At 41.9% G+C, this 288,358-nt stretch overlaps 7 protein-coding genes, 3 long non-coding RNA genes and 1 pseudogene across 17 annotated transcripts; 3 read left to right on the top strand and 8 right to left on the bottom strand.

The window, feature by feature from the left end:
• Window positions 1-53,856: 53,856 nt before the first annotated feature.
• LOC131105399 (inactive phospholipase C-like protein 2) lies at window positions 53,857-79,325 on the bottom strand. 2 transcript variants are annotated; one of them, XM_058053458.1, is made up of 7 exons: window positions 79,046-79,325; window positions 78,470-78,860; window positions 68,583-71,066; window positions 67,182-67,385; window positions 62,902-62,977; window positions 56,591-56,700; window positions 53,857-56,422 (listed from the first exon to the last, which is right to left on the bottom strand). In XM_058053458.1, exons 2-7 carry the CDS (start codon window positions 78,698-78,700, stop codon window positions 56,234-56,236), a joined length of 3,294 nt encoding a protein of 1,097 aa, XP_057909441.1. In that variant the 5' UTR covers window positions 78,701-78,860; window positions 79,046-79,325; the 3' UTR covers window positions 53,857-56,233. The 2 variants fall into 2 exon arrangements, with proteins under 2 accessions (XP_057909441.1, XP_057909442.1); XM_058053459.1 differs by having other exon boundaries at window positions 79,165-79,325.
• A 6,729-nt stretch (window positions 79,326-86,054) lies between these two features.
• LOC131105214 (raftlin-like) lies at window positions 86,055-174,042 on the top strand. 3 transcript variants are annotated; one of them, XM_058053101.1, is made up of 10 exons: window positions 86,055-86,509; window positions 99,202-99,385; window positions 130,495-130,672; window positions 135,511-135,619; window positions 139,552-139,969; window positions 146,967-147,170; window positions 155,655-155,764; window positions 165,299-165,402; window positions 171,754-171,829; window positions 172,410-174,042. In XM_058053101.1, the coding sequence occupies exons 2-10, from the start codon at window positions 99,238-99,240 to the stop codon at window positions 172,980-172,982; spliced, it is 1,920 nt and encodes a 639-aa protein (XP_057909084.1). In that variant the 5' UTR covers window positions 86,055-86,509; window positions 99,202-99,237; the 3' UTR covers window positions 172,983-174,042. The 3 variants fall into 3 exon arrangements, with proteins under 3 accessions (XP_057909084.1, XP_057909083.1, XP_057909085.1); XM_058053100.1 differs by having other exon boundaries at window positions 139,549-139,969; XM_058053102.1 differs by lacking the exons at window positions 86,055-86,509; window positions 99,202-99,385; window positions 130,495-130,672 and adding an exon at window positions 134,969-135,132 and having other exon boundaries at window positions 139,549-139,969.
• Window positions 162,789-208,948, bottom strand: LOC131105215 (uncharacterized). Its single transcript, XR_009119903.1, has 6 exons — window positions 208,839-208,948; window positions 199,432-199,520; window positions 193,155-193,218; window positions 192,904-193,002; window positions 192,746-192,816; window positions 162,789-163,333 (listed from the first exon to the last, which is right to left on the bottom strand). It is a non-coding gene; the product is annotated as an uncharacterized LOC131105215 (long non-coding RNA).
• A 601-nt stretch (window positions 208,949-209,549) lies between these two features.
• Window positions 209,550-232,022, bottom strand: LOC131105345 (uncharacterized). Of its 2 annotated transcripts, XR_009119922.1 has the most exons (6): window positions 231,881-232,022; window positions 231,532-231,555; window positions 230,874-230,943; window positions 220,024-220,123; window positions 210,392-210,530; window positions 209,550-210,323 (listed from the first exon to the last, which is right to left on the bottom strand). It is a non-coding gene; the product is annotated as an uncharacterized LOC131105345 (long non-coding RNA). The 2 variants fall into 2 exon arrangements; XR_009119921.1 differs by lacking the exons at window positions 209,550-210,323; window positions 210,392-210,530 and having other exon boundaries at window positions 219,515-220,123.
• On the bottom strand, window positions 225,034-225,620 carry LOC131105346 (uncharacterized). The gene is made up of 3 exons (XR_009119923.1): window positions 225,571-225,620; window positions 225,438-225,498; window positions 225,034-225,320 (listed from the first exon to the last, which is right to left on the bottom strand). It is a non-coding gene; the product is annotated as an uncharacterized LOC131105346 (long non-coding RNA).
• Window positions 232,023-232,271: 249 nt separating the features above from the next.
• tbx20 (T-box transcription factor 20) lies at window positions 232,272-243,171 on the top strand. Of its 2 annotated transcripts, none has more exons than XM_058053361.1 (8): window positions 232,272-232,997; window positions 233,415-233,655; window positions 234,264-234,428; window positions 234,953-235,061; window positions 236,197-236,355; window positions 238,562-238,638; window positions 240,113-240,225; window positions 241,814-243,171. In XM_058053361.1, exons 1-8 carry the CDS (start codon window positions 232,868-232,870, stop codon window positions 242,125-242,127), a joined length of 1,308 nt encoding a protein of 435 aa, XP_057909344.1. In that variant the 5' UTR covers window positions 232,272-232,867; the 3' UTR covers window positions 242,128-243,171. The 2 variants fall into 2 exon arrangements, with proteins under 2 accessions (XP_057909344.1, XP_057909343.1); XM_058053360.1 differs by having other exon boundaries at window positions 240,110-240,225.
• Window positions 243,172-243,317: 146 nt separating this feature from the next.
• LOC131105763 (5S ribosomal RNA) lies at window positions 243,318-243,434 on the top strand (annotated as a pseudogene).
• A 4,115-nt stretch (window positions 243,435-247,549) lies between these two features.
• herpud2 (HERPUD family member 2) lies at window positions 247,550-252,827 on the bottom strand. Of its 2 annotated transcripts, none has more exons than XM_058053696.1 (9): window positions 252,727-252,827; window positions 251,830-252,134; window positions 251,683-251,760; window positions 251,491-251,595; window positions 251,258-251,415; window positions 251,074-251,175; window positions 248,330-248,659; window positions 248,137-248,248; window positions 247,550-248,063 (listed from the first exon to the last, which is right to left on the bottom strand). In XM_058053696.1, exons 2-9 carry the CDS (start codon window positions 251,974-251,976, stop codon window positions 247,884-247,886), a joined length of 1,212 nt encoding a protein of 403 aa, XP_057909679.1. In that variant the 5' UTR covers window positions 251,977-252,134; window positions 252,727-252,827; the 3' UTR covers window positions 247,550-247,883. The 2 variants fall into 2 exon arrangements, with proteins under 2 accessions (XP_057909679.1, XP_057909680.1); XM_058053697.1 differs by having other exon boundaries at window positions 251,491-251,592.
• Window positions 252,828-252,954: 127 nt separating this feature from the next.
• Window positions 252,955-255,079, bottom strand: pkdc (protein kinase-like domain containing). 2 transcript variants are annotated; one of them, XM_058053695.1, is made up of 3 exons: window positions 254,973-255,079; window positions 254,527-254,894; window positions 252,956-253,793 (listed from the first exon to the last, which is right to left on the bottom strand). In XM_058053695.1, exons 2-3 carry the CDS (start codon window positions 254,889-254,891, stop codon window positions 253,202-253,204), a joined length of 957 nt encoding a protein of 318 aa, XP_057909678.1. In that variant the 5' UTR covers window positions 254,892-254,894; window positions 254,973-255,079; the 3' UTR covers window positions 252,956-253,201. The 2 variants fall into 2 exon arrangements, with proteins under 2 accessions (XP_057909677.1, XP_057909678.1); XM_058053694.1 differs by lacking the exon at window positions 254,973-255,079 and having other exon boundaries at window positions 252,955-253,793; window positions 254,527-254,953.
• Window positions 255,080-255,427: 348 nt separating this feature from the next.
• dpy19l1l (dpy-19-like 1, like (H. sapiens)) lies at window positions 255,428-264,858 on the bottom strand. Its single transcript, XM_058053693.1, has 22 exons — window positions 264,503-264,858; window positions 264,207-264,231; window positions 263,681-263,768; window positions 263,234-263,371; window positions 262,836-262,956; window positions 260,883-260,976; window positions 260,712-260,769; window positions 260,543-260,634; window positions 260,255-260,354; window positions 260,066-260,143; window positions 259,871-259,957; window positions 259,719-259,778; window positions 259,018-259,098; window positions 258,523-258,624; window positions 258,384-258,455; window positions 258,180-258,268; window positions 258,080-258,101; window positions 257,876-257,995; window positions 257,633-257,807; window positions 257,463-257,562; window positions 256,480-256,605; window positions 255,428-256,372 (listed from the first exon to the last, which is right to left on the bottom strand). The coding sequence occupies exons 1-22, from the start codon at window positions 264,732-264,734 to the stop codon at window positions 256,210-256,212; spliced, it is 2,223 nt and encodes a 740-aa protein (XP_057909676.1). The 5' UTR covers window positions 264,735-264,858; the 3' UTR covers window positions 255,428-256,209.
• Window positions 264,859-269,388: 4,530 nt separating this feature from the next.
• gbp (glycogen synthase kinase binding protein) lies at window positions 269,389-271,449 on the bottom strand. Its single transcript, XM_058053229.1, has one exon. It carries the CDS (start codon window positions 271,307-271,309, stop codon window positions 270,818-270,820), a length of 492 nt encoding a protein of 163 aa, XP_057909212.1. The 5' UTR covers window positions 271,310-271,449; the 3' UTR covers window positions 269,389-270,817.
• Between the last annotated feature and the right edge of the window lie 16,909 nt (window positions 271,450-288,358).

Raw genomic sequence — 288,358 nt, 5'->3', positions numbered from 1 at the left:
CTCCTGCAGGGGCCCGCTGGGACGCCCACCCCCACCAGAAGGAGGGTCCGGCGGGAGGAGGCGGCATGTGTGAAAGTGTTTAATATGGTAGAGAGAGATGACGCCACCTGCAGACGGGAAGGTGATGTGTGTTGAAGAGGGCATCTCGGGAGCAACTCTGTGGGGTCGGAGGGAGGCAGCAGCCTGCAGGGCGGGCAGACAGCCGCACTATGACTATATAATGTATGTAAGTAAGTAATGTAAGTAAGTTCTACTCCCCCCATGAGACAGAACTGGTGCTCACTTGACCTGCTTTCTCTTTAGACACGTGCTCCAACCAGGAAGTAACAACACCATCTACCATCCCCCTCTTAGGCCCTGTTTCCTTCTGCCACATAGACCAATAGGGTTCTTGCTTTGGAGTCCATCATTTGTCAGTGTGAGAGGTCTCACTCGCTCCCATTTTGTATTTGCTGAACGTTGTGGGCGAGCTCATATGCTAATAGTAATATGACAATATGTTTGTTGTAATACTGTATTACTGTATGTATTGGTTTAAATGATGGCCCATAGTTCCCAAATTCATTCATTCATTCATTTTCTACCGCTTATCCTCACGAGGGTAGCGGGGGTGCTGGAGCCTATCCCAGCTGTCTTCGGGCAAGAGGCAGGGTATACACCTTGGACGTGGTTGCTAGCCAATCACAGGGCACATATGGACAAACATTTTCGAAATTAATATCCCTTTATATAAAATTTGAGACAATTATCGTTATTATCGCACATGGAATTGTTTACCACAAAGATATTTCCCCCTACTTATAATAGATAAAAACGTATTTTTATCGTATCTAAATACGATTAATTATGAGTTAACCATGGATAAAAATTAATTGCGATCAAATATTTTAATGGATTGACAGCCCTACTAAAAGTATTAGTCATATAACTTTTGGCCTGTTGGGCCATAAGTCATAAAGTCTTTCCCTACATTTGTTTATTTGTGGTGGCCCGCCTGGAAAAAATGTGAACCGCCACAGATACTTTTTTTTTATATTTGATGCTTCCTGTTTCAAAGGACTCCCAAACACGTTATTCCTGTTACGTTACAACTGCCTGTGTGGATCGTTCTTGCTTTGACATAAAAAAAATGTTTTGAGACTAAAACCAAGATGTCTGACTTCTGACCAATAGGGCCATATGTGCCCTGCTTTTAGTCTTGTTTTTTTTTTTTTTAGCTCTGAATGAATGTAGGAATGTTGTATGTTAATGCATCTTTTTTTACTCTGTTTTATACTCAACTCTATTTTTCTTCACTGCAAAGCGTCTTTGAATATTTTGAAAAGCGCTATACAAATAACATTATCATTATTATTATTATTATTATTATTAAAATCAATAGGATTCTTACTTTGTTATCAAACATCACAGGCTTGTGATAACATTAAAAAAAAAGAATAAAAAAAAACATGTCCCAGAGTGAACTTTCACCTTTTGAACCACCACTCAAAATCAACAGAATGCTTGCTTCTAGATGAAAAGATGAGTTGGCAAATGCCAAAGTTTGGGCCTCATACACCTTTTGAGCCATATACCAAAATCAATAGTGCACTTGCAGCTGCAATTGTGGCCTGCTAGAGCAAGAACTCTGTTGATTTGGGAAAGAATCAACACTTCTGTTGCTGTTTTGCACTGATACACTGTCATTTTTATCTTTATATTTCTATCTTGTCTTATATTATTTCATTACTATTGTATTATTGCACCAACCCACCAGAACAAATCCTCGTATATGTGAACTCTTTTAGACAATTAACCTGATTCTGATTCTAATGTGACCTATGGGGATGGCCTTTGATTAGCCTGAGTGGGAAGTGGGATGTTGGTTGAAGTTGCTTTTTGGCTATAATAATAAGTTGAGCATGTCATCCAACAAGGCAAACAAATTGAATGATACAGATCATAACAGACGCGGTTTGTTGCAGAAAACTTTCTAATATGCTTCCGCCTTGGAGACTGTGTCTGTAAGTAATGTGCAATTAATAATTCTATAAGGAAAGGTTGTTTAGACAGCAGAGTTGTTTAATTAGGACACTAATTATGTCTAATTTAAAAAATCTATTAAATGCAAGGCACGGCGGTCGAGTGGTTAGCGCGTAGACCTCACAGCGAGGAGACCAGGGTTCAATTCCACCCTCGGCCATCTCTGTGTGGAGTTTGCATGTTCTCCCCGTGCATGCGTGGGTTTTCTCCGGGTACTCCGGTTTCCTCCCACATTCCAAAAACATGCTAGGTTAATTGGTGACTCCAAATTGTCCATAGGTATGAATGTGAGTGTGAATGGTTGTTTGTCTATATGTGCCCTGTGATTGGCTGGCCACCAGTCCAGGGTGTACCCCGCCTCTCGCCCAAAGACAGCTGGGATAGGCTCCAGCACCCCCGCGACCCTTGTGAGGAAAAAGCGGTAGAATGAATGAATTAAATGCAAATGTTTGGCCCTTTGTAATGAGTTGTGGACTCCTATAGAGCCGCTCCTCATGACACATGACACACTTCGGACATAGTTTGTCAGAGGCGCAGTTGGTGTGACTTGAGGGTGTGTACGCACAGCGTTCTGGAATTAATGCACCTTCTGCCTGAGGTTGTAGCAGAGCTTTGGGGCAGGGCAGAGAGCTTATTTGGTTTATCGCCACGCCCATATAAGGAAGTCTGCTCCTCTGTGATTCCACAAAGGGGCGGGTTTACCCCGCCTTTTGAAATCAAGCGTTTTGAACCAACCCGAACTTCTTTCAGGGCTCACTTCCAAATGCGCAAAACTCATTATCTGAAACTTTGGCATCGTTTAACACGAGAATACTACATTCTAACTACATTTATAGGTCAGAAAAGTGGAAAAAGCACAATAGGTCCTCTTTAAAACACATTCTTTCAACAATCTTCTCTCACGATACCTGGTGGATGTCTCAACAATCGATTGAAATTCAAGATATATGGCTGACTCTTCATACAGGAGGCTGCTGCCGCCACAACCGAATCATTCACATGTCAATCATTCATAAGCCATATTCAACCGCATACTTCATTCATTCATTTTCTACCGCTTATCCTCATGAGGGTCGCGGGGGGTGCTGGAGCCTATCCCAGCTGTCTTCGGGCGAGAGTCGGGGTACACCCTGGACTGGTCACCAGCCAATCACATATAGACAAACAACCATTCACACTCACATTCATACCTATGGACAATTTGGAGTCACCAATTAACCTAGCATGTTTTTGGAATGTGGGCGGAAACCGGAGTAGCCGGACAAAACTGTAAATTGAACTTGGGTATCCTAGCTGTGAGGCCTGTGCGCTAACCACTCATTGCCGTGCAGCCCAGCAAACTTCATGATTTATGAATTAATCTATTCTTTTTTAAACTGTGATAGAGTGTGACGTGGCAAAAAGTTGTTTTTCCTCCACAATGCATTTTTTGACTGATGTGTTTTATAGTCTGCAAAATAGGGTCAGTTGAAGTTGAATGTCAACATGTTCAGTTTTAGAAAGGCACAACTGCACACACCAATACTGAAGAAAGTTGAATGTTTTGTTTAGTTTTTTTTGCGGTTATTTAGGACTAAAAAAGCGACGTGTCGAGTGCATGAGCATTAATTGAAGACGACACGGCGTTGCGCGGCGAGGGCAGACTTACACAACAAGTTCAGCACGCATTACCTGAGGCAAGGAGGTAATCTAACTGCAGACTCGGTGTTAAATCCATGAAAAAAAAAAAAAAACAAGACGGGGGAAGAGATTGACGTCCTGATAAAGAGGATACAGTAATACAATGACGCCATGACAATCTTTGCATGCATTTTATGCCGACGAATAATCAAAAATCCTTTTATCGATGACACATCAAGGAGCATTTAGTTCATGCTTGTCTTAATCCTGTTGACTATTTTGTGATTCCCCCTCCTCGACTTGTTCCAATGTGCTATATTTGTCTGCTAAATGCGGGATATTTGGCCTTGACAAATCGCTATAGAGACTCAATCCTATTAAGGGCTGCCAATGACATTCTGTTGCATTAGACGCTATGACTACACTACTGTGCTGCCATTAATGCATAATAAGAGCTTTCTGTATTTTTAGACCTTTCTTTGTCTTTAGGCTGCTTTCATCAGACTCCTCATTCAGCAGAATCACACAACAACACAACTCATTTATACCGACGTGACCTGTGACGGCTCATACCGGGTTTAAGACCAGTCGGGTTCTTGCTTTGACACGGAATAACAACAAAAAAGTCATCGGCAGCCGTCGGTGGCGATGCCCTCGTGACCTCATTGCCGCAGCCGCTGCAGATGTTTTTCTGTGTGAAAATGTTTCACACAGAGAGATGTCGCTCTTAACTTGCGTCAGTGGCGCGAGAGTTATGATTAATGATCAGTCAGCGATTCAACACGCATGTCGGCTGTTTACCCGCCCACCCGGTAGCACCTGAATGGAGGTCACGCAACAGGAAGTCAGTCAATTGTGAGCACATCCGTGTGCCCTGCACGCTTAATGCCGTTAAGTGTGCAGATATTTGGTTTGCGGCACGTGCCCCACCCGCAGAGGCCGCCAAAAGAGAGACGAGCGATGCAGGTGCGATCTTTGGAGACATTAAAATATGGCGTTATTAACATTTATGAGTATTAGGTTTGCAACAAGAGCAGTAAAAGAATGACGGGATTAAAGTCAAAATTATGAGAAGCTCTAATAAACATTGAAAATAAAGACAATAATAATATCATATGAGGAAAAAATACATTCATGAGTACATTAATAAGTCCCAAATTTTACTGGAAAAACAGAAACATCCAGATAATAAAGCCCTCAATATTCTCAGTTAATCACTTCCAGACCTGATCATGGGAAGTTAATTTTTAAGGAAGGTGGAAAATTTTCAAAATATGAGCATAAAAAACCTGTTCATGACCTTCTAAAATGTGTTTCCTAGCTTTATTAGAGCCCTCTAGACTTGAACTAACATCCCTATAGTCACCTTTACACCTGTATTATCCAAAACAGTCAGCATAATAAAACATTATATTGTCAGCAATGGGAGAACTCCTTGTTGTTCTTTTTTACTTCCTGTTTCAGAACAGTACTTCCTGGGGCAATTGTCTCACCATTGTAACATTACTGACACCTTGTGACCAGTGTGGAATACTACATATCATCATCAACGTTTTTCAATGTTTTTAGTTCATTCAATGCATCATTTAAGCTAAAAATACGCCGCAACAATAGCAAAGAATCGTATGGAAGTTTATAGGAAGAATAGCTTAATGTTGTAATGCGCATCAACAAGCAACAAGGCGGCCGATCACAGATGAGATTGAGGCTGAAGGCTCCGCCCAGCGAGAGGATTAGCGCATCAATAAGGTACGTGGGAAGAAAAGTCCATTGTAGGACAGCCTTGGACTGACTGCAGCACTTATTAGTATTAACCATCATTCAGGAAACAGATTGGCATGTGAGAATCGCAGAGCAAAATGAGAAATGAAGCAATTAGAGCGCTTCACATACATTATTTAGCTCTCATTAGCTCCCTGTGACACACCAATGCAAAGTGTTGGCCGGGCGCAGGCAATTAGCAAAATTAGCGGCAGAGGAATTGGCGTCGGTTCAGGCCACATGGCACCCAAGATACCAGGCGGGTGTCACTCGTGTAATTTGTAAGTTTGCACATGAAAATAAAAGCTTTTGTGGATTCACAGAGCGAGCAGAGCATCGCCTTTTCGGACGGAGGACGCTACAGTCGGCCATCTCGTGTCAAACAGTCGTAAAGGATGCTAATTAGCTGCCTGCATCTTGTCTGCTTTTATTTTGTGCATGTTTGGTACTTTACTAAGTTCAGAGCTGGGGTGTCCAAAATGGCCCTGAGCACACCGTAAAATAAGATTAATGGATTATTAATGCCATGTATTATCAGATCAGGTCCGCCTCTGCCCTGCACAGAGAACACACGCTGTGCATGCTAGGGCCCCATTTTCCGTGAGGGGGGCCCATTTTCTGCAAATGCACAAAGGATGTGTATCTCTCCTGTGAGGCATGAAGCACCATGTTAGACTAAGGCTAAGAGCTCGCTGCTACAACCACCTGTTAGTCCGAGTTGGTGTAATTGTACAGCTGCTGCCTTTAAAGATGGAGGGTGTGAGTTTGATCCCAGCCCCTGAAGGTGTCTATTTTATTATTAAAATTGCTCAGTTTGCTGTAACAATAATTTCTGAAACTATTTATTTCCCTCCATCCATTTTCTATGCCGCTTATCCTCACTAGGGTTGCAGGGGTATGCAGGAGTACACGCAGGGTACACCCTGGACTGGTGGCCAGCCAATCACAGGGCACATATAGACAAACAACCATTCACACTCACATTCATACCTATGGACAATTTGGAGTCACCAATTAACCTAGCATGTTTTTGGAATGTGGGAGGAAACCGGAGTACCCGGAGAAAACCCATGCATGCACGGGGAGAACATGCAAACTCCGCACACAGTGGAATCGAACTCGGGTCTCCTAGCTGAGTGGCAGTTGATGTCAAAGGAGGTCAAAGTGGAAACAAGGTGCTCTACCAGGGGTGTTCAAAGTGTGGCCCAGGGGCCATTGGGGGACTGTGGCTCTTATTTTGTTGGTCTGCAGCACATTCTGAAAACTAACTAACTAAGATTTAAAAAAACTAAAAATAGAAAAATCTGCAGTAATTTTTCCAATAGTCAGAATAATAAGAGTTAAAGTACAAGAAAAGGTTGTAATTTTTCGAGAATAACGTTGTAATATTACAAGGACATTTTTTTATTTTAACAGTATAAAAGTGAAATATAATTTTTCAAGTCATAATATTATGAGAAACAAAACAATGAATAATGAGTAATTATTTTAATTAGATTATGGAAAAAGTCACCAATTAACCTAGCATGTTTTTGGAAGGAAACCGGAGTACCCGGAAAGAACCCACACACGCACGGGGAGAACATACAAACTCCACACAGCAATACTGGCAGATAATAAGTTCCTTTTGAGGAATCAAAACTCCAATTACAAATTCATTCTGGCTCCTTATTTGTGGACATAATCTGGTCTAAAGTTGTGTCAAGCAAGTTTTGTCAGACACATTAAATTTTTTCCCAAAATTCCTAAATATGTTTTCTACAGGATTTGGGAAGTGTGCAGCAATCTTGGTGTGTAAACAAAAAGCCAGCATCAGTGGACGAGACGACAACGCAATGCGAAGAAACAGGTGTGCTGTGCAAGGAAGCTAACGCTAACGTGCGTTGCAATAGCGGTCGGTAATTATACCTTGCTGGTTTCATGGAGCGCATGCTAATTAGCATGTATGCTCATAGATTTCCTGGTATAATGCTCACGTGTGGAATTCATCATTCATTTTGCTCGCACCTGTGCTGCTGACGTCCGCACGCTGACAACTGCTTATTTATGCTCTTTTGTGTTTTCTCTTGGACCATCTATTGAACAAATCAGAGGCGTTTGTCCCTTAGATGCGATATAATCACCCACTAAGGGCCCTCAAGGGCCCTCAAACCTGCTTTTAATAAATAAAGAGTGTCTGAAAGGCCTATTGGGAGTTTTGACCTAAATGGACAAGTCAAACTACCATATGATGTCAAAGTAACAACATACAGTCAAACCCTGCTGGGATTGGATTTTTGCTCAATTTTGCCCCCAAGTCAGCCCAAGGCAAGAGAGAAAAAGAAAGAGGCTGGCAACAGTGCCTTAGTTGCCTTAAGACAAAAAAACAGCAGCAAAGATGGAAAAATCTGTAGTCATTTTACAAGAGTAAGTCAAAATATTAAAAGTAAAATGTATTTTTGCCGCATGGTGGACAAGTGGTTAGCATGTAAGCCACACAGTCACGTGATTGGGAAGACCCGGCCAGGTTGTGGAGTTCTCCCCGTGCATGTGTGGGTTTTCTCCGGGTACTCCGGTTTCCTCCCACATTCCAAAAACATGCTAGGTTAATTGGCGACTCCAAATTGTCCATAGGTATGAATGTGAGTGTGAATGGTTGTTTGTCTATATGTGCCCTGTGATTGGCTGGCCACCAGTCCAGGGTGTACCCCGCCTCTGACCCGTAGACAGTTGGGATAGTTTCCAGCATACCGCCATGACGCCTCGGTCCGACATCATGTGGAGCCTCCTTACACAGAGCCTGAGTCTGTTTTAGAACTTCATTCTGACGTGAACACCACACAGCAGTCCAATTCCAACACCGTATACTGGATGTATGTATCTCCAACCCACACGTCTCTCGTTCTTTTATCCTCTCATTCTCAGTGCAAGAACGCAAGATGCATTCAGGGACACTCTGAACATCACAAAAAGGGTTTAATAATGCGTGTAAGCATGTATCAATACACAGGAAGATAAAGCTGTTTAATGTGTGCAAAGCAGCACATTTTGGAGCTGGTGGGGTAAATTACGTGATGTCTGTGAACACAATTCCCTTTTGCTCACGATAACACAGATTCAAATGTTCTACGGCTATTAAAGAGACCAGTGTTAGACAAATAGATTTTTAGACTTTTTTAGCTTGATTGACGTAGTCAGTTCATTTCGAGCTCTTAATGCATACAAATATATATCATCATTTATCTTTCTATTCATTCAATACAGTACAAATGGGCATATTTCAGACATAGTTGCGAGTGGTGATTAATCAGGATTAATTAGTTAAAACTCTGATTAATCTGATTTAAAGCAATCAATTAAATTAAAGAAAAAATATGTTTTATTTTAAAAGTCATAATATTATTAATTAATTCATTCATTCATTTTCTACCGCTTTTTCCTCACGAGGGTCGCGGGGGTGCTGGAGCCTATCCCAGCTGTCTTCGGGCGAGAGGCGGGGTGTCGTAATATTATAAGAAATAAAAATTACGTTGAGGAAAAAAGTTATAATATGGGCATAAAGTCAAAATGATATGGGAATAAAATCTGAATATTACAAAAAGTCACAATTTTACGAGAATAAACTCCATCCATCCATCCATCCATCCAATCATATTCTGTACTGCTTACGGGCATGCTAGAGTTTAGACACCTCAGACTTAACAACTGGTCAGTCCTTGGTGGTGTAACGATACAGCTGCTACCTTTTCAGGCAGAGGATGTGGTCAGTTGTTGTCTTTTATCGTTTATCCTGTTAATTTGTTATTTTGCTAAAATTAATTCCTTAAACACTTGTTTCCCATGTATTCGTATTACTCGAATATTATTATTATTATTTTCGTATTACTCTGAAACTTGCATTCATTTCAAGTTCAAGTCAAATTGTTTAAATGGCGCTGATATTAGCCTGATATTAAATATTGTACTCCAGTGCCCAAACAAAGCAGCCTATATGTATTGCCGACTCATCGTCTGTGCATTTTTGAATTTAGTATGGCTGCAAAATAACCCAGTTGCGAGTGCCAGTACTTTTAACCAAAATCATATGTACTGTCCATGTGATAGGCCAAAAAAAGGCCAAAGGTTAAAGAGCCGAGCCGTCAGTGTCGAAGTGAGCTGCTTCAACTTTGACTCAAGCTCACTCTCATCAAACAAACGCTCCACTCCGCAAACTCGACGTTTGACGACGACTCACCGGTGTCTGGCTGTCGAACCTGCGGCAAGTGACGAGCAAACAAAGGTTGGAAACAACAAAATTTGCCCTTGAATTTCCACACCTGCGTGCATGCTGGAGGCGTGTGTTTGTCCAGCTTTGCGTGTTTATCCCCTCCATTGTTTGTCCTCCCGTTTGTGCGGCTCACTTTCTCAAATTGTGTTTCTCAGATGTCTCCTCCCTGGAGGTGCGCGCTCATCGGCAGGTGTCTGCGCCGGAGAGGAAGAGCCACCCAAAGAAAGATAAAGGTAAAGAAAAGAAATAGAGTGAGATCTCCCACTCATCCGGCGGAATTTATGCTGGAACGTCGCTGCTGCCGCCGTGTGCGCTTCTTAGCGATGTAAATGCATGCTGATGAGGCCGCGGCAATATGGCGCACGCAACTTTTTCACAGTTAATTGTTTGGCAAAAGATGATAAAGTGCTGACAGAATTGCTCTGAGCAGCGGCCAAGTTTGCCACAACAAAGATCCGACTTTCCCCCGGCAGGTAAATTCCCAGAAAGAAAAAGTACATCATTGTACTTTTAGCTGCTCCATGTCTTGTCTCTCTGGGTGCTACCTTTTGAAAAGTTACACTTTTCTTTCTTTTTTTTTACTGTTGAACTTTACAGCTTGTACCTTTTCAGCAGAAAAAAAGAGTTTTCACTCATTTTTTTCAACATATTATGAATTTAAATTTAATCAATTTTGGGCCATGACTGACTTCAACTTTAAACAACTAGTCTGAACTTCAGGATACTTTACTTTTGGTCAGGGATCTTCTATCACAGTTGACTGATAACGGCTTCTGCAGCCCGTCTAGGCAGCATTGGGCTTCGAATAGAGGCGCCCTCTGCTGGTTGCTGCCAAGTACTGGCATTGATTAAGCTTCAACAGAATCACCACAAGATGGACAGAACCATCAAAATGTATACGTTGATGTTGGTTGTATAAAGCAACATGAATTCGTAGTCTGATTGTTCGGTGTGGGACATTGTGTCACTTTCTACGATTTTTTACATTTTATGTACTTTTTCATCTACCTTGGGGGAACAATGCAGAATAATGAAGCCAACTTTGTGGCCCTCGGGCGCGAAAAAAAGTTTGGTTTAAAATCCATCCATCTATTTTCTATGCCGCTAATCTTCGCTATGGTTGCGGGTATGCTGGAGCCTATCCCAGCTGTCTTCAGGCAAGAAGCGGGGTACACTCTGGACTGGTCGCCAGCCAATCACAGGGCACATAGAGACAAACAACCATTCACACTCACATTCATACCTATGGACAATTTGGCCGCAGTATACCCCTGCGACGCTAATGAGGATAAGCGCGGTATAGAAAATGGATGTACTGCGAAACCCTTAAAATTGAGCAATGAGTGCGATGGAATACATGAGCATATGTCAGCAGGTTGGGAATGAGGTCCTGCCCCAGGTGGAGGAGTTTGAGTATTTCAAGTATTAAGGTTGGAGTGTGAGGTCAACAAGCGGATCGGCGTAGTGTCTGCAGTGAAGCGAGAGCTGAGCCAGAAGGAAAAGCTCTCAATTTACTGGTTGATCTGGTTGTTCCTCTGTAGGGGGGCCGGACTCACCCTAAGAGATACCTGTAGGTATCACATTGAGAGGAGTCAGTTCAGGTGGCTCGGGCATCTAGTCCAGATGCTCCCCGGATGCCTCCCTGTTGAGGTGTTGGTGCTGGGTCTGCCCAGGACCTAGGACACACTGGAGGCATTATGTCTCACGGCTGGCCTGGGAACGCCTTGGTGTCCTCCCAGTGGAAGAGGTGGCTGGGGACCGGAAAGACTGAGGCTTCCCTACTGAGACTGCTGCCCCCGCGACCCGGACCTGGATAAGCGGATCTAAAATGTATGAATGGATGGTCTCCCTTTGCGGCCCCCATCATACTCCACTAAAATTCAACTGAGGCCGCATTATGAGGGAGGATTAGGTAAGTAAAGTGCCATGTGAAGTAATGAACCAAGGGGGAGAGTAGCGGCTAATAGGCACTGAGCGCCGCGTTAAGACTTGAAAGTGGAGGTCAAGGCGCCTCATTGACTCTGGAGCACAAATAAAAAAAAACCCCAAGAAGCCACGTCTGGGCTCTGAGAAACATATCAGAGGATGTCAACAATTAGAAGGCGTGAAGACGAGGCTGGAATTAGCATGTGAAGCTGATAAATATGCATGTAAAGACGCTCCCCGAGGAACGGTGGCGTGCGTGATTGATAGCTGTGCAATTGAAGGATGTGTAAATTCGTCTTATTTCGCCCGGCTGGGAGCGCGTGGCACTTGTTAAAAGTTTTACCAACTTTATAATCCCTAATGCCACATCTGCTTGCCGCCTTTACGCCGCCCGTAACACGTCATTAAATTATTACCGGCAGCTGGCCACGTCGCACGCTAACCCCGCTTATCTGTTCTTGTGGAGGAATGCTTGTGATTTACAGAGCCTCTTAGAATAAATGATATTTTATACATATGTAGATGTAAATAAACAGCAGCCAATGTGCTGCTCCGCTTCCATAATTCATGAGGTGCTGAGTTTTATTCCTCCGCCGTGACTTGGGTGAAAGACGTCTCACTCCACTTTGTGGGGTCGTCAATTCCTCGCAAATATCTTTTCAAACGTGTTATTGTATGAAATGTTGCGTTGCACATTGTAAACTTTATCCTGTGAAAAAGCTGCTTTAGAGCACGGGTGTCCAAAGTGCGGCCCAGTGGACACTTGTGGCGCATGGCATATTCTAAAAATAGAATATAACAATAAAATTTTAAATAACCAAAAATAATTTTTTTTGAAAAAGTTCTGATTTGACAAGAATAACATTATGAGGGAAAATAAAGTAATTATTAGTCACAAAAAATATAAATATTTAAAAATATATATTTTTTAAAGTTGCAATATGTGAAACAAAAAAAGTTGTCATTTTTGGACAATGGGTGCAAAAAAAGTTCAAATATTAAATAAATTAGATAAAATTATAAATTAAAATTATAAAATTATATAAATTAATAAACAAGAATAAATTAATACATTTAAAAAAACAACCAAACCAAAATGTAATAAATAATAACCAACATTCCCACATTCCCAAAACATGCTAGGTTAATTGGCGACTCCAAATTGTCCATAGGTATGAATGTGAGTGTGAATGGTTGTTTGTCTATATGTGCCCTGTGATTGGCTGGCGACCAGTCCAGGGTGTACCCCGCTTCTTGCCTGAAGACAGATGGGATAGGCTCCAGCATACCCCTGCAACCCTAGTGAGGATAAGCGGCATAGAAAATGGATGGATGGAAAAACCAACAGCAGAAATTGAAAAAAATAGCTCTAATTGTACGAGAAGCATGCAATATTGTGAGGGAAAACAGTCGAAATATTAAAAATATATATTTTTAAGTTGTACTATTATAAGAAACAAACTAAACAAAATAAAGTTGTCATTTTTGGAATATTAGGCTTGTGAAAAATGTATATAATGGGAATAAAGTCATGAAGCTAAGAAGGAAGCTGAAATACTTGCAAAATGTACAATCATATTAAACATACAGTCATATCATGTCGCGCACGTGGCGGCGCTGTGCAGACTTGCAGCGCCACCTACTGTCGGTGTGCCGCTACTGGCAGGAAGCTGCTGGCAAAATGCTTCAGCTGGAGGAGTGGATGAGTCGAATAGAAGAGAGACGGCAGAGGTGGAGGCGTCGTCCCAAGTGCTTGAGGCCCTGCAGGGGCAATAAAGGCAGGCGGTGTGCATGCTGTTGTTGTGTGTTGCTGCAGGAGGTGGGAGAGATGCTGCATCCTCCTCATGGGTCTCACTGTGATGAGGAGGCAGACATGTTCCAGGCACATCACAGGTGTGTGTGTGTGGCATTATTTTCATCTTTTCATTACATACATTAGATATTATTTCAGAGCAACACTTTTAATGAGTCCTTAATGCCAATTAATCATTTTATTCATTTTAATAAACACCATAGAAGAGGGGTGTTCAAACCTTCTGATAAATCCAAGTATTTGGGGGCCATTTTGGTATTTTGATTTGATAAGAGAGAGCTTCATTGATCCCTTGGGTGGGTACCGTCAGGGAAATGGAGGTTCCACTATCAGCAACCCAGTATGCAGTATACATACAACAGTCATAATGATGCAAGTACACATGGAAAATACTATAGTATGATACAATGATGATGAAAAGGCAGCTTTGTGTTAAAAGTGGCAAGGCGTACAATTATTATTATTATTATTTTTCTTACATGATGACTTTTTTCTATTTTTATGTATGGTGCCGCAGGCTTATATAAAAAAAAACTCAGGGAACACACATGCCCCAGGGGCTTTAGTTTGGACCCCCCAGCCTTACTCTTCTTTCTTTTCTTAATTTATTTCAGACATGCATACTATGTTACATTATTCTTTCTCACATATACACTTACAATACAATACACTTACAATATCTATTTATATATATGTATATATATATATATATATATATATATATATATATATATATATATATATATATATATATATATATATATATATATATATACATATATATATACATATACACATACATACACACATATATACATACATATACATACACACGTATCAACATATATATATATATATATATATATATATATATATATATATATATATATATATATATATATATATATATATATATATACACATGTATATGTATGTGTATGTATGTGTGTGTGTATGTGTATGTGTATACACATACATACACACATACATGCACACACACAACACCTCATTACTACACATGTCTGACAAGGAGCAGGAAGAAGCAAAGCTTAGGAAATACATTTTATTATTTGATACATCACAATATTTACACTGTGTTCTACTGTAATCAAATGAATGATGAAAAAATAAATAAATAAAATAAACAAATAAATCATCATTACTAATCAGACATAATAGTAATAGTATAGTAGTAATGTTTTTAAATAGTATTAGGAAAAATGCAATGATAAAAATAATACACATTAACACTAATATACTCATTTTCTTAAACTTGTGGAGTTATAATAAAATAAAATATATATTTTTTAAAAAGTATTAATACCAACAAATTAATTTAAATTTTATTTTAATTAAATTAATTTATTAATACCTTATTATTTGACTAATTGTGACTTTTTGTTACAGTTTCATAAAAAAGGGAGGCAACAAAACTTGACCTTGTAGTCGCATGAATAAAAGAGAAAATAAACTATGTTTGTCACTTTTTAAAGTAAAGCAACAAATGCTCTATAATAGCTAAATAAACGTTAGCAAAGAATCAGTACGATTCACCCATTTTCTGTGTTTCTTTAAATTATCCACCATGTTGTTTTTCTTGTAAATGCTTTGAAGCTCGGTGTAAACTTTTAATTGTACATTTTGTCACAGCACTTTTCACAGCAATGGAGTATATAAGCGTTTTCATGTAAAAGAAATGTGTGGATGTACTGTATAGTGTAGCAGCTTATTGCTTTAAAGTCACATTCAACACACACACACACACACAGAGAGAGAGAGAGACAGAGTGAAAGTGTCACAATAAAGCTTCCTGTGAATTTGGCCAGGTTTCCGTGTCAGAAGAAGCGTCTGTGTGTGCTGGGCGGCTTTAGAAGAAGTCTTTTTGTTCCCACCCTGCTGTTTCCTCCTGATAATTCAATGTCCACATTCTTCTCTTCAGCCATTCAAATCCTCTGAAGTTCATTCTCGGCCTTTGTAGCGCGTGAGGCTGCGCGGCGTGGCTGAGAAACACACACCACACTCACTGGAGCGTCTGTTCTGCTGCCCAATCAGTGTCCAAGCAATTAGTTCGCTTCAAACGCACCGATATCACTCACTGGGCGCATGTATGGATTGCTATTGCCTTGCGTAACTTGCTGGGAACTGATATCGCTCGCCGTACACTGGTATCATGTATGATTGCAATACATTCTAAATACTTGTAGCCATCACTTTTGGTTTATGCGGCTTCATTATTCTATGCTAAATCGACTTGTATCACTTCCTATGCAGTGGTATCACTCGGCACGCACTGTAATCATTGGAGTCGATGATCAATAGCACACATTATTGCAAAGGTTGCTATGCGCCGATGTTGCTCATCTGGTATCACTGGTATCATTGAGGCCAATTGACGTACACTGATATCACTCCTAATTTACTGGTATCATCTTCTATCATCCACTTGTAAGTAGGTACACAATGACGCCAGTGAATAAGAAGTGATATCATGACACAGCAAGTAACGTAAACCAACAGTGATTGATACAAGTGCATTTAAAGTATTGCTATAATGTGATACCAGTATAGTAGGGCGATATCAGTACACAGCAAGTGATACGAGTGATACCTGAGGACTGACCTGAATGATTAAGGGGTACGGCGAGTGATACCAAGACAAAGTGAAAGATGCACATGCAGAGTGGGTACATGACAGTTCCTGTCATGTACCCACTCTGTCTTGGTATCACGCTGTGTACTGATATCGCCCTACTATACTGGTATCACATTATTGCAATACTTTAAATGCACTTGTATCAATCACTGTTGGTTTACGTTACTTGCTGTGCCATGATATCACTTCTTATTCACTAGTGTCATCGTGTATCTACTTGCATCTATCAAGTCTCATACAATGGTATCACTTGGAATACACTGCCTGTGCACTTGTATCTTTCACTTTGTTAAGTATCATATAATTGGCACAGGTATCACACACTTGATGTATCACTTGTTGTGCGCTGATCTATAGCGCTCTATACGTATCATTTACGTTATCACTTCCTATGCAGCGGTATAACTCGGCACGCACTGTAATCATTGGAGTCGATGATCAGTATCACACATTATTGCAAAGGTTGCTACGCGCCGATGTTGCTCATCTGGTATCACTGGTATCATTGAGGCCAATTGACGTACACTGATATCACTCCTAATTTACTGGTATCATCTTGTATCATCCACTTGTGTCCCTGTCATGTACCCACTCTGCATGTGCATCTTTCACTTTGTCTTGGTATCACTCGCCGTGCCCCTTAATCATTCGGTTCAGTCCTCAGGTATCACTCGTATCACTTACTGTATACTGATATCGCCCTACTATACTGGTATCACATTATTGCAATACTTTAAATGCACTTGTATCAATCACTGTTGGTTTACGTTACCTGCTGTGCCATTATATCACTTCTTATTCACTGGTGTCATCGTGTATCTACTTGCTTCTATCAAGTCTCATACAATGGTATCACTTGGAATGCACTGCCTGTGCACTTGTATCTTTCACTTTGTTAAGTATCATATAATTGGCACAGGTATCACACACTGGATGTATCACTTGTTGTGCGCTGATCTATATGTATCATTTACTGTTATCACTTCCTATGCAAAGGTATCACTCGGCACACACTGTAATCATTGGAGTCGATGATCAGTATCACACATTATTGCAAAGGTTGCTGTGCACCGATGTTGCTCATCTGGTATCACTGGTATCATCAAGGCCAATTGACGTACACTGATATCACTCCTAATTTACTGGTATCATCTTGTATCATCCACTTGTGTCCCTGTCATGTACCCACTCTGCATGTGCATCTTTCACTTTGTCTTGGTATCACTCGCCATGCCCCTTAATCATTCAGGTCAGTCCTCAGGTATCACTCACTAGTGAGCTTGTATCACTTGGTATCCTTCCCTGTAAGTATGCAAATGTATCACTAACTATGCACTTCTGACACCAACTGTTCTCTGATATCATTCCTTATATGCCGATATCACCCTGTGTGCACTTACATCATTTGCTGTGTGTGTTGTCATCGTATTGGTATCAGTATCAGTAAGTTTCCTATAAATCACAAGACTCTTGTATCACTTACTATATGCATGTAATACTTATGGCATCCACTCTGGTATCATTCATAAGATGCCTGTATCACCCTGTGTGTACATCATTCACTGTGTGCTGGTATCACCCACTGTATCGTCTACTGTCATCACCTGGTATCCTTCCCTGTAGGTTTTGACAAGTCTGGTATCACTCACTCTGCAATTGTATCACTAACAATGCATTTCTGGCATCCACACTTTCTCTGGTATCATTCATTACCTACATGGATCACCGTGTGTGTCTGTGTAGCAAGTATCACCCACTGTGGGCCTGTATCATCTACTGTTATCACCTATTATGCACTGGTATCACTCGCTGTATGGTTTTAATCAAACACGTCTCTTCTATGTGCTAGTATCAGCCTGCTTGGCTCTGGTACCATTCATTATCACATACTACAGTATTAATTGTCCCTGTACCCTAGAAACCGCCCATGAATGATACGGGAAAAGGCCGAAATGATACTGTGTCAAAGACCAGGGCAGTGATACTGATAAAATATAGAGTTTAACCATGTCCAGTATCAGCCCCCGTAGCTGTCCACTCAGAGCGCGCTTGCGTTTTATCACCATTAATGAGGAGGACACTCTTGAAATGATCGAAAAAACTAAAAATGCAAATACAAGTCGGAAAAACAAGGGCGACCTCAAGCTTTTTTCTGAATGGCTCATCAACTGCAAGAACGAACGAAGACTGGTAGAAAGTATTCTTGAAATATTTTTGCAATTATTGTGTTTACACTGTTTAGATATAATACATGTAATAAACTGAACATTTTCTGGAAACAGAATGGTCTTTTGATTAAATAGTACGTGATAATAAGCTCATGATTAAATAGTATGTGATAATAAGATCATCACATGGTTTGTCTGGTACCTGGCCTGATACCAGACAAACCATGTAATAACCTATAATTATAGGCCGGTATCGCTTTGTGTGTGCTGATATTGCCCACTATTTGCTTGCTGTGTGATGCATTGGCATGACTTTTAAGTTTTCTATCAATCACTTTTGGCATGCACGGGTCTCTTGTGTCATTATCTGCCTGGATCTACTTGTGTAAGTATTTGTATAATTTCATACGTGCTGGTATCACGCACTGTGTGGCTGTATCATCTACTGTTATGCACTGGAATCACTCACTGTAAGTTTTGATCAAACACAATTCTCAGGTATCAGTCCCTATGTGCTGGTATCAGCCTGAGCTTTGTTTTCTATGTGCTTCAATGAGATGCTTTGCTGTGGTTAAGGTACTTAGTCCTTTCAAGCAGAAGCTAGTGGCTAAAGTATCTAAAGAGGCCGCCAAGTTGAGGAGGCAATGTCTGAGGCCCCTAAATAAGTGAAAACACACCATAATGGAGCCTATAGACGGTCGCCAGTGTGAGCGCGACGAAAACGTCACAAAGTTTGTTTTTGCAAGTACGACTCGTGACAGGTCCTTCACGTCTTGAAGCAAACGCGTCTGCTCGTCGCCAGTTGCTGCCATGAATTCCATACGTACGAGCGCAGATAGATTGGCGCGGCTGATTGACAAGTTCCTCCTTGTGCGCGCGACCTCGCCATATGCCGCGAGACGCCACGCTATCCAATTATTTACACGCCGTTTGCTTTTTCATTTGCACGTGTGATGGAGGGGGGGGGATTGACCAGAAAGTGTGCAAAATATTTTTAAAAACACATCCAGCGTGTGCAGGTTACTGTGTCACATCTGTTTGTTTGCAAGGCGGCAAAATGAACTAACACACAAACTAACTCATGTTCATAAAAGATGGCTGACAGAGAAGTTGGTGAAAAACATTTCATTTTGGGACCGATATGTTCAATCCATCAGGGTTTTTTTGTTTGTTTGTTTTGTTATTATTGGCTTTATTTGAGGGGCCATGGCTGCTTTATTTGTACGTACAGTAAATACTTTGTTTTGTTACCGTAATAACACAGAATTAGACTTAATTCTACAATATTGCATATAATAAAGACAAATATTGGCATTTACAGTCAACTACAAATAGATACAACTATGAAGTATGAAATACATTGGATCCACAGACACACAAATGTAGTGTCAAAAAGTGTTCCTTCCTTCCTGATTAGTTTTTTTTATTGCCAAATGTTTCAGATCAACAAACAAATTTAATATAAACAAATTTAAAAATTAGTCAACAACAACACAACTGAAATGAAACTTTTCATTCCCACCTACATGGCCCTATGTGAAAACATGATTGCCCCTGCTTGTTAATACATAACTTAACTAAGATTAATTGAGATCTATCAGTGTGGGAAATATTATGAAGACATTTCTAAAGCTTTGGGACTCAAGCAAACCACAGCGAGAGGCATTTTCCACAAATGGCTAAAACACGGAACAGTGGTAGATCCTTCCCAGGAGTTGGCGGCCAACCAAAATTACACCAAGAGCACAGCGACAATTCATCCAAGAGGTCACAAAAGACCCCACAACAACATCCAAAGAACTGCAGGCCTCACTTGCCTCAGTTAAGGTCAGTGTTCATGACTCCGCCATAAGAAAGACACTGGGCAAAAACGGCCTGCATGGCAGAGTTCCACAACCAAAAACCACTGCTGAAAAAAAGGAACATTTTTGATGATCCCAAAGATCTTTGGTAAAATACTCTGTGGTCTGACGAGACAAAAGTTGAACCTTTTGGGAGGGGTGTCAGAAAAAGAACATCATATCAACAGTAAAATACGGCGGTGGTAGTGTGATGATGTGGGGCTGTTTTGTCGCTTCTGGACTTGGAAGACTTTGTGTGATAAATGGAACCATGAATTGTGCTGTTGACCAAAATATCCTGAAGGAGAATGTCCGACCATCTGTTTGTAACATTAAGCTGAAACCGAACATCAAGTGTGAAACACACCAGCAAGACCACGTCTGAATGGCTGAAGAAACAAAAAGTGAAGAGAGATGCTGTGGCATGCCCTTAAAAAGCCTCCAATGTGGCTGAATGACATAAATTCTGCAATGATAAGTGGGCCAAAATTCCTCCACAAATGCTTGATTGCAGTTGTTGCTGCTAAGGGTGACCCAAGCAGTTGTTAGGTCTGGGTGGGAATCGATTTTTCTCTCAAGGCCGTGTTGGTTTGGATTTTTTTTTCTCCCTTAATAATAAAAAGTTAGATTTTAAAAAGTGCCTTTTGTGTTCAGTTGATAATATTATTTACATTTGCTTGATGATCTGAAACATTTAAGTGTGACGAACGTTAAAAAAAAAATCAGAAAGGGTTGAAATACTTTTTCAGCCCACTGTATATATACTGTAAATATAATTTTTTTCTCAATAAATTGGCCATTATTCTGTCTCATTCACCCTCAGTGTGTAGTAATTTGTCAATACAAGTTTTAAAAAAACGACAATGTCTGCATGCTTCATCTGTAATGTTTGTGGAGATTTCGTCCTTGAACTCACCGTAATTGAGCTGCAAGAGTCAAGAGTTTTCATAACTTTCATAACAGATGCTGCCACAGCGTCATAAATCTACCAAGTAGAAGACAAAGAGCTGGGTCTCTACCTTTACCACTCGAAACTGCTTAAATCCCAAGAGAGACACATGGACGTGGCTCGGATAAACACCTTCTCTAGCTACACCGGGACTCCAATTCCATCTGTTTGTCAATCATCTGACGCTGTCGCTCATCGGTGATGAGCAGCTACACATTCAACATACCACACCAGTTGCATTTAGCATTGGTGAATAATAAACGGAAACAAAAGTACATTTCAGAGCCATCCAGTCTTCCAACCGTCCTGTTGTCAAAGTTACCTGCAATGGAGGAATGGAATGGAGCGCCGCAGTACAAATGTCAACCTTTTCTCCAGCTTCCATGCCGCACAGGGAAAGCGAGCGTGACAGCTGCATTTAAATATGAAATAGCAGTAGATTTGGTGTGCGACACCTTCATGTGCGCGCGAACAAAGCCGGCGTTTTTCAGGCGAGCAAAGCAAACGCATGTAAAGTAGCTCTTTGTCGTTGTTTGCAACGCCGCTTCCTTTGTTCGCAGACAATGGGATGAAATATTTTTAACCGGTAATTACCTGGCTGGGATCCGACGCGCGGGGATTCATGGGCCAGTGTGGAGCGGCAGGTTGGAAGGTAAACGTGTGTGTGTGCGTGGTTGTGTGTGTCTGGCAGAACTGTGCTGCAAATGTCTCTTCCCCATCCAAGATGGAGTCACCGCTTCACGCCAAGTCCATCACGGGCGAAAAAGACGGATTTAGAAAGCCTCCCGCCTCGTCCCGCTCCTTCCAAATAAATCTGCAGAGCGTCTGTTGTCCTGCCCTCGCAAACTATTGTCGCATGTCGAGGCTTATTTTTACCTTCTCAGCTTTTTGCGGAACAGTTGGGATAACGTGTAAACTGGCTTTGTTGCGGGCCCGGTCTCGCATGTAAGTGACAATCAGAAAAAAAAGCCACACAGACGCACACAAAGTGAAACAAGATGCATGCTTGGGCCAAATTGGAGTCCCAGCAGGAGAAGCTGTGAAGCAAACCACACTAAGAAGTCAATGAAGCACAAAATGAAGCACATTTGTGGAAGTGGGTAAAGATGGACAAAGAACATGGAAAAGAGCCTCTGAGTTTAAGAATGTTGTCATTCCCACCAAATCCCAACATGAGGTGCCAGGCTGAGCTGCAACCAGAAGAGGTGCTGTTGATCAAGTCCCCAGCAGCAGTTTGCTGTCGAAGCAACAACATGAACTCGGATATGGGAAACACACGCACACATGGGGAGAACGTGCAAACTCCACACAGAGATGTCCCACAGATATTCAAACCCAGATCTTCCAGATCGACTGACCGTGTGGCCAACATAACCTGAAATATTATAGAAAAAAATGGAAAATCAGATGCAGAAAAAAGTTATATTATGGGAATAAAGTGAAAATATTATGTCAATAAAGTTATAATACTACAAAAAACTAAATTTACACGAAGAAAATTGAAAAACAAAACAAGTTTACGATTTTACGAGAATAAACTAATTGTATTTTTTTGTAAAGTCATAATAATATCATGAGGTGTAAACACAAATATGATAAAGTTGCCATTTTTGGAAACTCAGGTTGGGGAAAAAGTTGTGATACTATGGGAATAAAGTATTATGGGAATCATAACAGTCATAATATTATTGGAAAAAAAATAAGTTTTAGAAGCCAGTAGAAATATTTGGAAAATTAAAAATATATATTTTTTTTAAGACCAAATTGACACTAATCATAGAATTTTTCAGCTATAAATATGTACTGTATAACCGTATAGCATATGTATAGTCACCCTGGCATCCTTTCATTTTTCACTATGTGGCTCTTGGTGGATCTACAGCTCAACGGATTACTGGATTAATTAAAACGAGCTTCAGAAGAATTGATTAAGAAAAGAATAACTAAATGCAGGCATGCTAGCAACCTTCCATCTCAACTGTTCGTACTGTAGCTTTAATAGATCTCCTCTAGAGCTCCTTCATAGATCCTTTAAAGGGAACTTATTGTAATTTTTCCACCCTTTGTATTGAGTTGTGGACTTCTATAGACGATAACCAGCACAGAAAGCTTTCAAGTACTTCCAGAATCTGCACCTATTCAGCTGTATTTCTTTGGATTTTGGGATTCTCACAAAAACGATCTGTTTTAATGTATTCCACCAACGGCCATCTTCCAGGCATGCCCACTCTGCTGTGGTTGGTCACACTCCCAATTGCATAGAAGTGTTTTTAGCTATCCCAGACTTTTTTAGGGCTCACTTGCAAATGCGCAAACCTGATTATCTGAAACTTTGGCATGGTTAGAGGGTTATACATCATACAACATTCTAACTTCATTTAGAGGTCAGAAAAGTGGAAAAATAGGTCCCGTGAAAAAGAGTTTTGTGATTTCCAATTGTCTGTGAACATCCGAGTCCCGACAAGAGGACAGTTGAGTTTGCTGATGTTGTTTTGGTGTGGTTCGTGGCCGACAGTAGCCTGAAAGAGTTTGTTGATGGACCGCCTCCTAGTCATCCCTACAATGTCCGGGTAGACGTTGTAATAGCATCTTTATCCTTGATGATGGTCGGAAACTCGGAATGCCATACACTGAGGACCACCTTCATATGATGTTGTTGACAGTACTTGATTGTATTATGCTTCTTGAAGGTGAGGTGATGCACGTGAAGACAGAAAGATGTTTATTTTTTTGTTGCCTTCAATTTCAAGCTAATAAATAAATTATAAATTTGGCAGTACAAAACGTCAAGGTCCCCCCCCCCCACACACACACAAATTCAAATTGTGCTGCCTGTCATGTGAACACAAGTGGTGTTGTTGTCTGAAGGTCTGTTGTGTAGACGACACTTTGTGTGTCTGTCACAGACACTGTCAACATTCATCTGAAGGAAGACAATTTGTCCACACAAAGCCTCGTTTTCTTCAACTTTACTGTTAAATGACCTTCACCACCTGCAACAAAATGCTTTATTTCCAGATTTTTATTTTCTTTTGACAATAAAAAGTATTGTGGATTTATACCCGCCAATAAAGTAGCGCGTCTCATAACATGCTCCAATAATCCACCTGCTCTAATTGCAATCATAAAGTGTCAGAGTGGAGTCGTAACATAGCGCTGATTCATGTCTGTACAGCAACAAAAGTCTTTTTCAACTTTTGTTGTGTGTCTGTGTCAGGTCTGTAACATTATTAATATGCAACTTTTTATTCGCCGATGGATGCCGGTCTAAAACCAGACTGGACCAATCAGCATCCTTTGAGGGGGCGTGGCTTGGATGCAGCTTGTTAACAATAGTTAAGAATTGATTAGCTAGCAAAGGGGTGTCCAAACTTTTTCCAGTGAGGGCTGCATATGGAAACTTCAAAGGATGTGGGGGGCATTTTTATACGTCTTATGTTGTAAAAAGGCTGTACATACATAGATAGACATTTAAATATATAACTTATATAACTGTGATACAGGCGACAGAAAATTATTATTAACACCTATTATTACACCTTACAGTTATTTTTTTTATTGTTACTGCTATTTCATGTTACTGTTTTGTTTCATTTCGAAAATGTGCTGTGGACCAATAAAGAAATGAGCCGAGTGGCCGTAATGGCCTTCGGGCCGTGGTTTGGACACCCCCCTGAGCTAGCGTATTGGGTCTCGCTTTACGATAAGGTACACAAATATAAAGTAGTTACTGAGGAACTAATGAGTAGAGTAGTTACTGAGGAACTAAGGCACATAGGCACAAGACACCACCAATGGCTGGGTGTTGGGACCCGAGCCAGAAATTATAGTGGAGGGGCGGGGATTATTTACCAATTTCAACAAAAAAAATCTGAGATTTTACAATAGTTAAACATTTCTTATACATTAATCCCTTTCAAGTTACTGCTTTGCTCTCAGTTTTTCAAAAACACATAAACTAAGAAATTATATTGTTTTGTCGTGAAAATATCCATATTCATGCGTATGTTTGTTTGGTTTTTTTGCTTAAATAAAGCATTTAGGAACAAAAATGGCCGAATTAAATACATACATCGTCCTGTTGAAAATGCCAGTCATTACCACACAAACGAGGGCATTCAGTCATGGGGGATGCCCCTTGCAACACCTCTACATAGTCACTCGCCGTTTGACACCCCTGCACAACCTGTTCCATTGTTCCAGGATCATGATGGTGCCCCCTCCACTGTGCCATGTGGAACACATCTCAGGTGTGATCTCCTTGTTATGCCAGTAACGTCGGAAGCCATCAGGACTGTCATGCTAACATCTTTTTTCTCATCAAAGTATAAAACTTTCATCCACCTTTCAATGCCCCATGTTTGGTGCTCTTGTGCAAACTTCAAATGGGTAATTTAGTGGTATTGAAGCAGACAAGGCCTTTGAAGACCTTTTTTTTTCTTAAAACCATTCTCTTCTCTCTAACAACATGGACATCCAATGTGATTGGGGTCTACCGCTTGACTTTTTTGCTCGGTAACCCTCAGGACATTGAAGAGGTTTCAAATGTCTTACTGCATCCAACCTCAGCAGAAATGCAAAGCTGTAAGAGGTCTCGCTTGCTTGCTTGTGTAGCCCAACAACACGACCATGTGCAAGGAGAGAAAGCTTTTTTGTCTTTGCCATCAAGAAATCATCACACTGTGAATACCTGACAGAAAGATTTGGCTTTTAAAGGCTATGTTCTTAAACTTTTGATCAGCTGCTGAACAGTCTATTTGACTTTAATGCTTGTTTGCAATGAAACTTACTCTTTGAATAGAGTAATGTCTTTGACACGTAAGTACATGGCCCTGAACATGGTGTGTGTGTGCATGTGTGTGTATGTGAGACGTATCTACAGAAGAAAAACTACAGAGCAAAAGTTGGACATAAACAAAGAAAAAAGCAAAAGAGAATGTTTGCGTGTCGTAAGAAGATAAGATCTGCGTGTTGTTGCCTTAAGAAAGCAAAGGAAGACCTGAGGTGAATGAAGATCAGAGTTGATGTGATCATTTTCATGGATTATGTTCTGGTGTCACGCTGCTGCCGGAGCTAATCGCTAAAAGTGACAATATCTGCCATCGCCATCGCAAGCTGGCACAGCAAAAAGACGAGAAAAAAAAAGAATTTGCTTGCTTTACGAGGCTGACCCTTTTTTGACATTTCCCCCGACGTGACCGAGGCGAGGTGCGTTCCCCTTCCCGTTCTCCTTCTCCTCCATTATGGAGAAATTATTAACATCTGCTGCACAGACATCAGGAGAAGTCATGCGTGTCTTAATGGCCCCTTGTTTAGTCATTTATGGCTAAGCGTGTCATTACTCCACGATTTATGATCGCATGTCTCCTCCCCGAGTTTCACCTCCCAACTATTTATTTTGGATTTTTATGGCCACAAAGATTCCCATCCTCCCTCGCTATCCAATTAATGCTGATGATCAAGCGCGTCTTGCTGCCTTTTACGCCCTTTGTTGCGCTATAAAACACTGCGTGGAGAAAAGCGGAATGCATGCTTAGAAAAAAAAAATCAATAACATACTCAGAAACTGTACGACTGCTGTTGAGCTCATCAGCTCACACCTTCTGACAAATGATCGATATGGAGGTCAAACAAGCGTGCGGGACACTCCCTATTGATTTTGAATTGATTTCATCTCCGTGATGCTTTACTAGCGTTCAAAGGTTAACAATGCATACACCTCTTTGTGTATGACATGCATCTTGACTCCTGTTGATCCAGAACCCTATACAGTGATGACTCAAGCCCTTCCCGAAGGTCCGACTCCAACCAAAGTAAATTTTCCCATAGAAAATAATGTCAATCCAAATAATCCGTTCCAGACATTCAAAAATAATAACACAAAGCACATTTTATGGACAATAATTGTACTTCTTGGACAACATTTACCTGAATTTGTAGGGAAAACCACTATAAACCACTATATTCCACAAATATTCTGATGCAACCACAATTTGCAAAAATGTGAAAAATATTCATTCATTCATTTTCTACCGCTTTTCCTCAAGAGGGTCGCGGGGGGTGCTGGAGCCTATCCCAGCTGTCTTCGAGTGAGAGGTGGGGTACACCCTGGACTGGTGGCCAGCCAATCACAGGGCACATATAGACAAACAACCATTCACACTCACATTCATACCTATGGACAATTTGGAGTCACCAATTAACCTAGCATGTTTTTGGAATGTGGGAGGAAACCGGAGTACCCGGAGAAAACCCACGCATGCACGGGGAGAACATGCAAACTCCACACAGAGATGGCCGAGGGTGGAATTGGACCCTGGTCTCCTAGCTGTGAGGTCTGCGCGCTAATCACTAGACCGCTGTGCCGCCCCTGATATTTAGCAAGCTAAATATCAACATTATACAATATAACCAATAAGCATGTACCTTACCGTTTAATGTAGAAAAAAAGAAAAACAATCACTGGCGGCAGCAACATCACAGACGTGCACCAGCGAGGATGTCTGGTGACGTGTGCTATGGTTGACTGTGGATGCCACAAACATGCTACAGTTGAAAGCAGAAATGAGTTATGTTATGGGTGTAAAATAAGACAGGCAGAAACATTGAGCGCCACCCTCAATGCACCGCCAGGTTGGTAGACTTTTGCACGGGACACCGTATATGCATGTGTGCACGCAGCCAATGGCTGAGCCGCACCGTCTCATTTATATTCCTCTGAAATGACAACAGTCTTCTCTTTAGGCTGTAAATTGTCTTGCACTCTTATCTAAGTACAGTCCATTGCATTTCTCTTTTGTGCGGTCCATGTGTTTGTTATGTCGTGTATATCTCTCTTGCAATAAGTAAACAAACACTGTTGCTCTACAATGGCGCCTCCGGCCCATAATGCATTGCGGGATCAAGTGCAAATATTGCAGGCGAATGCAAGCCAAGGCAAAATGTTACCAAAAAATGTTGGTTGTCAACTGTGTGATGGAAAAATTTATATTTCACAGGTATAACATAGGTTACACATTGTGTGAATTACTTTACGGCCTTTTGTAGAGCTTCAACATTTGCATTTGAGCACATCCTGCTGTCCTCTCAAAGATGGTGGCACAGCAGGAGGCTATCTGTAACCTGGGGTTAGGGACAGTGTCGGAGGAGGTCATTCTTTGATCAAAGCTTTACCTTCAGTAAAAAAGAGTATAAAAGTTCCCGCCAAGAGACCACTCTTGGCCAGACACCTACAGACCGCCATGCATACAGTGTGTTGTCTGACCCCTTTGTTTTGCAAAGGTAATAAAAACTGCCAGAGTTATGTATTTATTTCAGGCATTCTCTATCCTACTTAGGATGATGGAATTTTTTTCCACAACAACTGAAAAACACACTGACTTTAACCAAGGTGCCACTGCATCGGATTCAAAGGCCAAGATGCTTGAGCGATCAAACGTTTCATTGGTTATTAAAGAGGGCCCTAGTATGCTTTTTGCACTTTTACAACCTATAAATGTTGTTAGAATGTTCTATTATCGTGGTAAGCGATGCCAAAGTTTCAGATAATGAGGTTTGCGCATTTGGAAGTGAGCCCTGAAAGAAGTTTGGGATGGCTCTGGCTGCTCAGTTTCAGAGAGTTTCTTCTAACACTTCACAGTGAACCTTATGAGAAGTCACCAGCTCCATCCAGTCGGGGACTTCCTTATATGAGTGTGCCTGGGTAAAAGCTGTGTGTGACCAATCACAGCGGAGTGGGCGTGCCTGAAGGCAGGCCGTGGGAGGAATACATATTTGGGAGGGGAAATTCAAGAAAATACAGCTGAAATAGGTGCGGATTCTGGAAGATCTAGAAAGCTTTCTGTGCTGGTTATGGTGTGTAGCTGCTCTATAGGAGTCCACAACTCAATACAAAGGGCCGAACATAGTTCGCCTTTGATGTATGTAAAGGTAAGAACCCTGACTCTTTTAGAAGAGATGCAAGATGTGTCGAAAGTAGCTAGGGTCAAAGGTAAGATGCGTTTGTCGACACCACGTCATTGCTTGATCCTTTCTGAATGTTTGGAAAGTTATACAAAAAGAAGAAGACTCGTTTAAAGTCCTCCATCACGTCCACAACAGGACACAGTTAAACAGCTTAAATGGAAAAAAAAAACCCAAACGCCTACTCTGTCGTCATGTGCAGGTCATGAAAGTTACATGAGCTTGTTGCACTTTGCCCGAAGCTCATACATACACACACACACACACACACACACACATGGTTTAGTGAAGATGCTCGTCGTGCTCGCCGAAACGTGAGTCCTGCTGTAATTATTCAATCAACTAATGACACCATTGGTCATGGTGAGCAGCGACATGCTCTCTGCAGCAGATGGTGGAGTTAGTGGTGACACACGCACGCACACACACACACACACACACACACACACACACATACATACATACATATACACACATGCTGTGAGAAAGGCATCCACCTTGCAATGTCCCCTCCTCTGTGCTTTCGACTTCCTGTCTTGTCTCGACTTACAGTTTGCGGGTTACATTGATGTTGATGCGAGGAAGTAATGCAACTCTGACTTTTTTTTTCACAGCCAATTCCAGTAGAACCTCTCGTTTGTAACATTTCACATTGATCAATCACTCTGATTGTTTCCCATAGGAATACAGTTACATTGTAACATTTTTAAGTGGATAAAAAGTGAAGCAGTGTTAAGAGTACAAAATGATACGTTCTTTTTTAAGACACATTTTAACATTGAGTCATACAAGTGTAAAAAAAGTAAACCAGCAATGTTAATAGTAAAGTGTAAAAAGAAGTGAAGCAGTGTTAACTGTGCAAAATGATAAGTTCTTCTTTAAGACGCATTTTAACATTGCGTCATACAAGTGTAAAAAAAAGTAAACCAGCGGTGTTAATAGTAAAGTGTAAAAAGAAGTGAACCAGTGTTAATTGTGCAAAACTTTGTTTTTAAGTCGCATTTAATGTTTTGAAGTGTCATTAAAGTGTAAAAAGAAGTAGAGCAGTATTAATAGCATACAATTTAAACTTTGTTTTTAAAGGGGAACTGCACTTTTTTTGGGAATTCTGCCCATCATTCACAATCCTTATATGAAACATAAAAGCATATTTCTTTGCCTTTTCTGTGCTTTATAACACGAGAAAGGAGTTAACATGAGCTAGCTAACAATACACGTCATTGGGATACACCTACTATGACTGTGAAGCCCTCTTACAAAAAACCTCTAACAACATGGTTGTGGTTTGATATACATGCTGTGATCATGCATTAACTTTGGTTTTAAGTCATATTTTAACATTTTTAACTGTCATACAAGTGTAAAAAGAAGTGGAGCACTGTTAATAGTATAATATGTTAACTTTGTTGTTGAACATTGATGGCTCGTATGTTGTAGACCAGGCGGGGTGTGGCCAGCGCACTTTGTAAATTTCGTGAGCACGGCAGTCTGGCGCAGCGCAGCGCAGCACCATGCACCCACACCCTCGTCCCTCGAGGGAGGGAGGAGGGAAGGCATTAGAGAGTTTAACACAGCCAAATGTAATCTTAATCAATAAAATGAACACCTCTCATTGCCTTTAAATGCGCATCAGGGGCCACAATGCCCATCATGCACCATGTATGCCACCTCGCGGGACACATGTCATCCGTTCCTGACAGTTGCATTTAACACAGTATCAGGCTAATCGACTTCAAATCAAATCGACTTTATTTGTAGAGCACTTTTCCTGCAAGGAGATGCGACACAAAGTGCTTTCCAGAATTAAAACAATTACCACAATTAAAAAGGAAAACAATGAAGATCCAGTCTACCAAATTGGTGCGCTGTACAAAATGACCACTGTATGGGATGGACCACACAATTAGAGCCCTCGTGTGTCATACAAGTGTAAAAAGAAGCAGTGTTCATGGTAAAGTGTAAAAAGTAGTGAAGCAGTATTAATAGTACAAACTTGTCACATTTTAAAGTTCTTAAGTGTCATACAAGTGTGAAGCAGTGAAGCTGTGTTGATTGCCTAAGTCACATTTCAGCATTAAGTGTCATACAAGTGTAAAAAGAAGTGAAGCAGTGTTCATAGTATAAAATATGAACTTTGTTTAATCTTTCTGGTGTAAATGTGAGTCCTCTTCATGTAACTTCCTGTTTTTATTCTTCTCCCGCACCCATTCATCACATTGCGAGATGATCTCATTGATTTGTATAAATTGTTAACTATAACATGTACCAGTCCACACATGATTACCTTTTCTCGATTCATCCTTTATTGCTGCACTTTGTCCAGAAATGACTTTTTTCTGGCTGCGCCTTAGCCCGTAAAGTGAAAGGGTAGAGCGCCACCTGTATTTCCAGCGTGGACGATGGCGCCTGCGCTTCTCGCTTGTGTTTGTGTGTCAGTATTCCTACGGTGTGTTGTTGATGTTGTGTTGATTTCCAAGTACACATTAAAAGCGTCAGCGTCCGACACAAGCTCGCCCCGAGTCGCATCAGTCAGCCCGAGCGCGTCGTCGTCACGGTGTTTTATGGCGTTTGCAGCCTCTCGTTGGGCTGATTTATGTGCTTGGCGCAGATGTTGCTTGCATCCAGATTTTTTTATTCAATTACCGAATCTATCTTGCTGTTTTAATTACGGCTATGAAAATCTCTGTATCCTCCTCTTCAGCGCCGCTCCTCTACCCATATTGATGCCTTGACATCACTCTGCCATCTTTGACGCTCGCAGCTACCTGCCTTCAATTTGACACTTTTTCATATGAAGAACATTCACATCGCTGCATGAGCTACTATCCCGGTGTTTGCCTCAATAATGAGACCACTACACTGTGTCGCTATGGCTGTCTGTTTCATAGGAGGAGACCCTTTCACATGTTCAAAAATACCATCTTTCTCCTTCATAGTGGTTGCAGCGTTTAAGCTGTTAGCCCAAGTGTGCCACCAGTGTTGGTCAGCATTTATCCACTTTCTAAGTTATCATGTCTAATAGTGTCAATGCAGGGAAGAAATTTTTGTAATTTTATATTTTCTTTGACAATTTTCCCATTGAAAACGAATGCGCAATTTTTCCGTGACTGTAATATTCCGCTTATTCAAAATCCCAAAAGTGGGACTCTGGGTGAGTCTCAGCAAGTCTAAAATTGCATTAAAGAGGACCTATTATTCTATTTTTGGGCCCTTTGTATTGAGGTGTTGACTCTTTTAGAGCAGCTACACATGATAACCAGCACAGAAAGCTTTCTAGTTCTTCCAGAATCTGCACCCATTCAACTGTATTTCTTTGGATATCGTGGTTTCCGCGAAAACGGTCTGTTTTAATGTATTCCACCCAATGCCTGCCGCCAGGCACGCCTACTCCGCTGTGATTGGTCACGCTGCAGAGTGCATAGAAAGAGTTCCAGTTTGTGCTGTTAACTGTAAGGAGTTGCTAAACGGTATAAGAGTTGATAATAAACAGCAATTTCGCCCACTGCCAAGTAAGACTTCCAGTTTGTGTTTATTAAGTTGATAATAAACGGCAATTCATCTTTTTAAAATGTCCACTTTTAATATATAGCCATATGTGTTGGATCCTAAAGTCTGAAGCTTCTCAAGAAGTTATTGTCTCGGTATGTGGAAGCAAGAGGCTGCACGGCTGTCGAGTGGTTAGCGTGCAGACCTCACAGCTAGGAGACCGGAGTTCAATTCCACCCTCGGCCATCTCTGTGTAGAGTTTGTATGTTAGCCCCGTGCATGCGTGGGTTTTCTCCGGGTACTCCGATTTCCTCCCACATTCCAAAAACATGCTAGGTTAATTAGTGACTCCAAATTGTCCATAGGTATGAATGTGAGTGTGAATGGTTGTTTGTCTATATGTGTCCTGTGATTGGCTGGCGACCAATCCAGGGTGTACAGTAGACACGACCTTCCTGAGGGTAAGCGGTAGAAAATGAATGAATGAATGAATGAATGTGGAAGCAGAGCCACGAGCATACACACAGTGCAGAGGAGTGGAACATAGTAGAAATGAAATTAGTGGATTGTAATACATTGTCATATCTTTTTTTCATTGTACTTTTCTTAAAATTAATGTAAAAATCTCGACTGCCTCATTCTCGTGCACCCAATCTCATGTATCATATGACACCTCAAAAATAAATGAAGGAATACCTCTGCAACAATGTCAATCAAAAGTCAACATGATCATCTTTGTAAAGTTTGTTTATTTCTAAATAAAAGGCTTTGTTAAGGGCTCCACTTTCCTCCAACTTAATCTCATTTAGTTCTTTGCAAACTTTCCCGAGCATCCTCTTTATTTCATCTTCGCACCGAGCATTGCTCTCAAGGAGAAAACGCGTTGTCTTAACTTGATGGGCGAGATAACAAGACGCACATCCTCACTCGGGCAGCTGGAAGTGGCGTCGCACTCATCTGAAGATCTCCGCTCCTCCGAGGATCGGCTTGGCGACTCTCTACCTTTTTTCCCCCCCACCCTTCTTCTCCTTCCTCTGAGGTTTTGTAGTTGTTTTTTCCTGCTCTCCCTCGCTCCCTCCCCTCTCCTCTCTCGTGGATGAGCTCTTCTCCACGGATGCAGCCAAGCTCATGCATTTTTATTGCCATCTGGAGAATACCAACAGGTCTTAACAAGAGAGCTCTCGCCGGGAAAAACAGTTGACTCACAGTCAACTCGTCGCCTCCCCAAGTGTGTGTGTGTACTATGCATGTGACATGACACACATAGATACACAACACACACACTTCCCTCCTCGGTCCATCCCACTCGACAGGTGACATTCCCTTCCCGGTGTGTCCGAACAAAAGATTCTATGGTACAGGAATAGATCCAAACACCTCCCAGTCAGCCGCCCCCCCAGCATGTCCCTCTCCGTGGCGGGCGGGTGCAAGGTGAGCAGAAGCCGAGCTTGTCATGGCTGCGCGCCTCTGACAAACATTAGTCGAGGCTAATGACAAAATCGTGACGGCGCACGAGTCCCACAGCCATATGGCAAATTGCCACAACAATATCCTGTCGGTTATTAATCACGTTTGCCGCAGCACAGCCATGATAATTGGAATAATTAGGAGGGGAGCAGGCACCGGGACGCTTGCAAGAAATCCATCTTTTGAGGGGGGAGAATAATACTCCTGCTTGTGTGGTCTTCCTACCTACCGTCCGGTACGGTGATGCTTGAGTACATTTCCAAAATGCTTATAAATAACACTTGCAATTCAACATGTCCGAAAAGGGGTAGGAAGAAGCAGATCTTATTTAATCCTACCCCTTCTCCATTTCTTAATCCTTAAGGATTGTTTAATAGTTTATTAACCTCCCCTGTGTGACATCAACTACCATGTTCATAATAGTGACTGAACCTTGGTTAGCGTCATTAAAGGTTAAAAGGTACTCTTACAAATACATTTTCCCTATTAGAAATAATGTACAGCAGTGTTTATTGTGGTAGACCTGATTGTGATAAGTACATTTTTCCTCCAAGTAGGATTCCTTATTTATAAATGGAATATGGAATATTTTCATAGATAGAGCATCAAAAACCTGTTTACAACCTTCTAAATATAGGTTTTAACATTATTGAAGCGCTCTCGACATGAAATAACACCCCTATAGTCACCTTCACGCTCATATTACACAATATAGTATTGATATGGCAAGTTCAGCAGCCCTGTACTTACTAGGTATGGGATTGATACCCAAATGTGTAGTATGGCCTTGAAGTGTATCTCCAGACACTAACTCACACTAACACTGCAATTGCACACACCAGTTGGAATGTACTGTAAAATCGAAACTTATGTTGTACCCAGTTAATAAAAGGCCCTGGCGCTTGGAGCGTAGATGGCTTTTCCTTTTTGGGGCGAACTTCTGCCTTTTTGAGTCCTGTCTTCCTGTTAGTGAGCGTCCTATTAAAATTTCAACACGAACACCCCAAAAACAAATACCAAAAATATAGTAATATAGCACGGATCACAGTTTTTTGATAGTAGAAGTATAAAAAAAAGTAATATCACGTCATCAAAGTGAAGGCTAAAAGTGTCAGAAAGGCATCAAAAGTATCTGCTTAACAGTGATTCAGTGCAGCTAGAGAGGAGTTATGGCGGTAGCGGGGTGGTGGAGGAGGAATGGGGGGTGGGGGGGGCAGCACTGTCATTTCACACAGTTATGAAGATAAAAATGACAACAAGCATCTGCTCCTGTGACCATAAAAGCCCCGAGCCTGGGCCTTAATTGTAAAAAGGGGGAGGGGGAGACACGGCGCCCAGGCCCTCGTGGAGGTTGAAGGGATGGGAAAGGAGGAGGAGGGTAGAGGAGACTACATCGAGGTGGAAAAATAACAAGTTGGTGGTGCCAGGTTGAAAAAGGAGGTCAAGATAAAAGTCTATTGATACGTCTTAAAATAAGAAAGTCTTAGTCTTAGTCCACGGGAAAGACTTTATTGATTGGGGAAATCAGTTTCATTTGTAAAGTTCACTTCATGACACAGCACACGTCAGTCAATTGAAGGAAGTATTAACTCAAATTACGTGAGTCAAAACGATGAAAGAAGTTACATTTGTTAGTCAGCAAGGAAAATATACTTTTGTCAAGCAGAATTCTGACCAGCTACTTTTTCCACTCATATTTATTGACTAGAAAATATAACAACAAACCATAAATAAAGTATTTACTTGTGTCTAAGACTTTTTTTTGTTATAGTTAGCTAACAGACACTAGATTTAGAGTTCTTGACAATTATAAAAACAAATCAATAGGAGAAATAATGAGAAGTATATATGTGTTTTAAATGAGTTATTGTGAAAAAAAAAACTTGCCAAACACATTGATTGGAAGAGAGTCTTGGGATAAAACGGACTAGACTACATTTTGGTACACATTTTGGTAAAGAATAAAAATGTGACTGTAAATCTTTGCACAAGGAACAAGACAATTGAAACAATTACATACTGATTAAAATGTATCATCAGGATTAATCCCATTAATTAATCCCCACTACTGACATCTTATTCTTATTGTATTTTTTTATGTAATTATTTTCATAGTTATTCATATATATACAATGAATTACATATTTTTAAATACAATAAATATTATCATTTGATTATTTTATTTTTGTTTTATATTTTTCTTGTTTTTTATATTTTCTGTTTAATTGTTTTTGTTTTTATATTAATTTTAATTTTGGCATTGATCCGATTCACACTCCTGAATGGCCTGAATTTTTTTTTCTTTAACATAACTTATGTAATTTTTAATTTTATTATTTATCATTATTTATTATGAATAATAATTTAATATTTGTATTATGTATTTTATTTTTATTTTTTATTATCATGATTATTACGCATGAGCCCAATTCGAAACAAACACCATTATGACTGTGTGGGCGTTCTCCATCATGTAGTGACAACCATGCAACTGGCCATGTATTGCTGGCATTCCCCAGGAAATATCCAACCTTTGACCTTTTCATCCACAAGCACGAGAGAGAGAGTGTGGCAGTGAGAGAGTACACTTGCATTGTAATATATCAAGTACATTTCGTCCAATCGAGGCCTCATTGTCACACATTGTACTTAACATTAACATGTCCTTCATTACTAAAACCTTTTAGAAGTCTTCCACTTTTATTGGTGTTTTGCTTAAAGCTAGGAATCTCTAACACACACACACACACACACATTGCCTGTGATTTGCATGCATCCCTCAGAGGACACACTCATGTCTCCAAATGTATTTACAACAGATGTTGCATTTTATTTTTCATGATAAAAAAAGCATTTGAGAATATTTACGTCATTAAGGCCGAGTTTGTTTTCTGAGGTCGCTCACCGCCTGTACTGTGAGAGAAGTGCGCCACCTAATGGCGGAAGATGTCCGTGTGGGACAGTAGAAGATTGTGCAGAGACACGGTGAAGGTCAAAATGCCCTCACTTACTAAACAAAAATAATATTAACTCCATTGAAATAAATGTGAATAATGACTGTAATATATTTATATTTATGTATCAGATATTAACACGTGTAGACGTATTTTCCATGTAGAAGGACATCGATGGAAAGGCCTGAGAGGGCCTAAACTTAAAACGAGGAAAGGATGCTGCCCTTAACCTGAAGAGGAGCTTTGAGGAGGAAGCAGGGCATGGAGGAGGAAGAGGAGTGTGAGGAGGAAGCAGGACATGGAGGAGGAAGAGTGTGAGGAGGAAGCAGGGCATGGAGGAGGAAGAGGAGCTTTGAGGAGGAAGCGGGGCCTGGAGGAGGAAGAGGAGCTTTGAGGAGGAAGCAGGGCACGGAGGAGGAAGAGGAGCTTTGAGGAGGAAGCAGGGCACGGAGGAGGAAGAGGAGCTTTGAGGAGGAAGCAGGGCATTGAGGAGGAAGAGGAGCTTTGAGGAGGAAGCAGGGCCTGGAGGAGGAAGAGGAGCTTTGAGGAGGAAGCAGGGCATGGAGGAGGAAGAGGAGCTTTGAGGAGGAAGCAGGGCATTGAGGAGGAAGAGGAGCTTTGAGGAGGAAGCAGGGCCTGGAGGAGGAAGAGGAGCTTTGAGGAGGAAGCAGGGCATGGAGGAGGAAGAGGAGCTTTGAGGAGGAAGCAGGGCATGGAGGAGGAAGAGGAGCTTTGAGGAGGAAGCAGGGCATGGAGGAGGAAGAGGAGCTTTGAGGAGGAAGCAGGGCCTGGAGGAGGAAGAGGAGTGTGCGTGTGTAAAAAGCAGTGAGAGGCTAAGTGAGGCCGTCCTAAATGAAAGGCATACGCGTGGCGTCGCAAACTCGTCGGGTCGCAGATGGAACGTCACGCTGATGGAGCACTCGACTCCCCCGGATGGTGATCACTCACCCTCCTCTCAAACGCCCTCCAGTGCTGCCAGGAGGGAGGAAGAGGAGGAAGGAAGCGAAGTGGAAGACGATGGCGCGCGGTGATTAGTGGCACTTTTTCAATAAAGACCACAATAGCGGGAGAAGAGCTCAGAGCCTTCGCCTCTTCCCTTCTTCCTGCCTTGATTGATCTCGGCACCGCCGCTGCCGCTCGCTGATGGATTGGATCGCCCGCGGAACATCTCCCCGCTAACTCGTCGCTCCGAGAGGGGCGTTTGTCACCGACGTTGATCTCGGTGTAAATGAAATGTTCCATTTCCAGTGCCTTTTATTGTTAAACGCACTTCATTAGAGACGCAGAGATTTATGGCCGCCACCGCTCCTCTTGTATCATCTTGGAGTGTCGGTGGTGAAAAGATATTGACGACAAAGTTTGCGGGGAAATGAGACATGATGATGGCGGTTACACTACACGTGTCAACACGTGTCAGCTTCATCACAAGCTTAAATGACTCAAGTGAAAGGGCGAAGAAGGCCAGGTCCCTATCTGGTTTACGGCATCGTTTCACATTTACAGTAACATATATATATGTTATATGTCTTAAACGTCATATTTACTCTTACATCTACTATATTAATATGAGTAATATGTTTAGTAGTGACTGTAGGGGTGTTATTACATGTCTCGAGGGCTAAATATACAAACCATATTTAGAAGGTTGTACACAGGTTTTCTATGCTTTAAAACACAGCTAAACAGATCTGTGCCGAGGGCAGTGTTAGACTCTATGTGCCCTACAGTGCATGCCCATATAAGGAAACTCGGCTCCCTGTGATGTCACAGTTAGCCAGTGTTAGAAAAAAACTCTCTGAAACCAAGCATTTTGAGCCATCCTAAACTCCTTTCAGGGCTCACTTCCAAATGCGTAAACCTCATTATCTGAAACTTTGGCATCGTTTAACACAAGAATACAACATTCTAACATCTTTTGGTCAGAAATGTGGAAAACGCATAATGGGTCGTAGAAGTGTCTTTGAAGTAGCCATGCCTAATAAAATCAAACTTCTGTGTAAAGCCCCAATTTTCGAATAATTCATTTTTCTTGAAAGTTTTGCCTCAGTTTTCATACAATACTGTATTTATGGAAAGCCCAAATAAAGCACCCTTCACCTTGCTGACCCACTGTCTGTGCATTCTTGATTGAGTGCCACTGCTAAATAACCCGCCATGGGGCCAAAGAAAGTAGCAAGTTCCAGCAGGTGAAGAAGGTGAAAAACACGATTGAAGTTCCATCCATTCCTCATTTAGAATAATTTTCTGTCCATGTAAAACTATAATCATTTTTGATCATTTTCAAAATATTTTTGGGTGTCTGGAACAAATGAATTGGATTTACATGATTTACTCGGCTGCACGGCGGCCGCATGGTTAGCACGTAGGCCACACAGCTAGAAGACCTGAGTTTGATTCCACCCTTGGGCATTTCTGTGTGGAGTTTGCATGTTCTCCCCGTGCATGTGTTGGTTTTCTCTGGGTTCCTCCCACATTCCAAAAACATGCTAGATTATTTGGCGACCAAATTGTCCATAGGTATGAATGTGAGTGTGAATGGTTGTTTGTCTATATGTGCCCTGTGATTGGCTGGCGACCAGTCCAGGGTGTACGTTGCCTCTCACCCGAAGACAGCTGGGATAGGCTCCAGCACGCCCGCGACCCTCGTGAGGATAAGCGGTAGAAAATGAATGAATGAATTATTTACTATGGAAAAAAATTGCCACGTTTTTCACACAGTTTGAGTAACCTGAACAAAAACTGAGGTGCCACTGTGTATTGTATTTGTGGACTCAGGATTTTAGAAAATCACTCCAACCCAAAAAGGTTCCACCACAGTCCAAAAGGCATCGTTTTGTGCAAATTGGTAATCCTGCTAACTAACCCGCTAAGTACCAAATGCTGATAAATGCATAACATCCCAAAGGACGACACAAGCCAACCAGCCAGCTAACTAGACAACAAGCTAACCACCATTTAGCAGCGGTGCATATGGTCCTCTGCTAAAAAAGAGATCCAGACAGCAACATGTTGAGCGGCAGCCCCACTGAGTCGCTTTCATCTTAATTAGGGCCAACTCTCTTCAGTTTGTGTTGGTGACTCCGCTTCCTCAATGGTGACAAATGAGCGTAAAGCGATACAACCCAAAAGCCGCCGTCACCGGCGGCGACACCAGTACCTTCGCATGCGTCTCATCCATATTCAAAGTGTCTGAATTGGAGATGGTGACATATGGTTGATGCACACACACAACACTCCAAACGAGAGGTACCAATCCAGAATTGGATTTAGCGCTTCAATTCCCCACTGACCAACCAGGCCGACTCAATTACCATGCTGATGACGACACACACACACACTTACTGGTGTAATCCAATTTGATGATGATGATGATGATGGTCTGTGTGTGTGTTTCACTAAAAATGTATACCGACATCTGCATCTTGTGGTCATTTCAAACGTCTCAAATGGAGATGTCCAATGTCCAATGGTGATGTCAAAATACCAAATCGTCTTTCCCACAAGACTGCAATCTATTTGTGGCTGACTTATTTGCATAATTGGCCTTGGCCTGTGGGAACCATGAAAAGCAAATAACGTTTAGAAATACAAATCAACTTTTGTCTGTCGCTAGATGGATGGGAGAGGGGCCATGCTTCTATGTCAGCCTCCAAAAGTCTCTCCACCAGATTTGTCCGTCGTCGCTTTTTTGAATAGGAGAGTCTGGGGGGTCTGAATCTGAATACTTGCTAAATACAGACACAAAGATGCTAAATTGGAAGCCCTCCTGCTACAGCTTATTCTTTGGCAGACCAGGTGTGTTAAGAAGCAGACGATGTCATCTATTGTACGGCGTAGGAACGACACCATACATTTACAAACACGGCCATTATAATATGTTTGAGTGAAGGCAAATAGGAAGAGTTAACTTTATTTGTGGTGGCTGCTCTGAAGAAAAGACAGTATGGGAAACATTGTCACAGGTGCCATTTGAGATGCCTGATCAATGAAGGAAAATATGAGGATGCTGCGGTTCTCGTTGGGAGTGACCAGGATGGATAGGATCAGGAAGGAGTACATCAGAGGGACATTACATGTTAGAGGCCTTGGAGATAAAGTCAGAGAGGCCAGACTGAGATGGTTGGGACATGTCCAGAGGAGAGATAGTGAATATATTGGTAGAAGGATGCTGCCAGGTAGGAGGCGTAGAGGAAGACCAAAGAGGAGGTTTATGGATGTAATGGAGGAGGACATGAGGGTAGTTGGTGTGAGAGAGACAGATGCAAGGGTTGGATACAGGGTTGGATGGATGGAGATTGATTTGCTGTGGCGACCCCTGAAGGGAAAAGCCCAAAGAGGAAGAAGAAGGATCTTAACAAGGGTCTAAGTAGAGCTTCAAAATGCAAAATATTCAAAATATTTTGAGTACGGAATTTATTGCAAACAAGCATTAAAGTGAAACAGGCTGCTCATCGGCTGATCAAAGGTTTAGGACGATAGTCTTTACAAGCCAAAGTCTTGGCATAAACGTGGATTTATTGTAAGGTATTCACACCGTCATGATTTATTTATTGCGAAGGCAAAAAAGGCTTCTCTGTTTGAATGCGGTCAGATTGTTGAACTGCATAAACAAGGCCTCGCTGCATGCCACTGAGGTTGGACGCAAGTAAGACTGTCATTTCAAAATTCTTCAAAGGGATACGATACAAAAAAAGCCAAGCGATAGACCCCAAAAAATTGCCACTGGCCCTGAGCTGGAGGATCCCATTGGCTTGTCCATCAAATCCATTTGGAATTTGTACCAGGGAACCAAACATGGGAACACTGAAAGGTGAAAGAAAGTTTTACTCTCTGATGCGAAAAAACCTTGACGGTCCTGACGGCTTCCAATGTAACTGGTTTACGAGGAAATCCCACATGAGACATTTTCCACACGACGCACTGGAAGGGGCATCATCACAACCTGGGGTGCTTTTTCCTTTAATAGAACAATGGAGCTTGTGGTTGTGCAGGGGCGTCAAACAGCAGATGGGTATGTGGTGATGTTGCAGGGGGCATCCATCATGACTGACGGCCTTCGTCTGTGTGGTAATGACTGGCGTTTTAACAGGACAATGCTGCACTTCAGAATGCCCAATTTGGAGTCACCAATTAACCTAGCATGTTTTTGGAATGTGGGAGAAAACCCACGCATGCACGGGGAGAACATGCAAACTCCACACAGAGATGGCAGAGGGTGGAATTGAACCCTGGTCTCCTAGCTGTGAGGTCTGTGCGCTAACCACTAGACCACCGTGCCGCCCCAGCTGATAACAGTCTATTTCAATTTAATTGTGGTTGCGTTCTCAAATGTATTCATGTTGGTAAAAAGTTTGACTTCCTGTAGACAAGACAACACACACAAACATATGATCTGTTTAAGTGAAATGTGCATTTTTAACTTCTAATCACACAAACATCTTTGCAGCCTGACAAACGCGTTTCCTTTATTTCCCAAAAGACTGGCACATGACTCCATCCAAACATGAAGTGCGAGGATCAATATTGTCGCTGGCTTGAAAAGCCTATGCTGTTTAGTGTTTAAAAAGGCAGACTTTAGCGTTTCTATTCATTCTTCCTTTGTATGTGACTGAATAAAGCAGACTAAGGATGTTGTTTTTGCCAAAGTTTAATGCCGAAGTGGCGGCCATTAAGCCCTTCAACAAGGTGCAGAGTGCTGAGAATTAAAGTCAATTCAGGCCTTCCCAGCATGACATCACCCATCTAACTGCTCCAGTGCTCATTCCCTACCTGCACGGAGGTGCTGATGAAAGGCTCTCGTGTACACGCACGTGCACACGGGGCAGGTATTAGCCCTGACAGATCGCGCCGTTAATTGCTAATTGTGTCTCTCATTAGGCGCGGGGGTGACAGGTGTTGTGAGAGCCTTCTCTTGCGCCGCTCTCTCCCGTGAATTGCGCTCGCTCCCCGGGCGCCACGTTGCCGATGCCGGCGCTAATGGTTCCCCCGGGAGCTCCCATCAGCCCCAGGGCCTTGGTGCAGCCGTGAGGGGCCGCCTTTTAGATACTGTGTTGCAGCAACAGGCGCAGCAGGAGGTCTCCCGACAGGACGCCCTTTCAGCTCGCTTCCATCACAGTCAAAACAGGACATTGTTTGTTTGGCGTCGAAGGACGTCCGTGTGGATGGCACCAAAACACACAAAACAAGGCACAGAGTCTCTACTAACAAAATATAAAAATGTGTAATTACACCTCACGCCATCAGCAAGGACAGATTGTATCACATTTTCTTCAAGACCCATTTGTTTGAAGGACAACGTGCCTTCTACTTGATAGTCATGATAGTCATCACTGGGGAAAAAAACACCATTTGGTCGAAAATGTCAGCTTGCTTATGTTTATTAGTCAAGGTGGAATGAAACATGCTTTTGATGACACTCCCTTCTCACTTCTCAGCTTCATAAATACTCCCTCAGCCATTTTAAAGCTTCAAAATACTACAATGCTAAGCTTCAGGAGGTAGATAAATAGGGTGCTAACTGGCTCAAAATGGTTATAAACCGTATTTTCCATACTACACTAATATGGCTCATTACTAATAGCCAAACCTCAGTCCCTGTTTGATTCGGTTTTCGGCAATAATTTTCACACAATTTGTGTACAATATTGCATGTAACAAACTTTACTTCCGCCAAGTGCGGCATGGAGGTCATGTTATTGCAGTCATTTATCGGTTCAAAAAAACTGAATGGATTTGTTCGAAAATTTCAGGAATTGCCGGAAATGTTATATGGAAGAACTGATTACATTTTGGAGGTCATCAGGACCACCAAGATTTATGTTAAGTTTGTAAAATATGTTTGGGTGTCTGGAATGGATTAATGGAATCTTTAATTGCTTAAGCCTTCATCTGACCTTTTGGAACAAATTAATCACAAAAACAGAGCTCATGCGTTATTCAGGTAGCTGGCTAGTTGGTGTTAGCATACTACGTCATGAAGGCTCGTGGGTTCGCTGGCTAGGAACACAGTTGGGACACCCTATGATTCCCACTTTGATGAATCATAGACAACTATAAAATCGCTAGGATTCCTGATTGACATAAAATGTAATGATGAGCTTGCCAACTACCAACAAAAAACTACTTGGTGAGAATGGTTTGGATAGCTAACTACCAACAAAATGTGACGCGCAAAGCTACTACTAAACTGAACACGGCAGAAAACAAACAGTCCATTCAGTTTTTTAAGCGACCACACTGTGCTCATGCTAGGTCAGTAAAAATGGCTGAAATTAACCTTTCCTATTGCGATATTAGGTTAACTTTTATGCGGTATATTAATATTACTAAACCCAGTAGTAAGAAAAACTGAAACTCAACACACCAACTTTTCTCAGTGACATGTATTGGCTGTTGCTAATTGCTATTAACAACTAAACTAATAGAAAATTACACAGTGGGGAAGTTGATTGTTTCGATGACTTAATTATTCTGGCTGTCCTCCGGACCCATGTGTACGCTCATCTTTTCATCTGTTGTCACTGGCTACTAATTACGAGCCTCAAGCTCCCGGACCTTGGGTCTCAGGAAGGCCAAGTTGGAATTGTCCCTGCGGTGGCGCCCATCCGTCCCTCACCACCCGCTATTGCTCCACACTAGCTGCACTTGGCAGCCGTTATTAGCACCTCGCCGACCTGCTGAGCACTTGTCACGGCACCCTCGTGGATGCTCATTGTTTCGCAGAGCTCCTGGGGACCGGCAGCACTAATAATAATAATTACTCCTCAGGCGAGTGGTCTGGTAGCAACTTGTGCAGCCATGTTTGCACGTCGCAGGCCCCAAGGTGCTGACATGTGCTAGAATTGATACAAATGCACTGATGGTGGTCTGTTTCTTTGAAAAATGTTTCAAAGAATAGAATGCCACACAGTCAGAATTCCTACGTACATGTCTCGTAAGTGGAAGCCACATTTGTTTACAATTCCTAAAGACGCCACCATCAGGCACAAGTGGTTAGAGTTCCTGATTCCCTACCAGCAAAAGAAATTTATTTTAATCTGTTTCACACTGGACTATTTTGTGAACATGGGCCAGTATGCAGCTTGACTAGCCGACAAACTTGCTGAAGCCTGACACCTTTCCAACGTTACTTGGTGGCGTCGAAGAGTCAGAAGAGCAAGCAGTGAGTAACAATTTCAGTGTCCTGTGTTTATTTTGTGCAAGTCATGGAGCAAAGGGCTTGTCTGTGTAGCATTATAGAGTGTGCACACAGGATGCTGGGTTGCTAATAACCATTTCCCACCACAATTACTGGCTCTACCTGAGTTTTTTTAAACACTGGTAGTCCCACAAAACACATTAGACGTTACCGATGCTGTAGAAAGCCTAATGCAAAGGCTACTTACCATTGAAAGACATCTTGAAGTAACCTCTTTTTTTGAGAACCTTCACACTGTCCAGTCTCTACTTCCTGATCAGAGTCCGGATCCTACACTTATGGCTGTATGTCAGAACAGACACTTTAAAAAATACGTCATCGTATATTACCAACTTCTATTTGTTTATCAACTCCTATAAAGTTGGGATTTGAAAGAAAATGTCAACGTCAAGAGGGCTTTGAAGGTTGCCAGATTTAACAACTATATTGCCATGTTGACTACACTGATTCGATGATTATCAGTACCGATAATCATCAGCCCAATATCACTATAAAAATGTGATATCGGTTGACATCGGTATCTAATTATTTCCAAAGCACGAAACACAGTATTTTAAAAATGCTGTAAACAACACGTGCATCCACCGCATGAGATATGTCATGTTACACATATCCGTATCAGCTGATATCGGAAATTGAAAGTTGGACAATATCGGCATATCGGTTTTCAGTAAAAAGGCCAATATCGGACTGATGCTGGGTGTTTATCCCCGCCCCTCTGCTGCTCAGTGAGACACTAACAGGAAAACAGGAAAAAGAAAGAAAGAAAAAAAATTATAATTGGACATGCCATATACAGTAAAATGTTAAATTCTGCGTCCTGGTTATTCATCATTTTATTTTGGGTAATCTTGATTTAATTGAATATACATTTTTTATTTGCTTTTTACGTACCAACAGCAGAAACAGAAGCAAAATACCCCAATACCCTTCTATAATTTTGTGCTAGTTGTTAGTTTAATTTAACTATCTTTCAGTTAATGTGCCGAGAAAGGCTTTTTGCACATGTAATCGTCTGAATTGGTGAAACTGGTCATGTGCCCTCAGCCTTCACTTAACTTCTCCATGACCTTTGGCACCTAATGTGTCTGTCTCCGTCATACTACTTCCATCTTTGTCTAACACACACACACACACACACACACACACACAAACACCTCATGTACCCCCAAGCTTCCCACTGGAGGCGAGTTCAGGCGCCAGGGGAGCTTCTTATTTTCCAGCACACACAGCAGATCTGTCCAGTGCCAATGAGCCCATTATGTACGCTAACTAGTTTGAAGAAGAAGAGACAAGCTGTATGAGGATGAGTGACATGATGGTGACACAAACATTTTGCTGCTGAGGAAGCATGTTGGGCCTCAGCATCAGGTCAGTGACTTCAGGGCCTTCAGGATTTGTTTGTTTGTTTTTTTTTGTTTTGTTTTACTTTCCAAAGTCAGGTTAGTCTCATTTTTAGAGGCTACATCCCATTCACAGTTTAGGAGACATTGTACGGTCTCAGAAAATTCCCATGTTCCACGCAACTGTATATTGGCCGATATCCGATATATAGGCTGATGAAGATGAAATAAGACCATTAATATACACAGGATATAATACTTGAACATAAATTGGTATAATACCCAAAATATGAAACTATAATACAAAGAAGCAGAATACAAATTCATATCTGGAACTTATTTATTATTAGTAACACTATCAATATAAGGACTGTAAACACACTGATAAATGTGACCACAGGCACAGTTTTAGTTAAAGGGATAGTTTGGATTATTTTTTTTTTTTTTTTACATGAAGTTGTATGACACCCCCATAAGTAGTGAAGTCCATCAACACTTCGTGTCCTGAGAAGAGTTCTGATCGAATTTCGGTGCTGACGAAAGTTCCAGCTCGTTATGTTAAGTCAAGAGTTTGGCTTCTCAAAACAATATGCGTTCAAAAGCGTAATACATTTGCAACACAAAAATGCCTACAAGAAAAAAAATCAGACCTTCCCTCAGATCATCAATCAGATCACAGATCAAGCAGGCGCTCCGGCCTGTCCGTTGTTACACACCGTTTTGTAAACATGTTTGACTACAAAACAAATGACAACATTCCTTTTAGCACAAAGCCAAAGAGATATTTTTATGAGCCTGAATACACATAGTATGCCGAACATGGTCATATGGAGTTCAGTGCTAGTGCCATGGAGTTTTGGTGACAACAACAAGATGCTAATGGGCAGCACAAATTAGCCAGTTCTTACCTTCGGTACCAGAACAGCAGAAGTCTTCCAAACACGTCTCAATTTCTGTCCTTGGCCGTGTAGGAATGTAATCCTCCTCGCCAAACCGTTATAGCTCTTGTGTTGCAGTGATCACGATCCGCGTATCTCAACACTGTGAAACACATATACTACAACCATGGACATGCTGGAGTGCAAAGTGATATGATGCCAAAGAAAATAATACCGATTAAGTGTTTTTGTGATGCAAATGTATTATGCTTTTGAATGCATATTGTTTTGAGAAGCCAAACTCTGTGCCGTGGGAGCTGACTGCACTGGCCACTCACCTGCTGCTGCTCAGTGAGAACAGAAACTGCAGAACAATATGTGCTTTGACTTTTAAGTCCCCAAATACCAGAAAATTCCCCATAGACGCTAGAAAAGGTTGCTAGATTTGTTGCTTTTGAAGCTTTTTTGCTTCCTGCGGGTTTCCTGTAAGAGTTAAGATCCCGTCATCTTCACATGAAGGCTTCAAGTCAAACATTTTTATAGTACACTCTTCAATCTAATCCAAAATTGAATTATGTTATGTGAGTGAATATGCGAAATCAATGTTGGGGTTAAATGCAGAGTATAGGGGTTGGGGGTAAGTATGTTTTTCTGCCAACATTTCTTTCAGCATAAGCATCCCATGTGCATCGGCTGAAAAATGCGTACTACCAACATACAACTAATGGACATAAATGGAATAGCTATCAAACTGAACTCATGCAGCCTGAGGAGTCATGTTGTTAGCTTTGATGGACAGACGGACTGACATAATTTTAAAGATGTTGTTGGCACAATGACCAACTCATCTGATACCACAGCAACCCCACAGGAAGCTGCCAATTTCTATCCATCATTGTTTCTTCCTTCCATTGCTACCAGCCGTGGCGGAGTGTGCCATTTCAACAAGCCGCTAAACACGTCTATCCTCATTCATGAGGCCTCTTCTCATCACGATCAAGCCTCACGTTTTAATGAGGCAAATAGATATTTCTGTGCTGATCACCTCGCTCTCCCACAAACTATTAGGACTATTAAATGGACACATCTGTTTTTCATTAGCAGTAAAGTCACCTCCAACGCTGCCTGCCATGTTAATGGCCCAAGGCCCGTGCCGCCTGATGAACAATGTGCTAAACATCCTTTGCTAAACGTATAGGCCCAGGATGTACTGGGGGTGGACAAGCTTGGAGCATCCCAAAGGTGTGAAGGAGTTATTTATACTTCCATATAAATGTTGGTGGAAGCACTTTTTGGTTCCAACACTGTAAAAGGTCCCACTTTACCTCGTAGCTTTTACGTCGAATCATTTTTTCTCTCTCTCTCTCTCTCTCTCTCGCTTTCTTTTTAATAAAGTGCCATATGTTCACCATGACACCACTGAGGGGAGTTGCTGCAGTGCATTGTGGGAGCAAACAAGGAAGTTGGCAGGTGTGATGATGCTCCCTGCTGAATAGAACATGATTAGATTGAAAACTTATGAGCCGCCTGAGGAGGTGGGGGGGCAGAGGTGGGCGGGTGGGGAAATTATGTCCGTGTGCAGGTAACCCATCCATAAGCTGTACCTGCCATCTAGTGGCCGAAAATATGACAAGTATCAGGCAATACTGTGTTAGCATAACCACAAAATAAACGTCCGCAGTTTTCAGGCCAGCATTTTCAAAAAGTAATAATTGAAGAACAGCTTCTATGCAAATATCATTGTAGCATCGCTAGGTACTTCCGGGCTCACAGCCTGCATTGCAGGATGTCGCAGCGCCTGCCTACCGCGTGTTGTGTTACGAGTTTCGTGTTAGTACCATGAATTAAGTTAGTGTGCTGTGTAGCAAAATATCTGTTGTTTGTTGAAATGTACAATCTTACAAAACAGTACTTACTTCGTTACACTGTAAACACATGCTTTATCCACTTTTGATGTCCATTCACCGCTACAAGTCCACTTTTCAGTGTCTATAGGGCGCCATATTTATTTAAACACTAGCCGTCTTCTTCTACTGCTGCTTCAATTGTGACGCGGTGTACGCCTCGCTACTCCCCCTGTAGAGTGTAGAAAGAACTGCATGAATGACCACTTCCCTAGTAATTCTCCGGCATAATTTTGCCTTTGCTGACTTTTGTGCATTTCTGCTTCCATAAACATCAGAATTCTAAACATCAGCGTCATTAACATCATTACAGGTCGTTACAATACGTTATTTTTATACGGATGACCTCCTCCTCTTTTCTTATGCTGCTTGTTCTCATTAGGGTTGCGGGGGTATACTGGAGCCTATACCAGCTGACTTCGGATGAGAGGCGGGGTACACCCTGGAATTGTCGATAGCTTATCGCCGCGTCTATGGATGTTGGCAGCCGCAATCGGGTCACAATTGCTTACTACTTAACCGGAAACTACCTCGCCAACGAGAAAAGAGAGTTGTAGTTTTTCCACCCACGGGAAAACGCGACCCCTAGCGTTTCAAATGAGAATTGCACGTAAAGTGCACGTAGTGACGTCACTGTAGCAGCTGAGAATCACTGCTTTAGACCGTGTACATGTTTAGTTGATGTTCAGCGGACCACTGGCATTGCTAAAATAATAAGATAACAGTTTCATAAGCATTACTCATTGGCTTTCATTCACCACAACAGATGGAAATGAGCAGTTGTGCTATTATCTGGCATATTTACAGCTATACTTGTAGCAGATGTTCATTAACTTTCGCTGTCCGTAATAAATCAACACATAAAACGTAAAGAGAACAAACTCCAGACAGCATCACAAATGTGCTGACGGACCTGGAAACGTTCAAGCGGGTCACGGTCATATTTGGAACACGAAATGATGTGCGGAAAGAGCACAGCTGAGCCCCTCCAACTCCTACCCTCCCCTCATTACTAATTATCACAGACGTGTAGTAAATCCTCACGGCCACCAGGTGGCAGTAAAATACCAAAAGTGAGGAAAATGTCGATGAACAGCTTCCATTCTTGGGAGATGAAGAGAGTTTCTACAAGATTTTGTCGACCCGTGGACCTGTTCTAGTTCTTCCTTACCAACTGGGAATAAAAAGGGCGTTCCCCGAGGAGGCATACAAACGCCATGCAAATGCTATGAAGAAACAACACTGATGGAGAGTAAAACTGTTGAAAGGGGTCATGGTGTATTGACTTCCTGCTCCATGCTGCACTGCTTCCTCTCACAGTGGACCAGACAGGAACCACAGCTGCTTTGCTTCATTTCTGTCCTTGACTTTACCAGTCAAACGTCTTCAGTCAGTCCCGAGTGAGCGTGCACGGATGTGTCAGGCACACAAGCGCTGCCGGCAAGCATCCACGTCAGCTGCCGTCACGTCATGCTTTGGGGAAGAAGGCGCCATTATGCGCCCAGAGAGAGAGAGAGAGAGGCCGGGTTTGTTTGAGAGCGAGAGAAGAGAAGAAGCAAAGTCCTGACAGAGAATTTGTGGCACAGGACCAAACAGAACCACAATGCTAATGCTCAGTGGCAACAGGTCGTTATTGTGTCACGCTCACGGTGACCCAACAACGGGTCATTCAGTCAGACTTCCTTCCTGAAGGCGTCTCACTTTTCTGACAAACTCATTTCCTGAGGAGGATATGGCAGTGCAGTTGTACAACCACTAATACACCTTGTTCGATAAATACAGCATTGTTATTCCATTGTTATTCCAGAATAACTACAGCAGGGGTGAAAGCAACACATGCATGGTAGCTATATTTCAAGAAAAAAGTTTGCTGTAATATTTCAACTTTCTGCTGAAATAATCTTTGTAAATGTTCTTTCCATAATATTGTGGCGTTATTCTCACAATATTTCAACTTTTTCTCCAACCTAATTTTCCAAAAATGACAACTCCCAAGCTCTGCTTCTTTGTTTATATTGCTAGCAATGGCTCGTAAGGGAAAGCCATATTTGTTTACAATTCCTAAAGACGCCACCATCAGGCACAAGTGGTTGGAGTTCCTGATTCCCTACCAGCAAAAGAAATTGATTTTAATCTGTCAATGGCATTTCACACTGGACTGTTTGGTGAACATGGGCATACAGGGAGCAGCGTCGCTAATAGCTTAAACGTTAAAATGCTAAAGCTACTTACCATTGAGGGACGTCTTCAAGTAACCACTTTTCTTGAGAAAAGTGTTTTCTTGTATGTTATGTACGTATGTTACGGTTTATCAAGTCCTCTGAAGTTGGATTCCGCGGTAAGCAGGAAATCCCAAAAAATACAGCTGAATAGGTGCATATTCTGGAAGATCTAGCTTTCTGTGCTGGTTATTGTGTTTAGCTGCTCTATAGGAGTTCACAACTCAATACAAAGGGCCGAAAAATGAGCATAATAGGTCCCCTTTAAGAAGCAGAGTTACAATGGCATCTACTGTATGGAGTTGGAACGACACGCTACATTCACAGGTAGTCCAAAATCGGAATGTCGGCACCAAATTGGGATGTATGGTGTATAGGAAACACAGACATGCATCATGGCATAATTTTTGTTTGTTCCTTTTCATCTTTTTCCTGATTTATGCTTTGGAAAAATGTTGTGCTATGATCTTTTGATGACGCCGTGACATCACTACCTTTTCAGGTCACAAGCTTGCTTTTCATCTTGCAGAAAAAGTTGAACGTTTTGGGAGCAGTCAGAGAAAAATAATAGCAGAAGACACATATTTTGTCCATTAAGAGTGATGAAAAGAAAACGTAAGAGTGTTTTATATTTTGTCTAGGGTCCAAACAGTATATTAAAAGCTATAAAACATGTGATTAGATGATAAATAGGCCAATGAAACAACCTGCTTTGGCCGTCTTTGAGTGTGAAACGTTGGACGGAGGCTGTGAATATTCTTTTAACGATGACACGTCCTGTTTGTTGGACTGCATCTTAGCCTCGAGATAACCTCTACGACGGTGCTGACGTCACCCATCGAGTCAGCCTCCTCCTTGCCGGCGGCCTGCTGACGTGCTCGGGATCATGGCAGCGCTCAAGCTACTGCGAGGACGCTAAGTGCTGCAGAAGAGCGGCCGCTTGCTGGCCATAAAGCAGGAGGACCACGCTCGGGGACAGGACGTTTAGAGACGAGTGGAGCGTGAAACATTCACCAAGAAAAGCCATGAATGCTGCAGGAGGGTGACTTGGAGTGCAAGGCCCATAAGGACGTATTTGGGGTGGGGGCTGGGGGGGTTCAACCTGACAGCGTTCTTCATCCTTCTACTTTATTTGACCCTACATTGTTCTCGGGAACTCATTTTCACAATCCCCAACTTCCCCAAATGGTAGACAGTTTTTAAGGACCGATTTGCTGTTTTTACAGAAACAGCGACAAAATGCGTGTCAAAGATTCTTTATGTGACAGGAGTATGGGCTGCAAAAAATCTTGTCCTAGACCAGACAGGCCCACCCTGCTTTTTTCGAAGAATCTACTGTAGAAACGCAAGTCAAACATCGTCTATATGACAGGAACGCTTGCAGTTTTGAAGGAACCGGCTGCAAATTGCCTATATATGAGCGGAGTGCTTTGCTTGTTTGAGGATCTATTGCAACTACTAGTCAAATATCTTCTATCTGACCGAGTATTGGGGTTTTTAAGGATTCCGCTGCAAAAAAAATCCCCAAAGATCGTGCATACTGTTTGGCAGGATGACTCTGCTGTTTCTAAGAATCTATTGCAGATTCGATATATTGAAGGAGTGCTTTGATGGTTTCTAAAAATCTATTGCAAAAACTAGTCAAAGATATTCTATAGACAATTGTCTACTGTTTTTATAACTCTACAGTAAAAAGGTCACAGGCAAAGACACTCTCTATGACGGGAATCATATGGGAATCTGTTGCAAAAGCCAGTCAAAGATCTTCTATTTGACAATTTGACATTAGCCGCAAAACCGTCACAGACCGGAGCGCTTTGCTCTTTCTACAGATCTATTGCAGAAACGGTCATCAGAGATGACAGGAGGGCTTTGCTATGCCGAGCCTTCTACTGCAAAAACACAAGTCAAAGATCTTCTATTTGAATTTTATGCTGTATTTATAAATCTGCTGCATCAACGCTGAGGAGTGCTTGGCTGTTTTTAGGAATCTATGCCAAAAACTAGTTGGAGATCTTCTGACATGAACATTACTCTTGTAAGGAATCTGCTGTAAATACAAGAAAGAAGCTGTGTCCAAGAATCTACTGCTAAAACACTAGTCATAGGTCCTCTGATGTGTACTTTCTTTTCTTTTTTAGGAACCTGTTGCAAAAACTCTAGTCAAAGATCTGCAGAAACACCAAAGATCCTCTAATGACCCGAGTGACCTTCAATCGTCCACCTTTCTGTGCATACATTTTTATGGGTATTTATCATAGTTATGATACTTTAGAGGCTGCAAGGTGTACGAGTAGTTAGTGCGCAGGCCTCACAGCTAAGAACCCCGAGTTCAATTGGCTGGCGACCAGTCCAGGGTGTACCCCACCTCTCGCCCGCAGACAGCTGTGATAGGCTCCAGCAACCCCACAACCCTCGTGAGGATAAGCGGTAGAAAATGAATGAATGAATGATACTTTATTGGCACCACACAATATATTGCATGTTGACATTTTTATTTATTTTTTTAAAGATGGAACCGATGAAGTGTTGAAATGCTTTTCATCCTCACAGCACACAAACCCAAAAACAGCATTGTGTGTTGTTGGAGTGTGGACAAGTGGACATTAAGACTAAAAAAATAATGGCACCAACCATCAGGCAAGTCTTAGGGGAATGGGTGATTTCAATTACTGTAGTTTCTCAGCCAGCGTGTGAGAACAAAACAGTATTTTTTGCTGTTTTATGGTGTACTTTTTACACCTCAAGGAAGGCTTGACCATTCCTCTGTGGGCACACTCAGCCAAAGCGAGCTTTGCTCAGGAAGATGTCTCACTCTGGAGTGTAGAAAATGAACAATGTCTTGTTTGTCATTAGGCAGTTTGATTTAGCTAATTAATTAAAACTGGAAACATCTCATAAGTTTTCCCTGGTCTTTACTGGGGTTTTGTTGAGGCTATCACATGGCAGCAAGCGCTGTGCTGGGATCCAGCAAAACCAGTAAAAGATGAATTTAAGAGCAGAAAGTCGACTTGCTCCTAGCACCGACACAAAAGGAAGGAAAAACTCAACATTCTAAAAAAACAAAAAGTGCGCTCTGGGTTCTGCTCATACTGGTTGGTGAACCTTCCTGGTGACAAGTCTCAAAAAAATGTTCATTTCTATACATTTTCTTTATAAAATAAATCCTTTTTTTCCAAGCATACAGTAATAAAATGACAAAAAAGTAACAGGTCACTCCGTATCTACACGTCACGGTTGTTTGGCACACAAGAACAAGTTCAGGAATGTAAACATTTCTTCATGTTTCACTTTTACATTCGGAATTGTGCTTTAAGGAAAATCTCACAAACCCTCCAAAGGCTCGTGTATGTCTCCAGTCCAGCGAGTCTTCAACAAGTCGTTACACAGCAGGCACCAAATCCACAGTCATAGTGAGTGTCGTCTCTCGGTGGTCAGACGGTCAGGTGGTGACACAGGTGGAGGCTGTCTCTTGTCATCTGAGCCACCAAGCCTCGTATCATCAAGGCTTCTATTGCAGGACGCTCCCTAATCCACATTTTAAAGCATACATTAGTGGGCGTGGAGAAGCAGACCACCATGGACATGCCCTGGTGGGCTTCCACAGCCCGAACAAGCGCTACAGTAATTAAATGCGCAGAGCAAAGGGGTGATTTATGTGTCACAATCCCATACAGCGGAACCTCCAACATTCAACACATCAAAAAACGGTACATTAGGAAAAGTGTGATGATAACCATTGAACAGGAATTGGAACTTATTGTGAAAAATAAGCGTTAATTAAATAACACGCTTCCCCAAGGCCTATGTATGACTCTGAAAGGCAAATTCTTTCTAGCCAAGTAAAACAGAAAATTGGTCAAAAATGCTTCGGAATACAGTACAGCATTCTGGGAAATTAAGCATTTTTAAACCATTTTCGAGAATGTCAAAGTTAGAATAATATTTTTTTTTAATAGAAAATGCATTTATTCTTAATTGTCTGTGATAGGGGTGTCCAAACCTTTTCCACAGTGGGCAGCATACTGAAATTCAAAGGATGCGGCACTTTCAGATTTTTATGGACTGTAAATTTTTGGAAAACGGCTAAGAAAAAAACAGACAAAGCTTGGTATTATTAGTTATAAGTATCAACATTTCAGCTCTTTTATTTTTATTTTCCCATGGTTATTTTTTTATTATAATTTTAGTACTATAATGTGCCGTGGGCCAATAAACTTTGGACACCCTCGTTCTATAACAAACATTTTCCGTGATTAATATACGCATGCATGTGGTGCATGGTAATAATATTTCTATGGTAAGGTAAGGTAAGGTAAAGCATGATCCTGGAATACACAAAAAATATCAACTGGACTTCAGTTTGAATTTCAAATGCAAATTTGCGACCAAATTCATGGAAACAGGACATTGTGAATAAAATTGGGAATTTTTTACAAGCCTGCACAAAACATTTCTCTTCATCTACAAAGGGTGAGTAATTTTGCTGTATTTTAGTTGTATTGTACTGTAGTTATCTGTAGTTGTACTGTAGTTAACTTATTTACAGTTGTATGACAGTTAAAAATGTTACTTAAAACACTTCATGTCCAATTCCTAAGGGTTTTATGATGCACAAAAGTATTCCATGTGCTGTCTTTCTTGTGCTGCACTTTTGGAGGTTCCGCTGTTTATTCAGCACAAAGACCTAACTTTGATCTTACGGGACTTTAAATAGGACATGTTACTGATGAGGACCAGATGCTGGGGATGTCAGTGGAATGTGAGAATACTCTGCAGTGATGGTGACGGCGGAGGGAGCTGAGAGGAGGTCCTGGAGCATCTTCAGTTGTCGTCATCGTCAGTGGTGAGCTCCTCCTCGGCCGTGGCCTTCTCAGGAATGACCTCCAAGCTGCGTCTGCTCTTGCTGTCCGCTTTGTCTTTGCTGAGGTTGCAAGTCAAGGCGGCGTAATGGATCTGCTTAAGGTTCTCCTGGACTTCGCTCCTGGCGTGCTTCAGGAGGTCTGCCTGGCCCTGCGGGGAGGAAGTCAGAGTGAGGTGTCACGTGAAACGTCATGCTTACGTGTTGTTTTTGTGCGCTTCTGGCAGGCTAAGTGGGACCTGCAGCATTGCCTGAATAATTGCATGTTGGAATTCCTTCAGTTCAGAGCCTCACTCAAAAAGGTGAGCTGTGCTTCTCACCTTCAGGATAGTGATGTTCCACGTGAAGCTCTCCACAGCCTTGTGAAGCTTCCTGCCCTTCAGTCCTTCCTTCATGGCCAGGTCATGGAGGTTCTGGTGGAACTCCATCGCTGTACAAGAAGATTCCAGACTATTAATGCTTCAGCACTGTAACACTTCAGCACCCACTTTAGCAGGGGCGGGCAACCTTTTTGTCTTGCAGGACACCCTGGGTTAAAAAAATGAATTAACATATACCTGGAAGTATCCTCCTTTCTTCAGGAGCACTTTAACCAACTGGAGGTTAGCACTACTGCATACCAAAAATGTTATAAGGACAGACTACTTCAAAACGCGGAATTGAATTTGATAGATTTTTTCCCCCAAGACATGACTAAAGGCTGCGGGGATGTACAATGTACACCCATACCACATCAAATTAGACTTTTCTACAGAACATTGTCGAAAAAAGATTGCTCCAATGACTCTCTCAGCCACACGGACTGCAACTGCACAGACCCTCACCTTCCTGGCCTCGTCTTCCTGGAGCTGCAGTCTCTATGATTACCATAATGGCCAACTAGGAAGTGCAGACTCGCTTCAGACACCATTGGAATCACTTCCATATAGTTCAAGACTTATGGGAATTTGAAAATATTTTTGGCTTTATGATGGCCCTGGTTTGACCCTGGAACAGATTACTTTTCCTATGGGAAAAGCAGTTTCTAAAGTCAAACAAAGTTTAACGGCACTGCGGAACAGAATGCTTTTGATCTTCAGAGTTTCCAGTGTATATACTGCACATAGACAGGATGATTATTTGACTTGATCATGTGAAAGGAGATGACGTTATGCTATAATGCAAACATTCTGTTATGTAACAGCTGAAGGAGCAGACCTTAAAGGAAAACAGATGCACACTGTTTCATTCATGTCCGTGTTTTAGTTCATTTTCCAACCAACCAACCAGCACGAGAGAACAGCAGAGGCCGGTGAATCGATCCAAATATTGATATCAATACCGGTAACAAGATAGGTAACTTTCAGTTATTTTCATATATGATTTTTTTGTTGTATTTGTTGGTATACTGTTAAAATATATATGACAAAAATATAGAAACAAAACAATTAATACATACATATAAATAACTGCATGTATCTAAGTAAATAATTCATTAATATAAATAAATGAAAAACAAAAAATATAGTCTCAAGGCACTTGTTTGTAAACAATTTAACAATAATTATAAGACAATGCAATACTATTAATTCCTTTTCATCAGCAAATCAATAGCAGTTAAGTTATTTCTCTTAATATTTTGAACAAAATATTTTTTCAGTAATTTTTTTTTAAATCTTGTTTATTAGCCCAAAATGGTTCAATGATCTTGTGAAATCGCTATCGACAATACAGGCCTTCTTGTACAGTGCCTGGCAAAAGTCTTGTCGCTTACCCAGGCTGCAGGAATAACAAAATAATGTCATTTTTAGTTGCTCGTTCGAAATGAGAAATAGTTTATATGAATGGCAAAAGCCTCTAGATTATGCATATAACAGCAAAAGAAAGTCTTGTATTATTCATTGAGTTTTCCCATTTAATTTCAGAAAGGATGGACAGTGAAAAAGTGGCAGAAGGTTGATTTTTCTGATGAATCATTCATTCAGCTGCATCACAATCACCACAAATACTGAAAATACCTGTTGGAATCCACATAAACCCAAGATTCACCCCAAAAAAGAGGAGTATCATGGCTTGTGGTTACATCCAGTATGGGGGTGAGCAAGAAATCTGCAAAGTGGATGGTAATAGCCTGAAGTATGGAAAAATACATGCTGTCCATTACCTTCCAAATCACATGAGAGGACAAATTCTTCAACAGGATGGCTCTCCTTATACTTCAGCCTCAAAGTTCCCCATAAGAAGGGGAAGATGGTCAAGATTCTACAAGATTGGCCAGCCCAGACACCAGACATGAGCGTAACTGAGCATGTTTGGGGTTAGTTGAGGCAGGAGGCTTGGAAGATGAAACCAAAGAATCTTCATGAAGTCTGGGAGTCTTGCAAGATTGCTTTCTTTACAGACGATTTCATGAATTGCAGTCATTCCTGAGACGTATGGGTGGAGTCCTCCAAGCTCATGGGAGTCTCAATCTGACCTTTTTGTCCCAATTACATGATGAAACGCTGTGACTGATACAAGACTTTAGTTTGCTGTAATAAGCATAATCTAGAGGCTTTTGCCTTTCATACGAAATATTTCTGATTCCAAATGAGCAACTAAAAGTGATGTTATTATTTGTTGTTCCTACAGCTTGGATAATTCAGGACTTTTGTGAGTCACTGTATTTACTTGGTATTGGATCGATAGCAAAATCTGTAGTATTGCCCACCTCTAGCAACAGCCTGCTAAAATGTGTTGTCACTGAAGAAACAAAGGGGAAACACTGACTTGTTGTGACCGCATTCTGCACAATTCCTGTTCTTTCACTGTGTGTGTGTCTGCAGGGGATAATGGACTGTTATTGCTTTTTTGTTGCAAAGAAGCCTCCAGCTGGAAAGCGAGGAACAAGAAAAGTGCACAATCATACAGGCAGTGTGGATGGGGAGGAAACGTAGGTAGGAGGATGAAAAAGGTGCACGTGTGTGACGTTGACTAACAAAGAGCTCAAAGACGTTGAGGAGAGCCAAGATTTGCTTCCTGGAGCGCTCGCTGCCACTTTCGTGTGGAGCGTAAGCACTCTTCCACATGCTCAAGTGCAAAATGCGTTCACGCTGGCGGCGCTTCCATCAGCTGGAGTCGCTGCTCCCAGCTCCTGTTGGTGCTGTTACCATGGAAACATGGAAGAGAGACCCCCTTGGTGGCAAATTGCCATAATAAGCGAGGGGTTGGGTTATTTTATAGCCTCTCAAGTCTGACACCAGCAGAAGACACGGATGTGCAGGTCTAAGCTCCACAAACACGCCACCGTGGGATGCCTTCATACTCTTTACCTCCAATATACTTTACCGATTTACCTTAATAAGCTTTATACTTCTTCATGACTACGACCTGCTTAAGGTGCACATGTTCATCTGACACATACATACACACACAAACACACACACAGGGGAGAGGTTGCTTAGCAACACTGGACAGAGTCTGGCAGGCAATGAGGAGGGAAGCTCATTCTCTGCAGCGTGATTCTGCAAGGACAGCAAATGTCGACGCACTCGATCAGCTGACCTCAATTCTCTCCAACTTCCTCCTAGAGGGATATAAATCTATCTACGTGAACAACTACACGCCAAAGAAAGTCTTACACAATTGTTCGACTGCAGTTATGCTCAAATGTTGCACCAATGTCTGTTTATCTTTTCAAGGGACAATACTATAGTACAGGGGTCGGGAACCTTTTTTGGCTACAACAGCCATGAAGACCAGATATTTTAAAATGTGTATCTGTGAGAGCCATATACATTTTTTTTAACATTGAATGCAATAAAATGTGTGCATTTTTATGTAAGACCAACAGTTTTAGATATAATGGGCTCTAATTACGTAGACCAGGCACACTACCCCACGCCAAGGGGGTGTGGCCAGCACACTTTTGTGAGCAGCGCAGTGTCCAATAATAAATCAAATATTTGCTGCCATTAATGCAACTTCTGCTGCGGCATGGTTTTGCACCGTACTCAGTATATTTCATTCTTTTGGCCATCTTTGCCAGAAGGCTTGGTTCTGCAGCTTTAGCTAGGTGACTATTTGACTAAAGGAGGAAAGTTTACATTTACATCTTAATGACCGAGGTACACTACCGCATTACCCAGTAATAATCGAGTTTTGGTGTTTGACCTGGAAAATATCATCAGGAAAGATATTATTATAAGCCGTATTGCAGTAGAAAATAGATGGACGGATTAAAATGCATAAGAAAGTTGTTGATTTTTAATATTTTTAACAGTGATTTCTGTGATGTTTACTTTAAAATGTTAGCAAACATACATTTTTATTGTGGTAAATGCTTGAGAGCCAGAGACAGTCATCAAAAGAGCCCTACCTGGCTCCAGAGCCATAGGTTCCCTACCTCTGCTATAGAAGGTAATTATGGATCTGTGTGCGCACTGTCATTGTATTTTTTACAAATATGTCTACGTATTTTGTCCTTCTTCCTCCAGAACATTTTGTTGTCATTGTGGGTGTCAGGGATAAAACTTGTAAACATACTGCAATTCAGAGTCACACTGCTAGTGATAGTACGTTTATGTAAATTTGGCAAACTGAACGCATTGGACACTGATTGACATAGTAAATATAAAGTAAATATAAAGGCCCTTAGCTAATCAGGCCGCAGAACACAATGCATGGGTTCTCCCTTAGCCAATCAGGCAATCAGGGCACAGAACACATTACACGTTTACGCCGTGTAAAAAAAAGAAAAAAAAATCTGCAAGTGAAAGTTGAATTGCAATGTAGTGATTTTTTAAAACACTTTTCTTCGTGAACTGAGGAAGTGAAAGGAGTCTCCGAGACCTGAACCCAAGTGAGCACCTGTGGGGCATCCACAAGCAGAAGAAAGGAAGGTGGAGGAGCACAAGGTGTCCAAGATCCATGAGCTAAACTGGTGATGTCATCATGGGGGAATGGACCAGGATTCCAGTAATCAACTCCATGCCCAAAAGGAGGCCATTAAGGCAGTCCCAGATGACAATGGCGTTCACACTATATACCAAGGACACAATTTGGACTGTTCACAGTGGACTCACTTGTGTTGCCAGATAATGACACAATAATGGCTGTATTGATTCATTTTCAAATGCAACACACTGTACACTGACTACTCTAAAGTACTGTATATGCATAATTACTTTGCTTTTAGTGTGGCCACTTGAAACGAGACGGCATCAAATCATCTGAACACGCTGAACATTGACATTTACAATGAAAACATACCATCCACGAGGGAGATCAAAATGCCTTTCCAAGCTGCAAAATACAATCTAGAGAGCAATCTTGCAATGTTACATTGAGAGGTTTTAATATTAAGCAGGTAGATTTAGTTTGTGTGAGAGAGAGATAATTAGACATCACACACTGTTAGATATCTAAACTGTCTAGAGATGGCAGAGATGGTTGTGTTGCTTCCAGTGTTTTGTAGTTTTGGCTTTCATACGCCGAGGTTGTTCACTTTCACTGAGATTATCACAACCAACTCTTAATATTTGGGATTTAGCTGTGTTTTCTTTTTGGTTTAACAACACCCCACAGGCCCCTTTTTCTTTTCTGTGTGTGCGCGCGTGTGTGCTTTCCCCTCTATTGTCACAGCTTACGCAAGGCCTTTTCTTTTATTAAATAACCGAGCAGAGGAGCAACAACAACGGTGCTCAAAGCAAATTGGAACTTGGCTGACGTGGAGGACGTCTGCACCTCCGACACTGCTCAGGCTTTCATTTTAATGTTTTTTTTTTTTTTTTTTTTTAATGGGAGCGTCTAATGCTGCTGAGGCTTTTATTTTCCCAAGGAGAGAGTGTCTAAGCTGTTGTGATGGATTATTCCCAACTTAAACAGCCACTGCTGCAGAACCACACTGTTGATGTAAAGTAGGAATTGAGTTTGTATTGGCCCACTTCTGACACGACGCTGCACACTGCATACACAAACATTTATTTTGTAACCTTGACCTTGATGAGTTTGCCACATTTTTATAATCCAAGAATATTGTTTGGCTTTATTGAGCCAAAAATCGGCTATTTGTTTATACTCTCACTCCAGGGTGGATTACTGTCTGCTAGCAAAAGTGATGACTGCCAAAGAAGCATTTGTCAAGTAGGGTCGCACATTGTGTGTAAGAATAACAGTTACATCACATCCTGGAGAGCCTCGCAGCTTGAAAAGTTGTTAAGCAGAAGCGGATGAGGATATCCAAATAGTATCTTCTCTAGCTTTAAATATCCTGAACAGTTTTAAAAGGTTGACCACTGAGAAAGAAGACAGTCAGTAGAATCAAATCCACACTGAAGTTCTGACTTTGCCTGAACCAAAGCACATTAATGACAGAGTTAATGACAGATAAACTTTAAATAGGATAGCATCTTTCAGAGTCGATCATTGACTCCGCCTACTCACACCAGAACCTTTAATTAAAACAGAGACCATGGCTGAGGTGAACACTCTACAGAGAGCAACTGGAATGAACTCATGGCTAATTGCATTTATGCTAATACATGTAATCAGCTCTACCTGCTCTCCTATGTGTTTGTTCATAAACACGGTGCCGCTGCGATAAACCAAGCATGAAATAAATGCGAGCACTTTGCGAGTGTTTGCTCGTCTCTGTCATCTGGCCATCTCTTACCTGCTTTCTGGGTTTGCAGGATCCTCTCGTAGACCCCCTCAGAGTTCTCCAGTAGAGTCTTGCTGGTCTGGATCACCTGAGACGAGACAAACACAATGTTCGCATTAGCGTCGCGAGCCAAGTCGTCTCGCTGTGGTTTCCGTGCAGGGAGGTCTCACAGACACCAGCTGTTATTACAGGAAGGTCTGTGGGCGAGGTTGCTGTGGAAAGCCTAAATTAGAGGGAAGGATACACAAGAGGCTTCTATTAAAAGCAACCAGTCTTCCTTTTCACCGTCAACGCCAAGGCATGTAGCTTGGTTCGGCCTGAATTTTTTCGAAAAGAAAATGCTCTTCAGGTAATTTTAGAACAAGAGGAGCAAACGTCAAAACAATCAGTGTGAGTCACAGAAGAACATCATGACGCTGACATCTGTGGAAGATGCTAAGTTTAGCTCCACTGGTGCTAAGCTGAGCCTAAATGGAGTGTGCAGGCTTGCAGACAGCTATGATGGCTGCATTGTGACATTTCAAAGAGATAATGTCATAACGAGGGTCACCATACATAAGTATACAGGTAAACACACGCTTCAGTGTACTGACAGCGTGAGGGAGAGATACCCACTACAAAAGCACATCAAGCATCCTCATGAGATCAGAGGGGCAGTTAGGGCAGGAAAAAATGGAAACATGCCAAAGATGTTGACCTCAGATGTCACGCTTGCCATCTCATTTAAAGAGTGAGATCACAGCACAGCATAATCTAACATAATAACACAACATTCTAACTATTCTAATTCTAACTGCAATATATTGTAATTTACTGATTTAAATCCTAGTACGTTCAAGAGGCTACACTCCTCTGTACTGTTTGTGTTTGGCCCCACCTGCACCCAAGACAAAGAGACAGTGCAGTCAACTGTATTGCAATCGCTCCAGTTTCAGACATTTTTATAATAATTTTAAATATGACAAATGTCAATGAGCATCTGACAATTTCTGACAGCACATTTCAGAAAGCACATAACTTAAGGAAGCGGGGGTAAATTCAAGGCACTTAAAGGTGCCATTAGAAATAAAATCAAGTTAAATGGAGGACCTAGACTGTAAGGGATTTATATAAGGAAATATTGCCAGCATGTAAAAGTTAGTGTGAATGAATTGTTAGTAATACAGTCACCCCTGCCGCATTGGATGTGGGGTTTGATGTGGGTTTGATTCTCCACTCGGGCATCTCTGTGTGGAGTTTGCATATGTGGTTTTCCCCGGGTACTCCGGTTTCCTCCCACACATCAAAAAAAAAACCCTGCATGTTGGGTTAATTGGCGACTCCAAACTGTCCATAGGTATGAATGTGAGCGTGAATGAATTATTGTCTATATGTGCCCTGTGATTGGCTGGGGACCAGTCCAGTGTGTACACCGCCTCTCAAGCGAAGTCAGCTGGGATAGGCTCCAGCACACAATCCTACTTTGCGGAAATTCACTTCTCATGGTCAAGTCTCCAACCATTAACTGTGACGAATGAAGGACTACAGTAGACATGGAGAAGGGGTAGAATTAAAAAAGAATCTCTGCTTCTTCCTTCAACATGTCGGAAATTCTAAATGTCTGAAAAGGATTTCAGATATGTTGAATTGTGCAAATGTAACCATGTGATGTTCCTTTACGTAACTTGTTAAGCATGTTAGTACAGTACACAGTGCAGGGCTTTCTTTCTCCCTGTGGATCTCATTGTCCTCTTTCCATAAAGACAGAAGTAAATCTCATTTGCATAATCCCACCCCACTGTTGTGTGCAGGAAACTACAACGAGGCATCAGAAAGGCATGGGTCAGCATCTCTACCTTTTCCCTTCCCAACACACGAATGGACAAGAATGGAGACCCAGATTCTATTTTTGCAGAAGCAGAAAATCTGGTCACTCCCAGTGGTGGCTCTGAGAGTATTTCTAATGATGTTTTCTATTTACGTCATTTACATGTCTTTGACTCTGCTAGTATCTTTGAGGCCTCGATTCTACATCAGTATTGTCTTCTCAGACGTAGCACTTGACCAATGCTCACCAACTTTTTTGAGCCGTGAACCTGTGCAGGAAGAGTTTTTGTGTGTATAGAGACACACACACAACAAAATATGAAGGTGTGCCTGGATTGAGAGGTAATTTTAAACTTAACAGGAGTATTTTTAAGTAAAAGACACAAGCAAGGAATACCAACGTGCCACCTGCATCAGGTTAGCAGCTGTCTGTCTAACTTCCTAATACACTGAAGGTAGAGCTTGTGCTCAATAATTGAGACTTCAAAACATTGCTGGACATTGTGAGTCCATTGTTTTCAGTAGGTTTTTAAAACTGCCTTTTCCACAGTTGTAACGAGGGCCATATATTAGCAATGTGATGAGGTTGCTTTTCCTTTCATGAGGAACGCAACAGGAGCATGGCAGACATCGCACACATTCCTCATATTGGACTTTGTGCCAAGTTCTAAAGTGGTGAAAATGATTTATTTAGAACAACAATGGTGCCCAAATTTATGCAACTGCCTACTTTTGTTTGAAGGGGACCTATTATGCTCATTTTTCTACCCTTTGTATTGAGTTGTGGTCTCCTATAGAGCAGCCACACACAATAACCCGCACAGAAAGGCTTTTAAATCTTCCAGAATCTGCACCTATTCCAGCTTTTCTTGGATTTGTGCTTCCTGCCAAAACGGTCTGTTTTGATTTACTACACCCATGGCCCACCCCTGGTCGCGCCTACTCCGCTGTGATTGGTCACATGCCCAAAGAGCGTCCTAACTACGAACGAACCCCACTTTCTAACATAAATGAATACAGTCTTTTGAGAGCTAATTGAAAAGTGTTTAGGCGCTACTGGCAGCTCGTGATCTACTGGCCCGGAGACCCCTCACTTACCGTGTAGGAACTCAGAGCGGTAACGTAGCATCGCTGGTGCGGCTCAAGAGAAGCCGAACGTGTTAAATGTTATTTTGTTTCTGCAGTGATGCACTGACAAATGAGCCACGGACTGCGGATGGCCCCCGAGCTGAATTTTTTGGCCACCCTTAATTTTGTGGAGCTTTGTCAGAGTTGGGATTGTGGCGTTGGCTCTAAAAGCAAACTACAACTCGGCTTGTTGGCTCAGTGTAGTCAGTGAGCCATGGTGGTTGAGGCGAGAGAGACTGCTCAATGCGTTACAATGGTGATCCCTACAAGCTTTTTTGGAGGTATTTGTCCACAGAGTTATATTTGTGACTTAATTTTCAAGTGGCAAAATGAGATTTTGAGTCATATTAATGTGCAATAACAACTGTTGTGTGTTCAGGCACATCGCTGCGCTCTGTCATTTTCGGTCTCTCTTTTGCTTGTCGCTGAACGCTTGTTGCGGGGCGAGGAGAGCCAGTGTGCGTGGAACCTCCAGCTAGGTTTTGAGGACTAGGCTCCTGGCTGGAGTTTGCGTGTTGAGTCCCTGGAGGGTGGTAAGGCGGACAGGCATGTTCCATGGTCAAAATGCATGCCTATTGATCACTCTCCAGGAGGGGGGAGGGCACTGATGTAGTAATAAGTTTTTTTTTTAATATTCTTTCGATCAACCAGCAAAGTCCCAAAGATTGACTAATAGCTCACAATTGAACCCTGACTTAGACCTTTACATTTTATTTATTTGAGTCGGGTCCACAAATACCTGCCTCTGTTCTCCCTCCCCCACCAAACTCAATTTTCCTCACATTCTTTCCATCAGGACCGATTACCAAGACCTGCACTCCAGTCATGAGCAGAGGGGTCACCTTAATTGTGTGGTGACCACAACCACCGTTTCAGATGCTCTAAAGTTGTGTAACGTTTCCTCAATGCATACGCACTTAACACACTTAACAGCCAAGGCATGCATTGTGCATTTGATTAACTGCTAAATTATTCAAAGTAGCTGACTGGTTGCGTTGCATCTGACAGAACATCCGCTTGCTCGCAATGTGCCAAGAATCTCTGGAAGAGAATCAGAGGTGTAAAAAGGGAGACGGGAAAGCCTCAGTGGCATGTTGCGTAACGCGCGACCATTGATTTTTATTACTTAACCGAGCTCCAGCGCCATTAGCTGACCGTGTCTGCTGTCCCCATTATGAGCAGCAAAGTCAAGCTATCGATCGGACCGGAGCCCCCACTAGTTGGTTTTCTGTGCTGATGAATGGATGCATGCTGGGACACACCGCTGGCTTCCCCCTCAAAGTAATTGCTGTCTGTGCAATGCTTACAATACGACCTTGGGTGACATTTGTGCCCTTCCTTGGCTGGCTGCTACTCACCATGTCATAGGTGGTGACAACTTTCTTGAGAAGCTCTGGCAGCAGGGCTTGGGCTTCCATGATGGGATAGTGGTCGGCAAGGTTGAACAGCAGGAGGGGGCTGCTATCTGGACCGCTCAGTCGAGGGGCAAGGGCCAAGATGCACTGCTTGAGGTTGGCCACGGCTGAAAGGCCACACAGCTCTTTAAAGGACACTATGGCATTCTGCAGAAGGGGAAGAAACCATGATGAAATTACTTCTGTGCCAAGGAAACCCTGCCACAAATTAAACCTTAAACCAAGTTGACACTGTGGAAGAGTGAGAACTTGCAATTTGGCCCTTGGCATTTCAACTCATACTAGGAACTGAACAAATATAAATATCATCAGAGCAGCACGGTGGCCTAGCGGTTAGCATGTTGGCCTTACAGGGGCCTGATGTCCCCATCTTTTCGTGATGTTTGTGATTGGTTTATACGGACACTAATAACTGAATTAGTGACTCCTGTGATATGGAGAGAGGATGTAATAAGCTCTGCTTCTACCTGATCCTTTTTATATACGTTGAACAGTGAATATGTGAGATTTTCAATGTAACATTGTATGCATGTTTGAAATAAATCAAACTCAACAATCAGGTGGCTGGTGAGGGTTCAAATGTCTGTTAGGGCATCTTTGTAATTGTAGACACAAAAACAACGGTGGGAGAAAATCAGTGCTGATATAGCATATAGTCAGTGTAGAAATGTAATCCGATGTTTGTTCTTAAACCTGATTGGATGACGCATTCAATGAGTCAGATTCTGTGGAAAAATATGTTTCCTTGCTGGAAATTACATAATCGTGAGTGAATTTGGACACATACTCAACATAATAGGGCTCTAGAAATACACTAACGTCACGACACGATACACTATACTGTATATCTTCATATTCGGCCGACAATAAGATACGATAAACTAATGTTTACTGCCAATAGTCTCTCTTGCATGACTGTGTGAACCCAAAGAAGACGACTTTGGCAACGTGCTAACGCAAGAAACAAAACAGACGTACGTATGTTGAAAGATCGCTAAAATCACCCAGCTCAACAACATACAATCAAGGAAAATCTCAAGGATTTTCAAGCCACCAAACTAAAGTCTGAGTTGATTTACGAGTCACTGTTGTTCAAGTTCAAGTCGAATTGTAAGTCTTTGATTTTGTGACTCAAGTCCACACCTTTGCTTTAACTGTCCATAGGTGTGAATGTTAGAGTGAATGTGATTGTAGTTGGTTGTCTGTATGTGCTCTCGACTGGCTGGCTACAAGTCAGAAAATGGGTGGACTGACAAGTAAAATGATAGAAATGCTTTGTATGAAGCTACACAAACTGAAGTGAAACACCAAGAAGCTGTGCAGATAGGTATGTGAGAGTCTTACCTGCATGTTTTCTCTGAGGTCTGTAGCTTCTCTTAGTGGCAGCAAGGCCGTTTTGAAGACATCATCCAGAGCCTTAATCAGCAGCACTCTCATGCTGGCGTACTCCCTGCTCCTCTTGCCCTTCCTCACAGACAGACCCCTCTTGTGAGGTTTGCCGCCACCTCGTCGATTGGTTATGGCCACGTGAACAAACAACAAGGTATGAGGCAGGACCTCGCCTGTGAGAGATTGGAGCGGAACGTGGCGGAAGCCCGGCTGCAGACACTCGAAAGGGATGGTGTACTGACCAATGAACTCGTCGCCAATGTAGTCATCGTCCAGCACCACAAAGCGCACCATGGCGAGCTCAGGTAGGTTGATCTGAAACTCAAAGCTCTCATCAAACAGAGGGTTGTCTCCATTCTGGTTGACCGTTTTAGTCCTTTGCTCAGCACAGTCAGCGGGAATACCGTGTATTTCCACGTACACGTAAGGATCCACAACATCTCCTTTGGCACCGGAGCCTTTGGGTTTGGGAAAGTTCTGTCCACTGATGATTTTGATGTGTAAGAGTTGTGGAGAAACACCAGGCACTGAGTCTTTTGTGTTGGCACTGAAATAGGAAACCTGCTCTCGCATGATGGCTGGACGCAGGACATAACCACAATTCCCATTCTGACGGAACCAGCCAATGTTTAAATCCATCATCAGGCCAGGAGTCTGGTAGTTCATTGCCACAATTTGGCAACCACACTTCCAGAAGTCCTGTGGGTTCATGTTGCTAGAGTCAATCCGCATGGGACTGGGGTAAACACGTGCTAGAAACTTCTTGTTATAATTCACAAAGTCCCCTGGAAAGTCACTCGCACAACGACTGGCATAGACTTCATTGAAAGAGCAGAGCTCCCAATGTTTCTGGCACTGGAATGACGTTGGGAAGTCCTTAAACTCCACAGACTTGCACAATGTGACAAGATCAGAAAGGTCCTTTGACAACTGGAACTTCTTGGGTGCGATGGATTGTTGCTCTGTAGAATCGATGCTCATTCTCTGAGACATCTCTGCCCCCTCATCCTCGTCCGTCACCTCCCCCTCAGAAGCAGTGCAATTGGTGCCGAGTTTCTTACCCTTCAGCAGGATCTTTCCCTTCAGTTCTGAGGGAGAGGGGAGGTAGCAGTCTTCAGGCTTAGGAGGATCTAGGTTGAGCTTATCTCCAAGGATCTTCTTTAGGTGCTGAAACATGACCTTCTGCTGCACCAATGAGCAATGGTTTTCTAAACACAGTATCAGTGGGAACTCGGATGCAACAAAGGCATATTTGTTGATGATGTCAATGACACTGCGGAAAACAATCTGTGAGGTCATGGTGTGACCAGTGTAAATGACAGGTTCATTGTCAGGTCCATCCCACACATCCAGTTCAACACTACGACAACCCATCTTGAGTGCACGGATATAGCCCGTCACATCAGAAGGACCTCTGAACTGGTCTTCTATAAGGTACGTGTTGTGGGAAGCATTGATGTAATAGTGGGACAACGGCTGGTTCATGTCTTGGCATACAGTTTTGTGTTCTGGTTCAAATATATGGCACTCTGAAGATAGAAGATAATTGGTGACGCCATCAAGAGAGAGCCAACCTTTGAGCCGACCCTCTTTGGATGGTTCATACTTCTGGATGACCTCTAAACTGGTGTCCTCACTTACTTGCGCCATACCTTGCTCAGCCTCCAGAAAAATCATCAAGTCCTTTGTATCCAGAAACTCTTTGTTGCTGGAGAACTGAACAAAGAGAAAATAAATTTCTGGCCTTGTGCAAAGATCATGAAAGACCTCAATAAACTCGTCTCTCGTCACTTTCGAACCAACTTTGTCCTTCACTTTGTGAAGTTCCTTGAACTTCAGTTCAATTTTCACATTTTTAAGTCCCGGGTTCAACTTTTTGACGAGCTGCACAGCAGCACATATTGTTATGTGTTGACTGCTGTCACTGTCCGCTTCATTAAAAAGTTCACCAAGCCAGGATGAGCGCATGTTATTCTGACTGCTCTCTATCATGTTTAAGGTATGTTTTCCATAGGAGATCAGGTACCGCAGCCCTGTAATCCAGGTGTTGGCTACATCTGCAGTGTTGGCCACCAAGTCCAAGGATTCATAGTTCTCACCAAAGATGATCGAGAAAGCACAGTCCTCAGATATCTGATCATAGGTTCCATTAGTTCTAAAAGTGTCTGTATTCTTCCCCGTCCGAACCTCCTTGATGGATTTCACATCAATCTTGGCCTTTTCTGACTCTTTCTTTGAGGGCTCCCATCGTAAGGACTGCATGTCAGCATCAAGCAGGAAGTAGCGGTGGTAAATGCGAGAGTTGGGCCGCACCTTCTTCAGCTCAGAGCCGTCCACCATAGCAGTGATGCAGTCACTGGCGCTGCTAATCTTCTTCTCGGTAGGCATGCTGCTGAAAGACACAGTCTTCTTTCTCTCCTTCCGCTGTCTTGAGGCATCCTATGGACATTCAAATGCGGTCGTAAATATATGCACAGGAAGATCCAACTTCCAACAAACACATTCAGACTGGTGGTACTTCAAAATAGATGGAAGCTGGTAGCATTTGCTCCCAAAAAATGTTAATAAACAAGTTGCATCCATTACTGGCATCTCTGCCTTCTGAACTGTGAGCATGTTTTGTGCTTCCAACTTTCTTGGTCGACTACAAGTACCTGTCACTGTACATTACGGAGAATCTCCCTCAGGAGAAAAGTTGCCCACGCGTATCGACTCAAATTCACTAGCAGTGCTGACATTTTTCAGTGAACCCTTCTTTTTTTTTGCAGCAGCAGCAGGTTCAGCACAAGGTTAAAATTTTATGCTTTTAACTTTCCAATCACTGTAGAGTTCAGGACAAGTCAAATCTTTCTTCGCTGTCATGTGACGCCCTAATGGGAGCATCCAAAATAAAGGAATAAAATGACTTGATGACATATGCTCTTCTGTTGTTACTTCCTGACTTGTGGCTTGATGAAAGTCTTCACTGTTTAATGCAAACTCTTAAGTCAATACCGCTGAAGCAATCATCTCAGCGATATGAAAGTTTTATGTTTTTCTATCACCATTTGCATCATTGCACACATTGTGATGTAGTTAGAAAAACTCACTAGCATGAAAAAAATATATATGATTGGCGGAAAGTATGCTAGCAATGAATACAAACACTAAGTGTCTGTATATTGTGAATGACATCCACAAACAGGCACACTTACTGGGATGCATGTACAAAAAAAATGTATTGCGCTAAACAATCACTCATATCTGTCTGCTGTTGAGTATATTTAAAAGTTAAATGCATGACTGCACATAATCCTTAAGAGCTGGGAAAGAATGTGATTATGTTAACATGGGGTCATAGTGGCCTCGTACCGATGGTTTGAGTCTGCTTCCTGTTGCGTTGGCTGGCTTCTGAAGATTAACCTCCATTTCCTTATTCTGAGGTTATACTGAACGTAGTATAAAGCCCCTCTAGTTCTCCCAAACAGTAATGTTCTTCTTTAGGCTGCAGGGCATTTGAGCAATCCAGGAAACAAGTGGGTGAGGCGAGCAACACTTGTGTAATTCAGCAATACTAGGACTGACGCAAGAAGAAGCAATGCATACAGTTAGCGAGTCCCACTTATAGGGACACACAGAGTAAGCGATGCTTGGTACAATATCTTCTGCATGCCAGTGGCAATGGCTCCGGCACCTGGTGTGAGCACGCCCACACACAGGAAGTCACAATGGTGCTCTATCAAGTGGAAAAACAACTTGTGGCTCAATATACAAAACACCTACCCGTGTCTCGCTTGCAGACATGATGGTCACGTGAGATTAGCCAACGGACAAGAGGCAACTGTTTGACATTCTTACAAATACCGATCAACAGCATTTGGGAAGTTAAAACTAAGCAAGGGAACAAAATGAAAGCTGGTGATGGTTCACTGTAAGCCTTTTGAGGATTGTCTTCTGACTAAATTAAACACATTCAAACACTATATTGACATTTTCTAATGGGATGGGAGAATAGCAAAAAAAAAAAAAAAACACACTGCCTAGATGCTTCCCATAGCTAACATGATTCGGTTTTATTGCAAACCAGCTAAAATTTCCAAGGAATGCACACCATCCAAACACAATTCATCAATTCACTCATTTTCTGCCGCTTATCCTCACGAGGGTCGTGGGGGTGCTGGAGCCTATCCCAGCTGTCTTTGGGCGAGAGGCGGGGTACACCCTGGACTGGTAGCCAGCCAATCACAGGGCACATATAGACAAACAACCATTCACACTCACATTCATACCCATAGGCAATTTGGAGTCGCCAATTAAGCTAGCATGTTTTTGGAATGTGGGAGGAAGCCGGAGTACACGTAGAAAACCCACGCATGCGTGGGGAGAACATGCAAACTCCACACAGAGATGGCCGAGGGTGGAATCAAACTCGGCTCTCCTAGCTGTGTGGCCTGCATGCTAACCACTAGGACCGCTGTGCAGCCCTTCATCAAATCAGTTTCATTCAATTAATCTTCCCGTTGCTAAAATCCCACCAAAACGCTTTACATGAAAAAGCAAAACAAAGTATTCACAGGATTGATATTCCTTAAAGGAGAACTGCACTGTTTTGGAATTTTGGCCATCCTTATGTGAAACATGAACACATCTCTCTTACCCTTTTCTGTGCATTATTACATGAGAACAAGTTAATATGAGCCAGCTAAATGCATGTCATTGGGACACACCTATTTCAACTATGAAAAAATTACATCTAACAACGTTGCATGGTTTGATATACAATTTTGTCCAGTAATAGAGAAATTGTTGTAATCTGGCTAACTTTTCTAATGGAATGTCAACCTTTGCAATGACACATGGCTAGAAAATCTTCAACAAACTGTAATGCCTGTGCTTGTGATTAAGGAAGATGCAGCCACTGATGCAATTACAACGTATGTAAGATTTTTTTTCACAACAAGACCGGGAGGTTATTCTGTGTATGTTGAGAATATCTAAGACGAACAGTGTGCAAGAATAAACGTCCTTCTCGTCTTTTTTCCACTCAGAAAATGTCCAGTCATTGGTATTGTAAAAAGCTCCTTACATTAAAGCGGTAAATCACAATACTGTGACAACTGACACTCCGTAAGAGGAGGTTCCAGAAACTTGCTGGTGTTTAACATGTTAGGTTCAGGAGGAGGCGGTTTAGTGTTTGCAATGAGATGAGATTCCGTCACACTAACGTTCCTTCCCCTCACCATTGACAGCATTTCATTGACATTATGCAAGTTCCTCAAGAATCCACATTTAACAGTAAATTCAGATTTTATTGGCCAATTCCGCGATTTTGTCATACCATAGTGTGTGACAGTCATCCCTGTGATGGGCTTGGTTGTCAAAATGTGTCAGAGTGTGTTTGATTGCTTCTTTGTTACACATTTCAAATCAAGCTTCAATTTAGTATACCAATGGTTCCTGAACTATATTTTGATGATGGGCAATTCACACTATTGTGACAACTAACCCTTTTCTCACCGACTCACGTACTTTATACATCTGGTCAACCATTCAAGCATAACCTTGGTTTCCATGTTCGGCTGAAACAGAAAACACAGCAAATACAGTCAGTATTCCTTTCGTCTAACAGCTGGTTGTCATCCTCATTTATGTATTTCAATTCCAGCAAGCAGAGTGTAAAAAGCACCCTTCACAATCAAACACCTGCTCATTTGCAACCATTCATTGCTTGCAGGTAGACAGACCAGTTCAATGTTTACATCCCAAACAAACATGCCGCCAGCAAACATTGTTTTGTTATGTTGTGTTGAACTGAAACTTTTTATAGAAGACACACACAACTGTTACTACTGTGGTTTAAGTGTTACACTATGTGGTTTGTGTTGTCATCACCACCAACATTATCAATCACTTAACACATGTCCCATAAATATTCAATCTATCAATTTGTTGACAGAGTGGAGTTTCACAAAGGTATACTAGTTCCAACTTTTTCAACAGCTGTAGGCAAAATTGATTTTAATATTTAACCACAACATAGTGAATAGAAGATACAAGTAATTCAGAATTAATTCAAGCCCAGCTACTTTGAAAACAGGAAGTAAAAGTAATGGTAATGTAATGGTATTGGTTTTATTTCATTTGAACATGCATCAGATTACAATTGAGTGTATCACATGATCAGTTCACAGTTCCACATGTCCAAAAGGAGTAGGAAGAAGCAAAGCTTATTAAATCCTACCCCTCCATCTGGTACTTTTACAATCAATAACTGTTACATTTGTTCACATCCTGCTTTCCACAATACAGTTTAAGTTTTTTTTTTTTTAATAATGCACCTTGTACCGAAGTACGAGGTGATATGACCATACAATGACATAATGGGTACCATAGTAAGTGTTAATATAGTGATATATATAGCACATCATGACTGGTCCAAGACTCTTCATCCTTGTATTTAGCAAACATCAACTGCTTGTATTGTTTCTTGAATTGGCTCATCGTTGTGCATTGTTTGAGGTCCTTACTCAATCCATTCCATAGTTTGATTCCACATACTGAAATGCTATGGCTTTTTAACGTAGTCCTAGCATATAGGTGTTTCAAATTTAGGTCTTCCCTGAGATCATGTTTCTCCTCTCTTGTAGAGAAGTATTGGATTACATTTTTCGGTAATTGGTTGTTTTTAGCCTTATGCATTATTTTAGCTGTTTGGAAATTAACTATATCAGCAAGTTTAAGTATTTGTGATTTTAGAAATAAGGAGTTAGTATGTTCTCTGTAGGCGGCATTATGAATTATCCTTACTGACCTTTTTTGCAGTACATTTAGCGAGTGAAGATTGCTTTTATAGTTATTACCCCATATTTCCACACAATAAATAAGATATGGTAGAACCAGAGAGCATTAAAGAGTGTGGAGTGATTTCTGATTGAGAACAAGTTTGGCTTTGTTCAATACTGAAATATTTCTGGCCACCTTATGTTGTATATTTGTAATATGAGGCTTCCAGCTCATATCTTCATCTATTATGATCCCCAGAAATGTATTTTCCTTCACCCTTTCAATGTCCACACCGTCTATTTGTATTTGTTGGTGCGTGTCCTTTCTGCTGTTACCAAACAGCATGATTTTAGTTTTACTAGGACAATCTATTATCATCAAACCATCTTTTTAGTGTGACCATTTCTTCTCTGACCTTTCTAATGATTTCGTCTGTACTCCCTCCGGAACAAAAAGCAGTGGTATCATCAGCAAATAATACCAGCTTTAAGTCTTTCGTTACTTTGGAGATATTATTGATGTACAAGTTGAACAATTTTGGCCCCAAGTACATCTGTGAGTGAGTGTGTTTAGTTTGGCGTTGACAATTGCAAATGTTGCAATTTGGGATGCTCTGATCGATATCAGCCCATTTCCGAAAAAAAACAACAACATATGATCGATAAATACCTATTCACAGCCGATAACAAAAAACGATTGGTGTGTGGCGGTGATTTCTGTCTGTTGTGTCACAAAATGACAAAGTTGCCAACAAAATGACGTGTCTCTTGTTGAGCTTGCCACAGATTACGCCAATCGATGCCAACATGTTTTAGCACTCCCTTATCCAACCTATTTGTGTTCGATTCGTCTTGCATCTTTGTTTACACGCTTTACCAAGCTCTCGCAGTCATTTTGCATTGACAGCAACTAGCTAGCTTACGTTATGCGCCTTGCTTCTGGTCTTCGGAATCCAACTGTTTTTACCACAGTGACATTTTGGTTTTAAAACAAACAAGCAATGCAGTTCGTTCTGAGCTTTTTTTGGTCACGTTGATGGTGTTTACTCTCTTGTTGTCATTATACTAATTATGTCTTTTTCTCAAAACGTTGAACAAAAACACACATCATACATACTATCTACACATACTATCACAGGGGGCTCCTAGCTCACCAGGTGATTTTGAGTAGCTCACAAAGGGTCAAAGAATATTTGCTTCAACTACTGTAGTATCATAAAGGTTGGATATTTGTTTTTACTACTTTGCCAGTTCGGCTCTTGCTTTTTATTTGTGCCTTGTGTCCACTGTTTGCCAGGATAAACCGGACACAATATACACAATATAATGTTCTCTTCATATCATCTAAACATCAGATTTCAGTTATCGTGGAAGTAATTATCGTGGCTGTGACTCATGTGATGTTTATCCATCTGTGCCCTGGTGTTGCAAAGCAAATGCCACAAAAACCCAATGATTTCAAACTGACTCATTGTGCATATCAATTATGTCTGGGTGCCTAGTCATGAGGGCCTTAATTGTGTCGTGTGATACGGGACTTTTTGTTTTTTTTAGGCCACTGAGCATTGGGGCTTTGGAGGAAAGCTGTTTGAATGTGCAATGAGGCACAGTGTGGAAACTTCTGGATCAGAATGAAACCAGATGAGAGCAGCAAAGAGTCAATTTCTGTTTCTTATCTAAGTGGTTGTATCAAAATCATCGCTTAAAAAGGACCCTGAAGCGGCTCTCTGATTCATTTAATGGCTCAGCTTGTTGCTGGCAATAGCGCATGAAGCTCGGGGGAATTAAAAATACCACTGAGATAAACTACACTTCACTGCCCTGGATGGGGAGACGACATCTTGAGTAGCAAGAGATAATTCGCAGCACATGAGTGTCAATATTATACTGTAAAACTCCATGCACATGAAGATTCAACAGTGTTGTCACGGTCCATTTTCATTAGTCCGACGATGGCTAGAACTGTGCTTCTAACACATAATCTCTCATCAGACCATACTTGCTCCATTCACATTCTTTTGAAGGCCAGCAAAGATACACTAAATGGTCATGCCAAAAGCCCTTACCATTAAAAAATAAACCCAAAGTAAAACTCCTAGCTCAAAGAGATGTCGGAAACAATGGGGTAATGAAAATAGCCATTATGACATTGTTACGCACTACACACACATTACAGAGTGCTAACCAAAACAGTAGAACCCACTGAGACACATCATCAACGGTCAAGCATTAGGTTGTGAGGTCATCTTCCTTCCTGATGATTATCCTTTCATACAACTAGCAAGCCCAGTACAGGGTGTACCCCGCCTCTCGCCCGAATACAGCTGGGATAGGCTCCAGCAAGCCCACGACCCTAGTGAGGATAGGCGCTATAGAAAATGGATGGATGGACAACTAGCAAGTGGTCACACCACAATATTGTGTGTAGTCATGGTTACAGTATATATATATATATATATATATATATATATATATATATATATATATATATATATATATATATATATACATACACACACACAATATATTAATATAATTGTATAACAATGTACAAATAAAAGGCCTCCCCCAAATTACTCACTTATCTCAAAGCAACAAAGTAATGCAAATCCTCAACACCCAAACTTTCTACTTGAAATTCCTGCTGCTTACAACTGAACCGGGGTCAGAAACAAGCAGGGTTGGATTTCATGTCATTAATGCCAAGTGAGTACTGCGGCCATATTTAAATGTATTGTATTTACACTGAGGTGTGCAAACAGTTGCAGGACTGAAATTACACAGCAGCTCGGCAAAATGTCTGGAGGGGATTTGCACATGTGGGTGTTTGGATGCAAGGCTGACTGGTATCATCATCTTTGATACCTGTTAGGCAAGGCTGATATAAAGTGTTTGCAAATGACCCAAAGTACATTGTGTGCTGATCATGTCAAACTCATAATCAATGGCACTGACAGTGTTTTGTGTAAATGTGCCAAGGGAGTAATGAGTAGAAAAGTCATCCGTGGCATTTATTCAATTAGAGGCTGAGGGTTTCATGGAGCTACACCGCCTTCACAATAACTTCCATCTTTCACCCACCTTGATGAGGCTGCTCCTGCGAGGGATGTCTGTTTTATTGTCCGGGTCGATGGAGGCTTCCACCCCGCCTTGGGGTCCTCCAGAACCCGCCACCATGTTGTTGTCACATATGCCACAGTCGCCGTTTGACACCGAGCCTTCGCCGAGCGTCTTCCCCGACGACTGCACGCCGACCGCGGCCGTGTCCCCGGCGTGATCCAGGCTCGTCCCGTCCTCCCCGAACTCCGCCATGGGCGCAGCCAGCGCACACACACACACGGTAAAGAGCTGCTGGTTCGCCTCTAGTCCAGCTTCCTGTCTGGGATCATTGGGGCGGAATGCTGCTCGATCTGCCGGTGCACAGAGGTGTCGCTCGGCTAGCGACGGAGGCGTGTACTCGGTATATTGTGCTCTGCGGGGAGACAGCGGAACCACTGTTGTCGGTACTCATTATGACACCGGACCGAGCTGGTAGCTAGCTAATCATGAGCAAGAAGAAGGCGAGAGGCATGCTAACTTGTAACCAGCTGGTAATATCACTCTAACGTATATTGATGGTAATATCACATTATTGTGTTGCAAGACAAATAAAGTCACCATCTTATCTGCATGTCGTCTCCACGGGTCTTCTGTCCATGGGAGGTGTCCAACTTGCAGCACGCGCAAGGCTACTTAGCGCCAGCTAGCTAGTTATCTATTTAGCTAACTTTACTTACCCTTTTCAGCTCAACTTTTCTCACTAAAAGCGGTCCAAATGGACCACCGGAGACACACCTCGCCGTCCAGCACACGGCGAGCAGCAGTTTGTTGTTGAATGTCGTCCACAAGCGAGGAGAAGTCTCCTCCAGCAACAAAGTTGGTGTTGCAGCTGTCGTGAACGCGCGCTGGCCAAAACAGGATGTGCTGCCAATCAAAGGTAATTATTATTTTAACTGACAGGCGAGGCGCGCTCCCGTTTGTACCAAAACCAATATACCAGACCTGTCTGAGTGGAAACACTACTTTCAAGTTTGCACTGAATGTTTATGTTTGTCAAGTAATAACAGGTGAAAATTATCACAGCCTGACAAGGTAGATGTTTTTGTGTTTGCTTTTGTGTGCTTGCATTTCTTGGCAAACCATTCAAGTTGACACAGATCTGCAACAGATGAGTCAAAAAGGTGTAATGTGCATGTCAGGCCAGAAGTTGGCGATGTGACTCGCTTAAAGGGGGCCTACTATGCTTTTTCCACTTTTCTGACCTATAAATGTAGTTAGAATGTTGTATTCTTGTCTTAAACAATGACCAAGTTTCAGATAATAAGGTTTGCACATTTGGAAGTGAGCCCTGAAAGAAGTTTGTGATTGCTTCAAACACTCGGTTTCCAAAGGTGTGGTAAAATTGCCTCTTTGTGATGTCACAGAGGGACAGACCTCCTTATATGAGCGTGTATGTAAGCCAGATAAGCTCTCTGCCCTCTCCAAAGCTCTGCTTTCCTGTTTACGTTGCTAGCAATGCCTCAGAAGGGAAAGCCACATTTGTTTACAATTCCTAAAGATGCCCCCATCAGGCACAAGTGGTTGGAGTCCCTGATTCCCTACCAGCAAATAAATGCATTTCAATCCGTCAACGACATTTCACACTAGACTGTTTTGTGAACATGGGCCACTATGCAGCTGGACAAGCTGATAACCTTGCTGAAGTCCAACGTGACCAACGTTCTTGTGAACAAGTCAGTTTGTCACACACTGGTAGTCCCGAAAAAGACATTAACATAGAAAACGCTAAAATGCTAAAGCTACTTACCATTGAGAGACGTCTTTACATTAACTCGTAAATCTGTCATCAAGTTAATACAGCTGTGGAAAAATAATTTGTGTTTGAGAAGGTAAGAAGCAAGATAATTTAGCCTTTTCAGTGTTGTGGTGGATAGGTGCATGAGTGCTGCCTGATCGTGGGGAGCTGTGGTTCATTTTAAGGTAAATGTGATGAATTCCATCATGTACTCTGACATTGTGAAGCAGATCTCAGTTTTTCAATATGCTAAGAAGTCCAAACAGACCTCCAAGATGTGTGAAGAAGTGTCTTGCTGAGATGAAGGTGATGGAGTGACTCCAGTAGTGCTGGATAACATATTCACACCAAGGACACTATTTGGACATGTTCACACATTCTCTCGTGTTGCCAGATATTTACACAATGATGGATCTGTGTTGAAAGTAAAGCTATACTGTGATACAAGCTGTACACTGACTACTCTCATTGTATTTGAGTTTACTTTCGATAGTTTTGTCTCTTGAGCACCAGAACACACATTATACTACTGTGTAATGGTGGGGGTCAGCTGTAATGTTCCACTAATGGTCACATGACCAGGTCACGCTGAATATCCGGAATCCTTGGCCGCTCAATAGCGCTCTATGCTTGTGCACATTGACTCGGTGACAGTGTGACATAATTCAATGCATGCAGATTTCATTTAGCTGGCTGACACGGCAGCTTGCTTGCATAAGAGGCACAAAGGCAGTGATGTTATTCAGCATGAGTTAATGCATTTATTCATAGGCCACTGCCTCACATCCACTACAAGCATTGCCAATGAGATAGTTGGTTGTACAACAACGTCATCTGCTGGTCAACAAGTGTTAGTGGCGATGGCATGTGGTTATGGCATCATGTCAATATTGTTATGCATATTCCTATTTTTTAGGTCCTATGGTGACCCTGGAGTCTTGCGTGTATTCTTCTTCTTCTCCTAACACACACCTTTGTTGACCCTGATCCCTTTTTTGGAAGAAGTTTTGCCACAAAAGAGCCAAAGACTGATGTGGTTGTTACACCTGGCATACTTTACACTGCGTTTTAGTATGACAAAGTGAATATTCAGGCATTATGGAATGATAGAATAGAACTGGTGGGGCTGCTGTGGTTTGCAGACCTGGGAGACTGCACCGTCAGGCCACTGGAATGATCTCACTGCGACATTAGCATGAAGCAGGACAGCTGGCCTGCACCAGATTGTCGGTGCAGCCGTGCATGTCTATCAGGGTGTCGCAGTTGATGTAGTGGTTGATGTACGGACATGGATTGGCTACATACATGATATGATACAGTATGAGGTGTTATTATATGTATTATGATATTGATACATATACAGCATTTCTTCCTACAAAGTTTATCTTCACAGCTGCCAGGACAAGAAGCACATGGAAGTCCAGCTTTATAAGGAGGCCATCCTCAGAACTTCCCTCTGTATTAGATATAAATGATAATAATGAATGAAATGTGTCCTCATGATGCTGTAGTCATGTGGTATTCATTGGTGGCCGGCATCTATTTTTTTATTGGCCCACGGCACATTCTAAAAACTTAGTTTAAGAAGAAAGCTGTCACGATAGCGCTTGGCGGTGTTGCGTTGCGACCCCAGGATGCAGAGAGCAGGACCGAAAGTGCAAATAAAAGGTTATTTAATGCAAATATGGCAGCAGCAGGAAAACACAACAGCCAGTACAAACCAAAGACAATTCGCAATGAAGCCACAACAGAAAGAGCACGCACCTGAACTAAATAGGGATAATGAAACTAGAAGCAGGTGCGTGAAACGAGCAGGAGAAAGGAAAACTGAAGGGAACAACAAAGCAAGTGGTTACCAAAATAAGGGCATGGAAACTGGAACAGAGGCAAAGAAGGAAACTAAGAGAGCTGTCACCAGGGGGTGAAGCCCGCTCGTGACACAAGCAACAGCAAAAACTGAAAAATCTGCATTAAATTGACACTCTAACGTCAATTGCGAGAAAAAAAAGATGTAACAATAAAAAGTCATAATTTCACATGAACATCATAATATAATGAGGAAAAATAATGTAATTTACCCATAAAGTTTAAATATTACATAAATATTTTTAAAAAGTCATATTATTATGAGAAATAAACAAAATAAATAAAGCTGTAATTGTTGGAAAATGAGGTTGTGGAAAAAGTATAAAATATAAAAGTATATAAAATATAAAAGTATTTGAAAAAATAAAGAGAAATATTATGGACTCAAAGTCACAACCTGAGAAGAACATTTACAACAAGAAAGAAGAAATAGCTGTAAAATGAATAAAAAAAACAGCAGAAATGAAAAAAAACACAGTTCCTTGATTTGGGCTGGGGCTGCACGGCAGCCGAGTGGTTAGTGGTTCGATTCCACCCTCGGCAACGTGAAATAGTCCTGCAAAACAACATAGCATGAAACATCAGACAGCAAAACGTTGTCATGCAAAACGTTGTAGCGCAAAACGTAGCAATGCTAAACATCTCATGAAATCTTGCACACACCTCCAGTGTCCATTGCCAAATCTGGTATTTCTCATTACAGAACGTATAAAAACATCAAAAAAGCTTTGCTGTCAAAATTACAGGTAGTCAGCCATTTTATATAAGCAGGTGCCATTTTTCTTCTTTACTCTTGAGAAATGTTAGCTACTTCTGTGAGCTCCAGTTTAACGTTTAAACGTAATGTGAGATTAAGCTGCTTTCTTCCTTCCAAAACACAAGGTTTAGATTTTTTTTAACCATTCCAGGTTTGCTTTTGTTGAGAAAAAAACAACACAGTGATCCATGAGGCCAGCATTTAAATAGCAGCCGTGACAGTTTGAGTAATAGCAGGGAGAGGCCATCAGCAGCATGCAAGCTGACAGCTTAATGCATGAAGCGAGGCGTTCTGGAAATGATGCAAAAGGAAAAAAGCTTTAAACATGTTTTCTTGGAAAAAAATGTGTCCTCTTTTGCTCACAGGAAGGGAGAAAAAGAACATGAAACAACAGTCTGACAAAACCTTTAGCGATTTCCACACGTTTTACATTCAAAGAATCAAATAGCTAAATGTTTCTTGAACACAGCAGTAGTATATTTGATTACGGTGGATTGAATTTATCGTAGACATTTATAATAACTCACATTATTACACAAAATCCACCCACAGTGGAGCATCCATTTTTGGATTATGCCTACATGTACAGGAAAGTCAGCCAAAAAGACAGATTCTCCATTTGACACAATGTGACAGGACCACTTTTAAGGCCAAACTGTACTACAAAAGTGGTTGTTTAAGATCCTGTATATGACAGGAGTGTTATGCTGTTTTAAAGGACCATTTTGGCAGTATAGAAGATCCGTCATGCAGAGGCTACCATTGGCTACCATTTTTTGGCAGTTAGTTCTTAAAAACTTACTGTGGTGTTTTTAGAAATCTGCTACAAAAATTACAGTTTGGAACTGCATCCGCCTGTTAAATGACTGACGTCTATATAAGACTTTTATATATACTGTATGAAGTTGGTATTAAGTGAAGAAAACACTACATGCTTTCACATTAAGGCATATTTTCCCCCATTGGACACTAGGGGGCACTCTCACCTCTCTAAAGATTATAGTCGAGGTCGAGAACAAAATGATCATGAAGTACTATGCCAACAAAGGATTTGAATCATCACTTGTCAGTCAAGTAGTTTGGACGATAACAACAATGTATAGTAATAAAAATACAGCAGTGAGTTTGGAAGAATGCTAAGTGTGAAGGAGACACACACACACACACTCGTAGGGAGGAAGTGAAGGTCACAATAAGAGCTACATCATTAAGTGTGTGACCTGCAGTCATGGACTGCTGATGAAGTCAGTCACTCCCTGCTGGACCAAAACTGGCACTGAGAAGGGTCAACGTCAGAAACCATGACTCATATTGGCATATTGGACAACAGCCATCACCAAAAAAAGACACACTGGTGGCATTAAAGGACAACTGCACTTTTTAAAAAATGTTGCCCATCATCCACAATCCTTATGTGAAACATGAACATGTATTTATTTCCCTTTTCTGTGTATTCTAACGAGAGAAAACGATTTAGTATGACCTCACTAACAATGCACATCATCGGGAGGTGCCTTGTTCGACTACGAAGCCCTAAAAAAAACCTTTTTGTTTTATTATTTGATATATATATCCCTTCAATGTGGCGGTCCGCCCGTCTGTCGGAGTCGGGGGCCCGGGTCCTCCGATGGCATGGCCTGCAGCTCCTCCCAGTGTGGATGGCCCCAAAGGTGGTGTTTCCCTGTTCCTCAGTGCCATGCCATGTCTCCCTACTGTGTGTGATTGTGTGTGTGTGTGTGCGTGTGTGGGTCTAGTATGGAGGGTGGGAAGGAGGGGCTTTCTTTTGTTTCTTTGTTTTTTCCTTTTAATTGTGGAAATTGTTTTAATTCTGTAAAGCACTTTGTGTTGCATTTCTTTGCAGGAAAAGTGCTATACAAATAAAGTTGATTTGATTTGATACATGCTGTGATCATGCATTGATGATAACATCTAATACTTACAGTATCTTGCCGTATTTTGATGATTTATAACATGACTAAAACTTCTTTCCAAGGCGCATTGATTTCACATTGCATTCCGTCAATAACAGCAGCAACATAGATACAACGACAACACTTACGATGTCCGTTTTCATTGGGATGGCTGTGTCTTCCAGCACAAGACATGTCCTCCAGTCCTCAGGTAAAAAAAATGTTGATAGTGAAATTGAGAGCTAGGGATCTACTCTTCCGTCTGTTCCGTCTGTGAGTGATGTTGAGACTAGCGACTAGCAAGGAGTGGTGTTACTCCGCCAGATAAATATAGTTTTTTGTGTTAGCTGCTACACTAATGGAATGTTTTTTTTAGTTTTCTTTTGTTAGGGCCTAAGCGTTAAAATGGGTTCCGTCCCAATGATGTGCATTGCTAGCCAGCTCAAACTAACTAGTTTTCTGACATTAAAATGCACTGAAAAAGGAAAGAAATATGAGTTATGTTTCACATAAGGAATGAATGATGGGCAAAATTCCCAAAAAGTGCAGTTTTAAAACCTTTAAAACTTTCAAGAAGCGAGTCCACATACAGAAACATCAAAAGATGGGGCACCTGGACAGCCCGCTTAGGTCTAGCTAACGTCTTAGTAGTATGGCTAACTTTCTGGTAGGCTTTTTAACCTCCTGATATCTTTCGATTAGCTAACTTCCTGGTGTCCTGGATAACTCCCTGGCTAACTTTGAGGTAACTTGGCTAACGTCCTGGTAGCCTGGCTAACTTACTGGTAGTATGGCTAATTTCCTGGCTTTCTGTATATCATGGCCAATGTACTGATAGCCTGGTCAACTTCCTCATGATAGCCTAGCTGACTTACCAATGGTATCCTGGCTAACTCCCTGGTAACCTGGCTAACTTCCACATCTAACATAATGGTAGCCTGGCTAATTTTCCTCGTAGCTTGGCTCCTGGTAGCCTAGCTAACTTCCATTTTGTTTAGTTAACTTGCAGCATTTGTCTCATGCAGGTGATTTGCGGTTTTGTGTGTGTTTTGGCCATTTGAGCCATTTTTCTTTTGCATTTTCTTTTATCCTGTAGCGTTTGTGATTGCAGTGCTTTCACTGTGTGCAGTTTAGTGTCTTTATTGAATTATATGAATACACTATCTATCATATGAAAGGTCTTTCTTTAGTCCATCCCAAAACATGCAGCCCCCTCCCTCCATGGCTGGTATTTCCCTCTCCTCCTCCTCCTCTTCCCCTCCCCTCCCCTCCCCTCACGTCTGCTCAGATGGATTCCTCATCCAGTCGGCTGGAACCAGAGCAGACGTGGACTCTGACGGGTCACAAGTCTCATCACTTTTGCTCCAGACCACCACGTGAACGCGCGTCTTGACAGGCAGCCAGATAGGACGTCACAAGGGAAGGGATGAAGCAAAGGAGGAAGGAAGGAGGTAAATAATGTGACAGGATGTTCTTGCCTTGAGCAGCCAGCAGAACATCCGCGCACGCACTCTCGCACTCACCCCAAGTGTGAGCATGACCACCGAGCTGGACCGGCCCATCCTGGTTCTGGAGGATTCCGATCACGGCAGACAGCGTGAGTGAGAGAGCGAGAGAGAGAGAGAGAGAAAGAGAGAGAGAGAAAGAGAGAGAGCCCTTCGAACCTTCTTCACGTCCTTCCATCCTTCCTTCATCGCTGATGCTTCACGCCGCGTGACGCTACCTCCGCTTGAGCGCACACAACTTTGATCCAGGTAAGTTCGTGCACGCGCTTTTGGACATTCCCTTCCGTAAACGCACTACTTTTACGCGCCAAGGTTTTGCAAAGTTGACAAGTTGTTTTTTAGTTTCGCTGCTGCACGTGCACGCGCTTCTCCTCACCGCGCGCGTCACGTGACTCGACGGGACGGTACCGAGTGGTGTCTCGCGGTGGAATGCCAAAAATGTCGAACCTGGATCCAATCACTGCGATTCAAGACGTGCAACGATCACGTCACCCACCCCGGCAGGATCAAACGTGTGTGTGTGTGTGCGCGCGTACTTGTGCTCATGCATGCGTTGCGTGTTTACATGCACGAGGCAGTGTGCGTGATGGAGGTTAAAGGTGGAAAAACAAGCTGAGGGATGTCAGAAAAATAAGATGGGGAGAAGGGGGCGGGGGGGGGGGGGGCTATGTCTTTAGTGAGAAGGAAGTAGGGGGCATGATAGTGTGTGTGTGCGCGCGTGCATGAGAGAGAGTGAGAGTGCTCAAAGTGCACATAATTAGTTCCAGCTTGTGGAGCTTTGTTGTTAACTTTACAGTGTTGGCCTCTCTCTCTCCCTCTCTCTGTCTCACACATACACACACAAACATACATTTTCATAGCTATATACATGGATGTGTGGCACAAATGTATGAAAGCATGTATACATCAATACACACATGGGAAAAATGTGGAAGTGATTGTGTGTGTGTGTTTGTGTGTGGTGGGCGGGGGTGCGTCACGGTGCTACGCTGTCATTGAGCCACAGGAAACCGTTACGGGGTCAAAGGTGAAGTAATTGCCGCACTAATGGTTATGACAAGCACAAAAATGCACCGTTGTTTTTTCCCCTCTGAGGTCCAGATGTCGAAAGACTTCCTGACACGTCTGGCACACCCCACAGACCAGGAGTTCTCTTTAGGGGTGCCTATGATGCAGGCATGACTTTTTAAGATGTTCTAACAGTAAAATGTGTCCCCAGAGTCTTTGTGAGAACCAAATGTCAGAAAAATCGACCTCATTTGTTTGGTCCGCCCACCATCAACAGCACCCCTTACTTGTTCAGAAGAGCGCTTTCCTCAGGTGTGTCCAAACTTTTTCCACCAAGGGAAGGAACCACTTGTTTGGTTTGAAAAGCAACACATCTAGACATGCCAAGAAGTTGGCAAAAATCTCCAAGTTGTGATATAGATGAAAAAGCTTCCAATTCACTCTTTGATCTTTCCTCACCATTTTTTAATTTTTTATTCTAATACAGTTTTACTCTCTTTTTCGCATATTTTGACTTCATTCCCATAATTTTATCACTTAAAAAACGTAACTAACAACTAAATCATTTTATTTTTCTCCTAATGTAAAAAAAAAAATTACTTTCATTTCTATTCTATTAAAATGATGGCTGAATTTGCCTACATAATATGACAAGTTAATTCACTCACAATTGCGATTTTTTTTTAACTCTTAAAGATAACCAGTTATGCTCATTTTTTGACCATTTGCCCTGAGTTGTGGACTCCTACAGAGCAGTTACACACAATAACACGCACTGAAAACTTTCTGGATCTTACAGAATCTGCACCTATTCCAGTTGTATTCTTGGATTTGTGTTCCCCACCAAAACTGTGTTTTTTTTAATTCCACCCACTGCCCACCTTGAGGGCACGCCCACTTCACTGTGATTGGTCACACTCCCAAACAACTTCCTGACTACTGTGAACAAAACTTTCTAAATTGGTAGGTATAGTAGTTAATAAAGTCTTTGGAGAGCTAATTGAATTATTTATAAAGTATTTAGGAGCTACTGGCTGGAGACCCCTGACTTAATGTGTATAAACTCAAAGAATGGTAACTAGGCACTGTTGGTGCCGTGGAGCTCAGGAGAAGCCGTACGTGGCATACGTGGCGTGTGGGCGCTGCCTCCAACCTCACCTGCCCAAGGAGGAGCACTCATTGTTGGACACACTTTGTCATAGGCACCGTTGGGGTTGGATGTGAGGGCGCCGCATTTATTAAGTGCAGACAAACTTGACACAACATTGGTAGTGGAATGTGGTCATTACACGTTCTAGACATTGGTCAGCTCTGTGGTCCTCTCATCTCTCGTCGCTTTAAAAACAAAAAAACATTTGGTGGGCCAGCTCTATTTAATGTACAACATACACCGTGTTTATAAGCAAGGGCAAACAGGTTGTGGCAGGCAACTACAAATAAATGCATGTATGGGAAACACTGGTGTATGTATAAAAGTGGATAAAGTGCACGATAGCGTCTTGGAGACACACCTTGTGGTAATAATTTATGACTGTGCTTATACAGCTGTACTGTTCCCCTGTTGCTAATATTTCCACTTCTGTTTTGCATACACCATGTTGTTTATTTATGCCGAATTTAAAAATAACACCTTTTAATTAGAGATCCTCCTATTTGCAGTCTTTACATAGCAAGTAGCGTAGTGAGGTTGACAGCAGCCAATTACCTTAATCGTGTTTCACAGCACACATAGGGTGCACACATAGCTAACATGGTGCAATTAAAGCAGACAACACCAGTAAAACAGCACCCAAGTGTCATTATGTCATGATGGGCATATAGGTAAAATGTCAAAGCTGGCAAAAATGGACATTGAGTAACGTTCTTAGTTATTGGCGCCAGAGAGCCTCATGGGAATGTCCGGCATGAAAAAAATCAACTAGCCTGCTAGCAGTGCAGCTATGCATGTGCTGGCTCTGCTTGTTCTTAAATTACTTAAAAGACACAAATAGACGACGAGAATGAATATTTCTGTGGAAAAAACTTTAAATCCATTTCTAAGCAATAGGGATTTACATGCAGTTAACTCTTCTGAAAGAAGACATATCATTGTCTGTGGGGACTTGTGCATTTGTTTGGACAGAAAGGATCTACTGGCTCGAGTTCTTATGAAAGGTGATTGAGAGGTTGATGTCAGGACTAATTTTACATCTGATAACATGTCCCTGTCAATGTTGGGACACCTGCGGGCGCAACATTGTAGGTTTACCTACTATTATTATTATTAATAATATCAAACTGCCCTTCTGTGATGTCACAGAGGCGCAGACTTCCTATATGGGCGTGGCTGTAAGCCATATAAGCCCTCGACCTTCCCCCAAGCTCTGCTTCCCCTGCCCTTCCCCAAGCTCTCCTTCTCTGTTTACGTTGCTACCAATGGCTTATAAGGGAAAGCCACATTTGCTTACAATCCCTAAAGAAGCCACCATCAGGCACAAGTTGTTGGAGTTCCTGATTCCCTACCAGCAAAAGAAATGGATTTTAATCTGTCAACGGCATTTCACACTGGGCCAGTATGCAGCTGGACTAGCCGACAAACTTGATAAAGCCTGACAACGTTACTTGGTCGTGTGGAAGAGTCAGAACAGCAAGCAATAAGTAACAGTTTATCTGTGTCCTAACTGTGTTTATTTTGTGTAAGTCATGGAGCAAAAGTGCTTGTCTGTGTAGCATTATAGAGTGTGCATACAGGGAGCGGGGTTGCTAATAACAACAATTAGTGGCTCTACCCAAATTTTTTACACACTGGCAGTCCCGTAAAACACATTACACGTTACCTATGCTGTAGAAAACCTAATGCTAAAATGCTAAAGCTACTTCCCATTGAAAGTAACCTCTTTTCTGGAGAAACCTCATACTGTTCAGTCTCTACTTCCAGATCAGATTTGGGATCCAACACATACGTATGGGTGTATGTTAAAAGCAGACATTTTAAACAGATAAATTGCAGTTTATTATTAACTCCTATACAGTTTATCAACTCATAAAGTTAGCGGCACAAACCGGAAGTCCTTCTTTGTACACAGACGTGTGACCAACCACACCAGAGTGGGCATGCTTGGAGGCGGGCCGTGGGTGGAATAAATTTAAAACAGACCGTTTTCGTGGGACGCACGAAATCCAAAGAAATACAGCTGAATAGTTGCAAATTCTGGAAGAACTAGAAAGCTTTCTGTGCTGGTTATTGTATTTAGCTGCTCTACAGGAGTCCACAACTCAATATAAAGGGACGAAAAATGAGCATAATAGGTCCACTTTAATGAAAAAATATATTTTTGTTTTGAAGTATTAGTTATATATTATGACACCATACATTTTGAAAAACAAGCAAAACAAAATAAAGTTGTTATATTTGAAAAAATTGTTTGGCAAAAAGTTATAATAATATGAGAATAAATATGGGAATAAAGTCATGTTATCACAAGAAGCAAATTTATGAAGATTATTTATGAAAAAAGTTTAAATATTTGGAAAAAAACACTGAAATTATCAAACCAGCAATTTTACAAGAATACAATCAAATTATTAAGAGATAAAAGTTGTACTTTAACAAAGAAAAGATTGAAAGAGTAGAATATATACAAAGGTTATTCATGAAGAAAGTTGTAATATGTGGAAAGTAAAAATAAAATCCAGTACCAGAAAAAAGAGCGCAGAGTTCATACTAATAATAGGTTTTTCCACCTATATCACAAAGCTAAAATGCAGCTTTTTCTTGAAATATATATATATATATATATGACTTGTTAGCATATCTCCATGTGTTGTTTTACAAAATATCAAAGTGGCTTTTGCATCCTTTCATTTTTTGGTATGTGGCCCTCGCTGAAAAGGCACACTCTTCCCTTACAGCAGTAGTTTTCATTTATTTTCTGTCATGCCACCCCTAGGGGTGTTTTCATGTTTTCACGCCCCCCTGATTTGAAATACTATTGAGAAACTGATAATATCTATTTATTTATCTGCACTGTACAGACTGAGCTTCAAACTAAAACCAGGGAAATGCAACAAAATGGAGAACTGTGAAGCATACAAGCGAATACAAGAGTCAAACTGCATGTTGAGTATGATACATTTGTACATTGGCAGGTCTACAGTAACACTGAAAGTACTCCCAGCCTCTCACGTCCCCCCTGACAGTTCACGGCGTCCCCCCAAGGGGGCCGGCCACACGACTGGAGAAGCACTGACTTACAGAAAGAAGCAATCTAGACTTCTTCTGTCTTGGTCTGGCTTTAACTCATCAGAAAATGCCCCTGCCACCGACAGCCCAACCGTCACAGCTCAAAACACAAGCATCCGAATAAAGATATGCACGGAAAAAAAACGAAAAACGGAAAAAAGCGTTTATTATCACCTATTCTCCTTGTCTCTGAACGGATGTTTCATTTTAGTAACCACTGAGTGTTCATTTACTATGGATGAAAACAAACTGCTACATTTTGGAAAGGAGCGTCGGTGATGATCACATGTCAAGTAGCAGCGTTTATTTTTCCTCCGTCAGACTTCTCTTGCTGAGCGACGTGTCGCTAGATGAGTTCTGCACTTTTCCCGACAGCAGTGTCATCCTTGATACAGCCTCTGCCGAGCAGCTTATTTATTATTATTATTATTATTAATATTATTATTATATCCCTGCTCAAAATGCTCATCTGCAAGACCTCACATTTGATTATTTTTGACAGGATTCAAAATATATTTGTTGTTTAGCAACCCAGTGTTTGATGAAATACGTAAGCTAATATTTTCCACCATTATTATTAATGTATGATTATTTTGTTTTAGAATGTGTTAGGCGGACTTGCAAGAATGTACATTCCCAAACAAGTAGACGCACTTAAGCCCGAAATTATTCATAGCCTGAGCAAGTTCAATTATTGTGTGATTGTGTATCCAGGAAAGTACACAAGCCAGGATGTCCTTGTGTTAATATGAAGTACTGAGGCTAATTGAGAATTTGTGCATATTAATGAAGACGAGACTGAAGGAAAGAAAAACCTTTCTGATCTCACAGACATGCAGCTGCAGCTCTAATATTGCAAAGGTATGAATACATGTGGGCTTAATTGTTTTATTTTCTTTTAAGCCACCCAACTCTGACAGGTGCACATTAATCAGACTCCGTTCACTGAAATGATACTATGGTCCATGATCAGACATCATACATTAAAAGACACACGAGTCTCTGCTCACACATTATAAGGCACTCATTAAAATACAGACTTTTAATTCACATGTAAGATATACACGATAGAAATACATTTGGCGTACATGCTTTTCCTACTGTTTGTTGCACTGCATTGCAGTAGGACTCCACCAGCTTCACTTCTCATATTCACACAAAAAGCATTGACTTGTGTTGTAATCGGTGGTTAGGACAAGATTAAGGAAAAGGGACCAGGACAAGGACCAAGGTCCACTGAACGAGAGTCAAGAGCACTAGCCATTGAGCTAAAAACTCGGACTATCAATTTGATGCCTAGCATGACTCTTTGAGGTGTCAGGGAGTGAGGTTTGCAGTGAGACTTAAACCTTGGTCATCTGAATAAGAATCGACAGCGCTAACCATCAAGCTAAAAGCTCAGACTGTCAACTTGACAACCAGTGTGACTTTTAAGGTATCATGGTGCGAGGTTTGGAGTGATTGGAAGGAAGTTCTGCCGAATGAGAGTCAAGAGCGCTATCTGTCGAGCTCGAAGCTTGGAATGTCAACCTGATGTCCTGCACGACTGAAGCACGAAGTGTCAGGGAGTGAGGTTTGGAGTGAGGCTCAAACCAATGTACGCTTCACGAGAGTCGAGAGCTCTCGCTGCTAAGCTAAAAGCCCGGACTGTAAAATTGCTGTTCAGGTGTCGGGGATTGCGGTTTACATTTGTACAGCTGAACCAGCTGGCATCCGCTCCACTTGGAGCAACTGTAGAGAATAAGACAACATCAGAAAATGTTAAGGAGCACACACTGAACTAGCCAGGAGTCCTCGTCTCCAAACGGAACTTTGAGTCTGTCCAGCTGGAGGGCAATCATACGAGGGAGATCATGTTTTAGCCACGGCGGAACAAATCCCAGCGTGGATGGATTATGCATCACCAATCAAACACATGCGAGAGGAGAGACTGGCAGCCGGGGGGGAGGAGATGGAAGGCGGCGATCCTGAAGAGAGACCATATGAAGAGCAGAAGAAGAGAAAGTGACAATGAAAGCGGGAGAGGCTGGGAAAGATTGCTGCCTATTATTCTTCTGAGTCTGCGAGGGCCTTGTTCCCATGGTAATCGCTTCCTTCATCTCTGCCTATGCGAGTGACTGGGCCTTGAAACCGTAGGGAGGGTTCACCTTCGCTGCCATGCCGATCCTTGAATCGTCTACAAATATCAGACGTTATTATTTACTCTGCCCTGCCTCCCTCATCAGTCCTCAGCTTCCATTCTTCTTCTGCAGACACGACACTCTGTAGCATCCTTTTCACGTCAATTCACCAAACCAACATGACTCACTCCCTGAGGACCCATATGCTTAACAGCTCTTTGAACACAATGTTACTGACAAGCACGGTAGTGTATGTGTTGCTACAAGGTCACAGACGTTGTTTTCAGCCTGAATTTACACTTCCTCATTCTGCAAAGTGTCAAAAAGTGAACTTGCAATGGGCGATACCCTATGATTTCTTACCGATACCATACCAAGTAAAACAGATACCGATGCTGATACTTGCTGATATTTTGACAAAGCAATAGTTTAAATTATCACATACTACAGTATTAATTGGCCCTGTACCCGAGAAAACGCCCATGAATGATACGGGAAAAGGCCGAAATGATACTGTGTCAAAGCCCAGGGCAGTGATACTGATAAAATATAGAGTTTAACCATGTCCAGTATCAGCCCCCGTAGCTGTCCACTCAGAGTGCGCTGCTCTGGTATCGTGCCCGATACCCGATCTCCAATCAGAGAACAGCGCATAAGTGCTTAGTGCCTAGTGCTTCTCCAGTCACCACAAAACCCAAACTTGATTAATGGAACTTTAATTGTCAGACATTGATAAGATAAGACTGTTGATAAAATATTATTGTTGATATATTTTTGCAATCATTGTGTTTACACTGTTTAGATATAATACATGTAATAAACTGAACATTTTCTGGAAACAAAATGCTCTTTTGATTAAATAGTACGTGATAATAAGCTCATGATTAAATAGTATGTGATAATAAGCTCATGATTAAATAGTATGTGATAATAAGATCATCACATGGTTTGTCTGGTATCGGGCCCAGTATCATGCCCCCGCGTGCCAGTATCACATACTAAGACTTGGGGGCATGATACCTGGCCTGATACCAGACAAACCATGTGATAACCTATAAGTACCAGTCACTAAATCAAACACCATAATTACTTATTTTACATAAAAAATATATGCTTATTGTTTTATTGTTTTACTTATACGTCATTCAGAACCACAACAATTTATAGGAAACTTAACAGTCTACCCAGCTGTTCACAGGGTGTACGTTATGTTGTAAGAACAAATGTGTCATAATGTGATACAAAGGTGCCATGTGGTATTATAAGATTTGATACCTCGGTATTGGTAGTGTCAATATTAAGGCAATTAAATCAACTCATGTAATTTTAACCTGAAACAAAAATATGTTGTTATATTGAGAGCAGCCCTCCAAACAGGACAAAAACAGTCTTAAAAAAACGTCAGGGGGGATGGTCGCTAATTCAGCAGAAGGGAAACCAATGTTCCTCTTCCTGTTTTTAACTTAGTGTTCTCCCAAACCTCCCAAAGTGTCCTCACACTCAATCCAGTCTTATGTGGCTGTGAAAGACAAGACATTTCAGCATTCAAAGAGCATCAATGCCACGCTTTTGCCTCCTTTCCAAACACTTTTGGTTTCTCATCACTTTCTCTCTGGTCTGGTCAACTTGGTTTATGTTCTTTTGGTTGTTTTCAACCACATGTTCTCTTTCAAGATGACATGACATGAGTGTTTGGTGACCATGTTGCTACTTTAATCCATATTTTTCATTAGTTTACAATGACTTCCTGACATTTAGTCGCTAACTCCCGGCCCTGTCCGTCCAAAGATGTTTTGCTTGATGCCGTTCATGTTTTTCCAAACAATCCTGGCCAAATTTGACACGTTTGTCAGTCCCTAAAAGTTTGAATCAAAGTTCATGGTGATTTGGCTCAACAGCCTAAAGTTACAGTTGTTGTTTTGTAGAGTGCATTGAGCTATAGGAGAAGTTTCAATTCTCACCTCTGGGGGTCAAACTTGGAAGTTGAATAGCAGTGCCACCATGTGGTGTATTTGTCAGAGTAATAACAGTCAGGGTGCCTGTGGATGTTCTTATTCATCCATCATCTCATTCTATTGTCAGGGCACTGAATCGATTGCAACTGGACTGTTCAGGTTGTCTTAGGAAATGTTTCATCAGTTCATGCGCAACGACTAGGTGGGACAAACATTACATCAGACAAGATAGGACAGCTCTAGTCTGAGAATATGGTGTAATATCTAAGATCCAGTGTATTTGTCCTGTAAAGGAGGAGGCATGCCCAGAGAGGAATGGTTTTGCTCTTTTGTAGTGTCAAATCATGATTGTTAGGATACAATGGAGTGGGGCCTCTGCCTGCCACGGATGGTTGTTTGGGTGGTATCTCAGACTAGAGCTGTCCTATCTGGTGTGATGGAGCGTTTGTCCCACCTTGTTAGCATACCATGTAATGATGGTCATGGGCCCACCTGAAACCAAGGTAGCTGTTCCTTGTTTATTTGTTAGTAGCTAAATGAGATGAAAAGACAGCATTGTATAGGAGAAAGGTGGTGTCGCAGCGAGGCTCGTTGAGAGACGAATCACAAGTGCAGTGCAGCGTTGGCCAAGTTTCGTTAGCCACAACACTTCCTGTTTACAGATATGACGTGTTCATGAAGGCCGACAGAGGGTTTCACGTCTTGTTTCCAAGTCATTGTTTGCTGATCGCCTGGTCACTCTCCAGCGGTCTCTTTATTTCACGCTCTCCAGGCACCTCGCCATGTTGGAACCCCCCCCCCCAGCCCCCAGCACCTCCTCCTTCTCTGCTGGCCAGCCCAATATTTCTTCTTTCGCCCTTGATTGATTCTCACCTTTTCCATTCTTGCCATTCACCTCATTAATGAAGCCGCCGTCTGCTCATTTCCTCTTTTGTGTCCCGTTCAACCCTCCCCACACACACATACACACACTTCCTACTGCCCAGACCTCCCCACCCCCATGCCTCTGATAGACTTCCTGTCCTGTCATCCCTGAAGCAGCGGCAGGCTCATTGTGTCCTCCCCATATTCCCTAAATAGAGCGCAGAAGCATGGAGGGATTTGGGGCAGGTGAACGGTGAAGGACGAGTGACCGACATCCATTAATCATCCATCTGTACGACTGTCATTCATCCATCTAGTAATTCATCCATGTGGTAATCTTTCTTCCATCCATTCATTCATTGACACATTCATGTTTACATTATTCAGAAAATAATCCCATCTATCCATCAACAATTCAATAATCCATCAATCCTACTAGCCATCCATTCGTTCATCAATTATTCACTAATCTATCCATTCATTCATGCAACAATCCATCAGTACATCCATCACCCGTCCATGGCTTCAACCAGCCATCATGAATCCATGTAATAATCCCACTATCCATTCATACATTCAACCATCCATCCATGTAATTATCCATTCATCCATCTGTTCATCTATTCATCCATCCATTACCGTCCATTAGTTTATCGTCCATCCCTTCATTCGTTCATCAATCTGTACATCCATCAGCCCAGCCATCCAATAAACCATCCATGAAATAATCATCCAGCCATTCATCTATTCATCCATGCAATAATCAGTCAGTACATCCATCAGTTGCACAGTTTGGGTTCTGGAACCAAACTCATCGAGAGGGGCGGACCTTGTTCTACTCTGGACAGGAGCCATCATTCATCCATGCAATAATCCAGCCATCTATTCATGAATCTAACTATTTCATTCATTCATTCATCCATTCATTCCCAATACCACTTATCCTCACGAGGGTCACAGGCATGCTGGAGCCTATCCCAGCTGTCTTCGAGCGAGAGGCGGGGTACACCCTGGACTGCCAATCACAGGGCACATATAGACAAACAACCATTCACACCTATGGACAATTTGGTGTCTCCAATTAACCTAGCATGTTTTTGGAATGTCGGAGGAAACCGGAGTACTTGGAGAAAACTCGCACACGCACATCCCTTAGCTGTGTGGCCTGCTCTAACCATTCATTTATACAATAATCTATCCATGTATCTATCTGTTTATCAGTTCATCCAATGTAGTAGCTCATTCATCAAGCCATTAATTTATTCATCCATACAATAATTCATCCAACCATCCATCCATCTGATATATATCATCTATCGGTATATCCATGCAAAAATGATTCTATCCATTCATCCATCTATGAATCCATTAGCTCAACCACTCAACCATCCATCCAGCCATTCATGTATTTATCCATCAATAATGTGACTGCATATGAATCATCCTGAGATGAAGCATTAGGCTGACATGAAGTTTGGAATATTGCAGCGTTCACATTGACGCTTCTCGTCCATGCTAGTTTGCGTTTCATTGAGTCTCTATGGGAACAAGGAAGAGAAGTTATGACAAATCACTTCTCTTTACACCACCTTTATTAATTTATTTACAGAGGCCTAATCAGCTTCTTCCTTATTGTTTTTTTGTGTGTGAATGTTTGATTTCTCTGCGTGTACATTTTTTAATGCTTTGTCCTTTATACTTACACTTATTTGAAACCAGATGATGCACAAAATTGCATATTAGCCTGAAAGATAATGCCATTTGTGCTTGATCATAATTTAAACAACCAGAGTGATACTTGTTGTTTTTAAAAGTCATTTTGACCTACAAAAATACACAGTGTTAATGTAATTTTAATGTACTTTCTTTATTCATATGTTTGCCTCTGCGTCTTTGAACCAGATATTAAAATTAATGAGCGTGCTTGCGGTAAATATGTTTTACAATGCTTGCCACCATCAAAGGGGAACGGTTCTGTTACAAAACAGGTGTGCTTGTTGTATATTCAGTACACTTTACTGCAGCCATGGTAGAGGTAGGTTCCCTACAAAATACAAATGTTCAAAGATTCTTTTGAAGATGGTGCATTTAGATGGAAGCAGTATGTGTTGTTGTGTTTGAGCTCAAGCGGCAAAGCTGGCTAATCTCAATCACCTCATCATTTGCTCCAATGGTCCTGGTTTCCCTTCCACCATCCTCAAGCCTCGTGAGAAAATCACAACAGTTTAGTCTGTGAAGATGGACTGGGGCCACCTGTAGTGTAATGGTACAGCTGCTACCTTTTAAGGCAGAGGGTGTGGGCTCCATGCCAGACCTGGATAGTTTAAAAAAAAAATAAATAAATGTTGGATTTCCCCCCCAAAAAATGTAATTTTGTAATGGGGGCAAACATATGTGAATAAAATCAAAGGTTTTGTGTTGATTTGCAATGTTTTCAGGTAAAATGTGATTTTCCAGATCTTTTTGTCATCACTGAAGGTGACAGTGACAAAGTAATTACAGATGAAGAAAGAGTTCATTAAGGGCTTTAATTAGAGGTATGACTCGATGAGGTTTGTTGGGATTTCATTTTTGATCGTATTGCCGGTGAAGTTTGATCGAGGATATTTCCTTCAGGTGAAAGTCAACTCACGATCAAGTTTGATTTGCAGAAATGGTTTGCGCTTGACAATGACACAAAGAACCAACATGGTGAAAAGTATTGGGTGCTGATTTATGAGTGATGAAAAGCCAGTGTTGGGCAGTCAATGAAGTTGTCCAATTTCTCACCAGGATCGGTGGAAGCAGAGCCTGGCAGAAGGTGGCGTCATGGGCTGCGGATTGCGCAAAATGAAGCCCACGTCGGAGGAGAAGAGTCCAGGGAAGATCTACTCCACTCTGAAGAGACCACAGGTAGAGACCAAAGTAGGCGTTGCCTACACATACCGCTACCTGGACTTCCTGATTGGCAAAGACGGTAAGATAAGATTTTAAATAACAACATGCATGTTGCTGAGAGAACAATACTGCCCTCTGAACCTGTTTAGCTGTGGTTGTTAAACTGTCAACTCATTGGCCTCTTCGTGATGTAAAGCTGTGCATATGGTGCATCTCACACACACACACACACACACACACACACACACACACAATCTAAAAGCAATATTTTACCACAGAGAGACATTACGACTTCAGTTACGGGAGAAGCGCATGACATGTTGCAGTTTAACATCAACATTTGCTAAATTAGCACACGCTCCCAATTCATGAACAGCTGTCTGTCTTTCTTTCTGAGTAAATAATACACAACTTTCCAAACATCCATTAATTATGTATGATGAGCGGCAAGTGGCCTGCTGGGTAGGAAAACATGCTCTGTCAGTTTTCAAGGTCACACGTTTGACTGTTTTGCTGAAGCTAGTCGCTGCGATTGGTCAGGGCTGGTGACCTCAGACTGGTGATCAGTTAACTTGGCAGGATGCTGTTTCAAGGTCCCCCTATAATGAAAAAGTAATACGTGTGTCTACAGAAGGTCGTCCAAACCTTTTCCACCGAGGGCCACTTTCTGAAAAATGAAAGGATGTAAGCGCCACTTTGATATTTTGTAGGGCTGTCAAAAACAGCACGTTAACTGCGGTAACTCATTTAGTTAATTAATGACATTAAAATTTGTATGTGTAATTAACGCATGCGTACTAGAGCAAGCACACCTTGGATCAAACGTCATACACACAGTGGAACATCCTCACAAAGTCGCACAGAGCCTCACACTCTTTTATAACTTCACTCTGATCTGAACACACATGGCAGGACTGGTGGCCAGCCAATCACAGGGCACATATAGACAAACAACCATTCACACTCACATTCATACCTATGGACAATTTGGAGCCACCAATTAACCTAGTGTAGTGGTAGGTTACCGGGACATAATTCACCCTGGAACGATCGATAGGGGAGGGGTTGCCACCCGGAGGGGTTGGCGCAAGGGACGGGGGTTTTCCGCTCGCTTCCTGCTGTGGTTGAGAGACGGGGCTTTCATGTCTTACGTAGCAAAGAGTGCAAGTTAATGTTTGTAAGAAAAATAAAGTTTTCTCCCAAATTCGACACTCCGCCTCAGACTCCAGTTCTTCGGCGCTTCACTAGCATGTTTTTGGAATGTGGGAGGAAACCGGAGTACCCGGAGAAAACCCACGCATGCACGGGGAGAACATGCAAACTCCACAGAGATGCCCGAGCGGGGAATCAAACCCGAGTGTATGTCAAAAGTGGATAAAGTGCACAAGAGTGCTTCTAGAGATGCACAGTGTTGCACAGCTCATTAGCATTAATGCTATACACACACAACAGTAGGGCTTTTAAAGGGTTTACATTTCAGTATAGACTATTGTCTTTGTAAAGGCAGTTTTCATTGTGCAGTTGTTCCTCACAAAGTGGTCCATAAGTATACATTTAGTTATTTCATCCAATTACTCATACGTGAAAAGATGATGGGAGGTTAGCCGGGGGGCGGGGTGGTGCCGGTGGTCCGGGAAGCTGGGAGATGTAGTGCACATTGTGTTGGCCCTGGCAGTTGATTAGTCTCCATTAGCGTGTCGGGCTGACAGCGCTGGATGGATGAAAGAGTCGAGGACCGCCATCATCTCCTTCCTGGCTGGTATGGGACCTGACATGTGGGCGGGGCCTGGTGTGTGCGCTTCCTAATACACTTTGCCCTCGCTCTGTCCATCACTGTCAGTGTGTGTGTGTTGGAGGGAGATAACGTCCATTCCTCAGGGAGCGTATGTCTGCGAGATCACAGTCTGCCAGGCGGCGCCGCCCCGGTGGCTGAGCGAGTTCACTGCATCAGCAGATTTCTCCCTTCCTGGAACAACAATGACCTTGTAGTTCATGTAGTGCTGTGAGCTTCCTTTTCTGCTGGTGGTCTTAATTAAAGCAGAGAATCATCCCAGGTGGCCTCTTGCACGGCTGTGAGGTGTGCACATAAATCCTCACCGTTTTATGCACGAAATAATTAATACCTGACCAGATAAGCGCCGTACATTATTGTTCTGTCTTCTGTCTGTCAGCATTTTGCTTCCTGTGTTTGACGGGCAGCATGCAAGAAGAGATACCGGAACATCATCAAAGTTCCTTTGTTGTTATTTTACATGCACGTTTGAACACAAACTAAACAGTGTTCTGCCAGCATGACACCTAAAGCCTGGACAAAAATACTTATTGACAATTAGATTTCCAACATTTACAATTTGACAATCTTTTCCCTGTAACTTTCACTCATCTCGCTGTCCTCTTTATCTGTAACAAACAAACTATTTATTTTAAGTCACATTTTTAAATGTTTACTTTCCCACAAATTGACGCTAAACTATATTATTGCCAACATTTTTGAAGACCAAATAAACCTCTAATGTTATAGTAGTATAAAATAAGAAAAATATACAATATAGATGGGTGGCACGGTGGTCGAGTGGTTAGCGCACAGACCTCACAACTAGGAGACCAGGGTTCAATTCCACCCTCTGCCATCTCTGTGAGGAGTTTGCATGTTCTCCCAGTGCATGCCTGGGTTTTCTCTGGGTACTCCGGTTTCCTCCCACATTCCAAAAACATGCTAGGTTAATTGGTGACTCCAAATTGTCCCGCCCAAAGACAGCTGGGATAGGCTCCAGCACCCCTGCGACCCTTGTGAGGAAAAAGCGATAGAAAATAAATGAATGAATTAACATTTTTGAAATGTTTACTTTCCCACAAATTGACGCTAAACTATATTATTGCCAACATTTTTGGAGACCAAATAAACCATGTTATAGTAGTATAAAATAAGAAAAATATATAATAAGGTATCATAATAATGCAATATTGCCTTTAATATTTGATGTATAATCTTCTGTCAAATTGTCGAATTGGCATTTGTGAAATATATTTTGTCATGCGTAATCCATACTGTCTGCCAAACGTTTGAAGCATTACTTGAAATGCTGACTTTTCAACTGTGTTACAGAGTGGCATGCATTTGGGATCTAGCAATGTAGACTTTCTGTGAATGCACACATTTTTGTGCTGTTCCGTTTTTGTTTTCTTTGCCAATCAAAGTTCTCAATGAGTTGATTGTGAGGATGATGTGTAGTTGTATTTTTGCTCATTCGGTTCGAAGCGGGAATATACCCAAGCAGGGGCTGTGGCATTTATCTTTGCAATTATCTTTTCCCCTTCTCATTTCTACTACGTTACCTTGCATTGCTTCACATGAGTTACTTGCTGTACTTGCTGTGTGTGTATGCTATGCTCCCCCCACAAAGATGGCTGTATGACTGACAAGAAGTCTCTCTCTCAGTTTGAAGTGTCTCGTTGCTAAACCAATGCACAGAGTGAACTCTCTTCCTGCCTGTTTTGTGGAGAGAAACGAGGAAAACAAACACGCACGTTCTTTTCATTGTGTGATGAATGTATTTATTATTGGGAAATTGATTTTTCTGAGGGCGGCACAGTGGTCTAGGGGTTAGCGCGCAGACCTCACAGCTAGGAGACCAGGGTTCAATCCCACCCTTGGGCATCTCTGTGTGGAGTTTGCATGTTCTCCCCGTGCATGCGTGGGTTTTCTCCGGGTACTCCGGTTTCCTCCCACATTCCAAAAACATGCTAGGTTAATTGGCGACTCCAAATTGTCCATAGGTATGAATGTGAGTGTGAATGGTTGTTTGTCTATATGTGCCCTGTGATTGGCTGGCGACCAGTCCAGGGTGTACCCCGCCTTACGCCCGAAGACAGCTGGGATAGGCTCCAGCACCCCCGCGACCCTCGTGAGGAAAAGCGGTAGAAAATGAATGAATGATTTTTCTGAAAAATCTCATCACGTTTTAATCTGTATTGGATGGCTGGATCTGGATGTGGACTCCTACCGCAGTCCACCAGTTAGTGACCCCCCCACTCTAAACCCTATAATATGCCTGACATAGTTATTAAATGCATTTAGTGGGCATCTACTTTCTACCAAAAACACAGATTGGCAGATTGGAAGTTCCCCTAAGGTCATAGTATGTCCAATTGTTGTGTACTGTGTGCCCTTATTGCAATACTATCTAATTTCCTCTTTAAAATTTGCTAACTTGTTACCTTTTTGGATGCACGGTGTAGGAGTGTTTCGCGTGCAGGCCTCACAGAAAGCAGACCAGAGTTCGATTGCACCCTCGGGCATCTCTGTGTGGAGTATGCATGTTCTCCCTGTGCATGTGTGGGTTTCCTCCCACATTCCAAAAACATGCTAGGTTAATTGGTGACTCCAAATTGTCCATAGGTATGAATGTGAGTGTGAATGGTTGTTTGTCTATATGTGCCCTGTGATTGGCTGGCGACCAGTCCAGGGTGTCTCTCTCCCGAAGACAGCTGGGCTAGGCTCCAGCACCACCGTGCAGCCCACACTGTGCCCACATATTAGGACTAATATTAGTAATGCCGGGGCTGCGGACGAGTGGTTAGCGCGCAGACCTCACAGCGAGGAGACCTGTGTTCAATTCCACCCTCGGCCATCTAGTTTGTCTAAGCTTTTTTTAAAAGTAAATACAAATGTTGAATGTCGGTAGATCTGGTGACATTTCAACTGCCCTTTTCTCAAAAATATTCAAGACAAAAACAACACTTTGCAAAGCAAAGTGAACCACTGTATAAAAAAAACTAAATTAAACTAAAATAAAGTATAACTACTCACCTTTTGAAAAAAACGTGAGAGAGTGTGAATGGTTGTTTGTCTATACGTATGTGCCCTGTGATTGGCTGGCCACCAGTCCAGGGTGTACCCCGCCTCTCGCCCGAAGACAGCTGGGATAGGCTCCAGCACCCTCTACGACCCTCGTGAGGATAAGCGGTAGAAAATGAATGAATGAATGTTACCTTTTTGTTTTTATCCACTGGACTAACCCGCTACTAGACATTTATTTAGTTAGTTTCCATGTTTTCAACATCAGCGCTGTTCAGCCCGAGTGCTTTCTCTTAAGTTGATGTATCGTTTCAGATTTCACACTTTATTTTGCAATGTCTTCCTAAAATGAACATAGAAACAACAAGCGATGAATAATTGATGAACAACTGTGATGGATGCTCCCGGAAGTTCCATCCCTAGTCGGGGCTGTTTTGATTCAATAGCTGTTAAACAAAAAGGACTTGTGAAGAATTACCAATGCTCTTCAGAGAAAAAAGTTATCCGTCACAAAAGTCACAATTTAGGCTGTTTGATACTACGTCTTCATACTTAGTCGTTTTGCACAATGATGTTGTTTGCAGTGTTTTATTAGTGTGGTGTGACATCATAGACAGTTTCCTCGACAGGCTCGTAAACTGCCTCCAAATGTACGAAAAAAAGCTTTCAGTGCCGAGACTCTGATGAAAGGGAGCATAAATTGGACGAGAGCTGCGAGTAACCTCCTCGTCTTCTCCACCCGTGGATGTCCGCTTCATACTTTCACTTCATGAAGCCTCATGCTCATGTCTCTTGTTGGCATGGAGACCCTGCAGGGGTTTGTGAACATTGTTCTTGCACCAATTGTATCTCTCAATTTGTTGTCTTCAAAATATGACGTACAATGTACTCAGTGGCGGGGCAAGGGACTTTGGGGAGTCAAAGCAAGAAGTTAATGGGCCCCCATCCCATCCGTGCAAACCATTTTTTTTTTTTTTGTCACAATTTCTGGTACTCCTTTTCATCGTGTCTCAAGTGGGGAAACTCAGTGGCCGATAAACAAACAAAGCTTGCAGCTCGCACTGAATGATGCAGACAGCGCCAAAGGCAGATAGAGCCATGCAGGGCCCCTCAAGGGGATTGTTGCCCTTTCTGCCCAGTACATGTATTAGCACTTGGGGCACCCAGTCTCTCAGGCCTCCCCAGCGGGGGCCCCCTAAAAGACGAGTCCCCAGGGACATGTATACTTGAAACATGCAATGTTTTCCCAATCACACAGTGTGTCCTCAACAAGTCCCCACTATGCCCCAATAGTCCCCAACATGAGCTTTGTCACTGTCAGTCCCAATGGTACACAGTGTCCCGGAAAATCGTGGAGTGCCACCTCGGGGTCAGGGATGCGTTTAAAGGGGACCTAATATGCTTTTTCCACTTTTCTGACCTATAATTGTAGTTAGAATGTTGTGTTCTCGGGTTAAACGATGCCAAAGTTTCAGATAATGAGGTTTGTGCATTTGGAAGTGAGCCCTGAAAGAAGTTTGGGATGGCTCAAAAAGCTTGGTTTCAAAAGGCGCGGGGAAACCTGCCCCTTTGTGATGTCACAGAGGGGCGGATTTCCTTATATGGGCGTGTCTGTAAGCAAATAAGGGCTCTGCTTGCTAGCAAAGCCACATTTGTTTACAATTCCTGACGACACCTTCATCAGAAAAAAGTGTATTGTTTGATAGCGTTGCTTTATGTCATGAACTCCACGAAAGAAATGCTGTTTTCTACATGCCGGCTTCTTAAACTATTATTTCATGATGAAATGGAATATGTGCCCACTGCTGAAAGCTTTTTAATGTTGGCTTGACTTTGGCTGCATTGTCTTTAGCATTATCCTTTCAATTCTTGTATATCGGTGATACGGTGGCAAATGCTAACAGGATGTAATACAATGAACGTTACGTAGCTATTTTGACCTACATATTACCGTTATTCAGGTTATGCGCACAATTATTGGGGAATTATGTTTATTGCCATGTTAAATGCTTTACCTGTAAACTTTGAAATAATAATAATAATCTTTATCTAATAATTTTCTTGGTGACTCCAAATTGTCCATAGGTATGATTGTGAGTGTGAATGGTTGTTTGTCTATATGTGCCCTGTGATTGGCTGGCCACCAGTCCAGGGTGTACCCCGCCTCTCGCCCAAAGACAGCTGGGATAGGCTCCAGCACCCCCGCGACCCTTGTGAGGAAAAAGCAGTAGAAAATGAATGAATGAATGAATAATAATCTTGATCTAATCATTTTCTTGGTGACTCCAAATTGTCCATAGGTATGAATGTGAGTGTGAATGGTTGTTTGTCTATATGTGCCCTGTGATTGGCTGGCCACCAGTCCAGGGTCTACACCGCCTCTTGCCCAAAGACAGTTGGGATAGGCTCCAGCATCCCGCACGACCCTCGTGAGGATAAGCGGTAGAATATTATTGGGAGTTGGTTACTAAAAGTAGCTTGCAGGCTGAAAAAATGGGAGCACCCCTGCCAATTTCCCTGAGGGAATCCCAAGGGGATTAATAAAGTATTCTGTCTGTCTGTTTGTCTGTATGATGTAGACATTATGTAACATGTCCCCATAAAACCAGGATAATCTCCATCATACATATCTCAAGGTGATTTTAAAAGAACCCCACCTCTCCAATTATATACAGTCGGCACAACGATTGGTGAGTGACAACCACCAACCACTTCAGGCCCCCCGCCATCCCTCCACTCTCTGTACCTCAGTTATAAGGCAGTGCTGCAGGAGAGGTCAGCAGGAAAGCCAGTGTCTTTCCGGAAGGAGATTAGTCCTGGGATGGCGGGAGAGCTGAGATTTATCCCCGCGGCTCGCCGGCTCCTCAGCCGGAATTGAATCGCGCTTATTGAAGGCGAGCGTGACATTGACTCGAGAATTCACGGTCATCTGTTGTTGTTTTTTTCTTTTCCGTCTTTCTGCTGCTGCCGCCTGGAGCAAAGATGCACATAAAAGTCTTGTAAGAAAAGAAAATTGTCCTTTGGAAATGATGGATTCCAACATAAAGGCGTCCGTCCCCATCGTTGTGGCATGGGTTGGCAAAGCGGAATATATTTTATAATACTATCAACTGTCATTTCAAACTGCTTCTTTGACAATATTACTAAGATCATGTGGCCCGTTACCTCTGCTGTATTTTCAGTTGTTTTCACCAAAACAACAGCAGATCTTATAAAATACACTGGCGATCTTTCGGAAGATAGCGGTTGACTCCATCCATCCATTTTCTTTCGCTTATGCTCACGAGGGTCACGGGGGTGCTGGAGCCTATCCCAGCTGTTTTTGGGCAAGAGGCGGTGTAGACCCTGGACTGGTGGCCAGCCAATCACAGGACACATATAGACAAACAACCATTCACACCACACTCACTTTTATAAACTATACAATATTAATATTATTACTCTGTCTAGTGGTTAGTGCGCAGACCTCACAGCTAGGAGACCAGGGTTCAATTCCACCCTTGGCCATCTCTGTGTGGAGTTTGCATGTTCTCCCCGTGCATGCGTGGGTTTTCTCCGGGTACTCCGGTTTCCTCCCACATTCCAAAAACATGCTAGGTTAATTGGTGACTCCAAATTGTCCATAGGTATGAATGTGAGTGTGAATGGTTGTTTGTCTATATGTGCCCTGTGATTGGCTGGCCACCAGTCCAGGGTGTATCCCGCCTCTCGCCCAAAGACAGCTGGGATAGGCTCCAGCACCCCCACGACCCTCGTGAGGAAAAAAGCGGAAGAAAATGAATGAATGAATGAATATTATTACTCCATATTTTAATGAATTACCTTAACTATTAGTTGTTGCAAAGATGGGGCTGGGGGGGGGGGGGGATCCCAAGTTCTTGACAATGTCAGCTATTTCTTCAGTGTCCGCTCACTACTTCCATATCCTTAAACAAAAGCTTTTGTAGCCACAGGAAGTGTCGCTTTGTAGCTGCACACTGCACCACTTCCTGCATGCGAGCAGTGACGCGGTGCAGCAGTGTTTTCCTGTCAGAGATCACACAACAACTCGCCGTGTGCGAGACATGTGTCGAGTCATGACTCCAACTTGATCCCCACCCAACAGCATCTCTTGAGGCTAGTACTGTTTTTTTTTAAGTGAAGAGAACATCTTAAAGGAAGGTGGAAGATAGCATCTAAACCAGAGGTGTCCAAAGCGCTGCCTGGGGACTTTGCTTGGTCTATAGCTTGTTTGTTGTTAGACAATAACATTGAATCTTCATCAAAACATACCAAGGACAATTATTATATATTAAAAATATACATGTTGTAGATTTTGTTATGTTGTAAATAAGAACATACAGTACTTATATATTCTTTATTTTATACAAAATCCAATATAACAGTGGTGGGTTCCTTTATTTAAAAAAATATCAGCATCTGTTTTGTGGTCTCCTTTTCATATCCTTTAATTTTTCAGTAAGCAACCGTTGAAGAAGAAACTTTGCCCCCCCACCCCATGTACAATATGTGTGTGCACACATGGATGACATCTTCATACCCTTGCCACTTTTTTCCCCCCAGCATGCCTTCTTCTCGCCGTGCTGCTTCTTTGCCGCCCTGCAAAGCTTCACCGATCGTCCACTCAGTGGGATCCAATAAGGTTCCATCGATCGTGTTGCCATGCAATCAATCTACTTTTAACAACCCACAGGAACAAACATATTCATACGCTGAGCGATAGAGCGGCGGCGAGGCTGAGGGGTTAGTGGCTATTGTCCCAAGCGTGCGTGGGATGGGGATAGGGCAAGGCAGCGGAATGCTCAGGAAGTGACCTCAGCCTTGACCTCACTTCCTCCCGAGAGGGCGGTTCCATGGTCTGTTGTGTTTTGGGGTTTTTTTTCCACTCCAAACGTGTAAAATTACCTGGGTTTGGGAAGCAGACTCATGAGAAGGTGTCGCTAATAACTGCTGATCAATAAGGCTTTCTCGTGTCTTAAATTGTGCTGCTGCTGCCGAGCGGATTTGCAACAAATCCATGAGAAAGTCTGAGAATGTTTCCATCTCAAGTCAATATGTAAAAAAATCAATTATTTCATTAAAAATAACTTTCACTTCTCAGTAATGGACGTGCGGTTGTGAGTTGCATGGATGATGCTCTATCCTCACGACAGGGGCAGGGGTGCTGGAGCCTATCCCAGCTGGGTAGAACATGCAAACTCCACACAGAGATGGCTGAGCGTGGAATTGAACTACGGTCCCCTATCTGTGTGGCCTGCGCGCTAACCGCTTGTCCACCATGCCTATAATAATGCTAATAAATACAAATTATTTTATTTGAGACCTGGGTTGGACATGTACTCCTCGTACAGTATGTGAATGGGCTTTAGTATGGTTTCCTCCTACATTCCAAAAACATGCTAGGTTAATTGGTGACTCTGAATTGTCCATATGTATGAATGTGAGGGTGAATGGTGTGCCATGTGATTGGCTGGCAACCAGTACAGCAAAGGTTCTACCAAAAATCCACCAAAAAGTCCAACAAAGATAGGTTTCAAACATAAGGTGTAGGAAGAACAAGAGTGAAGCAAAAAGGCAAAGCATAATTCTAGCAGAAAAAATTGGCAGTAGGCCAACAAAAGACACCAGAGCTGAATAGAGACCCTACTTTCCAAGGGAGTAACACGAATCCAACCAGTAGGAACGAGGCGTTGACGCACTAGCATGTGCTGAAAACAACTACACATCTTCCTGCTGCAATGGCTGGCTAAAGTAGGCCTAATTGGTAATCTGCCACAGGTGTGTCTCCTTGCCACGCCCCTACTCAGCACACAGGTGGTCTGGGCATAAAGACAAGAGAAACACAACGAATGAGACCAGCAACCCACACAAAGTCCAAACAACCCCAGCACACAGAACATAACACAAAACAGAAATGATTAGACCACTTTGTTTCTTCAGTTTCTTGTTCATTTTAATGCCTGGTACAACTAAAGGTACACTTGTTTGGACAAATATAACGACAACAAAAATAACCTATCAGAGTAAGTACAATGTTATAGTTATTCATGTCAGAATATGAGTGAAACCATGAAAACCATGGAAGTTGTAACATATCAATTCTTAAATTAAACTTGTTTTCTAACTTGTTTTCACGTGTGTATATATATATATATATATATATATATATATATATATATATATAAATTTGTAAATCGTGCTGATTTTATTTGACCCTTTATCTGCCTAAACGGAGCATTTTCAAGCATAAAAATGACTATGATGATGACTAAATCATGACTAAATGATGAAATAAAAAATATAAGGCTTAAATGGCTTATATTTTTAAGAGATGCATTCAAAGACAATGATATGTAGTGTTCTACACTGGTCACTAGGTGTCAGTAATGTTATTGTAATTTTAGGTGACACACACAAGACTTGATTGCTTGAACAGGCTTTTATTGCAGGTTTGAATAGCAGGGAAAATCAACAAAATGAAGTGCAACTGCATGTGCAATTGCAGTGTACAAGTTAATCAAACCACAGGTTTATTGCATGGTTATTGCACAGTTTATTTGCAGGATTAGGATTTTTGCAGCAGTTTATGTTTTGGAGTCTGGCAGCTGCAAGAAGGAAGGAAGGACCTTTGATATCTAAAGGTGACACTACTCTGTGATATTTTAAGGTGACTATAGGGCTCTAATGCTGTTAAAAAACATATCTAGAAAGTTTTCTCTGCTCTAACTACAAAAATATTTAATTTATAAAGAGGCAATCCTACTTATTTGACGGAAATTCACTTATCACAGTCAAGTCTGGAACCAATTAACCACAATAAACAAGGGATTACTGTACACATTTATCTAAGGTGATCTATAATTCAATTGAATATATTAATAAATTACAATACATTTTATTTATGGACATCTTTCTAAAAAAAAAATAAAAAGGAAAATTACAATGGAGAAACTCAATCAATGTTTTTTTGAAAACTGCAATGAAATTACAATCATATCAAACATTTTTCAAATGTTATTTAAAAAAAATACACAACCCTATAATCACTTTTATGGAGTTTTGACACAAATAAAGGACTAGCACTAATGCTTTGACTTCAAATGAAAAACATAAATGTCGAAATGTCACTGGCAAACAAAGCATTTAAGGAGTGGTGGCATAAAAGGAATTACAGCGCATTACGTTGAATAGTTTTAAAACGGCCCACAGCGCCACGCATAGATGAATAGAACCGCTAAGTGTTTGTGACGTTGATCACCGCAGTTTAATCTCCTTTTAGCGTGCGGTGTGTGTACAATCTGGGGAAGGCCTCTTAGAGACAATACAAGTGGAACGTTCCATTCTTGCCAAAAAAAAAAACCAAAACTCATGACAGGAGATGATTAATGTAGTGAAATGGAGAGAAAAAACAGACTTACATAAATACAGGTCACATGTTGTGTTTTTACCAGGAAATGTAGGTAGCGTGTGTAACGATACGCCATAAACGCTTCCTGTCCGTCACTTAGTGTGTACCATGGTGGTACTACCAAACGCTCCCCATTGAAAATAGCGTTATATCCTCATGATCCTTGTCTGGAGACATGTTAATTGGCGCGGCGTGCAACGTGCTAAAGCGCTATCTTTAGCTGTGAAAGTGTGTAAAACCCATCCTCTTCCAGCACTACCAGGCCACGCAGCATCAAAATGGCCTTTCCATTTGATTTGGTTGTGTTTGTGGTGGAACATTTCAAAGTGCAATGGATTCGCTGGGACTCTCCAGACCGTCTGCCGCTGCCCCTAACGGCGTCTCCGCCTGCCTTCAATGTGATTCTCCTCTCCCAGGTGTGGACTAACAATTTCCCCGCCGCCATGCGAGGAGGGGCGACGCGGGAAAATAGGCTGGTGATTGAGGTTGATTTGCATTCGCTCTGCACTTTGATTGCGCCGGCTCCCCGCATGGGAGGGAGCCATTTGTCGGTGTGATGAATTTGCAGACGTGGAAGTGAGACAAGGGAGAAACAATCAGATTTCACCTTGTAACAGCTGTGGTGCGGGCAGGTTCTCCACGAAGGCAGCCACCGGTGGCCTGATTGGGTCCAGGTTTGCGCCGCATGGCGTAATGTTCCCACATGCTGCCACTCCTCTGCACCGCATGCAGCACAACACTTTCAGCTCCACTGACTTAAAGGGGACCTATTATGCTCACTTTCAGCGCTTTGTATCGAGTTGTGGACTCCAACCAGCACAGAAAGCTTTCTAGTTCTTCCAGAATCTGCACCTATTCAACTGTATTTCTCTCTATTTCTTTGGATTCCATCTTATTCCGTTTTATTTTTTATTTTTATTTAATTCCATTGTAATGCATTCCACTCGCAGCCTGCCTCCAGGCACGCCGACTGCAAACCCAACTTTATAGGAGTTGATAATAAACGACGATGTATCTTTTTAAAATGTTGGACCTGGAAGTAGAGAAAGGACAGTCTGAAGTTTCTCAAGAAAAGAAATTCCTTCAAGACGTCTCTCAATGGTAACTAGCTTTAGCATTTTAGTGTTAGGTTTTCTGTACAGAATAGGTAACATCTAATGTAGTCATTACACGTTTTTTGTGGGACTACCAGTGTTAATAAAATGTTCCAGACCCACCGTGATATGTGAATATACACAAAGTACTTATAAAAATAATATTTACATAGTTGGGGCTTAGAAAACCTTTTTACAACCTTATAAATATGAGTTTTAACATTGTTAGAGCCCTCTAGACATGAAATAACACCCCTATATCACCAGTGTATAGATACAGTAATGAATGATAGCGTACTATGATCCATGAACAGTTGGATTTATTAAGCTTACAAGTTTCACTTTGACTCTGCAGCACACGACTGCGGTGCAGTCAAGGACGGCCGAACTAATTGCGACATCTCACCACATTATGACTATCAGCAAAAGCATTTGTAAATTATTGCTAATTTAGGGTGAATGAGATATTTATTCCCGCAAAAGGGGCTTATTTTCAGATATAATATAATAATAATGTATATAAATAATATAAATAAAATGTAATAACAATAATTATAAATAATCAAATAATAATATAATAATAATATTATATAAATGAATACCTATAACATTTTTTGAACAATATTCTGCAACTTTGTAGGGTCACAAATGTATTTATAATAATAATGAATTAATAATTTATTTATTAATAATTAATAATGAATTTATTTTAGTTTTACAATATGCCGCAGGACAATAACAAATATATAATAACAAATATTTGGAAAACCCCTCTATAGTGTTAGAAACTCTAAAAAGTAACATTTTGTGAATGTACGGCAACCAAAACACCCCAAAAGCACTTGAGGGAACAATTGCTTATGATCCAACATGCCCATAAAACGTAACCTAAACACAGAAATTAGCAGCAACATGTATTGATCCAAAAGTAATCACTATGCAAAACAAAGTCAGGCTTTGTTTGCAAATGAACTCATGCTCGGACTCTAATGGCTACGTCAATAAGCAAAGCGGGTCAGAAATGACTTATTCATTCTGTCTGCATGCCAAATGCCATCTACTAAGTCAGAAAAACACAATAAAACACAACAATAAAACATCTGGACGCCATCAGTCCATTGTGACGGCATCCAGGTAGGTTGACTTTGCATCATGACAATGCGTACATCTCTTATTTTGATTTGTGGCCGCCATTGTGGCGTTGCAGCCGCAGCGTGAGGAGGGGGAAAGACCACCTGTTGCTCAGCAGGGTTCCCATCTGCAGGGAGCGTGGGATACAGGAGCTGTCTATAATTGGACTTAATGACTTCCTGTGTAGCCGGGTGATGGATTAGCAATGTGTTCCTATTAGCATACGCTCACGTTTCCACCGCTGCAGCCTGACGTAACACTGACAGCGTTGAGTATGTTTAATAAATGAAAACGTGAAGAATATCAAAGCGACCCCCACAGTCTTCAATTTTTATATATGCAGCCCCCAGGGGAAAATGTTAGGGCACCTCCCCCATATACCTATACCCTATACCTATACCCTATACCAGTATGAGGCCACTCAAAGGAGTAAAGAGTTCATCTGTGAGGTCAACGTTTTACCGGAAAAGCATCTTTAAAGCACGACCAGAACATCCTGGTGAGTGTTCAGTACTGACTTCTGTCTCAATGTGCTGACTTCCAAGGACAACAAACGGGTCACTGGAGGCTTTGCTCCGTTCCACCGTCAGGAGCAATTTGCAAGCCTGGAACCATTTCACACCATGTGGTTATTTTTAGGCCGTTGGCTAAGGTGAACGGTTCACAGAGACCCACACACTTTGGATGAAGAAAAAAGCAGAATAATCCCTCGTTTATCATGGTTAACTGGTTCCAGAATTTACACAAAGTACTTAAAATGAATATTTTCATAGTTAGGGCATAGAAAACCTTTTTACCACCTTATAAATACAGGTTTTAACATTGGTAGAGCCCTCTAGGCATGAAATAGTCACCTTTATGCTCCTATTACCAGTAAAAAAATCACCAGTAAGTTAAAAAGAAGAAAAAGTTGTAATCTAACAATAACAATATAATCTATATAGTCTGTTAGTAGATTGAAATTGAATTATTAAAGACAAAATGCTTTTCACATTTCACAAGTCACATTATTATGGCAAACAACAGCAATGAATAAAGTCAAAAAGTCAAAAGTAGAAGAAAAAAGTCTAAATATTATGAGAATATTATGAGAAAAAAATTGACAATTGAAATAGTTGGAAAATTAAAAAAAAAAACAACTGAAGTGGAATAATCAGCTGTAATTTGACAGCAATAAAGTACAAATATTACGAGATACAATACATTCTTTAGCTTAGAGCTTGAGCAAGGAAGTTTACCCTGTGCTAATACCATAGACGCCTAAGACTCATCGAATTTTTTGGAAGAGAGGAGGAAAAAAGCGTATACCCGAAATTCCACCCCCCCTCGATTTGGGTTCCCCCCTTCAGCACAATCACCCCCGCTCTAAACACCCTGATTAGGAAAGATAGGGAACTAAAAAACCAAAAGGGAAAGAGCCGCACTAAAGGGACTGAATAGGGATAGTTCCATAGTCATCAAACCGGCAGACAAGGGATCATCCATAGTAATTCTTAGCAGGGAACAGTACATCTGGGAGGGACATAGACAATTAAGGGACCCCACTTATTATAAAAAACTCACACAACGCATGTATACCCAAACGATACCTCGAGTTCGAAAAATCATTGAGGAACTCATCAATCAAAAATCCATCACTAAAAAACAAGCCAAATTCATTATTGGAGAAGGGGAGCCTAGACGCAGGTAATTTTACATGTTACCAAAAATCCACAAAAAATCCGAAACTTGGAATCCTCCACACCACATCCCCCCGGGTAGACCAATTGTATCGGATTGTGGGAGTGAAACGTATGGTACGGCTATGTTCTATGTTTATTGATTTCTATCTTAACCCACTTTCCAACAAACATTCGGCTTATGTGAAAGATACTTACCACGTCATTGAATTGGTCCAAAATAGTAAAATGCCGGCCCAGGCCTTCTTTTTCTCACTAGACACTGTGTACACTAATATGTACACGGATATTGACACGAAGAGGGGCCTGGGGCCTTATCAAATACATATTTGATAAATACCCGGACAAGACGAGACCCCAGAAACAAATTCTACAATTATTGGAAATTAACCTCACCAGAAATGATTTTGAATTTAACTCAGAGTACTATTTAAGAAATTAAAGGGACGGCCATGGACAAGAGGTTTTCCCCGGCATACGCCAATATCTTCATGGCCTCTTCATGGAAGAGGAGGTCTTTCTCTCGTGCTCCATAAAGCCCCTACAATATCTCAGATATTTGGATGACATCTGGGGAATCTGGACGGGCACTCAGGATGAATTCACCCAATTCCTAAATATTTTAAATTCACATGATCCCTCAGTCAAATTAAATTGTGAAACCAATTACGAGACGATTTATTTTTTGGATACCACGGTGTTCAAAGGACCTTTATTTAAACAAGACGGCAAATTGGACATTAAGGTTGACTTCAAGGTCACAGACACACACTCTTTATTACACAAAACAAGTCACCACCCACAACACACCTTTAAAGGAATTGTCAAGTCCCAGTTGTTAAGGTTCCACAGAATCTGCACCCGGGCTGAGGACTTTATCACTGCCACCAAAATCCTGTTCGGCTCTCTGAAAACAAGAGGATACAGCAGATCTTTCCCAAGAGAAATATTCAAAAACTTCTTAATCCATAGCCTAGCCATACATTCCCAAATTATCCCAATTGTAACAGATTATTCCCTTAAAAACAAACGACTACAAACAAAACTAAAAAATAACTTCCATACTTACCTCACTCCAAACCAAAACATCTGGAAAAGTTTTCGGCCAATCACAGCCTTTAGAAAAAACAAGAATTTGAAAGATTTATGGGTCCGAGCTGCCTTAAGAACGGAACATAATCCACAAAATACAACAAAGTCACAGATCCCAAAATACTTTCTTAAAACACAATTGGTGATCAGCCATACTACCAACAAGTGCCACCCTATTAACCACAATTGTATCTACCTGATCTTCTGTGAACGATGTGGATTACAATATGTCAGAGAAACAAAAGACCCCCTATAAACACACATACAGGACCTGCAGGAGGCCATACGGAACGGGGAAAACAACCCCCCCCCCTTCCAAAAGGTCACAGACCATTTTCTTGAACACGATCTGGAGTACTTCAGGGTAATCCCAATGGAGAGGAACACTTTCTGGGTGGGACCCTGAAAGACACCAAGCCCATAATTATTGGATTATTATCGGTGAAATTTGTTTCACGTTGAATGTTGAATATTTGTCATTGCTGTCAATTTCATGTTGGTAGTCGGATTTACGGCTCCGTAGCAACAGCGCTACCACTGTTCTATCCCAATACACAAGCTGTACACGGACTACAACCTGTTTACTTCCTATAGTACTATCCATTGACAAGATATAATGGACACCCAATGCTTACTGAAATGGGAGTGTGTTGTTAGTCTTATAAAAGCGGTTACCATGGAGTCATATACGTAATATGGCCCATGTGGTCCATTACTCTTAGATTGGACACACAATGACTTCCATCAGGAACATTGGTCCATTTGCAGTACTTTGAAGACCATATCAAGACTGCGTTCTGATATGTACCTGTGCAAATAGTCGAGATCCGATATAAGATTGCAACATCTAAACATTCCCTGATGTTGGCAATTCTCTACACGAAAACACATTCAGCAGACCTTCAGCGGGCCTCCCCCAGTTTGGTGGTCTGTCTCGACTTCCTGGAAGGAGCATCCGACAGGTGACATGTCGCATTTGTTTTACGCCAAAGCTGAGGGAGCATTTCAGACTCAGACAAGTGTGTCTTCTACGCTCACTACCGGTCAAAACAGTTCACTTTGTCACAATAAATCGAATGGTTGGTCCCAAGCCTCCAACACTTAATGTCTTACTTTCTCACAACCTCCATAGACCTCAGTCTGTAGGAGGGTCCTTTAGGATTGAAAGCTGCATCAGTTTTGATTGACACAGTCATAAAGGGGTTCATTTTACAATATATGTACTTCATCAACAAGGCCCGGAACCCCCCCCCCCCCCCCCCCCCCCCCCCGACATTCTTCACACCCCACCTCTGCCTCATCCTGCCACTTTGACACTCACTATATGCGTTACATTAATGCCCAGTTTGGACTTTTTAGGAAAAACAATCAGACTGCACTTCCGGAATAACAAACAAAAAACAGACTGTGTACATATATTTATACTGTTTATTCTGTATATTTTGTATTTTCATTTGTTAAACAAATTCCAAAACAAATTCCTAGTATGTGTTTGATCATACCTGGCAATAAACCATTTCTGATTCTGATTCTGATTATCGACCTTATTGTATCAGACTGACAATAGTCAAACCTTGGTTTTTGATGAAAATGTTCTCAAAAATGCCGTTTTTTCTTACACATTTTGTCCATGTTGCATGCAACAACCTGTGTCTGGCACACACGCATGCATTTAGCTCAGTCATTGCACAACACGTACATAAGACTGATGGCAAAATCTGGTGAGAAGAGGCAAACACGCAGTGGATACATTGTTCTCAATCACACAAGCTTATCTTTCACTTCTTCATGAACTTCACTTCCACTTTCTAGAGAGGGGCAGCTAGAGTCCTGCGCTGTATGCCAAATATATAAATATATGGCTCTTACTTTTTAATAGAATTTGAAAGCCTTTGAAATTGTGTGATCATTGACTACTTCTCCCATAGCGACCCGGTCCAAAGAACCAGGAAGAAAAAAGCGACAGTGTTTGTTTGCCCTGGTCTCAGCCTGCCGATTCCCGTGGTAATTACGCACCAATCAAGTGCATCTAATGGAGGACCCGCGGCGCCACCTCGACACATCCAGAGCCTAATCGTCATGTTTTCAAATTCTAATTTGCGCACTCTTTTGCAATGCTAATGTCAGCGAGCGCACGTCTTAAGCTGGCAGAAAATGTGCCATTTGACAGGGGACTAATGTCAGGGCGTCTGGCTTAAAGCTCGCTACAGGAAGTTGAGTGCGGCTGCACGATGCAGCTCGCATCAAAAGACTCCCCTCGTTTAACCCTTGCCGGTTTCTCCAGCGGCAGTGGCGTCTCCTGGCAACTGAGGGTTGTCAGCGCTGGAGACGGACAAAATGCACTCACTCACTTCCTGTCAGTCTGATGGAGGTCCACTTTAGTGCCTGACAAAAAGGAAGCCAGTGAAATAGGGAAGGGATGGGAAGGGAAGGGGTGGACCCATACTTCTATTTAAAAAGCTTTTTACTGAACAAATTATAGATACTTTTCCCCCATCAAGACTCCCGCTGCCTTGTCACTTACAAGCGTACCTTCAAAACATTGCGTCTTGAGTCTTTAGCTGGCAGAAAATGATCTCACTTTAGTTGGATGTCTCCATTCCCCCGGACAGAAGGACTGACTCGAAGCAGACAGTCTTGATGCTCGCACAGAGAGAAAGCACCTGCATTAGCATTTAGATGTCTTGTTTACGCACACAACCTCTGTTCTTATTTAGCTGCAGTCCTTTCTGGTGCCAGGATGTCGCTAAGCTAAGCACCTCGTTCAAGGACATCCTAAAATGTTGAAGGAGGCTCCTGGTTACACATTTATTAATTCACATTTGCATTTATCTTACTACTCATCTTTGCTTTTGGGGATTTTGTTCTCAATTGTTTTACCCTCATTTTAATTAAACCAATTACGTATGAGGTCTTTGTTTCCGTTTCATCATAGTAATTATTAGTTTTACATGCAGAAAACCATGCAAAAACTAATTATGGATGACAAATGGATGAAACTAGGGCATATGAATACAGTGGAAACTTGTTTTAGCCTATGTTATTTTTCGGTTAATGTAGAAAATTCCAGCGCAAATGTCGCCTCGATTGAGTACATTTTCTGGTTAGCCTGCGTCTTGTCATATTATTAACACAGTAGTTCTTAGCTCACTAATACAGTTGCATCACACACATTTTTATAGTTTTACAATTACAGTTGTACATGCAGAAAACAATTATAAATGCATATAAATGATAAAGGAATTGGATAATTTAGCTTCCTTGAAGACATGGTGATGTGTTGCCAAAGAAATAATGTGACACACATCAACACAGGCAGCACTTTCCTGTTTTGCTATTTCTTGAATTCAGCAGTGTTTCTCACCTTCTTAATCAAAATGCTGGCACTTTAGGTTATTTTGCAGCGTGATCAAAACAAAAGCAGCGACTTGAGGCGAGACACAAGTACTTTGGGAACTATCACATCTTGAAGGTAACCTTAAAGGGGACCAATTATGCTAATTTTTCAGCCATTTGTATTGAGTTGTGGACCCATTTGAGCAGCTACACGCAATAACCAGCACAGAAAGCTTTCTAGTTCTTCTAGAATCTGCACCTATTCAGCAGTATTTCTTTGGATTTTCGTGGTTCCAGTTTTGGTGTATTCCACCCACGGCCCGCCCCCAGGCACGCTCACTCCACTGTGGTTGTTTCCCTTACATCCAAGAAACATTTTTTTAACGAGCCATTGCTAGAAACATAAACACATAAGCATGCCCATAAGGAAACACGCTCCTCTGTGACATCACAATGGAACAGTTTTGCAACGCCCTCTGAAACTGAGCATTTTAAGCCATCCCAACCTTCTTTCAGAGATCACTTCCAAGTGTGCAAACCTCATTATCTGAAACTTTGGCATCATTTAACACGAGAATACAACATTTTAAATACATTTATAGGTCAGAAAGTGGAAAAAGCACAATAGGTCCCCTTTAAATGTTCATGTATCCTTTTCATTCATAATTTATATGCATTAAGTATTGTTTTCTGCATGCAAAACTACAAACATGGTTTGTGTTAACAAGGCTTTTGGAACAAATTAACTGTATTTAAATGAGTTCTTATGGGAAAAATTGATTGGCTAGAGTATGTTTATGTTTCAGTTAGAATCAGTTTGTTAGTTCAGTTAGTTAGCCTAGGTTCCACTGCATTTGAGATTTCAACATGGACCAAAAATGTTATGGTCTCCTTCAATTTTGACAAATGTAGGCCAGTTTTGCTTAAAAGCAGTTGCCTAGAATCTTGTGAGAACAATTCCACTCAAGTTTCCATTTTCCATTAGAGTGTCTATTCTTCTTATGGATTATTTCAAGGTCAAGCTGTCGCTCCAACGTTTCCAGAGCCCAAGTCAGGACCTTCCCAATGTCCTGTCAGTGTGGCCAAAGACGTGGGTTCAGATTCAACAGCAACTTGTCACAGCTAATCGTTCCGAACGAGCCATGGAGTGCCTGAATGAATATGAGTGTCGTTACAGCAGGCAGAGAGCAACTGCAGAGATTAGGAGCGGTGTCGCCAGTGCAAAGTGCCACAAGTTGGAGGCTTTTTCTTTATGTGTGTGAGATTCATTAGTTGGGTAATTAAGGCACAACTCTTTGGCCCGAGGGCTCCAGCAAACTTCCCGCTGGGACATGACTGCTAATATTCAAACCTTTGAGAGTTGGAATAAGACTAAGAGCGAGGAAGTGGCTGAGTCATTTTCAAGAAACAGTGAAAGGATAAAAGCACCCCACGGAGACGTAGGATGATGGATAAATAATGTTCCTGCAGTTATGTTATAACTATACTATTTCCTCATAGCACTACAGGCACCCTGAGCTGCTTCAGGGAATCTAAACAATGCAGTGTAGAACAGGTTTGTTTCTATTCCCCCCTTCTGACTGGTGCTATAAATGTTAATTATAAATAACTGACTTAGAATAACATCACAATGACCGCATTTCAAACTCTCACTGACTGGCGTCTTTATTGCTGTCAATCGATCAGATGTCCTCATTTGCAGCACAACTTATGTAATAAGTTAAAGGTATAACGTTAACAGAGTTAACAAAGCAGGTCAGGCAGAGAAAGAGCAGAAGAGATTGCTGATGCTCAGTGTGGCGAGGACAAAGAAGAAGCGGGGGGTGTCAAAGACAAGAAGGAGGTCTGAGTTGCTGCTGCAGATCTCCCACGGCGAGGAGGAGGCGACGCCTGCAGAGACACCTCAGGGACGGTGAGGGTATCTTACGGGAGGTGGCGGCGACGAGGATGGACGAGTCGAGGCCGCGTTTGCGGGCTAATGACTGAAAACGGGACACCCGCGGGGGTCCTCGCAGGAGAGGACGGCCCCTCCGAGGTCTGAGGCCGCCTTAATTGGACGCTGAATAACAATATGACGACTTCACAGGGAGGAAAGTAGGTTGGTGCTTTTAGCTCCAAAAGGCCAATTACTGCACACAAAGACTTTATGAGGCCACACAGGTTTATGGAGCATGGCGTTAATCATGCATGTGCACCAGCCGTGGAAAGAGAATACTTACTTTATGTGTTTCCATGTCAAATACGCCTCATATCGCAAAGTATTTATGTTAATGTACTCACGTCACAAAAATCAGCAAGCAACACACTTGCCTCAGTCTGAACTAGTTTGCAGTCTGGAGATGACGACAACGACAGGGAATAATAATACCACAAGTTATTCAGACCATTTTTCACATAGGACTCGTTCCACCCCCTCCAAATCCTCCTCCTGTGGACTGATTTCGGATATGCAACAAAAATTATTGTTAGGATTATGTCATTAGCTTCTCCCTGTCTCTTTTAAATATGGCTTACATGCGTACTATAAAACACAATTTCAATATAAAATGTACAGCTATTCATTCATTCATTCATTTTCTACCGTTTATCCTCACAAGGGTCGCGGGGGGTGCTGGAGCCTATCCCAGCTGTCTTCGGGATATGCAACAAGGGCGAGAGGCGGTGTCCACCCTGGACTGGTGGCCAGCCAATCACAGGGCACATATAGACAAACAACCATTCACACTCACATTCATACCTATGGACAATTTGGAGTCACCAATTAACCTAGCATGTTTTTGGAATGTGGGAGGAAACCGGAGTACCCGGAGAAAACCCACGCATGCACGGGGAGAACATGCAAACTCCACACAGAGATGGCCACAGGTTGATTAGTTAATAATTAATAGTGCTGATGAGTTAATTGTAAACAGCAGTGCAGCAAGCATGACTTACACACGACACGACAAAAGTCGAGTCGCAACCTGTTAAAGCGCATGCAGAGCTGGATAAAGCTGCTGGATGAAGCCCACTTTTGATACTATGCTACACTTTTTGAATTGTGTTGGAAGCAAACATTCAAAGGCGGCAGAAATGTCCTAAATAAAGTCGATTTCAGAACATGAAACAAATATGTATTTAATGCGGTGCGTCGCCAGGCAGGCAGGCGGCGGATGTGTAGGCGGCCAGCGGACACGTTGAGTTTAAAGCGAGGACATCAGCAGCATGAATATACACGTAGAGTATAGCACAGTTCATGTGAGGAGCGCGATAAATAAGAAACATCTGTTGTTGCGTTTATTTGGCGAGCGAGCATCGCTGTGACTCACACTGCTGACGGTGTCAAATAAACGCAACGCAAACATTTACACCAACAACACCCTGAAGAAGTCTGTGCAAATGTCTTTTTAACAGTAACGTCCCTAGAGCCTGTTTATAAGAACCAAATGTGAGACAAAGCTATCCTATCGCTCAATTGTTTGCTCTGCTTATGAGCTTTTCATGGCATCATGGAAGAAAAACATCCTTCCTCACGGACATGATTCCGCCGTTGAACCGCCTCGAGCTAGATGAGCCTGCCACTACAAGGAAGACAAAATCAGGCTTTATCAGGCTTATTTCTAAAATTCAATGATTCTATTTACTATAAAACCTATAGATTGGTGATTTGCATATACTGTTTGGCCCCCACTTGGGATTCCCATTAGTATATTTTATATACATTCATTCATTTTCTACCGCTTATCGTCACCACGGTTGCGGGGGTGCTGGAGCCTATCCCAGCTGTCTTCGGGCGAGAGGCGGGGTACACCCTGGACTGGTGGCCAGCCAATCACAGGGCACATATAGACAAACAACCATTCACACTCACATTCATACTTCAATCTAGCATGTTTTTGGAATGTGGCAGGAAACCGGAGTACCCGGAGAAAACCCACGCATGGTCCACGGGGTGGAACATGCGAACTCCACACAGAGATGGCTGACGGTGGAATTGAACTCAGGTCTCCTAGCTGTGAGGCCTGCCTGCCAACCACTCGCCCGCCATGCAGCCCCATTTCATTCATTCATTTTCTACCGCTTTTCCTCACGAGGGTTGCGGGGGTGCTGGAGCCTATCCCAGCTGTCTTCGGGCGAGAGGCGGGGTACACCCTGGACTGGTCGCCAGCCAATCACAGGGCACATATAGACAAACAACCATTCACACTCACATTCATCCTTCAATCTAGCATGTTTTTGGAATGTGGCAGGAAAACGGAGTACCCGGAGAAAACCCACGCATGGTCCACGGAGTGGAACATGCGAACTCCACACAGAGATGGCCGAGGGTGGAATTGAACTCAGGTCTCCTAGCTGTGAGGCCTGCGTACCAACCACTCGCTCGCCGTGCAGCCCTATTTTATATCCAAATATTTTTAATATACTGTAGTGTAATCCTGACGTATTGTAATACTTTACTCAGTAAAGATTACCCAATTAATGTAAGCTGACTGCGCCCACCAATTAACAGAGTACAGCTTCGCTACACATCTTAAAATGCAGCCTAGAGCTCTGCCAACTATCAGTCAGTCAGCTACAGTTCAATCATTTAGGTTTCCTTCAGTGAATATGCTAACTCAGCTTGATTTAAATAGAAGTGTTTAGCACTTTGTCTCACGTAGCTATGCTATGTTTGTGTTTGTGGCAAAGTTAAAGTGTATATGTAAAAAGTAGGTCTCGTTTATTTCATTAATTACGTTACGTTACGTTATTTGTTTTGTGTAATTAACGCATGTGCACCGGAGCCTGCACATCTGTCTGTTATGATGGCAGACGGTAGCACAGTGGAGCATCATGCTGGAAAATACACTGAAAATAAATACAAATACCTTAAATTACGTGATGTCTTTGAACGCAAGACCTCATTGGTCATAATATCATGGTTTAAACTGTGATTCAAATGTTCTGCTACCATTACAGAGACTAGTGTCGGGATGCATTTTTAGACTGATTGACTTATTCAGTTCATTTGGAGCTGTTCATACATGCAAAATATACCATCCTGTCCTGTCATTTACAGTATCTTTTTATTGGTTAAATGCAGTAAAAAAATTCTGACATAATTGCTAATAGTGATTAATCATGATTAATTCATTTACAAAGTGTCATTTGAGAAGCGTACTAAAAAGTAAATGCCTCTTGGAGACACCCACTGGAGGATGAGTCCTGCACGGTGAAGCGCAGTGAAAGCAGTGACAGAAGAAGAATCATCTCCAACGAGCGGTGGGGGTTTTAAGTGAGCACAGGGTCTAAAAATACTCCTCCAAATTTCTCAATCACAGAGTGTTCCAGTACGCTACAATGCTTGCAGCTTTCCAAGTTAAAAGGCATGAAGGAATTAACGCAAAAAAAAAATAGGCCGGCTTGGAAAATGAGTGAAACATATACACCCCCAACCTCACTCCTCCCTCCTCATTTTCCTCCACCCCCCGGCGGATTAATCCATCTGTGATCCGTCATTTTGTTTTCTTGCCTTTGGTGCGCAAAGAGGTCCCGGTGGAGGGAGGAGGCTACAGCGCGTGCTCGTCGAGGCGCTGGTGGATTGTAAGCGGGAAATGCAACCTTTCTGGCAGAGAAGAAGAGTAAATAAGGAAGGCTTTCAATTAGCTGTGGCAACAACGCCGCAGGCCACTTCTTGAGTGGGCGCTAATCACTCTGGGAGACTAATAATCTCGTCCACGGGCACACACAGGCCTCATTTCGTCATCCATGCGGAGTTTATTTATCCTGCCTTCTCCTCCTCATTAGCGTTGTCAGGATGTGTGGACGTTATATCCAAGGACAACCGCTATGTCACTACTTTACATGGCATTTTATTATATATTCTTCTCAAGGGATAGTACGATACAAAGTAGACTTGGTAAGTGGAGTTTTAAAGTGTAAGTCGGACATTAAACATTGAAGAAAGTTCGAATCTCCGCTTGGAATCTCTGTGTGGAGTTTGCATGGGTTTTGCAAAAATGATTATGGATGGCAAATAGATGAAATTAGGGCATATGAAAACAGTGGAAGCTTGTTTAGCCTACATCGTTACCGTATTTTTCAGCTGCTGTCGAAAATTCCAACGCAAATGTTGCTTAGATTGATTACATTTTCTAGTTAGCGTGCATCTTGTCATATTATTAATACAGTAGTTCTTTGCCAACTAACAGTTGCGTTTCACACGTTTTTATAGTTTTACAGTTACAGTTGTACATGCATAAACATGCATATTGAGGATAAACAGCATAGAAAATGGATGGATGGAAATGCCGTAACATGAAACACTGTAACAAAAACATTTATTCATTCATTCATTCATTTTCTCCCGCTTATCCTCACGAGGGTTGTGGGGGGTTTGCTGGAGTCTATCCCAGCTGTCATCGGGTGAGAGGCGGGGGTACACTCCGGACCGGTTGCCAGCACAAAAGGCTGTAACACAAAGATTTGCATCACAAAACGTTGTAACACGAAAATGTGCATCATGAAATGGCGTAACACAAAAAGGCTGTAAAACAAAACGGTGTAACACAAATCACCATACAGGGCTCTACATTAAAAACCAAAATGACTTGCCCATGGGGAATCTTTAAGGTGAGAACTACTTGCCCGAACTTGCCCCATGTAAAATGAAAAGACTGCCATAATGATATCATATATCAATATATGCTGATAATTCATCAGATAATAGTACTGATGCATTGTATTTGGAGGAATGTCTGAAAAATTGTGGAGATGTATGTTAACATGGCATGCCATACTACCTTACACATGGTAGTCGTAGTAAGCAGTGATATTTATAAGTTGTGCACCACAATGAAACATTATTGAATAGACACATTTGTGTACTAGTAAAGTGTTTTGAATCCAGAAAAAATGCTCAATGGTCAAACAATAATTTGTGAAAAAATCCACAGAGAAATGGAAGCGCTAGATTTTGTAGCTTGTGCAAAATCAGCACTTGGTATTGGATCTAATGGGTGGTGTTTCATTGTGACCACTTCAAATTGTCACAGCAATGTGATTCACTCACCTGTGCCATCATTTGATTTGCTGCCGCTAATAAAATACTTGTTTAGGAGGCACTGGTTCATCACTTTTTGCTGTTTTCCTTCACAAGTTGTTGAAGTATTAGACCATGTTGGCAGGGACGCCATGATAGATGTTTTCCTAGTCAAACCATTGCTGATTGGTTGATCGTGAACAAGAACGGGTGTGGGTAAAACACGGACTGTGGACTACGGACCGCGGTCTAAATAAACGATTCTGATTGGTCCATTTCAAAATTTGCAAGGATTGGTTTGCAAATTACCACCGGAATTACGCAGTCCGTGTTTTTTACCAACACCCAACAAGAACCGCTTTTAAAAAAACTCTTGGCAGTATGGCATGCCAAAGTACACTTGCCCAACGGGAATATCACTGATTGGATTTACATGCCCCAATTTGGTTTTAACTTGCCCCGGGCCATCGGTACATCGTTATTGTCGAGCCCTGCCATAAAACGACAAGTTGTCACATGCAACGCTATTACAAAAGTGTGTAACACGAAAAGTTGAAACGCATATCAACGATGCCCCACAACAGTAACATGAAACATTGTAACAGCGTAACGCGAAACTGCTGTAACATGAAACCTCTGAACACAAAATGTCATGAGGTGAAACGTAACTCGAGAGCCACCTGTACAGCAGCCCAATTCACTACCCGCTGAAAAAGAGTCAACACAGACGTTGTTGTTGCGTAGCCATTTGCCAACACGAGAGAGCACAGCTGACAGTGAACATGTTCAAATGAAATGTGAGCATATGTGTGTAACGTTGACAAACAACGCTGCAAATGGGAGTCTGTCCAAAATCTCCAAAGCTGACATGTGAAACAGGAAGTCACATTCTTCACTTTGTGTCATTTACAAGAAAAAAAAAACAGTCGCACAACCAAAATAGAAGCTGCCGCCTGACAAGAAACAAATTGGTTTTCTGTGAAATTATGTTAGCCTGCAGAGTCAGACAGTACCATTAAACACAGCAAGGCTGGGGGGGGGGGGGGGGGGGGGGGGTTATATGTATGTATGTTGAGGGGGACAAGGGGGAGGGGGTGTATCCTCAGGCTAACATGAAGTTGACAGACCAGGATTCAGAATTGCTGAAGGAGTGAGACCTCATAATCAAAGATGGCAGCAGACAATTTTAAGAGAAAATTGCCTGCATGTTTGTCTATGCGAGTGTTGCACACCATGACGTATACATTACTTACATTTCGCTTGACTCAAATATTTTTATTGACAATAAAATAAAGGATTGTGTCCTGTAGGCGCGGCTCTAATAACCCACACCAGGCGGGATCAAACATCCATGGTGGCAGCGGAGTGGATAATATATGCCAGCCTATTTTCTCCTCCATGCAAATGTGGTGGAAGCGTCTCTCCCAGAGGCGTCTGTGTGTGCTGAATCTTTCAGCTTATTAATTTCATATTTACTCATCTATTTTTAAACGTGCTGACTGACTGATGGAGACGTGGCGGCATCGCAGGAAGGAGCCCCAGTTCAAAGTTTCATGACACTTCCCTCTTCACACCTAACCCGCTCTCTCAAGTTCAGGATTAAATGTCAGCCTTTCCTCTGGCGGCACGTTATTAGATGCTTTGTAACAGATGTCAGCATCACACGAATTAATGGTAGGAGCCCTGACCAATTGTAGTAGAGTAGGCGTGGCCGGGGGAGGAGACAAACAAATTTGAGCTTTTCAGTCAAGAGGATGCGGATTTACCCTGAAACATCCTTGAGATAGGCTCCAGTACCCCCGTGACCCTTGTGAGGAAAAAGCGGTAGAAAATGAATGAATGTACAGTAAACCTCGGATATATCGGATTAAATTGTTCCCACTGGTTTTGTCCGATATAAGCGAAATCCGTTATATGCGAATACTGGAAAATGTCCGTTTTACGCTTATATCGGATTTATATCCGGTATATGCGTAAATCGGATTTTATCCATTATAAAAAGGCACTTCCTTGACTATGTTTCCAATGTACCTGGACGCGCAGGCAACGCTGCAAACGCTGCAAATGACGTCGTATAGCGGCCTGTCACGATTCGGCGAATCGGAGCGCCTCGATGCGGCCATCAGATATATGTGAGGGAAATTTAATGGAAATGCATTGGAACGGGACTGGAGATTTTGTCCGAAATAGGCGAAATCCGTTATAAAAAATCCGATATATGCAATGAATTTTTATTGGAAATGCATTACAGAAACATTTGTTCTTTTTTATCTGTCCGTTGTGAGCGAATTTCTGATATATCCGAGTCCGATATATCCGAGGTTTACTGTATTGTGTTGGAGAAAATGTTATATTGTATTATATTTGCTGGAGAATAACAATGTTGAAACGTATAGTCCTCAGTGTTGCTGAGGGGAAACAGCTGTGAAGCTTTATTTTAAGATGTGTGGTGAAGCCTGCCTTTTTTTTTAATACACAAACAATGGGCGGGCTTGTTTAGCAAGGCGAGTCAGAGGCAACATCATGAAGGCGGCTTTTCCTTCAAAAACAAGCCTTTGCGCCCCTCTCCTCTCAAAAGTGAAGCAGTACCCAGTAGGTTTTTCACGTTTGATCCCTCAGGAACACAAATTCCTGTAAGAACATCATTAAAAAGTCACTTTGGCATATTAGGGGCACCTCTTATCCTTGCACTGTGGCCTAAGACAGTCGAGAACTAAAGTGTTTTAAGTATTTATTTGGCAGTCTGACCTCCCCCCGACCTTCCTACTTTCACTCTAATGAGCCAAAGCGGTGTTTCCCGCCTCCGCTGACAGCCCCAGCAGACAACCAGCCCCCCCCTTCCCATGCTCGTGTCCCCATCTTGGCGTTCTCCCATGTGCCACAGCTGTTTGGCCTCCAGCAAACTGAGCGTGGCGCGCCGCTGCGACGGCAGCCGTCCAACATCCAAGCAACCAAGAGCTATGCTAACTTGCTAACTCTTTGTCTTGGTACTCTTCTTTTTTACATGTAATAGTTGTCCTTTTAATGTGCTCATTAGCGTAAATCTTGATTGATGTTAGCGTCATTCGCTAACGGCCGCAAGTTCTACTCCCTGGTCTCTTTAGGTGGCTAACTTCCTGTTATTTAACGACCCTTGCTGATTGCAGCTCGTTAGGCGGCGTGCTCTGCTCTTGGATGGTCAGGCTGCCGATGGTGTGCAGTGTCAGCAATCAGCGCTGATTGGATTTTGATCTTCTCCTATTAAGTCTCAGATTGAGGGGCTGCGGTGGGGAGCGTGGGGCTAATTTAGAACCTGGAGTGAATTGTAAATGACTTTGTGGAAAATCTGAAATGCAAATTGTCAGATCTTGATTTATTTATTTCTTGTAGGACAATTTTAATTATAGTTAACTGCTGCTGCAGCTGCGGATTCTTATTTGAGAATGTCAGCCATGACATTTACACGGTCTGTTTACTTTTTCGTCTCTCTTGGATTGAGGAAAATTTGCACGGTTGTTCGCAGTCTTTAATGCCAATAGCAATTAATACGGTTGTGCTAACTAGAATTGGTAATGTAACGTTAAGTTGATATCATGACCTTCCAGGTACATGTGATTTGGAACCGCAAAGTTCTTTGTTTAAGGGAAGAACTCCTCATTTGTGTGTTTCAGGAGGGACTTCCACATTGCGCCTGTCCTCAGTGCGAGAGCTCCCCGGACAGTTAGCAGAACTTTACCAGCAGGGCTTCGTTCTGGCGGCCATCCATCCCTTCATCCATCCCTGTGGCCCGGAGTCCAACAGCCCGCAACACCAACTCTACCGTGCCATCCTGGTGCAGCTAAGCGATGGGTATGTGTCGTCGTTGTTTACAGGCACACACTGAGAACTGACATAAATTGAACCCTGGGTGTCCCGGTTGGGAATTATCGCCAATGATCTGGAACCACGGGAAACAGAGAATAGACTGAAGTTGTGGAAAAACAACAAATAATGTATCGGAGACAGGTTTCGCTGAGGATAAAAATGATGACCGCTTTTGGGAATCTGGTAACATGAGAACATAAGAACGGAATAACAGGGAAGCTGCTTGGTCCTCATGGCGAGTTGATAAGAGAACCCGTTAAAGATTCAACACAGAATCAGTCAAAAAAAAAGACAAATGCAAGCCAGAGAGTAAGATTAAAGCACCATATTCACAATCAGGCACTTTTCTCTGTGGTCACTTGTGTGTGTGTGTGTGTGTGTGTGTGTGAGCGTGAGAGTGAATAGAAGAAAAGCTCTGATTCGCATGTGGAGAAGTCCTTTGGCTCCATTCGTTTTTGAAATGATAAAGGTCTCAAACCTGACTGTAAGAACCTGATATGTTTTATCCTTGTTAAAGTCCTCATGACAACATTACATTGAATCTTGGAAATAAACCTTAGCAACACTAAGATAGCTTTGTTAGCTTAGCCACCATGTTAGGTTAGCCCAGTGTTTTTCAACCTTTTTTGAGCCACGGCACGTTTTTTACATTGTAAAAATCTTGTGGCACACCACTAACCAAAAATGTTACAAAATGTCACCCCGACCTCACACATCCATCAATAAGTCTATCGGAGGAACAAGGTAGGTGTTGCCACACGGACCAATATTACATTGCTCTGCCAGTCTTTACACCACAGACACTCCACAGTAGCCACGTTTTTACATCACCACTTTTTCTCTTTCTGAATGACCTTTCGGGAAACAATGGTATCCATAGAAAGGAATATTCCAATCTCTTGTCTACATGTGCCGTGAAAATCAACCAGAATAGTCAAAAGGGCATGCCCAGTAAAATGTAAACATCAACATCACATCAGTTTTTTGTCTGTCCAGTCTTGAAATTTAGTTTGAATCAAAAACAAACTTTGCTTAGTCCAGTGCCGATTGCTGGCCTCCATTTTTAAAAGTGAAGAACGTCTGGATCTGCGTGTTACGTCATATCTGAGCATGCGCTGAAAGAACGCACCCGGGATCAATTTAAACAGGAAAAGATCAAATTCAATCTTGCTAATATTTTATAATTAAACTCAGGACATGTTTTATATAGATATATATTTTCTTTTTTAATAAAACTGCACTTGTGAATAAAGTATAGAAGTTTTTAGATTCTGTTTCACAGATGGCGCTAATGCATAAGAAAGCTGCTTGCCAACCGCCAATAAACAACAGAAGAAGAAAAACACCACGAAGAAGAAGGCACCCAGACAACGTTCCGTTTGAGTGGGTACAAGATACCTCAATCGGATTGGTTAAAGGAATATTCCATCCCTGTTCAATTCTTTCCGTTTGAGCAAATAAACCAAATGCAATTGGAATATTTGGGTCCATGTATACTATTGACATAATGGCTATTGACATAATATTTGCAAATGATGATTAATAAATGTTAATTATAAAAAGTGATATTGGATAATTCCTCACGGCACACCTGACGGTTTCTCAAGGTACACTAGTGTGCCGCGGCACAGTGGTTGAAAATCACTGCGCTAGACAACATTCGCCCGTATGTGCATGACAGTCAGATTGTTTAGCAAATAACTCAAGAAACAACAAAATTCATCGGACGAGATGGTTGAAGACACGGGGTGTGCTAGAACTCCATCAGCAGTTTAGTGCATCAGCAGTGACGCCCCAACCCCCCACCCCCCCACTTCGTCGCATCCGCAAAAATCATTATTGATGCCCTACACTGCTGATGTGGATATCATACAACTTCATGTCATGGTTCCTTTTTTCATGTCATATAGCCAGTAGAACGGGTGCAGTCATGAATTCTGGGCCCCATGAAAAAAATTATCACCCCCCCCCCTTATTAATTATTGATTTTACCCATTTTTTCGTCCTATGGCAGTCAGGGGACCTTGGAATTATCCTGACCTTTCCCCGTTATGCAGCACCCCTGGCCAATAGCACTCGACATAAATACATTAAAATGTATAACTAATCCATGCGATCTGCATCAGCTGATTTCACTCATGGATGGAATATCAAAATGCTATGAAAATTGGCAGCATAAAACCCTGATGGCAGCATCCCTAATTGGATGCAGACTGTCCGATCAATAATTTTCACAAACTTGCAAACTTGCTGGTTTTCCAAACAAGTCAGTTCATTGGAACCATTTTCATGAGGACAAAAGATCACATTGCATAAAAGAAATATCGTTGTAGTACACCGCTGTACCTCTAGATGACATGAAAACCAATCCCACCCATCCCCCAAGAATGAATCGTCCCATCAGAAAACATTGAATGTCAACTATGAAATCTTCCGATGTTCCATTCGGTTGTGATGTAGCAGAGTTACAGTTGGGCAGGCAGTGGCTGATGGGATGTATTCAACATTACTACACGTAGCGAGGAAGGAAGGAAGGAAGGAAGCAAGGATGTGGGCGGGGCTGCAGGAGAGAGATAATGATGAGGTCCGCACTAAAAAGCAATAGAGGTGACAGGCTCACACGGAATGACAAACAGGTGAAAATGAGAAGAAATGTTTCCATGTGCTCCCCTGGTTGTGTTGTCATGGCGATAGATGGAGGCCACGCGGTGGCTGAGCGCTCTAGCGACGCTCTTCGTGCGAAGAAAAAGGAGCCCAGAGGGAGTCGACTTTTCGACTGGGAATCTTTTTATAGCCTCACCGGTTGCGCATGTTGCATGAGAGGACCACTTTTATTGTGTGGATGCTGGCATACCCGTCACACGGCGCATTAGCTCACTTCATGCCACCATTCTCTGCCAGGGATCGTTTTCAACGTAGATGTTTTGCTCTGAAAAAGCTTTTCATTCATTTGAAAGGTGGCCACTATGAAATTCCTGATGTTGTTAGGCAACTTCTGGCTGTGTGGAAAAAAGGTGCAACTAAACAAATGGAGTGGACTTTGCTGATGGACAGTTAAATACAAGAAATAAATACACTCCATTGTTGCATTTTCACAGGTAGAACTGTCACCATGGCAACCAAGACACAATGCTTATCAGACCCCAACCAAGGTTGTTTAATAGTAAAGCCCAACATTTTCATGTAGCTACAAGAACTGAAGAAAATGTCTTCTAGGAAGACATTCTTCAAGATTTTAGTGTGTCTGAAAAGGCCTCGACTGTCTTAGGCCACAGTGCAAGGATAAGAGGTGCCCCTAATATGCCAAAGGGACTTTTTAATGATGTTCTTACAGGAATTTGTGTTCCTAAGGGATCAAACGTGAAAAAACCTACTGTGTACTGCTTCACTTTTGAGAGAAAAGGCGTGCAAACGCTTGTGTTTGAAGTTTTTGAAGGAAAAGCCGCCTTCTTGATGTTGCCTCTGACTTCCCAAATTCATTCATTCATTCATTTTCTACCGCTTTTCCTCACGAGGGTCGCGGGGCTGCTGGAGCCTATCCCAGCTGTCTTCGGGCGAGAGGCGGGGTACACCCTGGACTGGTCGCCAGCCAATCACAGGGCACATATAGACAAACAACCATTCACACTCACATTCATACCTATGGACAATTTGGAGTGGCTAATTTTTTGGAATGTGGGAGGAAACATGCTAGGCAAACTCCACACAGAGATGCCCGAGGGTGGAATTGAACCCTGGTCTCCTAGCTGTGAGGTCTGCACGCTCACCACTCGTCCGCCGTGCCGCCACTTCCCAAATTGTTCACACAAAGTTGGAAGCATATAATTGTCCAAAAAGATGTCCTGCTAAGATGAAGAATGGAGGTTCAGAGACTGCAGTCCAACCAAAGATGCTGAAGGTGCTTTAGATCCAATGGTGCTCCTATGTTGGGGAGGTGTTAAAAGTCAGTGAGTGTCAGCATCTTCCATGCAATAACAGACCATGAGAAGCTCTCATAACATGCACGCCAGGTGTCCATGTTAAAGCCAGGACTCACGCAGGGCAGATGTGCACACATACACATGCAGTGAGGAAAAGGGCGTGTGTCAACAGGATGAGCAGCGGGGAGATGGAAGCAGCGACGCTCCTCTTCTCCTCCTCCTCAGGGCCAACATGGGAGAAGAATGGGAAACATGGTCTTATAAATAGAACCTGCCTGCATGCCTAAACACACTCATGTGGCCTCCAAGGGTGTGTGTTGGGGGTGGGGGTGTTGTTGTTGGGGGAGATTTGCATCAAATTTCCTGCTTTTGGTAGCATGCCTTTCATGTGCGAGGATGGAGATGTTGTTTGCTTGTAGGTGTTGTGGCCTCCAACAGGGCAGCCATCACTCCACTGACACAGCTGCGTGCACTCAGGATGTGTTCATGGCCTCAAGGATGAGCTCCAATGCATACCGGAGAGGGGTAAAAATAATGGACCTAAAATACATATTTACAGTGGTATGAAAAAGTTTGGGCACCCCTGATGATTTTCAAGAGCGTAAAGGTGACTCTAGGGGTGTTATTTCATGTTTGGAGAGCTCTCATCATTAAAAAAAAAATGTATCCAGAAGGTAGCAAACAGGTTTTGTATGCTCTAACTCCAAAAATATTCCATTCATAAATAAGGAATACTTTGCGGAAAGGTCTGGATAGGTCAGGTCTGGAACAAATTAACTGTGATAAACAAGGGATTAAATGTAAAGTATGCATGTAAACCTGTTCGATGGTTTGTTTATATTCATGTTACAAATGAATGCAAGCATGGCTGACCATCCTTTTCACCTGCTGTGTTGCCTGCAGGGCGGACAGGAGGCAGCCCATGCAACCCCCATACAAGCTACAGCTGGAGAAGTGCCTGACCGCAGAGCAGGTGCCCACCCCCGAGCTCATCCAAGGCTACGTCAAGAAGGTAAGAGGGGTTGCGCTTGATACGGTACTGCTTTCATACTGTGATGGTATTGAGAATAGCATTAATTGATGTCATTTTAGTTGTTGTTTAAAGACTAGACTAGACTATAAGACTAGTAGAAAGGTAGTCGTGTGAATATCATGTCAATATCCATCTATCAGTGGCAGTTGGCGCATTTGGTACCTGGGGCTTCGGTGGGGACTTAATCCACCTCTTGATGCCGCCACTATTATACAAACCATCAATAACAATAAGTACAAAACAAGTACCGCAAGGCATGCTGGGCGCTGACATCACTGGGAGTGCTTCTGGAAGTTGGAGTACTTGGAGAAAACCCATAAACGCATATATGCATATATGCATATGCAAACCCTCAATCTCCTGACTGTGAGACCCCCCTCCTGTCAATCTTTCTGGCAAACACATGGGTGTCAATCATGTTCTGAATCCAGCCTCCAAAAAAGACCAGAAGAAATCCCTCCATGGGAATGAAGAAATGAAAAAGTGTCTGACATGAACACATGAACCACCATCTCGTCTTTGTGTAATCTGTGTACTTAGCAACCCGAATGCCTCTCCCTTCTATTAGTCATGCCACGGTGGTCCTGTTGAACCTCATTACTGCTGCTTATCATTTTAATCTGCTGAGCTGAGGAAGAGAGCGGCTGCCATGCTGGACTTCTATTACAAGCACGGTGGACAGGGATGGACAGTCTTTCCTTCTCTATCATTACTTTTGCTTTCCATCATTATCCGTCGCTGCCGCCAGCTTCCATCTTGACCTTCAGATGCCTCCTCCTGCCACCACCTTAATAACTTTCCCGGGGAAGGAAATAGGAAATGCAGTTTCAAGTCAGAATTGAAATTGTTGATATGCTGCTGGCAGGATGCTTCCGGAATGATTCCATCAAGTTTTCATGGTGAGTCGTGGGAGCTAATGAAGGGGAAACCAAGCGATGCAAAGTGCTTCGACCTCAAAGGCTGCTTGACCTGCGGCGGCAACGTCTGCATCACCTTCTCGCACCTTTCAACCGCACAATGTTTATGCCACGGGGAAATGATCCCACCTGAGGCGACGTGTTGTGTGCATCTGTTCATGGCGCATCCACACACAAATATCATGAATATATCACCATGACTTTGTGAGCAATCATTGCAGTCTGCAATCGTGGCATCAGCAGGTGCACTCGAAAATGTCCTCAAATAGTGGGCCCGACTATAAAAGACACAACGTATGACATTCACGTTAAAGAAAATCATCGCTAACCAAAGCAGCAGCACCGAAAACAGTCACATATTGGGGCCACATATTGAAAAAAGTAAGGATTTCGGGGTCACTTACATATTTTGTAAAGCAACACATGCAGATGTGCTAAGACCAGTCCAGGGTGTACCCCGCCTCTCACCCAAAGTCAGCTGTGATAGGCCCCAGCATAACCCTGCAACCCAAGGGAGTATATAAGCGGCATAGAAAATGGATGGATATATATTTCAATCGGTGGCACGGCGATCGAGTGGTTAGCGCGCAGACCTCACAGCTAGGAGACGAGGGTTCAATTCCACCCTCGACCATCTCTGTGTGGAGTTTGCATGCGTGGGTTTTCTCCGGGTACTCCGGTTTCCTCCCACATTCCAAAAACATGCTAGGTTAATTGGTGACTCCAAATTGTCCATAGGTATGAATGTGAGTGTGAATGGTTGTTTGTCTATATGTGCCCTGTGATTGGCTGGCCACCAGTCCAGGGTGTACCCCGCCTCTTGCCCAAAGACAGCTGGGATAGGCTCCAGCACCCCCGCGACCCTCGTGAGTAAAAGCGGTAGAAAATGAATTATGGTGTTTGATTTAGTGACTGGTACTTTGAACTATTGCTTTGTCAGAATGGTTGTTTGTCTATATGTGCCCTGTGATTGGCTGGCGACCAGCCAATGAATATATTTCAATCTGCATCCCAGCTATATGATGATATAGGTAACAAAGCCTATGGTTGGTATCAACTTCACGTCATTTTGTGCTTAATTTGGCCAAAAAAATACTTACCACTGTCCTCACAGATTGCTGAGTTTAAACGTGGATACGAAAGAATTTTGATGAAAATTTAAATTCTGGAAATTTTCGTGAAACAATTTCAACAGGAGAAAGAAGGGAAAAATACTGACATTTCTGAGTACGGGAGTATGGCCGCAAAAAGACATTCTGCCACACGGTCTGCAATTGAGTAAATGGCCACTATTTGCAGAAAATATCGTGTTTACTATTTTGGCATAATAATATGTTATGTTGTACAGCGACCTTGTAAAGGACACACAATAAATCTTCTTCTTCTTTTTCTTTGGGCTTTTCCCTTCAGGGGTCGCCACAGCAAAATCGATCTCCTCCATCCAACCCTGTTTTCTGCATATGTCCTCCATTACATCCATAAACCTCCTCTTTGGTCTTCCTCTACGCCTCCTACCTGGCAGCTCTAAACGCAGCATCCTTCTACCAATATATTCACTATCTTTCCTCTGGACATGTCCCAACCATCTCAGTACTCCTGATGTACTCCTTGCTGATCCTATCCATCCTGGTCACTCCCAATGAGAACCTCAGCATCCTCATCTCTGCTACCTCCAGTTCTGCTTCCTGTCTTACCCTCAGTGGTCTCTAGACCAAACAACATGGCTGGTCTCACCACAGTTTTGTATACCTTTCTAAATACCGTCCAAAACACAGATCAAATACTAAAGCTGTACTAAACATGTACTGTATGATACAACGATGTGGTAATAGTTGTGGTTGTACTTGTAGTTAAGGGTGTACTGGACCCTCTCATTTAGTTAAATAAGGTAACCAAAATATAGAAACAACCTTCAGTACGATAAAGGACACAATACTAAACATATTGTTCTCTGACACTGTCAATCACAAGCAAACATTACCATATTATCTTTGTAAGGGGTGTTTTTTTTACTTTTTTTTTGGAGGGAGGGGGGGGGGCGGATACAGTATCGTGTTGTATCTGATGTTGTGGGTGTGAGTAAACATTTTTATTATTATTATGTGTGTTTTCCGCTTGTCCAAACAAGGCCTTTAATGAAATGATGCTAATGATGATAGCGTTATTGAAAATGAATTCAATCATCCAAATGTGACGGAGCGATCTCTCCCATCCATTCATCTCTTCCCCCCCCCTCCCCATCCACCGCCTGCCTGCATTAGCTTTAAATGAAAAACAACCTTTTATCTGGGTGATTCCATTTGGACGCATTGGAAGGAGCAGCGTGGCGTGGAAGCGCCGTGCACCAGGCAATAAGGCTGGGAAACCATTTGACTGTTTTCCAATTTAATTTCATAGTGAATAACCTGCAATTTGATTTTTATTCTCTTCCATCACGGACGCTCGAGATGGAGATGGGAAGGAGGAGGGGGTCCCCTTTTAGGGGGGAGGCAGGGGCCTGTGTATGGATGCTGAGAATGGCATCATTAACATTCTTTGTCAGTGAATAGCTCAATCTGTCTATGTGCTACCATCACAATATCGACATAAAATGCCAGTTGGCTCAGATATAAAGTGTGTGTGTGTGTGTGTGTGTGGTTCTCTTCATCAAATAAATGAAGCGGGAACACAAAGAAATGAAATGAAACATGCAACGTGTTATTGACACCGAGCGTTAGGCTACGATGTTAAAAAGGCTACATTGCGGATGCAACTCATGGCTCGAAGGGATGAGCAGCACAACTGAGCATGTGCGCTGCATCCATGTCAAATGTGCATATTTAGTGCAGTTTTTCGTTCTTGGTATTGACTGGGGTCTTTGTTGGATTGGAAGCCTGAAGTCTTAGTTCATTGTAAAAATACTATGCATGTGCTTTGTTGGTCACACACTGCTGTGGGGTGGCATTCCACTCCTCAAATGTCTCAACTTTTTGTTTGTTGTTTACATAACAGCAGATCCAGGATGCGGCCGACCAGGGGGTCATGTTCGTGGGGTTCATCCAGGAACCGTACGGAGCGCCCTGCACCAGGATCAGAGAACCAGACACTCCATCTTTGTCCCTGCACTCCAGCCCCAGCTCGGTGCTCCGCTCCCTGGGCAGCAGCAGTCCCTCCAACCCCTCCAGCCCCGCCCTCCACGCAGACCTGGGCACTCCGGAAGATTCCTCAGGCCAAGAGAGGTCTGAAGACAAAGTAGCGGTAAAGGATATGGTTGGAAATACCGGGAACCACTCGGGGAGCCAGGATGAAGTCTCAGCCGCTTTGTCTCTGATATCGGAGGAGCTGACGGAGGACGAGTCTCCGTGTCACAATAACAATAAGGACAACGGGCCAGAGATGAAGCAGGGGCCGAAATACCTGCAGAAAGCCAGTGGTGAGTGGTTGCCATGGTTACCATCATATAATCACACCCGCAGGTCATGCAAAGCTGTCAAAAAAGATGGTTCAAATTCTCACTACTACAGTAGAGCCCTGTTTTTCACGAAGATTTCAATCCGGTCCAACCAGCTACATCAGGGGTGGGCAAACTTTTTGACTGGCGGGCCGCATTGATTTAACAAAATTGACGGGGGGGCCAGACTAGATATTTTATATGTAACAGTCCAGCTGGAATTATTGTATCTGTAAAAGTGTCATGCAATCTGCTTTATGGGCACTTTGAGATCATTTATTTGATGTAAAGTGCGTTATAAATTTATAATAATACATTTATTTATTTTTTTATTATTATTATTTGTTATTATTATTATTTGTATTATTATTATTATATGCTTGTGTCCCTTTTTTCAGGAGCACTTTGTAAACAACAGACCACATCACATAACGAAATTATTAAATCTGTAAGTGTCATGCAATCTGCTATATGTGCACTTTGAGATCATTTATTTGATGTAAAGTGCGTTATAAATTTATAATAATAAGAATACATTTATTATTATTTGATATTATTTATTATTATTTGATATTATTATTTTTTTATTATTATTATTATTATTATTATTATTATTATTATTATTATTATTATTATTATGTAAAGTGCATTATAAATTTATAATAAGAAGAATAAATTTAGTATTATTTTATATTATTTGTTATTATTATTTTATATTATTATTATTTGTTATTATTATTATTATGTGCCTGTGTCCCTTTTTTCAGGAGCACTTAGTAAACAACAGACCGCATCAAATAACGAAATTATTGTATCTGTAAAAGTGTTATGCAATCTGCTATATGTGCACTTTGAGATCATTTATTTGATGTAAAGTGCATTATAAATTTATAATAATAAGAATAAATTTATTTATTGTTATTATTATTATTATTATTATTATTATTATTATTATTATTATTATTATGTGCTTGTGTCCCTTTTCACTTTGTAAACAACAGACCGCATCAAATAACAAAATTGATAAAACCGCCAAACCATGAAAATGTCGGCTTAAGCCATGATGCCAGCTTGTATGTTGACTTTAAATGAAATACTTTGGAAAGAACGGGCGGGCCGTATTCAAACACTTGGCGGGCCGGATGTGGCCCCCGGGCCGTAGTTTGCCCACCCCTGAGCTACATTGTGATGATGTGTAGTATTCTACACCGGCCACTAGGTGGCAGTAATGTTACTACACAAGCAGTAGACTTAATTGCTGGAACAACAGGCTTTTATTACAGGTTTGAATGAGCTCACACAATAATGCCGAACATGCGCTATTGTACCCATGCCGAGCTGAAACGCAACTCTGAGCCCCAGAAGTCGATTCCTGTCAAACACTGAACACACACAAACACGTCTTATTTATTTCTTCAATGACTTATTTTCTCTTATTATGTCTACTATATTGGGTAATATGTATAAAGGTGACTTTCTGGGTGTTATTTCATGTTTTTAAACGTCAAACGTTTTTAGAAGGTCAGTTTTCTATACTGTAATTATAAATAAGCAATCTTGCTACGCAGAAATTAATGATCACGGTCGGGTCTGGAACCAATTAACTGCAATAGATGAGGTATTTAAGTATTTAATTATTTTACAGTGTATTGAAGACGAGACTTTTAGACATTTTAAGGCCTCAAATTCAAATTTGTAAGAACCCGTGAATACCCTGTGTGTGCTGTGGATTTACCAATTCATTTTACCTACGTATTTATAAACATGTGATAATGTTCATTCATTCATTCATTTTCTACCGTTTTTCCTCACGAGGGTTGCGGGGGGTGCTGGAGCCTATCCCAGCTGTCTTGGGGCGAGAGGCGGGGTACACCCTGGACTGGTCGCCAGCCAATCACAGGGCACATATAGACAAACAACCATTCACACTCACATTCATACCTATGGACAATTTGGAGTGGCCAATTAACCTAGCATGTTTTTGGAATGTGGGAGGAAACCCCACAGAAACCCCGGAGAAAACCCGGGTACGGGGAGAACATGCAAACTCCACGTGTGATAATGTAACATATACATTATTACTGACTTAGAGTGAATGAAATGTGTTTCTGTGGTGGTTCACTATACATCACTTGGCCAAATTAGCAATACTAGATCAGAAGATATAGTAGCTGAGCGCATGTCAAAATATCGTATGTTTTTCTCCAAAAGATAAATATGAAAACATCTTTTCATATTTGCTTCTTTTATTCACTGTGGAGAAGAGCAGTAAACACATTTGTGAGAATGCTTATCTCCCAACATCTATTAAAAGGCCTGTCCTGCACAAATGCACGAATGTCAGGCTGCCTAAAACAAAGTGGAAGCATTTGTGCTGTGTGAATAATCCGCTGCTTTCAACCAACAGTGAAATATACACTAATTGGCCCAGTGTGGGTCATTAAAGGTCAACTTTTCAGACTGCGGGTGACACTGGGCGTCTTTCCGCCTAACAAATCCAAACACCCTGATGACGATGTCACACAAAGAGCAAATGAGCCATAATTAAGATAATGAAAGGTCACTTCGATTTCAACCTGGGAAAGGACACAGCTGCTCAAGTCATTTGCTGGAAGACTACTTTTTTATTATGATGGGGATTTTTAGACCAAGGTTTGGGTCAAACAAAAAAGGTTATCGAGTAGCTAAATAGTTTGGCAGCTTTGCACTGAGCTATGTAGCGCTGTGGTGAACTACAACCTACAACCTACATGTCCTCCTTTGTGGACTAGCTCTCTTTTCCAGATAAAGTTCTCTTCAGCAGACTTTTGGCTGTTGATGTAAATGTTTAAAAAAAAACCTTGGCGACTGCGGAGGTGTTGTTTCCTGCTGTTGCCTCAATGTTACACAACAACACACTGCCTTGGGATGTAATCCTCTTGCACGGCTTTCACTAAATCATTTTTCTCGTTGCCGCGGTGCTTTAAAAAAAAAAAAAAACCAAAAGAAATCCTAATTAGCCGACGCAGGCTGTGAAATTCTTCGCAATGGTTTCACAGGGTTGTGGCAGGCTTCACGCCGTTACGTGGCTCGGTTCCCCATCTATCCAGAAAAAGAGGCGTGCGTGACCGCATCTCTGTGACTGTCCCCTCCCAAGAGGAACGGCAGATGACACTGGTGGAGACATTTTAAGTCCTGGCTTTGTTGGAGGCTTTTGGATTAACAGATGGAGACACCCACCTCCTTACTCGCGTCTATTCCTGATACGTGTGAGTGCTCCATGCTCAAGATGTACCCCCCAGTGGGAGCGTCGGCGAGCGACGCTCTATACTGTGTGCTAGGACTCTATTAATATCTACGCTACATAATAAATGTATGTGTGATTTGCATGTACACTCGTCCATCTGGGGCTCCCCACTGTGCATTTTAAGATCATTCCTGGGTCCGTTATCCCGCACCTCCTCCAGCCTCCATCCTGGTCCGTTTCGCTGAGGCTGCCAGCAGCGCGGGCGTAGCGGCCAGACGGCGTGTGAGGGAGGCCGTGCCAAGCTTCCATGTTCCTTCCCCCGCTAATGCCCGAGGTTCTGCTGGCTTGTCGGCGTTAATCCGCGCATCTCGAGGTGGACACACGGCCAGCTTTGGCACTCACACTCGCAGCCGAGAGAGGAGGACCGTGACTGGGCTTGAAGCTTGTCACCTCGGGATTGATTTGCCACAGAAGTTCTTGTCTGGGCTGGTACTTTTATTCTTCGCTTGTTCTCAGATGAGACAAAGGGATAAGACAAATGTCACTCTCAAGGTAGACCTTGAAACCTTCAGTCCTTATCAGGTTCAAGGTCCAAACCCTGCAAGGTCTACAATCCAGTCCATGCTGGAATGATGTCAGATATTCTGGATAAGATAAAAAGAGACTCTAATCCAGGCTGCCATCTCATGACAAATCAGACAAGATAAAATACTCAGGCGGACTGAGGCTCCCCGCCAACAAACATGCAACATCAACGTCTTTGCAGCTCCGTTAGCTCAGCTCTGATGGATCGTAGATTAGTCAAACACACGTCAACATGATGTAATGTGGTCACAGTCGGCCCCACAATCTGGACACTTGCCCTCCTATCTGATAAGCCTTCGGAGCCACATGCTAACGACGCTCCAACAACAACAACGACAACAGATTGCCAGGTGTTGACGCCTCATATTCAGAACCAAAAACAAAACTCATCTTGTTTCTTGGTCTTAAAGCGACAAAACACTATTGGTGATACTATTCCACCGAGGAAGGTCACCTACTCGCCACATCCCAGCTGGGCAAAGACAACTTATTTGTCTTTATTATCTCTGAACCGGGAGGCCTTGGTAAAAGATTGATGTTATTTTCTCATGTCGCTTACCAGCAGATAAAAAAAAATGGCCAACCTTGTGTACTATCTCATAGTAAAGTATCTGTTCATCTGCAGTTTGCACTCACAGACGCTCGAAGGAGGTAGAGCATAATCTGATATCATTTTTGCTTGCGTTAGGCCGGGATTTGTAGATTCTTCTAGATTTTCAATATCATTCCCACTCTAAAGACGCTAAACACACTAAAGATCACAATCTATCACCTTCCTTTTCTTCCTTTTACGCTCTGAAAAACAGTACAGAATCGTTGGAAATCACTTGGGTGGTACCCTGAAACAGAGGTTGGCCCATTAGGAACCTGAGACAAGAAGCGCAGGCTTCTCTTTCCCCGGCTGTTTCATCCGGTTCCTCACGGCAGAGGTCTTCCTAGGCGGTCGGATGTCCGCTAAACACGTACCCACGTAGGCCTCTGGGAGGCAGCCTGAGACACCTATCGCTCTTCGAGTTTCTCTTGGATGACTATCTCTTAAGGGAGACTCCAGCCACCCTACAGAGGAAACTCATCTCTGCCACTTGTACCCGCAATCTTGTCCTTTCAGTCCCTACCCAAAGCTCATGACCATAGGTGAGGCGAGGAAGATAATCCACTGGTAAATGAGACCTTCTGGCTCAGCTCTCTCAATCCACCTGTTAATCTCGTGTTCCATCCTTCCCTCGTTCATGAACAACACCCAAAGGTACTTAAAGTCCTCCAGGATTGCATCCACAACCTGGCACTCCACCCTTTTCCAGGCCAGAACTGTGGACTCGGATTTAGAGTCCATAGACTCTAGAGATACAAAGGTGGGGAATTTCAAGTACTTGGGGTCAAAAATTCAGAACAATGGAGACTGAAGTTCTCATTGGGAGTGACCAGGATGGACAGGATCAGGAACGAGTACATCAGAGGGACATTACATGTTCGAGGCCTTGGAGATAAAGTCAGACGGAGATGGTTTGGACATGTCCAGAGGAGAGACAGTGAATGTATTGGTAGAAGGATGCTGCGTTTAGAGCAGCTATGATTGTAGTGAAGGAGGACATGAGGGGAGCTGGTGTGAGAGAGACAGATGCAGATGGAGGAGATTGATTTGCTGTGGCGACCCCTGAAGGGAAAAGCCCAAAGAGAAAGAAGAAGAAGACTCTTCCACTTGTATGACAATACAGAATGTTGAAATGTTGACGTCAGTGCAAGCATCGGTGAAATCCAGCAATGATTGGATGATATTACTGTTTGGTATCATGATGAACATGACACCAGGGGCCCAACGGTCCTTCACTGTGAAGATGGATGTGTTTGGACGGGTGATCGTTTGGGAACTTTCATTTCCTATGTTGTGCTGGTGCTGGTGCCTCGTGAATATTCCACTGTGACTCCACAAAATGTCAACATTTGGGGGTATTTGGCGTCCGGCCTTTGTGTCCGTCAGAGCAGCCTGACAGGAAGTGCTAATGAATGATTCATTCTTTGCTGCGATGACACCACAACCGGAGTGACGGAGGTGCCACCGCTACCTCACTGTGTGTGTGTGTGTGTGTTTATGTGGGCAGGCCAGTCGGTGGCGATGTCACACATTCTGCTCCTCCATCTGCTTGACTGGAGTTCACGCGCACTCAGCAGACGACTTCACGGAGAGCTTTTGTGTCTTTCCAAGTGCAAGCGGAGGAAATGTTTCCCAGTGTGACAAAAAACAAAGAAAAGTAGCTGGCTGCGTTATGTATACTTCCTCTTGATGTAAACATTGATGGGAGAGTCTTTAATGCATTATTCACCGTTCGACTGCACATTAACTTGCTTACAGCATAAACGCTCCCTTTTAACTTACCGGGAAACAATAGCGGTAATATTTGAGGACTTGCAGCGTTAGCAGCTTGTAAACGCATTTTGATTCGCCGCACGTTTTGTTGTAGTAAAAGTAAGCCACGGGGCAGATTTTGCATTTCAGCACTTATCACGCCATCCAGTCACACAGGGTACAGCGGATGCTAATAGACGCAATGCACAGAGCCCTGAGATGGGATTCGAACTTTTGGATTTCTGCAGCTTTTGGCAAAGCAAAACACATGAAAGCACACTCATCATTGTTACGTTAGACGGGAGGACATCCTGACTCTCGCTAATCAGAAAACAAATGAGCCTCCATTTGTTCATTTTCATGTAGCTCACTTAGAAAAACATCTAACCTGTCTAACAGTCCTTATGCCTGGTCGCAACTGTTAATTCACATGTCCACCATTATCTAAGGCTACTATACAGCATTTTAGTGAAATAAAGATATATGCAGATTTACACAAGGTCCTACTTCACTACATACTTCCATGCAGGATTTCTTTATTAAAAAGTAATGTATTTAGTTGTCATTTTTATGCATGTTTTGAAAGCACCTACATTGTTAAAAAGTAGTTTAATCTCTTTAGTCTCTCTATTAAGTCTAGTAACATGATGCATATTTTGATTATTTCATATTTGGTTTGTAGTCAGCTTTTTTTGCTATGTTTGCAAATACGGAGTGGCTGTAGATGGAACAGTCCCAAAAGTTGGAACATCACTCCACATGCTAACTGGCCACATGAAACCACATGAAATGCTTCATAGAGGTTTGGTGTGGTGTCTCCACAGGGGCGGAGCTACTGGCGTTGTACAACCATCCTGCTGTCCGGGAGGGTCCCGCCAAATACTACACGGTCAAGGTCCCTCTGAGGGTCCAGAGTTGCGACGAAGGCATGAAAGAGGTGGAGGCCAACTGGCTGGACCACATGACCCAGCACTTTAATAACGGAGCCTCGCTGGTCGACGGACACTTCCACCTGGGGGGCCTTAACGGTAATATGTGTGTGTGTGTGTGTGTGTGTTGTCTGGCTTGGAGATTCCTCCGAGTTTATGAGAGTTGTTTTGGCATCCAAGCTATTTCCTGTTTGGGTTCTTCCCACCCAAGGGTGTGTCGGGAGGCGGATTAGGAGGTTTCTTTGAAAGTAAACAACATCATTAATGACTAATTTGTCAAAGCAAAAGCCTCAACAAGCCTGTAACTGAAATAATGTAGCCAACACATGCGCCTCACAATGAAATGTATTAGTAGAATACTTCACGTTGTCCGGGAATGAATAGTTGAAACTTTTACACAACAAACATCTCAACTTTTGTCGATGTGTTGCTAGCAGCTAATGGTTTCAAACAGCAGCTCTGCTCGAGGCTGCATCCCCGTTGTCTCCGTGTCAATTCATGTCTTACATTTGTTCTAACTTGAGACTAAAAAAGCTCTTCTTTATCATCCAACTGCAACATTTCTTGCGGTTGTCCGTGATAAATCAGCAGTTTGGGGGCTTTTTTGTAGCAACACACATCTGTAGATGTGATCTCCCTAAAGATGGAAGAAATGAGTCAGAAATGAAATGAAGGCGCGGGCGCTGACTGTCACCAAATCTGCAAACATACAGCGCTACAGTTTCCTGTCGTGCAAAGCGGCCTGACTGGGAACTCTGGTAATTGGTTGGCACGGGTAATGCCTCTGCAAATCTCAGTCAGATTAACATTTTTTTTGGCATCTTTGACAAATACAAGTGGCTGTGAGCTGTTTCATTTTGCAGAAAAACTCCCAAAATCTAATCCTGACCAGCCATGACAGGTGAATTTCTGTTAATTAGGATTCCTTATTTATAAATGGACTATTTTCGTAGTTAGAGCATAGAAAACCTTTAATGACCTTCAACGTGTGTTGTTTTAACATTATTAGAGTCCTCTAGATATAAAATAGCACCCCTATAGTCACCTTTACAGTCGTATTACCCAATAAAGTAGACATATCGAGACAAAATAAGACATTTACGACATAAATAAGACTTGTACGCATATGTTTTGGTTCGAGGGGAGCTAAGCGGGGGGGGGGGGGGGTTAGCTTGGTGTGGGTTACAGCCCACACCAATGTGGTTTGCATATTTGGAAGTGAGCCCTGAAAGAAGGCATATGAATGATCGGTTTCACCAGCTCCATCCAGCCTGTGACTTCCTTATATGGGCTCGGGTACATGCTGAGTGGGACCAATCGGAGCAGAGTAGACATGCCCGGGGGCGGGCCGTGGGTGGCATAAATTAAAACAGACCGAAATACAGCTGACATAGGTGCAGATTCTGGAAAATCTAGAAAGCTTTCTGTGCTGGTTATTGTGTGTAGCTGCTCTATAGGAGTCCATAACTCAAAGCAAAGGGCCAAAATTTAAGCACAATAGGTCCTTTTTAAGAAAATATATATAAAAATAGACTGTATGTACATTTTGCTTAAATCTATACTTTGAACTTTATTGTTTATCATTTCTGTCAAAACCTCTGTCATAACTTCATGGAAATGAAAGAAAAAGTTTAGTTAAAGATCACCTGAAGATTTGGTGTAAAGCACCTTTATACAAAATGGTCTCCACGTTGCGTCAAACGCAGGTTGTTCCAGAGGAGCACTCCATGTCCCTGTCCTTGTAAACATGTGTTGTCATGGTGACGTGGCATCAGAGCACATTAGGGTCCATGTTTGCATACACACGAGCATGTGTGTGTGTGTGTGTTGCTGTGGCTACAGGTATTAGAAAGGTATCGAATTCCCTGAGCTTAAGCTGCGTGTTCATTCATACATTCATATTTTTGCACGCTGCACACACACACACACACACACACACGTTGTTTCCACTGACTCCCCAGAGTTAGGAAGCAACAGCACAAGTGGGAAGCGGGAGTTTGCCTTTGTCACTTGAACAGCTTAAGCTCTCTCCAGATCCGCAATGAGGATTTACAGCCTTTCTTGTGACACGCTCGGCTATTCATACGCACCACAGTCGCCGCTCCACAACTTCTAAATTTGGCCAAAGACAACAGCAGACAAAGTGATGCAGCCTACGTGAGACTCAACAGGACTGAAGTCATGGCGACTTGTGCGTGGATGTGTTTCTCTCTGCACATTCAGCAACCGGTTATGTTTTTTCCCCAGCTTTTTGACGTCTCACAAACGCAGGAAGAATGCACATCAGCTGGCGCGATCGTCCACCGTGGAGGCTGATTATAAAATCAATTAAAAAGCTGACATTTATGCAGTGAGATAATCCTTTTGTTACACATCAGACTGTGCAGGACTAACAAAGGATTTGCTCAGCATTAGCCGTGATCCACAAACGTTACTGACGCTGCTTGTTTTCTTTGTTTTACATTGTCTAGTGTAGGAAAGAAGCATCGATAATCGTGTTAGCGTATTCTGCTACACCGCAGCCTCAAAATATGCTACCTCTGCAAACCACAATATTGTAAATAAATTACTATTATTATTTTGCAAAGGCAGAATGTTGGTCTCTTGGATGAGTGTGTGGAAATGTACCTAATGAAGTGGATGATGTCATGTTAGAGCAGAGGTGGGCAAACTGCGGCTCATGGGCCAAAGAAGGCCCACCAAATTCCTTTTTTTAAACCTTTAACATTGAAACTGTAGCCGGCAACATGACTTGCGGTGCTATGATGGCACGCTTGAGTCGCCAGAAGGGTCAAATGAAATCTGTAGCTTGTACAAAACAGCGACCAACAACACATGGAACACAAAGTAACATAACTACTAACCATGTGGGCACAATACCCATGCCAAAACACCCATATATTCCTGCCGCAAGGCATGCTGAGTAGCATGTAGCTTGTAGTATATTTTTTGGTGTTTGTGGGATTTTTGCTTGATTGCAAAATATGATGAGGTCATCAGAGAAGTAAAGAAGGAAGAGTTAACATACTCTCGATATCCAATGTTTAATTGCTCATAGTTCATATTGTTGTTGCAGCTGGACTACCCAGCATGCCTTGTGGGCATTTGAAACAACAGCTTTAAATTGTGTCTTATGTGTAGCGCTTAATTGTTGTTCATCACACATAGTAGTAGTAGTAGTAGTAGTAGTAGTAGATTTAAGTGATGCGTCTTGTGTTTTGTTATATTATAGTAAAATTACTGGTATCTACAGACTACAAATCATGCCTTATAGTTATTTATACTTATAGTATAGTATACTTATACCTTATAGTATTTTACTTCATTTAGCCATAAATTAATAAAAATTTAATTTTGGTCCGTAAAGTCAAGACTCGAAAACACCTATGAGTTCATCTCCCAAGCAAAAAGTGCGCCAAAGAAAAGGAAAGTCATTACCATGGAAGTGAATGAATGACCATCATAAAAAGCTGAATGGACTTAGGAGTTAATTTAGGCATAATTCACGTAACGGTACAAAAGTGTGTTGGTAAACATCACTCCCAGACTCCTTAATAGTCACGCTGGACATTGAGTTGACAGCTCAGGCTTTTGGCTCGATGGCTGGCGCTCCTGTCTCTTCATTCTGCAGATCCGGGTTCGAGCCCAGGCAGAACATGGGGATGACTGAAGCAGTGGAGTTACAGTTACAACTTACTGCAAAAACAACTTAAAAGTGTACTTACATCATAGTCTAGGAAGGCGACTACTTACTGCTACTGTAGGCGGTGAGGAGTAGAAAAACTGCAAATGTCCAAAATGGCATGAAAGAGATTGCAAGTGCCAGACACAGTCTGCCCGGCAACACTGACTGCCAAACCAGAGCGCCTATCACACACCATCACAGGCGCCGGTCGTCTTGTCGGCCTGTCTGAAATATAGATAAGCTGTCAGGTCGTTGAGAAATCAACAGCTGTAACCTGTTTTGGGTTCACATGCTCACTCCAAACTACATGTGCAGGAAAGCCTAATGAAAGCAAAATGCATGCATATTTCATATTTTAAGTAGGATCTCACTATATACATTGAAAGTACAGTAAACCCTCATTCATTGCGGTTAGATGGATCTAGGCCGGACCGTGATAAGTGAATTTCAACAAGGAAATTGAATATTTTTGTAGTTATGGCATGTTGTTGCATGCCCTTAGACATGAAACAACACCGTAACGTTTTCAGTCTACAGTAACGTTTAGACTATTACCAAATATAGTAGACATAATTAGAGAAAATAAGACATACAGTATAAGACATGAATAAGACCCATGCTCATGTGTGTCGCAGTTAATGTGTTCCTAGTAGGGGAGCATGATGGCTGGTGGGCAGGAAGAGACGTCGGGGGTTCAGAGTTGATTTTTAGCTTGTCGTAGATAGGATTGGGCATCAAGTTTCAATTGCAACACAATGATATCATGCAAAGGAGGGTAAACGACCAACGTGATTCATGTTCAGGCATTCATGGTTTAGAAATAACCTCATCTTTGATACGTTACTGCAGACTTTCTATAAGACAGCCATCACAAAATGGTGGACCTTGATCCTGATACATACCCAGGTGGCGAGCGTAATTCTGAAATGTGACGTGCCACCGCATGACAAAACACAAATCATTCAAGTGGAAATATTCACCAAAGTCTGATGTGAGCACACAGGAAATAAGATAGCGTAACAGTACAGTATAGCATAGCAGCATGCAGTGAGTGTTCACTAAGGATTGTACGGATATTGTAGCAAAATAAAAATTCCTTCAATTCCTTCTCCGCGCTATGCTGCAGAGACCTTACTCAAAGATAAACAAAAAGAACAATTGTTTGACAAAAATCAATCAAATCCTAATGTCAGCTACAACAAAAACAAGATCATCTGAAGCTTTAACAGATGGATGTACTGTTGCAGCTTTTCATTTAAAGAAACATTTATTATTAGTATTTCAGAGAAAGTAGTGTTTTTTAACCCTTTGTGTTCATCTCATTATTTGTATTATTATTATTTATGTGAAATTTGGTCCTGTTTTCATTTTAACCATAACCATTTAGGTGTCAACTTAATTGTGTTGTATTGAAACAATAGGTAGATGTGTAGGGTTTGGGGACGAGTGGTTAGCATGCAGGCTACACAGCTATGAGACCCAAGTTCGATTCCACCCTTGGCCATCTCTGTGTGGAGTTTGCATCCCTGTGCATGTGTGGGTTTTCTCCGGGTACTCCAGCTTCCTCCCACATTCCAAAAACATGCTAGGTTAATTGGTGACTCCAAATTGTCCATAGGTATGAATGTGAGTGTGAATGGTTGTTTGTCTATATGTGCCCTGTGATTGGCTGGCGACCAGTCCAGGGTGTACCCGAAGACAGCTGGGATAGCCTTGTGAGGATAAGTGGTAGAAAATGAAATTCACACCTTTGCTGTGAAAAATTGCATTAACGAGCCTTTCTCAATTTTAATTGAAGACACTTGCACTAAGCAACCCCAAATCACGGAAGTCAAACAATAAATAACGTCTGTCTTATGCCAATATAACCGGTTATCCAATGTGGAAGTTTGGTACAAATAGAGGATGGTGCAAAAACAACTCTGGTTAACACCCTCATTTAAACTTAGGACCCTCCCTGTTAAACACAAAGGAATCGAGAATCGTTTGGAACCGAAGTGGAAAAGAGGGATCGGAACCAGGGTGGTAGAAATTGAAAGCCCATCTCTAGTCATGTGTTATGGCTGCTACAGGAGCCTGTGTTAGTATTATGATTAGTATGATTAGTATGTTCATATTTTTGATCATTTAAATCATAAAAGCCTGTTGTTCCGGCTATCAAGTCTGGTGCTTGTCTCACCAAGAAATTACTGACACCTAGTGGCCAAAGTAGAATGCGTTTTCTTAATGTCGTATATTTTACTTTGTTCATTCAGCATTTTTATGCTTGAAAATGCTGAACTTGAACATCAGCTTTCATCCAGTTAAGACATGCATGGATTTAGTTTTGTCTCTTAAAGATGTAAGCGAAGGAGAAAGACAAGCTGACTGTCGCCTTAAACGGTGATGTCCTGCTGTGTACTGCGCACACTGTCGCTACCATACAGTCCCTCAGTCTAGAAGGTTTGAAGCAGGAGGGGGCGGAGTTAGCACCAACAATGTCCGCATTGGAGCGAACCAGCAGATGTCTGAGATGTTTTCAAACTGAGAGTGCATTGGACCTTAATTGGGTTTTGGGGTGAGGAGGGGGAGGGAGGTACATCTATCAGTCCCCCCGCCTTCTGCCATCCGTCTATGCTCCTTCCTGTCGCTGCAGACACAGGCCTCGCCCCTCCCAACACTATTATTGTGGTCTAGTAATGAAATGTGGAGTGTCTTGTGTTGCGTCTGGGCTCCGGCAAACTGTATTAGTGTGTAAATGGCATGGCATTAATGAGAAAGCACTCAGCCTGGAAAACTGTGTGTGTGTGTGTGTGTGTGTGTGTGAGAGGTCACAAGGCCAGCAGTGGTTTTCTGTACAGGACGCCAGTCACACAACAATAAGCGATGTGGAGAATAAAAGTGTCTTTGTGCGGATGAGACTCACAGACGGGTTCAAGTATCGCTACACTCCGTAGTTTAACCGTATTGAAGCATTGCCAGCGTTCATCCATCGTCTCCTGAAGCTGGGAGCTTGATTGTTTTGACATCAGACACGTCTTCCCTAAAATCCCAGTAAAGGAATACCTCATCCTTTTGTGTAGTAAAGAGACTCTTAAGGCTCTTAATGAATCTGATCTTGATGACTTGATGTCATTTTTAAAGTACGTTTTGGACATTTGTATGCTTCCAACTTTGTTTTGAGACTTTTCTGTTCCCAATGCAAAAAAGCAAGCTCCATAAAGGCTTGCTTGGAGGAATGGAAGATCTCTAGAACAGGTCCGACTTTAGTGACACACTCCCAAAAGTCATCCCAGGAGAGTGGAAGCTGTTCCAGCTGCAAAGACTCCACACATGCTTCACTTCCTGGCAGTGTCGCGAAACTCATGTTGTTGTACAATTTTATAGTCTACAGTTGAAGGTGGAGAATTTTAAGTACTTGGGGTCAACAGTTCGGAACAATGGAGAGATTGTGAAAAGGAGGTGAAGAAGCGTGTGCAGGCAGGATGGAACGGGTAGAAAAGTGTCAGGGGTGATGTGTGATAAAGGAGTTTCAGCTAAAATGAAAGGAAAGTGTGGTGAGACCAGCCATGTTGTTTGCTCTAGAGACAGTGCCACTGAGGAAAAAACAGGAAGCAGAACTGGCGGTAACAGAGTTGAGGATGCTGAGGTTCTCATTGGGAGTGACCAGGATGGATAGGATCAGGAAGGAGTACATCAGAGGGACATTACATGTTAGAGGCCTTGGAGATAAAGTCAGAGAGGCCAGACTGAGATGGTTGGGACATGTCCAGAGGAGAGATAGTGAATATATTGGTAGAAGGATGCTGCATTTAGAGTAGCTATGGATGTAGTGAAGGAGGACATGAGGGTAGTTGGTGTGAGAGAGACAGATGCAGATGCAGGAGATTGATTTGCTGTGGCGACCCCTGAAGGGAAAAGCCCAAAGAAAAAGAAAACAGTAATCCCTGACCACTACTACTTATTTTTGGGCTTCACATAAAGAAATCATGCTGTTTCATGGCTAAACATCTCCTATTATTAGTAAAAAAAAAAACCTGGGGAGACAGAGCCTTCTCCATCGCTGCCCCCACCCTCTGGAACTCTTTGCCCCATTCACTCCATGCTTGCCCTGACCTTCCCAGTTTCAAAAACCAACTAAAAACCCACCTCTTTAAATCTGTTTTTAATGTCTAACGTTTTATACCTGACTGCTGTGCCCCCCCCGCGCTTTTACTCATGTTTTAACTGTGTATTAACCAATGAATGTTGTATTTTAACGTATCTTTTACTCTGTTTACTTGTTTTTATTCAACTCCATATTTTTATTTTTATTTTGAAAAGCGCTATACAAATAAAATGTATTATTATTATTTATTATTAAATGTATGTATTATACCTAAATTAAGCCTTTTCAAGAAATGAACTAAAATACCAATAAAGGGCAGGCAGACGACGCATTTAAATACGTTTTGTTATGTACTATTCTACACTGGTCGCTAGGGTCAGTAATTTTACTGTAATGTTGGGTGAACCACAGAAGCACTAGACGGGATTTCAGGTTTGAATGATATCACAACAGACACAAAAATCCATACATTACAGCAACACACACAAGCATGAGTCTTCATTACTGTCTTAAATGGACTAGAGGGCTCTAATCTAAAATATACTTATATATAGGAGGCCATAGAGGCTAGCAGGCTAAGCCACGTCGACATAATCCACGCTGCTCGCCCGTTATAATTCCACTGATCATAATATATGAACTTGTGGTCACGTTGCTGCCAGTTTTTTGCATTTTATGCATTATGATGATGTATTTGTATGATGTATACTGACTTACAGTAGATGAGGGTCTATTTTTGCAGGAAAAGAAAAGTGTGACCAAAAACTGTGAATGTGTGGGGTTGGTGAATATGTTGTCTTCCTGTGTACAGATGTGCTCCCCAAGTCAGTGGAGAGCGTCTTCGTGTTCCAGGAGGCAAGTGACAGCGAGGTCAACACCACATATGACGCCATCGTGGTGGAGCAGTGGACCATCATTGATGTGAGTAGTTATCAAGACCTGTGTGGAGTTTTTCCTCTGTCATATTTTTCAGGTTTATGGGGGTAAAAATCATCCACTTGCACTTTTTTGCCATCATCCTGCCGCTTGCAGCTTTTGCTGCCTTTTTATTGGTTTTAAGGTGGCATTTGTTAATTGCTGTTAAAATGCTACAGTACATTTTATCGACATGGAGGACACCTTGTGTGTGTGTGTGTGTGTGTGTGTCGTCAGCTGTAAACAAGTGCTTATCTGTTCCAGATTACATCTGTCCCCAGCAAAGGTTTGCTGTTAAAATGGATTTGTGTCCAATGTCGTTTAAAGGTGTGTTGCTTGTCTTGGTGTGCTGAAGTATATATGTAAGTGTGCATGTGTATGTGTACAGATGCTATCTGGGTAATTGAATTTAGACTTTTCCAAGTGTGAAAGGACATTTTCTTGGCCGTATGATGGTCGGGTTTTGCACTGACCGACTTAACAAGCTAATGTAGGGCTCGGTCCAATCAGCTGGCCATTTTGCTAGTGAGGGTGAACTGTGACGTTTGTTTACATTCCAAGGTCAGCTTTTACCAGCACATAATATTCTTTTACTTTAACATTTTCAGTGTTTTTTTTCCTTAAGTGTACCGAGCATTTCCTCTGTGCGTGATTTTTATAAAAAGCGGAATGCAAGTTTAGAGCACTCTCTTTTCTGTGCATCCTAAAGATATAAAAAGAGCTAAAAAGAGGCAGTTAAGAATGCACTATTCCGTCTACAAAGCCTTTGGAAAAAAAACCTCCAAAAAGGCAAGTCAAGTTTATTTATAGAGCACAATCCATACACAAGGTAACTCAGAAAAGAAGGGTAAAATTATCCATCCATTTTCTATACTGTTTATCCTCACTAGAGTAGCACGGGTATGCTGGAGCCTATCCCAGCTGTATTACATGATATAATCAATGTACCTGTTTCTATATGGTCACAGCATGTATTTAAACCATAAAACCTTGGAGGTTTTTGGAGGTGATTTAATAGCGGGCTTTGCATGTGGAATAGGTGTGTCCCTTTACATGCATTAATGAGTTGCCTCTTTTTAGCTGGAGGGAAAGACGTGTGTTAAAAAATATTTAAAAAGTGCAGGATTTGTGAAGTTTTTTTATTAAAAGATACTACAGTGCCCCCCCCCAACCACTGGGATCCAATATCATTTTAAAAGCCCCTGATCCCACATGTCCTGTTTGGTTGAAAGGAACTCTGGTGCATGTATTGTGATAGTACGGTTCGCTGGTGTGACACAGCATGATAGACTATTTCAGTGGTTAGGAAACTGTTACATTTTCATACTGTTACTGCTCTGCTCTCTCCATGTGTGTGTGTGTGTGTGTGTGTGTGTGTGTGTACGAGACACTGTCACTGTTTAAAAGCATATTTTAGAAGCTTTTCATGAAATCTAAGCTGGTAAATAAATCCCTAAAGGCATTTTGTTATGAAATATTTTTGTTAAATAATATGTCACAAAAGGTGTCCAGTCACGTCCTTACTTAGTGCTTCCCAAATGGTGGGGCAGCCCCTACTGGGGGGGACGGTGAAGTGCCAGGGTGTTACGACCCAGGGTCGTAAGTTTGTGTTTGTGTTGTGTATATTGGTGGCTGATGGCCCAAATGGAGGCAGGTGAGTGTGTTTTGCGAGGATATTTTGTAAATGTAGAAATAGGTGGAAAAGCCCATTATTAGTATGAGCTTCAGTCTTTGCTTTTTTCCCACATTTATGCTCTTATTTCATTAATTCATTCATAAATTCATTCATTTTCTACCGCTTATCCTCACGAAGGTCACAGGGGTGCTGGAGCCTATCCCAACGGTCTTTGGGCGAGAGGCGGGGTACACCCTGGACTGGTCCCCAGCCAATCACAGGGCACATATAGACAAACAACCATTCACACTCACATTCATACCTATGGACAATTTGGAGTCACCAATTAACCTAGCATGTTTTTGGAATGTGGGAGAAAACCCACGCATGCACGGGGAGAACATGCAAACTTCACACAGAGATGGCCGAGGGTGGAATTGAACTCGGGTCTCCTAGCTGTGTGACCTGCGCACTAACCACTTTCTATGCCGCATGTCCTCCAATGAACTGCTTTGCTCAGACACAATGAAGAATGGGAAACTTCAAAACTCATATTGGTACTTCTTTGTATATTTTTAGGTACACTTTGAGTGTTAAGTTACTGTGTGATGAGTTTTGTGTTTTTTGCAAGCATAAACATGGCTAAATAAACTAATAGATATAGACATGTTTTTGGAATGTGGGAGGAAACCGGAGTACCCGGAGAAAACCCACGCATGCACGGGGAGAACATGCAAACTCCACACAGAGATGGCGCTGCGCGCTAACCACTCAGATGTCACTCTTATTTTAAACTTTAAATTTTTCAACTCTTGTAATATTTTGACATTATTCCCATATTATAACATTTTCCCCAACCTCATTTTCCCAAAGTTTATCAGAATATTAAAGTTGAAAAAGAAACATTCATTAGTTCTTAGTTTGACAACACTGCAGTTTTCCATTTGTGGCCGACTTTGAAAAGTTGTAATATAAAACTAGAGGTAATGTTTCTACAGCATGTATAAATGTGTCTAAGATGAATGGGTGCTGTGACCCTATCCGGAAAGAAGCATTCAGCAATGTTCTTTTTTTTTTTTTAATCATCAGCATTGTTCATCGCTGCGTTTAAACGTGAAGCTCAGCTTTGTGGACGATGACTATCACACACGTTCTGAGTGAGTGAAATGTAATAAATAACATTTGTTGTGTGAAGAGGATTCACGAAGCAAAATGCAATAAAAGTTGTTTGAAAAAGAAAAAAAGTCCAATTTAATGATAAGAAAACAAATAAATGGAAAAAGGCTAAATGGGGGTCCAACAAATAGATTTTGTCATATGCCAGACAAATAACAAATGTCAAACCAACAAATATTTAAAAGTCTTTCAGCTAAATAAAAAAAAAAACACAAGCCACAAGCGGAAGCAACAACAAAAAAATCGAAAAACATAGAAATGTCAGGCAGAGGAAATAAACGACAAAAGCGGACGTGTTCGGCAAGTAAAAATACTTCAAATGTCATAGCAAAACATATTTAGGACAGACGTCCTCGCTTAGATTGCAGAAGCTGAGCAAGTCGTTAAGTCTTCAACTTTACGTTGTTTGGACTTTCACTGGCTTTTGTTTAAGGGTACATCTGCTTAGTTAGTCAAACACTCTAGTCGACATTCTTTTTTAGAAGATCCTGCTGCTGCTTTGGCATGAACTTGACTGCTTGTAAACATGATTTTAACCCTGAAGTGGGGGAAATTGTGTTTTACAATACCAGGGCCCATGTGGACTCAGCTGATGGCTGCTAATTCCAAACATTCATCAGCGCGCCCTCCCCTTCTGAGGACAGACTGGCGGTGTCCAGCTTTGCATGTCTCACATGTGTCCTGTGTGTGGTATCTCCGTCTTCTGTGGCGGAGGTTACACAGACAGCTAGAGGCTCTTTTGCAGCGTCGTTGAGAGAAGGAGAGGTCGATAAAAGAAGCAACGACTCTGACCTCCAGCTAGCCAGAGAGTCTCATAATGTTCAAAAATCAATGGAGTTCATTTTCAAAGCCTGGTTCTGAAAAGATGAATTGCAGCAAAGTGTAGGAAGCCTCATATAAGAGCTGAGAGGTAAAGCATATGATGAAGGTTCATCATAACACTCGTGTCCAGACCAGGACTTGTTTTGCTCGTTTTTTCAAAGCAGTCTGCCCTCATTCTGATTGGATCAGGTCTTAAAGCTGGACATACTAAAAACCAGAAGCATGGTTTGCTGCTGAAACATTTCCAGTGATTCTACAGAGGCCATTTAAAACAGCGTTGCCCAACCTTGCAAATTAACACTAAATGTCATCCAATCTCACCTTTATGCATTCCCACATAGTATGAGCATTTGGGAGCAAATATGAGGTGAAAGAAAAAGGGATGTACATTCATACATCCCTCTGTGCATCGGACAACATTTGATGGTGCATTCAATGGCCGTCAAAAAAGTAGGACAAATCGCAGCTCGCATTAAACATTCAAAAACTGTTTCTAATTAATAGAAATTACAGTGATGTAATACAATAATATTTACTGTAATGTAATGATTAATTGATATGTATTTTTTATGTGTTTTAAAAGAGAAATAAAATTACATTGAGTTTGCAATTTTGATTAAATGTTTTATGACAATTGCCCTACGTTTTAGGTATTTTCATTTGTACACTTCATGAAGGAAAGGTGCATTGAGGCAAATTTTGTAATAATCATCGTTTCTGAATGTTCCTATGTAGGCTTTTCTACTCCCAAACATTTAGAATTTAAACCAGTACCATAAATAAACAAATCTTATTTTGAGCTGACACTGTAATAAAAAAAACAAAACATGTTTGTGACAGTATGAGAGGTCTCACTCATGTTATGCTCCTGTGCTAATAATAAAGAAAAATAGTAATACAAAAATATGCTTGCAGACTGTATTGTTTTAAATAATGGCCCATTGTTCCGAAATATATATCCCTTTTCATAAAATTAGACGTAATTATTGTTGTAGTTGCACATGGAATCGTTTACCACAGAAATTTCCCCTACTTATTATAGATAAAAATGTATTTCTATCTGCGATTAATTGTGAGTTAACTATGGACAAAAAAAAGTGATTAATCACAATGAAATATTTTAATCGATTGACAGCCCTAATATTAATATATGAGTATGAATATATGATCGGTGTAAGGGAAGCTGTATTGCAAGGTTATATTATTATTTTGTTGAACATCTGCAAAAATATTCTGGTAAAAAGTAATTTCAGCTTTTGTGAAATCTCCTCACATAGAAAAGACAGCACTCCAGAGGTTCAATTGCGATAAAGTGGCCCATACTTTTATTTGAAGTAGCTCTGACCGTGTTGATTTCAGGACAACTGGTCCCTCCTCTTCCCGTGCTCTCCTTTATTCCAATCTCCAACAGCGCTGATGGAAAAAGACGGCAGCGTGATGACTTTGTTTTTGGGGCTCGCTGGTCGCTGATGTTCTGCATAATAAGTCAGGGCTGCACTGGCGGGACTGTGATTAACTCTCCACTACTACAAAGAGCACAAAGTCATTCCAGGGAAAATGATTTCTCCATTTATTTTGTGGACAGGCTGCGGAGACGAGCCTTATTCCGGGAACAAAGCCAACATAAACCTCTGCAAGACGGAGATGCACCTCTGCCTCAAGCAAATGAGAAAAGAAGGAGCTGCGTGTTGATTTGTGCTTTGTTTGGTTTCTTCATTGTCCTGCCCGGCAAGCTTCGCTGGACTACATTGGGAATGGCTTGGAAGTACTATAGAGCCAAACTTAGTGTCATTAATCCGTTCTAGATGCCGAAACCGACTCTAACCACATTTTCACACAAAAAATAATGCAAATGACACCCATGACGCAACACATACAACACATTCTTGTGTGATGTTTTACTGTGGGTTAATAGTCCCTTTGCTATCACAATGCAGGCGCTTGCTACTTTGTTTGGCTTTGTTATTTTGCAGCCATGATCAGTCAGATAAGCAAAGGAGAGACCTGTGGCAACCCAAAATAACTATAGAGGCCAATGTTGAATACGTCAGATGGAGGATGCAGCTCGGGCACAATGACTTCCAGTGGTGGTTTCTAGTTGAAAACATGCTAACAGAATGCTAACACAGTTGGACCCACTCCATGTGTTAATAACACAACAAGATACGTGCCATATTGTATGCTAAATGGGAAACAAACTGAGGCAGAATGTTTGTGTACATTTTCGGAAATCATGTTCCACTGTACTCTGCTTGGAACACCAAACCAAGCCATGTAACTATCTAATGAGTATAACCATTGGGGGTGGGGGGGGGGGGGGTTGTCAAGATTAAATTGGGAAGATGCTTCATTAAAAAGAATATGTCTTGCAAGAGCAGAGCAGCCAGAAGTCAGACAACCAGAGAGAGAGCAGAGAAGCCCAGAGGGAGGCTGACATCATTGCAGCATCCCAGCATGCAACAATGAATGCTTTGCTTGTAAGCAATACATTATGGGAAAACATTAAAATAGTTTAATTTTTTTAAGTTTGTATTGGTATTTTATTTCCTTGCTACCTTTTGAGTGTTAAGTTGCTGTGTGATGAGTTTAGTTCTTCGTAAGATGACACCATGAGTTAGACTGTTGAGTAATGATGGGTTGACAAGCTTGTTGTGAGTTTACTGATAGCTTGTGATTGGCTCTTGCCAAAGAAAAAGCTCCCGTTCCCTCACTAATGAGGGACACCATGCACTTTGTTCTACATCAATGACCTCTACAAGTGAATAGCGTTATCTGGAAGTGGAATAATACAGATGAAAGTTGCATTCCTGTGTGTTGCTTGAGACGACATCCACTTAATATTTGCCGTGGCGGCGCAACAACAAATCATGACTGGAGCTTAATGTCATGCAACATCTAAGAAGTGACGTTTATTACATGGGTGACACATACATTGAGTCACATTACCTTTGATCGCGATGGGTGTAATGGACACCCCTGGCTTAAATAGTATTTAAATGTCAAGGTGGGGCGTCGCCATTTTTGTGTCACACTTTTGCTTGTTGGCGAAGAGGACAGATTTTCAATTTGTCCTCCAACTCTGAGAAGCTTTTGATTCCAGTTCCTTTTAAAAAAGGCTAACTTCCCATTTAGCAAGCAGAGTGAGTGAAGAAATGCTAGCATCACTCAAAATGGTTGCAAACCAACAACAACTGGTGCTTTCTGAGCATTGTGGTGGGGGAAATACACGAGTCTGAAGTAGCAACCGGATGGTTAATGCTGACATAAGTGGCCGCTAACGTTGAGGAAACAAGTAGGAGATATTTTATTGTGAAACTCTACATCTCTTTACTGATAAATGATGTGCTTTTTCAAAGAATCATCACCAAGCCAAGCCTTGCCGATAATGCTAGCTAGCTTAGTATGTCCAGACAGTCATAGGGGAATATATATGGTTGGGGTCTGTGGCGCTCTGTGGGATAATTTGTTAGGCCTTGACGCCTTCATCATTGCTCGCATCGCATCATCAGCCAGCGCGAGGGTCGTTAGGCAAATGAGGGCTGTATGCTAATGCTAACTGTCTCGGGGTGCTGTGATTTTGTCGAAAATGAGGTCATTTCTTCTTCTCTAGGGCCAGTTTGATGATTTAGTTGAAATTAGTTGGAAGGATGGAATGAGGTCTCTGAATATTCTCATTCGTCCAGGTCATTGTACCATCTGGGGCATTGATTCCATGGCAGCTGGACGGAAGGTGTTTTGTGGTCTTCATCAGTTCCTGCTCAAAAGACTAGATAGGACAGCTCTCGTCAGAGAGGATGGTGGAGGACCCAAGTATTTATTTTTTAAAGGTGGAGGCACACCCCAACTGAAATGGGACAGATACTTTGGATTCTGTCTCATCAGACTAGAGCTGTCCTATCGAGTCTTTGAGCATGAAATATCTTCGGACAAGCTGACAGTCTAGTTGTCATCAATTCCATGCCCTGAGAAGGAGGGAAAGACAAATCAATAGACTTGTTTCTTCTTCTGCATATTGATCACATTTGGCGTTGTGACTAAAACTTTGATTTTTGGGGCTTTTAAATAAGAAAAGCAACACTTTTTTCCCCCAACATGTTTTGTTTGTCTTGTGAATTTCCAACGATCCAGAAATTACTTTTCCATGCTACTGGTTTGTTAAAATTGCTTTAATTAATTAATTAATAGCTCCACATTTTGCACTTTTTAGCTACAGGTATGTCTCCATGTGGGTGGATTACATTTTTTTTTTTACATCAGAGAGCGTGAAAGTACGTTTTTTAAAAATATATATCTTTGTCAAGGTTGTGTTTTGTTGCATTCTGTGAGCGTCTGAGACGTCCTCGGAGTATTTTTCTCCTGTTTACGATAAACATGATCTTTTCCCTCAAGTATATCCTTGCCATCTTTATCCACGCTTGATTTAAAGATGTCACTGACACAAAGCGGCAATGACTCACTTGGAAGAGAATGAAAACAAACACAAAAAAGCACAAACATCAGCAAGAGACGCATTTGCCTCAAAGTGAACAGTTTCATTTGGCAGATGCTTTGCTGAAGGAAAAAGCCGACACTGTTAGGAAAATGTCCTGCTAAGATGAAGGGACAAGTAAGGAGTCTCGTCCAAGCTCTCAGTGGACTCATTCATCCATCAGCAGGTGAAACCGGTTTCTGATTGTGGGTTGGGAACAGCCCTTATCACATACTACAGTATTAATTGGCCCTGTACCCTAGAAAGCGCCCATGAATGATACGGGGAAAGGCCGAAATGATACTGTGTCAAAGCCCAGGGCAGTGATACTGATAAAATATAGAGTTTAACCATGTCCAGTATCAGCCCCCGTAGCTGTCCACTCAGAGCGCGCTGCTCTGGTATCGTGCCCGTGAAACAACCAATCAGAGAACAGAAAATTTTCTGGAAACAAAATTGTCTTTTGATTAAATAGTACGTGATAATAAGCTCATGATTAAATAGTATGTGATAATAAGATAATCAGACGCGTGCCAGTATCAGCCCGAGACTGAAGGTTTGTCTGGCCTGATACCAGACAAACCATGTGATAACCTATAAATACGTGCCTGGAGACGTTGTCCATGTGATAAACGTGGCATGATGCCGTTCGCTGGACTAACAATGCTGGCCTCTTTGGGCCTTTACATGTGCAATGAGCCGTGACAGCATGGCAACTCAGCACAAAGTCAACAATAAATCCACAAGGTAGAATTACAACCCTCCTGCAGTATTTTTTCCAAAAATATTTAAACTTTCTTCTTAAATAATTTACATAAATTTTGTTTATGAACGTGTAACACAAGGAGCTGCAAAAAAGGTTGCAGAAAATATAGAATAAAACGCACTGCTGAACTCACTGCCGAAAACCTGCCAGGAACAATAGCTGTAGCATTAGACAGAGCGCTCACTGCCAACAACCAGGCAGGAACGAAGATAGACAAATGTATCTCCGCTGGCAGACACGCCAAACAGAGGACAAAGGCTAACACAACTCAAGGTAGCAGAAAGTGAGCAGAAACTAGCAAAGCCATAAGCTGTGGCAGGGTGGCTGTGGGTACAAGGCAGTACAATCTGGGGCAGGTGTGTGGGAGGGAGGAGCTTAAATGCCAGTCAATCAGTGATTGGCAACAGGTGTGTGAAGCAGGCCCCTAAAGCGGCTCAGTGTGCTGCAACGAGGGAGAGATAGGGGGCAGCAATGCAGCACATACGGACTTGACAATTTGGACTTTATTCTTGTAAAATTACTGCTGATGTTTCCATTTTTGCTGTTGGTTTTTTTTTTGTTTTATTTTATGTGCCGCATCCCAATAAAAGAAAAAGCCGCGGGCAAAAAATGTCCCCTGGGCCACACTTTGGACAACACTGCTCTAACTGTAAAACACTTGGAATAAATGCTTTGTTTTGTTTGTCTGTGCAGGGTTTGCAGGTGAAGGCTGATTATATCCCCTTGCTGCAATCCTTGGCAATGTTTGGATGGAGACTCACCTGTGTCCTACCGACACCTGTCATCAAGACCAACAGGTAATCACCCAAATTTACATAAATGGAGTCTGTTTGATGCTGTTCTGGTACTTTGTTTTGCTGTAGTCCGATGTGAAAAACGAGGTGTCAAGGCACATTTACAAGCTCTATCCCTTTGGCATTACAATGAGAATGTTTGCCTCTCCTACTGAATGTTTAGACTGAGCACATAATGAAGTGGCCAGTGAGCGAATAAAAGGCAGTGTTGGGCTAGTTTGGCCTACATTGTGTAAAGTGGAACATAGCAAGTGTGCACACCTTGTCTAGGTTGTGGTGAAAACAAACTTCCTGTAGAAGACGCTGACCTAAATCTGCTTCACACCAAGTTGTGGTGGAAGTTGTTTTTATGTTTTTTTTCTATTTTTTAAAGCAGAGCAGCTGCGTCTGTCACAGGAAAAGCTCCTCGAAGAAACCGTAACGGTTTTCTCGTTTTCTTTTCTAAGCCCTCGCTGACGCATCATTGGTGGTGGCGACATCCGCTTTTGGTTTTAAAGAAGGAGCTCAGTGACAGCTCTCATGAGATTTGAAAGCTTCTATGTCCAAATTAAAAAGCTCTTTAAAGCCCTGTCCACACACACACAACACACATGAAACCAAAATTAGAAAAACTTCGACAAAATGTTGTGTCAATCAAAATGGATTATTATTAAATTATATATATATATATATATATATATATATATATATATATATATATATATATATATATATATATATATATATATATATATATAATATTATTTATATTATGTTTTATATTTTTATCTTATATTATGCTTTTCCACCTCCAAGGCACTCTGACACGGTTACCTTCTGATGACGCAACATCAGTAGGAACTGGGGCTTCATTATCTTGCCCAAGGAACTTGACATATACATGAACACGGGATCGAAAACCACAACCTTTAAGTTTGGGAGACAACCACTCCACCCACTGAGCCATGCCGTTCCACCAGTGTGCACCATTCAGGCGTATCTGAAACAATACAGTGAAACCTCGATTTTCCCAAAAAGTCTGATAAAAACGGCAATGTACGAAAAACCAAGAAATAATGTAAATCCTAATCCTCTGTTCCAGACACCGAAAAATGTTTAAAAAAAATACATTTTATACAGAAAATTATAATTATGTGAAATAGATATAAATAACAAACACTGAACATTCCTTTTACCTTTATAGATTACCCTTGTTTATTATTAATTCATTCTTCGCCAGGATGGAGATTATTGCTGAAGTGGACTTCCACTACAGTACAGTACAGGCACTCTTCGGTTATTTAGCGGCTGCACAAAAAAATTACATTTTTCAGATGAATGCATTAGATGACGCTCACTTGACGAGAAACAAACAAACAACGAGACGTGGACAAATGGAATGCTTGGTTTGGGCGCACGATTCTCCAAAATGATATGTGCAATGTGTAGCTGTAGGAAAATGGAGATCGTGTACAAAAACTGTGACTAAATTTAGTCCAAAAAAGTATAAAATGTAAGGCGCACATGGGAAAAGTGTGGTTGAAAACCAATCATAAAATTTCCTAAAATGAAACACCCAATGTTTGACCATACAAAAATCAAGACCATGTACAATAAGTCGGTAAAATGATAAACGCAATGTTTGGCCGTAGAAAAAAATTGCAAGCGTGTACAAAAACTGGGATGAAATTTCATCAAAGATTGTGGTGGAAAACCAAATCATACAAAAAGTAAGATGAAGGTTGACTGTATTATGTAAACACTGCATTTTCTAATAAAGGTACATAGGGATTCACACACTCACCAGGTGACAGGTGCATTTTGGCCAACCGCTTATTTTAATGCATTTGTTTTCTCTTATTTGTTAATCCACTGCACAAAATGAAACTAAATGAAATGATTTGCATGCGGATCACATGAGTATAAAAATATCAGGGTTGGGCGATGTATATAATATTTTTGGGATGTATCACGATATAACGGCATAAAACGATATAACATTTATATTCAGCACAGTCTTGTATAAAAAGCTACAAATCTTAACCCATATAACAAAATACACTATTGCAATTGCAAAGCACATTTATTTATTTATTTTCTAATGGGATGTCTCTGCACGCTTAGTTACTAAATCTTCAAAACTGTAATACCCGTGCCTGTGATGAAGGAAGATGTAGTCACTCATGCAATTCCAACTGCATATGGAAGATATTTTTTATGACACTCTTGTTTGCACCGACAGCAAACAGCGCTTTTGTTTGTTTTGCATGTCGGCACGTCGAGTTGGGTACAAGAATAAACGTGCTTACCATCTTCGCTCAGAACGTGCACGCTGTTGTCCCGCATTGTGAAACGCCCCTTACATTAAAGAGGTGAAGATATACTCATCTTGCCTGAGTCGCCCATGCAACCACACCAGCATGCTAAACTAAGCTAACCCCACTAGCTTCCATTCACTCTCCGAGGTTCCACCAACATTCGCCAACGTTTATCACCATTTCAGCCTGTTTAGTTCGGTAGGAGGCGGTTTAGTGTTCATAGTGATTCATAGTGAGAACGGTCCGCCGAGTAAATAGTTCACTACTTCAATACTTCTTGTTTACGTTTATTGGATAGGGTTCAGCACACCTGCAACCCTCGTGAGGATAAGCCGTAGAAAAGGAATGAACATCGGTATAAGTTATTTTCTTATCATTGGAAGACTCTAATCTAAAAAATATCACCCTGACCCTAAGAAATATACTTTTTGACATCAGGAAGGAAAGAAAACATTTAAGACATGCTCTAAAGACGCTTCTTGAAGTCCATCAGCAGGCATCACTTCAGTTCATCAACAAGAAGCAGTGATGGAGAAGGGTGTGATATTCCCATCAGCACACTGACCGAGTGTTTTCTTTTGCTCTTTCACAAATGATTCATTATCTCGTTCGTTTACACCCCCCCACACCCCCACCCCTTTACACAGTGCAGCAACACAACAGGGCTAATTAATCAGCCTAGCCTAGATACAGTAAAACAAGAAGCTTATTTCTCCCTCAGCTTCCAAACAAATTGGGTTCAGACGTGACGGCTGATTATACATTTCACCGGGGCCATAGTCATTACGCTCGCGCCGGCGCCCCTCCACTCTTCGCTCATTGAAAGACAACAGATCGGCGTGCTCGCGCTTTGTGTCGTCGGACAAAGCGTTTGGTCTGATGTGGATTCTGGCGGATACTCGGTGCCGTCTTCCACACGACATTAACCACGGCTTTGTTTCATGTTGGCTGCATTCAATTAACGGAGATGGTGATTACATTTTGGAATCATTAGGTACAGCGGGTGTTAATTTGTCATCGTTCAGCAAGAAAACAACACGCTACAGAGATGTGAAAGGCTTTGTTACGTTAATGTGTGCACGGATTGTAGACATGCTGGCTAATGACAAGTATGTGAGAAAGACCGGTTCAAAGTTGTGGTGATGCACACTGTGACATTAGACTAGATAGGACAGCTCTGTCCTATGTGCTAGTATGTCCTATGTGCTAGTCTGCCCTATGTGCTAGTCTGTCCTATGTGCTAGTCTGCCCTATGTGCTAGTCTGTCCTATGTGCTAGTCTGTCCTATGTGCTAGTCTGCCCTATGTGCTAGTCTACCCTGTGTGCTAGTCTGCCCTATGTGCTAGTATGTCCTATGTGCTAGTCTGTCCTATGTGCTAGTCTGCCTTATGTGCTAGTCTGTCCTATGTGCTAGTCTGCTCTATGTGCTAGTCTGCCCTATGTGCTAGTCTGACAGGACAGTGCTGTCCTATCTAGGCTAGTCTGACTATATAGGACAAAAAGAGAAAAGAAAAGCATGGGAAAAACAAGCAGAAAAACACAGAAAAACAAGCGTTTCTTTTCAGGACTACGTCTTCTCAAACAACCTGACCAGTCCAGGTGCCATAGATACAATGTCCTGAGACTTCTTGCTGTAGACCAATAACTCTTGAAAGTGTGACACAGATTCAATTGTGAGTTGTGTCTGATTTCACTTTTTACCCAAAACTTCCTTCAGAATCAATCAACTTCTTGCTTGAATATGGACAAAATATTTCATTTAGTTTGAACTTTATCTGACAAGAAATATGGTGGACGAAAGGACACCACATCCAGTTGCTCAGAGGGAACAATGGCACCAATGTGGTGCAGAATGTATTCATTTTAAGGCATTTTGTATTGTTCAGGTTTTTTTTATGACCTTCCAGGTACATTTAACAGCAAGTAGATCCAGCCCGGGGCTTGAAGTCCTAATAGCACCGCAGAGTAGCTTGAACAAAGACCTGTAATTTTCTGAACAAGCCCATCTTCTCTTGTAATGGACTGAATCTTTCGCTGGGAAGTGCACGCTTACTGCTCGGCTTTGATTCTCCAGGAAGCCGTCCAGCATTCTTGACAGCCCAGAAAATAGCTTGTGGAGAGATGGTGGAAAGGAAGAGGTAATGGAAAAAAGAGAAGTTCTATTAGGCTTTTGGGTGGTTTATAAGTAAGCCTTCTGCTGGAGGACTGGAACATCTATTTCATGTTGAGAATGGCAAGATTTGTAGCAGCCTTTTAAGGCTCCTAGTCATCATCAAAACGTGGAAGCTTTGTGTGGGACACGCTCAACATTTGTGCGCATGTGTTATTTAAAGTGGAGTCAGACATCACCGTGAGGAAACATACGCATGTATCTGTTTTAGCCCAAAGCAGCAGGACGAAACATGAAAGCGATAAAGCAGAAACAAACAATAAAGTTGTCACAATCAGGCTGTGTCAGATGATAAAACCACGCAGACGTCTGGTTAATGAGAGCGGAATAAAGAAAGAATAATAAGGCTGTGGATCACAGAGGGGCGCCAACCAAAAGCATGACACCGGGCATGTGGAAGTGATAGAAGCTTTTGTTTGGACGGCGGAAGAGACGTTCAAAGACAAATCTACAAAGTGCGTCTCCTGCAAGCTTTAGCGTGAAAGTGACACTGACAGATGATGGCAGTTAAGAGGTCGGACCACAAATGTGAGCCGGTTTCCTCCAAACAAGTCGGATTAGTCGCATTTAGGTGTCTTTGCATTGAATACCTGAAGGTTAAGATTGGACTAAGTCAGTGTTTTTCAACCTTTTTTGAGCCACGGCACATTTACACATTTACATTGTAAAAATCTTATGGCACACCACTCACCAAAAATGTTCAAAAATGTCACCACGACCTCACACGTGCATCAATAAGTCTATCGGAGGAACAAGGTAGGTGTTGCCACACGGACCAATATTACATTGCTCTGCCAGTCTTTACACCACAGACACTCCACAGTAGCCACGTTTTTACATCACCACTTTTTCTCTTTCCGAATGACCTTTCGGGAAACAATGGTATCCATAGAAAGGAATATTCCAATCTCTTGTCTACATGCACCACGAAAATCTAACAGAATAGTCAATAGGGCACGCCCAGTAAAACGTAAACATCAACATCACGTGATACCGACTTCCCCGAGTTTTTCTTTCACTTGTTGGAATAACTCCGTTTTGCCAGTTTTTCGTCTGTCCAGTCTTGAAATTTAGTTTGAATCAAAAACAAACTTTGCTTAGTCCAGTGCCGATTGCTGGCCTCCATTTTTAAAAGTGAAGAACGTCTGGATCTGCGTGTTACGTCATATCTGAGCATGCGCTGAAAGAACGCACCCGGGATCAATTTAAACAGGAAAAGATCAAATTCAATCTTGCTAATATTTTATAATTAAACTCAGGACATGTTTTATATAGATATATATTTTCTTTTTTAATAAAACTGGACTTGTGAATAAAGAATAGAAGTGTTTAGATTCTGTTTCACAGATGGCGCTAATGCACACGAAAGCTGCTTGCCAACCGCCAATAAACAACAGAAGAAGAAAAACATCACGAAGAAGAAGGCACCCTGACAACTTTCCGTTTGAGCGGGTACAAGATACCTCAATCGGATTGGTTAAAGGAATATTCCATCCCTGTTCAATTCTTTCCGTTTGAGCAAATAAACCAAATGCAATTGGAATATTTGGGTCCATATATTCATGGCTATTCACATAATATTTGCAAATGATGATTAATAAATGTTAATTATAAAAAGTGATATCGGATAATTCCTCACGGCACACCTGGTGGTTTCTCAAGGTACACTAGTGTGCCGCGGCACAGTGGTTGAAAATCACTGGACTAAGTTGTGTGTTAAAAATGAAAACCCAGAATGTAAAAATCATTGCAACATTGAAAAGCTGAAGAGGAATGTGAAGGTACCACCAATGCCTGATGTTGATACATTTGTTCCTACTTTGAAATACAATCCATTCTATAGCTGCTTTATTAATGAATGATCATATCTTATTCTGTCCCCCGTAGTGACGGCAGTCTGGCGACAAAACAGATTGTGTTCCTGCAGCGACCCGTCTTGGGTCGAAAGCGGAAGGAATCCAAGGTACACAACCTCTCCTTGTTTTCTTGGCTAATGCGAGGTCGCTTCCTTGTCACCGCTACAGCCGTTGATCGTATATCCACGGCCATTACCGCCCTTCAGCCATGGCCGTGTTTCACAGATGTTTTCCCTTCCACACGAAACAATAATCTCTGTGTGAGATAAAAAAATTTCCCTCAGCAGTGGACAAAATGTGTTTACAGAAGCAAAGTGGCAAATAGATGACCCTGAGTTGGACAGATAACCCATAAAGCTAACATTTTTGGACATATGGAATTGAATCCATGTTGACCTGAATGTGGGCTACCATCATTTTAAGTTTAATAGGTCAAAGACTGAGCAGATAGCAAAAGATGTCCTGCAGGGTGTGGACCCCGCTGACATTTTTCAATGATTCAGTAGCGAGTTCAATTAGTTTAGCCTTATGTTTGTTCAGACTGCTGGCCTGCAGGCAACAAGCAGGTCCTCTCGATCGTCCACACCAGGCAGACTCTTCTCAATCTGCTAGTTATGTCGAGCGGCGCCTCCAAGCGTGCGAGTGTGTCAAATGCTGTCACACTAATGTCAACTTCCAATGTTACAGAAGCTGATCTTCAAACCCCGCGGCAAGTCCAACAAGAACTGCATCAAAGACACAGCCAAGAACAAAAAGATCAAAAGTATGGACAAAAACGTAGACAGTCCCAAGATTCCCGACCGCAGAGACAAGGAAGACAATGAGAAGACAGGAAGTATAACCAGAGAGAGTGAGAAACCAAAACAGCAGGATGAGCAGATTGAAGACGCTAGCGATGTCCACGTAGAACCTGTCCACAGGAGAGAGGACACGGCCGAGACAGAAGACAGAGGAGCAGAAGAAGACACAGAGAAGGACAAAGTAAAGTCTGAACTCCACACAGAGAAATCGAAGGAGACGGAAGTCCTGGAAGTGACAGAAACCACTGCAACCGTCCAAACCGAGCCGAAGACCGCTGACGACAAGGAAGAAGAAGTTGAAGCTGTGGTTGAAAATGGCGTAGAAACAGACCAAGGCAACGAAAAAGATGAAGACCAGGAGAAATGCCAGGCCGAAGAATCACAAACCATAGAGGTAACCTCTAAGGCAAGCGTGAAGGACTCTCCAACCCAAATGATGAATCAGATCCCACAGGAGTAGACCCCTACCTCTTCAGTTCTTCAAGTCCAGACTGGGTTCTCTGAGGATCTCCACAAGCTGCAGCAGTCTCTAAAACTGCCATCTTTCCTGATTCTGCTGTATAACCACATTGTGAATGTATTACATCTTTACATCTTCTAGTCATTATGAAGGAACTGGATCAGGATCCACAAGAGTGCTTTTACAAAAAGAATTACATTTAAGCGCCAAGGCTCGGCGTTGATGATCAAGCTGGCTAGCATTCTGTTAGCGCTTAGCAAGGCCAGGCTGAATGCGAGATCTTTACGACTGACAGAAACTGACTTCAACATGCAGCGTTGATGTTTTTGGAGAAAGGTTAGCCAGAAGAGGAAAGACAATGACATTCCACCGGCTGTCTAAAGACAGAAAAGATTGATCTTTAGTTTTCTTCTGCATCGTGAAAGTGTTCCTTCATGCAGTACTGACAACTTGGTTGGGGGGGGGGGCGACAACAACACCGGTGGAGGTGTTTGTTCGCGACAGGCAATCCAAAGTAGTGTGAAGAGATCTTTGTTTATGCCGAGCTCCGAGCCTCCCTGAGGTGTTTTCAGAGCGAGACGATGCTCCGAAGTGTGACACGCTACGCTCACCTTGCATACAGAATGTTCCAAACATGAGGATGTGAAAATCATCTGAATGCAATGTAGCTTTTACGGATGTCTTCACACTCTCACTTTCATTTCAAGCAAAATAATTTGTCGGCATGCCAATGCTAGCTGTAAGCTGAACGTTAGCAAAAGCAGGAGTTGCGTTGTTTGTGATTGAAGGGCAATCTCTCCGGATCCATTATTCTGGACTGTTGAGTTTGTAGAGCTGTATTTACCAGCCACACACCGACAAAAAAATCACTTTTTCGAAGTGCGGTGAAATGGAAACAAAGAAAGCGGCTGTGAGCATGCAGCACAATTAACACCATAAATGGGCTTCTATTGAAGTAAATCAGTTTTTACCTCTCTTAAGTACCCCTTTGCAAACATCACTTGCAACAGTAGCTTATTTTCATGGCATTGTGCTGCACTGTATTAGTAAAAACGGGGCTGGGGGGGGGGGGGGGGGGGGTCACTAAAGGTGGGCAGAGGCAACATCCGCTGCATGGCTGTCATTAGCTCGCTAATGGATTTTGTCAGTAGGGTGTCTGTCAGGAATCATGCATTTATTAGAGGGTGTGGGTTAGGGGTGGAGCGGGGGTTGGGGGGGTGACACTAAGTGAAGCAGATATTGACATCTAAACCCCCCAGGTACCTCAGCAAATTGCCTTCAGATTTGACAGCAAAAATGCTTGTTTTTCTGAATGTTGAGAATTGGCTTATGGACTCACTTGCGCCCCTACTGGCCGCAATATGTCATAGCATCAATCTGATGCCAACAACAGATTACATTTTCTACTCTTTTGGGTGCCAAAATGAGGCACCTGTTGCACACAATTGTCTGCTGATGTTTTTGTGTAGCGCCGAGAAGACCAGCTTAGCCTTACTGTTTGTATTATTATTGTTAAACGTCAGTCTGCTTATTAGAAACGTATAATTGAGGCACAGTAGTGAGACGCTCGTGTTATGTTTGTCCGTGTTGCTGCAGTACTACAGCGAGTGAGGAGTAAAAGCATTTTTTAAAGTGTTTTAAAAATGAATTTATATTGAAAAAATATATATAGATGATGTGTTTGTATTAAGATGGTGAGTGACCAACGGCTGACTGATCCTGTAAGCTACCTCCTTGGGGCTCCTGGTTCTAAACAGGGGGTCACCACGTGTCCTCGCCCTAAAACATCTGCTCTTCATCCTCCCTCCTTGTCCTCTATGACGGAGCCCAAAAGCGTGAGGTCATCCTTAATGGCAGGCAAGGTCATGGGTCATGTTTGGTCATGGATCGACTCCCCAAGGAGAACCACTCGGTATTGTGATTCAAGATGTGACATGTGTTTACTTTCTCACCTTCTTGTGTTGTTTTAGAGTGACAAGGGTGTCCAAAGTGTGACCTGGGGGCCATTTGCGGCCATTTATTTCATGGTCTGCAGCACATTTGTTCTAAAAATGCAATTTAACAAGAAATCTAAAGAAGAAAACATCAAAATGTGGCAAACTCATTTTACAGTAAGAACATTGTAATCCAATGAGAAAATGTCATAATAATGGAATACTAAGAGGAAAAACAATGACATTTTAGAAGCATAAGGGTGAAATATTACAAAATATATTTTTTAAGTTGTAATATTACAGAAAACAAATAACAACAGGAAGGTTTTTGTTATGTTGTAATGTGATGTTGCCAGAATAAAGTCAACATATTATGGGAATAAAGTCATAATCACAAGAAGAACATTTACAAGAAAAAGTTTAAATAGTTGAAAACTTAAGAAAAACAACAGAAATTAAAAAACAGCTGTAATTTTATGAGAATTGGGTCATTTTAGTAGCATCGTGTTGAAATATTACAGAATAATATTTTATAAAATTAAATGTTTTTTACAGCCAAAATGTGAGAAGAAAAGCCAAATAAAGTACAATTTTTTTGATGATTTGGTTGGGGAAAAAAGAGAATAAAGACAAAATATTCTGGGAATATAGTAATAATATTAGAAGAAGAAAATGCACAACGATTATTGAAAACCGAAGTTGATACTGTATTAATAATACAGGATAACAAGATGCATTTTTTCATAAAATGAATATAACTCCTTAGCAAACCTATTTTGTGGACCTTTGCGTCTTTTAATTTTTCAGTATCTGGCCCTCAGTGGCAAATGTTTGGACACCCCTGTGCTGGAAGGTGCACGGAAGAAGAATGAAAGAGCAGAAATGGTACAAAGTAGTCATCTTTGCTCCACTGAATGGACAAAAATTCCAATTAATCCATTCCACTTAAATTCCACTTTATCCATTCATGCATCTTGTTTTGTCATCTTGGCAAGACATCTTGGTCCTCTCAGCTCAAACATCTGATCGCCCAAATGGACAGTCAAAATCCATGTAGAATGCCCTTCCTTTAAGGGCGTACTTGCACAGGCCAATTGTACTGTACCGATACTCTGAAACATTTAACGAGTGTGAGAGCATTGATGTGTGCCTCAGCATGGCATACTTCCCCTTTTGGCAGGATTGGAAAGTGTAGGCCATATCAAAATCATAGGCTTTTGTTATTTTATTAATGGATACTAAATTATCCAAAAGTCAAACTCTCAGCCTGCTCGCTCATGAAATACAATAACGCCAAATAAGACTGGAAATAATCCACAAAATCATGCAAAACTGCAGTAAAGCAGCAGCATAGAAGTAATAAGACATGCTAATGGGCTGGCGCTCGGCTAAGTACGCACCAACGTACGGCCCGGTACGAATGGCCTCGTGTGAGTGCACCATAAGAACGGAAGTTTATCGACTTCACTTTTCAATTCCTGTCGGTGACCCAATACTTTTGTCCTCATTTAGCCCAACCTCGGGTTTCCATCAAAAATGTTCACCTTCGTTTTCCTACACATAACAACTGAGTCAGTTTGCCCAAATGAAGCACTAGACGTGTTGCTGACTCACCATCTGTGTTTGCTAAATAACACACCATGGGGCCAAAGAAAGTTGCGAGTGCCAGCAATTTCATCAACAAAGTGACAAATAGGATGCACGGGAAGTCGGCATCACCAAGTTCCATCCAATCCTCATTTATATTTCACATTATTTTGCTGCATATAAAACTATGCTATTCTCTATAAAGTTTTTTTCTGTTTATTTTAGGGTGGTATTTCTAACTATTTCATTGCCATGGCAGCAGGGGGCCTTATTAAAGCTGCTGTGGTTAAATATTTGAATTGAAGAAACAATACATTAGTAACATACCAGAAATCATTACCTCCAAATGGGAGTCCATTGTTCTCGCCCCAGAAAAGGGTCGAGTGTCATCTAGCCGACCTCAGATAAACAGAAGAAGATGGATGAATGGATGGACGGATGGATGGATGGATGGAATACCAGAAAACTCACCAAATCTTGGTCAACATTTTGGTTGGCTAGCTTGTATGCACTGGAAAGGTAAAAATGACTTTGACTGAAACTTACAAAAGGTTGTCCATGATGTATTTCTATGGGTCCTTTAACCATCCAATCAACCATGGGAGGAATACAAACAGTTTTTGTTTTGTGTTTTCCACATTCGAGTGTCACATCAGTGACATCATCAAGGCTACATGACATGTTTTGTTTTACCATTCTAGTCGGACATGTACACACAGTGGGATGCTCGTAATCTGGATAAACGTTCCCATGCTCCCCACCCCCACTGGGACATCTTTGTCTGATTAGAGCTGATTGGTTGCAGTGAAGACAATTAAAAAGGAGGACATTGGGTCTAACGTAGCTTTTGATATGAATATTTCTAATTCCAGCTGCCTATTGTGTGCAAGAAGATAACATGGAGATGTCGCTGATGATGTAATTTGTGTGATACGTGATGACAGGCAGGACGCGGTCCAATCAGCTGCCATCTTTTCTCCTGTGATGTCACGTGAGCTATTGTTTGGTTACTGACGCTGACCTAGACTGTGAGCGTCTTCAGTGTCGTCACTTTGCTAAATCGAGGAAGCGAAAGTATTCTTTACCTTTGCTATGCTGGCATCCATGTTCTTATTGTTCACCACATCTGTACAATTTGTATATTATAAAAGTATTTATATTTAATGTCCACATGTGTGCTTCTTTATTTTCATGGTATATTCAGCATTCAAATGTTTTTTTGTCTCCAATGATCCACATACAGAAATACAGAAATTAATCATTCATCATCAAAAATTTTGCTTTTTCCACTTTTCTGACCTATAAATGTAGTTAGAATGTTGTATTCTCGTGTTAAACGATGCCAAAGTTTCAGATAATGAGGTTTGCGCATTTGAAAGTGAGCCCTGAAAGAAGTTTGGGATGGCTCAAAACACTCGGTGTCAGAAGGTGTGGTAAAACTGCCTCTTTGTGATGTCACAGAGGGGCGGACTTCCTGGGGTTCATTTGTAGTTAGGATGCACTTCGGCCTTGTGACCAATCACAGCAGACTGGGTGTGCCTGGAGGCGGGCCATGGGTGGAATAATTTAAAACAAACCGTTTCGGCGGCAAGCACAAATCCAAGGAAATACAGCTGGAATAGGTGCAGATTCTGGAAGATCTACAAAGTTTTCTGTGTAGGTTATTGTGTGTAGCTGCTCTATAGGAGTCCACAACTCAATACAAAGGGTCGAAAATGAGCCAAATAGGTCCCCTTTAAGAAAGTAAAAGTCAGCTAAGTAATGAGAAAATGTTGCAGTGTTAATACCAACTATAATAACATGCACACTGTTTTTTTTTCCTTTCCTTCTCAGCACTTGTACTTAGTTTGGTTTTAGCAGCCTTTGATTTTTCCATATGTGGCCCCCGGTGGAAAAGGATTGGGCATGCGTGCATTATGCACACAGAGTAGTAAAAATAGAATGAATTATTAATGCCGTTGACAAGTGACGCATTACTTCTCTCAGTAGTACATATCTTCATTTTGTATTACAGTACCTTATTTTGTAATATGTGTACACCTGCAGAGTTGAAAGGCTAGCGCCTGCATCATACACTGATGGGACTGTCAGAGTGAAGATATTTGTCGGCTGCAAACTGCCGTCGTTGTCGTTTTCACCCGCTACAGCACGACTCCCGAGGGCCACGTTCCATGCACATACAGAGGGTAAACACACAAATGTGGCTTGTAAAAGGACATTTAGATGCAGCAAAGTGGACGAATGAAGCCACCAGCATACATCATCTTTACAAGTGCACAGAAATACTCCCATTCATTTTGTATTGACTTGAAAATAATACCACAGTACGGCCTTCTCAGGTCAATATTCCCCAGATAATAAAGCGTGCAGTGTTGTTATGAAGTTCATTTAAAGCCGCTCTAATCCATAAAGCATGAGCTCAGAGCCCCCGGGGAGCAAAAGATCATTAAGAGGAGCTTTGGCTTCAAACAAAACCACAAACGCTGTGAACCACTCTCTTCACTTCATTGATTGATTGATCGGTAATTGAAGCAGATTGGGATAGTCCATCACACCCATATATGGATGTTAATTATGAATGACCCACTCAATTCTATGAAAAATGACATTCTACTCGAATTCCCTGCAACAGCTTGCTGGCGACAGCATCTTTTAGACTAAAAATGTATGAGTCTTAAAAAATGCTTTTTAATAAATGGTAAAAGTCTCTTCTGGCAAAACTGCAACTGAGGAATCTGTCGATGCAACACTGGCCTCTTGTGGCCAACGGTGGTGTAACACCATCTAAAGGCTACTTTTTCTTAATTGGTACTTAATTTCATTACAAAATAACATTTTCAAGTTTTTTTTAATAAAAAAGATTTTAATAAAGGAAAGATTATATAAATAGCGATTTAAATATGTATAAACTAGATATACCTTGAGACACTCTTGTGTCCTCGTCCTATGCTTACCTATTAGCACTTCTGTTTAGCCTAAGTGACTTTTTAGTTGGGGCCTAAAGATGCTATACAAAGATGACGTTGGTTGGCCTGTCTACTACTACTTCTACTAAAACATAGGCTCGTGGTGTGGTCATGCCTGGTGAGTTTTAAACGTTTAAAAGAGAATAATTCATTATCATTAAAAACGATGTTTTCAAATTCAAATACTTTGTTGTAAAAATCTAATTTCCTCCTGTTGAGATTGGATGTATAATTATCCATCATGGCAGTAAAATCCTTCCTCACAGTATCCTTACAGTAAAATCCTTCATTTGGCAGGATATAAAAATGTGTTTTTGACAACTAAATCTAGCTTTAGCTGGTAAAAAAAAAAAAGCCACAGTTTTTTCCTCCCAATGGAAAGACAGCAGCAACAAGCACTTTGCAGCTCATGCACTGCCTCCCGTGACCATGGTGCTACCATGATGAGTGCACCAGATATCTCATGCAGAATACTCACGAGGTCACGCTGTCACTGATAAGTGTGATGTCATCACAATGTGATGTCAAAATATAGATATTTACCATACAGAGATGTCACCTCATATTAGAGCTGTATGACATCAGAAACCTCCCAGGTCCTGACATGTTTAATTTCATTTCACAATTAAGGAAATTTAGATAATATAAAAAAAAAAAATAAAAACAAAAAGTTCAAGTTAAGTATCAATCACCCTTTCCTCTTTCCTCTGAAGTAAAGGAACTACCTTTTACATTTTTCACCTGTGGAAGACTTGGATGTTTTATTCATTTGTGTCTACCATGACAAGACAATGGCTTCAGAACAGGTTGGTAGCAAATAACATCATGATGGAGGACAAAATACATTATGGCCTCAACGCATCACCAAACCATCAAGTACATCTACATGTTTACTGTCCTCCAGAACCCAGACTACAGGGTACCAGCAAAAAACCTTACGTCCTCTGAAGACAAGACCATCACTCAGTCCTGCTCACCGTTTGACGCCTACAGGTACTTGGACGTCCTCCACTCTCCAAAGTCAGACTATAAGATTCTGGACTTCTTGGGAGAGGGCACCTTTGGAGACGTTGTCAAGTGTTTGAAGACGGCCACCAGAGAGGAAGTAGCCGTGAAGATATTCAAGCACATCGACGCCCCGGACAAGTTTGAGAAAGAGGTAACAGAAGTAAATCGATGACTGTTCTTTGAACATGTTCAAATGTCAATACGTGGGGCCAGGTCAGCACGTTGCGAACGTTGATGGCGTTCAACACGGACAAGGTCAACTTGATCCAGTGCAAAAGCATCTTTGTGGACAGAGTCTACATGTGTCTGGAGTTTGAGATGATGGACATAAATCTTTGGGATTTCATGAATACCAGACCCACTAAATGCCTCCTTGTCAAGGAGATCCGTCCTATCCTGCATCAGGTACATTTGGACCAATAATGTCAAAGTGAGAAATACTGCAATTGTTGTTACTTTGGTGATTGGTTTAATTATGGTAGAAGAACGTATTCATCAGAAATGATTGTGTAGCATCAATGATCTCATTCGGAAACTACGATAGTCACCTATATGTGTTTGTTGAAAAAATAAAACATGTAAATAGGTAAACCCCATTTATATGTACTCATGTCTTCAGCTGGCCATCGGCCTGCATTTTCTGAACAGTATTGGACTTATCCACGCAGACCTGAAGCCCAACAACATCATGATGGTAGACCACGCCAACCAGCCATACAAAGTTAAAATCATCGACTTTGGCTTGGCTCAGCATGTCTCACAGACAAACCAGGGAAGACACTTTCAGAACCGTCGCTATAGGTCAGCAATAAAAAGACCTTACAAAGCATAGTTTGGCCTGGTTGTTCATTATGGACAGAAATGGCTAATAGGAGAGTTCAAATCTGTGATATTTACTGCATACTTTGGGATTTCTTACTCTTTATTATCAGGGCCCCAGAGATCATCCTGGGGTTGCCCTACGCAGAGGCCATTGATGTGTGGTCTCTAGGTTGCATTATTGCGGAGCTGTTTTTGGGGTCACCGCTTTTCTATAGCACCTGTGAATATGACATGGCAAGTCCTAAAATCACTTTCTACTGCAACTCTTATGTCTGCACCTTGAAACATAACTGATTCAAACTTTGTTTAACCTTGTTTCTACAGCTGAGAAAAATAGAGCACATCCTTGGTCAACTGCCGCAAGGACTTCTAAACATCGGACTGAACACCATTTACTTTTACAAGAAAGAGAGGGGGTTTCATTCCTTTCATTGGAGACTAAAGGTAAGGGAAATGTTGGAATTAATTATCAGTAACTGCAGTTGAAGGGAATAAACTTCTCATCCACTACAAGCCATTGGAAACCTACTTGAGGGAATGCCTCAAAAATAGGAGCGTCCTGTTTTGAAACATTATTGCTACCAGCGCACCTCAGTAGAATAGCCCTTGATGGAATATTTTTTATTCCCATATTTCTCCCCAGACTCCAAACGAATATGGATACGTCGCCTGCACTGACAGTTTTATCAACTCTGTGGATGACCTTTGTGAGGTATCAAGCTTTCATCCATTTTACCACCATGACTGCGGAGAACAATAGAAAGAACCAGAAATGTCATTTCCCTCAGAATTCCACACATGAATGCTGAGAAATGTTATTGCCAAGCTGAAATACCAATTGAGTGCTATTATGCAAGTTCATGCTGAGATGGAGGCAGAGTGTCCCCCTGGGGTACACGCTATGAATTCCAGCGATGCAACGATGCTGTTGTTTTCTGTCTATGAACTTCCCTGTTATATTCCCGGAGAAATAGTTCAACATATTTTAGAAAGAAGCCTGATATTTTGAGTCTGAAACAACATGACAATGGCTGAGGTATTTTTTTTCAGGAATAAAGGATGCTTCAGTCTTAATAATAAAAGTTGTGATTTGTTTTGGTCCAGGTTCGGCAGGTTGTTCATCTGTCAAATGAAGATACCACAGCAGAAGTCAGAGACCAGGAGAGCTTTGTGGATTTGTTGAAAAAGCTCCTGAGGCCCGATGCCAGCCAGCGACTAATCCCAAGTCAGATTCTCCAGCACCCCTTTGTCACCATGGCTGACATCGCAGTCAGTCACGGCAACAGTTTCTAGTAGGTTGACAGTAATGAAGCCGTAAGTCATTCCAGGTAATGTGGTTGAATTCCCAATATCTTCTCTTTTAGTGTGAAACTGAGCTGTGAGATGATGGAGGTCTGTAAGAATCAAAGCATCAGCTCTGAAATTCAGCCAAGCTCGTCATTAGCCTCGGACCAGGAGGCGACAACCAGCACAAACCCCGCTTGGCAACACCAACGAGAGCATCCTGACATCTTGAGGATCTCGTCACGCATCAAGGGGGGCCTCAATCTCCAGGATCTTTCCTCAGATGCACATATGGCTATCTCGCATCAGCTCGCTTCTATCAGCCTTCACAAGTCTCCACCCCATAAGAACATGTGGCCCGTACCACGGTATGCCTGAAACAGCTAACCAACTAACACACGCTGGTTTGTTGGTAGATATTTTTCAATGACTCTCTGGTTTGCAGAAAACGGCAAAAGGACAAAGATCCTGTCCAGAGACAAAGAGGTACATTTGAAACTTAGCGGTACACTCGAAGCATCAATGCCCACTGACAAATTTATTTTGCTTTCCAAGATGTCTCCTCAGAGATGACTGACAGGACGTCCAAAGCCGAATCTGCAGGACCAAACCAGTCAAGGTTTGTAAACGTACATATAGGTTTTAATCTGTAAGCTATATTCCTACTTGTTTTCTGCAGAAACCCTAAGAGAGACTTAGAAGACAGAAAAGCAGGGAAGATGATCCCCAGTGGTGAGCGGACACTAAATGGTAAGGATCATGCAAGAACTTACCAAAGGAAATGTTTGTGAATCCTTGATCCATTCTAACCCAATCTGAAATCACGTTTGATGAGATGGGTACCTTTGTGGTCATATTTACTAGTTTCTCCAGTTTTGGTGTTGGATTTGAAACCAGCGGAGGTCTTGAACAAAATGTTTTCTCCTCTCTTAACGCTTCAGTTAAGGTTGAGGACTCTAAAACGACAACCAACGCGGCCGCAGCTGAGTCTTCGGCGCAAAGGAGCAGAAAGTAAGACTTTGTAGTCTTTATCCAAATTTGTATCTCACTTGAATGTCATTTCAGTTGTAGCAACAACAAAAGAGCCATGGAAAAAGCCAAGACACTAAAAGGTACATTTTAAAAGTACATTTTATGGAAACGTTGAGAGTCATCATCACTAATCACTGCTTTGTCCGGTAGGCCTACGTCACCACAAAAGGAAATGGCGGAGGCCCATTTTTAGACCCGTATTCAATTCCCAGTCAGTACTACCTGTAAATTACCTTTAGACTGTAAACTATTTTGAATGATCTCGAAAGAAAAAAAAAATTTGACCACACAAGTACTAAAACCTACAATATTTGATCCTGACAGAGAATCGCCAACGAAAAAGAAAAGAAAAATGAACCCTACATGATGTCCAGAGACCAAGAAGAAGGAAGCCTACATCACAGATGATGAAAAGGACCTGGTCCACTTCTGAAGCTGGAGGTCCCAGTGTCTATGAGTTACACATGCTGATTTAAATGTGTCATACACAAAGCATTATTTTTCTTTTATTATGATTATTTCACTTTTTACAGAAGTCCTGATCATGGCCTACCAAATCTCAAGAAAGGGAAATGAGCTCTGATGGTGTCCCAACGCAAAGCCGTAAGTCTGGAGTAACAATTGAGTACATGCATTCATTTTCTACCACTCATCCTCACGAGGGTCGCGGGGGGTGCTGGAGCCAATCTTAGCTGACTTTGGTCAAGAGGTGGGGTACACCCTAGACTGGTGGCCAGCCAATCACAGGGCACATATAAACAAACAACCATTCACACTCACATTCATACCTATGGACAATTTGGAGTCACCAATTAACCTAGCATGTTTTTTGAATGTGGGAGGAAACCGGAGTACCCAGAGAAAATCCACGCATGCATGGGGAGAACATGCAAACTCCACACAGAGATGGCAGAGGGTGGAATTGAACTCGGGTCAATCAGGTCTCCGCACTAACCACTCGTGTGCAGCCCCATTTAAGTACATAATGAAGTTAAATTCTTCATTATTCTGTGTAACACTAACTTCTTTGGTACGTCTTGATTTCTCTGGAAAGCAGGGTCCACTTCTGGTGCCTCAAAGAGGAGAAACAAGTCACCCAGGGAAAAGCTACTTCATCATCAAAAGGCAAACTCCAGAAAGATCGACCTACAAAGAATAAGACAAGATCCACTTGGAAACGACAGATACTGGTATGTAGATCTAAGACGGTGGTCTACACCCCATGTTGGCTTTACCTTGATGGGCTATAGTTTACACTTTGGCGAATGTGGTGTTTTCCATAGACAGACGGTGATGTCACCAAAGGAAAAAAGGAAGACGAGACAGGATGGGGTGAATAAGTAAGTCCATGTACCGCCTGTTTGATCACCTCTTCAGGACTTCCCAACAAAGTCAACTCCGTCAAGGAATGTGTAAAGTGACCAGAGAGACTTTACCATGTAGTACCATCAAGTTCCAGCAGATGCCAACAAAGGACCACAAAAATCCATCCTCACTAACATTCACTAAATCCATTGTGCTCTGCTGTGGCTGAATAATTGATTTCATATTCAATGTGTGTAAAGTTTGTAAAGTATTTGTAAGTATTTGTAAGTATATATCACTGTCCTGTGCTCCTTATCAGGCTATGACAAACTTCATTGTCTTTAAATGAGGAGACTGATCAATTTACAACAGGACTTTGGGTCCAGACACAGAATAAAGATTCTAGGTGGATGATGTGGTTTTATGTGTGTGGCGGCAGACATCGGTAGCAGACATCTGTACAAAGCAAAAATGGAATGGAAACTCAAGGCTTGCTAACAAGCAGTCTTCTTAACTATTTGGCCAAATGCTGACATTGCATCTCTGCATGACACATCGCTCAACATCGCCCAAAGATTTAGGCCATAGAGCCCTCTGCTACTCCTCATTGACTCCCGAGTCCGACCCGACCCGGCCAAAACACAACAAGTGAGGTGGAGTTGTCGTCGAGGCTGTCAGTGGCAGGCGGGGCTTGTGATGATAATGATGGACAACTTATTGAAAAGTGTGTTTTTAAAGCAAACACTGCTTGGCACTGGCAAGTTCTTTGGTTGTTGACATGACTGCCATTTGGGACCTTGGATACCAAGTCCGATTTGCTCTTAGCTGGAGGAGCCTGCCCAATGCCTGATGCATCCCCTTCACAAACTTAAAGAAAAAAAGAAAACAGCAGGCTTTGCCGTCAAGCAAAGTAGGACGAATTGCAGCTTGCATTAAACATTCAAAAACTGGGATTTCTAATTAATACTTATGGTATTGTAATAAAATAATATTTACTAATAACAATAATAATAGTAATATAATTCATTTCTATGTATTTTTATGTGTTCTAAAAGAGAAATGAAATGAAATTGAGTTTGCAGTACACATGAAATGTTTTATGACGATTACCCTGTGTTTTAGGTATTTGGTACATTGAGGCAAATCTTTAATAATCGTTCTTGAATGTTCCTAAATAGGCTTTCTTACTCACAAACATTTAGAATTGCAAACCAGTATCATAAATAAACAAATCTTATTTTGAGCTGACACTTCATTCATTTTCTACCACTTATCCTCCCTGTGTGTGAGTTTTCTTCGGGTGTGCTGGAGCCTATCCCAGCTGTTTTCGGGCGAGAGGACTGGTCGCCAGCCAATCACAGGGCACATATAGACAAACAACCATTCACACTCACATTCATACCTATGGATTTGGAGTCGCCAATTAAGCTAGCATGTTTTTGGAATGCGACAGGAAACTGCAGTACCTGGAGAAAACCCAAGCATACATTAATGCAAACTCCACACAGATGCCTGAGGGGGGAATCGAACCCAGGTCTCCTAGCTGTGTGGCCTGTGTGCTAACCACTCAATCACCATGCAGCCCGAGCTGGCACTGTAATAAAAAAAAATCATGTTTGTGTCAGTGTGAGAGGTCTCACTCACTCACATTTTGTATTTGCTGAACATTTGTGGGCGAGTTGAAGAGCTAATATGCTAATAATAAAGAAAAATAGTCATACAAAAATATGCTTGCTGATTGTTTTAAATAATGGCCCAAAATTTGCTGTAATTATCCTTGTAGTTGCACATCAAATCATTTACCACAAAGAGATTTCCTCTACTTATTATACATAAAAACGTATTTCTATCTGTTAGTATGTGGTTAATTCTGAGTTAACTATGGATAAAATGTAATTAATCGCAATTAAATATTTTAATCTATTGACAGCCCTAGACATAATATAGTCTACATTCCAGCTTTTGGAGAATACGCTACCAATATGGGACCTCAGCAACACATTTAAAATTGATGAAAATTACAATAATATGGAACATTTCATCTCAATTCATTGGACTATTGTCATGTAATGATCCATGTGTGTGACTCCCAATGACAAGTACTGTATTTGTCTTTGTTAGGTGTTTTAAAGCAGACAAGTGTAGCATAACATCCCCACGGTGTGCATGTATGGGGTAGAACGAGGGGGGAGGAATTAATTTCCAGGCCAAGCGGCCCCCTGTGTGGCAGTGACATGTTTATTAGGGAGCAGCAACACATGCTGTCAATGATCACTCCTTGCTTAAGTATCACTTATCTCAACATTAAGGCTCATCAGTATTCTCTGGAAACCAATTCAATTAGCACTCTCCAGGGACCCCACCCTCGGCCCCCCAACACCACATCAGTCAGACCAAAGGGGAGGCTAGTGGCTATCACATCCTAGGTTGGGATTGGGATCATGTGACGTTCTTATCTGTATTGGCCGGTGTAGCCCTTTTAGGGATGATTTGAACATTGCGTTATTTTTACATTTCACACGACTACTATTAATAAAAATAATCATCAAAAAAAAAAGTCTTTCAGCCTACCATGTGTAACACCTTTAGTTGTTTAATTTCTGGGTCAACGCCATGCAAATGCCCTGAACGTCTTAATCCTGCCAACACAGCTGCTCGGATTACTGACGTACCTTGACCTCCAGCATTTGAATCCCTGCTTTTGCTGGGACAAAGCTTGTTGGCCGCCCTCACCTGCCGCTCTGATGGGGAGATAAAACGATAAATAAAATAACAGCTACACGGGGAGGGGACATCTCACTCTGATAGGAATCAGAACAGTTGTCTGGTCTCATTACACTAAAGCTGCGTCTGTCTCGTGTTGCTCAATGAAAGTGTTTAGAATCAAACAGGGTTTCTTTTTGGGTTTTTTTTGACGTTTTGAAGAATTTATGGCAATCGAGGCTAGACAAGCAAAGTCGATGATGTACCAATTTTTTTCCATCCATGTTGTTACCTTGTCGTAGAAGAAGCAAAGATACCAACAAAATGCTCAGCCTTTGAACAAGCTTTGTTTGAATCTGTTAAGATGAATTAAATATTATTCTATCAAACATTATTCAGACTGATATGATAATAAAAATATTTCTAACATGCACAAAACGCCAAGTGACACAACCAAGTATTTGTATTTCCAAACACCGGGAGGGTATTGTGGACAGTCCATAAAACGTTGCAAAACAGACTACATTTACCAACCAGACTTCTTGTTCACATGCAGGAAGAAAAGCTGCAGAAAGCGGGGCCAAGTGGCAGAGTTGAGAGCGTAATTGGCTTAAGACGGTGCAGAAAGATTGTTTCCTTTGGCCTTGTGTTGCGATTTCCTGGCCTATGATCATCTCTTCCCCATGATTAGGCCAATGTGCAGAGCATGCAGTCATATGACGCCGCTGTGCATGAATGAATGAATAAACCGGCAGCAACCGTTGGCAGTATTCAAGACTGGCTCACAGTGTTTTCACCTGACTGATCGTAAAAAAGGCTGCACGGCGAAAAAGTGGTTAGCACGCAGGCCTCACAGCTAGGAGACCCGAGTTCAATTCCATCCTCTGCCATCTCTGTGTGGAGTGTGCATGTTCTGCCCGTGCATGCGTGGGTTTTCTCCGGGTACTCCGGTTTCCTCCCACATTCCAAAAACATGCTAGGTTAATTGGCGACTCCAAATTGTGAAAAGGTATGAATGTGAGTGTGAATGGTTGTTTGTCTATATGTGCTCTGTGATTGGCTGGCAACCAGTCCAGGGTGTACCCTGCCTGGGATAGGCTCCAGCACCCCCTGCGACCCGCGTGAGGATAAGCGGGTAGAAAATGGTAATGGTAATGGTTTTATTTCATTTGAACATGCATCAGATTACAATTGAGTGTATCACATAATCAGTTCCCAGTTCCACATGTCCAAAAGGAGTAGGAAGAAGCAAAGCTTATTAAATCCTACCCCTCCATCTGGTACTTTTACATCAGTAACTGTTACATTTGTTCACTTCCTGCTTTCCATAATACAGTTTAAGAGTTTTTTTGTTTTTTTTTAATAATGCACCTTGTACCGAAGAACGAGGTGATATGACCATACAATGACATAATGTGTACCATAGTAAGTGTCAATATAGTGATATATATAGCACATCATGACTGGTTCAAGACTCTTCATCCTTGTATTTAGCAAACATCAACTGCTTGTATTGTTTCTTGAATTAGAAAATGAATGAATGATTGTAAAAATGTGTCTTTTGGTTCTGAAAGGTACGGGGGTGACAGATGCCAGCCGGTGCAGCTGCCCAAGCGTACGTTGTTAAATCTCACTCTCTCGGCCTTACAAACTGCGCTGAACATCGGGTTGACGGTCCGGACTTTTGCTCTCATCTCTCATTTCAAAGGTCCTGTGTTTGAGCCACAGTGTGGTCGGTGTGAAACTGGCGTGTAGTCTGTTTGCCATATATCAAGAACATACAGAACATAGGAATTAAGTTTTTCCCCCTCCATGGTGCAATTAATTTAAATAAACAGCATACACAGGAGTATGGAAATGTAAAAGAAAGTGTATATACAGAAAATGATTACGTAAATATTTGCAAAGCCACTTTCAGACACTCAAACACAAGATTAAGAAAGCCAGTGAAAGCCAGGTGATGGTGCTCAACTTTCAAACGGAACTGAGCCTCTCCAAAGCGCCTGTCTAATCTCCAATCAGGCTGACGAGCTAGCAGCTGACATGTTTTTTACATTACACAGAATTAACCAAACTAAACCTATTCTGTGCACAGATTGATGGTTTGAGTTTGTCCTTTTTGTGTTCTGACGTCTAATTCTCAGGGCATGAAATCGATGGCAGAGCCTTCTCCATCGCTGCCCCCACCCTCTGGAACTCTTTGCCCCATTCACTCCGTGCTTGCCCTGACCTTCCCACCTTCAAAAAACAACTAAAAACCCACCTCTTTAAATCTGTTTTTAATGTCTAACTTTTTATACCTGACTGCTGTGCCCCGCCCCGCTTTTACTCATGTTTTAACTGTGTATTAACCAATCAATGTTGTATTTTGGTGTGTCTTCTATTCTGTTTACTTGCTTTATTCAACTTCACTCTTCTGTAAAGTGTCTTTGAGTATTTTGAAAAGCGCTGTACAAATAAAATGTATTATTATTATTATTATTATTACTACTGTTTTACAGTTTTAGAAGATGTTTCACATCTCTTCCGATCAAACTTCATCAGGTCATGCTCAAAGTTAGATAGGACAGCTGTAGTGCCACCACGTGTCTTCAGGTTTGTAGTAAAAAGGTACATCATAAGTTATATTTTCTATTACAAAACGTCTTCACCAACGATTTGTGTTATGGCAATTTGAGGGTGGTATGTGTGCACAGCGTGAGGCGAAGCATCTAGCTGACATGCGCCATTAAATGCCCAGCTAAACAGCCAGCTGAGGAAGGTTCTTGTAATATAATAAGCCAAAATCGGTGACCTCCCTTTCAGAGCTCACACAATGCCACAGGGAACCCCCACCCAGCCCCACCCCACCCCCGCAGGGTGGCACCCAGCTGGGACTTTGTGGCTAATGGACTCATGAGGCAAGCGATGTGGACTGTTAAACTGATGGGGAACATCAGCCATGTCAAATAAAACATCAAATAACTACAATTCCTGTAAAATACACAGGTATTTATATATTTGGGCCATTTCCATGATGCAATTGAGAGAAGTGGTCACAAATGTAATATAAAGAAATATTATTATGTTGTGGAAGTCAAAGTTGTAATCAAATTGCCAAGTACTTTGGCAATTGGCAATTTCACTACTTTGGTGGTGATTCGGCTACCCTCAAGTTACAGGAGGAAGTGTGAGAAATTTCAAGTCAAAAACTGGGGTATAATAGCAGCATCGCCCCTCCCTACGCACTGCGTGTAGGATCCCATGATCCATGGGGAGGCCAGAGGGGGGGGGGGGGGGGGGGGGGGGGGGGGGGGGGGGGGGGGAATGTGTGTAATCTGACACTGGACTCATTGACATAATGATTGACAGCAGAATAACAGAATAAAATGGCACAATTCACCAGCTCTCCTGTCAGTCAGTGGTGGTGTAATGGTACAGCTGCTGCCTTTTAAGGCAGAGGGCCTGTGTGTATACTGTGTGTATGTTTTACGTACAAAGTAAGGTCCAAAATGACATTCTGCTTAGGGCCTCAGTTGAGCCTTTCCTCCCTTTTTGTATGCAGTCGTTCGGTACCAGAAGAGTTAGCTTACGCAAACAAATACATGAGTGAAAATGAGGCTTTGGTCACATGACTAGCTGAGGTGAAGGGTAATGTTGTTTAGCCGTCATGTAGTGTATGGAAAGGCCTAGGTAGGCGTGTCTAATGTCCATTTCTGCACACAAATGAGGACAACTTTTACAAACATGACTTTTCTTTCATCTCAAACCGCTTTCTCTCGCGCTAATCTCATCGACTGCCGCTCTGTGTTTATTTCTCTGACCCCCCCCCCCCCCCCCCCCCCATTACCACAGACATTTGGGCCTAAGCCTCTTACTACCCAGACGTAAATGATGGAGTATTGGGGAACAATCTGGAAAGCCAATTGCTTTAATGAAGGTGAACAGTCACTGAGCAGCCCAAGGCTTGGATAATGGCGGGAGGCTTCTGGGGGGCTTGGGGGCTGTACGTGGGTTCCTGTGTCACTTGTCAACACCCTGACGGTTTAATCTTTCCTGCCTGCGCACGTATTAAAAGATTATGAGCATTCTGCATGGCTTCCTGCATGCCGCATAAGGGGCTGTTTTCGGCTGGCAAGGGCCCTCAGTTCATCCGTGGTAGGAGGGGGGGGGGGGGGGGGCAGACGGAGGCCCTTGTAGGGAGAGAGGAGGTCGTGTTATCCTCCCATGAAATCCAACAAGTTGTTCTAACTATGACCCCCTAGTGGCTACACCAGTTATGACAAGAGCAAACAAAGAACTCACGAGGCGTCACCAGTAACCCCTGAAACACACGTTACTTCTTTTACACTTGTATGTCCATGTTTAAATGTGACATAGACAAAGTTAACACACTCGTCTATGCTAACGCGTCACTTCTTTTTACACTTGTGTGGTACTTAACTTATTCAATCCCAGCTATTTTTCAAAAGCTGTCCCTCTCAGTAGCGGCCATTTCTGATGATTTTGACTGATTTTCCAAGGCAAACAGAATATTGTGTTCCTGGGCTATATAGACATGGTTTAAACCAAAACACAGATCAGACTCTCATCTTTCATCAGACAAAAAAGTTTGTTTCTACCTTTTTCCCTTCTTTAGTAATCAACAGTAGAACATAGGTAAGTTTCAGCAAAATATCAGTACAAAAAAGGGGGCAAAAAAAAGGTCTTTGTGAAGAGATAGATTTGATGCATTACTTTCACTTTGACATTTTAAAAACAATGATGCCACAAAATAAACAACACAACTGAACTGTGTGTGTGCATGTGTTTGCGCGTGTGTATGTGTTAAAATTTCCCTTCAATGTGTCCTTCCAGATGCCTTTTCACTTCCTGGACACTTCTTACAAAATGCACTTTAAATTAAATTAAACATGCTCTCGTCTATTGTAGAGTTGCATCATCACCATTGTGTGTCGCTTGCACCAAAAACAACATAAAAGATGTTTAAATATGTCTTTGGGAGTGAGCGGTCAGGTCAACAAAAACCTATAAATACATCTTTGGTAGCAAATGAGTTAAGAATGTTAAAATGGGCTTTATGGATTCTTTGACATGAAGTTGTATGACATTCCACAAGTGTAATACATCAAGAGTGACTTACCCCCCCACTTGGTCCCTCGAGTCCAGTTCTGGTCAGATATCCGTGACAAGGAATGTAGTTCCGCTTAGTTGCTGTGTCATTTAGGTAAAGAGTTTGGCTTCTTAAAACAATATGCATTCAAAAGAGTAATACATTTGCATAATAAAAAAAAATCAGACCTAAAAAATCACTCAGATTTATATTTGTCTCCCACCGTATCCCTATGCGCTGTCGCCTCTCCTTTCTTGTGTATGTGATGAAGTCGCGCGCATCTTCTTCTGTAAACAAGATGGCCACGGTGCTCCATATGTAACATTTTATACTATTAACACTGCTTCACTTCGTTTTACAACATTACAACATTGCCTGTACACTTGATGGCAACAATTGAGTCTATTTACATGATTTCCAGGGAGAAAATGTTACATACCTGAGTTGGTAGTGTAGTGGTTCATGTAGTGTGTAGGGGATGGACAGCAGACAACGGCTCGAACCTTGAGGGATAGATACAGATGTGAGCCACTGCATTGGATGATTGTTGTTGATTCTGCTAGCAGGATGTAGCAACGAGGGCCAACTTTAGTTCCAGGCTATTATGCATTATTGCCTGTTTGGACATGTTGACACAGCCTTGACTGAATTTAAGACACTATGTGGAACAAGTCGTGAGTCATGTGACACACTTGGCTACGTGTGTATTTACACACAGGAGCGAGCTGTAACGGCCTCTTACGGCACCCGGGTCAGCTGGAGAGGTGTGCTGATCTTTCAGCGGCCGGACGCCCCGCTAACACCTCCCTGCTCACTGCACTCCTTCAATTAGCAGTTTATTATTGCAGGGGCCCTCGGCCACACACACCAAGGCGTTGATAGCTGCATGCCAATACGGCCATGGTGCGTGTGTGTGTGTGTGTGTGTGTGTGTGTGTGTGTGTAGCGTACAAGTGCAGAGAGACGCCTTTCAGCGGCACTTTTTAGACTTTTTAGGGGTCTGCATGTCAACAACAACAACAAAGATTTCTATCTGTATCAAGCAAGAACCCTATTGGTTTTGTAAAAAACTGAAGCATGAACTCATCCTAAGGATATTCAATCTAAGGTGATGCTGTGGTCCAGAGCCGACTGGCCCATCAGGCAATATACCGGTTGGGAGATACAAAGAGTGCTGTGGCCTCGAGGGTGTCTCATTTTTGTACATTCTTTGTACTGTATGTGTGTAAATATTTTATTTAGCTTTTTGTATTTATATTAGATTTCAGATTTATTTGTATCTGTTAAGCAGGTATATTGGGTGACATGTTATCTTGAAAATTAAAGGCCATATACATTCATTCATTCATTCATTTTCTACCGCTTTTTCCTCACAAGGGTCGCGGGGGTGCTGGAGCCTATCCCAGCTGTCTTTGGGCGAGAGGCGGGGTACACCCTGGACTGGTGGCCAGCCAATCACAGGGCACATATAGACAAACAACCATTCACACTCACATTCATACCTATGGACAATTTGGAGTGGCCAATTAACCTAGCATGTTCTTGGAATGTGGGAGGAAACCGGAGTAGCCGGAGAAAACCCACGCATGCACGGGAGAACATGCAAACTCCACACAGAGATGGCTGAGGGTGGGATTGAACTCGGGTCTCCTAGCTGTGAGGTCTGCGCGCTAACCACTCGACCGCCGTGCCGCCTAGGCCATATACAATCTACTTATTTTCTTTTCATATCAATACATGCTGTTTTTATCCTCATTCTTCTAGATCAGGAAGAGTTAAAACACTCTGCAGGAATACTGGACTTCCTTTTGTTTTTTTTTTGAACGCACACACTGATATTGTTATCATTGTATTTGGCATGTGTGACATCACTAAGCAATGGATGCTCTTATGGAAATGAAAGCCTCTCCGCTGCTGGGTTACTGTAACCCTGTTAAAATCTAATGAGATTCTTTATGCCTTCTGATTAAATAGAATATCAGGATGACTAATTCCCTGGGCCCGAACGCGGGCCGGGACACGGGCGTTATTGATAGGCCGGCGCATAAGTGGTCTCTGCGGGCCGGGCCCTAATGGGCCAATAATGCATTAGAGCGGTATCAGCGAGGCTGCGGCGGGCCGTGCTTATTGTGCTTATTGAAAACACCTGGGCCACCCATTCATCAAGGTTAACTCAGCAGGGCCCGTCCGTTCATTAGCCTGTCAGTAAACATCTTTATCCACTCTCGGCTGCCGATACTATGAGCGGCCCTGACGAGCAGCTGAGCCCCGGTGTGCGGTGGGGTGGGGGGAAGATGGGTGTCCAGGAAGGTGGCCATGTTGAGCCTTGACTGGACTACAGGCATGGACAAACTTCCTGGAAGACGCCCTCTTATAATAAATATATCATTATAGAAATGTGCCTGGCAGGAGAGAGATGTCCGGAATTCTTTACAAAGTTATTTCTGGCAACAAAATGACGATGACAATAAATTAAATACAATATTTTGAAATATACATAGAGCTGTATTAAATGAGCAGCAAATTGACAAATAATGGTAACAAATTAAATCCAATACATGTGAATATAAAACAGGAAAAGCATTATTTTTTAAAACTTTTTAAAAACACAATATTGAAAGATATGTGTATATGTGTTCAAATCTAAATTTTAGACATAGAATAGTTTCCAAACTTTCGACTTATACTGTATTTGTAAGTGGCAAAACAATATAGTCAATAAAAACCTGCCATGATTTGACCTAAAATGGAAAATGGTTGTATAGCTTTAAGATGGTTAAATATTATTATCTATTAACAGTAAATAAAGAATTGTCCATTTAAGAAATTAGTACTGCAACACCAAGGCTTCATTAACCTTAACAGTGACTTAATGACCAACCACATCCATCTTATTTAGAAGCTTTTTCTGTTTCTACTTGACCGTTTCAACACGACTAACACAAAATACAGTTTTTAAACAAAATCTTTTGTAGCTGTGAAAAAAAGTGATTCCCCCATCCCCTAAAAATGGCCTACATGGTAGAGTTCCAAGACCAAAGCCACTGGAGAATGAAAAGAACATTAAGGCTAATTTTGCCAGAAAACATCTCGATGAAGCCCAAGACCTATGGGAAAATACTCTGACAAGACAAAAGTGGAACTTATTGGATGGTGTGTCTCCCATTTCCCATCTACCAGAAAAAGAACAATAAAATATAGTGGTGGTAGTGTGATGGTCTGAGGCTGTTTTGCTGCTTCATGACCTGGAAGACTTGCTGTGATAAATGAAACCATGAATTCCGCTGTAGACCAGAAAATCTTGAAGCAGAGTATCCAGCCATCTGTTGGTGGCCTCAAGCTGAAACCAACTTGGATTCTGCAGCAGGACAACAATCCAAAACACGCCAGCAAGTCCACCTCTGAATGGGTGAAGACAAAATGAAGACCTTGGAGTGGCCTAGTCAAAGTCCTGACCTGAATCCTATTGAGATGCTGTGGCATGACCTTAAAAAGGCAGTTCTTGCTCCAAAACCCTCCAATGTGGCTGAATTACAACAATTCTGCAAAGATCCACCCATTTTTTTTGTACCACTTATCCGCACGAGGGTCGCGGGTATGCTGGAGCCTATCCTAGGCCGGGTACACCCTGGACTGGTCGCCAGCCAATCACAGGGCACATATAGACAAACAACCATTCACACTCACATTCATACCTATGGACAATTTGGAGTCGCCAATTAACCTAGCATGTTTTTGGAATGTGGGAGGAAACCGGAGTACCCTGGGAAAACCCACGCATGCATGAGGAGAACATGCAAACTCCACACAGAGATGCCCGAGCGGGAACCCGGGTCTCCTAGCTGTGTGGCCTGCACGCTAACCATTCATCCCCCGTGCAGTCAATTCTGCAAAGATGATTGGGCTAAAATTCCTCCAAAGTGCTGTCAGTGATTCATTGCAACTGGGCATCCTCGCTCTCTTTTAAGAACATTTTGACACAAACGCTAAGTTCTATTTGTCTGCTTAACCTCACAGTGATCTTGCGGGCACTGTAAAGGCTGTCAATGTCAAGCTTTGTTTTCACACTGCATGGTAAGCACATTTAATGTGATGAAAACACAAGTTACTGTGAGAAAATAAACACGCACACAGCACATGTGCAGCGGGTGGTTGACTGCGTTGCTAAAGAAAGAAGAACCCAAAGTTCCAGAGAGATTTAAATCTGTCAGAGAGCAAAAGCATCTGTCAGTGAGCAGCCTGGCCTGAGCAAATACACACCATGCATACGTACGCTCTCTAAAAACTAAATCATTTTCCATTTGGAAATGATGAAAACATGTTGACGAGGTGTTGGCAGCTTGAAATTGTCACAACATTGTAGTTGTATGTTTAGGCGGTCAATGATCATCCATTACCACACAGACAAGGGTCTTCAGTCATGAGGGATGCGTCCTGCAACATCTCCACATAGCCACCTGCCATTTGATGCCCCTGCACAACCTGAAGCTCCATTGTTCCATTAAAGGAAAGAGCACCCCCTGATGGCGCCCCGTGTGGATCTGCTTGTCATGCCAGTAACGTTGGAAGCCATCAGGACCGCCAACGTTACATTTTTACATCTTTCTTCCATCTTCCAGTGTTCCCTGTTTGGTGCTCTTAGGCCAGGTGTCTCAAACTCAATTTATTGGGGGCCACTGGAGCTCGGGTCTGGGTGAGACTGGGCCGCAAAACTTGTTTCCAAAAAAACAAAAACAAAACGCATTTATTAAAAAAAAAATGTTTAAAAAACTTCGCTTTGGTTCCAATTTTCTACAAGAAAAGCTCGGATAAAACATTCCACTGTTCTCAAATATCTTACTTTTTATTTTTCTACACAAAATGAAAGATGAAATGAAGATGAAAAATAAATAAACAAATCAAGAATAAAGAAAATCAATCAATCAGTAATAAATAAATAAATATAATAATAATAAAAGGGCAAATAATAAAAACTTAAGAAACCACATATAGTTGGTGGGTAGACAAATTATTTTTTTCAGATTAAAATGAACAAAGCATTATTAGAGCCCTGTAGACATGACAAAACACAACTACAGTCACATTTATATTCTTTTTATTTACAACATATTGCGCAACTGCAAGGTCTTGAGACACATGCTAACTCGCAAACTAGAGCGCTAGCGACCTAAACGGTAGCCTTCAAGTTATTTCCTTTAAACTTAAATAGCCAAAAACTTACCACTTCCACATGGATAGGGAGGATAACTATTAACAGTTATTTAACCTTTAACATGAACGTTAATCAAACGTAATAATTTTTTCTGGGTACATGATACCATACAGCATCCATATCAAACTTGCACGGGCCGCACTAACATTAAACTTTCATATCAAGGCGGGGGCCTCAAACTAGTGTCCGCGTGTTTGAGACCCCTGTCTTGGTCAGTTTTGTGACTTTGAAGGAACCAAGGACTGGAAGACTTTTTTTCTTCTTAAAAGCCTCTCGCAGATGCCGTCTAATGGTTATTGGACTGCACTCGGCGCCGGTAACAACAACATAGTAACAATTTGGGCTGAGGATTGTTTTTTGGATCTATACCACCTGAAGTTCTTCTATAATAACCTTCAGGATGTTTGAAGAAGTTTCAAATGACTGTAGTTCTGTGTCCAACCTCAGCAATAGCACCCTGCGAGGGGCGTGGCTTATGCTGCTCAACAATCCCAAGAGTTGTGCTTGCCATCAAGAGATCAAATCAGCTGATGAACAAACTATTTCACTTTAATACAATAAATCTCACTCCCATTTCTTCTTTTGGCATTTTAAATTCCTGCAATGTTTCAACTGGTCTCAAAATGGGGATATTTCAGCCTTTTCTCTTTACATGCTGTTTCATTCCATTTTGTATACATTTTTGTATCTATCATTATTTTCTATATTTCCATAATTGCTATAAATGGCCCTCAGGACCCACTGCACTTTTTTTTCTGAAATGAACAGACAGGACTTCATCGACCTCTGGGGGTTGTGGTAGAAGCCATATTATGTAGTCACACCAGCAGTAAATACTAATAAAAACTGCTTTACCTCTATGAAAATGTGTGATTGCACAAGATAAGTATTGCATTTTACGTCTGTTTTTCCCCAGTTTCGAGGCTTGTGTCCGCACGTTTGCACGCAGAACAAATTAAAAGCTGCTAAGTGATCTTGTTTGGCAGCAGCATCAGCAGAGAATGAAACCCTCACGACAGCGTTCGTCATCCCGGCCGCCCCTGAGAACTTCCCAATGAGTAAAATGATTTGATTAGGTTGAGGCTAATGATGGCCGGCATGCTTAAATCCATCTCCACCGTTTTTCTTTGCTTCTGTCCTGATTCAGTCGCCTGTCAGCAGCTTGTTAGATGACTTTTCTGCGTGACAAAGAGGCAAGGGATGGACGCTGAACGATGGAGGACCGGCATAGAGGCGGAGCATTATGAAACGTTCAATTTTGAACTGTAAGTTCGGTTACGGAATATGTATGGTTCATCTCCTGCAAACCACACTGAAAAGGCAAAAGTCAAATTACATGTAAGAAATCCGAAAGTTGAACTTTCAGGATGGTTTCGATGCAAGTCCAGACTGTCTGGAGACCATACGGACACGTGAAAGGATACCCTTTCAACAACAGCACCAAAGTCAACAATCAGCTGACGTATCAAAGACCGCAAACAAATGTTTGATTGACAGGCGCTGACCTCTGCTTCCTGCCCTCCATCGCCCACAAAGACGCTCGCCGTGCATCAAGAGGCAGCTGGCTTCTCTGCGTGCACACGCCAACGCATCACTGTAAGGGAAAAAAAGACATAAATCGAGTTAGCTTCTTGTTCTAATATTAGCCGCCCTATTGTTTGCAACTACAGCTGCAAGCGGAGCTTTGTGGTAAGATTAGATTTGAACGCAGCATCCATTCGTGCGCATGTCAGTCTATTTCTCAGGATGCCTCTTGTCCAATCAGACGACATGGCTTGTCACGTTACTGTCCCCATCTGCTTCTTGAAAAATCGCTTTTGGAGACACAAAAACGAACTTTTCTTTTTGACTGCCACAATAGATTTTGCTGGGAGGTTTACTTCGAGAATGACTCCGACCTTAATTGTCGGCGTAAAAACTACAAGGTGTTGACAACAATTCAAGATGAAAAACTTAAACATTGACATTAATTGCTGATGATGCAGACACATTGTAAACATTTACAATGAAACAATTGAAAATTAAAAATAGAGCAGAAAAACGCAATGTGAAGAGAATAAGCTTAATTGTTGATACTAATGACAACACAATGCTATGTCTTTAACTATACACAGTCAACTTTCACCACTTGTGAATGGATTGTGGATGCGTGGGTTAGGTATCTGCTTCAACTGTTGTCCGAGCTTTGGTGAAAGCCGGCATCATTGCTGAACAGCCACCTGGCAACGAGACTGACTCCAACAATGATGAGAGGGGACCCCGCATGTTTGTTGGTGAAAATGCCCAGCTCTTCCGATACAGAAGATGAGGACTTTTATGGATTTGTGGGACAAGATGAATCAAAAAATACATTCATTCATTCATTTTCTACCGCTTTTCCTCACGAGGGTCACGGGGGGTGCTGGAGCCTATCCCAGCATTCTGCGGGCGAGAGGCGGGGTACACCCTGGACTGGTCGCCAGCCAATCACAGGGCACATATAGACAAACAACCATTCACACTCACATTCATACCTATGGACAATTTGGAGTCACCAATTAATCTAGCATGTTTTTGGAATGTGGGAGGAAACCGGAGTACCCGGAGAAAACCCACGCATGCACGGGGAGAACATGCAAACTCCACACAGAGATGGCCGTGGGTGGAATTGAACCCTAGTCTCCTAGCTGTGAGGTCTGCGTGCTAACCACTCGACCGCTGTGCCGCCCTTGAAAAATACAGTGAGTGTAAAATAGTTAAATAGTAGAATAAAGTTCAACTAAACTCACTGCCGCTGCATTAGCAGAATCTCATGTTTGTGCTTATTTCCATGACTTCCTCCACAGTGCAGGAGAAGAGATAGCACGGAGGCGAGAGGAGAGGAAAGCAGGAAAGAAGTAAAAGGGAGGTTCTGTGGGTCGGTGAGGAGCTCCCTCTGTAATCACATTAGCCAGCAAAAAGTTTTACTTATGGTAAATGAAATTCACTTACAATTGAACGGCTGGGCTAGAAGCAGATTTGCATTGATCCAGATACGTATAGAGCCAAAGTCAGTCTATCTATTCAGCCGGGGAATGAAAGGCCGCTCAGCCTATAGAGCCAGACTGTATAATCCCATGTTTGACGATCAATACTGGCTGGAACACGGAGAAGATTTCTCCATCCTGCATCGGCCTGAATGCCCCATACTTTTTACATGTGGAATGTGTGTGTGTGTGTCTGCTGCTTACTATTGGAGGCAAGGAGTGTGCGCAGCAATATTTGACACCCACCTCACCCTCTGTTGGCTACCATACAATGATACACCTGATCTTAACTTAAACTGTCCTTTCAATACTGGTCATATTGCACAATTTTAACAGATCTTTCATGGCACACAGAATCTTGTTTTCGAGGACTACAGTGGTATGACAAGTTTGGGCACCCCTGGCCATTTCACGGGTTGTTGTTCACTGGTGTAGCTCTAGTCCTGATCCAGTCCGGTTTGCCACAAACACTAACACTAACTCCGGTAGGCACTGTTCTCGCTAACTTCTGCACGCAACACTCCATGCTTTTCCACTTTCCTGCTTTTCAGGAACCTCTCCCCCATGATAAACTGGGCAACACTGCATACAAAAATTATTGCCCAACTGACATCTTTTTTGCCCTCCAAATCTTCTGTTTTCTCATAAAAGTTAATGTATAAATGCATGTATTATTATGTTACAATATGGAAATGCTTAGCTTTCCTACATAAGGTCAATAACATGTTGCTGTATGTGGAACAAGAACACATTTTATGCTGGGTCATCATGTTTTGAGGACTGTTTACATTTTTAACATGGAGTCACATCCAGGCAGATTGGCTTAATCGCATCAAAGCTTTTAAGTAGTTGACATTGATATTGATTAGCCATTGCCTTCCTCCAAACAGTCCACCAATCATCCATATTTACTTCCACCATCAAACATCTCCACAAACCCCCAAAGCATGGCCGCCAATGTGCTAAATGACCTCACGCGCCGACACTCGCCTACGCTGAGATGCACAAACAGCCACCAAGTCAGGAGGTCGCCGCGACCTCAACGTCGGCATCATCGTGCGGCTCTGGAGCGAGCGGAAGCAGCCGGCTGTGACATTGGAGCATGGCCGGTGAATCTGATGACTAAGAAATCCAAATATGAGATTAGTCCTGGTGACTATCTCGCTCTAAGTGCCTCCCCCCACAAATGGGGCCCTAAGAAGATAATAGCGGTACAATTGCTTTTATGGGGGAGGGAGGGTGTTATTGAATTACAAGCCCCCGCAGAGAAATGTTGCTATAACCGAACCGCATATGGGACGGGAGACATGTTTGTGTTGGCAGAACCGAGGAATCAAGAGGACAGCAACATCGGTTTCTGATCGCCAAGATGCAGTGGCGATCGATACAACACACCACTTTATCACGTACACCTGGAATGTAAATGCTCAGAGATTACCAGAAGGGCCAAATAAAACTGCAACTATAACTGTGTTAATACATCACAGCATGTCATAGCAGGTAGAGATGCTAGATATTGGCCTTCTTACAATATATACAATAATATCCAATATACTGGTTATTGTCCAGCACTAGGGTTGGACAATATGAACCTCAGCATATGTCACAATATTTTTGGTATGTATCAGGATATGACGTATGATAATACCCCGTCTTTCGCTAGACAGCTGGGATAGGCTCCAGCATATCCGCATAGAAAATGAATGAATGGATTCATTTTGTTCCGTACAACAAGATGCTTGCCGTCTTTTTTTCATTCAGAACCTGCACGTCGTCATCAGGCAATACAAAAAAACACAACATGGTGAAACTCATCCAGCCCAACTGCTCGACCAACAACTACCCTTTGCTAAGTGAAGGTAACCCCGCTAGCTTCTACTCATGCCAAACTTCGCTAGTGTTTATTACCATTTCAACCTGCTTAGATTGGTGGTAGGCGGCCTTGTGTTTAGAATGATTTAGTGCAGTCCGCCGAGTAAATACTTCCCCACATGAACGTTCCCTCTCCTCATGATGACAGCATTTCATTCACATCAATACAGTCCGCCACGGCGCTGTCATCAACTCGGCTTGTTTATACTGGTGTAAGTGATTTTCTTATCATTGGAAGAATTTATACAGAATTTTAAAATTATTATCCAACTGTATCCAGCACATTCTTGATATGAATATCAACAGATTCCAACATAGACAGCAGCTCTTCTGTCAAACGAATGTTGTGTGATGCATCTTTTACTGTGATGCATTTCACAAATAAAAACTGATTATGCAAAATAAGACAAATACTGCAACATGCAATTTAAGCTAAAGGAAAAGTACCGTAAATATTGTAAACATTTTGTCTCAACAATTCGTTTAAAAAAAACATGTGCAATAAAATAACATGATCCTCTATCCACAAGTTAGACAGGTTAGTCTTACTAATTCACAAACAAGAATCCAATTAAATAATGCTGGCAATACCTCAATTTAAAAAGCTGCACAAACATCAGTGCGTTGCTGTGTGGAGCACATCATTATCAGCAGAAATACTAATATGACCAATGACATCAACATCCAGAAGCTATACACTGCAGTCAAATCAATTGAATGTTTTGAACCTTCCTCTCAGAGATGTGAAACGCGCACCCCCAGTTTACCAGGATTGAAGTGGAGGCCTCCTTAAATGTACCGTCCTGTCCTCCAGTGATGACCCCCCCCCCCCCCCCCCCCCCCCCCATGCAGGATAGGACAGCATCTACTGTATTACTTACAAATTACAGGTCCAGTAACCTGGTTAGCCCACAAGCCTCAGTGGGACAGAGGTCGCTTTGATCATCGATAAAATAGTTTGTTATTGTGAGGACGAGGGCAGCAGGACCTTGTGAGGAAGACAATTCATAGAAAAGATAAAAGGTTGGATGAGATTGAATCTTGATTGTTCCTCTTGAGAAGACAATTTGGACATGCTTCCAGCTTCAACGGAACACTTCACTCCTCACTTCCTGCAGCTGTTCCAAACTTTAGTCCATCTGCCGTGTTAATCCGAGCTATAAACTACTATTTATAAATCAGAGCTTCTGAGGTGACTTCAAAAGTCAATGTGATTGGATTATTGCTGTTACACCTCATCGATCACTTGTTGTCCCCAGAGAGATGCTCAGCAAAGATGAGCAGCAAATATTAAAATTATTGATCATCATCACAGCGACTGTGAAAGGTGGGAGCCATCATGATGTGTCAATGCGTGTTATTGGACTATAAGACCATCAAATACACACTAATGTGGGATTTTCATGAAAGTGGTATGACCTGATCCAACCTCAGCAGACCACACGTTGGACCACACACACACAGACGTCCACCAACATCCCATGACATTCATCCTCTTACCCGGAAGTGGAGACACAATACGTGGATACTGCTGTGTTTTCTGGGTAAACAACACTGTCAGTCATCATGGAGGGAAGAGAGAAGTGAAGACGCCAAAGTCCTTAAGCTGAGAGAGACCTGTTTCTTTTTGTTTTTTTAAATCTTTGTATGTCCAAGCACATTATCTTTGTAACGTATTTTTATTTCGGGTGTCATTTAAATGCAAATCCAATATTTTCTTTCTTTGCCCTTTATTTTGCCTATTTTTTGTCTGGAACATTTCCCTTTTTTTCACAAATTTTCCTGGATTTTTTTTTATCCGATTTTTCCAGATATCTGGAAAATTAATTTCTCTTTAATGTTCCCTTATTTTATAATGTAAAAATGAAAAAAGTATAATTAGATTGTGCACCTAATGAAGTGACTGGATATGTAATCAAAAAGGCCTCACTATGTGACTGTAAACAGAACATACACACACATACAAAGAAGTCCACACCTACCCTGGGGCTCATCCACCAGCAGGCTAGCTAATTAGCTAATGACCCGCTAATGGCATCAGCGGTCGCTGGCCCTTTAAGGCACGAAGACAGCCGCTTGGCGTCAGCAACTGTCATCAAAGTCTCACGTGGCATTGCACCTTCGCTCGTTTGCGAACCCTCCTGTCCTCCTATCTCAGAGAGAAAGAAGACATTTAAAAGGACGTCCGAGACACACACACACACACACACACTTACACACACACTCCCCTTTATGAGATCTCCTCGCCTTCCCAATTAGGCCTCTAATTTGGCTAATGGAGCATTAATGGAGAAAGAGGCTGCTGAACACCCGAGCTCAGCACAATGTAGTCCCCCACGACACACACACACACACACACACAGCAAGCCACTCCGCCCCCAACCCCAATACAACAGACAGATTAGATTTCACTAACAATAGTATCAGAATGACCCTCTTAAAACGCATACTAAACACACACCTGAAGTCAAGACCCTAAATGAAATAAACAAACTGCAGGACAAATATGCTTCTAAAATACAAAACGTAAAAAGATCATGCATGATGTCACACAAGACAAAACGAGAGCTCAGTTCAGTGAGCATTCAAGGCTGAACTCTATTTTCATTCTTCTTCGCTTCTTTAAAAGCAATATGACTCCAACATTTTCACTTATCTAACTTAAAGGGGACCTAATGTTCCCACCCTTTGTATTGACTTGTGGACTCCTGTAGAGCAGGTACACATAACCAGCACAGAAAGCTTTCTAGATCTTCTAGAATCTGCACGTATTCCAGCTGCATTTCCTTGGATTTCCAAAACGGTCTGTTCTAATTTATTCCACCCACTTGCCACGATCCCAAGCACTCCTGAGGACTTCCGGACTACTGCCGAACCCCACTTTCTAATTTTAGGAGTTGATAATGAATGAATAAACTCTTTGGAGAGTTACTTGAAAAGTTGTTAGGAGCTACTGGTAGCTCATGAGCTCCTAGTTGGAGGCTTCAGCAACAGTTTGAAGGATAGTCCAGCTTCGCCCACGTTCCCATATTTTTCTCTTGCTGGTCTAGAATCTGCAAGTCCAACCACTTCTGTCTGATGTTTGCCTCTACAAATATTTCCTGGAAGCCATTGCTCCATGCTAATAAGGTGAAATTTTCAGCTAAGTGTGAGGAGGTGCCCGTGCAGGCCATATAAGGAGGTCCGGCTCACTGTGAAAACTCTCTGAAACTGAGGGTTCAGAGCCAACCCAAACTTCTTTCAGGGCTCACTTCCAAATGCGCAAGCCTCATTATCTTAAACCTTAGCATGGTTTAACACAAGAATACAACATTCTAACTCCATTTATAGGTCAGAAAAGTGGAAAAAAGTATAATAGGTCCTCTTTAACAGATTTAATATTTTATGATTTCTAACCTACATTATTGATGCTGCCTCACTTCTTTTTACACCTGTGTGACAGTAATGCATGTAAACATTAATCAAGCTTTTAGGATGGCCACAGCTTGACCCAGGAACAGATCATTTCTATTATTATTTTCATCTCCAAAAAAATCATTATCATCATCATCATTAAAAGGTGTGTAGACAGCCTGGGAACTTTGGCAGTGTTGTTGAGAGGAGGATCAACGCGGTGCCATCACACTTCTCCTTATCACACACACAGGCCAAGATCATGTGACACACAAACACGTACACCTTTTTATGTCATTATTTCATATCAAAAATATTCAAATAAATAAATTCACTCAATGCGTAAATTCTTTTATGTGTGGGCGCCATGAAGTCATCGCCCTGACTCAAGCGTGTCCTGTTGTTGTTGTTGATAAGGCTCCTCCCATGATGCTTTGCAGTTTCCATAGCATGACGGCGCTGTGGCGACAGACATATCTGAGGCTTTGACCCATTTTAAGCCGGCCCTCACACACACACGCACACACATGAGCAGATAGTGTCTCCAGACCTTCGATAAGGGGACCCCCTTAAGAAGAAGCCTGAGAGGACGCTCCAGTCCTTCTAATCTACAGCCCGGCTCCATAAACACAACCGAGGCCTCACGGAGCCTGCCGACTGCTGATGATGTCATTGGAAGGCGGAGCCACCGCAAGAGCTGCTCGACTGACTCCAAGCAATGTTTGGCATGTGTGTGTTTGAGCTGCTTTATCATAAATGACATTTTTAAAAGACAACGTTGTTATTATTGTCTCGGGGAGCCCAGGCCTGTGGTTGGTCCACACCAAGCGTCAAATGATTGCGAGCCAACCCGGCCTGATAAGAGTCGGAGCCGGCCCAAAGCAGGCCAGCAGTCTGTTAGCATTCCTGACGTTTCTGCATATCCTGCTCTCACACACACAGACACGCACACACACACCACACACGCGCTTGGAAATGTTCTCGTCAAATATGGTCGCCCTGTCTAAGACCTTCATTACAATACTTGTCAAGTCACATTACCGGGTTTCCCACAGGACTGATATCTATCTATGGCAATGGTGTGTTGTAGGGAAGGAAGGGTGTTACGCAATGACATCATTTTCTAATTTGCATGATAAGGCAAAACATGAAAATCAAATCAAGTATGTTTTTAAATTCACAAACAAAACAGAGTTGCCTATGAGAGAACCTGCTGCTGGCGCGTTTTCATGTCAGGCTCTAAGAGTCGCTTCACTAGATTTGTTGCTGGTGATTTGCAGCGAACTTACTTAAAACCGATCCCTACTGCTCTGTCATCTTATTGTCTGGCAGACCAGGTGCGTTATAATATTTTTACAAGTGAGGATTTATTTTTGGCAATGCAAATTGATTTATTAAAAAAATAATAACAATTAATACATGATTGCTGTTTGGTGGTTGACTATGGTCGACTAGTCAAAATATGCACATTCTGCATATTCTTGGACTAAATAAAGCATTTTCAACTATAAAAATGGCTACACAAACTAAAACACCAATACAATACAAGATATTAAAAGACATTCATTCATTCATTTTCTACTGCTTATCCTCACAAGGGTCACGGGGGTCTGCACTACACCCTGGACTGGTTGCCAGCCAATCACAGGACACATATAGACAAACAACCATTCACAGGATTAAAAGACAATTAATGGTAATATTCTACAATGGCCATTAGGTGTCAATTGCAACACATGCACCAGACTTGATCTTCAAAGCAGGTTTTCACAGGTTTGAATAATCTTACAACAGGCACAATAATCATAATAACACAGGCTACTGGCTAACACAGGCACAGGCTAATCCAGCTAAAACTCCACTCTGAACCCCCAACACCACTTCCTTTCATGTAGGTCTTACAATGCTTATTTTTTCTTATGTTATCTACTATATTGGGTAATACAAGTGTAAAGTTGACTATAGGGGTGTTATTTCATGTCTAGAGGGCTCTAATGTTTTTTTTTAAACATATGTAGAAGGTCGTACACAGGTTTTCTAGGCTCCAACTACAAAAACATGTATCTAAACTTTGCAGAATGCACTTAAAATGGGGTCTGGTACCAATTAACAACGATAAACGAGGGATTACTGTGTAAGTCGTTTCTATTGCGTCATATTGGCCCTCTAATGTTACCTAATATGGTTCCAGGGTTGATTACTGTCCCTTTTAAAACCCAACAGGCACGATAAAGGCAATGCTATCACAAATAAGACACAGAAAATATGTCATAGCAATGTTAAACACTGATAACGTGACACACACAGAGGAGCAGGCTGCTATGCCAAAAATGTAGGAATTAACTCTATAAAGTGCTGATGTTTTGCCAAAATTGTTGCATTGTGAGTAATCGCGAGTCTTTGTGCAGTGGAAAGTTTAGGGTATGATCATGTCGAAACGAATTAAGACTGCAATAAAGAACAAAATGCCTGCTGCAAAAATCCAATGTGCTGCATTGGACAACAAATGCAGCTGTGACATTTTTTTGCTAAATGCTAGTGTGTTAGCATGTATGTGATACATTTACACTGAAACGTGATGGCCACAATGTTTAGCATGAAATCTATACAATGAATGCCTTCTGAAATACCTTTCTGTTTACCTGGTATATGTCCTTGCAGTTTCATTGGTACTGTTTTGTTGCAGACATCTTTCATTGTTTCCCTTAGCACAGCAGTTTCCTCTCCCAGCAATGTCAGTGCGTTAGTCTGCTGCCCCCTGTTGGTGTGGAGGGTATATTAAGAAATACTGTACAGTTCAAATTGATGCAATTACAAGTGAGTGGATCGTCACTTATCAAAATTCAGCATACTGTAGTTTTTATGACGTGAGACAACACACCAACACACCATATATTACCATATGTACCTGGAATGTAATATGATCAGACCATATCGGGATAGCAAACACTTAGAAGGTAAAATGGCAGACGGCGTGCAGCAGTGTAAGGACCTTTATGTACCAATTATCTGGATATATTTGAAATTATCAAAAAACATGCATCACAAAGATTTGACAAACCAGTCATTTGATCTCCAAAATGTCAGAATAGAAGCTAGTAAAGGTTCCATCCTTTATCATGAAATGGGAAGTTGGCGTCTACGCCTCCTTCAACAGGAAGTAGCAGCAACTTCACTTCAGTGCCAAGATGGATGACAATGTGCTGAGTGGAGGACAAAAGCACCTCCAGTGGGAACCCCATTTTCCCCCCATGGACGGCGGCATATACTGCTTCCTCTCTTCCTCTGGCACTTTCGCTCATTCATACGTCGGGAAGTGGGACATTTATTACTCTGCGCTTGTTTTACCTGTCACTTTTTTACAAGCCATTTAAGGGACGGCCATTTCCTGGCCCTCACCCTCGACCACCCACATTTGAACCCGGGGAGGGGGGGTTGTCTCATGAAAAATGGCTGTTACTGTGTCCTAACCTGCGACAAAGGCCATGTTAGATAGCAGAGGTGGTCAGATTATCTAAACATCGCTATTACCATGGTAGTATACAGTACAGTATCAGATCCATACAGCTATGATGACAATTATATTTTTCAGTTGTCTTATACTTTGTTTAATTGTGTACAATGTATATCCTTGGACACACGAGAACTGAATTTTGACTGCACAGTGGCCTAGTGGTTAGCATGTTGACCACATAGTCAGGAGACCTAGTCTGGAAGACCTGGGTTCAAATCTCCAGTTGGGCATCTCTATGTGGAGTTTGCATGTTCTCCCCATGCGTGCGTGGGTTTTCCTTTCATTTTTGACTAAGTTCGGACCTCCCTGATCTAACAGCAGTTATGCTGCAATAACTTGGTGACAGCTAAAACATGAATGCACTAATAATTATCCAACATGGAAGTTGTCTGCATACGTTAAACACACCTGGTCTCTCTTTTAGTCAGCCTGCGTGTCCGTTTTCAAGTTGTCATGTGTGATTATGTGCAATTAAGACGTTTATTGTGCGAAGATAAAATGGTTGTCTCGGTAGGATTTGCGTGAATGTGTGCGAGTGCTCCCCGAGGTCGTCATCTCCCTCCGCTTGTCAGCCATCTTGGCTTTGATCTGCCAAGTTTTAGCTCCATGCTTCCTGGCGGACGCAAAAGACAAGAGATGTTAAAAGACGAGCCATCATCTTCACCATCATCCTCCTCTCACTTCAAAGTGTCTCTTGTGCGGTACACAAATTGTCCCATTTTGCATGTCGTGGAGGCCGTCAGGCATTCAGCGCATGAGAACCACACAAGGGGAGATAAGCCCGGCTGTCATCTTGTACACGACGCACCTCTTTGCACACCTGACGCAGGAGACAGAGGAGGAGAAGCTTTGGAAGGATTTAAGGTAGAATGGCGGCCCACTTTGCTTCCTAAGAGTGCCGCCTGGGGACAAAGAGCAAACATGCAAGAAGGAATCAGCAGAACAGAAGCAAAGTGCCAATCCTCTTCCAAACATTTTTATTACAATGACTCGAGATTCTTCTGACTTAATGGTGTAAATACACTACATGTACGTACATAAGATATAATGCACTGAAATATAGCTAAATATTGCATATTGCGTGTAATTTCATACAAGGTGATTGGCTTTTTTATTTATAATGAAATTATGGCAAAGACAAATTTGAAATAAATGTATTTATCAGTTTTTCTATGCCGCTTATGCTCACAAGGGTCATGGGTATGCTGGAGCCTATCCCAGCTGTCGTCGGGCGAGAGGCGGGGTACACCCTGGACTGGTCGCCAGCCAATCACAGGGCACATTTAGTCAAACAACCTTTCACACCTTATGGACAATTTGGAGTCACCGATTAACCTAGCATGTTTTTGGAGTACCCGGAGAAAACCCACACACGCACAGGGAGAACATGCAAACTCCACATAAAGATGCCAAGCTGAGATTCGAACCCAAGTCCACAGCAGCTTGTTGCTGACAAAGAAGCTTGAATAAGATCTCCTTTTTACGATGTAAAGAACACGAGCAGACCGATATATGTGCCACTCAAGCCGCTCCACTTTCCCATCCCTGTGTGGTACTGCCGACATGTTTACACGCTCTTAATCCTGACTGTATTTATGACTCTACAAACAGGGCCTTCGATGCAACAATCAGCACTTTTTCACACACTCCTCCTCCGTGCGGGAAGCTCACAGGTACTTCTGAAGAAATAAAACAGATCCGGTACTCGGAGTACACTTTAATCCTCAGGCATTCCGGCACCTCTGGAAGGGCAAGGCCGCCGCTATGCTGATGGGTCACATGACCTCACTTTTGGACGAGAAGAATAACAGAACAATTTTAACCACAAATTTTGGGAAATACACACTTCTCACAGAGAGAACTCAGAACTCTAGGAGTTCTAAATAGTGCATTGTTGTGCTTTTATTGGGGTGTGGGGGGGTTATGTGCCGAGACAAGGCTGAGCGTCAAAAATGGGTGTTATGGAATTATGCTGACTCACACTCATCGCAGCACGACTCCAGCGTCACCACATGCTAACTCAGTTGCTAGCTTTTTCCACTTTTTTGACCTACAGTATAAATGTTGTTAAAATGTTATATTCTCATGTTAAACCATGCCAACGCATCAGATGATGACTTTCGGCATGAAAGAAATTTTGGATCGCTCTGCACACGTGGTTTTACAGAATTTTTTCTAACACCGACTTCTACTGACGTGATCCGGACTTCCTTATATTGGCTGCATATTACCTGAACTCAGTAGAGCTGACCAGAAGTCCTAGGGAACACTTGGGAGTATGACCAATCACAGCGGAGTGAGCGTACCTGGAGGATGACCGGGAGTGGAGTATATTAAACAGACCATTTGGGTCGCAGGAAGTCCATGAAACACTGCAGAAAGAGGTGCAGATTCTGGAAGATCTAGACAGCTTCTGAGGTTAGCTGCTCAATTAAAAGTCGATACAGACTCTTTATGCTATTAACCGTGCTCCATGTCTTTTTACACTTTTATGTCCCTTAAAAATTTTTAAATCCATCCATCCTATCTATCCTCACTAGGGTGGTGGGTATGCTGGAGCCTATCCCAGCTGTACAATGTTAAAATGTGACATGCAATTAATTCTGCTTCACCTCTTTTTCCACTTGTATGGCACTTAGGAACGTTACAAAATGCAAGTCAAGTGTTCAGGCTACAAGAAGTGGATGTGGACAGTTTGAGAAATGGCGACGTTTATAATCGACACAAAAACAAATGTAGCACTGAACAAGTGCTAGCAAAGGAGGCGATGGATCACCATACGGGGAGGTGCGGGGGGGTGTAGGGTCTAGTGAGGATGTTGGCTAGCTGGCTGGCTGATAAAGGTGAGCTCTGCAGGATTAACGTGTCCTGAGATAGTTCAGTGTCAGCCCAGGCTGACCGACACACTCTTAGCTAGACTCTGGAAGACGTCAGCCAGCGTTCCCTCACACACACACACACACACACACACACACACACACACACACACATAACACACAACATAAAAATAACATCAACACAAACACAAACACTCTGGCCTGCCCAATATTCTTAGTCAACAATCAAAGAGATGATGTGGTCACATGACTATATATACAGGAAATGTTGTTGTACACTTCACTCACATCGCTGAAAGAATACAGCGTACTTGACATGTTAGCCTGCAGCAGTCGTGCAACACAGGCACACAAAAGTCGGACTATGTAGTGAGAGGATCCTTGAAAGAGATTTGCAGCTTAGACCACATACACTTTTTAGACCACACTTCAGACCACCGGGTCTAGCTGTGTGGCCTGCACGCTAACCACTTGGTCACCGTGCAGCCATTTTCCAAATAGTATGTACTAATGAATAAATACATAAGTAATAACTAATACAGTAAGTAAAATGTAAGTAATACATAAGTTATAAGTAAATACAAGTAAATTTACACTGTACACAAACCAAGACAGACAGTACAGTGCAATAGCATTCACTGTGTGAACGGAACTGGAGGAGTTTGTCGGAAAATGAGCTCCGCTGCCGCTCTATTGTCCGATGGAGTGGGTGAGCGGGTTCGTCCATGATGGAGAGCAGTTTGTCCAGTGTCCTGTCTCTCACTGTTACCAACTTCATTGTTTTCCATATCATCATAACATAACTGACAACATTTGCATTAGAAACCAGGGTAGATTTTCGAGTATAATTGGGGAAAATATGGGAAATGTTGGTCTTTCCACCATAATTTCCACCCGGCACATAATTTTGGTGAAAGCTATAATACAGTAATAATATGGGAAAATACATGAGTTTTCCAAAGAATACATGAGGTTTGGCTGGTATGCATCACAACTCCTCTTACATCTTTTGTTATCGGTTTTCCTAGCAGAAGATCATACCACTAACGAGGTGTCCAATCACACCACCATATGCTGTGATATATAATTCAGCATTGTCATCCTCAACTCAATTTTCTTTGACATAATTATATTTTGTTATGTTTTGTAGATTTATACGGTACAAAAAAAAACGGTGGTGATATCAGACAACCACACCAGTTAGCATCTCTGTTTGACACTCCAGGCTGCTGTCGGCTGACTGAGGTGACAGCTTCCTGGCGTGAGAGCGCTGATAGGACGCACTTTCCCACAACATTCCCACGTGTAGCATCTCCACGGACAAGAGACAGCCACCAGACAGTGAAGGCGCATGCTAGTCCGTGACACATTGTAAAATGCCTACTTCAATTTCAAAATACAATATACGTATATGACAGTTAAAATCTATGCGTATATGTCATGCTATGCATTTACAAAATATAATATATTTAGTAAATTTGGTTGGCTTGGTTTGTGTGTGTTTGTGCGTGTATGCATTTACTAAATATAATATATTTAGTAAATTTACTAAATATAATATATTTAGTAAATGCAACAATTAATCATTGTCCATTAACAATCACCTTCTTAATTAAGTTGGATTATAGTATGCCATAAATAACATGAAGCAGCTCCAGAACCAATGATAGAAATAGTTAAATATATTTACTATCATTTTCAAAATGTCAAATAAATAAATATATTGCGGCATTTGTATTTAATTTATTTTTTCTATTGTCTTAATACGACACAATAAGTCAACTGGTAACTGGAAAGGCAACAGAATAAACAGGATTTTTTGTTTTTAATCAATTGGAAAAATTATAATTCATTTTTAAATGAATTTAAATTAATTATGCAAAATGTATTAATATTTGTCAAATTATAAAAACGCTAATTATTGGTATTATTAAAACATATAAATCTGAAAACGTTTGTACTATATATTAGTGGTCCAAAATCTTCCATAGAAGAAAATTAAATAAAATGTAGCATTCATATATTGTAGGAATATTACGTCCTATGTATTGTGTGTTGTTTTCTCATATTTCCACCTGTTTCATGATTTTGCAAAAACTTGCCGTCAGCAGCATGTTCAATCTTGAGAATGATGTTCTATTTAGAGTTCTTTTGTGTGTGCAACGTGGCGTTTGTATCGCAGCGCGACGGCCCGACCTTTGAGTGGTTCTGGTTCTGGTGTTGAGCCCTGCTGAAAAGGCAACAGAGACGAGGCAATGAGCTAAGTGATGCTTCGCTCTTTGGTGCCTCGCGGCGACGCACACGCGCACACATGCACACAGTGATGGAAGTAAAAAGCAAAAACACACACAAACCAAGCCAACCAATCAGCACTCAGCCTCCCAGTCGACAGGCCGCTCTTTTGTCCATCATTCAACTTTAGACGAGAGCACAAACAAGTGAGGGTGGGGGAGTAGGGGGTGGGGGGATAAAAGCCCTCCCCCCTGCCCGCTGTAATCCAATTACAGGCCTGCAAATTTGATTGGCGCCCCAAGAGTGTGCCTTCAGCTGTCCATCATTAGCGACTGCAGTGTGGCAGTGAGGAGGAGGAGGCAGGGGGGGGGGGGGGGGGGGGGGTTGGTGCTGTCAGTGTGTGTACGTGTGTGTGCGTGTGTGTGTGTGTGAGAGACATGGAGCAGGACTCTCACTTTATCTTTGATGGCTCAAAGACGACAAGTCCGTCTTCATGTGCTGTCTGCCGTGCACAGTTGTGTGTCTGGCGTGCACGTCCCATTAGGGGCCCGTCAGACGCAAATGAGCGTGCTTGAAGAATGTGTGCCTTCACCGTTCTCAGATTATCCAACATGTGGCCGTTTAAGAAAGTGAAAAACAATCAGTGAAGACACGTCTATGAAGTAAAAACACGGATGTTTTCCATCACAGACCTTCTTGTCCACTCAGCACTTTTTCCAATTGTTGCCATTGCCATTGCACTATTGTACTGCTAGCACTTATTAAGTTGTGTAATCTGTAATGGGGCATTTAGCAGCACACGCTCACAATGCTATCGTTCAACATTCTTTTTACCAATAAGTCAACAATATTTTCTTAAATTGATTTCAATGACGATTCAAATGTAACCTGAATGCTCTTTGTTCATATTTAGCATTAGCTTCACTTTCCAATAGTACACTGTCCCCATGGGTGTGGGTTGTGATAAAAGAATACAAACATTCCAACGACAAAACAACAACAGGATTTTAGACAGCACATGATTTGCAGATTTGTTCTAAATCGGGGCGGCACGGCGGTCTAGTGGTTAGCGCGCAGACCTCACAGCAAGGAGACCAGGGTTCAATTCCACCCTCGGCCATCTCTGTGTGGAGTTTGCATGTTCTCCCCGTTTTTCTCCGGTTTCCTCCTACATTCCAAAAACATGCTAGGTTAATTGGTGACTCCAAATTGTCCATAGGTATGAATGTGAGTGTGAATGGTTGTTTGTCTATATGTGCCCTATGATTGGCTGGCGACCAGTCCAGGGTGTACCCCGCCTCTCACCCAAAGACAGCTGGGATAGGCTCCAGCACCCCCCACGACCCTCGTGAGGAAAAAGCGGTAGAAAATGAATGAATGAATGTTCTAAATCGTATTTCTAAAAATGTGATAAGACATCATAACATTTGCTGTACTATGCAACGATGCGACGTCATTGTAAGATGGTGCCACCATGTTTGTTCGACAGTCAAGCTGGCCTCAAAACTTGCAGTGAGGTAAACACAAGTTAGTGTATAATTGTGATCATTTTACTGAAATATGCGGTGATGAAACAGGCAAGCGGTGTGAATTATGTAGATGCAGCTTGGGAAAAAAACACTGACCCAGCAGCTAATAGTGGCATACTACTGCTAGCCGCTTTAGAGGGAGATGTAGGCAACTCCACAACAGACAGAAATGTTGTCGTAACGCTAGCCTGAGAATCAGGTTAAAGGCTAGACTATGACTCCGATTCCATCTGTTCCATCAAACATCTTTATCATTATCATTTTTGAAGTGTGTGGGGCACATTTAGGGCTTAAACCTTGATTGCGTATTTGGTGAACAATGGCAACTGAAGAAAGAAGGGATGTTTTCGAGATTAATTTAAGATAATAATTGTAAATGTTGATCTGAAATCAGAGGAAAACATCAACGTTGGGCTCGCATGAGGGTTTGTCAAAAAGCTGTGTGTCAAAATGAGTAGTTTTTATGGCCGTCACAATTACTTGCTGTTTTTTGGTATTCTTTACAATGGCAAACAAGCAGCAGAAAAGTACGTCAAATAAGTTGGTACTGCAGTTAAAGTCGCTGTATACAAAACAGGAGTCTGATGCCTCCCAGCAGGTGCAGCAGTTAATGGACTGTTGAGCTGCAACACATTCTGCACAGGAAGAAGAAAGGATGTACAGGAACCCTCCTGCTGCTGCTGCTGCACACCCTTATGTTCTGCGTCTCTGCGGATGCCAGCAAGACGCCAAGCATATCAGCAGCAAGTCACGTATCAGCCCGCCAAAGAAATAAAAAAAATAAAAAAAACTTGCCAGGAAGTCCAGAAACATAACCGCCCCTGTACACCTTATCTTTTATTGGCTGGTACGCTCGCACTCTTATCATTTATTGGATGACTCCTCCGTCAAGCTTATCTTTATTGGCTGGCTCCTCCTGAGGACCAGGAGAAGGGGGGACTGAGGTTTTTTTGGGGGTACTGATAGCTCTATCACTAGCGTGGGAGAAAAACACAACTTTGTTTCCACCTTCTGGACAGAGAAGCATTTAGTCACTTCCTGTCTGGCAGCCAATTACATTGAGCCATACTGGTTTTACATTGAAGAAACTGTAAAAATTAGATAATGATATTATGATTAGCTAATAAGATAATGATACACTATTTGTTTTGAATGACATCGCTGAAAGAGCGGGTGCAGCACGTGTGAGTTTAAAGTTGGTGAGCTGACCGCCAGTTGTCCTGAGGGAAGGGGCGCGAGTGCCTTATCGCTCTGAAAAGCTTTTAAAAGTTAAAAAAAGAGAGAGAGGTTAATGTTGCAACAAGCAGAGCCCGATGGGTAAATAAGTTAACCACGCACCATGCCCGCCATTTATGAACCACTTCCTGTATTTTTGCCTTCCCTGGTTGTTAATAACCACTGTCATGATGTGACTGTGTGTCAACATATTTATGACTATATTGTAGTGTTATATGTAGGATACATTGTCATTTTGGAGCATGTTTGTGACAATTTGAGGTTTGAAGCATTTATACTACATCTTCTTATTCTATGAGTGAGGGCCAACAGGTAGCGCCAAATCTATTTGTGGACACAAATGACCCCAAATTACTTCATGTATGCCAAAACACTGACAATCCATGTGGTCCCCACATAAACAGGACTGTTTCGACATCATCATCTCAGCTGCTTGGCGGCATCTTGACACACGAAACATGCACAAATACGGACGAGGCAAGGCCCTGTCAACACCATACCAGCCCCCCCCCCCCCCCCCCCCCCCCAGCCCCCCCCCCAACTCCAGTATACAAACACACAGTGATTGTGGCCAGCCCCCCTCCCTGGGAACAGCAGGCCGTCACTGCTAGCATCCACTCACAGCAACCTGATAAGACAAGCGGAGCCAAAACAGCAATGATGCCACAGTAAAGCCTGCAGAATAGTTGCATTATGTTTTCATGTGGAAAGTTATTTTGACCCCCGGTGCCGCTCTTGACCTCCAACATGCAGACACCCCAAAGACCTGAACGCCGCTGATAAAAGAACACAGACTTGTTGCGTTCACTAATTGGGGGTCGCTAATGGGCTGCGGAGACACTATTAGTGTCTGGGAGACAGTTTATCGAAGGACTGATGGTAGACACACATATACATGTATTACAATCATGCACAAAACACTGCAGCCAGAAAGCTGACCAGGCGGAATGTGTGTTACCCTGGTATCAAGTCTGTTGTATTTAATGATAGAGAAACACAAAGTGAAATTGGAAAAAAATTACAGAAAGAAAAAGAATTAACTAAAAATATGTGTAAAAACATGAAATGATGCTGTATTCTGCAGACTATAGATGTAAAAATATTTGTAAAGGTGTGAGTACACTGATACACGTAAACAATGACCAACTGGATGAATTTGTTTGTGTAATATAGCTCTTACCCGTGGGCATCTCGGTGTGGAGTTTGCATGTTCTCCCTGTGCATGCGTGGGTTTTCTCCGGGTACTCCAGTTTCCACCCACATTCCAAAAACATGCTAGCTTAATTGGTGACTCCAAATTGTCCATAGGTATGAATGTGAGTGTGGTCTGAATGGTCTGATAGGCTCCAGCATGCCTGCGACCCTCGTGAGGATAAGCGGTAGAAAATGAATGAATGAATGAATATAGTAGCTCTTCTACTCATGAACCGCTGCACAAAAAAATGTGAAAGTTTATCAAAATAATACACCCGCTGCAATGACGGCAGCTCTAATATGTGGCATTACCGCTTTCGGAAGTGTGTGGTGTGTTGCTGTCGCTTGGTTAACTCATTCGCTCCCAAAGACATATTGGGCATAATAGGCACAAAGAGGTAATGATGCAACTCTGCAATAGAAGAGAGCATGTTTGGTGCAGTTTTAAGCCAAAAAAACATCCACAAGGTGGCAGAAGTGCATTTTTTAAAAGATGTGGATGCATCTTTTCCATAGAAATACATGCTTAGCAGCAACCAGCAAGTGAAAAGGCATCTGGTGTGCATACACAGTTCAGTTGCAAATGCCTCAAATTGTAAATACTGTAGTTCACGGTGTTATATTTGTAAATAAATTATGTTCATGTAAAACAACCATTTTTGTGCTGTTTATATTGTGGCACCATCTTTTAGACATTTTGGCCACATATATATGGCTAAATTTGTGTCAAAGAGAAAGTTACGCTTGAAATGTATTTTTCATGAAGCATTTTTTTTTACCTATGTTCTAATGCTAACTAATAAAGAAGAGAAAAGTGTAGAAACAAACTTTTTAATAAAAGAAGAGAGTCTAATCTTTCTGTTGGTATATACCATGTCTATATAGCCCAAGAACACAATATTATGTGTGCCTTGAAAAATCAGTCAAAATCATCAAAAATGGCTGGGATGGGATGAGTAAATATGTAGGTCACATTATTTATGCTTATTATGAGTTTTTTTCTGAAGGTTCGGTGAGTCCCATCATGTGCATTATTAGCTGACTATTTTAATATATTTAGAAAGACCAGAAAAGAGAAAAACACTGGGGTTCATTTCTCACATAAGGATTGTGGATGATAGGCAAAAAAAATTTCAAAAGTGACATTTTCCTTTAAATCTGCAATCTAATAAGTTATTGTTTGGCGTGAGGCACCAGGGGTCAGGTTGTCTCTCTGGAGGTGAATCCTGGCAAATGTACAGCCCAGCAACTTGTAGACACAGAGGATAAGTGTGTGTTTGTAAACCTCAGCGCAGCATAAATCTGTCTTTGAACGCAGCATCCATTATCCATCGTCTATCAGCGGCCACAGTAATCCTCTTGCTTCTCCCGCTGCTGCACAGTGGCTGCAAACAGAGAGGGAAGTCAGGGGTCAAAGGCCATAGAGCAACAGAAGTCCCTGAACATCTTTCTATCATCACGCCATCACTGGAAACCAGCTATCAACACTTGATTGAACTCAAACAGTTTAAATTATGCTGTTTTAAATAGATCTTCGAGCAAAAGTCTGAGAAATGGATGCTTGCTTTTCCGTGGAAAATGACACATCTTAAGAATAAAATTTACTGATCAATTTATCGATAATTATCCGAGGTCAAACAGAGTCCAATGAAATGAAGAACACATTCACCCCAACTCAGTGGTACGACATGAACTAAAAAGTCGCATTGTTTTATTTTCCTGCGCTTTCAAACACAAGTTAAGCCCAATTTCATGTAGTCCACTTTAAAATACAGTGGTACCTCGGTTTTAGTGATTCATTACTTCCACATGGTTGAACAAAATACACATTTTTCCTATAAGGAATTCCATTTGAGATACCCCACATTATTACCAAAAAATATATTTAATAGAGAATCATTATAGTGATATAAAATGCAAAATGATTCCAGTCAATAATTTGCTGACACAAGTAAGACAACGCTACAAATGGCGGTGTTGAAATCAATGGTGTGTTTTGAAACATGAATTTTATGTGCAGCATTGATTGTGATCGGACGAAGGAACATTGAAATCCACCAGACGACAAAGTGGACACCATTATTATTTGTGTCGGGAGTTGGGATGTGTGACATTGTGTGAGTGAGTGAGAAATCCACTCAGAGGTGTGACTGTGTACGTTCCATATCTTTAGGTTTTTAGCAGCTAACATGCTTCCCTGAAGGTTTGCACATCAACTGCTTTGTGTTCTTGCACTATGCATGTACTCGACTGTGTGCTTGGCAGTCCCAGTGGACATGGGGAGAGATGTGGTTTTTTTCAGCCTTTTAGTATTGACTGAAACTTTGTTACTTTACACATGATCATCATGATGATGACGACAACAGCCACACAATACAACTAAACTTACAGGAGGCAGGAATATCATTGTTGTTATCATTATGGTGCCAAATCATACACATTTCTTTCATTTTTAAGGAATAGCCCGCATAGTAATAGTAACGGCATAGTAATTTAAATACTTCAATGATATAAGGAATACATTCACCAATATGAAATCTAATTTCAAGGACTGCAGCTAACGATTGTTTTCTCAGTCGATTAATCTGAAGCTTCTTGTTACGATGAATCGAGTGACCAGTTACACCCTCCATGGACCACTTCAATATGAACCAAACACAAACTGTAAGTGGTTTGGTCCGCAACGTATCAGAAAATGAATATCTTGTAAGACACAAAGATAGCAGGTCTGCTTTCATGGAGGACTAAAAAAATGTAAAAATATTCACATTTGAGAGGCAGAACCACAGAATTACATTTTTTAATTAAAAATAAAATGAAAAATGTAAATTTATTATAAAGAATTATGTATTTTTTGTTGATTTATCAATTCAACATAAAAAATATGCATTAAAATGGGCCTTTAATTAACAATGTGTAAATACTTTGGCATCATCGTTAAAAATAGCATACACAGTATATAAGAATATATAAATACTGTATATGTATGTGTTACTTTTTATCAGTTCTCTGCGGGTGTACCTAATAAACTGAACAGTGTATATTCACACACAGGACGAAGCAGTGTCCCTCGGGCCTGCACTGGTTCTTAGCGGCTGCTCAGTATTTATGTGGCACCTCTTCAGGGGTGCTAATGCTGCAAAGGGTAATGGATGGTTGGACAGCAGCGAGGGAGGCTTAGAGGAGCGGGGGTGAGGATGTTGTTAGTAGGGGAGGTGATTCCTTTCCCCGATCCCATTGTGCCGCTGCGCTGGATGAAAGCTCCCCGACCAGCCGTCGTCGCGGTAACTAATTTGCTGAGATTTTCTGCTCGACTGGAGGCACGAGGAAGAGGCCCACTAACCCCCCCACCACCATCACACACACTCCCACCTTGACCATCAACTTCCCCTCAGCACTTTCACTTGGCATTAGATACTTACGGTATTTGCTTTTTTAGTTCTTTTTCTATGCTTAAAAATAATCATTTTATCTGTACTGCATGACAAAGGATGCCCACAACTGATTGTATTTTGTGGAATTTAGTTCAGGACTACAGTGTAGTATGTGGCTGCAACCAGCAGAGGCGCTATTGATTCAGTTTGAATTAGTTTGCTATCAAAATGAATATTCTCAAATGTGACACTTACCCATAGTGTATCACATACAGTTAAACTTGGTTTTCGTATGCCCCAGTTGTCACATAAACTTTTTGTAGAAACGTTTTACAAAAATTTAGATTCTTGCCGGTAATAAACTAGTTTGCCCTAGGTTCCATACATTCATCATTCATAGTTATTTTGTATTGTTTTTTTAGCATGTAAAAGTAATAATTCTCTTTAGATTTTTTTCAATAAATTTTTGGGTATGTGGAACAAATTGATGAGATTTACATTTTTACCTATGGGAAAAATGGCCTGATGTTCCATTGCATAATATATAGCAAAACGTTATATTGAACATCCATAAGTCAAGTTCCCAGTTATAATTCCCTACGCCACCTTTTGTGTCGTGGCCACGTCGCAAAGATCAAGTTTCCCCTCCCTGCGGCCCCCCTGGAGGGTTCAGACGTGGTCACTGCCAAATGCCATAATCCTCTTCTTGAACTTTGACTCCAGACGGACTTTTAATGGGGTCAAATACTGGAAGCCGATCATATCACAGACAGAATGTGACGTAAGCGTGCAGCGACGGAAGAAAAACAGGATTTATTCTTTTAATTCTGATGCAAGTAGCAGGATGAAATTCCCTGACGGGTATCAGCAGACAACTGTAATACATGACAAGTGTGAAAAGTGCTTGTTCATTGTGCGTGTGTATGTGTGCATATGTGGAATATGCTGGAACTAAGCACAGATTATTCGGGCCAATAACAACACTTCCAACAATGGACCTTTTCATGGGCCTGCTTGGCTCTGCTCCAGTTCTCTCAGTGTTGTTTTAGCCGCAATGCTAATCCCACTTCTAGCGAGGAACACAAGCCATGAGACTGCCAGATTACATCCGAGCAGTCCTTTCACATCGCCACTTATTGGCTACTCCAGTCTATGAAGGACATACAGTATATTTCTCAGAGTTCTTTGAGATATTGTTTTGGTGTCTGTTTTTATGGTGAATGTACGGAAATCCACTTTTTCCAATTTTAACTAACCTCATATTTACCACTGCTGGAAGCCCATTCATTTATTTGTGCTCATCCGCCCTCGCTCATAAACACACGATGATGGGACTGTCTGTGAATGTAGGTTGTCCTTCCAGCTCCGTACATCAGATGGAATTGCTTCTAAACATCATCCGCACCTGGTCTACCAGAAGACAGAGCAGGAGGAACTTTGTTGCTATATTTTTAGAGAGTATTCCGACTAGACTGTTTATCAAATGGTTTTTCTGGTCATATTGGACACATGGAAACTTTTTGGCTTCTGGTTGCCAACATTTTTCACGTAAAAGCTTGACAACTTTGCTCCAAGCAGATCATCTCTCCGTGCTGAGGTGTGGAGTTCTAAAGTGGACGTCAAACGCCGATCAGGACATGGAGTCTAACACGGCAGGATGACTCCCTCTCAGTGTGGCCATATTTAGAGAAGTCACTCACAAAGAGAAAAGGGGTGGGGGGTCGGTGGGGTCAAAGTGCCATTCAGAATCACAACACAATTACAGCTCTGCTTGTTAAAGATGTGCAGCAGAAGGTAGCCGGAGGGGGGGGGGGGGGGGGGGGGGTGCTACTCTTAAGCTTTTAGCACCACACGTCTTTTCCCTGCTGCTGCTGCTGTTGCTGCTGCTAAAACCTCACAGTTGTCACTGCCGTGCTGCAAAAAGCGTTCGGGTGTCGTGCCCGTGTTATGAGCTTCTCGCATGTCTGACGCACTCGCAGTCTCAGGACGCACGCGAGTAGATGACAATCATTTGTTTCCGCCAGAGCTCCTCTATTATTTAAAGGCTGAAACATTGCATTGAAAGATCCAACACTTGTTTGACCACATCGCTGCCTGATATGTGACTTTCTACTCTGGAACCTCTAACATCCAACACCCCCGAGGTCGTACAATTTGGAATTTGACGAATGAAGTTTGGGGAAAATATGCTCCTAAAGTCACATATATGGAGGAAAAGCACGGCAAGTACATGAATGTTGCAGTCGATTAAACACTATTCCAAACATTACAACAGCATTACTGACGTTACCAACACTGAAATTTAGCCCATTAATATAATCGGAGACTCTTTTTTTTTGTCTTTATTACCTTTTTCTGACCTTAACACGTCAACGGCAGTGCTCAGTTCCAAAGTCTCCAACACCCACACAACACTTCTTCATCCTCCGCCAATCACATGTGAGGTGCATTTGTGGACATCAGGGCCCCGTTTCACGAAGCAGGTTTAGTGAAAACTCTGAGTATGTTAACCCTGAAATGAGGGAAACTCTGAGTTTTCCGTTTCAAAAAGGGAGGTAAGTCAAACCAGAGACAGAGGAGTAACTCCAGCCTGTTTCACAGAGAGAGGTAACTTAACCTCGGTGTCAGTTACTATGGCAACAGACTCTGTGAACATAACCTGGTCGGGACCAGGTTTTCTTCAATGAACCTCGAGTTTCTTTCTGTCTCCGCCCTCTTACGCTACACACGGTGTGATTCATTCATTGTCGCGCGTGTTTAAAGCCAGTTTGGTCGTTTTTCATAATCACCATCACCAACAGCAGTAAAATAAACAGAAAGACAAAAAAATATATATATTTTTTTCTTTATTTCCTACAAATAAGAAAAAAAAATGGTTTCTTACTTTTTAATTGTTACAATCATCAACACAATTCACCTATGACCATGCACCCACCTCTAACTTGTGTTTTAATAATTCAATTTCCAGATCCGCTTTAGTTATCTGGCGGTCCAGCAGCACCATTTCTTTTTCTGTTTTTGTACTGATTTTAATAAATGCACTTTGTAGATTTCTTTTAGTGGTAGCTGGGAACACATAAGGATGACATTATACAGTTGCACATGAATTCCACTGAATTAACCTCTGGAATTTACTGAATACGTATCTCACTGTGTCAATCTGTGCTGTGGAGGTTGAGGGACCCTCTTCCTGCTGCCCAGCCATGCTCTGTTAAAATGGATAAGAATCCGTTAATACTTCAGTGTAGGCTAAAAGTCACTATAATCCACAAAAGCATGTAAAGACAAGTGAATGGAGAGGAAATCAGTAACATCAAGATTTTACCTCTGTAGGCCTCTCAGGCTCCCTCTCAGACACCACAGAGAAGGCAGCTTTCTTCATCATCCTGTTTAGAGTGTTGTGTTTCACTATGCTATACTTTAAATATGGCATAATCTCTGGACTATTGGCTACTTACAGTTAAAGTGGCATATGGATCCACTAGACCAAGTACGCCTTCAGAATCTGTTGAGACAAAAGAAAAACACATGAAAGGGAAATTAACAATGAACTATAGGCCCAAAAGAAGTTTGAGGCCTAGGCCTATTACATCTTATCAAGGCTGGTGGCTCCTGTGTAATCATGTCCGAGGATGAGGTTCCTCCAGGGATCCCCTCTGCGACTGGCCTCCCGACAGTCTGACTCATGGCCAGCTCCTCTGCCTCGGTCAGACGTGGTGGGGGTGGTCCTCCGCCAGTTTTGCGGGCATCTGCCCGCTTTCTGTTGGCTGAGTAGAAGTTAGATGTTGCTTTTCATATGTCTGATTTAACTGTATACAGGCGAGGACATTTATGTGTGTGAAAACAATATTATGTTGGAGATAATGCACACTGAAACAGCCGCTGAATGATCATCTAAGTGACATCATCATCTGAATGACATCTAAGTGACATAAATTGTAGCTGTAACACCATTCTACTTGTTTGCATCTGTAGCCTAATATTATTGTGATTACATAAATGTATATAATAAATTTAAACTTACGCATTGACTCGAACACTAATCTTCTCCCACGCCGACTCGCGTTCTTTCGCTGCTGCAGCCGTGTTGCTTTTCTTTTTAAAAACGCTTTCAATGTTGCTTTTCTTTTTAAAAACGCTTTCAAATTCGCCGTATGACCGCATTAATATATCCAGTTCCAGAGGACTGAAATACGTATGACGATCTTTTCTTATCACTCGTTGCCATGGTGAATCGAGGGAACGGGGCTCCATTGATCAGGGCTTTTTAAAGTCATGGTGCAAGCGCTTAACTCAGAGTGAACAAACTCTGTGTTGATTGAACCAATTGAAATCACCTGTTCTGAAACCCGTAACTCAGAGTTTCCTGTCTCAGAGTAGATCAACTCAGAGTTCAGGGTTAGTCTCCAGAGTTGGTTGAACCTGCTTCTTGAAACGGGGCCCAGGACTCCTGACTATCAACACAAAACACATGCATTACTATGTGGTGTTATGGTAAGGTTCCAACGGCACATGCCAGATATCTTTTTCCTAGTAGCTACGTATTTCCATTCATGAAATGCACACTGGCCATGCAGGACACATACAGTATCACCCTCTAGAGTTGCCATCTTGGCTATGTGGCGGAAAAGGGAGGGAAAACCAAACTTAAACTGAACCTTGAAGGCCGCGGGTAAATGCAAGCAAGAAAAAGTACCGAACGGAACGTGAAGAACTGAAACGGTTCAATACATCCATGTGGACCATTACACCCCCACCCTGCACACAGTGCTCACCGGATACTTCAAGAAGTGTACTGACTGAAGTATTTCATTGACACACAATGAATAGACTCGAACAAACTAGGAATATGGCGTGACATCTTTTAACACTCGTATGACACTTCAGAATGCGCCATTAAATAAAGGTTTTATGATAGTGGGGCTGGGGGAGGGGCTGCAGTGGTCCTGCATTTGAACTTAACCCGACTGTGGCCCGCGACTGACGCAGCAATTAGCACCAGGGTTCAACATCAAAAGAGAGGGCGCAGTGTGAGGCTTCGTCTAATTAGTCATATGAACGCAGGCAACAGACCGACCTGTGTGTGTGTGTGTGTGTCACTGTACTAACAGCAGGTGGATGAGAATCTACTTAATAGTGAAGACTTCAAAGTATTCTCAAGCACCAATGATCAGTTATGGATAAATAAACCCATTTACAGTGAGGTTGGCATCAAATAAATGATTCATTTCAGTCTGGGGGATTTTGAGGATGTCATTTAAAGTCTGCTGGACTTGTGGTCTGGTTTCAAACAAAAAAAACGGCCTCAGCTGAACTTTAAATTGAGTTTTGTTCAATTGTTGATATCAATGACTCAAAAATATATTTTTGTGAGCATATTAACTGAAATAATGAAAATTATGTAGGCTTGAATAAGGACCCTAATAAAAGTAATAAAATACTGAGGCAATAAATGTGAAATAATTACAAATGATGAATACATGGAACATATTATTGATGCTGACTTCCTGTAGACTGATGACAATGAATCCAATAGTGTTTCTCACCTTCTTTATCAAATTCTTTGGCCCAATGGCAGGTTATTTAGCAGTCACATGATGAACAATACACAGACAATGAGTCAGCAAGGCGTATGGTGCTTTGTTTGGGCACTCAATTACGCAGAAAGATACAGAGCGGACTAGTTTGTTACAAAAACTGAGGCCAAATTTATGCACAAATGTTATGCTATAAAAAAATGACTGTATTTCTGAACATGAATTGGGCGCTATGTTATCACATATTTCATCTTTGCCACCAAAAAAAGCCAAAGAAAAAGCAAAACATTCATTTAATCCACCCAACTTTTGTTATGTCCTATTTTTATGCCATTTTTTGTTGCAGCAAATATGGTGTTGACATTTTGTCACTATTTGCTAGTTCAGCCTCTATGACACCACTTCATGCAGCAGCCATTGAAAGACAGACAAAGGCAGAGTTTTGGGTCCTCAGCGAAGGAGCACTATGGCCTCATCGGCCCTGCAGGTGACAGCCTACATGTAACAAGCAGAAGTAGCTGCCATAATGCGGATTTATATGTGCAAAACACCAGCATGTACATATATGTAATGTATTTCTGTAGGCAAATAGTCACCCGTGCCGCCCGCTCTGTAATCTGGTGAAAAATCGTCAGCGAGGTGAAAGGGTCGGGTCACAATAACAGCCATTTCATTACTCTGGCTCAAATGTCCCGCTTTCCAATTCAATCACGAAGCGATTATTTCTCTCCAAATTCCACTCTGCTGGGAATTGGCTGCGCTTCCTTGCTGACCTCCTCACACGCCGGCCATTTATCCGGCAAAATAATTGTGGGGATGCTTTCATTGTCATATCCTTGAGTGCAGCAGTCATATCTTGTTAGCTCCCACTCACCACCGCTCTCCGATTATTACTTTTTGACCGGCTTTTCATTCACTCCAACCTACAACACTTTTTTTTCTCAAACACCTGTCAGTGTGACTATTTTAATATATTATCTCCTGCCAATCATTGACTTTACTTCATGTGGCTGAATTCAATGTTTCAAATAAAAGTTTATTAAATTTGTCATTTGTTCACTCCGAATACATCCTATTAGTGTATAAGTATATTTGTTACTGAAATAGATTTGGAGCTCCCAGTTTACTGTTTCTGAGAAACACATTATAATGGGACTGTGAATGTAGACGGTCACTCCAACACCGTACAGTTGTTGGCACCGTAACAGTGTTTCTTAACACACCTCATACACACCTGGTATGCCAGAGAAGGATGACTTAGTCAGAATATGTAACAGGTATTCAGACCGCTCTATGATTCTAGGGGCCTATGGTTTTCGCGTTTGGACGGAATTGGCCAATAAAAACTGAATCTACAAGTACAATTAAAGATGGAATTTTGCAGAAATTGACATAATATGAATGAAATGCTGTCATCGTGAGGAGAATATTCATTTGTATGGGGAAGTGGTTTCCCGGTAGAACGCTTAATAGTTGCAGATAAAACGTGTCGAAATTAAATGGACGGTCGTTGGGTTTAGCTTAGCATAGAATGCTAATGTGGCTGTGTGTGTGCTACTAAGGCTGTGTGAGTGTTATTGCAAGCTTCCTGTCAATGTAAAAAAGTGTTTTACGATGGCCGCTGATGTCGTGCAAGTTCAGAGTACTCCGGTTTCCTCTCACGTTCCAAAATATGCATGTTAGGCTACCTGGAGACTAAATGGTCCATCAGTGTGAATGTGAGTGTGAATGATTGTTTGCGATTGGCTGGTGACCTGTGTAACCCGACCGGTGTACCCCGCCTCTCGCCCAAAGTCAGTTGGGATAGGCTGCAGAATACCCCCACGACCTTAGTGAGGACAAGTGGTATAGAAGATGGATGATGCATCAAATTATTTTGAGGGCCTTAAGAATAAGAATAATTTTTTGCTTATGACAAATCTAGTGACTTTTTCTGGCAGGCATCGCTCTTCTCAACGGGTAGCAGGTGCTGCAAGCACAGGCAGCTCCGTCTTGCTTGTGACATTTAAAAAAAAGTTTTGCTTTTCATGATTTTTGCTATTTTTTTGTCTCCCACAGCATCATCACAATTGCATGCACGTGTGTTTATGTGATAATTATTCATGTCACATCTCATTGTTTTTGCATTAGTGTTAATACGTACTATAAAACTTAACTTTGTTTTGAAGTCACATTCTATCATTCTTGTAAAAAAAAGCAGAGCAACTTTTCTGAGCATCCATGCCGGATGTATAGCTTCATATGTATAACCTGACTTTGCAATATAACAGTGTGTACATAAATTCAGAGAGATGTAGTACTTTATGCTAACCCACCGTGTTGTGACCAACACGACATTTGGCGCTCTTCCCCCTGCAAGCGGCGTGCTCCTTTAAGGCCACGGTGGCCCCTCAACGTGTGAATAATATTCAGTAAGGAGTGAAGCTTGAGTGGGAAAGCTTTTAGCACATTATCCACTGGCAATAGCCAGGTAATCGAATTTGTCAGCACAGGTCTCTTATTAAATATCTGCAGCCAGCAGATTTGCATTCAGGAGTCTTCTAATAGGTTTAGCAGCTCTGGATCCTTGGCTCCGCGTTGGTGCTCCCCTCTATCTCGTTCACAGAGACAGTGAGTCACATGGAGGACACACATTGTCCTCTTTCCATCACTAGAGGACAACATTACACTGGATACACTTAACCATGATGAAAACTTGCATAATTTCAAACTCTTTATACTAAATTACATCCTTCATTACATATTTCGTTTTGGTTTCAACATCATCAGGATGCATGATACATTCACATCCCCCTCGTAATTTCCACAGTCTCCATCCAGGAGCAGTGCCTGAGTGATAAATGTTTGTCGTTTTCAAGAAGGCATCAGTGAGTGCAAAGAGGCTCAATGATTGGCTGCTGCTTATCAGTCTCGCTATCTGGAAAGGAAACAACATCGTGTCTCCATAAACACGTCGCCTGAGGTGACGTCTAGACCGGATCGGAATCCGATCCAGTTAAAAGCCAGGCACAAAAAGAAGAAGAAAAGATCACATTAATCCATCTTGAAAGCTTTCTTCTGTGGTACAAAATTGAATGAGCCACCCAAAGCAGAATTTACGACAGTAAAAAAGAAAGAAGACCGGTTATTAGAAGCGTTTACTGGAACCTTCTCAGGCAAAACACTATGATGCCTTCATGAAAAGACATGTTATGCGGGTGTACAAATTAAGTACCTGGACAAACCTTTCTTATTGTTAACATCTGCTCATGCCAGCGCGGTTTCCACAGCCGGAGTGGATGCTCACCGCAGTCCCTATACCGGAGAGACAGTGTGAGTGGCACTTTGCTGCAAGCCAGACTGGATCAGGACCGGAGCGACACTATAGTACAATGTGAGCTGTGAATTTAATGTTAGTACTGTATCTCTCATAGCTAAACTAGTGTTGCTAGCTGTTATGCCCCCCTCCTTAATGTTCCCTTGTTACATGTGATATAAACATGTTATGGTGTTTTGTGTTACGTTAGGCTGTCACTTGTGTTCTTTTGTTGGTCATTTTGCTCTTTGTTATGTCTGCCCAGTGTGAGACATAGTCTTCCGATGACAGTGCATAGAAAAGGAAAGCCATCACCATGTAAGTGGAATTAGAACACTAAGAAAGTGGAGAAATATCGATCCAACATTGGCCCCAAGCTTGGTCTAAGTTGCTTGATTATTGCGACCATCTTGAAGAATAAATACAGTACTTTTTTTTGTGGACATGGAAAAGGATCTGATGCTATGAAAGGGACAGTGATAACAAAGTCTCAATATTGAGACTTCCTCCTCCTCCCTTGCTATGGCCCTTCCAGTGTGCAAGACAACCACAAGTAAAAAGTAAGGGCTTCTTATAATGTTACTTACTTGCTTACTTGAGCAAGATTCTTCCTGTACAAACATACAAAACCATGTGTTACTAAAAGCACTTTTAAACATAACACACTTCTAATAGACTATTATGAGACATCTGACAATTATTTAACATTGGTGAAAAAGAATATAATATAGGACTCTTAAGAACCCATTCGTACAGTTAAGACATTTAAGGGCAATGGATTAATTATGAAAAGTCACTATTTATGATTAACAGATTAAAATTTTGTAACATGACAAAGAGCTAGAAGTTAACATGAATCATGCTAACATTTGCATGCTAGCAATGGCTGACTGTCAAGGAACTACTGTGTTTGCTAATTTTTACATAGCTACTAACCTTCAAATGGCAGCTTCATTTTAAGGGCTAAGATTTTCATGGTAAGCAGATACAAATTATTAACTTGTATGTTCATGTCTCCTCAGGTGTAACTGGCATAAACGTGACGGTTTAATTCCTAAACCTGCAATTACTTCCTGGGGGTGGCAGCATACTGAACGTTGATTAGAGGGGTCTTTGGTATGTTAGATTTACATTTAAAATGTATATTTTAGTCAGATTTGTGTCCAGCTCTCTGTGTGATGCGTAAATACTGTACGAAATGTAATGAGGTTGATGTTACAATGTTTGTTAATTGATATTTATGTTGCATACATGATAAGGGTACATCTATAGGTCACCTGTGATAATGGTACAGTCCAGTTGTGCTGTTAGCCTCCAATGTGTATAAGGAGGTCTCACTCTGATTAGGAAAGGTTTGCTGTCGGCTATTCGCTTTTCATTTGCAGATTTTTTAAGTTCTCTTTTGCTCAATCTGAGTGGAAAGGTAAGATTCAAGATTCAAAACAGCTTCTAAGTGGACAGTGAACAATGTGTGGATTTTACATGAAGAAGCTCCACTGTTGAAACTACCTTGGACCATGAGGTCATTCCTCACCGCCTTCCCCACCTCCATGTCCAAGCAAGGCAGCGTTTTATTGGCTGCTGAGGCGGGACAGCGTGACGTGGAAGGCTGTCCACTGATTGGAGGACGGAGTACTGTAAAAAGGACCAGCTGAAGTTGGAGACAATCTTCCGAAAGACCTGCCACCTCAGGGACCCACTGTGGAAGTCACCTGGAAGTTCTTATTTTTCTTCTTCTGCTTTTTGTGGAAACGGTCCTCCATCATGGACTCACTCTGGACTTGGTGAAGGTTCCAGTCTGTTGGGGGGGCTGACGTCAGGCTTTCGCGCACCTCTCCACGGGGGTGATAGCTTTGCTTGCTAAAGATTTTTTAATGTTATTTTTTTAATAGAAGATCGGTTGGGTTTTTTTTCTTCAGCGATATGGAATACACTTCCTCCCCGAAACCGCAGCTCTCCTCCCGGGCCAACGCTTTCTCCATCGCCGCGCTCATGTCCAGCGGGAAGCCCAGCAAGGAAAAGGAGGCCGAGGAGAGCACCATCAAGCCCCTCGGTATTACACTACTACTTTATTTCGATTTTTTTTTTTTTGCATAAAAGAGGAGGGAATACTGTATTCGTAAACTCAATTTTGCACATTTAAACTAGTCATTTAATGTCATTGGACTTAAAAAATAGGCCTAAATACCTAAAAATCCGTGTAATTAATTATTAGATATTCAAAGCAATCGTGTGTCAGTGTTATTACCTAAGCAGCTTCATTTAAAGATTATTTATTTTAATTGTCGAAGCAGATAAATGTTCTAAATTACAACCTATTTCCTAACAATATTTGCACATCCTATTCTGCATACTTTATAAAAAACAATTCTAATCCCAGTATGAATACGAACAATACAATTACTTGTATAAAAAGTTCCATTAAGAAACTATAGGAATGATAATACTTTAGTGTGTGTGGGTCCATCAGAACAGTTCGTGGAGAAGTCGTCCTGCAGCCAGCCCCCTCTCGCCGACCTCTCGTCGTCCCTGGAAGTCCACGGGGACTTCGGAGGGAGCGTGCCCGCGGCGTGCACGGAGCCTCTCATTCCCACCAACCCCGGCATCCCCAGCGAGGAGATGGCCAAGATCTCCTGCAACCTGGAGACCAAAGAACTGTGGGACAAGTTCCACGAACTGGGCACGGAGATGATCATCACCAAGTCTGGCAGGTATAGGAGTTGACACACACTCAAATACACAGACTTTCAAGTAAATATATTATTTTTTTAATGAGTAAAGAGGAGCCAATGTTATTATTTTCATGTACTAGAATAAGTTTGCATTTGTATTTGGGGCTATTTTACAAATAAAAATGGCATTCATGATTATATTAGACAGGATTGCTCAATTTATGAACAGACTTAATAAACACATAGACTTTCAAGTAAATATATTATTTTTTAATGAGTAAAGAGGAGCCAATGTGATTATTTTCATGTAATAGAATAAGTTTGCATTTGAATTTGGGGCTATTTTACAAATAAAAATGCCATTCATTATTAAATTAGACAGGATTGCTCAATTTATAATATATATAATTTATATAATATATAATACTTATAATATTATGTTATGTGTATACAACATACCCTGATTTACTTTGTACTTTTTAAAATTGATAATTGCATACAAATTGATCATTACAAATGAAATCGCAAATAAATCATATCTAGAATCGTTTTTAAAAATAATAAAAGTAATACTATTAATAATCCTAATAATAATCAACATTTTAATAATAATCCTAATAATAACTGTGACTGTGTGTATCCTTGAGGCGGATGTTCCCGACCATCCGTGTGTCTTTCTCCGGGGTGGACCAGGACTCCAAGTACATCGTCCTGATGGACATAGTCCCGGTGGACAACAAGAGGTACCGCTATGCTTATCACCGCTCATCGTGGCTGGTGGCCGGCAAGGCCGACCCTCCTCTGCCTGCCAGGTCAGTACACACCCCTTACTTCTGCTTAATATGCATTGTGTATTCATTCAAAAAATGCTTTGGTGTGTATGGGTGGAAGTGGGGGAGGGGGTTTAAGGGAGGTTATTTCCAGGTAAAAACTGAGCAATTAAATAACCACATATTTTGTGTATTATGGTTTGTATAAACCACGTGATAGGAATGTGTTTGGTGACGTATAAAACACGGTAAAACATTATACGCTATATATGTATATACATATTTTTTAAACATTTACGGTCAGCCACTAAATTATAAGAAACATCTTGAATGAATAAGATCTTAAAATGTTCACAATCTAGCTTAAATTCAACATTTTTGGCTCGCTATGTACGAAAAACTAGCAAGAAAAATAGCCAAAAAGGCACACTGAAAAGTCACTATAACACAATTTAAAGTGTGGCGTGCGACATCTGCACGCTGATTGGTCGCCTGGTGTGTCAATGAGAGGCCTTTCAGCCAATCAAATGCGAGAACTTAACATGGCCTCGATGACATGTTTTCAGGTTGTACGTTCATCCGGACTCTCCTTTCAGCGGAGAACAGCTGATGAAGCAAATGGTTTCTTTTGAGAAAGTCAAACTCACCAACAACGAACTGGACCAACACGGACATGTGAGTTTTCCTTTGGATTATTCAAATTTAAAATAAAATATTCGTGGAGGAATGCGTTTCACACCACTCGTTGCGCTTCTTTAATTTAAAACAGTTTCTTAGAGACTGAAGCCGTCTAAAATGTAATAGTTATTAGAATATATCATAAGATATATTTACGCGTATATGTTGACGTTTAAGGTGTGTGACGATTAAATTAGTTACAATCCTGTTGTCACTGAAGGCACCACGTATGCTTTTTATTAGCGATTATTAAATTGTATTTTTATTAATAAAGTAAATATTCACTGTGCATTATGGTGTCAGAACGCTGACATTAAGTTTTGGTATTGACAAAAACAAACATGTATTATAAAAAATGTATTATGACATATCTTTAATGACAATTTCCAGATTTTTTTACACTGACAATCTTATTTAGTCAAATCTTGCATCTATTAATTCAAGTATATAAAAAGTATAATAAATAATAACATTTAGACGCGAATGAGAAATATTTAATACTAGTATGAGAAATATTTAATACTATTTAATAATAGTTAATACTGAAAATGTGCTAGAAGTATAGCTATATGACGAGACAAAAGTTTTTTACTGGAAAAAATAACATTTTCAATCTAAAGACACATGAATTTTGAAATATACGTCAGCATATTCAATATTTGTAGAATAAGATACTTGGACCCGAAAAAGGGAGAGCTGTAAGTGTGAAAAAGTAACTGAAATTGTAACAAATAACATTTGAACGTGAAAATCCAAACACATGAAAGTGAAAAATGAAAATAAATTATAAATTTAAAGGAATTACTCGTAAAAGACTCATAATTATATTTTGCTTATTTTAATTTTGGAATATGTATTTTTCAGAATTCAATGTCAAAAGTTGAATTTTCACATGACCTAATACAGCTCCATAGAAATAAATTGCATTATTTTGTGTATTGTTGAGGATAGATTTTTTTAACCTCGTGTAATGGGGAAAATTATAATGATCTTAAAATCTGCAGTTCTTCAATATAAAAAAAATCAGCACTACCATTTAAATAAAAAAAGGCATAACAAAAGCATGAAAAGAGAAGGCAACAAGTAGTGCTAAAAATATGAATGTAAACATTCATATGTTTCTGATGTGCAGATCATCCTGAACTCCATGCACAAGTACCAGCCTCGGGTTCACATCATCAAGAAGAAGGAGCACACGGCATCGCTGCTCAACTTCAAGTCGGAGGAATTCCGCACCTTCGTCTTTGTTGAGACCGTCTTCACCGCCGTCACCGCCTACCAGAACCAGCTGGTGAGTCGCTCACACGCTCTTGTATGGTCGCCATCAAGTATGACCTCTGAACACGACACACTGGCATGTTACCATATTGGCATGGTAGCTCTGTATTATATACAAACACACTTTTCAGCATGAGACATGAAGGTGTAGTGTCTAAACCAGGGGTCTCAAACTCGGTTTACTTGGGGGCCACTGGAACTAGGGTCTGGGTGAGACTGGGCCGCATCAGGTTTTCCTCCCCCAAAAAAAACGCATTTATTAAAAACAGAAAAATATACAAACTTTTTCAGTGCTTTGGTTTCGATTTTCTACAAGAAAAGCTCTGATAAAACATTCCACTGTTCTCAAATATCTTAATTTTTATTTTTCTGCACAAAATAAGATGAAAAATAAATAAACAAATCAAGAATAAAGAAAATCAATCAATCAGTAATAAATAAATAAATAAATATAGTAATAATAATAAAACGGCAAATAATAAAAACTTAAGAAACCACATATAGTTGGTGGGTAGACAAATTATTTTTTTCAGATTAAAATGAACAAAGCATTATTAGAGCCCTGTAGACATGACAAAACACCACTATAGTCACATTTATACTCTTTATTTACAACATATTGCGCAACTGCAGGGTCTTGAGACACATGCTAACTCGCAAAATAGGGGGCCTAAACTAGTGTCCTGCAGGCCACATTTGGCCCGCGGGCCACGTGTTTGAGACCCCTGGCCTAAACCTTTTGATAAAATGGAGGAATGCGTTTGTTAAATACATAAAAATCAACATAATCCAAAGATTATTCAGGCACAAACATCCCTATAAAAACAAAGTCAAGTGCAAAGTGTGAAAACCTAGACTAATACAGTGGTGCGTTCAATGATTCTTCATGGTCTCATATAAGATTAGACCCACGAGGGGGATATTTCAGGTTTACAGCAGCAAAAGTTGCACACAAGAGCAGATGAAGTGCAAAACCAGGATAATACAAATACAAATAGGAATTATATACACTATATACAGTTATTTACATGTTGACCAGGTCACAGGTGTGTTTATTGCATGGTTATTGCACAGTTATTGTACACAATTCTAACATTTTCTGTCATGCCCGCACCGGGGAACAGAAATGTTTTCACTTGATTTGCCTTTTTTATGCTAGTATTGGTCTGCCCATACTATCAGGCATCCCTACTAGAAAGTTAATACCTTCAAAATATTATAACCTTTGATATTTGCATTAAAAAAATTATCATCCTTCTGATGTTCTGATGCAGGCCTTACCTGGCCCCTGGGGCTGCTCTTTGGACACCTCCGTTTTAAACTAACAGCAACCTTTTGCAGCGTTCGAAGCAAAAAAGTCCTGTTCTTCATTTGGATCCACCAGGAATGCCATAATAGAGGCTACTTAAAGGGGGACTGCACTTTTTTTGCCCATTATTCATAATTCACAATTTCTGTGTATTATTATGACATTATTATGACCTATTTACATTACGAAGCCATCCAAAAAAATGTTTAACAGCGTTTTATCGTTTGATGAGTGATCATGCAAGAACAAGTACATTGATGATTACATGTAATACTGGTAATACCGTTTTTCGATTATTAAAAATATTATCGAAACATCTTTCCTCGCACATTGATTTCACATGGAGGAATTTAGCATAGGCTACTTTTGTCAATAACAGCATAGATACAGCGACAACAATTACAATGTCCGCTCTCCTTGGAATGGCTGTGTCTTCCAGCACATGACGTGTGCTGCAGTCCTTAGGTAAACAAATGCTGATGGCAAAGGTGCATCTTGTTGAGTCTTTGTAGCAAAATTGAGAGCTTGGTATCCACTCTTTCATCTGTGAATGACGCTGAGACAAACGGCTAGCAGGGTGTTGCGTTAATCCGCCAGATAAATATAGTTTTTCATGTTAATAACATCACTTTAGCTTGGTTAATATAGAAGTCCGTTATGTGAATAGAACACTGTTGGCGTTTTTTGTTTTTTTACGTATTTCCCATGATGCCCATTGTTAGCTAGCTCATATTAACTCATTTTCTCGTGCTAGAAGGCACAGAAAAGGGAAAGAGTTAATGTTTCACATAAGGACTGTAAATGATGGGCAAAATTTACAAAAAAAAAGTGCAGTTCCCCTTTAAGGATGGTGTGGGCGCGACTAAAAGAAGCAGTAAGGCTAAAATGTGTGTTTATTTGTGCGTGTTAGATCACCAAGCTGAAGATTGACAGCAACCCTTTTGCCAAAGGATTCCGGGATTCGTCGCGGCTGACCGACATGGAGAGGTACAAGGAATTCTGGGACCTGCAATGTGTGTTTGCTTTTTAGGAGGGAGTGTGTGTTTTATTTGTGTTTTTAACATAATTTGCGTTTACTCATTTCTTTCAACGCCATATGTGTGTGTGTTTGAGAGAGAGAGAGAGCGTGAGAGAGATAGAGAGCACACACACACACACACACCAATTTTGTCTGGATAAGATGTTCTTGGAAGAAGCTTCTCATCATTCCAACTAAAAATCAAACTAACTGCTTGTTTCCTTCAATCCCGCATCATGAGGTGCACACACACACACACACACACACACACACACACACAGTGTCAGTGTGTGTTTGAGGGCTGTGAATTAGACCTGATCAATTGATCTTTGGGGAGCAGCACAAATCACATTAGTCTGGAGTCGCCCGCTGCACTCAAACACACTTTAATCCAATTGGCTGCACTGAGTGATTGAAGCCAGCAGGCCCCACCCACTCGCTCCCACGCCTGCAGTGCATTGTGGGACTTTGTGTGCCAAAGGGGGTGGGGTAGGGGTGGGCTACAAAAACACACACCACACATATGTTCCGGTCTGCTGACAGATATTGCACTTTCCTAACCTAATTGAAGGAGGGGGGTCTGGATGGGTGGGGGTGCTAATGTGGACACATGGCTGTCATGACGCTGAACACATGACACGCACACAAACACACAAAGCAACAATTTGTGTCACTGTACTTTGAGAAGTGCATCTTGACGAGACTTAAATGAGATAATGCACTTGATGGTTGCTGAGGAGGTCTGCACCAACAACAAACTGCGATATGTCAGATAAAAATACTACAACACCAAGTATGAAATGCACATACATCGGCTAAAATGACATGAAAAGCAAAGTATGCGAATAACAGAAGAAGATATGTCATAAATGCAGTGTTTCATGTATTTATTTGACGTATATTTTAACATTTAAGAACCCAAATATTCAAATATTGCAGCTAAATTTGGGCAAAATATGCCTTTTTCCTTCTTTTCGTTTGCTTTTTGACACAAAGTTCAATTTGTAGTCTGTCTCCTTCCAAATGTAGACCTCATCCCAATGATGTAGATGATGCTATAAGCTACCAGGATGTCACAAAGTGAACTTGAAGTCAAAGTTGTCTGTACAGATACCCAACTTTTAATAACGCCAAATGAAAAACGACACCCCCTTGTGGTAATGTGGAGCAATGACAGCCGGGTGGGAAAATCTAATTCAACTTTGTTGTTGTCATTGACCGTTACAAAGTACAAAATGTAGTAACAAAAAATAATACATCAATAAATAAATACATTGAATAAACGGTAAAGAAAAAATGCAAGATCAAGAATGAAATAATAGATGATAAAACTGATATGAAGATGAATATGAACTACAAAGACTATTGAAGATTAACAGCTATAAAAAACAAAACAAACAAAGAGATTTATTTCCGGGTGTTTCTCTTGGACTCCTGCTGCAGGGAAAGTGTTGAGAATCTCATCCACAAGCACTCATACGCCCGCTCCCCCATCAGGACCTACGCCGGCGAAGACGACAACCTGGGCGACGATGGACACGCGCCTCATGCCAGAGGTGAGCCTTGAGAAGGAGGATGAGGATGATGATGGTTAGGGTGATTATGATGGGTGTGATGAGAAATATAGTGATGAGGACTATGATGATGAGCGGAATGATGGCGGGGGGGGGGGGGGCGTGAGGATGACAGCAAGGGTGACAAAGTGAGGACGATCACTGTGAAGGAGCAGGTGATCGGAATGAGGATGATGAAGGTGAAGAGGATGAGTTATGATGAAGATGGTCATGAGGATGAGGTTGGGGATGAGGATGAAAAGGATGTTAATTAAGAAGATGAGGAGGAGGAGGATGAAGGCAAGGATTGTAAAGGAGAGGATGATGAGGATAATGAAGATAGTGATGAGAATAGTAATGAGGAGGATGAGGATAACAGGTTATAATAAGGATGAGGTTGCATGGGGAAGGAGATGAGGACATTAATAATAATAATAATGAAGATAGTAATGGTGACAATGCAGGGTATGATGAGGATGAGTGTGATGACAGGGATGAGGATGCGGAAGATGAGGAAGGGGAGGATGTGATGGTGGCAATGACGAGGATGAGGAGAATGTAGGTTATGATGAGAGTGAGTTGGGGGTGAGGATGATGAGGAGTAGGCTAAGGAGGATGGTGCCGAGAATAATGAGGATGGGTATGATGATGATAATTCAGGTTATGATGAGGATGAGGTTGGGACTGGGGATGAGAATAAATGAGAATAGTGATGATGAGGATAATGAGAATGATGATGAAGTTAATGAGGATTAGCATGATGATGGCAAAGACGAGAATGTGGTCATGATGATTAAGATGATGGTGATGATGACGATTATGAGGATGAGTATGATACTGGTGATGGCCAAGATGAGGATAATGAGGATGAGTACGATACTGGTGATGGCCAAGATGAGGATAATGAGGAAGCGGATTTGATGATAGTGATTAAGGTGAGGATGAGGACGAAGACAAGGAGATGACAATATCATGCGTTGTGATGGTGATTCATCACTTGTCATGATGATGTTGATGCTGATATCATGTGTCATGAGGACGATGATAATGCTAATATCATGTGTAACAATGTTAATGATGCTGATATCATGTGTCATATGATAACAATGATGATGCTGATATCATGTGTCATGTGATAATGTTGATGACGTTGATGCTGATATCATGTGTCATTTGATAATGTTGATGACGTTGATGCTGATATGTGTTATGATGATAATGATGATGATGTTGATGCTGATATCATGTGTCACGTGATAACAATGATGACGTTGATGCTGATATCATGGTCATGATGATAATGATGATGACGTTGATGCTGATATCATGTGTCATTATGATAACGATGATGATGCTGATATCATGTGTCATGATGATAATGATGATGGTGTTGATGCTGATATCATGTGTCATGATGATAATGATGATGATGTTGATGCTGATATCATGTGTCATTATGATAACGATGATGATGTTGATGCTGATATCATGTGTCATGATGATAACGATGATGATGTTGATACTGATATCATGTGTCATGATGATAACGATGATGATGTTGATGCTGATATCATGTGTCATGTAATGGCAGGTTCAGCGTTCAGCGCCTCGGACAATCTGCCTCTGACTTCGTGGGTCGCTGGAACCACTCCGAGCTTTTCAGGCTTCCAGCACCCGCAGTCGCTGTCGGCCATGGGGGCGGGCGCCGCCACCTTGCCTCACCCCATCCAGGGCTCGCTGCCACCCTACGGCCGCCTCGGCATGCCCCTGACGCCCATGCAGGGCAGCGGGCCGTCCTTCCCTTCCTTCCACATGCCTCGCTACCATCACTACTTCCAGCAGGGACCCTATGCCGCCATCCAGGGCCTACGCCACTCCTCCACCGTCATGACGCCCTTTGTATGACTCCGCCCCCTTGCACCATGTGACTGTGATCTGTGTAAATAGCTGGCCTGATGGAAAAGGACCTGCCAGCAGCCATCTTTTACAGTCGGTCGCCAATGGCAACAAAGACGCTGACAAGATGGCCAACCCTTGTTAGAATCATGAACCTTAACCTGGACTGCCGCCATGTGTCAATCAAATTGTTCATAATAAAGCCTCCAAAGATGGCGGCGCTGCATCTGCTCACTATAGAGAGCTACAGCAACGCCAGCATGCATGCTAACTGAAGTAGAAGGACTACAATTGTTCTCTTTCACTTTAGCTTCAACTTTGATGCTTCAAAGTTAACGTCATGCCTGGTTAGCATTCAGGCTAACACGCTTGCTAGGAGACGGCTAAAGCTAACAGGCTAAAGTCACGTTAGCGTAACTTCAAAATGAATACGATCACACTAAGAGTCGTTTTGGGGGTTTTGTCCGTTGTTGTTTTTTTCATGTCATCAAGCTAGCTCACTAGCTCGCTTCGACTGCTGCAAATATTTGATCATGTTTCTTTTTCTGGAAGCGTTACTGGAAACGTTCACCTCCTCACCTCATGGAGACGTCATTATTTATATTTAATTACACAAAGATGTCACATAACCTCATTTTTTATTGGACTTTTTTCCCAAAGGGATTGATTTAAAGTTGTATTTATCACACCAACTGAAGCCGGACGATGTAAGCAGTAGTTGGATTTCAAACCACACACTCATACACAATGACGACTTTAGGAAATGTTCCTCCACAGCTCAGCCACGCTTTTACAAGAACATATTTGCAGTTTTGGGAGTTTTCCCAGGTGTACATAAAGACAGTATGTTTGTTCAGGAAGTCAAACTGAATATTTATTATTTCTATGAATGTAAAATGTACAAAATGGCGCCGCTCTGTTTTGTTTTGGTTCCTTTTTTACGTTGTAATCTGAGCACCAAGCAAGGTTGTGTTGCTTTGTTGATTTGATTTAAGTGCAATATATTTATTATGGTCTCTGAAAATAATGTAACGCGTTATTTGTCAAACTTGAGAAATATACTGTATATCACCACCCAAACACTGATGGTTTTTTTCTTATTTATGATGATTTTATTCTGTGACAAATCACAGAAAAATGAAACAAAGCTTCTCCATCCTATTTATGTATAAAATATCTTTTACATATATTCATACACAGCTTACGGCCACACTCCTTTGTGCGCCCGATCTCGTCTGATCTCGCAAGCTAAGCAGAGTCGGGCCTGGTTCGTACTTCGTCGGGAGACCGACTGGGAATACCAGGTGCTATAAGCTAGGCTACACGGTGCCGAGTGGTTAGCGCGCAGGCCACACAGATAGGAGACGCGAGTTCAGTTCCACCCTCCACCCTTTGCATGTTCTCCCCGTGCATGCGTGGGTTTTCTCCGAGTACTCTGGTTTCCTCCCACATTCCAAAAACATGCTAGGTTAATTGGTGACTCCAAATTGTCCATAGGTATGAATGTATATATAATAATAGGTGTGAGTGTGAATGGTTGTTTGTCTTTATGTGCCCTGTGATTGGCTGGGCACCAATTAATTTACTTTATGTAAAATTACTTTTATTATAGAGATATATTGTTTTTTATATTCATATAAAACATATGTCAGATATATTAAAATATTTTAATATATTTTCTTTTTTATATTTTTAGTCTATATTTATTTCAATAAATGAATATAAAAAAGGTATATAAAAATGTATAGTACATGGTTGGTAATTATATTATTAAGGATTCTAACTTATACGCTGGAGGGACTATGTCTCACAGCTGGCCTGGGAACGCCTTGGTGTCCTCCCTGTGGAGCTGGAGGAGGTGGCCGGGGACCGGAAAGTCTGGGCTTCCCTTCTAAGACTGCTGCCCCCGTGACCCGGACCCCGATAAGCGGAGGAAAATGGTTGGATGGATGGAACTTATAAAGAGCTATTGTGATTGTATAATAATAATAATTTTGTATACTATAATAATAACAGGGCGGCACGGTGGTCTAGGGGTTAGCGCACAGACCTCACAGCCAGGGTTCAATCCCACCCTCGGGCATCTCTGTGTGGAGTTTGCATGTTCTCCCCGTGCATGTGTGGGTTTTCTCCGGGTACTCCGGTTTCCTCCCACATTCCAAAAACATGCTAAGTTAATTGGTGACTCCAAATTGTCCATAGGTATGAATGTGAGTGTGAATGGTTGTTTGTCTATATGTGCCCTGTGATTGGCTGGCGACCAGTCTAGGGTGTACCCCGCCTTACGCCCGAAGACAGCTGGGATAGGCTCCAGCACCCCCCGCGACCCTCGTGAGGAAAAGCGGTAGAAAATGAATGAATGAATGAATAATAATAACAATCACATCCTGGAGTACTCCCTGGTGTCAGGATCTTTAAAATACACTTGGCACAGTTGAACACAAGATAGACTAAAATAATAAACATATTTTAAATGTAACAGTCCAAAACCAGTTGTACATTTTTTCATTCATTAAATTGAAAAAAAAATAAATCTATAAAATGTGACAATAAAATTAAAAATATTTTTTTCAAATAGTAAAAATACAATGTGATGATATAAAAAATAAACTAAAGTGAGAAATAAACGTGAGTGTATACCAGCATCACCATGCTGACATTTGTATCATCTTGTGTCGGCCTCCGTACTACTGACTGTAAATGTTGATGTTTTTACACACACGTGCACGTGTCCGTGCACAGCCAATCAGCATCAGCAGAGCACCGCCCGCTAGCCTCAAATGAGTTGGTAGAAGGAAGAATCTTCCCTCCTGATAAGAATGGCCGAAAGGAAATAAATAAAGAAATAAATAACTTCCTCAGATTGGATTAGAGGGCGGGGGAAGGGCAAGGCCGTCCGCCATGACGCATGGCGGAGCTAATTACAGCTAGCAACAGCCGCCGCGTGCCACGGTGCATTGTGGGATGTCATTTACACAACGGACAGCAGCGCCGTGCCCAGCTAATGCTAATGTCCTTTATATCAATTCTGCATTTTGGCCCATTTTCCTACGCCGAGGCTTTTAGCGGCCGCTCGCTCAGGGTTGAGGCGGCGGCGCCCATGTTGCTAACCGTATGCTAATAGGTTAAGAGCAAGCCGAGTGATGGATGTGGTGTCTGCAGGTGGACGCAGACGCCACAAAGTGCTCTGGAGACGAGCAAGGACATGTTAGTGATGAAATGTGCTCCGACTGTTTGGACACTAAAGACGACTAAGAGGAGCGGAAAGCGTTGCTAAAAAACACAAACATTTACATTTAGCAGCGTCGTGTTAGCATCACTATGTTGCTGTTTGGCTACATTGTCTTTGTGCTAAGCTTTATCATTTATCAAAATAATTCATGTAAACAGTAAAAAATATATATATTTTTTTGCTTCCAATTTGTCAATAATATAACAAAGTAAAGTAAAGTAGTTAGTATTATTATCAGATTTTAGTGCTTTCAGATTTGACCATCTCTTACTGTTTATTTCATTTAATTGTAAAACATTTATATGAGTAATTATTTAATATATTCATGAATACTTAAATTGATATTAATTATTAATGTTACAATAAGTTAAGAAGTTAATATTTAATTCAACTTAAAGCTAATAAATTATTATTATATTTTAATGTTATTGGTATTTAAAGATACATATACAATATTATTCATTATTTAAAAAATTAAAATAACACATTTTGCATTATTTTTTTACTGTTATATTTGTATAAATTTAAAACACACTACTAATAAAATGTAGTCTTATTACAGTAATATCAATAAAAATAATAATGCTGATTATATTATAATAATAATATATCATAATAATTTTTAATGACAATGAATTTGTTCTAGTTTAGCACACAAGTATTTGTTATTATTGTATAAAATAAAAAACAAATACTGCAAATAAAATGTATATTATTCTTGTTAATAGCAAAAATGATAATGAAAAATGATAACAATTATAACATATTTTTAATATTATATATACAATATATCGTTATAATCAAATGCAATCATTTAATTAAAATACAATGAAAACCCATTTTATAGTATTTTATAGTCAAATGTGTTTTATTCCTATTCTAGCAATTTAAAAAGGTGCGCGTGCACACACACACGCACACACATACTAGAGATGGTTGTAGCTAATAAGGTGTCCTCTCGAGATAAGGAGGTCTGATAGCAGGGAAAGAAGCTGAATAACAACAACTTATTAAGATGATGAAACGTCCTACAAGAAGCCAAACACTCTTAGACAAATCTTTTTAGGATAAGGAGCAAGCAGGAAAGCGAGGGGAGGAAGATCCTAACCCGATTGGATGGACGTCTCGCGGTAGGAGGGGGGACTTTAACCCAATCAAGCGGTCGTCAAGCTCATGTCATGCATAATTAATACACAGAAATCCATGCTGATTGTATTACGGCCTTTTGGACGACTGTTCTGAAGTGTACCCTGTCACATGACCTCACAGTCTCACGGCGCCTCGCTCACGTCCAGCTGAGGCTCGCGTTGATGTCACGGATGGGATGTTAGCAAGCTGGTCGACTGCATTTTGGAGTTAGTCGGTACGGTCCACTAGCATGGAGGGAAAAGTGGTGCAGTGACACACCACAGCCAACAGATGGAGCTGTGATGGAGAGAGTTGGTCAGATGTGACAACCGGCGCATTTTTTGTAATGCGCATTAGTGCCACCTACAGGATGGGAGTCATTTTTCAATCAAATGAGTCACGTTGAGATGTTTATCCTTGGTGGAGGTCCGCTCATCCACCACAGGGTGTCGCTAAAGTCTGGACACAGAACTGTGTAATGCGTATTTGTACCTCTATCAAAGGTATAAAGTTATTGGTATGAGGCAAACATATGACAAATTAGCTTGTTTTTATGCTCGATGCTCTTGCTGGTGCAACGCTGGCTGGGAATCAAACTTGCGTCCTCTGTCATGAGAGGCAGATGAGTCATTCCACTATAAGGGATTTTACCATAGTGGATGAGTGGTTTGCATGCAGACCACACAGCTAGGAAACCTGAGTTCAATTCCACCCTCGGCCATCTCTGTGTGGAGTTTGCATGTTCTCCCCGTGCATGCGTGGGTTTTCTCCGGGTACTCCGGTTTCCTCCCACATTCCAAAAACATGCTAGGTTAATTGGTGACTCCAAATTGTCCATAGGTATGAATGTGAGTGTGAATGGTTGTTTGTCTATATGTGCCCTGTGATTGGCTGGCCACCAGTCCAGGGTGTACCCCCCCTCTCGCCGGAAGACAGCTAGGATAGGCTCCAGCACCCCTGCATGAGGATAAGGGACAGTGAATGAATGAATGAATATTATATGCCCAGATTTGTGGGACACCCTGTACTGTACAGTAGAACATGCTGCCACCTGCAGGACAGAAGATGACACACAGGAAGAAAGATTTTTATTCCAAAAAAATGTACACGTATGAATTAAAGAAAGATTTAGTTACATGTGTAAATAGAGCTTTTAGCCTTAAATATGCAAACATGATGCAACCTGTATGTCATCATCCACTTTCCATTCTGCAGCAAGTTTGACATAGAAGACACGTCGCTCTGGCTTCTCTTGATCAAAAGCAACCCTTCACCGCTTAAGCGCTCTAAGATTTATTGTCTAATAGTTCACTGCTGTGACTCAGTAATTAAAAGGTACGTCAGGTTGTGTGACGTGTTGAGGTGTAAAGGACTAACGAGGATGAGTAGGAGGGGAAAGGGTGGTCTAGTTGGCCTGGACGGGGCGTCCCTCGGGTATGAGTGAGGTGAAGAAGGTGCAGATGAAGGACCAGGCGGTGGTAAGCAAGCTGGGCTCTGGGAGGGCGGGGGCCGCCTGTGTGGGGTCCTCTTGTACTCCTTCCTCTGAGCTGTCTTCATCTTCCACACCGTCATCCATTAGACGCTCCTGGAGGACGGTTGCACACACAGAGAGTTTAACAACACAGGCCGTGTGAAGCACCTACGTGTTAGAACTTTACCATTTCCTGCATGTCCTGATGCTGCCGCACTTCTTCCTGAGGAGCTTGCGCCTGTTCAGCTCCTTGAAGGTTCTGCTCCTGTGGCCTGAAGGGAAACCAACCAGCCTGGTGCCTAAATGAAAACACCCCACAAAAAAATAACAATCAAATTCTGGTCAACTTCTGACAATCCAGGTTGAGAAGAGAGACTCACAGGTAGACCAGCAGCATGGCGCCCACCACCATGATGAAGCGGCTGAAGGAAGAGTAGAAGTAGACGATGCTCAGCAGGACGCTAGCACGGGACAGCGTGTACATCCAGTCCAGCCAGTCGCGGTTTAGCTCATCCTCGTTCAGCACCGCCCCGCCCTGCGCGTTCATCTGAATGTTGGCGTTGGCCTGCGGCGGGTTCTCCGGCAGGGGATTAGCGGCAGCCGGGGCGGGCCCCAAGGGCGGCTGCACGGCTTCGTTGGGGTGGGGGGGTGGCGGCTGCACAGACGGGGGCGGGGCGGTGGGGGGCTGAGATGCTGCCACCGCTGCTTGACTGTCAGGTGGAAGATGACAGAAACAGACTACATTTGTGGGTGAATGAGACAGAAATACACGCCAACTAACTGATCACTGCTAAGACTACGTTCCACTCCAGCCCTGTAATGCTCATTTTCAACTATTTGCATTTTCCGAGTCAATTTGAGAAAATCTGTGTACCATGTTGTTATCAACACACCATTACATGATGATAATATACAAAATAAACTACAATTATGGTGAGACACACTTAATTTGATCCTACAACATGTCTACTGTATGTCGACCCACTCAAGTCCATCAATCCATTTTCTATGCCACTTATCCTCACAAGGGTCGTAGGAGTGCAGGAGCCTATCCCAGCTGTCTTCGGGCGAGAGGCGGGATACACCCTGGACTGGTCGCCAGCCAATCACAGGGCACATTTAGACAAACAACCATTCACACTCACACCTATGGACAATTTGGAGTCACCAATTAACCTAGCATGTTTTTGGAATGTGGGAGGAAACCGGAGTACCCGGAGAAAACCAGAGATCCCCGAGGGTGGAATCGAACTGTGGTCTCCTTGCTGTGTCGCCTGCGCGCCAACTACTCGTCCGCCGTGCAGCATGTCCACTGAGTTATTATTATTAAAAAGTTGCTTATGTCGACATTGACACACCTTTTGTCTAAATAAAATGTCAGGTAATTTCTATGAAAATTGCTCTCACTGTTGGTCTGGCTCTTACTAGCAGGGAAACACCACTGCTCCCCAGTGGCGGTTCTAGTTATGGCTCACATGGACCACTACCTAGGGCACTCCAAGGACAAAGTGAAAGCAAAAAAAAAAAAGAAAGAACGTATTCATTTGTGCTCAATGCTTATTTGTTCATCAGATCAGGACGGGCACACCGCCGTACTGCTCACATGATAAGACCAAACCGAGGTATGAGGCCCTTTAAGTAAATTACAACAAAAATTGCTTAAAAATATAACAAATTCATTCTTAATATTGTATAATATTGAGTATACGGAAGGCCAAGCGACTCAAACGTGCTACTTCACAACGAAAATGTTAAATAAACACGAGCAAATTGTGAGTGGATATGAGCTTCTTTAGCCTTGACTACTTGCTGAGGTATTGACGATTACGTGTGAACAAAACTATTATTATAAAACTACTACTATAACAAAAATATTAGCGTATCATGGTCGTTGGCCACTTGTGGACCTGGAAAAGGCATTCAACAGTGTCCCTCGTAGCGTCCTTTTGGGGGGTGCTCCGGGAGTACGGGATTGGTGGCGCGCTACTACGTGCTATCCGGTCCTTGTACAAACGGGGCAGGAGTCTGGTTCACATTGCCAGTAGTAAGTCAAGCCTGTTTCCGGTAAACATTGGTCTCCGCCAAGGCTGCCCTTTGTCACAGATTCTGTTCACATTTTCATGGACAGAATTCTAGGCGCAGCCAAGGTGTTGAGGGAGTCCGGTTCGGGGGCCTTAGAATCTCATCTCTGCTATTTGCAGATGATGTGGTCCTTATGGCTTCTTCGGGCTGCGACCTTCAGTGTTTACTGGGACGGTTTGCATCTGAGTGTGAAGCGTCTGGGATGAGACTCAGCACCTCCAAATCAGAGGCCATGGTTCTCAGTCGGAAAAGGGTGGAGTGCTCCCTCTGGGTTGGGAATGAGGTCCTGCCCCAGGTGGAGGAGTTTAAGTATCTCGGGGTCTTGTTCACGAGTGAGGGAAAGTGGGAGCGTGAGGTCGACAGACAGATCGGTGCAGCCTCAGCAGTAATGCGGTTGCTGTACCGGACCGTCGTGGTGAAAAGAGAGTTGAGCCGGAGGGCAAAGCTCTCAATTTACCGGTGGATCTATGTTCCCACCCTCACCTATGGTCATGATAGGGTGAGGAGCTCAGTCATCCGGGAGGGGCTCAGAGTAGAGCCGCTTCTCCTTCACATCGAGAGGAGTCAGTTGAGGTGGCTCGGGCATCTAGTCCGGATGCCTCCCGTACGCCTCCCTGGTGAGGTGTTCCGGGCATGCCCAGCCGGGAAAAGGCCCCGGGGCAGACCTAGGACACGCTGGAGGGACTATGTCTCACAGCTGGCCTGGGAACGCCTTGGTGTCCTCCCGGTGGAGCTGGAGGAGGTGGCCGGGGACCGGGAAGTCTGGGCTTCCCTACTAAGACTGCTGCCCCCGCGACCCGGACCCAGATAAGCGGAGGAAAATGGATGGATGGATGGATGGTCGTTGGCCACGTTTTTTGTATGTTTAACTGGAATGTTTTGAGGTTTGGACCTTGTGATTAGAACATTTCCAACAGTCTGGAATACACAAATGCCAAACAACAAAACTCACGAAACTGTGCCACCACTGGTGATAAAAAGGCCAAATCATAGTTCACACAGTATTTGCACATATTACTAGTTAACAAGAGAGTATACTCACTATTGCATGTAGTAGTGTTGGGCGTACATCTGCTGCCACCACAACATCTGCATGGGCATGAACATCTGGCCGCCTTGCATAGGCACCTGAGCACCGTGAGGCCTGGTGAGGAAGTAGATGACTTAGCACGCATGAGGTATTTTAGAGAGCGAAGAAACAACAATGTGATGATATGTTTGCTCACCACTGAGGGGCGCCAGCAGGCGTCTGAGGAGGATTCAGCGGGGAGGGGACACCACGATGCCTGAGCTCACCATGCCCCACTGGGATGGAGGAAGAGGAGGATGGTAGACTGTCTGAATGTGATGCAGCGGCAGAAGATGAGTTTGCCGTTTCTGAGCTCTGAAATAAAAATGAAGACAACATATGAGCGTCATGTGTACACAGAGGACAAACAGAAGTGATGGCGGCACACACGCTGATGTCTGCAGTGTTGACGGTGGAGGTCCTCTGAGGGACAGGCGACCCTGGGGGGGTGTGAGAGTTGCACACCAGGTGTAACATGTAGTAATCATCCTGCTGCTGGGAGATAAGGACAGGATAAAGCCATTTAGGGTTTACATATAACTCAAGTCATTGAGTGTGGGTCCTGCTGTGATGGATGCATACCTGCCGGAGCACGTCTTTGAGCTGGAAATGGTCCTGCAGGAGCTTTCCCGAGTAAACCAGACGTTGGTCTTTGGAGCGCTGCAACACAAGCACCATCACATGGTGAATGAGACACGTGGATGGAGGTGGACGTAAAGGAGGACTTACGGGCTTGCTGGGATACACATTGGAGATGTGCTTCTTCAGTTTCTCCACGGTCCAGCTGAGGAAGCAGGTGATGGTCTGGTCCTGGTACTTCTGGTTGGGGGCCTTGATGACCAGGGTGACAGGGCGATCTGCTGCCCCTGGGTCCATAGCTCTTATTACTCAGGTCTCACCTGAGGAGGAACCTCTCAAATCCTCTCCATGCTGCCTCACAACCAGAATCACTGCTGTGCACAGGATGGGGGGGGGGGGGGGCGGTTCCCCCTTTAAAACAACCTCATCTGTGGGTGAGGAGTTTGTGGGGATTTCTGGTGTAAAGAGAGGAGAGAAGCTATTTAGTGGCCACTCCAATACAAGGTTGGCGTATGCAGGTTTAATGTTTATAATTGTGGTTGTAGTTTACACAGATGTAAATCTGCACTTTATCAAGCCGCTTCTAATATTCGTTTCCTTTATTTTGGATTGTTCATGTGGTCTAAATATTAGCAGCAACTTTTGACATGACTTGAAAGTGCTGTGTGCAATTGCTACGTATAGGAAACGCTATTAATTATGTCAAATGTGTGATATAACAGGTTTGGGAACAGGACGCTCCGTGTTTTGTTATGACAAAACCTACATCGTGTCAATCGATATCGACGTGAAAATTTGTTAAAACATACACAACAGGTTTAATAAATAAAATATTCAACACAAAGGGTATTTGAGGTGTGTTTGTTCAACAGCTGTTATGTTACCAGCGTTAGCTTGGGTGCTATCGCTAGCTTGATTCGCTTTCTGGCTAACATTAGCTACGCCTGCTACACCAGGCCGCCCCCATGTTCACTTTGACATCGCGTCGAAACTTTCATCTCCCGGCGTGATAGAGCCATGTCACTGAGGTAGCGTCAGCCATTATACCTGTCCAAACTTCTGGAACGTCGTCTGGTCCTCGTTCTTCTTCTTGGCCTTTCTTGTTGTTGTACTATCGGAAGCGGAAATGACGTCACAATATCAGCTGACAATATGGCTTCTGCATTGAACGTAAACAAATGAAAATATAACAATTTTAGTATAATTTAAATACATTATAAACAATACAACTATATATACGATTCAACATGTTTGAAATATATTATTTAAAATAACTTTAGGCTTATGAATAGAGAGTTTTACAGAGTGTAGAAATCAGATTATTTTAAAAAAAAAACGTTTTTGCAGAAGAACCATACATTCTAGGAAACGCCAGAGATACATTCACATCAGAGATATGTTTTTAATAAAGAAAAATACCATTTTATCTGGAAGCGGAGTGATGCACATACTTGACTTATATATACTTATATATATATATGAATTAAGTAATATTGAATGAATGAAAATGTTCAAAGTGGCGTTAGAGCTTCAGCTTATGCAGAACCTCCTTTGTGAGCTGTTTGCTGTACCGGTTGATCTTCCAGTGGCCAGGCATCCATCCTAACAGAAAACGATGAAAGTCTGTCCAGGCGAATGCAAACATTTCCCGCCACTCTTCCTCTAGTGCTGCAAAGTCCACATCTGTGCTCACAGACCTTTTCAACTCAGAGAAATAATGCTCCAGCAGACCTGGAACCTTCTTGTCACACTCGCTCTCCTCCATACAGCTCCCTAAAAAGTACACCACATCTTTCATGCCACAGCCTCCACCAACATACTGGAAATCCACCGCCGCCACTTCCTGTCCGCTGCGAGAGAAGCAGAAGTTGGCCAGCTTAGCATCTCCATGCACGATGGTCTGGAAGCGGCACTGGCTGAGGATCCTGTCAATGTCGCCGGCGGCCGCCTTGAGCCGGGCATCATCCATGACCTTCAGCTCGTCAGGGCGGGTCTCCAGGTGCCAGTAGGTGCCCACCGCCCACAGCCCCTCTGGTGTCACACCCAAGAAGAGAGCGTGGAAGTGGGCCAGCCAGCTGAGACACGCCCTCATCTCTTTGTCCTTCACGCTGGTCCTACAAGGACAACAAAAGTGCCTGTTATCATTAACATAGACTTTCTTTATTGTCATTGCACAATAACACAGCAGTGAAATTGCCAATGAAATGTCGTTGCATGGCTCCCGTGTAATAATAAATAATAATGTGGAGAATAAATAGATTACATCAAATATGAACAATGTACAGTGTAAACAGTAATTTGTACAAATAATTTAAAATCAATAATTTAAAGTTTTGGGCGGCACAGCGGTCTAGTGGTTAGCGCGCAGACCTCACAGCTAGGAGACCAGGGTTCAATTCCACCCTCGGGTATCTCTGTGTGGAGTTTGCATGTTCTCCCCGTGCATGCGTGGGTTTTCTCCGGGTACTCCGGTTTCCTCCCACATTCCAAAAACATGCTAGGTTAATTGGCGACTCCAAATTGTCCATAGGTATGAATGTGAGTGTGAATGGTTGTTTGTCTATATGTGCCCTGTGGTTGGCTGGCGACCAGTCCAGTATGGCCCAGCCAATCATACAGACGTATAGACAAACAACCATTCACACTCACATTCATACCTATGGACAATTTGGAGTCGCCAATTAACCTAGCATGTTTTTGGAATGTGGGAGGAAACCGGAGTATCTGGATGAGATTACGCACGGGGAGAACATGCAAACTCCACACAGAGAAAAGAGGTGAATCGGCTTTTACCAGTTTCATATAACATTAAATACATAACAATTAAAGTTTCGGGAGTTAGTGTACCTTCGCTGGTCATATCCAGCCACATCCAGGTCCTCCAGCACGATAATCATCTCGTCTCCATGGGAACAAGCAGCCAGGCAAGATGGTGTCCGACACGAGTGGTTGGTAGAATAGTTCTGGTACCAATGCGTCTCCACCTCGTAAGACCTGACTTTTCTACGGTGCGAGCGACCCTCGGGGGTGTTCTCCTCCACCTGTGTGGGGAACGTGACATGTTTGACGACCACTGAGGCCCGGTCGCAGCCGTCCAGGTGGAGGCGTACTATCTCCCCGTAGCCGCTCCATAGACTTTGGATCCTGGCGCCGACATGCAGGGAGGAAGCGCCGCACGCCCGCAGAACCACGTCCTGGTACTCCTGCTTCATTTGCTGGTGTGAAACATTACAACTAGAACAACCCACACGGATAATAAACATTTAAGGTTTTCTTGTGAGGGTGCCACCTACCTTTAAAAGATGATACCGGAAGCGCCCTGTGGACGACTGTGACGTTTAAGGATACATTACGACGTGTCACAGAAACGACGCTGAATGACCATTACTGCCCCCTAACGAACTGGAGGTTATAACTGGAGACGTTATTGGTTTAAAACAGCACTTTCCAAACTGAGCTGCATACTGAAAAATCAAAGGATAGGGTGGAGCACTTTGATATTCAAATTTATATTTCTATATCTATATCAATTTTAGAAAAAGGTTCAATTATACATGCATACATTGTGAATGTTTATTTTATCCATTTTTCTTTACACTGTGTTTTTTGTGTGTGTTGTAGTTCTCCCATGTTTTTGTACTATAACATAAAAAATAAATAGCACAACTCCCCAGGTACAGCAAAGAATGAAACGTTTTGTAATACTTCTCCTGTCTGAAGGTTGAAGATGACTAAAGACAAGTCTTCATAAGAAATCAGACCCTTTATTTCAATACAAACAATATTACAAAAGACATGTGCAACACGCATAGACAGCAAAAAGGAAGGAATGCTAAACGCATTAAAAAGGGATTGAAAACGTTCATTAAAAAAAGCATTGTACATTTATTTACAAAATGAACTTTGTGATGTATTTGTCCCATCACTCACTGTGGCACATTGAGGCTAACCCTTTAGTTTGTTGCAACGCTAGTTGTCTCCTCATATCTCGCGTTATGTGTCACAAAAGACCATTTTCCAAACCCCATGCTACTACCACTGAGATGTAAGTACTGCTACACATATTGTGGCTTGGCAGTATGAGATCTAACAGAGGAAATAAAAACAAGGGATGAATTGTTGTGACTTGAACTGAATGGGGCGCATCTGCCTCATACTCTTACTGCTCGATCAACAAAGTGTAAAGGCAATCCACATGATCAATGTACTTCATACACAAAAAGACAACTTCACTGGCCTTGTGTACACGTGAGCACACAAATAAATACAAAGTAATAATGCCGTACAAAACAACAGAATGAGTGGTTGGCTGCTGTCTTTTGTAGGTATTGCTTTCACAGCATGTGGACATCATGTAAACCAATGAAGTAATCATTTTCTCTTGAGACACAATAACAGATCCCATGTAACAAAACAGAAGGCGCAAGATTCCCTGCATCGCTGCACAAAAAAGGGAGATACTGTATTGATGCTACTTGAAAAGCAGCGGTGGTGACAGTGAAGTTGGGTTGTTATCTGTCGTCTTCACTGTTATCTGACATCTTTGGCCACTTTGAGGACTTTGTAGATGTGATTGGCAAAGACTGTGGTGAAGTGAGGCCACGAATTCCTTGACATGTGAGTGCAAAGAGGAGTTTTACCCATGTTTTGGGGATCCTCCACATCCCAGATCTCTGGCATGCTGCAGCCAGGTCTAAACCAAGGGAAACATGTCACTCATAAACTATGCCAACTAAAATGAAGATCATTTGTAAAAGTAAACAGTTGCAGGTTATGAGTGTGTACTGGTGTGTGTCGTACCTTGTCCTCCTGGTGCACCAAGAATCTTCCAGAACAAAGTAGTCCACTCCCAGCTTCTTTAGGTTGCTCTTCACGCTGTCTGCAGACATGCGGCTGTACATGGAGTAGACCAGCTTTGTTCTCTCCCTGTAACATCAACACACATTAGCATCACAGCCATTGCTTCACTTTCAACACCGCTTCTCCTCATAGGGATCCAGAGTAGCTGACTTTGGATGAGAGGTGGGATATACCCTGGACCGGGTGCAGTGTGTACTGGTCTCGTGCAGATGAATACAGTGCGTGCCTTATCTGAAGCTACAGTACATGGAATGAATAACATCACTTATTAACTCATTCAATCCCAGCAATTTTTCATAAGACAACCTCTTCAGTACCGGACATAGTTATTAACAGAAAATCACAAGAGATCTAAGACACTGCAGAAATTACTTGAGAATTCCCCCCGACTCACTCCAAGAGGTGCTGGGAAAGTGAACCCATTCATGTGAATGAGACGCGCTAAGGCACGTTTTGATACTTGCCGCCTGCATTGTTTGTGTTGCGTTCATCTTCCATTCATAACTACGTCACGGAAATCATGTGTGTCACAAATTTTGAATATTTCACAATTTTCTTTGCCCACTGGCACGCAGCTCCACACAATTTACACATACTTCCCACGTGTTAGCAACCAATTTACTTATTGGCATGCAAAATTGCGTACCACTGCAGGGACAAAGATCGTGCAAGTGTAAACGCAGCATAACTAAGCTTAGTGGTCTAATTATTGCTACATTTGTTCTCCTGCCTCTTTTACTGTACCTCCTCCCAATAAGCTGTAGTCAATAAAGGTAAGGATTTGTCATTTTTTATACTGCTGTTTCATGTAATTATTTTATTTCATCTTTTAATTACTGCATTGTACATGTCCTTCATGTGTTCCCTGTACAGTGGTTGACTACTATTACTACTACAACAACAGTTACATGGCTCTCACTGACCTCAGACCAGCGTCTTCATAATGGGGGTGGTTGACGATGGGGCGACCGGTGGACAGCTTGACACTGGCCATGGTGGGCATGGCTCCAGCAAACACAGAGTCTGGATCACAGATGACAAAACACAGTCAGAGGGCGCTGGCCGTGCCAACTACAACAACAGCATTCCTCACCAGGGCTGGTGTTCTCCTGGATCCAGTCCAGCAGCTCCTCCTGCGGCATGTTGCTAAACTCTCCAATGATGCCCCACTGGGCCTGCAGGTTGGCCACTCCTTGTACTGCCATCAAGGCCAGGACCAGGACCACAGCGGCCCGGTGCTTCACCTTCTCACCGAGCCAGCTGAACAACTACATGGTACTAATAGTCACGTGCATGCTCATCCACGTTTAAACAGCTGTCATTGGCTGAGACCGACCTGTCTGGAGCAGATCAGCGAGGCCATGATGCACATGTGAGGCGTGAGGAAGAGCTTGAGTCGCATGATGAGGATGGCCAGTAGAGTGAACGCCACCAGCTGCAGGCTGTGGTAGGCCATCTGCAGGGCCACAGAGGAAATACGCATAATACATATTTTGGACATTAGAACATCAGAAATGAAATACAAGGAAATATATCTTACTTCTCCTTTGGTGACGTCACACCTACAACAGAGATAACAAGAAGCTAAGAACAAAAACATTCACCGGTCATATTATTATGTCCACACACCCACAGCTGACCTTACAGCTTGGTCACCCTTATCCTCCCCATTGTTCCCTACAGGTGCCTTCCCTCCATCCCTCAGGAATCGGAAGACATCCTGAACAATCTGAGAAGGACACAGAAGAAATTGCACACGGAGCAGGATGCCCGTTTTAGTCACCTCCTATGTAAAAACTGAAGAAAAGATGAAGTGGGAATGCCGATGATCTCCAAAGACTCACCGTCTTTGCTATCAGAGCAACCAACAACACATTAACTGGCAGCAGCAACGTTTTCCAGTAGCGTGTAGGAGTCTGATGGGGCGAAGATGAGGTTTAAAACACACACACTCGCACACACGATGTGAGTCCATTTCTTCACCTCCCACTCCATGAAGTTAAACTCTGCAGCACACGTGTACATGAGTGTGTGGAAGTCCTTGTAGCTGCTGAACTTGGACTTGATCAAGGCACTGATGTGAGCCTGGAAAACAACAACCATTATGTCTGTACATTATTTACAGCACACTGTGGCTTGGTACCAACACATAAACCTAAAGGGAATTGTATAGTTCTAAAAAGTGCACTTAGTCACTCTCGTGAGCAACTCTGAGAGCGAGTGCTTCCTCAAGTGACAGTCGCGCTTAAAATTACAGTAGTTCTAAGTCACAGTTACTCTCAAATGGACAGCAGCACTTAGTAACACAAACTAACCCTCTTAAAGAAACAGTAGCTCACCAAGTGACAGTAGCGCTTAAATCATTAATTGAACAATTACGCTCACTACATCGCTCTTAAAAGCAGCACTAGGGGACAATATAACAATTGATCCTAATCTCCTCAAACAAAAGGCATGATTAAAGAGACAGTAACTCACATCATCTGAAGCACCAAGGATTGTGGACAGCAAGAATTTGAGCAGAACAGTGGAGCCGACCCAAACTAAAGCCTGCATGACCTGAGGGGGAAGGGCACACAATAGGAACTCAAAACAAAAGGAGATCAAGTTTGTATAACATTGCATAATTACAGCCGTGAATACATTTGGGCCATAACACATTATAGTGGTACTGCTTGTGAATGTAGCTTGTAGGGGTGTCATGATACACTCAACTCACAAGACGAGACGATGCACAAGACGATATCTTAACATTATTTAACAAACAGAAACATTTTTCTTTAACTGAGTCACAAAACAATGCATGTACATTTTTAGATGTTTTATAACTTTGCATTTATGACCTAAGGATGATGCTTTTAAACAATTTTTCCACAACTTGAAGCAAAAACAAAAAATTGTGATTTAAAACAACGATGGCAATTGGAGCTACTACAACTTATTATTTGTTAAAGGGGACCTATTGTGATTTTTGCACTTTCCTGACCGATAAATGTAGTTAGAATGTTGTATCCTCGTGTTAAACAATGGCAAAGTTTCAGATAATGAGGTTTGCACATTTGCAAGTGAGGTCAGGTCTGCAGCCTATTAAAGGTAATAAAAAGGGATTACTGTACACCCCTAAGCACAGTAAGTTATCAAAGTGGATACTACAAGAAGCAGAAAGTGGTCATGCCTACCCAGAAGACGAGGCCAGTTTTGAAGATCTGAGTAAACCGATCCCTCAACGCAACGATAGCCTGAGAAACACATACGTTAATATGGTCTACAAGAAAAGAACAATTATATCGGCCTCTACTGCTCCATCTGACATCATCCAGACTGGACTTACCCAGATGGAGACAAGGGAGGAGGCATAGAAGGACGTGAGGAGCATGGAGTTGCCAAACATCAGCACAAAGCAGACGGCCAGCGTGACCTGCAATGAGTGAATACAAAGGAAAGGAGGTGCCACTGAGCACAGTCCATCAGCAATGACGGATGTCATGACTGGATGTCAGTTTTAGGACGCAAAGGTGTACTATACCATGTGAGTGACCAACACTGACTGCATCTTAGCAGAACTGAGGTAACCCAGGATGTATGACGCAAACAAGGAAGCCACCTGATAAAAGTAAGCAGACATTTTAAACCCTGACATTTGTTTCCATTACAAGTTGAATAGCTGGCCCATTCATGGCATCCTAGGGAAGATTTGGACTTCCCCTCTGTTTACCTGAGTGAGCAGCACAAACTGGGCAAACTGCCATGGCAGCATGAAGCACAACGTGGAGATGCCCAGAGCAGCCAAGGCCATCCTGCCCGGGTTCCGGGTTCTAGAGTGGAGGATGGCGGGGGGGCAGAAACAAACAAGAAGGGCACCAATTTAAAAAGCTATTTAAAATGCTACTGGTGCAGCACTTTGACAAAATAAACACACAACTTTCCCATTACATGGCAGTGTTTCCCATACATTCCTTTATTTGTGGCGCACACCAATAAAGAACACAACGGGAGTCTTTACCTCAAAATGAAAGTGAGGAGCAACATCTGCAAGACGAGGAAGGGGTAGGCAAAACTCTCCCTCAAAGGAGGAGTCCACATCACACGGGTGCTCTGACACAAATGGAACAAGATGTTCTTGGTTTAACGATAGCAACATTCATGTTTTAGCATCCAGGAAGTGCCCTCACCTCGCCATGATTGAAGAAAAAACACAAAGTGGTCACAATGCCGCCCAGCCAGCTGCCACTAGAGAAGAAACAAAAAAGAGGATTTCTCCATCACTGCGTTTAAATTCCTTTTGTTGGCACCTTCCTCATACCCAACAGGTTTTTCATAAGGTGAGTGAGACGGATGATTACCTGAGGTAGGTGCCATACAGGAAGAACAGGCTCAGCATCGCACCGTTGAGCAAGAATACACAGGTGACGTAGAAGTATGCCGGGTCACCCATGCCTGACATGAAGAATACACATGTAATGAGAACAGGCGTTAGCAAGCATGTGTGCTCAGTTTTTATCCACAAACACCTGAGTGACAAAAACATGACACAGAGGTAAACACAGTCCATCACTGACTTTTCATTTTTCATGTTTATCATACAGTGGACCATCATACAGTTCCTCTAGCAGACGAGTCAACAATAACTGCCCATTTGTGCTTTTATTCCCCCAAAATAGGCCGTTTTCTCATTCACCCTAAGTTGGTATTAATTTATATTAAGTATGTGATCATAAAGCTACCCACTATAGAGGAAGACGGAGGCCCCAGTTGTATCGCCAGGTCACAGGTCAGGTCATTTTCCCCCAGAAAAATCGTCTGTAGCTGCAGAACGTAACAGCTTATCAACTTAGTAGAAGTAACTTTCGGATTTTTTCAAAATACGTCAAACACAAAAGCAGCTTGCACAGATTGCAACTCAGGTTGTGATTAGGGATTCCCGATCCATATTTTTTGGCTTCTGATACGTTTTTTTTTAATGGGCTTGCCGATCTGGTACTGATCCTTTCTTTCTTTTTGTAATAATTTTGTTTGTGGAATTGTAGAATGCAGTTATGAAAATAGCTTCCTCACAGCATTACAAATAACGCAACCAAAGTATTGCTGAATTTACTTTTTATTAAACAGCATGACCAAGAACTTTTATATTACACAGTATGACCAACAATAAAAGATCCAATAAAAGATAAAATGGGAAAATATGGTCATGCAAAATACTTTTAGACTAAGACTAGACTTTAGGACTAATCATTTGCCATGGTTACAGATCAATTTGTGGTGTGATTTAGAATAAATAAACTGTTCAACTTCAACGCAATACTAATTGATTGACAGTCCCTAGTATAAACAACCAGCGGTTGGAGTGGAATTTCCTGTGTGAGCTTCCCACACCATGACACAGCAGCCCAGGCACAGTGAGGGGGAAGTATCACTGTAGCTACGGAACTCAATATCCAACTTCCAAAGTGAAAATAACGTCACCATTGTACACGACAGACATATTTGCATGGTGCTGTTGCGTTTTCTTCTTCTTGTGGGTGGCGGGGGTCCAGTTGCAACCGTCTATAAGGTGCATTACCCCGCCTACCATTTTGGTAGCAACAAAGAACTGTTAATGTGTGAGTCTATGTTATCTTATTTCTGTGTAATATGTTTTACTTTCTCTGATTACATCTACTATTGGGTAATACAAATGTAAAGGTGACTGCATATTATTTCATGTCCGGAGGGCTATAATAATAATGTAAAAAAAAAAACTTATTTAGAACATCTTAAACAGGTAATTGGCATAACTACAAAAGTATTCAATTTATTAAAACTGAATCTTAGTTCGCAGAAATTCACTTATGGCGGTCTTGTCTTGACCCAATTAACTGTGATAAACGAGGGATGACTGTACATATAAATATAGGACGTTGATCACAGGAGTGCCTTCTTTTGGGCCAACCACTAAGAAACAGAGTCAACTTTTTTGTGTATTTGATCTTTTTTTAGGAGGTTGTCATGACGACTGACACTAGTTAATCTTCTCACAAATCCATTCAGTGTCTCCCACAACAAACCACTCTCTATTGCAACACATTCATGTAAACACTGACTAATCAATAAGTGAACTTCAACCCCCACATTATTTACACTTTGGCAAACAAGTGTTTGTGTGTAATAAAATAATTTTACTAACTTGAGTCACCACTTTCTTCCTCCTACTCTACTGTATCTGCTATGGTAGCTTGACAGTGTGCACACTCATTGTGGACGTGTGTGTATAAATTTGTGTATTTGCAGCCCGCACAGGGTCTCCATGGCGACTGTACCTTCACAACTGTCCACAGGTGTCATGCCTTCTCCTCTATTGATGGACCAGCACATCTTGGTAGGGATGCCAAAGTAACCCATGACACCCATGTACAACCGGTACCAGCTGGCCAGAACCACCTGGGGAGTACACACACACACAAACACAGTTTCAAAAGCTTCCTTTGTTTCTGAGGAGCAAACACACACACACACAAGCCTCTTGTCAAAGTGGGTCTAAGACTGATTCCATAAGGAACACTTGGGGAAAATGAATATATGATTAATGTTGATACTTTCATCCAACGTAGGAGCAGGCTATTGCTCTGACGCTTTTCTAGATGGTCCTGGACTGGTTGTATTTAGTCAGAATCCATGACAGCAAACATAAAATGTGTAATTAGAAGTCCAAAATGACCTCTGGGTAGAGATTGAACCTCTTCAGGGTGTTAATAACCAGCGGGTACTCTGTCAGCCGATCATTCATCACCATGTGCAGGCCCTGCAGGAAGGAGGGCGCCTCGATGATGGTCTTGTAGTAAGAGTAGTACAAACCCTGAAATCCATACAAGACAGACACCATCGATTAAAAGCATCAAGTGCAAACAGAATGGTGGCCAAAATACCTGATGTAAAAGGAAGCTTTTTATTGTGTCAGACAGCAAACACCGTTCTGCTTGACATCATAGAGCATGTGTTTCCTGGTTACCAGGAAGGCTTGTACGGCTTGTAAGATCTTACATAAGATAGGTGACTATTACAAACAACTCTAAGTATAATGCAGTAAACTAGCAACAATAATAACCACAGTAACCTTAATAAACATGGTAATTTCTGACAGTGCAGCAAATAGAGCACATCTGACCATTTCTGTACGGAAAGCCATCTCCTTCTCCAGGCTGGACAAGTGTGAAAAGTGTCTGTCGTTCTCAAAGAGCTGTGTGAGATGATACCTGAAGTTGGAGGAAAATAGAGCTTTTAAAATCATGACTGTAGTGTCATTCATTCATTTTCTACTGCTTTTTCCTCATGAGGGTCGCGGGGGTGCTGGAGCCTATCCCAGCTGTCTTTGGGCGAGAGGCGGGGTACACCCTGGACTTGTGGCCAGCCAATCACAGGGCACATATAGACAAACAACCATTCACACTCACATTCACATTTGGAGTCGCCAATTAACCTAGCATGTTTTTGGAATGTGGGAGGAAACCGGAGTACCCGGAGAAAACCCACGCATGCACGGGGAGAACATGCAAACTCCACACAGAGATGACCGAGGGTGGAATTGAAGCCTGGTCTCCTAGCTGTGAGGTCTGCGCGCTAACCACTCGGCCACCGTGCCGCGTGTCATTCATATATTATACATTATATATATAATAATAATAAACACTCACCAGTGGAGATATCCGCTTAGGGTAGCTGTGGGCAGAGGAAAAAATAAAGAAAAAAACAATTAGAGAGAGAATAGTTGAGACAGTACTCAGATTTGATAATGACGTTTAGCAGATCAAGTTTGTAAGGGAAATTGTGGTTTTATAGAGTAAATAAACGATGTCTAATGACTGGTAGCACAGGTGAGCTAACGTTAGCCTAATGATGGATAGCAGATAACAAGTTCGTGTCATTTATTCATATTTAGTCTGTTTTGGTCGTCCAGTGCTAAGCTAGCAGGCTAACGGTCGGAGCTTACCGAGGAGGAGAGTGAATCCCAGCCCGGCCGCCCCCCAGCCAGTCAGCCCCAGCTTGTTCCTGATGCCCGTTAACCCGTTTTGGTGTGAGCCTCCACCGCCGTGAGCTTTGCCATCTCTGCCTGCCCGCCTGGAGACACTTTTACCTCCAGGAGGAATCGGCGAGGTCTTATCGCCTTTGTCACCCTGCGAGGAAGAACTCTTCCCCGTCTGCTTTCTATTTTTGGCCGCCATGGTCGCCACGGAGAGCCAGAACGGGTAGGCAGCGAGGAGGAAGCCGGAGGTGAGCGCGATGTGAGCGGCCACACAGCGGCGGCGTGTGCCTACTGGCAAGATCCGCCCCCGAATCACTACTTCGCTTCACTTTCTACACATAGGGGCGTTAGGATCGAGCCAAATATCGACCATTTGACGAATAACGGTAGTGTCGGTATCGGGCCGATACTAGCACGATGAGCTCAATATTTTTAGTTCCAATAGCTTTAGAAAATGAATTAATGAATGTTATTTTCACAAATATCTATGTTCGTGATATTTCTTTTGTTTGATATTTTATATTATATATTATTTTATATTTTATATATTTTTTATATATTTTTTTAAAATATATTTTATATTTTTTTTGTTACAACTCGGGGAAAGAGTCATTGGACACATCAGTCCCAACGATTTGAACAGGAGCCAATTGTAGTTGCTTTTGTTGAATAATATGTATCATTTTATGTACAATCACAATCGCAAGTAATTTTGTCAAGAATGTTTAAAATTTCAATTTAAATATATCGATTTCAGTATTGCAAAACCGGCCTTGAATCAACTTGATATCACATAGATATTTTGCAGTATCGCCCAACGCTGCTACACATTAGTAACAAGTTGACAAGGATTGAACGACTCGTTAAAAACTCGCGAGTTTGTCATTGAATTGGGACTCATGGGTACTTGTCTCTTTTAACTCGTTCACATACTCGCCACTAGCCAAACCCACCACTAGGTCGTGGGTCTATCCCAGCTGACTTTGGGCGAGAGGCGGGGTACACCCTGGACTGGTCGCCAGCCCATCACAGGGCACATATAGACTAACAGACAGAAATAGACTACGCATGCAAACTCCACACAAAGATGGCCAAGCGGAGGATCGACCGAAGACTGGAGGAGGAGACATTACGCCCTGTGCGGGGTGATTTGAATGAATTAGGTACCCGATTCATGTAGGTTTGTGTGCATACACTCTGTATGAGTGAATAAAGTATCCGTTTCACAACTTGTTCCACATGTGCGGGTTTCTGCACATGCGCTCTGTGACCCCAGTGAATCAAGTACCCAATTTACTTAATTAAGTGACTCAAAAGAACTCGAGTCAGAAAAAGGAATCGAGTTTCCGATCAATACTACACATACAGTTATATCGTTATAGACAAGTGGTGAAACGCTGCTCCCACATGGACATTTAACGTAATTACAAGAAGCTTCATCTTGTAACCATGGTGAAGCTGAGGGCAGCGCCACTGGACCCGCTGACACTCAGTAAAACGTGGTCAACACTATCGAGGCCATTCAACTGTACTACGGATATTGAGCATTATGGGAGGGCTCACCAAAAGTGAGTAAAGAAAACACATGTTTATAACCACAAATACACGTCATTAAGTCGTACTATATAGTAGCTAACTCTTTTTACACTTTGTATGTCAGCAACTGTCACCAATTGTCTTCATTACTTTTATGGACAGAATTTCTACACTACACAAAAAATGTTTAGCCTCAACAAAAAAAATCAACGCAACAGTTTCCATTAGTCTTTCTTAGTTATGACAACTTAATTTGAAATTGCTTTGAACCAACAAACAATATTGCATTGCATGAAATAGCTTTTCCTCTTCACTCAAAGCTTATTTTAAGTAATGCTTACTGAATAATTGTTGTCATAGGGACAAGTTTTTAAGTTCGTAACTCAAAAAAATATGTTGAGTTAACTGACTTAATAATTTTATTCAAAGTAGTTTAATTTGTTGTCTACTTAATTATAATAACAATGCACACAGCTTTTTAAGTAGCAGTAACTTAATATATATATATATATATATATATATATATATATATATATATATATATATATATATATATATATATATATATATATATATATATATACTTCATTTTTTCTTTTTGGTATTTTTAGTACTTTCAAGAAAGACAGTTCAACCACTGCTTTTGTGCAATTAGCTGCATATTTTTATTTTGAACGCGAGCGTTGCAAAAAGAAAGTAAGAAAACAATCTTACATTTCAACTGCTCCTCTGTGACAAAAGTTTGTAATTCTTATGTATGTTTGTGTGAGCAGCTCAAAATAACCACATACAAAGTCTTCATAGATATATAACAGCAAAAGACAACTCGTCCAATGTTATGGCAAGAGACAAACTGCAAAAGACTGAAAGCTGCATAGTAACATAAGTATAATCCTAACTAAGCCCGCATCAGCCATTTGAAAACAAACTAAAAAACATTCTCTTTGGGCTAAAATATGTGAGTGTGATATATATGTAAATATATGAGAAACAGTCTCCTTTTTTGTTGCATCTTCAGTTCAATAAATTAACTTTGGGCTAAAATATGAACAGATTTTTTAACTAATACCGTTTTTGTCCACTGTCACAACTGTCATGAAGGTTGAACATACTTTACAGCATAATACTAACTAGCTAACCAATACTAACCAAACATTTGGTTCCTTCCACAACAATTGCTGTTCCCCAGTGTTCTGATCCAGAGGTAGACCTGTCTCCAACAATGGCGATTTTCATCATGTGACTTTCAAGGCTGGTCTCGAACTCTTGGTTGTCCTTTAAAAGGAAAAGAAAATGGATGTATTGTCTTTGATGGTTTACATTTGACCTTAAATTTGTCTGTAAATGTGGCTGTGGCACTTGGGTAACAGTTGCTGTAGGTAGCAGTTACACGGCTAAACTAGCTCAGGGGAAGAATACAACTAACATGTGGTAACAGTGCTATACAAGCTAGCAGTCACATCTTTAAACAAGCTAAGTTTTACTTATCTCAATGAAAGTCTACTGTGACTAATTTAAAGCCATCACTTCAGTAGAACAAATAGAAATAAATTTTACTCACCATGAAATGTTGCTTCAGTCTCCTGCTCCTTGTAGGAGATGGAACTTAAAATGGAAAGGTTAATGTTGAGAAAAATTATGTTACCAAGCTAATTTTATTAAGTCATGGCAACTTGAATTTTGTTTTAAGCTTACCAACAATAAAATTTGAGTGTATATGACATGCTAAATTAAGTTCATGTAATAGCCAACATTATTATTTGAACATAACTTAAAAAATAAAGTTAGCAACTTAGAAAGTTTATCTAAATCAATGAATTACATTTTTTACATTGCATTTATGTATTAAATCAAGTGGTGTCAAAAGATACTCTGAATTATTTTTTAGAGTGTATGAGCAGCTTAAAAAAGAATACGGCAATTAATTGTTTTTCCGTGTGTGAGGGCCCCAAAATAAAATTTTGTTTATGGCCACACAGAGGCTTGGGTCGGCCTTAGCAGATGATGTGGTCCTGCTGGATGGAACACAATATCCACAGGCGGGTTGGTGCGGACTCTGCAGTGATGCGGATTCTACATCAGGCCATTGCTGTGAAGAGGGAGCTGAGCCGAAAGGCAAAGCTCCCAATTTTACCTGTAAGTCTACATTCCTACCATGAGCTTTGAGGTAGTGCTCCAAAGATCAAGATCGTGGGTACAAGTGGCCAAAATTATTTTTTTTCTGTAAGGCTGCTGGGCTCTCAGAGGTAAGGTAAGAAGCACTGTCATCCGGGATACTCAAAGAAAAATTATCCCAGTTCTCATCTGCTGAAATAGCATTAACATTTTTTGTTGTTGAGTATGCATTAGCATCAACCATTATGTGTGAAATGGCAGAATTTGGAATGGAATGGCCTGGAATGGAATGGCATTTATTGTCATTATACAAGATGTACATCAAAATTGGAGAGCTTCTCCTTTCAGTGCAGTAGTCAAGTTTAAAAAACAAAAAAAGTATATAAAGTAGAGAAAAAAGACCATTTAACAAGATATATACAAGATATATACAAGATATCCAAAATATACACATAGTATTGTACAGTAGCATATGCAGGAGCAGATATATGAATTTTAGTGCAATGATCAATGGGTCATAGTGCAAATAATGACTGGTGTGTACAGATGAGTAAAGTCACATATGAGTGTATTGTATTGGGTTGTTAAATAAATAAATATGATTGAGGTAGTACCAGATTTCTGACACAAGTGGTGTCCAAAGTGCAGCCTGGGGCCATTTTCATCCCACAGCTTATTTATTGGCCATTGGCATACTATGAAAACAATGGGATATATTAAATGATACAAATATCTTAGAAAACTGTATATTGACTTACATTTTAGAGTTGTTCATGTATAGAAAAGTGGCACTGAAGCCTTTAATTTTTTTTGTATGTTTGGACACCCCATGTGTGTGCCTAATGTTGTGGCTGGTAGGCTTTTGTGTCCCACAACCTGGAGGTCAGAGTTCATGGTAACTTGCTGAGACAACCCATTCAGTGACAGAGTAGTAACAGCAGAGGGAGCTGCTGTAAACAACATGGAGGACCTTTGACTGAGAAGCAAAACATGTTTTCCTCCAACTGTTGTCCTGCCTGCTGAGCTCCTCCAGGGGGGAGGGGAGTATTTCCAGGCTGATAATGAACATGTGGCTCTCAACACCACGTATACCACACACCTCTGGTAGAAAGACCAGGAGCAGTGGAGGGGATTGACACACTTTTCTACAAGATTTAAGACAAAACAAGAGAAAGGTGCTGTCTAAGAAGACCACACACAAGTTTGGAAAAACAAAACAGTGTTTATTAAGACAACCAAAAAAAAGGGCCTGAATACTCAGGAACATTATCAGATACTTCGTTACGAAGCAGTCGTGCATTTTTCTTTTACACGGCGCACAAATACAAAAAAAATGAAACAAAAACAGCAGAACCCCCAATTGGAATTCCAAAAAGGTGAAGAGCACCACAAAAATTTCATGTGACAGGCAAACCCTCCCCCCTTTACAAGCATTACAAACAAACATCAGCCACAGTTAGTAAGCCCTGTGGGAAATGGCTGTGCTTCCTCCTACTTTTCCATGCCCCCCCCAACTTCACTTCGAAAGTGGAGGCTCTTCATTTAGAGCACAGTTATCAAACTCAAGGCCGACGGGCCACATCCGGGACATCAGGTCAATTTAAGAGACCCCTGATGGCCCAAATCTGCAATGGACTCATTTATATTTCTGGGTACAGAAAGACATCTTTCCATTTTGTCAGACATTTTTCATTCACTGCAAATTTTCTTCTTCTTTTAAAAACGACGACGACACTCAAGTGTCTACTTGTTTTTTTTACGATTTCAAAAATAGCTACCCACCAATTCATTAGGAAAAATATATTGGGGTTATTTAGAGCCCGAATGCGCCCACAATGAAACCCTGCATCAACAAGGACAACACTTGTGTTCAAACAGACAGATCACACTTACTGTCAGGTAAGAAAAGAGTTTGACAAACATGTGTCTAGTTGAGGTTTAACTGGTGAGAATAGCTGCTCCCATGGAAGTTAAAGGAGAAGAAACTAGCATGTAAATGAAAGGAGGATGGAACACTTCCTTCCTGCCTTCTACTGCCAGCTTTAGAGTGTAAACAAAATGGCCAACACGACACCACCCTCAACCGTCATGTGGGAACTCGTTTGTACCGTAGCCCCTTTCCCTCCCCACCAAATACAACACAGACGGATTAATGGCGTGAAGTGGGGAATAAAAACATGTTTAGGTTGATGTTCTTGTACGTCCGAGAAAGAAATTGATCGAGCAGAGACCCCATCTTCTTACAATCACACACAAAACAGCCTGGATGTTAAATATCATTTCTCAGATGATGTTATTAGATGAAAGATGGGGGGGGGTATTGATGAAAGTGATCTTATCCCGGCTTATTGGAGACCCTGCGACCCCCCCACCAGTGACGTCTGAGTTCCGGGAGATTTTCAAACATAAACAACGTTAGCCGGGCGGCTAGCAGGCTAGTGAGCGAGGCTAACCAACCGCTGACGCAACACAGTGAACAGTCCAGACAAAAAGGGTGAAATTAGAAAACACAGCTACCAGTCTTGTGAGTTTAACTCGTCGTCTCATAGCGCCATGTGTGGAGAATCTTACTTCCCCAGGAGGAAGGGAAAACGAAAAAAACCGGCCCGGGTCCGTGTGTGTGTAGCCGGATCAGCAGGGCACGTTGTCCGCCGCCTTGGGGAAGTCACAGTCTGTGGTCGAGAACTGAAGCCTCCTCACGGCCTCTTTGATCAGGTTCCCCGATAAGATGAGCTCCTGGAGCAGACGGTGCGGGTCGTCCTCCTCGGCGTGCATTCTCTTTTTGCTCCACGGTTTGATTTGGTCCCATTCCTGGTCGCTCGATCCGGGGATGTTATACGGGCTCGCCCGGCTGCTTCCACGGTTCCGGAGCCTCATACAGCAGCCTTGGCGTTTCTGAGTCGGTGCCCCTGAACCACCACCGATGATTGACGCCGGGTTGACCCCGCTGCCGCCGCCGGTGAGTCCATGCAAACAGGACACCGCCATGGTCTTCTGGTGGCTGCTGCTATTGTTGTGGAGCTGCAGCGCCTCGCCGATCTTCGTCACCAGCGCGTCCACCTCTTTGGAGCCGACGGTAACCGACTGCTCCAGGAAGATATAGTTCTCCTTTCGACAAGGCATGGTGACGGTCGGTGTTGGCGGGTGAGAGTGTGTGGATGAACGTGTTTTTGTTGTCAAAGCTCGATGAGAGGCGCCACGCCGCACCACTCCTTGCTCTCCCACGCCGCTCCGCAGACCAACAGCCTCACTTCATTTGTAAACAATGGCTGACGTGTTGGTTGGACTGTACCAAGTCGCCTCAGAGGAGGAGGGGTGTTTCACAAAACAAAACACTGCCAGCCACCAAGTAAAGCTGTCGTAGCGACTAGTAGCTGCGACATCCTCTGGAATCAGTCAAACAAAACCATTTTCAAACTAATGTAATACAGCCAAGGTTATGTAAGGGTTTCATTTACTAGCGCTTTGACCCTAAACACTCCCCGGATGTTGGACTCGTCTTGCCAAATGGACGTTACATAACTAGTAACTGTCTTTCAAGGGAAACCAAACAAAGCGCATTTTCAGTTACAGGGGACAAAACCGCCCCCTGAATATTCTCATTTTGCCGTTTTGCATCACGCATATGAGGAGGAACATATTCAAGAAATAACTTAATTGGAGCCAAACACTCCAAAAGGGTTGTAACTGTGATGCATGCCAATGGAAATACCTTTACATGTACAGATACATTGTATGAAAAAAAAATCAAATTTGTTTTTGAGTTGTTGTTGTAGCATTTATGCGATTGCAGCATTTTTCCTGGTGTTTGTGTGGTTTTGTTTTTTCTGAGTTTTTGCCTTGGTCATTTGCCTTAATTTATTGATCCTTTGCAGGAAAAAACTTTGCTCCAGCAGCCACATTTATGAAGCTGAATTAAATAGAACGTATTTTTAAGTAAAGTGTTTGGCAAGTGCAATGAAATGTACATTGTGTATTATCAATACTAAATATTGTAAATATTGCATAAAATATTGTGCTATAATAAAAGGTAATGAGCAAGCATAAAGGTAAATGTGCACATTTTCACATATATACAGTACTGTGATGTACAATATTCACCTTTATAGGCATAAGAACACAACACTCGTAACTTTGCACAAATGTATACACAGTATATAGTACATCCAGTGTGTGTAGTGGCTGTGAGAAGTGTATACCTACTGTATAAATACATGTACGTGTATATATGTTAAGAAATAGACCAGAAATGGGTCTGTTGCGTCCTAATTTTAAACGCATACTGTACAAGTCCCACCAACCTATATGAAATGCATAGTAAAGTATGCTGAAAGCTACTATGTGTGAATATAACAAGAATATGAGGCAATGTTAACCAAGGAAGTCAGACTCTGTAATACTCAAGCAGCTGGTACAGTATGAGGCAATTCACTGGACTGCTAAAAATAGTCAGCATAAAGTGTCAGGTATTACTAAATGCAGTAGCTGAGTGTGTAGTCAGCGTGTGGCACAGTGAATGCATCAGTGACAATAGGAGAGGAGGGAGGGTGTGTTGCTGAGGGAGTACATGGCGTTCATTTCTGCCTTCTGAGAAACAGCCAGGCTAAACCTGATGCTCCAGTCAATGAGCGTCCTCATCACCATATAAGGAGCTACTATCACAGCCAGCACGTGGTGCTGCGGCCCAATCAGGGGGCAGTCTTGGGCTTCCTGCAGCAGCATGAGTCTAGAAAGCGTGGGGGAGGGCATAGAAGGAGAGTTAGGAGTGTTAGTAAAATGCCACAGCAAGACAAAAGTCAGTGCCAGCAACATTACTCAAACATGTGTGATCACGTTTTTGTAAACACTTGACTATGACTGGCTTTCAACGCATTCGTAAAACTTTCCAACCTTTTCACCTAAGAAAACCTCATTTGATTTAGGTAGTTGTTACTTTCAAAATGAACTTAATGATAATTCTGTAATGTTTACCTGAGGCTGACTCATATGGTGGTAGTGTTAAAACACACATCCCATTCCTATCAAAAAGCCATAAAAAGTTCAGTGCCATAAAAAATGTCTTTTGTTCCTTAAAGATCACCTTTCACAGAGGCCCAAGGAGCTAAGATAATAAACTCTACCAAATTAGCACAACAAACATCAATTCCACCCTCGGCCATCTCTGTGTGGAGTTTGCATGTTCTCCCCGTGCATGCGTGGGTTTTCTCCGGGTACTCCGGTTTCCTCCCACATTCCAAAAACATGCTAGGTTAATTGGCGACTCCAAATTGTCCATAGGTATGAATGTGAGTGTGAATGGTTGTTTGTCTATATGTGCCCTGTGATTGGCTGGCGACCAGTCCAGGGTGTACCCCGCCTCTCGCCCGAAGACAGCTGGGATAGGCTCCAGCACCCCCGTGACCCTCGTGAGGAAAAAGTGGTAGAAAATGAATGAATGAATGAATGAACATCAAACCACCACTTAAACTTTCCGTAAACAAGCTACATGAGTGCTAACGAGTGATTCTCTGACTTGCAGGGGTATGTGCATTATACGGAAAACAACTGGTCAGTTACTTTCAGTTTCTGAATGGGTGGCATCTGTCTTTAACAAGGTTGAAAAAGGTCTTGGACACCACCTATCCCCCCCTACCATGCTGTCCTATCATCCTTTCCTGTAAGACTGAAAAAGCCAGCCTCTAACAAATAACAAACACGACCCAGCCACTTTTAGTTTCAGGTGTGTCCATGACCCTTACTACAACTGAATGGAATACTAATGAGGGTGTTTCCGTCCAAGCGACTCCTCTTTTTATTCAGCCTCACTCCACTGTATCTTAGCGACTGCCGTTTTGCATCACAAAGGAGTGAAGCCATTCTTGGTTGTGGGGAGGCTGCCCCTGTATTTGAGAATAAATACAGTCGAACCTCAGTTAGCGCACGCCCCGGTGAGTGTGTTTTTCAGTTAAGGTTAGGTTGAAAATGTCCTCCAAAGTTTTGCCTTGGTTTGCGTACATTTTCCATTTAACGTACAATATTGTCCACCTCTTGTCATGTGACTCGTTTTGGTAGCTCTGTTTGAACAGTCGGGGCTATTCAACTGGTGGCCCGGACGCAGGTGTATTTCAAAATATACGAACATTTGCCGAAGTTCTGGGGTAGTGTTTTCTGGTGAGTCAACTTGGTGAGAAACCATGATACATGAGGCTGGTCAACTATTTAGCTTCGTTTGTCACTAATGTATAGTGGAAACTAAAGTGACACGGAGAGTGGTACTGGAACTGCAACTAATCGATGTATTACTACACCTTTAATGTGAATCCAAAATTGGTGCAGAATGTTTAGGGAAAGGCTTAACAAACATGACAAATTGCCAGGTGGGAAAGGGTGTGGCTCATCACTCTGCCAGGAAGACAAAACTGGAATGAAACAATACGCCTAAGGAAACTATATGTAGCGTTATTTTGAATTTATTGGTTAAATAGGTTTTGTGCTTCTAAGTGGGTTTTAATTTGGTGGTAATATGCCCAAACAACTTTTTTTCATGCTAAAGGTTGCCAACCTCTGCCCTCAACAGACCAAATCAATATGGACCAAACACAAACAGTAGTTTGGAGTGTAACGTATCCAAAAAAAAGGCAAAAATGAACTTTTCCGAAGTCAAAGCTGATGTGTGTCAATGTCTTGGACTGTGACACATACAGTAAATTTGGCACTACGTGTCCACCCATGTTCATTAACACATTATGATGGAACTGTCTGTGAATGTAGTGTGTCTGCTTCTTAACACAATTTGTATGCACCTGGTCTGCCAGAGAAGAAGACTTAGTGGGAGGGATCAGTGTTGCCATATTAGCGACTTTGTTCTTATAGTTAGCAGGTGTTCAGACCCCTCTAAATTCTATTTTTCAAAAAACAAATAGTGACTAGTGTAGCAACTTTTTCTGGTCTTGTTAAACACTTCTGGAGGCTAACATGGGAACACAAACACTGTGTTTCCTGTTAAAGAGGACCTATTATGCTAATTATTCGGCCCTTTGTATTATGTTTTTGACTCCTATAGAGCAGCTACACACAATAACCAGCACAGAAAGCATTCTAATTCTTCCAGAATCTGCACCTATTCAGCTGTATTTCTTTGCATTTCGTGCTTTTCGCGAGAACGGTCTGTTTTTATATATTCCACCCACGGCACGCAAACGTCATGTGTTCTGTGGGACAGCAAGTTTGTCGGCTAGTCCAGCTGCATACTGGCCCATGTTCACAAAACAGTTCAGTGTGAAATGCCATTGACAGATTAAAATGCATTTATTTTGCTGGTAGGGAATCAGGAACTCCAACCACTTGTGCCTGATGGTGGCGTCTTTAGGAATTGTAAACAAATGCGGCTTTCCCTTACATCCAAAGAAACACTTTTTCCGAGCCATTGCTGGCTACGTAAACAGGGAAGCAGAGCTTGGGTGAGGGCAGAGAGCTTATCCGGCCTACAGCCACGCCCATATAAGGAAGTCCGCTCGTCTGTGACATCATAGACAGGTAGTTTTACCATGCCTTCTGAAACCAAGCGTTTTGAATCTTCATAAACTTCCTTCAGGGCTTATTTCCAAATGCGCAAACCTCTTCGTCTGAAACTTTGACATCGTTAAACCCGAGAATACAACATTCTAACTACATTTATAGGTCAGAAAAGTGGAAAAAGCATAATAGGGCCCCTTTGGGTCTTCCAAAACTGAAAGAAAAACAGGCTTGTTTGTTTTTGTGTAAACCTACCTAAGCAGAATTTACAACAACAATGTAATAAAAACACTCAAATAGAAGATTAAGCCGACCAGAGGGCGCAAAGCTAAATCCCTAAATTGACCATGTTTTTGTCCGCTATGTTTGTTTCTCCATCTGTTTGCAGGATTACAGCACATATTAAGATCAGTTAGGGTGGGACACGGTTAGTGTTGGCAGTCACATAAATAAACTTGTTATGAGTCATCTTTTCATCTGGCAACTTCCAGGTTAAGGTGTTGTGCAAGGGAAGCAACATTTGATAAGTGTTTGGCTCCACTCAGGCTGACGACGTACATTTGACTCTTTCTCAACAGCGAGGGTGCCGAGTTGAGACTTGTGAGCGCTTGGCAAGTCGGGAGGAAAAGGTCCTAGAAAGGAGCGCACAAAAACTGATCTTTGCTTGCTCATACGTAGATCAGGGAGTCTGTTGCAAGAAACATGGCAATGCAGCTGGAGTGTTTTTTATTGCCACCCAACCTATAATGTTTATTTACTGCTGAGCTATTTAGGCTTTGTTGACTGTGCCAGGAAGAAAACAATAGAATGGAACAGGATGTGTGTTCAAATCCACGCAAAGTATGCAAACAATGATTAGGATCCATTGAGACGTGACCTCAAAGCAGAGGAATTTACCGGAAGTCAACAAGAAGAAAAGCCTGTTTGTTACTATCGCACCCTCCTATTAGCAAAAACATCATGAGTCATGTTTTAAAGCGCCTCCTCCCCTCTAGTCCACAATCTTTCAATGCTGGAGGAAGTGGAGGCCGCTTGCTCAGAATGGGGTCACGTGCTTCCTTCTTCTTTGGTGGCTTCCTGTGTGTGACAGTCAACGGCTGCGGTGCTTCTCAGAAGGGGTGGCCGTTGTGGCCTTTGTTATGTTTAGTTTGCAAGAAAAACCATCAATGATTCCCTCACAGAGAGCTTGTTCATGCTGTTTTAAAACATGGTTGTCACACCCTAATACAGGAGTGCACAAACCTTTTGACTCACAGGCAGGCCAAGTTCTATACAATATATTCTGTATATAATTTAAAGGAAAACTGCACCGTTAAAGAGGACCTATTATGCTTTTTCCACTTTTCTGACCTATAAATGTAGTTAGAATGTTATACTCTTGTGTCAAACAATGCCAAAATTTCAGATAATGAGGTTTGTGCATTTGGAAGGGAGCCCTTGAATAAATTTGGGATGGCTCAAATGCTCGATTTCAGTGGTGAAACTGTCCCTTTGTGATGTCACAGAGGGGCGGACCTCCTTATATGGGCGTGTCTGTAAGCCGGATAAGCTCTCTGCCCTCCCCCAGGCTCTGATCCTCTGTTTATTTGTTAGCAAAGCCACATTTGTTTACAATTCCTGAAGACGCCACCATCAGGCACAAGTGGTTGGAGTTCCTGATTCCCTCCTAGTAAAATAAATGTATTTTAATTTGTCAATGGCATTTCACACTGGACTGTTGTGTGAACATGGGCCAGTATGCAGCTGGACTAGTCAATGCCTTTTCAATGTTATGTGGTCATATCAAAGAGTCAGAAGAGCGAGCAGTAAGTAACAATTCATCAGTGTTCTATCTGTGTTTATTTTGTGTAAGCGACCATCGATGGAAAGGTAGTACATAGCAGTACATAACAAAGAGGACACCGCTCCAGAAAACTGCTTCACAACCAACAAAAAAAATGATTTGCGCTACCAAGCCCTGCAGTGGTATAGCAAACGTCCAACAGCTGTCCATCGAGTAAGTCACCATGATATTGGTTCTGATACATGGAGCACACAGTGGTTGATATCACAGCCCCAAAAAAACATGGAATATGGGATAATACCTTACAGATTTGGTATTGTTTATATGCTTATGCTTGTTTGTCAAATATGATCTACAACATTTACATCTACCCTAACTGTACGCCTTAGTCACAGTTCAGTCCATACTTCGTGTTTTAGGTCATGGTTCAATTCATTTTAGGTACAGTACAAATAAAATAGTAAAATAAAAATTAAATGTGCACTATTATATCATAGATTATAATGTCTGTTCCAAAGCAGGAAACTGTCACAATCTGTGACACCCGCTAGCCCAGTGGCTGCACTGCGCTGTATTTGTTTGCCGAGTAGACTCGTGAGTATATATCGCAAGGCATTTCCTGTCCGTCGTTGATTACATGTACCGCGACACCCCCTTTATACTAATGCTTCTGTTCACGTGATTTGTCCAGTCACGTTTTTCCTACGAGCTGACAACGATAAATTAGGAACATGTGGGCAGTCCTGGCAGGTTATAAGTCATGCTCCCAAACAGGACTCAAGGACAGCTTCTCAACTGGCCACACTCGGACTCATTTATTTATACATTTGGAGCATTAAAATACTACGAGAGGTTGCTTTGGTGTTGAAATACAAAGCGCTGGCTGCAGTGTGAGAGGTGACAGTATTTACAACTTGGATAGAAACAGGATGAGAAAAACATGGTGACGCCGTGGTTTTGTGCACACGCCAGTGGGGGTGCAGCAATTCAACAATTTGACGTTTTGAGAATGACACAAGTATTGGTTTTCACAAACTTTGCTGCTCCCGTGTTTTCATATATTTTTGTCGAATGTGACCTAAATATGTTGTTCCCGAGCTATTTTGTTATCACTTTTGCCTCATGACAACCGGAAAAAAACATTTATTGTCACCAGACTGCACTTGGATGGCTGGGAGAAGTTGACATGTTTACTGTTGACATGACACAGGATTGATACCTGACTGATGCAATGTTATAATGACAGGCTTCGATCACAATGTCTTTCATGAGCGTGATGGAATGCAGCGTCATTGCTAATGCACTATGGGTAATGTAGGCATGTGTGTAGAACAAAATGTCTTTGGTGCTGCAGGACTGACATTCCAAACCGCTGTGAGTTGGGAGTAAATATTTAAAGCATCCGGTATGCGATTAACAGAACAATATCCTTTAAATGGTTCAAAGTTTGTCTTTGTCGTGATCCTGCCGTCTGGCAGCAGCGTGGACTGAATGGAGCGTGGGCAGAAAAGAAAACAGGAGGGGTAAACTTTGATAGCAGTTGGCGGAGTGCCAGACGCTCCAGTTCACCGAGTTTGTTTCCTTTATTCAGCAAGAGAGAGAGGCCATCTTTATATTGCCTCACACTTCTCCCTCCCTCTCTCGCCCTCTCTCCATGTGCAGGAATGTGAGGAAGTCGCACATGGCCGCCAGTACTATGAAAGGATTTATTTGTTGCTGTGTGTAGCAGGGGAGGCCGCACATTTGTAAACAGGCTCGGAAACGTGATCTCGGCTAATCTCAGCATATTCCAGGGAAAAATATGTTGTTAATAAGCAAGATACACATGGTGCTGAAAATGTCTGAAGGCCATGCAACTGATGATATACACAGACAAGCTCCATGCGACATACTGCCTACTTTATTTGCAACAAGCAACCTTCTACACAGGTGTCATGATCAATTTTTGTTGATTTAAATACAAATACAAACAATGCATAAATATTCAAAACAGTTAAATCATGAAAGAAAAAACAGTCCACATATTAGCTTTGCGGTACAGGTGACAACGTTTGTAATTGTTTTAATGTGAAATTAACACACATGCTTCATTTTGTCAGAAAAAGTACCACTAAAAAGCAACTTGTGTGCCGCTAATAGCCCCTGGTCCGGACTTTGGACACCAGTGTTGTACAATATGTATAAGCTACAATCTATTAGTTAGATAATGAGTCAAAACGGCACAAATATTGTAAAATATATTGCGATTAATTGGTTCCAAATCTGACCATCATCCATTCCTTATTTATAAATGGAATGATTTGGTGTAGAAAACCTGTTTATGACTTTCTAAATACAATTTTAAAGGAAAACTGCATTTTTATGGAATCCTTATATGAGATATGAATACATGTCTCTCTTTACTGTGCGTTGTAAAGATATAAAAACAACTAAAAAGAGGCAGCTAAGAATGCATGTAATGCCATTCTGCCTATATAAACCTTCTGAAAAAAACTCCAAAACAACGACAATGCTCCATTTTCATAATTTCGCCTGCATATTAACCCAGCTACAGCAACATTGTTATTATCAGTAATTAACATTGTTACAATCATTATGCCCAGATTTATCCGTAGTGGTTAAAATGACCAATGTATGGCAACATGATGTAAGCGGAAAAGGTGTGAATTAGCTGCATCTTGTATCTGTTTGTATAGCTTTAGAACGCACAGACAAGAGAAAGACAGGTATGTTCACGTCTCACATAAGGATTGTGGATAATGGGCAAAATTAAACAATTTCCTTTAACATTATGAGAGCCTTCTAGACATGAAATAACACCCCTATAGTCACCTGTACACTCATATTACCCAATATAATAAAAACATCCATTCATTCATACATTTTATGTACCACTTATCCTCACAGGGGTCGTGGGCATGCTGGAGCCTATCCCAGCTGTCTTCGGGCGAGAGGACTGGTCGCCAATCACAGGGCACATAAAGACAAACAACCATTCACACTCACATTCATACCTATATGGACAATTTGGAGTCACCAATTAACCTAGCATGTTTTTGGAATGTGGGAGGAAACCGGAGTACCCGGAGAAAACCCACGCATGCACAGGGAGAACAAACTCCACACAGAGATGCCCAAGAGGGAATCAAACCCGGGTCACCTAGCTGTGTGGCCTGCACACTAACCGCTCATCCACCATGCAGCCCACTTATTTATTACATAAAATATTTATGTATTTTATATTTATATTTTTATATTTTTTAATATTTAGTATATTCATATATAACATATTTTTGGAAAAAAAGGGATTACTGTATTTTGAATAAAATGACTGGCGGAACATGTCCTCACCCCAGTCAAAATATAGTTAATCAGTCATATATTACTTTGTGGACACTGCTCAGACTTTACAATAATATTCAAGTCTGCCACTGGAGTCCACCAAGCAGTGAAAGAGTTAATCATCAACACAAGGAGCTGACTCAGTGTTCTCTTCTCTAACATCACATACTCAAAAGCACATGACGTTATATAATATCCAATGCAATATATCACTCCATGGCAACATGCCAAGTAAAACCTCCTTTCCCCTTTTGGTTCCTGTTGTAACTACTACAACTGGTAGAGGGCGCTGTTACAGGAAGGTAAACAGAAACCACATGGACACATGAGGGGTTGAATTTGATCCCTCATTTTGAATTCTTCATTTTAGCAGGGTATTTTGGAAAATGTTGTTCTTTGTGGGAACAGTTTAGGGACGACCTTTTCTGTTCCAGGTGCACAAAGCAAGGTCCACGAAGACTTGCTTAGAGGTGTTTGTGCCAGCAACACTGACATCTGATGTCACCAGTGGGCAAAAATTCCCACAGAGACACTCAAAGAGTGGAAGCTGCAAAGTCTCCACATTGCCTTCACTGTTCACGTGCCGTAGTATGCATGACAACTTTTGTTGTGCAGATGTGCTCTCTGGCGACGACATTACTCGTGGAATGCAATGAGCACCCCCTACATGTAGTTACATAATGTCCCAAAGTGGGACAGAGTGTCTTTTGTATGTTCACCAACACCAGAAGACATACTAAGACAGACCATCCAAACCTGCTGGGGCACCGTGACCCCCATCGCCTCATGTTACTGATCGAGTGTACACACCACTTGGAACACCAAATTATGTAACACTGAATTACACCACGTGTGTGTGTGTGTGTGTGTGTGTGTGTGTGTGTGTGTGCTGCGCTTTTACATCTTCACTTTATGAACTGACTGACCCCCGATTTAGACCATAGATTACACCTGCATAAAGATAACTCTGCAGTTTAGTTATTATTATTGTATTGTATCATAATGAGAACCGTTTCTAATCATTTCAATGAAAATAATTCAAATAGTCTGTCTTCACTGAAAAGTACAATTGAAGTGATGTGTAACTACACAGATCGTGGAATTGTGTTTCCTACCGAGACATACAGAATTGAATGAATTGAATAATACAGCTGAATAAGACCAGGGCTCCGGACTATGGTCGCATGGTCGCACTGTAGGCAGGTATCTCTGCAGATATTTAGTACTAAAACCAAAGGTTTGGAACCCCATTCCTTGAAGCTCTCTACGTAATGTATTAATCAGCTAATCAGAAGGACACATGAAGTTTGGGGCTCTGTAACAATTGACAGTGCAGGAAATCGGTGACCTCTTTGCACTATGCGCCTCAGCATCCGCTCTCCATCAGTTGACATGGCCTACCACTTTGTGGCTGAGTTGCTGTTGTTCCCAAACTCAAACGTAACTCAAACTCCTTAAGAGTTATGACGTGAGTGATAGGAATATCCAATTCATGTTTTTCTTTGTCTTACTCTTTATTTATACATGCACATGTCATGTCAAGGGTATGCTGGAGCCTATTCCAGCTGTCTTTGGCCGAGAGGCGGGGTACACCCTGGACTGGTCCGCCAGCCAATCACAGGGCACATATAGACAAACATTAATAATAATAATAATAATACATTTTATTTAAAAGCGCCTTTCAGGACACCCAAGGTCGCTGTACAGAAGATAAAAAACACCAATATAAAATACAAGATAAAAGACAACATACAATAAAAAAGAACATACAATAAATAGGGGGAGGGGGACCATGTGAAGCAGTTAAAGGGAATAGGCAAGTTTGAACAGATGAGTTTTGAGTGTGGATTTGAAGATGGGAAGGGTGGCAGAGTTACGGAGGTCTGGTGGCAATGAGTTCCAGAGTTGGGGAGCAGAGCGGCTGAAAGCTCCCCCCATAGTGCTAAGACGTGCAGAGGGTACAGTGAGATGGAGGGACGCGGAAGATCTGAGGGAACGGGATGGCTTGAGAATGTGGATGAGGTCAGAGAGGTAAGGGGGGGCAAGGTTATGGATAGACTTGTAGGTGAACAGAAGGATTTTGTAGGTGATTCATTCACATTCATACCTATGGACAATTTGGAGTCACCAATTAACCTAGCATGTTTTTGGAATGTGGGAGGAAACTGGAGTACCCGGAGAAAACCCACGCACGCACAGGGTTACTTATGCAAAACAATGTAACTTAATCAATGAAATAAATTAGTTACCATCATTATCATGTCATTTTTGACAGCCCTAAGGCTAATACATTTTTTGCAGTGATTATTTATTATTGTTTTTTGTTTTTTTAACAAATTGCAAATTGAGGCCAATTTTCTTTTTGAATAGCAAACATGTTTTTTTTACAGTGCAGTGTTAATCATCCTATGTGATGTCCCAATGCAGGCTGCATTTACAGTAATATTATTTTTTATTCAAAATTACATAACAATGTAGTGCTGCACACATACTCAAAATGAAAGTTTATAAACATTGAAACATTGGTGCTTTTCTCAGGTGAGATCTTTTATAGCACCAATAAAGCAGATTTGTAAGGTCATTTGAGCTGATAAGATGTTCTGATGAGCTTTCTTTCAATTTCTGTTTCCAAAGGAACAAATTGGCCACGCTCCACCTCACTTCCTTCCGTCAAGGATGACATCAGGTAAAACAGGATGGACACCGTACAAAGCTTGAACTTCTTCTTGTGTTATCGTAGCAACCATTTCTTTGTCAGACACCACTTTGTCAACACATTGGTGAAGAAATGTGGTGGGTAACCGGGGAGATAATCCTGCACACACATACACTCCGTGGGAGGTATTGCTCTCAGATTAAGTAACCTTTTCCTCACTGGAGACATTGTTGTTGTTGTTTGGTTAACACAACACAACACAACAGATTTTGTGTCTGTGGAAAACTTTTGTCCAATCAGCCTCTCATTGATTGACAGGTTTGTCCTATCCACGTGCATAAACACACAGTGGCCTTATGCAGTTGAACTCTGTAAGAGAGTCACTGTAAATGGTGCGCATACTGTATATAAACACAGGCTGTGAAATACATTATATAAGAACACGCCATATAAACACCTCCCTGCTATAGTTCCCTACCTGGAGTCAAACCCAGGCCACGTGGGTGCAAACCAAGAACCCTAACTGCGAGACCATATGGGACCCATTGGAAGCACAGGCAACCATGCCAAGATCTGTGAAATAGGAGCGCTCGCATGTTGCCGACATCATATATGACATTTAGCGCCATCTTTTAATTGCATCACATGTATTTAAAGGCAATGATGATACATTTATTTGGTGTCAAACGAACAAGCGATTTGCTCGCCACGTCTATTTCTCTTTCTTCTTTCTTGATGTTTGCACTACACACTTGCAGCGACAAGATGATATTTATGTTATTCTCCGTAACTGCTTAACTGGCCTGTATGCACTCATTCAACTCTAACACACACACACACACACACACAAACATACACACGCCTAGTTTAGAAGGCATTACCTTGGCAGACATGACTCTATGAACTTTGAACTTTATTTGCTCTTCAAGGCAATGGTTTTTGTGTGTAATGATTGACGCGTGAGCTACATCCAGCCAAAAAAGATGTTGTAAATACTTATCTGAAATGTATATACAAGATAAAACAGTGTGTTTCCTTAATCATTTATTGCTAAATAATGTGTCTACCATTTATAATATATTTATTGGTCTAAGATACATGTTTATGCCAAGTACATTCATCATATATGGTTTAAGTTAAATGTACTCCTGTAGGTACTCTTTATTCAACTCTTACATCTTTAATTTTTAATTAGGGCTGTCAAAAATAACATGTTAACGCCATTTAACGCCATTTAATTATATCTGTGCCGCTTTCGTTTTTTATGTAGTGTTTTATGGCTGTTGCTGTTTGGCGACACCTGGTGGCTGCAATAATTCATTGAATAATCCACTGAATGCTGTTCAACACGGATTGATTGCTAAAGAGTTTACCGGACAGGTTTGTTACAGAATACTTTTTAACACACTTCTGCCTTGGAGACTATGTGTTTGATTGTAATGTGCAATTATATCGAAATGATACCTGTGTGGATTAAGAAATGTCCAGTTTTAGACAGCAGTATCGTTTAGTTAAGTATGCTAATTGTGTAGCTTGGAGACTGTAGCCGCTCTGCTAGCTGTACATGTACTAATGCTTACCTTTTGTTATGTTGGGGGTATCATTGTTGTATGACAAATGACAAATTACTTCACTAAAATACAAGAAAAAACAACAACCTTGTGTGTTTGCTGGAGGGCATTTAGCTGTTAACTGAACCTGGCTCTTAAAAGTGCACCTTGTCAACAAAAAGGCAACAACCCCATGCAGTTAGCTCCAGGTGATCCATTATATACAACACCTTCAAGGAGAACTGTCGTTCTAAGATCTGTATGAAAATGAAAATTAATGTTTAATTAACTTTATTTAACTTAATTTAATTAACTTTTAAACTGCCAAAATACACACACACACATACGACATAAAAGCTATCCGCAAAGTATTTATGTTTTATATTATTTGTTTATGTTTCACTCTTTTGTGGTGCAAAAGGACAGCCGTTACAGTAGCATGGACGGAGGCCTCTAATGCTAGCCAATTACAGTTATTTGGTTAGCCTCCCCCTGGGTCATGGGCGAAGCCTGCTCGGGTGAGGGGTGAAATGTCTTCTAATACAACCAGAACAGTCCTTCATTGCCCTGAGAAGTTTAGCACTGCAATGCAAATACAGTATGAAAAACGGTAATAAATGTAGCTACAGTGGTATATTATAAAGATAAGTGTGTCTTAAGTTGTTTCCACATCACCCCCCCCCCCCCCCCCCCCACACACACACACTGTGGCCCAGACGGATTGTGCAAACAGTGACAGAGCACAGTTGACCTGTGTCTCTTACACACACACAGTAGCTGCTATTTCTGTTTGTGTTCCTTCCCCTGCCAGCTTCTCTGAAACCTCACACTGACTGTTCGGATGCTCGATATAGAAGCTGAGCAAATAGACCGACAACATTGTGATGTTGCAAAGTCCGCCTCTGTTTGCTCGGTGTCTGTGTCAGGTCAAAGACCTCCCCCTGATGATGCTCCCGCAGCCGCTCCGCTTTCACAATAGTCACATTATCAACTGGCTGTAATTCTAAACAGTTGAAGTCAAATTTCAGTGTAATTATTCCATCGCGGCAGCTTCTGACATTTCAGTCATGTCATTTCTGATGTCCTTGCTGCCTAAATACTTGCTGTCTGTGTATGTGTGCTACCATGGCTACAGCTGCCAGACATGTTCATTCTTGTCTGCAGCTCTGCAGGTACACAGAACCACAAGCATCCGGCGTACTGGTATCGTTATGGCAACTCAAGCATCAGCATCACTTGTATCACCATGGTAACCAATGCATTCTGCTTACCTAAGTGAGCATGGGAACCAAACAAATACTGATGTGTCGGTCACGACGTGTAGTTGCATCTCTGGGGGCGGTGTTAAACACCAACTCGAGCAAGTTTATCTGGTGCCGGTGGAGGGTTTTCTTGTATTTGGGGACTTAACAGTGAAAGCACATTTTGTGTTGCTGAGTGGCCCGCCTCGCCCCACAGCAGTGACAATGGATCAGTGTGACTGAGAGCACAGTGGAGCTGTACGCGTCCATCAATCACACACTCACAATGGAGCGGGATCTAAAACGTAAATATTTCTACTCATTACACTCATTTGGACTCAGTAGTCACTTACGTGTCAGACCTAATAGCAAGATGAAAGGTGGAGGCTGGAGGCGAATCCGAATGTAATTAATACGCTGTCTAGACTTTGAGAGGCGCTGGCCGAGATGAAAATTAATATTATTTTATGGCAGATTTTAAATTAACAAACCAAGAGTCAAGTTTATTTGTAGTTCAAAACTTAATAAAGTGTTTTTACTCACTTATCAAGAGAAAACAGAAACAGGATAGCTCCTCAAAGCTCAGGCACTTGTTTTTTCAGTAAATTCTATTGAGTGTGGTTGTATTTTAGAATGCGGTTCATTAATGATTTAAATAAATCCACCTAATTAGTAAACATTTAATATGTATTTTTATATTAGCATATTTATATTTATATTCCTCCTACACAATACACATGATTTGGTAATAAACTAAGACAAATAAAAAAATCAGAGGAGCCACTTGGGAGCCGAAAGTGTTGGCTCTTTTTAGTCAGCTGAGCTAGAAGAGCCAAAATTTCCATCGCTATAAACAAATACTACACACCTGCATCCCTAAGTTAATTATATTTTTTCCAGGTATAATGAATAAGATAAGAGAGTGGATTGAATTTTTATATTCATTATTATTAATATATAATCTATGCCAATTTATCAGCAACTGCAGTACTATTTTTATCCGCTGGAGCGCACCATTTATCTATGATACCTCACATGTGCATTATAGAGCTTATAACTACCGTGTCGTGTTTCTGTGTATCTCCCTTTTGAAAAGCTTAAAGTACTGCATATGTACAGTACATATGTGTTAGTCAATAGTTAATATTAGTAGTAAATAATAGTTTTTGGAGTGTTATGTCTCTTTGATCTGGGCAGTTCCCATTAGGCAGCGCGTCAACTCATACTGACCAACAGGCGTCGCGGTAACAACATAGCAGACCATTGTCTGTTTAATTCAGGTGCGTTCATACTTTCCCACCAAGGCCCGCATACAGAAAAAAATGACGTTAAAATAAAGATGCTAAAACTAATCCAATGATAATAATTAATTTACCACGATGAAGCAATGAAGCATTCGATCTATATCAGCTTCCAAAGTAAGACGTTTTCTGGAAACGTATTAAGTTATTACGTCACACAGTCACTAGGGGGCAGCACACGGCCTTTGCAACGCTTCTGAGCTGAGTTGGCATCGTTCAAAATGTTGTATTTGCCTAGTAATTTACAGAATGGACATGAGGACAAATCAAGATAACGAAGTAACTGACAGGCCAGCTAGTAAACACTGAATGCTTGATTCATTCACGCTGAGTCATCAGCCTGCCCATTCAGTGCTGCTCACTTGCTAACTTTTCACAAGGGCTGCTAAACAAAGAAGGAAAAAACGGTTTCCTTCGGTCCGGCGGCACTCCGACCTCGGGACCGGGCATCTATTTCAGGGTGACGTGAACATCAAACCACAGCCAGCTTCAATTTATTTCCAGGTCCGCTCTCTTTTTTGATTCATGCTCCTCTGCGGGGCCTCAAGGTTGACGCCATCTTTTTTCCGCATGCGAGAACCTACAGCTCTCCTTGATGAGTTACACGAGCGTGTCGCGAGAGACGCTTCCCTCATCAATCTTACTGACTCAGCAGTAAATGATCTCTATGAAGGCACCACAACTGCTGCTGGCTCCTGTCCACCTGGACCTTACCAACATGTTGGCCCTCGCTGTCCAATAACCCTCCTTTATTACGAGAGAAGAAGAAAGTGAGAAAAGAAGAAGAAGTGAAGTGAAATAAGAG

Source organism: Doryrhamphus excisus, chromosome 17 (assembly GCF_030265055.1).
Source record: "Doryrhamphus excisus isolate RoL2022-K1 chromosome 17, RoL_Dexc_1.0, whole genome shotgun sequence".
Lineage (NCBI taxonomy): Eukaryota > Metazoa > Chordata > Actinopteri > Syngnathiformes > Syngnathidae > Doryrhamphus > Doryrhamphus excisus.
This window is presented reverse-complemented; position numbering and strand designations above follow the sequence as displayed.

Bases quoted from the DNA above. Each gene is read 5' to 3' on its own strand.
- herpud2 (XM_058053696.1), bottom strand. From the start codon at position 251,976: ATGGACCCAGGGGCAGCAGATCGCCCTGTCACCCTGGTCATCAAGGCC. The intron at 251,596-251,682 runs GTATGCATCCAT...CTTATCTCCCAG, and splicing joins TCAAAGACGTGCTCCGGCAG to CAGCAGGATGATTACTACAT. The intron at 251,176-251,257 runs GTGAGCAAACAT...CTTCCTCACCAG, and splicing joins CCTGCTGGCGCCCCTCAGTG to GCCTCACGGTGCTCAGGTGC.
- LOC131105214 (XM_058053100.1), top strand. From the start codon at position 99,238: ATGGGCTGCGGATTGCGCAAAATGAAGCCCACGTCGGAGGAGAAGAGT. The intron at 99,386-130,494 runs GTAAGATAAGAT...TGTGTGTTTCAG, and splicing joins CTTCCTGATTGGCAAAGACG to GAGGGACTTCCACATTGCGC. The intron at 139,970-146,966 runs GTGAGTGGTTGC...GTGTCTCCACAG, and splicing joins ATACCTGCAGAAAGCCAGTG to GGGCGGAGCTACTGGCGTTG.
- tbx20 (XM_058053360.1), top strand. From the start codon at position 232,868: ATGGAATACACTTCCTCCCCGAAACCGCAGCTCTCCTCCCGGGCCAAC. The intron at 234,429-234,952 runs GTCAGTACACAC...ACATGTTTTCAG, and splicing joins GACCCTCCTCTGCCTGCCAG to GTTGTACGTTCATCCGGACT. The intron at 240,226-241,813 runs GTGAGCCTTGAG...ATGTAATGGCAG, and splicing joins ACACGCGCCTCATGCCAGAG to GTTCAGCGTTCAGCGCCTCG.
- pkdc (XM_058053694.1), bottom strand. From the start codon at position 254,942: ATGTTTATTATCCGTGTGGGTTGTTCTAGTTGTAATGTTTCACACCAG. The intron at 253,794-254,526 runs GTACACTAACTC...TTGTCCTTGTAG, and splicing joins GCTGGATATGACCAGCGAAG to GACCAGCGTGAAGGACAAAG.
- dpy19l1l (XM_058053693.1), bottom strand. From the start codon at position 264,734: ATGGCGGCCAAAAATAGAAAGCAGACGGGGAAGAGTTCTTCCTCGCAG. The intron at 257,996-258,079 runs GTAAGATATATT...GTGGCCCTGCAG, and splicing joins GTGACGTCACCAAAGGAGAA to ATGGCCTACCACAGCCTGCA. The intron at 256,373-256,479 runs GTACGACACACA...CCCTTGGTTTAG, and splicing joins TGGTGCACCAGGAGGACAAG to ACCTGGCTGCAGCATGCCAG.
- gbp (XM_058053229.1), bottom strand. From the start codon at position 271,309: ATGCCTTGTCGAAAGGAGAACTATATCTTCCTGGAGCAGTCGGTTACC.
- LOC131105399 (XM_058053458.1), bottom strand. From the start codon at position 78,700: ATGGCGGAGTTCGGGGAGGACGGGACGAGCCTGGATCACGCCGGGGAC. The intron at 62,978-67,181 runs GTGAGTAGCAGC...GTCTCGTCTCAG, and splicing joins TTGTCACCACCTATGACATG to GTGATCCAGACCAGCAAGAC. The intron at 56,423-56,590 runs GTGAGAAGCACA...TCCTCCCCGCAG, and splicing joins GGAACATCACTATCCTGAAG to GGCCAGGCAGACCTCCTGAA.